This window comes from Mytilus galloprovincialis, chromosome 3 (genome assembly GCF_965363235.1).
Source record: "Mytilus galloprovincialis chromosome 3, xbMytGall1.hap1.1, whole genome shotgun sequence".
Classification (NCBI taxonomy): domain Eukaryota; kingdom Metazoa; phylum Mollusca; class Bivalvia; order Mytilida; family Mytilidae; genus Mytilus; species Mytilus galloprovincialis.
Genome location: NC_134840.1, coordinates 27,931,599 through 28,154,778, shown reverse-complemented (window position 1 = coordinate 28,154,778; position 223,180 = coordinate 27,931,599). Strand labels below are relative to the sequence as shown.

The 223,180-nt window shown below is 32.4% G+C and overlaps 5 protein-coding genes across 5 annotated transcripts; 2 read left to right on the top strand and 3 right to left on the bottom strand.

Moving 5' to 3' along the window:
* Positions 1–4,018: 4,018 nt before the first annotated feature.
* Positions 4,019–13,602, bottom strand: LOC143067612 (uncharacterized). The gene is made up of 5 exons (XM_076240985.1): positions 13,151–13,602; positions 11,769–11,966; positions 5,735–5,805; positions 5,309–5,460; positions 4,019–4,917 (listed from the first exon to the last, which is right to left on the bottom strand). Exons 1-5 carry the CDS (start codon positions 13,384–13,386, stop codon positions 4,075–4,077), a joined length of 1,500 nt encoding a protein of 499 aa, XP_076097100.1. The 5' UTR covers positions 13,387–13,602; the 3' UTR covers positions 4,019–4,074.
* A 22,242-nt stretch (positions 13,603–35,844) lies between these two features.
* LOC143067607 (uncharacterized) lies at positions 35,845–43,652 on the bottom strand. The gene is made up of 4 exons (XM_076240974.1): positions 43,511–43,652; positions 40,505–40,657; positions 39,382–39,954; positions 35,845–36,507 (listed from the first exon to the last, which is right to left on the bottom strand). Exons 1-4 carry the CDS (start codon positions 43,611–43,613, stop codon positions 36,275–36,277), a joined length of 1,062 nt encoding a protein of 353 aa, XP_076097089.1. The 5' UTR covers positions 43,614–43,652; the 3' UTR covers positions 35,845–36,274.
* A 20,959-nt stretch (positions 43,653–64,611) lies between these two features.
* On the top strand, positions 64,612–69,401 carry LOC143067606 (uncharacterized). Its single transcript, XM_076240973.1, has 3 exons — positions 64,612–64,757; positions 66,020–66,070; positions 67,116–69,401. The coding sequence occupies exons 1-3, from the start codon at positions 64,748–64,750 to the stop codon at positions 68,348–68,350; spliced, it is 1,296 nt and encodes a 431-aa protein (XP_076097088.1). The 5' UTR covers positions 64,612–64,747; the 3' UTR covers positions 68,351–69,401.
* A 14,024-nt stretch (positions 69,402–83,425) lies between these two features.
* LOC143067605 (uncharacterized) lies at positions 83,426–91,385 on the top strand. The gene is made up of 3 exons (XM_076240971.1): positions 83,426–83,551; positions 86,213–86,263; positions 88,254–91,385. Exons 1-3 carry the CDS (start codon positions 83,530–83,532, stop codon positions 91,070–91,072), a joined length of 2,892 nt encoding a protein of 963 aa, XP_076097086.1. The 5' UTR covers positions 83,426–83,529; the 3' UTR covers positions 91,073–91,385.
* Positions 91,386–95,296: 3,911 nt separating this feature from the next.
* Positions 95,297–222,108, bottom strand: LOC143067604 (uncharacterized). Its single transcript, XM_076240970.1, has 5 exons — positions 221,921–222,108; positions 219,195–220,995; positions 145,679–145,972; positions 104,460–104,765; positions 95,297–98,600 (listed from the first exon to the last, which is right to left on the bottom strand). Exons 2-5 carry the CDS (start codon positions 220,540–220,542, stop codon positions 97,660–97,662), a joined length of 2,889 nt encoding a protein of 962 aa, XP_076097085.1. The 5' UTR covers positions 220,543–220,995; positions 221,921–222,108; the 3' UTR covers positions 95,297–97,659.
* Positions 222,109–223,180: the final 1,072 nt, after the last annotated feature.

Genomic DNA, 223,180 nt, shown 5'->3' with positions numbered 1-223,180 from the left:
TTTTTTATGAAATTCTGCTAGTTTTAAGTTTCACAAAGTTTCGAAACTAAAATATGCCAATATTATCTATAAATCAGGATCGAACGTAAATGATAACAGTACCATCATAAGTCAGAGCCCGTCTTATAGTCCATTTCCATTACATGTAGTAAGTTTAAATGCACAACGCGTTGAAAGTTTTTTTACTTATGTAAGATAGCATTAAATTAATCTAAGTTATATTATAAGATTATTACATGGCATTTTTCATATCGCATGTATTATCAGCCCTAGGTTCAATATCAGCCCAAGAGCCGCATGGCTCGAGGGCTGATATTGACCGAGGGCTGATAATACATGCGATATGAAAAATGACATGTTATGATCTTTTTATCATATGCTTCAACAGTGGACAAAATAACAGATTCATATATTGATCCTTTTACGTTGTTCCCAAATAGAAGTTCAAAGAGTGAAAAGTTCACGGACGTCGGACCCCAAATTTAGTACATTCGATATGAAATCTTTTTAGCATATGCCTCCATAGAGAAAAAAACAACAACATTTTAATAAGGACGAATCGACAATAAAAAAATAATACAACAATATATAATGAACACAATTTAGAAAAGTCAACTTTTTTTTAAAGTAACTTTCTAAATTATGTTTGAAACTTTTAAAAAAGGCATTTATTTGTTGTGTTTTTATGTTTTTTGTTTTTATTATTTTACACTATATGCTTTCCAGTATCAATGTATCCAAATAATTGGTTTGTATACAATTATAATACTTTGTAATGTTTTTCACTGAAAACGTAGCATTGAAGTATATATTTCGGAATTTACCGAGTATCACCGGAAAGCCATGCGATAACGTTACGGAAAGGCATGTGATAACAATCGAAGCATGTAATAGAATCATATTCAAAACAGTGTGGTCGTGGCCATTGATTGACGACCTTAATTATCCCATTGACTGGGACAGATTAGGTGAACTTTTGTCTGTAACGACCACTGCTCACTACTTACTTATTATAGAATTTAAACTGTGGGGTAACCAAAGGTTCTTAACGCCTTCAACAATAAAATAATTCGAAAAATTAATCAGGAATAACCTTTATGTTTTGATTTATATTATTGATATAAATCATAACATCGTGTTATACCTGATTAATTTTTCGAATAACTTCATTTAGGTGTTGAGAACCTTTGGTGACCCCACAGTTTAAGTGTTTTTAACAAGTACATAGTGAGTAGTGGTCGTTACAGACAAACGTTCACATAATCTGACCCAGTCAATGGGATAATTTAGGTCGTCAATCAATGGCCACAGCCACACTGTTTTGAATATGATTCTAAACATATATCAGCATATCAGCCAGCTAAGCACCAATTCGAAAAATATGAAGTTTACGTAAATTTTTATGCTTTTATCATAGAGTAAAATTTATATGTTATTTAGTCTAAGTATATGATAATAATAGATATTCGTTTAAAGTTATATTTCATAGCAAATGTGTGCAAAGTTTGATAAAGATTTACGGATCCATGTTTATTTTAATGAAAAAGCATGTTACTAGTAAAATAAAGGTTATGTTAAGACAAACAATCTTAAATTTGTTTTAACTTATTGTTTATTTTATTTTGATTATTTGTTTCTATAATTTGATTTTATTGAATGTATAACAATGATTGTCATTTAACAAAGACCGCAAATTCACATAAAAATAAATTTAAATATAAAAAGATGAAAATTTAAGACCGATAGCAATTTTTGAAACTCAAAAACCGAATAGCTTTGAAAAATTGTACATCGAAAGTAGTTAAAAAGTTTAAATCGCTTATTTCTTTCTGTTGCAGAAAAGTTTCCAGGACCTAAGACACAGAAAACTTTTTCGATCGTAAACATATACGAGTAAAGAATAATTAAATACATACGTTAAAATGTTAAAACAATAAACTTATTAGCATTTCCTTTTTATATTTTGCCTTTTGTTATTTTCATTAGAATTGGTGAGTAAAGAGGAGGACTAGTTTAAAGTTTCCTCTACATAATTGTAGAAATACATTTTCTACATGAGCAGTTTTTCCCGTTATATAATGGTAACGAAAATTTCTGAACTTTCTAATATGTCCATCATCTTTTAAGAACCTGCTACATTATTTTTTGTCTTCGTCTTACATCTAGAGAAATGTGAGGTATAAGTGAATGCGACAGCAACCCAAAAACACCAAAAACTAAAACTTCTTTAAGGAATATATATCAGTTTATAAGTGTCTTAAAAGAACCAGCTTTATCTTAGTGTTGTCTTTGTATAAAATCTAAAGAAATATGTGGTAAAATTCAATACGACAGCAATCCAACCACACACAAAAACCAAAATTTACAAAAGACATCTATATTAGTCAATTAGTGCCTTTAAGAACCAGCTACATCTTATTTTTATCTTTGGTTTAAATTTTAAAAAAATGAGTTTTAAGTCAATGCAACCGAACTATATACACAAACACTAACTTCCAAAAGGCATCAGGTTTTGTCAATAAGTGTATATACAACACACCAAACTCAAGTTCGCTCTTAGACTGAAAAGGTCGCGACAAAAACAAATTTCAATTTTTCAAACCATATTCCACAAAAGGCAAGACAAACTATAGTTACAAATGGAGCAAATAGTGTCCTACTGATAATGAAACAAGAAACGGGACATTTAGAACTATACATATATTACAACTCTCTATTGTTGAAGATTGTATGTTTTAGCTTTTTGTAGTTGGATTGCTAAAGATTGTATGAGACCTACGGATGTGTTTAGTGTTTTTGTTGTTAGTTGCCAAATCACTGACGCACACCACATATATTGGTCTATTCATATCTATTTTAATTAACATGCTTTAACGATCGCATTCGTAAAGATTTTGATGTATGCTCCCAGATTTTTCCTGTACTTATGCGTCAAATAGAACTTTATCTAGCAGGATGTTATGCGTTCCTTTCAAGAATTTGCTATTTTCGAACCATCTAAGGTTAAAAATTGACCGACAATATCCATGCATTTTGATGAGAGGTAATTATAGATGCATCTTTGACTCCAATCTAGGATGGCAGGCACGTAGGAACATAATACAGGACTCATGATTAATTCACTTAAAGGTCCCTTCGTTAATATCGTTCACAGCCTAGAATAATGTCCAATACATGAATTTCATTTAAAAATTGATATTTTGATGCCGATCCATACTTTTGCATGGAAACACACTTGAACATTATTTAACAATGGACCATTTCGAAAATATATACATGTATAAGCATCTTATTCTTCAAATGCTAGTAATACTATTAGTTGCAAATAATACCATGCACACAGAACGAAATGATGACATAAGCAATTTTATAATTTCAAGATGGCTGCAACTTCGGAACTGAGTCTGGTTTCTTTTTTAAGGTAAAAAAATGAAAGAAACCAGTAAGAAAATCAAAACAATACGCGCATTCAAGCATAAAATTATTATCTATTTGCAAAAATAGCAAATGGGAAAGGACGCAAGTTAAAAATCATTTTTGCTACTTTTGAAAATTAATAATAGTTTTATGTTTGGATGTTGCTATGATTATACTTTATAAAGTTAGTAAATTCAAGATAGTCGAGTGGAATATGTCACTAGTATATAATGATCAAACATGAACTTTGATTTTAATATTGTTTAGCAAATGACTTTATGATAAATACTTTTCGAAAAAAATATTTGTAAAAACTGGTTTAAAACTCAATTAACAAAGTGGATTTTCAGATGCAAGATACCCTTGGAATTCTGTTTTTTTTTATTCGTTCTTAGAAGTTCCATTTTTTATTTGATTTGATTTAGTTTCAAAAGTCGTTCCATTCCCAAATGAAATTAAACACAAATCGTATCTGGCATTTATATCCTATATGAGATACTCGACTGACGCCATGATAATTTTGATGATGTGTGAACCTTTTTCCAATTGGCTGAGTGTTTAACTTGAGATGACAGATTTGAAATACAAATAATAAATTAACTATCAATAAACATATTTTTACTACACATTATTGCATATTGCTGTGTTTATGTTTCCTTATTTAACTGCAAATACAGAACCAGATTCTTTGTTGTTCCCAAACGCGACTAACATATCATCAGAATTTGTGCCTTCAGATGAGATCCCCGCAATCTGTCCAATAACAGCAACGTTTGATGGCGTAGGAACTTTCCATTGCATTTCACCATTAGAGTCCAATGACATGATATAATTTGCGATAGTAGATGTCTTAACCGTTATTCCAAAAATAACATTGTCATTGCCCTTATCGTCACTTCGAGACACCATCATGTCCGACGTCACTTCCGCTGCGCCTCCTACCATTGATGTTAGATTGACTGTAAGTTCGATTGATCCATCTGTAGGATTCACCTTGTAGATTGAACTTTTGCTTTCTGACAAAAGCCAGATTGGAATTGCCACTTCTTGAACTGATTTGCTTGATATTGCGTCGAACAATTTAGATTTTGTTTTTATATTAGACTTAGATTTATGTTTCAGTGAACCATTTATTTCGTACATTGCCATGCGCGATGCAGATATTGTACGTTTATATAAAAGTGAAACGTCGTCCCCATCGTCTTTTATTGCCCAGAACATTGGCGGCATATCTCCATTAGTTTCTGGTGGCGGTAAAATGACATAGATAACTTCCTCTTGTATGTTAGCCATTATTAGAGGGTTACCTTGAACTGGTTGTCTTGGTTTAAACCTCAGTGTTGTGTCTTTCTCGTTTGCCTTTAATTTTTTCGACAGTCTGCTATTTTTTGTTTTGGTATCTTCCCTTTCAAAATTGAAATACCATGTTGTATGAAGCCGATCAACCATTCGTAGGAAAATATCAACTGCATATAAACGCCGCATACCAAGAATGTTTGGCTAAAAATATATATTTTCAAGTGAATTAAGTTAATCAATCAAAGCAAGCAAAATATATATGCAATTTTTGTAAGATATTTTTTACAAAAAGATGTTTAAATATATATTGGTGTCTATTACAAATAATTACAAGAATCAATTAGCGGCTAAGATCAAGAGTTTTGCAAGTATTGAAATTTAATTCTTTTTATATATCCTTTTCGAATGGATTCTTTTGTATTGTATTGTATTGTGTTTTTATTTTTTTCATGGTTTTGTTTTCTTTATTGCTGTTGGTTTCTTTGTGCGTAAGAGGCATACGAAAAGTAGAACCCTTTCAATTACATTTTTTTCCAATTTACACTTATACTTTATTACTCCATATATTTATAACAATATTAATATACGCAACCATTCTGCTTTCAGGAGTATCTTCGTCTGGTCTGAACTCCGTCAACACATAGACACGTGTCCCAACAATTATAGGGGTGGATACTGGCAGAAATGATCCATTGAATCTCTCAACCGAACCATTAAAAGATATTGAAGCGAGTGGTATACCAGCTATAATGTAAAATGGCATCAAATATTGTAAAATAAGAGTATATTTTATAATGAGTTTATTTACTACAAGAAAGTACTAAGCTGCAAACACATTTTGGAAAAAATGTGCGTGAAATGTTTTTTGTAAATCACAATTTGTGGACGAATATTATAATTCATTAGGATTAGAATAAAAAATACCTGTTTTATTGGGTATAAGACTAAACTACCGGTATCAATAGAAAATAAGACTTAATTATACATTTATGTCTACATGGAGCATCGTATACATTACCTGTATCCATTGCGAACATTACACCATTCATCGAAGCAAATACCAACATTCCATTATCGGAAAGCTGTACACTGTAAGAGAAATTAACTGTTTAGCACTTTGACTTTTTCCCCCTACTTTTTTAAAAGCATTTTAAACAGATTTTGTTTTTCATTTTTTTGCCAATTTCATGCTCTAATGGTATGTCCTTTTTCTTTGTTCACAATAGAACTAGAAAGCTAAATCTATTCATGTTTATCTCACCTGGCCCAAAGAGGCCAAGTGAGCTTTTTTCATTACAATCATCATTGTGGTATCTAGTTAACAAAATGTGTCCGGTGACCCGGCCAACCAACCAAGATGGCCACCATTGTTACAAAAAGAACATAGGGCTAAAATGTAGATTTTGGCTTATATCTCTGAAACCAAAGCGTTTAGAGCAAATGGTATAAAATTGTTTATCAGGTCAAGATCTACCTGCTCTGAAATTTTCAGATGAATCAGAGAACCCGTTGTTTGGTTGCTGCCCCTAAATTGATAATTGTAAGGAAATTTTGCCGTTTTTGGTTATTATCTTGAATATTATTAAAGATAGAGATAAACTGTAAAGAGCAATAATGTTCAGCACAGTAAGTTCTACAAATAGTTCAACATGACCAAAATGCTCAGTTGACCCCTTCAGGAGTAATTGCCCTTTAAAGTCAATTTTTAACGATTTTTTCAAAATTTTTGTAATCTTTTACAAAACTCTTCTCCCCTGAGGCTACTAAGACAAATTTAACCAAACTTGCCCACAATCATCATTAGGGTATCTAGTTTAAAAAATGTGTCCGATGACCTCGTCCATGAACCAAGATGGCTAAAAGTAGTACATGGGGTCAAATGCTGTTTTTGGCTCATATCTCTGAAACCAAAGCATTTAGAGAAAATCTGATGATTATTCATTAGGTCAAGATGTATTTACCTGAAATTTTCAGACCAATCGGGCAACTTGTTGCTGGGCTGCTGCCACTGATTTGGTAATTTTAAGAAAATTATGCAGCTTTTGATTATTATCCTGAATTTTATTATAGAGATAAACTGTAAATAACAATAATGTGCAGCAAAGTAAGAGCTACAAATAAGACGACTCGAGACCAAAGCCTTAGGAGTTATTGTCATTTATAGTAAATTTTAAACAATTTTCATAAATTTTTTCCACTGACATCTCTTGGCCAATTTCATTATAGATAGAAACAAACCTGGTTAGAGATAATTGTAAGCAGCAAGATTGTTCAATAAAGTAAGATCTACAAACTCATCACCAACACCAAAACACAATTTTGTCATGAATCCGTATGTGTCCTTGTTTAATATGCACATATACCAAGGTGAGCGACATAGGCTCTTTAGAGCCTCTAGTTTAATTTATATTCCCCTAATCAAAGCTCTGATTCCCTGTCTGAGTTTGCTTTTCCTTTATGTCAATTTTGGTTTTGCGAGCTCTTCAGCGTTTGATAAAGGTATTGGATTCATAAAAGTTTTTACTTAAAACGTCACCGAGTCAATTGTCGAAAAGCGCAACTTGTGTAGTAAAAGTTTCGAAAAGCGAATCTTTTGCAGTAAATAAAGGCAACAGCAGTATACCGCTGTTCAAATGTCATAAATCGATTGAGAGAAAAGCAAATCCGGGTTTCAAACTAAAACCCCTTAGGTAACACATAATAGTGTCAAAAAGCAAATTTTGTTCAGTAGTAGTGTCGGATAGTTTATCTTGTGCAGTAAAAAAAGAAACGTTAAATGTAAAGTGTCAATTTCAAAATTTAAATTGAAACAAAGATTTACCATTAAGCTTTATCTTTCGATAAAAAAAATATTTCTGAAAAGGAATTATGTACCGTAACGTTATTGTTCTGATAACCACACATTATTGGTTGGTGTTCTAATAGGGACTAACCGTGTCCCTCTTATTGCAGATTGTTTTCTTTGTTGTTTTGAACCACAGTTATGGTTAAATTTCACGAATACCAAACGAGACACCAGTTGATAGATGATTTTTATAATACTTGCAAACATTTAGACGAAACAAAAACAAAATCCATTCCATTCCTTTCTCAATTATATTACTAAAAACAACGTCTATAATGACAATATTGTTACTTATAAATCTCATGTTTTAAGCGTTGTATTCATGTTCTAAGAGAGCAAACATCCATCGCTGGCAAAAATGAAGTATTCAAAACATTAAACTGATGTATTCCAACCATACTTTTGAACGGAACATATTGAAAATTATTTAACAAAGACAAATTGACCATAACTGATAAGTTTTCAGACAACGCTGCAAACCTTGATAACACGAATACCATTTCATCAATCGAAGAGATATTGATAGTACACAGTAGACGAGGTTGACTTTTTTTATCATGTCATAACGGAAAGTAGATCTTTATGAAACAATATAGTTCCTATGCATAGCTGTAACTTTGTAAAGAATTAATATGTTTGGTATTTTTGTTATCAAATCAACGTTCAAGGACTTGTAATCACAGAAGAACATTTGTTAAACAATTTTTATTATAAAAAAAATTATTATGAAATTGAAAGAGGAGCTATGGTATTTTTTTAGTTTTTCACCTTCATCAATGTGAGGAAAACCTGTTTTGGACGATTTCATATACCATTTTAATTCAGTTTTGTTTAAGATTCAGAGTCGAGTTAATGTATATGATTAAGCGTTTTTGCAAGAAATAAATAATTGTCTGATACAATTACTGAGTTCAAAATCCTTATATATGTTGTGTACAAGTTATCATTTTGTACAAATTATAATTTGTATAAAAAAATTGTACAAATTATAAATTGTATTTTGACTTTGTAGAAATTATAATTTGTACAAAAAGTGTTTGTACAAATTACAATTTGTACAAAAAGTGCTTGTACAAATTACAATTTGTACAAAATAAGGCTTAATTCCACTTATAACTTGTACAACAATTTATCATATGGTTATTGTAATAAAAATGTGTTGATACTCACTATAAAAACTTTTCAATGCTGTTTTTATATTTGTCATATTGATTCATTTATATTGCCTTGAGGTTATAAATTGAACTCCTGTTCACTGGTCATTCACATATCAAGATCATCGTACCAAATTTAGCGTGCTTAGAGCTCTGAAATCTAAGAGAGCTGCTGAAGTTGCTTATCAATTACTTGACATTTTCGTCTCTTTGATGCACCCAATATCCTCAAAAGCGATAATTGGAGAGAGTTCATTGCACATATAATCATTGAACTGAGATCGTTATTGTCAGAATTAGTAATAGTTCATGGGCGACCAAGACATCCCCAAAGTCAAGGGTCTGTAGAAAGAGCAAATGCAGACATTAAATAAATGCTCATATCATGGATGAATGACAATGACACAAAACAGTGGTCTGAAGGTTTGCGCTTCGTACAATTTCAGAAAAGTATATCATATCACAGAGTATTGATCAAACGCCTTATCGTACTCTGTTTGGTTCTGACCCAAAGATAGATTTATCTTCATCTTCTTTGCCCAAGGAACTTTTTGTAAAATCTTGAAACTGAGGAAGATTTAGAGAAAGTGTTCAAAGAGGTTTCAGAGGAGAACAGAGAAATTGAGATCGATGGCACGGATGAAAACACAGATGCCGAATCAGTAGAATCAGAAAGGGAACCTTACGATTATGTGACTGATAGTGAAACTGAATCAACTAGAAAACTATTGAAGTTGTATCAGAGGAAGTCGAAACCCCAATCATTCGTGCAAGAAAACGTGCATTCTCTGACCAACAAATCCAAGCAGATGTCCTTACATGAAATACAAAACAGAAACTGAGTGAGTTATCTGTTTGAGACAATGCTATTATCCCAATACCACAGTATGACCGAGCACCGACCGATCCGAGGAATATACAAGGTGTTGTTGTGGAAGTAGGAAATTTAGGCTATCGTGTAGGGACAATAGCTGGTAATTTATCAGGAGTCCTAAGCAGAAACCAACTAGAATCAATTAGTGACTCTTCTTTGTCCGTTACACAAATTCCAGATTTACAACTTTGTCTAGGGAAGCTGTGAAATTGTTTTCAAAAACTGGTGGTTTTCTTTCTTGCAAATGTAAAGGCGGTTGTAACAATTCAAAGTGTAAATGCAAAAAGCAGAGTGTAAGGTGTCATGGTTCGCTCACCTGCTCCAACAAATAAGAGCATTGTATTTAATTGTATAGTACAGTAAATAGAGTTATCAGTGTGTTTCATATTGATTGGTACTTAAAATTAAAATTATGTTTTATAATTTGATTTGAAACTTATTCTATGTAAAATATTGTACAAGTTAAAAGTGAAATTACGCCTCATTTTGTACAAATTATAATGTGTACAGGCATTATTTGTACAAAATGATAACCTGTACACAATATATATATAGCTTATTGATTTTTAGGTTTATTTTATTGTTCAAATTCAGATCAATTTACATAGTAACCTGAATAAGATATATAGCTGACAAGATATTTTATTCAGGTTACTATGTAAATTAATCTGAATTTGAACGAATAAATAAAACTAAAACTCTTTGATTTATCCCGTTTAACAAATGACATTTGCGCGGGAAGTTCCTCCACTGACCTTTGTAATTTTAATAGGAGTTATTTTGTTTGTCGATTATATTAACGATTTATTCTCCTTTTATAGAATCAACAAAACGAAGGCAATATTAGTATATCGCAATTCAATAGTCATAAATCGTTTTAACTGAAACAAATCCGGGTATAACATCCTTAAGATGATACTCGGTGTTGTGTCCTTGACAAAATCCATACCCCTCCAGTATATTTGTTTTATTCTACTTGTAATTATGCTGTCAGGCAACCGGATTGTTAGAATCCTTGGTGGACAACCCACAGTGATTCCAATCCGGCGCAATGTAACCTCATAATCATACAACTTTTAACTGCTTTGTATATATGCCTTTTTGTACTTCTTTGTTGCATATTTGTTTTTATAGTGATTAAGATTATAACAATGTTGACTGCTATACCCCTATTTTTGAAATTTTTACATATTATGTCTGTTTGTTTTGTTCACACAACGTAGTCAATATAATGAAAATTCATGCAACTGTCATACAAGTGAGAGGTTAAGCTAGCTATAAAACCAGGTTTAATCCCATATTTTCTACATAAGAAAATTACCAAGTCATGAATATGACAGTTGTTATCCATTCATTTGATGTGTTTAAGCTTTTGATTTTGCTATTTGAATAGGGACTTTCCGTTTAGAGTTCAGTAATTTCGTGATTTCACTTTTTTCTGCACACTGTGGTCATTTTCACCACCCTTTAGATGTTTTGGACCAATGCAGAAAATTTGCCATAAGGAATACCAGAGCCATATGTGCTAATATAGGGCAAAGTAATCTCAAGATATGCAATTTGTAGTCTTGCTTTAAAAGCATATCTGACGTAATTTACACAGAGTAACCTTTCTTTCTTCAAGCGTATTCACCTGTTTAATCCACAATCTTTTTATTAATCAGTACTGAGACTTTCTGAAGCATTAAAACAACTGACTACAGAACAGAACTATAATTTAACATTAAACAATTCTGTACCAAGAATGTCTGATGATGTAACACATTGTTGGGAGTGGACCATGATGGAAATGAATAGGCTTACCTGGAAAATGACAATCCCTTACAAAATTTATACAAATTCTTCACAAAGCGCGTATTAAAAGTGCAAACATAAAACATCAATAGTAGAAACTTTCGATAAAATCACTGAGTGTGTGTACAGCAGCGACAACCTAAAACAAAATCTGTATAAACAAGTAGGAAAGCAACAAAAAGAAAACAAAAGCCACTAATAGCAAAACAAACACAACAAAAAAAGGAAATTAATAGAGACCTTCAACATCAGGATTTGTTTCAGGCGTTCATCGTCCACTTGTATTTGAGGATAGCTGAGAACTGACTGATTCTGATGAGGACGGGGTAACTGTAATTATGTGTTATAATCAATGGACGTTACATGTTATGTTAGTGTGTGTTACCTGTATAATGGAAACAGACTAGGATCAACTGGTTTAGATGGTTTGATTTGTGTTCCATCCGCTTCATATTTCACCATGTAATGTCCATCAGTTCCAATGATACCGCCTTCTATATCCATCACAGGCAGGGAAGGATCATGGAGAACAGTATCGTACCACATCTGATTACCGTTATCGCTACCAATACCCACATAGCCACTGTAATAAGTAAACTATTTTTAAAAGATTTTTTTTCTTCTAAACTTATGAAATTTTCGATGTTTTAATAAATGAGAAATAACCAAGGTAGTTGTGTAATTGTAGCGTAACTGTAAACGTTTATTGTTTTCTGATCTTTGGTCGGGTTGTTGTCTTTGCGACACATTCCAAGTTTTCCTTCTTACAAAAACAATTGATAGTACAACTTACAATCAAAATCCTGAAAAATACCTCCAAAGGAATTACGATTTACTGATTCTGAATAGATGCATTATATTATGTTATTATTGTATTTAAGTAAGACAAGCAAGCGCCAAAGGTTATCAAGATATATTGACCATAAGTCAGAAATATCAGACCATCTTGTAAGGCTAAAGTTTACATGATACACTGCCATGGAGTGAATTGAAATAAGTTCAAATGGTACGTATTTTAAAATGTGTGTATATATGTGAACTTAGAATTTGCGCGGAGTTGCTGACCTTAGTTATGGCTTGGTCTTCTGCTTTTTTTTTTATTATACTTAAACGGATATTAATTATTCTTAATTCAATTAAGGTAGACAGTAAAAATGTATTGGTGTTGGCACAATATATATGTATTGCTGTATTATGAGGTGGATATCTTAATTGCAAACCGAAGCCAACTTGTGATACTATAGCACAGGTTAAAATGATTTGCTTAAAAAATACTGAATTTAGTACGTATGTCGCAAATACAAAATTTCAATTCTGGTATCTATGATGGGTTTATTTACATTTATGGTGGTAGTTTGTAGTGACGTCAATAATATTAACGTTTCCGACACGTCATTGGTCGTCTGACACTGCAATATATCTTGTACTTTTTATGATGTTAATCTTTGAAGGGACACTCAATGTTATTGTTGGTGTAATTAACTCATCCTTTGATGTCTGGTATTTTGTAGGGACATACAATTTTATTGATGGTACCGAAACATCATAAACAACCTGGTATGAATCTCATTAATGCACTTACTTTGATTTTGGTCCGTTGTAGGGACATACAATATTATTGATGGTACCGAAACATCCTAAAACTACCTGGTATGAATCTCATTGATGCACTTACTTTGATTTTGGTCCTTTGTGAGAACATACAATATTATTGATGGTACCGAAACATCCTAAACTACCTGGTATGAATCTGATTAATGCACTTACTTTGATTTTGGTCCTTTGTAGGGACATACAATATTATTGAGGTTTCCAACACATCCTAAACTGTCTGGTATGGCACCGTATGTTGTGTTCCAGAAAACTGCAGGCTCCTTTGATTGAATGTCGATCAAATAAGAAAATGTTCCTGAAGGTCTGCATCCATACGCAGGACAACTCGATATGACAGCACAATATGTCACTTGGACTAGTATTCCGAAAATTAAAAGACCGTGCAGCATTTTGATTTCAATATAAGCATATGCAATTGTCTACCTAACAGATTATAATAAATTGTTCAATCTGTTTGATACATTATATAAATATATATCTGGAGATTGGTGTACATATATCTATATAAATATGATAACTACAGACAATCTAAAGTTCGATCTTTATCATTACCCAGGCCCTAATTGTCGGACACCCGTTTCAATTAAAAAGTAGTCTATTTTGTTACTTATTGCAGATAAAACGAAACAAACGACAAGTCATCATTTACAATTTGAGAAAAACAATTTTAATCGGAAATAATGTGTAATAATTGAATATACAATTGCCTGTTGTCATTAATAAATTACAATGTAGTAATTTCCGAAACAATGAGAGATCCTTCCTTTTATACAATACGGTAAACAACTGAGTTATACATATTCTATATTTTGTATACTAGTAGGCTATTTGGCAGAGTATATATTGCTAGTATAAGTCTTCCATTCAGCTCAACTGTTATAGATTTGTATTTATAACTTGCAAATTCTTCTTAGGCCATAAAAAAGAACAGGTTTGTTTGCCCTAACCCTACCTACCCCAAAAAATAGCTGCCTACTCAAAATCTTATATTGTCCTGGTGTGGAAATATTTGTTTTTTATTCAGAAAGACACGAAGACTAATAAACATCTGATACTTAAATTCTCTTTGCCAAAAAAAAAAGAAGATGCCTATCTAACTACCGACTGTCTCGATGTTGGATAGGGTTTTGGGCAAACCAAAATATTTTTAAGTGTGGCCTTACTATCTGAACTAGATTTGTGTTCAACTGCATAAATATTTCCGGCAATTTTACCAATCTGCCAATATAGCCGATACAAAAACTATACTGAAATCAACAACTTATATGTTTTATGAGCCCGAAGCGCTTGTCTATGATTAAGGTTAATACAGGGAGATTGTATATCTGTGTGTTGTCTCTTTCATGTGTCTCCGTCTTTCTTTGTCTTTTCTTCAAAGCAAAAACAATATCAGTGTGTGTAAGATGTTACATTTGTACTTGAATTAATGATTAATGAAGATGTCTAGTGAAAATAAAATCAAATTTAAAATTGACAAAAATAACTGTATTGAAGATACGCATGGATTTACCGTAACTATTTAGTGCTTTGTTTCAATAACATGGTTCATCAAATATTTTTTTATGATATTCTGTTGTCCATTTCATTGTCACCATTCCGGGATACCATTATGTCTGGAGTTACTTCACCTTCACCTTCAAGTATAGTGGACAAGTTAAAAGTATTTTTCACAGATCCATTCAATATTGATCAAGGTAGTTAATAAGTATAATAACCAACCAAAGAAGATAAACCAGGCTCCAATCAAAACGATCTCATTTGGTCCTATACTGATATGCATAAAACTACTTAAGTTAAGATTCGGTCCAAAAAGATGGATTGTTCTACATGTACAACGATGAATCAACAACCTGTACCAAGTCAGGACTATGACCACTGTTATCAGTTCGGTTGATCTATTTGGGTTTTTGATTTTGCCATTTTATTTCCGTTTTGAATTTTCCTCGGAGTATTTTGTGATTTTACTTACTAATACTACGATTGGATATCTTAACCATATCAATTATCTAAAGCACACAAAGAAATATTTATACTCCAAAACAACTTCATTTTAGGTTAGCTTATGTAGCCAATGCATCGAAGAGAACATCAATGTTCATATAAATAATATATATTGTTTCAAAACTTTGTCGAATTATTAAGGACTTCTTCCCAATGTAAAATAACGCACGAATTTCTTTTCAAAGTTAACTCCAACTAGAATATACACTTTGCTGTTGTAAATGCCAATGAACCTATTTTATCTGTTAGATTGTATGGATACCTTTTTTGGATGTTGAAAAGAATATCATATGCACGACATTGAGATTGATTGTTCTTCATTAGTCCTGTTTAGTGTACCCTATGTAATGTTGTTATTCACTATGGTGTGTATTTTATTTGACAAAAAATGAATCTTGTTTTGTTAATTGATTCTAATCTCTGTTGCTTTATTGTGTTAAAACTGGTTCCGTTCATCATTTATTAACTTTTTATTGTATTCCAAAAACAACTGACTGTGAAAATGAATTTCCATAACCAAAAGCAACAAGCATATCATCTGAATCGGCTTCTTTATATGATATGCCAGCGATTTGTTCGATTACAGAAACGTTATATGGCGTTTTTGTTTTTGTATACCACCTCTTGCATCTAATGATACGACTAAATTGTGGTTTATTGACCCCATAACTGTGACACCGAATGTTAAACTTTCCATTTCATTGTCCCTTTTCGGGAAACCATAATGTCTGAAGTCACTTTCGCTTTACCTCCAAGTATAGTGGATAAGTTGAAAGTGGTTTCCACAGATCCATTTAGTGGTAAAACTTTGTAAATAAGGTTGTTTCTCTGGGTTAAAAGCTAAACTGGGATTTCGGTAGTCTTACTTAATCTACTTGATCTAGAAGCGATATTTTTTCAGTAAATTCGATGTGTACTTTTCCTCTTTTTGTCTTCTTTCGTTAAGTGATCCATTTGTTTCATACATTGCCATTCGGGATGAAGGTATACATCTTTTATAAGACAGACTTGAACTGTCACCTTTATCCTTGATAGCCCAGAAAGTTCTCCATCGGGCATCGGTTTTACCTAACGGGGCTGGTAAAATAATGTAAACAGAATGTCGTAGAGAATCGGCCATGATTAGTGGATCACCTTGAACGTCACCAATCTTCTGTTTTCTAGATTTGAATCGTAGGACCTTTCCATTGTTTTCGTGTATTTGTTTTCTTTGGTTCAAACCGAAAGTTAAAGTGTCGACACTTTTCTTATGTTTTACTAGAATTTTCGTCTCCAACTCAAAGTCGAAGTACCAAGACATATGAAGTCTATCAGTCATTCTCAGAAATACATCGATTGCGTAAATCCTTTGCCTTCCTTCGACTCCAGACTGTAACACATTAAAGTAATTACTATACTATATATAAAAATATTAATTTTCGCGAACCATTTAGGTCACGGAAATTCCAAAATATGGCATCAGTAAGGAGAGTTGTGCAAATAATGTGAATACACAGAACCCCCATCCAAATTATCTTTAGCTAAAAGTATTCATCATTTTCTATTTTATATGTACCAGCAACATTCCATTTTTCTATAATTTCGATTGAAATATTCCAAAATCTGAGTTAAAATCGATCGAATGCCCCAAATAAACATTGTCTGATTGGTTGAAGTACTGTGGCGTCAATGATTAGCATAATAAGCCTCGATGTAAAGCACACGCTTCACATGAATAAGGAGAGTTTTACAAACAATGTGAATACACAGATCCTCCATCCTATTTATATTTTTCTGGAAATGTTGCAGTGTTCATCATTTCTGTTTTGATTCTGCTCACAACATTCCATTTTTTCTATAATTCCGATTTAAATATGTGGAACCCGCAATAAAAATAGATGGCCTCAATGATCTAATAGCAACGCAAAAAATTCCGTTACCCTGAGTTCTACGATGTTACATTAGACTGGGATCCGGCCCAATCTAGCTGCGCGTCGTAAGGTCAAGATTAGCCAGGATCCCAGTCTAAATTATGTTACATAAACCCAAAACCATATCACACAATTACAGAACTTTGCGCTCAAATGTAATTCTTGGGGAAGTATACGGGTAACTTCGTTTACGAAAATTTATACACACTTTATCATTAACATATTACCTGGCTTTTGCATATTCACTATTTTTTATTCTGAACTGTAGTCGAATTCAATTCTATACATTTTTTTTTTACATGAAGCAATAGGAGTAAGAATATTTATTTAGCGCCAATTTAACCAGCATCACAACAAAATTATTTACCGGTATTTTTGTGAAATTTCAGTTCTATAGGTTATCAATTAGAGAAATGTTGGCAAGTATTACTTATTTATGTTAAGGTTCTACTGATGTGATTCTCTAGACCTTTTTGACGGTCCGTTTTATCCTTTTTATCTCAATACTATCTCCGATGACAGGAATGTCAACTCGACCTATTCGTGTCGAAAGTGAAAATCCACTCTATTTGATGAAATAATTTCTTCTTCAACGGTTCATGCATTATTTTTGTATTATTTGATAACCAATCACATTCACGTTGCATGTTTGCATGAAAATGGTTATGTACATGTATTAGTGAATTGTAAGGGCGATGCAGCATGCGAGGTCAGTGCGCGATCACGTGACATTATTATATGTAAACAAACATGCTCCCCGTGTAACACGTGTCTGAATTATCCTTTTAAAGTGTTATGAATCTTTCAATCACTATTTTATGATATTTTTCTTTTTGTTTTTAGGTTTGCATATCAGTAGTCCAAGTGAATTAGAAATAGTTCCGAGTTGTGTGTGTGTTTTTTTTTTTAATAGTCTATAGAATTAGAAGGTAAGTCTACATAAGTTATATTTACATGTAACTAAAGTCTAAAAAGATGACTCCACTTTCCCTCTATATTTAAAACCCGCTTACCAATTTAAACAGCATTTGCTCCCCTTGAAAGCTAATTTGCCCCTTCCCCGTCATTTCCCTTTAAATTTGCTCAAAAGTCATACTTATAGTCCATTTACATTAACGGCTGATTTGTGATTTTACCAAATTTTCATATTGAACACATTTGACCATTCAGTATAAGTTCCCATGTTTTTTTGTCTTATATGAAGGAGGTTTTAGGTCATCTTTTTCTAAACACCTTATTGCTATTTGTCTGTCTGGATTGTTAAAACCACAAAATCAGATAGTGATGAATATGCAAGTTTTCAACAATCCCGGAAATTACACTTTATTTAATTATCGCTATTTAGTCCAATCTGGGAAAAACAGTAATACACTGTATGTACAACTTTCTGTTTGGGTCATGCGACTGAAAATAAAGGTTTTTTACTAGAGAGCTGAGGGAGGAAAAACTTTAGAAAGCGATCATCAAGAAACTTTAATAGTTAATAATCCACTATTTTTCGAAATTGAAAATTGAAGTAAAAAATTATTTTGTTTTAAGTATTTACAATAAGTTAAAACGGGTCTCATTAAAAAGTATTGTGCATGGTGAATTGTTTCAACGGCCCCCAGATAGCTTCAACTGGATGAAAAAGTTGTGTAATTTTAGAATTCATCCGGTATGGAATAAATAGCGATTAGGTGTATTGACATCCACGAAAAAATATAGGAAGTAAGATACATGTAACTCCCCTTTAGGTTTTGATAAATATTGGATATGACATTAAGAAGTTATAAAACTGTATTCTTTGAATATGTTTCTAGCGTAACATGCACGCTTAGTACTGCTTTTTATACGTCCGTCAAAGACGGGACCTATTATGGTATACAAATGTCAGGTGTCCGTCTGTCTGTCCAGCGTAAACATGTGGCACCGTAACTTGAGAACGACTTATCCAAATTTCATGAAACTTAATATAATTGTTTCTTATGATGGTCACATGATCTGTATACTTTTTGGTGAAAATAAGATTAAAACTTTTTGAGTTACGGCACATTGTAACTTAAACAGGGGGGTGTTTTTTTCACATGTCACACCGTATCTCAAAAACAATTCTTGATTATGGCTTAAAACTTTAAACACTTCTTAGTTACATTAATCTAAATATCTGTATACTTTTTGGTGATGATTCAAAATTTCATATTTGAGTTATTAAGTATTTATCATGTTTTTTCCAAGTCCGGATCCATAATTAGTTTCAAAAACCGGAAGTGTGCCATTTGGCCACAGACCACAATTAATTTCTCTATCATTTCTTTAGAACATTTTGTATCATTAAAAAAATTTCTGGATCCGCCACTGGATATACAGTATCTAACAGAAGATGAAAAAGGGAACAATATGGTGAATTTTAGAGATTTATATTATTTCATGTACATGCATTTGAAATATATCAGATATATTGTTTGATTTTTTTTAGTTCTAAGTTCCAAGGTGACCTAGCTTCCATTTTAGAAATCGGATTTAAATGCTAGTCTATCAGAGGGATTTTTCCTTTTAATTGGTTGTAGATACATGTATGGAATCTTTTTTTACCATGAAGTCAGATTTGAAAATGACTTTGGGAATGAAGATGTTGTAAAGACTGAATGTCAGTTTTAGTCTTATATACAAACATGTATGTACTTTATAATTTTAGTCTTGCATGTATATAATTATGTGTACAATACATATATCACTGATTCAGTGGCAATGGTAAATAGACACTGACAAGTCTTAGATCTATAATATTTTATAGTTTTGAATGTTTTGTCCATTGACTAAAACTAGGTGGAGGTTTGTGTGTTCTTATTTCCAACAGAGGTACACTCAACATATTATATCAATATGTGCATTAAGCAAATTGATAGTTGCTAGATACGGAATGATTATACAACAAGAAAGTTTTAACCTGTGTATATATATACTTAAAATATGTTAAAAAAAATCATGTCTTTTTCAGGACTTCTGAATCCAACCATGTAGTATGGAATGTCGTTGAGATGTGGTTTTGGTCAATGGATGTTAATGAAGGACAAGTAGTACAAAGTATATCACTGGATTTAGCTCTTTGTCCAAGTGTATTATTAAAGTACTTTGCTTTGAGCTCAGTTCATTGTTATGCAATTCATTCTTTGTGAAATAAAGATTTGACAGAAGACTCTCATGTACAAGGATTTGTCAAAGTAGTACCACCTCTATTTACAATGTAAGTATTAGGGAGATAAAAGCATTCTATTTTGATTTGAACCAAACATATTATATAAAAAAAGAACAAATTTACCCAAGAATGCTACTCCCACTACTAGCAATATGATGCTAGGTTGTTTTAATACATCTGTAGACTTTACTGCCTACTTATGACTCAGTCCTGAGTGTAAATGGTCCTTCAACTATGTGGGGAAAAAATTATAAGGCCTATCTAGGCTTATCAATTTTGAAACTATATTTCATTGTACATATTTGAAATTTTTATACAACCACAGAAATTTTTGCAGTTGAAATACATGTAGGTATCCTGTCGTCGTCTTCCCAAGACGGATGGTTTCCAGATAATAACTTCAGTATAAGTAAAAAGGAAGCCATTAAATTATAACATAATATTTATAATCATAAAAGGAAGCTTGGGATTGTTTTGGGGCGGTTATATATATATAGTCCCTAAGGTTTATGAATAAGGGTTCCAAAGGTGACCAAAACAAGCATTAATCTTGTGTCAGTACAAAAAGTTGTGTATAAGTATTTCAATTGTTTTGAAACTGTACCATAATATTTAATACCATAAGTAGAAGTTTGGGGTCTATTTTGTGGGTTATGGGGCAAACAGTCGAGGAATTGAGGGCCAAAAACAAACATTTTTGTAAATTCAAGGCAATAAATTGGAGTTATCTTTCTTTGTCCAGAATGGTTGTTGAATTAATATTACCTAAAACCATTGCTTTATGAAATCTTCTTTGAAAATTGGAGTTATCTGTCTCTGTCCAGAAAAGTAGTTGAATCGACTTAAAATAATGCTATGTATACAATATACAATGCAAAATTCACTTTACTACCAACTGATAAATTTAAGCAGTCTTTAAGGTGGCTCGGGTTTATTCGAAGTTTCTATCAGAAGTGCCGTATTTTTGGTTATTTTATTCTTTAAAGAAAATGAATCAAATTGGTCGAAAAAAAATAGGGGGTCACGGACCATTTAAGCTCAAAATTTTACTTTTAAACAGGTATGTAAAAGGGACCATTTTTCAAAGAAATGATAGGGGAAATAGAGGTGTTGACATATTTTTTTTCGGAATATCAAAAAACGTTCTATGACAATTGTTCCAAATCTGTAATATGAAAAGCTGGAATACAGCTTCAAAGAATGAGCCAATAAAAAACATAGGTCACCGATAAGGAAAAAAAAATATTTTGCCTTACAACCCAAATTTTGGCGGGAAAATGGTAAAAATGGGTGAAATGTCATTTTGACCCTTTAAAAAATACCGATAATAACGAAAATATTCTATAAGTCACATAACTACAATGATTTAATATTTCTAATCAATCAAAAGATTAAAAAAAATTACGACAAATACTTTTGTAATTCATGCGTGAAATTATGCGCAGTCGAATAGTCCCGAGCCACCTTAATAGCCATTCAGTGATTACAAGCACTTTGATTATCATTCTAGGGTTATCCCCTTTCACAAATGGAAAAATTTCTCAAGTTTGTCTCAACTAAATTTAGTGAAATGTGTATACAAATGCTTATTACCGGTACCTCTAAACTTGGTTTAAGTTCAATTTTTAGCAGCTTCACTTTTACAGTTCTTGATTTATGTACCTTTATAACGTTATATGCTAGCGGAGGCATCATACCCATGACTGTATGACATTTACACTTTAATACTTTATGATGTATTAAAATGAGTAGTTGAATAATTACTGTTGCAAACTCCATTAAAAATTTGATTTGACATCATTTTTATACAACCGCAAAAATTGAAAACTTTTTGGTTGTACATTGGTATCACGTTGGCATCATCGTCTTCATCCAAAGACATTCGGTTTTCGCACTCTAACTTCAGTAAAAGTAAAATGGAAATATATGAAATTTAGACACAAGATTTATGACCATGAAAGGAAGGGTGGGATTGATTTGGGGTATTTTGGTCTCAACAGTTTAGGAATAAGGGGCCAAATTAGCATTGTTCTTGGTTTTTGCTCCATAACTTAAGTTGGTTAACAGAAATCTATGATATTTTAACATAAGGTCTATGGCCACATAAGGAGGGTTGGGATAGATTTTGGTAATTTTAGTTCCAACAGTGTAGGATTTAGGGGCCAAAAAACAGGCCCCAAATAAGCATTTTTCTTGGTTTTTGAACAATAACTTTAGTATAAGTTAATTGAAATATATAAAGGTTTATGACCACAAAAGGTAGGTTTGGATTAATTTTGGTCCCAAGGAATAAGGGGCCAAAATTAAACTTTGTTTGATTTCATCAAAAAAATGAAATACGGTATTGTGCTTCTTTAATATGCCAAATCTAACCATGTCCAAATTCTTAATTTTAGGTCCTGTTTTCTAATTGGTCTACATTAAAGTCCAAAGGGTCCAAAATTAAAATAAGCTTGATTTTAATAAAAATTGAATTCTTGTGGTTCTTTGATATGGTGAGTCTTAACATGTACTTAGATTTTTGATTATGGGCCCAGTTTTCATGTTGGTCCAAATCGGGGTCAAAAATTATTATACTAACTGAGTATTGTGCAATAGCAAGAAATTTTCAATTGCGCAGTATTCTGCAATAGCAAGAAATCTTCAATTGCACAGTATTGTTCAATACCAAGAAATTTTCAATTGCACAGTATTGCACAATAGCAAGAAATCTCCAATTGCACAGTATTGTGCAATAGCAAGAAATTTTTAATTGCACAGTATTGCACAATAGCAAGAAATATTCAATTGCACAGGATTGTCCCTTTTTCAAATTGGTTTACATTAAGATCCAAAGGGTCAAAAATTGAACTTTGTTTCATTTCAACAAAAATTGAATTCTTAGGATTCAAACGCATTGATCTCAGGAATTTCTTCACTGTCGTTCCCTCAATAACTGCATTAAACAGTTTCTAATCATTATTCATTCGAAACCATTTTATTATACCAATATCTCACACACAACATAATATAGTATACTGTTGTCTATTAGTCCATCATCCACACTTCAGACAATAACTAGAAAACACTTCCCCCTACTTTCAAGAAAATTTGTTGAAATGTTTATATCTATTGACATAAGCTCCACATCGATTTTATAAATTTTAGAATTTTCATTATCATGTTATGAAGAGAGATTTTATCCTTAAAAAAGAGAGAATTTTCCAATTTTGAACAATAACACAAAAATGCATCCATCACCTTTAATTAAACTTTGGTGAATGGTTTACACCATTGACCTAAGGTCCCTTTTGATTGTAATAAATTTCAGATTATACATTTCTGTGTTATGAATTTTTATATATGCTAAAAAAAAGAAGGGATTTTATAGTTTTTGGACACCTTTAAGTGCAGGAGTTTCTGGCTACATTGAAAACCCATTGGAGGCCTTCAGCTGTTGTCTACTCTATGGTTGGGTTGTTGTCACTTTGACACTTTCCTCATTTCCCATCTCAATTATTCACATAAACACTTCCACATCATTTTATAAAACTTGGGTGAATTGTCTATGTCTGTTGACTTCAGCTACATTCCAAAATTTAAAACAAGATTAACAACTACAGGTCCCCAAATAGCCTTCAACAATGACAAAAGCTCATACAGCACAGTCAGCTATAAAAGACCTTAAAATGACAAATATAAAACAACTGAAATGAGAAAACAAATAGACTAATAATTGTACAAAACAAAATAGTTCAACCTTTAAGCAAGCTTAAAAGGAATCAAGACATATCATGCGCTTACAGTGCAGCTATTTATTAACAAACTCCATATTCAAACACTCAAACAACTAATTCACAGAGAGGGGTGGAAGTTGAAGCCCCCCCCTTTTTTTTATCAGTCAATGCATTTGAATGAAGACATGTACACATCAACTCAATTTGTTAATACACATTTCCAGTCTAGCTTTCAATACATTTGTAACGACCTTTAACCCCACTGACAATTTGCGTCGGTGTCCATACTTGTACATGTATATAAAATATCTGTTTTAGTGTATTTGTTTTGCATGTTTTGTATACAAAATTTGAAAAAAAACAGTCGCTGCTGTTTGTGTCTATGAGATTACAATTGTTAGTGAAGTATATCATTATATACTTAGGGTGCGGACAAGAAATAAGACGTAAAGCTTTATTTAAAGTCGGTATATGCATTTACAATTACAAACATAAGTTCTGAAGAACTTTTAAAACCGGCTTGCTTTTAGAAACTCTAATTTTTTAGATATGTTTTACAAGTACCTATTGCTGTTATCTATTATACCACCATTTTACACGTAAGTGTTGCTAGCTAAATACATCATTTGCGTAGACGGTGTGTGAGAATGCAATCTGAATACATTAACTCTCATGTTCTCTTTATTCTAGGCAGACATGAGACTTTACCCGTTACATTTTTTTGTAAAACAAATAGTTTGTGCCTTTAACTTGTATACCCTTCACATTTTTATTCAAAAGTAGTGCACTTTGTTGCAATAACTAATAATGCTAATACTTACCAAAAATTTGGACATAATCAGTTAGGAGATAAAACATGGAGGTTATGAAGATACTCCCTGTATATCACAAATCCAGAAGACATTACCACTCAAGATTACGATAGGACAATTCCGCCTTTCCTAGAAATCAAACTGGAAAAAGTCGGGTGTATCTCCATCTTAGGGAAAGCAAACCATTAAGGTCTCATATATTTTGAGACAATTATAATATGTATAACAATGGTACCTCATGTTGGTATTGTGGTGAGCGGATTCATACTTCGTCATGTTAGTCGTCTTGGGCGGCTGTTACCCGTCACAAGTGCAACGATAAAGGCCATAAGGCCATATACCTTGAACTAGGTTCTCGACCAAGAAGCGAGCACCGTAAATGGCGAAAAATATAATAAAACAAGTGTCTGTAATGAAGGAACGCGTAAACATAAATATGGAAAAAGGTCAGTCCACGAAAAAATCTATTTTTCAAATTGATTTTTTAAACATCGACTGTGATACCAGCAGAGTACACCAATTAAAGCATGATCTCCCTAATCATAACGTAAGTATATTTGGAATGGTCTCAACCTTAAACAAAAAGATTGACCCGCTAACATTGACCATGCATAGATATGGATCGGTAAATACAGGTTATCATGTAAGGATAATGAGTACAGGCCTTTGTATAAATCAAAACTTCCTGTCCTTGACGATAACCTTCTTGATAGTAAAAACGATAACGTTTTAGTTTAAACAATAACGTTTGTGGGTATATCTAGAATATAGGCAATTCCAAAAACAGCTATTGGAATTGCATATCAACCAAATGATTGAATCGGTCGTCAAATAACCGGTTTGCCCATGTATGAACTACTTGAAAACTGCTCAAACGTTTATCCACTCTGGCTATGAAATTTTACTAATGCAAAATATTGAAAAGTATCACGCTATAAACTTTGATATCATATGTGAATTAGCACCCTATATTTATCATGATGTGCTGATATTTAAAGCAGTTATATATATTTATGCAGACATATGCTGTTAGTACTTACGAGTATCATATGCAAACATAATTCCGGCCATCGATGCAAAAACTAATATACAATTTTCTGTTCGCTGTCCACTGTTACAAAGAAAATTTTCATTACGGATTAATGAAAGTATAATAGATCATAATAGTGCACTGCTATGTTTATAGTGCTTGTTACTTTTACATTCAGTTTTAAATTTCTTCGTAAATATCTAGAAAATGTGCACTTACAGATACATGTAGTTTACATCTTGTAACCACGGGTAAACGGCTAAAGAAGATAGAACTTTTGCGATTTTGATTTCCACCAACCCAATCTTCATTGCGATAAGTGGAACAACAGATACAATGATTGAACAACATCAGAAAACAACTGATAATTCAAAATATTTAAGAAAAAGCAAAAGAAACTATTGAGCAGCAACCGATTTGCCTTTATCATCAACTTTAAGGGTACTTATTTGATACGACAAAGGACGAAATGTCTCTTACACTACTACTGGAGTTCGACATGTGTTTGCTGGTTCTTGTCATTGTTTATAGATATTTAGCGGTCAGCTAAAATTTTATACATTTTCAAAGAGAAGAGAGATAACTCATGTTCTTCACGAAAAATGTAAAGTATGTCCAACTACACCATCAACATGGCACTGAGATGAATTGTAAAGGAAAACTCATTTATACTTAAACAAAACTAAGAATAAATAGGACGGAAATTTATGAATGGGCTATATGCTCCTTGATTCGGGACATGCACATGAATATAATGTTACAGAAATATAAATATTTGCTTAATCGACCTTTAACTTTAATACCTAAACAAGAGAATTATCTAGAAAACCCCAGGATTTGAAAATTACTACTCAAATCCGTAGAAAAACAAACTGGATTCATTGTTCCAGGTTTTAATTTCCAATAGCAAATACTTCATGCATATTAAGGACTGAAAGGAAGTAACTAGGTTGTGCAAGGTTGTTCGAAAAGATTAAAGGACGGACATTTTAGATGGCCAACGGAAAATGAGGGAAGAAAATTGTGACTTTATGCCATACACAAACAACTAGAAAAGGTTACTTTAATCTTAATTCTAAATTCCAGTATATCAGTTTCGTTTGTGTACTTTTAGGTGTACTATCAACAACACGGCCTATTTCTCAATATTTTATATAGATTAGACCGTTGGTTTTCCCGTTTGAATGGTTTTACACCAGTGATTTGTTGGAGCCCTTTATAGCTAACTGTTCGTTGTAAGCTAAGGCTCTGCGTTGAAGACCGTACTTTGATCTATAATGGTTTACTTTTATCAACTGTGACTTGAATGAAGAGTTGTCTCGTTGGCATTCATACCACATCTTCTTATGTCTAAAATAACAAACGCTCTAAGTCTAAACTGGAATGTTGATAGATTTTGATTTTTTTTTAGTATTCATCTACAAAATATATAAGGAGGGCGAATGTTCTTAAGAAAAACCACACACTACAGGAAGTTATGTTGTATGTTTATAACTTTGAAACTGAAAGTGATGTGTTATATCCTCAATGCTCTTTAACTTCGTAAAAACAAGTATTTGGCTTTATATATATTATGTTATAAGCGTCACTGATAAGTCTTATGTAGACGAAACGCGCGTCTGGCGTACTAAATTATAATCCTGGTACCTTTGATAACTAATTATAATGGTGGACAAAAGATATTACTATGAACCGATGAAAGTTCCTCTTTCCGTGCCACTCAAAGTAATGTGCTACTATGGTGGCGACAACATATCACTTATGGACCTCTCAGAAACTCAAAGTAACGCCTCTCAGAAACTCAAATTAACGCCTCTCAGAAAATAAACTCATCATAGCTACCAGGACTAAATTTTTTATAAACGCCAGACGCGCGTTTCGTCTACTAAAGACTCATCAGTGACGCTCGAATCCAAAAAACTTTAAAAGGCCAAATAAAGTACGAAGTTGAAGAGCATTGAGTACCAAAATTCCTAAAAGTTACCCACAGTAACGAGTATGAATAGTGGAGAAAAACTGTCAATTTGGGTCGAGGAAAGACTTCATTTCCGTTAAGACTCAAAGAAACAAGTCGTAACAGTGGAGACAAGATATCATTTAGGCCAAAGAAAGACCCTCTCTCAGTGAGAATTTAAGGAGGCTCGCGGGTACAAAATTTTCAGCGAAAAACTAAACTTTTGTTTTTTTCATTACAAATCTTATTTATTACACTATTAGTTATTATTTTATGGTATGGTACAAAAATCTACCAAAGAAATCGATGTGGTTTGGCCCCAGACACTTTTAAAATGTTTATATCATTGAAAAAACCCCAAATTATCTCCCTTTGGTGCAAAAATGCCATTTTTTGGCCTTAAAACTGAAATATCTTTTTAAAGTCATCGGTGACCTATATTTTTTATTATTGTTTTAAAATAAGCTGTACATAAACTAAATAATTGTAAAATTTAAGCGATTTCTGTAATTTAGTTCTTTTTTTATTTCGATTTTACCTTTTTTTCTCCTTTTAGTTCAACGGAAAAAAAGTACCTTTACCAAAATGTATGCTTCTTTCGAAGGCAGATTGTGAGCGCAAATGAACGGTGACCCCATTTTTTGATTTAATTTTTCTATCAAGTATAAGATAAAGTTCATTTATAGAAAAATGTAGAGAAATCCTATATTAGAAAAAAAGTTGATTTAGACCCATGAGCCCCCTTAAGCAACATATTGCAGTGAAGGATAAAATATTACTTTGTGTTGAGGAAATATCACTTTCAAATGATGGAAACAATGAATCACTATGGACTGAGATAGGAGCCTCACAGAGTGACACCCAGAGCAAAACGTCAATGTATTCGATATCGACACCTAAACTAGAAAGATAAACCACAACATTGTTTCGTGTTTAATTCCAAATTAATGGGAAACTCAGATGACAAGTAAAAAAAATATCTTACTCCAGCAGATTGACCCTCTTTGTATTAGAAGATTTCAAAAAATGTAGCACTTTTAACAACAACAAAGCTATGACCAAAGCAGTTATAAAAAGCTAGCTAAAATCGTATCTCAGAAATGTACTATTTATTTACAAATTGCCAAAGGCAGACTCTCTTATGCGGCTAACTACATTATGAGAAATTCCCGAACGAGTAATCAATAAGGAATGGGAACAAGGCATCAACGAGGATTATAACCGACACTTGTGTGCCGAACCTATGAACATGGCATCAACAAGGAATATAACCAAAAGTTGTGTACCGAACCTATGAACCAGGCGTCAACAAGGATTATAACCAAAAGCTGTGTACCGAACCTATGAACAAGGCATCAACAAGGATCATAACCGACACTTGCGTACCGAACCTATGAACATGGTATCAACAAGGAATATAACCAAAAGCTGTGTACCACACCTATGAACAAGGCATCAACAAGGATAATAACCGAAAGCTGTGTACCAATTTTATGAACATAGTATCATCAAGGAATATAACCAAAAATTGTGTTACGAACCTATGAACCAGGCATCAATAAGGATTATAACCGAAAGCTGTGTACCGAACTTTTGAACCAGGTATCAACAAGGATTATAACCGAAAGCTGTGTACCGAACTTTTGAACCAGGCATCAACGAGGATTATAACCGAAAGCTGTGTACCGGACCTATGAACAAGGCATCAACAAGGAATATAACCAAAAGTTGTGTATCGAACCTATGAACAAGGCATCAACAAGGATTATAACTGAACGCTGTGTACCGAACCTCATATTTGTAAGAGCTCTTTGGAATGAATATTCCAATGTTGTTGGTTTTTTTTTTATCATACTATTGAAGTTAAGAAATAAAACTATACTTCTTGGTTAGAAATAAAACTATACTTTTGGCACTATGTGGATGTAGAATCAATGTGTTTTTTTTTTTATATATTTAGAGTAAATGCCAAAAATCACCAATAGTGGGAGTATTGCAGCCCCTGTTTTACTCCTCGAACGTTTCAAAGAAATTTGAACAAGAGGGACAGTCAAACTTATAGATCGAACATAAACTGACAACGCCATGTAGGTAAAGTTACTATATAAACCTTGCTCGTGATACCGCCACGTCATTGAAGAACAAGGACTTTTCAATTCAGAGTGGTTGTGTATTTCTGCATCCCGAAAAGCCAGTATATTAGTACTCGGGGTTGTAACACATTTACAGGATAATTCTAATGCTGTGTATATTTTATATTTTAGTCAACGGAAACATATAGTCTCGATATCAAAGTAAAATAATATCAGTACAAAATTACAAACGACCATGCTTCGGATTACTTTCACCCATTTGTAGTAGAAATTACGCAATAAATAGCATCTGTTGTTAACTTGCAGTATCATACGATGCGTGTACCGAGTTATCTCCCTTTGATCTCCGCTTCGCAACGAATAAGCTGACACAATTGCGTATCCGGGGTTCTTATGATCTGAAAGATTTTAAGTAGAGCCAAAAAAATGGTTTTACTTCATATTTTATACCCCTCAACACGTTACCAAACCTATTTAAAGAATTATTAGGGAATTTCCGTGGACCTACTCAAATTTTCAGAAAAAATGTTTCACTTCACCAGAGACATATATACACATATATGTGTCTCTGACTTCACTCGTGAGTTTATAACACTTGAACAACACTTTTTTAAAAATAATAATTATATAAAATAAGGAAGCTTATTCAATTTAGAATGGAACACTTTGTTTTTTATAAATGTACGAGTACAAATAAGACAAAACGAGTACTAAAACCATGAAGCATGCACGTTTACCAAAATATCGTAAACTCTGACCTTTTGTCACTTGACCAATGTCTTGACCTTAGAAGCCATTAAATCGTTTGCCGTCCAACTGTAATGAATATGTACAGTGCGACTTTTGCACACATAACTTTAATAGGTGTTTGATTTTAACCTCAAGGTATTTTTTACTCACGTTTTCTTTATAGATTTACTATATGAATGTTTCGCATAACCGTTCATGAGGCTTCATAAGCATCTTTTTAAAAATATTGTTCTGCTATATCAGAGAAATGTTCGCATTTTTCAGCAGTAGACAGTTTGAATCATGGGGTCAAGGGTTTAAACCATGCTGTTTTACGTAACAACTTGATTTAACAATGATCCATAACTTTTATAATTTAACAAAAAAATAGAAGACAGTACCGCCTGTTTTGATTATGACAACAATATTGTTCCATACAAGCATAGCTTCTGGTATGTACCATTTCTAAATCCCATTTTAAAATACCGTTTTAATGTTTTGATTTAGCGTAATAATTAATACATTTAGCCTGAAAATATAACCGTTTCTTGTATATTTGTAGATAATATGATACTAAGCAGATGTGGAAGGACAAATGCATTTGAGTGTCCCTTTGGTACCTTTCACCTCTCTTTTACAGACATAAAGTATTATAAACAAAGCTAAGAAGGAAGAAATTTGGAATTTTTGAAACAGTTTTCCTCTTCTCTATAAGAAAATAAGGAAAGATACCAAAGGGACATTTAAAACTCGTTAGTCAAAGAGAAACCAACAACGCTCAATATCATCAATCACAAGTTGATGGGCCAAACTGGTATCATGTGCTCAACGTTTTCATCTATCACATTAAAAAATGTCTTCTGTTAAATTGAATATGACTAAGTAACAAGCATCTGCTATATTACCTTGAGATACGTTTCTAATTAGATCCTTGTAATTTTCTTCTGGAGCAACTTCTCCTCTTTATCTAAGAAGTCATGTCGATACCTGTAACTTGGCATTGCACAAGGTCATGTTTTTCTCTGGCTGTTTATGACGTCTTTACACTAAATCCATTGGATGTTGGATGTGTACGAATAGGTAGTTTAGTCTTAGTTGCATGATTTTTTTATTAGTTGTAAGTGGCTTTGAACTAGCTGTCAGATAACTGCGAGTACTCTCAGATCTGTTCATTGTGTCTTTTTGAGTCGGAATGTATAAGTATCGGGCCACGTCCACTTGTATTTTTGTCCATCTGATGAGTTAAGCCTTTTTCAACTGATTTTTATAGTTCGTTCTTTTGTTGTTCTGTTATACCACTGTCCCATGTTAGGGGGAGGGTTGGGATCCCGCTAACATGTTTAACCCCGCCACATTATTTAACGAAAAACGAAAACCCAAAACAACATCGAGGTTCAACCAAGAATTTACAAGTAAAAACAATTTGTAATGCTGCTACAAAATTTAAGAATTTTTTTTGAAATATTGCAGTATTTATAGATCTAAACTTGCTCATATTCAGAACTAAGATTATGTAAACTTGTAACTTGTACGTAGTTTCTAGTAAATAATTTAAATCTGATTTTTTTAAGATTTAATTGTTAAATTAATCGGGCTTTTACCTTTCCTCTTTTATTTAGATAATATGTTTGTTCTTTAGGTTAACGCCTTCTCAACGTGGAGATACATTCAAATCAAAAGAAAATTTCAATTATTAGACGTAAAGAAAAGCAAACAATGTCTCTTTGTTTATCCTTAGAACAATGACGATTTCTCATTTTGTAAATACTTCACCAAATAAATAGAATATATTGAAAATTTCTTTACCTGAATTTCACCTGTCAAAATTCCCACCGTCCTATCAATCAGAACGAGTAACCAGAGAAAGTAAACAATACAAGACGTCAATAAATTGTAGAAAACTACCAATTAATAGTTTTTTTTAAATCACGATCAAGAGAAATGTGACGTGAAGTCGGTTGAGGAAAGTTATATTTTCAATATTCATTAAATTCATTTTGCAGAAATGAAAGCGATGTGAGGGAGCATCTTCGCATTTTTAAAAATCTGTCCTTTATGAGTGTTTTTAGCTCACCTTGCCCGAAGGGCCAAGTGAGCTTTTCTCATCACTTGGCGTCCGTCGTCTGTCGTCCGTCGTCTGTCGTCCGTCGTCGTCGTCGTTAACTTTAACATTTTGAACTTCTTCTAGAGAACCACTAAATGGAATGAAACCAAACATGGCATGAATGTTCCTTATAAGGTGCTGACCAAGTGTTGTTACTTTGTAGCCGATCCATCATCCAAGATGGCCGCCAGCAGGGGACTTAGCTTAACATAGGACCCTATGGGAAATGCATACACATGACTTCTTCTAGAGAACCACTGAATGGAATGAAACCAAACATGGCATGAATGTTCCTTATGAGGTGCTGACCAAGTGTTGTTACTTTGTAGCCGATCCATCATCCAAGATGGCCACCAGTGGAGGACTTAGTTTAACATAGGACCCTATGGGAAATTCATGCAAATGACTTCTTTTAGAGAACCACTGAATGGAATGAAACCAAACATGGCATAAATGTTCCTTTCTTAATGAGGTGCTAACCAAGTGTTGTTACTTTGTAGCTGATCCATCATCCAAGATGACTGGCAGCAAGGGGAATTAGTTTAACATAGGACCCTATGGGAAATGCATACAAATGTCTTCTTTTAGAGAACCACTGAATTAAATGAAAGAAAACATAGCATAAATGTTCCTTTCTTAATGAGGTGCTGGTCAAGTGTTGTTACTTTGTAGCCAAATTTTATCTTTTTATATGATTTCAAAAACCCAAGTAGAATCAGGTGAGCGATACAGGCTCTTGAGAGCCTCTAGTTTTATTATCTTTTAATTTCTTCTTATAAGCATTGAAGACCCATTTGTGGCCTTCAAGCGTGTTCTTCCTTTTGGTCTGGTTGTTTTCTCTTTGACACATTCACCATTTCCATTCTAAATTTTATATGGATAGTTAAATTCACATGAAAATAACATTTTGTATATGGAGTAAACCACACACACACACACATATATATAATAAGAGTTATTATCTCTTTGACACATTCACCATTTCCATTCTAAATTTTATATGGATAGTTAAATTCACATGAAAATAACATTTTGTATATGGAGTAAACCACACACACACACATATATATATAATAAGAGTTATTGAAACTCTTCATTTCAAATAACATTTTGTCTATACGATACAATGCACCCCAGTGGCGGATCCAGAAATGTTCATAAGTGAGGGTCCACTGGCTGCCTATATTGGGGCCCGCTCAGGTCATGCTTTAGTGATTCCCTATATAATCAACCAATTTTTTCCAGAAAAGGGGGGACCTTGTCCCCTGGCCCCCTCTAAATCCGCCTGTGCATCCAAATTACATTAGCAGCATATACGGTGCGTACAAGCTAGGAGAGATTATTTGTGTTTTCAGTATTCCTCCTTTTTACCATATTTTGTCAATATTTATTGATGAACATTTTAATTGTATACTAGAAATCGTTATTTTCAATCTTTTTCATCAAACATAAGATTTAAACCTAGCCTCTACAAATAAAGCAATTAAAACAGACGATCCTCTTTTAAAGAATCCGAAGTTTTCAGTGTGCTCCTATAATTAACAGGTTTTCCTTTTAATTGCTTTTGGTCACGTTCAGTGTCTATCGTTTATTTCATTCAATGTACATTAAGTCTTGAGTTTGAAAAATAAAACCATAATTACTAATATGCCATACAGCCGGTTTGGTCTCCTACAACAAAATGCGAAACTTTATTGTTTTTCATGCAAGCATAAAATTGAGAATGGAAATGGGGAATGTGTCAAAGAGACAACAACCCGACCAAAATAAAAAAACACAACAGCAGAAGGTCACCAACAGGTCTTCAATGTAGCGAGAAATTCCCGCACCCGGAGGCGTCTTTCAGCTGGCCCCTAAACAAATATATACTAGTTCAGTGATAATGAACGCCATACTAATTTCCAAATTGTACACAAGAAACTAAAATTTAAATAATACAAGACTAACAAAGGCCAGAGGCTCCTGACTTGGGACAGGCGCAAAAAATGCGGCGGGGTTAAACATGTTTGTGAGATCTCAACCCTCCCCCTATACCTCTAACCAGTGTAGAAAAGTAAAAGCATAACAATACGCACATTAAAATTCAGTTCAAGAGAAGTCCGAGTCTGATGTCAGAAGATGTAACCAAAGAAAATAAACAAAATGACAATAATACATAAATAACAACAGACTACTAGCAGTTAACTGACATGCCAGCTCCAGACTTCAATTAAACTGACTGAAAGATTATGATTTCATCATATGAACATCAGGCACAATCCTTCCCATAAGGGGTTTAGTATCATACCATCATAACATATATGAGAAGAACATAACCCGTGTCATGCATAGATAAGATAATTAGATTGTTTAAATCACAGGGCTCTAAAATTTCGAAATAGCCGCTACTTGACGTCACACAAATAACATTTGAATCTCTTATTACTCTCTCTTGATTCGACCATGATCTTTCAAAAAATATTTCTCAGTGGCGGACCCAATGAATTTTCCTGGGATTGGAACCCCCTTTTTTGTTTGACAACTTATGCTTTTGAATGGGAACATATGGTAGAAAAACGTTTTATATAATTTGCACATGTTGGAAGCCTCTTTTAAAAATGGATGGATCCAAGCCCGATTCTATAAAATCTTTTATGTAAGACTAATCTTAAGGCAACAGCTGTTTCATACAATAAGGTGTGGTATGAGTGCCAATGAGACAACTCTCTATCCAAGTCACAATGTATAAAAAAGCTAACAATTATAATTTCACACGAAGCCTTTGCTCACACCGAACAGCAAGCTAGAAAGAGCCCACAAATGACTAGTGTAAAACAATTTAAACAGGAAAAACAACGGTCTAATCTATATATAAAACAAGAATGTGTCCATAGTATACGGATGCCCCACTCGCACTATCATTTTCTATGTTCAGTGGATCGTGAAATTGGGGTAAAATGTCTAATTTGGCATTAAAATTGAAAGATCATATCATGGGGAACATATAAAAAAGAAGATTTCAAGTTGATTGGACTTCAACTTCATCAAAAACTACCTTGACCAAAAACTTTAACCTGAAGCGGGACAGACGGACGGACGGACGGACGGACGAACGCACGGTACAACGAACAGACGAATGGACGCACACACCAGAAAATACAATGCCCCTCTTCTATCGTAGATGGGGCATGAAAAAAGAGAAACGAGAAACGATAACCACTGAACAACAGGCTCCTGACACAAGACTGGTGCATAACATGAAACGGGTTTAAACGTTTTAACTGGCGCCAATTTTTTTCATTCGTTTGATGTGCGATCTTTTAATAAATAAAATTTCAAAATAATGAATCAAATTTTATTTTGTTTAAAATCAAGATGACATTTATATCACTTAATCAGATACATGTATAGAAAGAACGTATAACATCAACAAATGCATGGTACAAATATTTACAATAACGATTTTTGACTAGAAAAAAACACACGATATATTAATATTCAAAATGCAGTGTTTAGCACTATACAAGTGACAACTCTTGAACACTTACGGAATGCTTGTCCAATAAAAATATCCAGCATAGTGTTTGAAAAAAAAATGCACTATAGTAGTTGTACAATTATGAAATAAGTTTCAATATATTTAGTCTAATTAGATCAAAAAGTTTATTTTCATACTTCGAATTGTCCGTACCACTTTCGATAAATTACAAGAATACATCATCCAACGGTACCAAATACTGAAATAAATCTTCCACAAGAAACGATCCTTTTTTACTTCTTTTCGTACGGGAACGGAACTATCAGTGGTTGTAAAAGACGTCTGTCAAATGAGACTGTGTGTTGGGTTTCAACGTGTCTCCTTAAGTCGACCTTTCTCTGGAATGACCTTCCGCACTTGTCGCAGGAAAAAGGTTTGAAGCCAGTATGTTTTCGGCTATGTGTGATCAAATTTGAAGACTGGCTGAAAGCTTTGCCACACTGTAAACATTTGTGAGGCTTCTCGCCTGTTATAAATTAAAACAAACATGTATTATTACAAGAATACGAATATTTTTATATTGTGTTTTTCAACATAATTTCTAAATTTAAATTCAGAAATGAACAGTGCTTGTAATTTTCAAACAGACGTCTTGTTTTCGATATTTTGAACGCTTTATATGCCTAATATATATATTCTTTTACAGAAAATCATCAAAATACAGATGGTTTATGTTTATTCTGGTGCCAGCATTAAATGATATTACAACTATAAGATGTAATACAATATGATATCATTCCCAAAGCAATAATAATAATATTCAATTTTACAAGTTACAAACAAATTATCGATAAATCATTTCCATTACATCATGGTTGCAAAAGCCTTTAGAAGATGCACGTGTGGACAATGCAGTCCATGTCAGATATAATTAATATAGTAAATTGTATCATATGCTATGACCAGTAAAGATCAAAGAGTTCGTAGTTGACAATAAATCTCACTTATAATCTTTAAACATTAACCCAGTGGTCTTCCAACGTAACCTATTGAGATAACCCGCGAGACTCTAGCTTTTTAACAAGTCACATGTTAACAATAGGATACGATATAGAATGTAACAATATCGGCATTCATGACATTTCGGAAACCAGACTAGAGGGAAATATGGATGTGATTTGAAGATTAGTACTGCAACATATCGAATGACTTTTGGGGACTATCTGACATTTAGAACCTAGTGTTGTTACGGGATACCATTTTCCTCTTTACAATCATAGATAGGAAATTAATCGTGAAAACAATCTGATTCCGTCACGTTCTGGGTTGTGGAAGGTGTGGGTAATGATTTTAACCTTTAATATTAATACATCTAAAGTGAGATTAACTGCCAATAAATTCGTCTGTTAGGGACGCAATAATGTGATATTATGCGGAAGTTGGAAGTGATATTAAAAATCATTCAAAATATATACCACATTGGAATTCCACAAAGGTTTTATTGATGATTTATCAGAACTGTTTTATTTTTGTATAGATGTGTGTATATGAATATTTTATGTACCAATATCATATCCTTTGTTTATATGGGTCTTTTGTGTAGTATTTTTTATTTCTTTTTATTACAAAAACCTGAAGTATCAAAGAACGTGCGGTAGATATAATATCGCGAATAGAATCTGAATGTACATATATTTATGAATTTCATATAATATATATTGAAAACACTGCGTAAAGCCCCAGTCACATTCTCACGTTTTATTCCGTTTTCACGTTTTATTCCGTTTTAAAATGTTACGTTTCAACTGCGTTTTTAATAAAAATGTCCCGTTATTTTGAAAGCTAGGGTTTACTAGGTTTGTGTTACGTTCTTATCACGTTTTGCTACGTACTAGTACGTGTAGACCCACGTTTCCATCACGCATTGATACGTTTCGATACGTAGTAAGCACGTTTTGTTACGTTCCGCTAGTCTTTGATACGTATTTACTAGAGGTTTCTACTTTGTTTCAATTTTCGCTACGTTTGTTGTTGAATTTTCAAAACATACGGGGCAGGTCCCGTTTTGAACAAAGGATCATACGTTTCGATACGCTTCGTTACGTATATTCCCGTTGCTTTCAAAATGTAGTAAAACGTAGCTCTTGAAACGTGACAGTGTGACTGGGGCTTAATGGTCTTAAACAATATAAATGGATTTTTGTTCGTCTCCATGCACCGGCAAAACTCGGTTGCTGCTTACAACGTATATTTCGCTGGACGTATTTTTAAAATACAAATATTGTCTTGTTCACGATAAAACAGTTAATAAATAATAATAGAATGAATCTGTACGTGAAATATATTTGCATAAAATAAGATGTTAGGTGCATACGCTACTTAGAAAGGGACCCAACGACACAAATAACCAAGAGTTCATCGCACATGGTCTTGAACTATAGACACGCGTTAACATACTCGCAAATTATATCATAAACCAACAAGGAATCCTCATTTATACCAAAGTTGCACAATCAAAACTATACCAAATAAAGAATACTTTCGGTAACTAAAAGTAAGCTCAATCATTTAACCGGCCCGCGGTATGAAATTATGCCAACCGGCTTCTCTACAATATTTGTGGTTGTACAACACAGTAGGTTTCTTACAGTAACTTAGGCATAAACGTCACGGGACTACACGAACTCGTGCTATGTTCAAAATAAACTTCAGCATCCCCAAAATATGATGACAATAGTTTAGTTAAGTCTAAACAGCCAAATAGAAAGATTTAATTTGCAATACCTAAATTTGTTAGCTTCAGAAATAACATCACCATTAAAAGTAGGGTTTTGCAGTCACATTTTTCATTTGATTGTATTTGTATTCTCATTTTAAGGTGATTTAAAGTTCCTTCCTTGCAGGCAACTGAGATATTTAATGATCAACCTTTATGTTACATTGATTCTATAAAAGCACAAATATACATGTAGTAATTGTATGTCGGAATGAATGTGCATTTTTAGGGGTAACGCAGGAGTTTTTATATAAATATCATTATATGTTAGTATTTATTCACTTTCTCAATTTTATTTATAAGATGTCATTATTTGAAATTTGTTTAATAAACGGAAAAGCATTTCAGAATAAAATAATAACAATTTCCGACAACAAAATTAATGGAAGAAATTAAATAATTTAAAAAAATCGCCTGTTTATGAAACTATAACAAGATGTGGTATGCTTGTCAATGAGACAACTCTCCATAAGACACCAGAATGACACAGAAATTAACAACTGTAAATAACCATAAGGCTTTCAACAATGAGTAAAACCCATACCGCTTAGTCATCTGTAACAGGCATCGAAAAGACAATAATAAAACAAGCCAAACGAGAAAATAACTATAATGTATTATTACCTGTATGTATATATGTGTGTTTCTTCATGTCTGACTTCTGATGGAACCGTTTTCCACAATAAGGACACGGATAGGGTCTAGTATCACTGTGTATCAGCAGATGGGTCGATAAAGTGGACGATCTTTTAAAGCATTTACCACACTGTCGACATTCAAACACCCTTTCTTGATTATGAACAACTCTATGTTGGTCTAGACTAATTGCATGACCAAATGTTTTGTTGCAAATCTCGCAGACAAATGGTCTTGATCCACTGTGTGCCCGTCGAACATGCACCTCCAGTCCATGTGGCGTACTGAATGGTTTGGTACACTTACTACATTGATAGGTTGTACCATCAACTGTGCTAGCGGTGGTTCGTTCTTCTACTTCTAATACACTTAGTTTGTCACTTTCGGTAGACTTTTTATTTGCTTGGTTGAAACCATATGGTACTCCATATCTGTATGGGAAGGAACCAAAGTAACTGTAGGATAGAAGGAAGTTCTGGAGAATGTATCGATAGTCTACACACATAGGGTTGGTGTTCAGGAAACTTGGATGTATAAAACTGCTCAATTTAGCAGGATCATCTAAATATATATACAAACAGTATAGAATAAGATTTATATGTATTTGTTGGCATAAATTCTTGTTACTCTTTTGGAACTTACATTAAAAACAGCAAGTTAAGTGCAACTGCGTTTTTCAAATCTAGATTTACATGAAAGTGCATCGAACATTTTCTTTTTAAATTTTACGAACAAATTTACAGAAAATCAAATATTATGCATAATAAAGGCCGTTTGGTGAATCAAGTAAAAAGATGGAAATCGTATAATCATATTCAAACTTAATTTGTAAAAACCTGTAATCAAGTAATTATCATTATTTGATCAAGAACTTTGAATTTTAAATTGAAATCATTTTTCATTGATATTTAATATTTAGAATTGAATAATTTCGTTTGGTCACCTGTACAAGACAGATGATCCGACATATTCTATTGTAAAGGATTTATTTACATTATATGCTTTAAAAGAGCAACATACAAAAGACAAGTGATTCTATGCAAACAAGAAGTATTTAATGCAATTAAACAACAACCTATTAGGTGAAGAGTTCTTTAGTGTAGGATTTTACCTGTAAACAGCTGGTTTTTAGGGACCCAAGGTCGAAAGGCTGTGTAGTTTCCGCCCACAGTCGTGATCTTTTCATCAATGGAACTTTGAGAACGTTCTCTAAGTGCCTCAATTGATGCCGAAAGACAGGTGTCTGGACCATCGTCTGTACAACCTATCAAAATAATTGATTATAATTATATGAATGTGCTTTTTTTGGCTAAACGTTGCCTTCATCTACAATGCAAGCGTTAAATATATTCGCTAAATCTGAAAAAAGTAATACTATTTTTTCCAATAATAGCAAAATTATTTTCTCTTTTTTTTAATATTAATTTTTTACATAACTGAAAGAATACTGAAAGCGTTATGATAGGACTGAAATTAAAATAATAGTTAACAATCCAGAAATATCCAGAGATACGATGGAAAGTAGCCAAGACCTAAAACAAGAAGCAGAAATAATGGTTTAAATGATAGAGATATAAAAGCTTAACTGTTTTACATTCGGCATTTCATTTTAAGGAGAAAAATGTTAAAGAAGAAAATGGAAAATAATTCACACTATAAAATAATGAATTTTAAAACGTGAAACTATTTAATTACAACTTTTCATTTACAAAAGAGCATGCGTACATATTTGTGTTGCCCATCCATCGAAAGAAATCTGACCACCAAAATAATGATCATAACGTCATTTATCATGTTCGTAACAAAATAATGATTTATGTTTACCGTTTGAAACTAAATAATAATCATGTTAGCTGTTTGAAACAAAAAAATGATCTATGTTAGCTGTTTGAAACAAAATAAAGATCTTTGTTAGCTGTTTGAAACAAAATAATGATCTATGTTAGCTGTTTGAAACAAAATAATGATATATGTTAGTTGTTTGAAACAAAATAATGATCTATGTTAGCTGTTTCAAACAAAATAATGATCTATGTTAGCTGTTTGAAACAAAATAAAGATCTTTGTTAGCTGTTTGAAACAAAATAATGATCCATTAAAACAAAATCCATATAAATTATTTGAAACAAAATAATGATTCATTATAAAGTTGTTTGAAACAAAATAAAATCTTTTTGTTTGAAACAAAGTAATGATCTTTGATAGCTGTTTGAAACACAATAATGATCCATTAAAACAAAATCCATATAAATTATTTGAAACAAAATAATGATTCATTAAAAAAATCCATATAAATTATTTGAAACAAAATAATGATTCATTAAAAAAATCCATATAAATTATTTGAAACAAAATAATGAACCATTATAAAGTTTTTTGAAACGAAATAATAAACCATTTTAAAGTCGTTTGAACAAAATAAAACCAATACTTATATTCAATGTATACGCATTAACGAAGAATTTAAAAACTGCTCTAAGATAGAGGAAATTTCAATGATACTAATAAATGATAACGAATTTTCTGTATTTGTTAAAAAACAAAACTACCTCCACTGCGTTTGATTAATTTTTAGAAATATCGGTTTAGTCTTCGAAAGGTAAGGAACGCACCTAAATTCTATCGTGAGCTCTTGTTCGGCCTATCCGGACCATTACCAATTTATAGCAAATGGCATAGGACTTCAACAAATAACCTCCATGGAATTCGAGATCAATCATAAAATAAACCATTTGTTTACCATGTTCATATTTTACCTCCAAAAAACAACGAAAGACTTTAGAAATGCATTAAATCAGTTACACCATACGAAAGAAGGTTTTTGTGGACATCAAAGGAATAATGATGGCTTTGAATTTCAGACAAATGAAATTTCAAAACTCAACACTGATAATTAACGGAAGCTTTTTTGAATTTTGGAGATTAATTTACTGCTGCAACGTTGTTTTTTCTTTATACTATTTGCTTATATAATATTAAAGTTGCTGAATTAAATAACTGTTCTGTTTAAAGATTCAAGAAGACAATTATCATACGATTATCAACAACAACAAAAACAAACAAATAAACGAGACATGCTAAGTATCAAAGAAAATAATTTATAAGATATTTAACTCATATTTTTGTTAATATTTTTCTCCAAATAAATATTCCATGTTTATCTATTATATAAAAAGATAAAGGGGAGTTAAAATGCCCACAAGAGCTAAAGATGTCCACTTTGTAAGGGAGGATAAAAACGACATATAATAACATATCAAAATTACCCAAAAAAGTTTTAAAAAATCCAAAAGAATGACGAATTCAGGGGTGGTGTTCTCGAAGCTATCTTAGGATTAGGACGTGTCCTAAGACCATCTTATGACAAGTCTTTATCCTAAGTCGTGTTCTCGAAGCTCTCATAACTTAGGATTTATCACATTTTTCGTCCTAACTTTAGGACACCTAATTAGGTGTCTTAAGATCATCATATCTACATCCTAGCTTTGTGCATGCTTTTTTCTCTTTTTTTCACGTGAAGATGAACATAAAATGAAATGCACCATCGGTTATTAACTCGTATAAAGAAATGGTGCATGATTTTAAACTTTGAACTTCGTGTTTTACGATACGATGACACTTCGAATTCAATATTCTCACTTCAAAACAAATTGTTTTCCACTTTAAATCACAATCCTTTTTGATATATTTTTTTATAATTACATTTGAAATCATGCATTAGATTAAATACATATTATTTCAAAATTTCGTAAACGATTTTATCAAATGGTTTTGTCTTTAATAAAAGTTTTATCAAACAATTACTTCAACTATTTAGAATTTCGCAAATAGGATATGTTTAGGACGTCCTAACATAAGATGTGTCTGAGATAGCTTCGAGACACGACTTAAGAGTGTCCTAAGTCGATCCTAAGTCCATCTTAAAATTGTTCTTATCTATGACTTAGGACGAATCTTACGATACTTTCGAGAACACCACCCCAGGTTTCTTATTTTTTGTTAATAAAAGGTCAATTTATTTACGTATTCCCTATAAATTATTCCCTAAAAATGTACAAAATCATTATCTATTTTTTGTGTAAATCAAATATGGTAATTGGTGAAAATAAATGCTTACCCGGATTTCTCGGCATTACAACATGAAACGCACTGGACGATGCCTGATCCATTTCTTCTGTGTCCAATGTTCTGGTATTTTTTATTAAAAATGATTTGGGCATTCTATTACTCTCTAATCGTCTGATTGGATTACAAATTATTGAATAGTCGCGTGTCTTATAATGTATTAGCTAAACCACATCCCACCCAGTACAATTTGTGTAAATATCACCGACACGTGCCCCATTCATTAACTATCCAATCAAATTGTTTTCTTTGAAATAATTTGTTTTATTGATATGTATTTAATATTTAATCGCGAAAAGATCAGAAAGAAGTAAATATTTGAGTGAAATCAACATCTTCCGAATGAGGTATTGTCAGTTAGTATTTGAACAATCAGACCTTTTACTATTTGTTTGAATTTCAAGTGTGAAAGTTAATTCAGTTAAACCATGTAAGTAAAATCGCGTTCTCTCAGTGAAATCGCATTTGTTAATTCCAGCCGTTTTTCACAATATAATTGTGATTTTCTCACAAAATCAAAATTTCGTAACTCAATTGACTACACATGTGAGTTCCCACAAACTAGAACGGTCGTCGCTTAAAAAGACATGCAGGTCAAATATTTACCACTGACCGGTCTTATTTATTAAATAGATAAAATATCAAATCAACAATCATATCAATATTATAGGGTTATTGCATGAATATTGGGGAATATTGTCCCGAGTAGAATTTTATATTGCACGAGCTTGCGAGTGCAATATATGTTCTACGAGGGACAATATTCCCAAATATTCATGCAATAACCCTTTTATTGTATAGCAATATAATATTTGAGAGTAAAAATTGGTTTAAACTAAGATTTTGTCGTTGATTGCGTCATGAATTTTGAAGATTTATTGCACTAGTGCAATATTAGAATTTATTGTACGCTAACTGTTGGTTACGTTCTGTGGGAAATATTATATTGCTATGCAATAAAGTATAATATCTCTATTTCAACTCATTTGTGTATAGAAATAAAGTTTTACGTAATATATTATTGTTTGCAACCGAAATGCATATTGGTTTCACTTCATTCGTTTTCCACTATTATATTCTTATGCAGACTCATATACGCCTTCCACTATTATATTCTTATGCAGACTCATATATGTCTTCCACTATTGTATTCTTATGCAGACTCATATACGCAGACCAGTCTCATATAACCGTTACTTATTCCTCAAATTTAAAGTGCCACCATTTGGCAAAAACAAAACAAAAAAGAAATATGTAGTACTTACAAATGAAACATTTTAAAACTAACCAAAAAGTACATTTGAAAGATACACGGCAAAAATTTCCATCTTAGTGAAATACAATACAAACATATTGAATCATTGTTGTTCTTAACTGAAATGACGAACTAAAGTCCGGTGGTTATCTTGCGACTCTTTTTTTCTTCGAGTAAATACTAACATCAAACTTATTAATAAGAAAATGTATTTAGATATCACCGCTTTTTGTAGTAACCATTATTGGTCAGTGTGTCTAGCATAAATATTTGGTGCCAGGATAGGGCATTCATTTGGGTTAAACTAAAGTTGAATAATCAAATCAACATATATATTCAAAATAAAAATGAGACACACTTTTAGAGTGATTCTATATGAATATCGAGTCCATGATATAAAGTACAATATAACCAGAGGACAGTTCAACAAATTCTTTAAATATTTTTAATATGTAAAAATTGCAACTGATGTCAAAATAAAGATTGACAACTTCCGTTCAGTAGTGGGGGCCCTTGATTGCCCTTTGAATAAATGTTAGTTATACCTGGTTTGCAGTCATAATGACAGCTTTCTTTCTAGTTTTGTTTTCTATAATGTCAAGGATTTAATATAATTATTATGATCTTAAAGTCACTGTGACTTCATTACCAAATGACTGTTATCACTCAATGTTACTCTTTAAAATAATTCCATGTTTGTCATATATCATGTTAAAAGATAAACTTGGAGTTTAGATGCCCACCAGAGCTGTAGATGTCCACTTTGTGATGAAATCAACATATCATGACATACAAAATTAGCACACACAAAAAATAAATGTCGGTTATACCTGGTTTGTTTTCATTTTGACAGCTTTTCTTTCTATTTTTCTTTTACTTTTATGTCAACGATTTTATACATTATGATCTTATTACCAAATAACCATAATCGCTCAATTTGTCTCTTTAGAATTGTCATTTGGATAGATTAAGTTAATATTAACATCATTCGAGGTTAATATTAACATCATTCGAGGAGTATTATATTTTTTACTTACCAAAGAAAGACCGTTTATAACATTACAGTTACTTATTTTAGCATTTTGGTACTTTATAAAAGCTACTATTTCATATTGCCATTTGCAGATGCAACAACATTTCACTGGGAAAATATGACTATTTTATAAAATAAGGCAAAGTACATGTAATTGGGAGATAGAATGAAATTCATAACAGTGTAGCTACGGCCATTCATTGACTGGGGGAAATTAGGTGAACGTTCGTCTGTAATGCCCACTGCTCACGACGTACTTATAGAAATTTAAACTGTGAGGTCACCAAAGGTTCTAAACGCCTAAATAAAATAATTAAAAATACTTATCAGGAATAACCTTTGTGATTTGAATATAAATAAAAATGGCATTCAACACGGAGCCTTGGCTCACACCGAACAGCTATAAAGGTTGAATACTTAGACTACTTTACTTGATTTTTTGTTATGGTTTGACCATCAATTTTCCTAATATGATCTCGCACGTTCTTTCAGATTATTTTTTTACTTAATTGGCTTTAAAAGTTACAATGCATGTTGTCGTCTGTTTATGTAGTTCATATGTGTTTTTTCGTTTCACGTTGGTTTTCCCGTTTGAATGGTTTTTACACTAGTAGTTTTTGGAGCCCTCTATATCTTTCTGTTCGGTGTGAGCCAAGGCTCCGTGTTGCAGGTCGTACCTTGACCAATAATGGTTTACTTTATGAATTATTACTTGGAAGGAGAGTTGTCTCATTGGCACTCATACCACATCTTCCTTTATCTATGTGTTGATTGATCATCTTTTTGCGGACGTCAAAGCGATTTAACAACTGCGGTTGTCGAATTAAGTCATCTTTAAACTTTTATCTGGTTTTAGTTTTATTTAGAATGAGTGCATAATCCACCTTCAAAAGTTGTGCAAATAAAAAATATAATGAATATACTTCTGTCCTATCTGCGTACCTGCAAGGTATTGGAAAGTCAAAAAGCTATTTGGATTAAACCTTGTGAAATTTGAATTTACGTTAATGTATTGGTAAAATGTAAAACAAATTGTATATAGGAAACTTGAAATTATTTTGTGTTATTTTTGTGTCATGAATTTGTATTGATGCCATCTCGTATGTTTTTAAATATGAATAAAGAGGTAGTTAGTTTGTCTTATACGCAACGAAACACACAAAAAAACACAGAAAAAATAAATAAAAAAAAAGGTGCAACATTCATTCTTCAACAAAAGAATACATCACAAGAATATGAGTTATGTAAGAAACTTGAGAAATTGTGTTGGACTTGAAGATAAGGCAAAGTGATAAATATCTGAATGAATGAATCGTTGTATGGTATTAAACAAAGAAATTAAATATTTTTTTAATTATCCAGAACTCTTCACAAACAAAACTCACATACATATGCATTGAATAAATAGTAGGCCATTCTTAAATGATCACACCGTAGAAGTAGTTGTGCTCTTAATCATTGAGATATTTTGGGAATTAACCCCATCAACTTAATAGTTTTTTTTACAATGGATAAACCTATTTTTTTATTATTATTAAATGATATCATCTCTGAACATTATTATTCTTATAAGTGACACGGTTGTATGTGATGATATAACAAACATTTAAAACAAATTCCTTTAAAGCTTTGTAAAAAGAAAGTTTCATTTTATGTATCGAAATGTGTAACAAGTGAATGTTTCAATCCCCACTGAAAGGCCTCTGACAGACTTAGTGAGCATAAAATCATAGCCGTTGACAAACAAGTTACAACCTACAAACGTTTTACCGTCGACCACACTGTTATGAAATTAATTCTATTTCCGATTTTAAGGAAATTCGTTGAACTACATCTGAATAAAGGAAAAATAAATACGAAACATCGATAACTTCAAAATTAAATTCGATACAAATTCGTGAAAATTGTTTATAAATGAATACATATATGGAATGTATGTAAATAGCGGGAACATATAGTGGTCGGATGCGGCCATTTCGCCTTTTCGCGTTTTCTCCTTTCACTTTCACACGAAATCGAGAAATCGAGAAATCGGGAAATCGGGAAATCGAGAAATCGAAATCGAAAACGCGAAATCGAGAAATCTGTTTCATTTCCAGTTTTCGCTTTCGCGTTTTCGCGTTTTTGCTTTCTTGATTTCTCAATTTCGTGTTTTCGCTTTCTCGCTTTCCCGATTTCCTAATTTCCCGATTTCCTGATTTCTCAATTTCTCGATTTCGCTTTCTCGATTTCTCGATTTCCCGATTTCCCGATTTCGCGATTTCGCGTTTGCAAAGTGAAAGGAGAAAACGCGAAATGACCACATCCGGCCATGCGTTTTTATCACTACGAAAACCTTCTGCAGAATATGTTGGTTAAATCATTTAAATATGAGGGATGTATGAACAAAAGACGAGAACATACAATTTTGCAGCGTGACGCTGTTGAAACGGCGTTACAATTATACCCCTAGGAACACACAAAGCCGAATATAAAAAAAAACCAAAGATGTGTAGAACCGAAACAGAAGCTTTATGACCAAAATGAACATAAAACAATCGCTAAATCCAGTTTCTGTATGATTTAAAAATGTATGGACACTATAAGAAAGGTGTGTCATATATCTTGCCAGTTCCGAAGTACTGACTACTGAGCTGTTAATACCATCAGGAATTGATAGTCCACCAGCAGAGGTACCGACATAGTTCTATGAAAAATGATAACAACACGTTATAACTTTCATGTATCCAAAGCGCTTTTCTGGATATACCTAGCTTCATCAGATACGCCTAAAGCCGGATATTTGAAGGCCAATGATGTACATGTATGAACCGAAAATAGAGGAGCTGTATGACCAAAATGGACATTAAAATGATAGCCAAGTTCATCTATGGTCAATCTTGCCTGAGGGAGTTAAAACCTGCTCAAATTGTGGATTTATTAATACGCAGCCACGTTCGATCGGAATGGGGAAGTTTGAATCCTATCCCTCTTTTCAGTAAAGAGGCATGATATCTGGACGTCAAATAGTCATTGCAAAAAGTAAAGGGAACCAATGCCATCCTTACTTAAACTGAATGATCCTTAGGGTATCTAGAATACAGTCTGTGATTAATTTTCTGTTTCGTCAAACAATGAGGCCGTGATGGCTTAAAACAGAACAAAAGGGTAAAATGCAGTTTTTAGCTTATATCTGAAAAACTATTGTTATAAATGGGTATTGATAATAATCTCAAAGAAACAACACATTTTATATTTCTAAATTTTATTGGGATCAATATCTGAAAACCTGAAAAATAGCTGTCTTAGATGATTTTCATACACTAAGACAACTTTGGCAAACTCAATTTGGGGAGATCAAATTGCATATTTTTATAATTAGTACCAATTTTATCAGATAACATAACATTTAACATAACGTCTATCAACTTATCAAGTTGACATAGCGGTAAAATTCAACTGTCAGTGAACAGGCACTTCGATCACGATTTTCACGGGTCTACCTTTAATTCACACTTTCAGGGGATAATGGGTTTGTAAAACATGTTTGTCATTACCTATTCATTCAGTCTCAGTGTTATTTGACACATCTTATGGATAGTTTTCCCTTAAATTCCATCGTGGCGAGTGCTTGTTTACGTATATTGGAAGTTGCCATTCCAACGAATGGTCACTTCCGGGTAACGGTACTTCTTTATAAAGTTATAATAATACATAAAAGTATTATTAAGATATGATTAAATTACTTGCTGGCCTTCCTTTTAGTGTGTAGGATATTTAATAATAAGATATAATTACGTTAAGTACGTTTTTGTGAAGCGCCGTTAAGGAACTATTTTGTGATTTCAATGACGTCAGATAGAAACATAGGTGACAAGGCTAAGAGTGTGGAATTTTAAGGTTTATATTTATTATGTCACTTATTTATTGGAATTAAAGGCAAACTTTCGCGATTTTATGGATTTATAACGACATTTTGGGACATGAGCCAGAGTTTTCCTTGGTATTTCAAAGTTATAGGAGATTTTCAGTTCTGTGAGTCGCGGATGTATTTCACCGTCAAGTATAAAAACGGCGTCGCACTAGCACTTTGGCATATCGTATCTGGCTATCAAGCAGAGCACGACAATAAACAAAACAACCCTTAAAGTCAACCAAGCTATTTAGGTACAGGATGCATTTCGATATAAAGCTATTTTACCTTGAGCTATGCGATAGCATTTCAAGTCTATATTTATCTTGTTACATCTTTTGGAATATAAAACTAAAAGCTTACATAAGGACGTCTAGGAACCAAATACCGTTTTTATAAATATTTCCGCTTAAGCAGGTCTTCAACAGGAAGTGGCTTCATATTTGAAAAGATGAGGAACCAGTTCAATATTTACAATTTCTAACAGCAGTTTTTGGCAAATTATACAATTATTAAAGATGTAAAGATACGATGTCCCACCACGTTGACAACTTTCTAATATCGTAATTTAATGAAATAAGTATATTTCATTCTCTCATTATTGTATGATTGATAGGATAAAGACTTGTAAATCTGTATATATAAGTTACATCTTGGGTTCGGAAGGCCAGCATCTTACTATTCCAATTTATGATTATACTATGTTATTGCTGATATTTGCATGCGTTATTTATTGATATATATATATATATATATATATATATATATATATGCATACTGGACAAGAATAAAAGTCATTCTTTTACGCTGGATTCATCATTTTATATATGATTATGCTGGAGTCAACAAACTACATTCAAAACAAGACTAAGTGAAAGAACACTATCAATAATCAATCATGCGGAATTAAAAGTACATTCGACCCCTACTCGCCCGCCTGTAACACTATTTTTAGTATTTAGAGCAAGTCTGACATAAAACAAAATTGTTCATTAGGTCCTGAAATTTTCAGATGAATCTAACAACCAAGTGTTGGGTTGTTGTCACTAAATTGGTAATTTTAAGGAAATTTTGAAGTTTTGGGTTATTATCTTTAATATTATTACAGAAACAGTTGAACTGTAAACCTAAAAAATGTTCAGCAAAATGAGATTTACAGATATGTTTATATATGATAAAAAATGTAAATTGACCCCTTATATGACTAATTGTCCTTTAACAGACAATTTTTCACAATTTCTCTATCAAGATTGCCTACTTTATAAAAAAATCTTGGCCTTTGAGACTACTAAATCAATTTCAGCCAAACTTGGGGTGAATGCGTTTCGGAGTAGCTAGTATAACTTTTGTATTTTATTTTCTTTGTACGTCAAGAAATATAGCCACTATGGCTAAAATGGAACATAGGGGTAAATTTGCTTTATTTGCTTTTGACGAAAATACAAGGCAATTTAAATGTCATTTTTAAGCCACAGTGACTCATTAAAATATATTGAAAAGCAAAATTAATCATTGATGAAAGATTTAAGCAAAACATTACAGGTGAGCGACCTAGGCTCTTGAGAACATCTTGTTTATATTCGAGACATGTTTCATTCATGCACTTCATATCAATGGTTCGGTGTCCAATTGCATCTCTTTGGATTGAATTTATATTGATCGTCGATTACATTCTAGTTCATTCAGAAATTAAAGCATTTTGTTCAAACACTAAACAGCTTTACTTCGTATGCTTCGAGAGATTTTCGTCATTATTCCTAAATTGAAAAAAAAAATTATGTTTTGTCTAATTGAATACAATAAATACATTGCGTAATTAGCAACATCTCACCTACCAATACATCTAACGATTATAACGATTGGCGGTTGTTATATTTGATTATCGCTGGCGGTTTCGACAAGAAGTAAAACTAAAATACCGAACTCAAAGATAAACTTAATTCACCGAAGTCCATTAAATTAAACAGTATCAACCAATGGAACGAGAGAAAAACAACTATCATATTCCTGACTTGGTGCATGCATTTACAGAAATTAATAGTGGGTTAAACCAAAAAGTTCTGTTCAAAGATCATCGCAATTGGTCTGATTTAAATAATCATTTATTATGCTTCACTTTACTAATCTGAGAAATCTTAATTTCACCAATTTTAGTTTAATTGATTGAGCTGACATTTGATAACGGTTACTTTCATATTGTGTGTATCATATTAATCTTTGTAACGTTGGTTGGTTAGCCACCTCAACACTGTTCCTTAGAAATTTTAACACATTATCCCACCTCAAATAGTTTTAGTTCTAACATATTTATTTGTAGTAGTTTGATAAACAAGTTATTACAACTTATATTAATACCTTTCCACTTGCGGGTGCCAGTACTGCCTTGTAGCGGAATTAGCCGGCTCTTTTCCGAAATCTACAAGGGTGTATTTTACGTGCAAGAGATATGGCTCTCTCTTAACACCGGTCAGACATTTATCGTTCCCTTCCGACAGACTATCATCGTTTATCAAGACCATACTCGTATCAAGGGAGAGCCGAAAATTCAGTCCCTGAAATTTTCTCCGGGGAACGGGGATCGAACCAAGAACCTTTGTGTAAGAAGTCCGATGCTAACCACTACACCACGGCTCTCAAATAGTTTTCTCTAGTAGTGTCTTCTAAATCGAGTTAGTCTAATTTACAAACAAATATTATGATACACATGTGGTTTACGGTGGGTGTCCTAAAAAAGGTAGTTTTAAAGGTAAAAAATATTTTGCACCTTAAAATTATCACTTTTTCGCTAAAGTCAAACGGCGATATGACTAAAGGTCTAGTGGGTCTTACGTGGAACACTTTATAAATAAAAATGATTGGAGTAACACACACCTTTGACCACATAATATACCTCCCGTGAATTATAACACATTTTAAAAACATTCTAGTTAATTCAAATAAAGTTCAACGGAAGTTTCATCCTAATTAGGAAACTTTTCCGTTCAAGCTTCTTCACCTCAACTTTCAGGATCATGCAGATCATCAAGTATAGATTGATTATTTAAGTCAAATATCAATATTATAATTTCTATTTAACATATTAAAAAATTCAGATTTTTCCGCCAGTCCCCAGTCAGGAGCCTCTGGCCAATCACGGAACCAATAAATTTTAAATAATAATACATTTTTGTTTAGAGGCCAGCTGAAGCACGCATCCGGATGCGGGAGTTTCTCGCTGCATTGAAGACCCATTGTTATTCAGGTAAAACGTTTAAATACGGTGTATATGCATTATATCAACATGATACAACATGAAATCAACATACCCAGACAAAGTTCGCTATCTTTTTGCATATTTTGATTTTTCTTCATGTCGGGTTATATAACTATCGGCTGACTTCAGAGGTAGTCAGTCCGAAAAAGAAAAATCACAAGAAAACTGAACTCCGCAGAAAATTCAAAACAGAAAGTCCCTAATCAAATGGCAAAATCAAAAGCTAAAACACATCAAACGAACAGATAACAACTGTCATATTCATAACTTGGTGCAAGCAATTTCTTATGAAGAAAGGGTTTTCAAAGCCATGGATAATTAGAGGTATCTGGTTAATTATACTCACGAAATGCTGATACATAACAGCGAATCCATGCAGTTTGAATTGTTTTCTTTTTGACTTTTTGTAATTTGGATATTCGTTCAAGTTTGTAAGAGATAAAATAACAGAGGTAGGGTCAAATCGGTAATCATGAGTTTGACAGAAAATGCCCCTTAAATGAATTATCAATCACAGACCAAAAAGTTCAAAATAAGACTTGAATAAAATATTGAAAAAAATATTCTTTTACAAAAGTAGAAAAAAGTTTTAATACCAATATTTTCGCCAATAACTTTTTTTAATGTCGACTCCAAAATACACTTCAGATCTTATTCAGTGCAAACACTTGAAAGTTCCTGTCTGGTTTCCTTGATCAGTTGTTGATTTAAGAATTGTTATATTGTAGTCAAACTTTCGTTTCCAAACTAAATTTCTTTACAATTTTTAAAAAGATTAAGCACAAATCCATAACAAAAGAGCTATGGGACATTGATTTAATCTCTGGTATATTTTTCTTTGATTAACTGTTCACCGTAGATATTGTAAAATTGCACAGAAATAAAAGAGTAAGGGTTTGACAAATTCATATTTAAACCAAACTATACGGTACTTTGTGAATGGTAATTAATTTGTCAATAAAATCAGCTTTTGTGTTTTAAGGATAAAGTTTACATTGATTTAATCGATTTCAACACAAACATTTAACGGTTAAACTATACAATAGGAAACGGAAAGTAAAAAGACTTAAGTTAAGTCTGCTCGCCGCTTCTGTTTACATAAGGGTCCATAACTCTACAGGATATATAGCGGTGTGGCGAGAAGTGTGTCGGAATTGTCATCTGGTAATAGTCAACTTTAAGCTACTATATAATATAAGTATTGTTATATTAAATCAATTTATTTGTCCAAGAGTCTTGAATTATGAAAATCTATGCCAAATAACATTATCATTATTAAAATCGGTCTCTTGCAAAGTCTAAAATCAAATTATTTAGACATAGGACTTAGTTTATCAAACACAAAGATACAAAATTTAATGTATAACACCACAGCTGTCAATCACCATAGCTTGTAAACAATGGACACTATCTATCAATAAATTACTTTTAACTAAACTATATAGAACGCCACTTTCAATCTCTGATATGCTGGATTGTATACATTACACTTTCTATCACTCATTTTTTACACAATATGAAATAAGGAGATGTCTTGATTCTCAATTCCAATTTAAATCATGGCAAGGCAATACACGAAAACAAATACAAGTATGACAAACAGCAACACACACTGTATTACAGTCTCCCTCTTTGGTCAGGTAGGTTTGATTTAACCCCGCCATATTCTATTTGTTTCTGTCCAAAATCAGCCGACTGTGTTATGCTATATCTTTATACAATGTAATTTGGACTACGTTGGATAGATACTAGTTGTCTCATTGGCAATTATACCCTTATAATATTTCCATAAATAATATGGAGGGTTTAACAGGTTAGTGATCGCCACTTTCAATCTTTATATGTATATGTAATATAAAACGCTATTTCATATCTTTTGTTTCGTACAACGGCACCTTTTATGTAGTTTAAATAATAAGATCATTGTACGCAAAACGAAAATAAACACAAACCTGATAAATAATTACCACTCCTCAAGATATGGACTTTAGCAAGAAACAAACTATAAACTATGATTCTCTTTGATAAATTACTGAATAAATCATATCTGTATTGAAGTAGTGGCTACAGGAAAGTAATAGACATAAATTATACAGAATTGCAGCTCAATAGGAAGCTATTCAATTTAGGGATCTAAATGACGGAGTCGAAATAAAGGCAATAGTTGTATACCGCTGTTCAAAGTCATAAATTGATTGAGAGAGAAAAAAATACAAAACAAAACCACAGAAACACTTTAACTACAAGAGGAAAACAACTGAACACTAAAAACACTGAAGTGCAACAAAAACAAACGCTAAAGCAACATTCACAGAAACACTGAAGTGCAACAAAAACAAACGTCAAAGCAACATACACAGGAACGAACCACTTGATAACAACTTCCATATTCCCGATTTGGTAAAGGACAGTTAAGAAAAAAACATTGAGGGCCGAACCTGGTTTCACTGCTAGCCTAACCTTCCGCTCAATGGCAATGTTAAAAATACCTCAAAATTGACAATATTACATAACAGGAATACAGTACAAATAATGCAAGAACACTCAGAACAGAGAAATACATAAATAAATAATGTAAAAGTACATTTCGACATGTTTCTTTAGAATGACAACGAACACCTTAAATTAGAATTAAGTTTGTAATTGTGGTATTTAATGTATTTTACAACATATACACCAAGAATGTGTCCCAAGTACACGGGTGCCCCATCCGCACTATCATTTTCTATGTTCAGTGGACCGTGAAAATGGGATAAAATGTTTAATTTGGCATTAAAAATAGAAAGATCATATCTAAAGGGAAATGTTTACTAAGTTTCAGGTTGATTGGACTTCAACTTCATCAAAAACTACCTCGACCAAAAACTTTAACCTGAACCGGGACGAACAGAATAACGGATGAACGGACGGACAAACAAACAGGCGTACAGATCAGAAAATATAATGCCCATAAATGGGGCATACGCATATTGATATAGAATTGTGTTACTTATGTCCTGTACCAAGTCAGGAAAACGACCATTGTTATATCATAGTTCATTTCTGTGTGTGTAACATTTTTACGTTGTGTTTCCGTTGTGTCGTTTGTTTTCTCCTATATTTGAGTGTGAATTCACATTACTATAAGACGTGTCGCGGTACTTTTCTATCCCAAATTCATGTATTTGGTTTTTATGTTAAATTGGTTATTCTCATCGGATTTTGTCTAATGCTTAGTCCGTTGCTGTGTGTGTTTCATTTTAATGTTGTGTCGTTGTTCTCCTCTTATATTTAATGCGTTTCCCTTAGTTTTAGTTTGTTACCCCGGTTTTGTTTTTTGTCAATAGATTTACGAGTTTTGAACAGCGGTATACTACTGTTGCCTTTATTTATGGTGTAATTAATTGTATTATCTAACTAAATTAAACTGTGTGAAACAACGTAGATGGTAAACTACAATCTAAGAGGTGGTAAAAATGTCGTTAGTTAGTTGAGACACAGACACACCGTATAGATTAACCAATCCTTGATTGTGTCCATTAAATTTTCAGACTGTCATATTTAATCTTTCCTCGTAACTTAGTTTCTGCATAAGGAGCACACTGCTGTATATGAAGTCCGCATACTGGTATAGTGTAAAAATGTACGAGCATAACGTATCAACTGCGATATGTAAAAACCATACGATGGACAGAGGGTATGTTACTGCTGACAAAAGGGAAATTGATAATTGGGAAATTGAAGTCGTTTGACATATATTTTAAGGTGAAGTCGTCCATCTGTGTCAATATTGGGAAGAGATTAAAGTATGAAGCATTCCTTCTAGTATCAGGTGTATCTTCAATTTCAAATTCACTGGAATATATGATATTTAAGTACTGGCTGAAATATGGATTATTCAGTGATAGTACATCATCAATATATTTAAAACTAAAATTTTAGAATTTTGGAAGGTACTTTTTCTTTTTGTCTTTAAAAAGTCATCTCTTTAAAACTCATAAATTGGTCGTATGCCATTGAATACATATGTCACAGATTACAAAAAACACGCACTTGTCATAGCAACGGTCATGCTATCTCTTTCTGCATGTATGTAAACATCAGTTGGTTGACGGCTTTCTAAAACACAAGTAGAAGTCATCAAATGTCCCCTATGTCTAGGACTGGTGTTACTTGTCATGTGCATCACGACTGTTGCCATTGTTGTTTATTTTTTGTGGACTATTTTTTAATTCTTATTTTTCTTTTGACAATGATTTTTCCTTTGATGTCAGGATTTTCAGATCCCTTTAATACAACATTTTATTTGATTGCCATTTAAGAACTTATGTGTAGTATTACTGTTGCAACTTTTCTTATGTAGATAGAAATGAGGTCTTTAATCTAAACTTATTCAAATCTAGGACATTGACACAAATGATCAAAATTTTACGGCACCTTATGCAAATTTTGTCATTCAATGTCTGTTCAGTGATAGATAAGGCCAAAATATTTGAAAATCTGAAACCAAATACACACGTTGAAGAGCTGATCAGACCAAAAAGACCTAAAATAGATACAAATTCTGACAAAATATACCTTTGACTGAGGGAGACATATTCATTGATTTTATATTATTTACAAGTTTAATAATAACAAATTTCAAATAAACATTTACTATATGTTCATGCCAATATCGAAGAACTGGTTATTGGGCTGGTTAAACAAACAGTGTTATTATTTAGAACACCATACGGGTGTTTCGTTAATATAATTCTAGGAAAATGTAAAATTATTAGATGCACTTGAAAAAAAGTCAGACGGCCAAAACAATTAAAAAGCACTGAAAACCAAAAATTCCAAAAGGTTTTGCATAACATAGAAAGTTTATTTATGCCTTGAAGGAAACACATTTGCTTTGAGTTATTCTTAATGTTTGTTTAACCGAAATTGACTGCATAAATATAATTGCATATGCAAGAGTGCAACTACATTACTGTTAATAACCGCTAGGACGAAACGTGATACCAAACGTGTATCAGAAGTATCATTGAACCAAAGCCTGTGAAAATTCAACAAAATATAATTGGTTCTTTAATTTAGCACGTCAGCCACACGTTTTGACAGTGGCGCTCGAATAAAAATATCCCAATGCCTATTACTTATATAAAACTTGTGTAGTACAAATATGTAAAATTAAATTTCTAGTGGTATCTAGGATATCACTGAAAACTTTATATTGTTCGCGTTTTTTTTCAAAAATTGTTTTTTTCTTCAATTTATTTTTATTCCGGTGATAATGGACAAGTTATAAAACAGAATCAATGACAATAGAATACAATTTTGAATCTTTGTTCAGACTGTACGTAAATCAACAAAGCTATTTTCACAATTATGATTTAAAATACGGATAACCATCCTTACAGAAAGTCCTATTTATTGATTTTGAATTTTTAGGGTTAGGGTTAGGATGTGGGCATTGTGTTTTTTAAGTATTGTTTTTTTTTTTTTTTATATTTTTTGTATTGTTTTGGGTTTCATCTGTTTTGATATTATTTTTTTTTTATCTCTGAATGTAAAAAAATCAATGTGGTATTTCTCAAAAGATATTCAGAAGATAATAAAGGAACATTCAAACACAAAACTGTCGAAATTAAGCTGACAACTCCATGGCTAAAGAAAAGGCAAACAGACAAACACAAAACTGTCCAAATTAAGCTGAAAACGCCATGGCTAAAAGAAAGGACAAACAGACAAACACAAAACTGTCAAAATTAAGCTAACAACGCCATGGCTAAAAGAAAAGACAAACAGACTACCTCAAGACTGTCAAAATTAAGCTGACAACGCCATGGCTAAAAGAAAAGACAAACAGACAAACGCAAAACTGTCCAAATTAAGCTAACAACGCCATGGCTAAAAGAAAAGACAAACAGACAAACACAAAACTGTCGAAATTAAGCTGACAACACCATGGCTAAAAGAAAAGACAGACAAACACAAAACTGTCAAAATTAAGCTGACAACGCCATGGCTAAAAGAAAAGACAGACAAACTTAAAACTGTCAAAATTAAGCTGACAACGCCATGGCTAAAAGAAAAGACAGACAAACATAAAACTGTCAAAATTAAGCTGACAACGCCATGGCTAAAAGAAAAGACAGCCAAACACAAAACTGTCAAAATTAAGCTGACAACGCCATGGCTAAAAGAAAAGATAAACAGACAAACTCAAAACTGTCGAAATTAAGCTGACAACGCCATGGCTAAAAGAAAAGACAAACAGACAAACACAAAACTGTCGAAATCAAGCTAAGAACGCCATGGCTAAAAGAAAAGATAAACAAACTAACTCAAGACTGTCAAAATTAAGCTGACAACGCCATGGCTAAAAGAAAAGACAGACAAACACAAAACTGTCGGAATTAAGCTGACAACGCCATGGCTAAAAGAAAAGACAGAAAAACACAAACTGTCGAAATTAAGCTGACAACGCCATGGCTAAAAGAAAAGACAAACACACAAACAGAAAACTGTCAAAATTAAGCTGACAACGCCATGGCTAAAATAAAAGACAAACAGACAAAAACAAAACTGTCGAAATCAAGCTAACAACGCCATGTCTAAAAGAAAAGACAAACAGACAAACACAAAACTGTCGAAATCAAGCTAACAACGCCATGGCTAAAAGAAAAGACAAACAGACTAACTCAAGACTGTCAAAATTAAGCTGACAACGCCATGGCTAAAAGAAAAGACAGACAAACACAAAACTGTCAAAATTAAGCTGACAACGCCATGGCTAAAAGAAAAGACAGACAAACACAAAACTGTCGGAATTAAGCTGACAACGCCATGACTAAAAGAAAAGACAAACAGACAAACACAAACTGTCGAAATTAAGCTGACAACGCCATGGCTAAAAGAAAAGACAAACAGACTAACTCAAGTCTGTCAAAAGTAAGCTGACAACGCCATGGCTAAAAGAAAAGACAAACAGACAAACACAAAACTGTCGAAATTAAGCTGACAACGCCATGGCTAAAAGAAAAGACAAACAGACTAACTCAAGACTGTCAAAAGTAAGCTGACAACGCCATGGCTAGTAGAAAAGACAAACAAACACAAAACTGTTGAAATTCAGCTGACAACGCCATGGCTAAAAGAAAACACAAACAGACAAACACAAAACTGTCGAAATGAAGCTAACAACGCCATGGCTAAAAGAAAAGACAAACAGACAAACTCAAAACTGTCGAAATGAAGCTGGCAACGCCATGGCTACAGGAAGAGATAAAAAGACAAACTCAAAACTGTCGAAATGAAGCTGGCAACGCCATGGCTACAAGAAGAGACAAACAGACAAACACAAAACTGTCAAAATTAAGCTTAAAATGCCATGGCTAAAAGAAAAGACAGACAGACTAACTGAAGACTGTCAAAATTAAGCTGACAACGCCATGGCTAAAAGAAAAGACAAACAGACAAACACAAAACTGTCGAAATTAAGCTGACAACGCCATGGCTAAAAGAAAAGACAAACAGACAAACACAAAACTGTCGAAATTAAGCTGACAACGCCATGGCTAAAAGAAAAGACAAACAGACAAACACAAAACTGTCGAAATTAAGCTGACAACGCCATGGCTAAAAGAAAAGACGAACAGACAAACATAAAACTGTCGAAATTAAGCTAACAACTCCGTGGCTAAAAGAAAAGACAAACAGACAAACAAAAAAACTGTCGAAATTAAGCTAACAACGCCATGGCTAAAAGAAAAGACAAACAGACAAACGCAAAACTGTCGAAATTAAGCTGCCAACGCCATGGGTAAAAGAAAAAACAAACACACAAACACAAAATTGTCAAAATTAAGCTGACAACGCCATGGCTAAAAGAAAAGACAAACCGACAAACAAAAAACTGTCGAAATTAAGCTAACAACACAATGGCTAAAAGAAACGACAGACAAACTCAAAACTGTCGAAATTAGGCTGACAACGCCATGGCTGCAAGAAAAGACAATCAGACAAACCCAAACTGTCGAAATTAAGCTGAAAACGCCATGGCTAAAAGAAAAGACAGACAGACTAACTCAAGACTGACAAAATTAAGCTGACAACGCCATGGCTAAAAGAAAAGACAAACAGACAAACTCAAAACTGTCGAAATTAAGCTGACAACGCCATGACTAAAAGAAAAGACAGACAGACAAACTCAAAATCTGAAAATTAGTCTGACAACGCCATGGCTACAAGAAAAGACAAACAGACAAACACAAAACTGTCAAAATTAAGCTGACAACGCTATGGCTAAAAGAAAAGAAAAACAGACAAACTCAAAACTGCCAAAATTAAGCTGACAACGCCATGGCTAAAAGAAAAGAAAAACAGACAAACACAAAACATAACATAGAAAAGTGAAGACTAAGCATCACGAAGCCAACCAAAAACTGGGGTGATCCCTGGTGCTCCGTAAGTGTAAATGTATCACCCACCAAGTTGGTCATGTAAGTACAACACGGTGATAAGTCTAATTCGGTGTGTCACATTCGGGGAAATTGGGACAGACTTGTAGTTGCGACAATTGGAACATGTTTTTCGTCATCTATGTAACAAATATTTCATAACCTACTCATGATGGCGTTTATAAAAATAAACGTATGGATGATTTCAACTACACCACTTGGAACTCTTGTATTTTCTATCGTCCTTGTGAGCAGCAACGATCTATCAAGGAAATCATAATAGGAAATATCAACTGGGTGATTTATATTCCGTATGCAGGCGCGGATGGATTGTTTCAATATAGAAATGAAAAGTTCAACATTGTGAAGCTGAAATTATCTCAATTGTAGAACAGTTTTGATTCCAACCGACCCTCATTGTCAACTTGTGGATATTATGACGCATATAACGGTATCAGTTTTTTCAAGTTCGATTTGATAGATGCGATCAACAAGGTCACCAAATTATATTTTTAATGTGAAAGAGTCATCTTTTTGACGTCATAAGTGGAAAGTGCAGTTAAAGTTTCAAACTATAAAACAAAGGGTTATGTTGGAGAAGAGTCAATGTTGTAACAAATATCTACGAAATTTAAGCTGAATAAGAACCATAAACCTTTTGGAATATAAATGGTTGGTGGTATTCATCCAATTTCGTATGAAAGATAATGTTTCTTTTCTTCTTCATTTTAATCGAAAATTAATATATATTTATTTTGTTTTTGCATGGAAGCGCTTTTCTTGATTCACCTTAATCAAGAATGCTCAAACATAAACATTTGAAAGTCAGGGCTGTATAAATATGTAGAAACGATTGGACCAAAATGGATGTACAAATAATAGCAAAGGTAATCTATCAAAGTCAACTTTGCCTTAGGGAGTTGCAAATAAACTCATCATAGAAGCCAGGACTAAATTTTGTATATACGCCAGACGCGCGTTTCCTCTACAAAAGACTCATAAGTGACACTCGAATCCAAAAAAGTTAAAAAAAAAAAAAAAAAAAAAGCCAAATAAAGTACAAAGTTGAAGAGTAAAATTCCTAAAAGTGTTGCCAAATACAGCTAAGGTAATCTATGCCTGAGGTAGAAAAGCCTTATTATTTCAAAAAATGCAAAATTTTGTAAACTTTAGTTTCTTAACCATCTATATTATTATATTCTTATAAAGAGGGAATTTTAAAAACAAATAGGTGGGTATTATTAATCATGTCACTAAGGAATTTTAAAAACGAATAGGTGGGTATTATTAATCATGTCACTACTAGCAATGAATACTGAACTAATGATACACTCGGGAATAACACTCTTACTGGGGCTTACAAGAATAACTGTGCATCAACTCGATTTTCCATTCATTTAGAACGCTTAAGCATAAACTATTAAAAAAATAAGGTAATCATTCCTATTTCTAATAAAAATTAAGTCCCATTTTGTACTAGAAAGTGACCTGATCACACTGTATTATTATTTGTACTAAAACATATATACTTTTATTGGTTCTGTTCATTAACCGTTTATATTTCGTTTATTCACAAACAACCAAAACTTAAAACTATTTAAAGCTTTATATTTGAATCGATACCTAACTTTCGTTGCTTTTGTTTTCAGTTTTCAATAAACAGTCGTTACTATATTTTCACCTTAGTATTGACACGTTTGACTCTTATACCCTTTACGAAAGCATTTCTCTATTCTAATTGAAAGAATTGGTTCTGCTTTGTTTTATAAAAATGTAAAGCCAACGTAGCTTTTCTTAAGGAGGGCTAAATCCATCTGATTCAAGCAAAACATTCTCTGAATGTTACATTATCAAATGCTAAAATTTCTTTATCAACATATTAATAACGATTGGAGGACATTTTTCAACAAACAATCGGCTTCCTATGATAATCAATTGTTCTCCTCTTTTTCTGACTTGTTCCTTTATTCATACAAAGATGATTTCAAAAGGTGCTTCTTGCATATTCAGTTTCACAATGTTTTTGTCTAATGATATTATCCTTTTGTCTCTTTTTTTTTAACATCATGAAGTAGCGAGCACATTTTGATCCTCTTTTCCTAATCATATGAAGTGTGTCATTTCCTTGTTTAAGTCAGTGGCCATTCTGTAGTTAGCTGTTACTGTGCACATTTGTCATGTATTGTTACGACTGTATGCTGAACTCTAATTATTGTCTTGTTTTCGGAATATTGTCTCATTTTCGTTTCTTTTTATTTATACTCAATATGTTAATATAGCACAATGCACAGTGCTAGGGAAATATGATTGGTCGACGTTCCATTGACGTGAGAAGACTATGGTTAGAAGTTCCTTCTTGCTTTTTCTTTTTCATTTAAAACCATACCACAAAAACAATGACTTTTCTGATCAATAGGTAAACATGACTTTATATTGATTGGTTTATTATTCCAATCAGTGCATGTTAAACCTACAATTTATGTATGTGAATCAGCAGTAAATAGAAATATATTTCTAAATAATTAATTTTTGGATTTTTTTTAAACTTCAGGAATATATCCCCCATTCAAAACTTTGATTCCTTATCCAGATTTTGTGTATACGTTAGGGCCATTTTGGTTTGATTAGCTCTTGAATGTGTGTAACGTGTGTATTATGTTTGGATTTTCAAATATTTCGGGCTTGTGTAATAAAATTGTACAGTAAAATTTATTAAAAATATTAACAATATAACTGGCATTAATTGTCATGCAAAGTTTAATATTAAGTAATAAATTACAATGGATCAACAACGATACCTTAGATCAATGTTGGTATATGAACACATTTAGAAAGAAGAACATCGCCCTAATTTATTCTTTTGATTGACCAAAACAAATTCATTTGATTGACTGATAAATTTGTATCATTGTTAAACTATGATGTTTATTTTTATACTAACAAAAAAAATGTAAATTTTAAATAAATTTCTTTCTTATTGGTAGATATGATCATTGTAAATGCATAATAAGAATTTAAAACATTTTTGAAACAAATTTTAGAACAGTATTTTATTATGATGTAGCAATTTTACGTGATAATGGACGTGAAATTTAGTGGAAATTCATCTCACGACAATGACTTGTATGAAATCTTCAAATTTCCCTTGTTCCTATCAATCAATGTTATAAACAATTAATGCCTTCGGCACTTTTGTGTTCTCTCAGTTATGACGGTTAAAATGCATGCAAGTACGACACCTTTTTACGTCATAAGTAAACATTCTATTTCCTTATATCCGATTTTGTGTTTTTGATTGTATATAATAAGAGAAAAGGTTATAGAAAATTTAAATTTTCAAAAATATATTTGGAATTTCAAATTCAAAACTATGAAGCGAGGTAAGTAATTAAAATATTAAAAGTCTAATAGAAATAAAAGTATATTTATATACAATAAAGCTAGCATAAATCTGTTGAAAAGATCTTTGACTCTACAAACTTATGATTGATTTACGAAATCCGTCTGTTGATAGACTATAGAACAGAAATCCGTCTGTCGATAGACTATGGAACAGAAATCCGTCTGTCGATAGACTATGGAACAGAAATCCGTCTGTCGATAGACTATGGAACAGAGAAAACAACTATGCAACACTATGGTTATGTGTCTTTATTCTACACCAACATATGTTGAAAGGTCGTTTTTAAGTCGAACTTTAAATCTATATCTTTGCCTTTAAAATTGTTCTTTTCGTTTTTTTATGCTTTATTGTTCGAATTGGTGCAGTAATAATTTCTATGCCCCCCCTTTATTTTTCTTAATAATGTCTCGTTACCGTATAGACAAAAAGAAAGGATGCAAGGCCTATTTACTTGTTATTAATATTAATCCAAGGGTCCAAATCTCAAAATTGTCAAATACTAGTAGAAATTGAATCTTAAAAATCCATAGCATACTCTTAAATTCACATTTCAACTACTCAACATATTTCATGTTATTAAGCGCTACATATTGAAGAAAAAAATTATACATGTTTTTGCATCGAAGGACGACTCTGAAATAGCATGAATGATTTATTATCCGAGGGCCAATATGTAGATTTACTTCCAACAGAATTTTGGTAAATCAAAGATATCCTTTTTCATTTTGGGAGTGACGACATTTGAATCTTTTTAAATTTCCATTAAAAATATTTCTGCTACATCAGACTACAGGAAATGGAATCATAACTACATTTTTGTACTGTAACAAAATATTAACACTCACAGTCATTGAAATGACACATATTAAATTTGAAGAATTATGCTATGTTTACTTTTATAATATTTTGATTAATCATGCTATGTATAGAAGAGATGGGCCATTCTCAAAGGAATACGGCTTTATGTAGAATTTCAGGCACTTAAAAGCAAGCAATTGCTCAATTGAGATAATCTTAGATTGTCAATTACCTTCAGAAATAGAATGATACCGATTCATTTTAAAGTTTCCGGAATGATTAAGGTAAATTTAACTACAATTTTACAGACTCGGTGAGAATCAAACGCACACAGAACTACGATTACAACTGCCTTAATAAAAGACTTCTTTTCTTTCTTCTTATTTATAACATCCAATTTTATTTCAAATATTCTGATATAAATGTTTTTTATCATTTCAGAAATAATGATTGTTCCGTTTGTGTATATAATCACCTTCCTTCCAACATTAGGTAAGTCATTTACAATTGAATCAGTAAGTATTCATATTGAAATGTCAGTCATTTCAACTAAAACGGTTTGAGCTTAAAATAATTAAAAACTATTAGGAGATTTGTATATGTAGATCAAATTCATAAAGGGTTCTGCGGGATCATCTGTCTCGCCTGCGATCGCTGTTGTTAAGAGTAAAATAGTAATGTTCATCGACAAAATTGATACCATATAAAGGTGTGTGGCATAAAAACCAATCAGACAATTATCTACAAAAGACCAACTGACTTAGATGTTTGCATAAACTTATAGTCGGCGAGGTTTATTTTCGAAGGAACTTATTTCCAAGTTTTAAAACTTTCATTGAAAGTAACGTAATTGATGACTAAGTCATGTAATCCCGGACTGTAGGTATAAAGCATCAAAAAAGATGTGTTCAAAGTCGGGTATGCACATAAAAATACAACCAAATCTTTGAAGAGCTTTTAAACGATAAACATACACATGATCAACACAAGACATAAAACAGAAAAAAAGCATGTATGTACGTTTGTTCCCTGCAAAATAAACTAAGTCAGTTTATCATGAAAATACCGAAGCATGATACAAATTCATTTTCTCAAAAATTTACTCTAGATACTGTCTTCTGATCACAAATGTCCTCGTAGGGTTGACAAGGTAAGTGATCACTTAAAAACATGAACAATAAAGTGAACTTAAATTTTGATGCCGCCGAAGACAAAATGAAGGATCGCTATGTCTCGCTTATGCGACAAAATTTTCCAGGCAGAAAAAAACAAAAACAGTATTGATTTTCTTGTTAGCGCAATACAACAATGATATATTGAAAATATCAAAACTGAAAATAAGTGTTCAAGACCTGGTCCGGCGTTAGAAAAGAGTTGAATGTACTTTAGTTTCTAATAGTTTTACTATATCTCGCGTCTTTAGAAATGAAAAAATGAAAAAGTTTTAACATACAGGAATGCAACATCTGTAATTATGTTTTCGCCGAAAACTTACAAATATAACGATGAAGCATCTAAATTGAACTTTTACTTTCAGCTGCAAACATTCAACCCCTCGATGCTCCTATACCATCCCCTCCAAACAGCGACAGTACAAGAATAGAAGCTACGTCTTTGGATCACCCGCCTCTTTGGATTGACCCATTAGCTTCTGGTACATTTTCTCAGTCAGAGACTCCATTTTTCAACTGGGAATCTCTCATGTCGTCAAGTAATATGAACAATTTTCCTCAGACTGGGGGAGATATTCCCACCTTTCAGCTCGGCGAAGGTATACCGATGGACAGTGTTCAGGTTGTAGAAAATGTTGGACAGATCACACAGGAGATAAGTGCAGCTGTTCAAACGGATACTAAAATCGCTCAACAAAAAGACCCAAAAGCTTCCTTTAATAATTTGTCTAATATGAATAATGTAAATAAACCTTTACATGAAATCTTGGATCTATCAAACCCCACAAGTTCTGTTGGAATGTTCGATCAGGATGCAACAAGGTTAAGGAATGATATTGGTGTGAACCCTAGATTAATGTCTCCGGATAATCCAGCAGCAGTAAATCCTAATTTACTTTCACCAAACAATCCTACTCATGCTGATCTGATCGACTTTATGATTGCAAAAGATATGGCACAGGGAACAAATAATGTTATACATCAAAAACCAACCGACAAAGATCCATTCGCTGTAAATCCAGAACATGAAAATATTTTCGAAAAAGTTCCTTCACATGATGTTTTACCTCGCATCGAAACAAGCTCCAGTCGTTCGTCGCCTCCTGATATATCTACTTCAATAGGACAGGAAAATAAAAACACAAAAAAACAACAGAGACAACTGAAACAACAGCAACGCAAAGCACAGAACAAGGAAAGGAGAAAAATGCAACAGCAGCAACGAAAATCTAAACAATTAGAACGTCAACAACTGCGACAGATACAACAACAAGAAAGAAAACAACTTCGCAAACAACAAAGACAAGAAAGAAATAAAAAAACAATTGCTGAAAAATTAGCATTACGGCAACAAAAACAAAAAGCGAGAATACAACAGAAAATAGAAAATCAATTAAGGAAACTGGAAAATTTAGAAAAGGTTGGCCTTAATCAACAGACAGCTGGTGTTGATAATCAAGCTTTTCGTGTAAACAATAAAATCAAAAGACTTAAGTCACGTCGAGCCCCGAAAGGTTCAAAAGGTAAATTCAGAAAAGGAAAAAGGGCAAAAGGTGCCTTTAAAAGGAAATCAAAGGGAAAGGGAAAGCCAAAAAATTAAACAAGTGTATGAAATAGACGTTTTATCATAACATTAAATGCTATTGTATAATATATGTTCTTGTCTTGAAATCCAAAATGAAACATATTCGTTTGATCAGGTGATAAAAATGAATTGTATATAAACTTATAACAAATTGTTTACACACAATTTGCAGTTATTGCGTGTTTGTTTAATTCTTTCTTAAATCATTAAATTATTATGAGATTTCCATATATGTTTATTGTTGTTATTGCCCATTACAGTGCAGAACTGAATAAATTATTTGAATATCCCGGTTTATATGTATAATTGTCTTTTTTTTTATTTTATCAATCAATCTATTCTGGAATATCGTTTATGTATTTAGTATTGTTATTTTCTATAAATTGTTATTTCTATATATTTTTTAGACTAATGTTTTATCTTTTTGTACCGTGTTGTAACAATTGGCACGTGCAAAAAATTCTGTACATGATAATTGTTAATCACAGGTGTACCATAACATTAGACTGTTTTATGTCTGGTAAACCTGATTATATTTTTTTGTGAGAAAATGATATATTCACTGTATAATCCAAATGTTTACCAATATTAAACACTCACAATATGCTCCTGTTTTCAAAACCAGTGTATCTATATATTTTTTTCTAAAAATAAGTACGAAAATATTTGAAGTATATTTCATTACTTAAGTACTTATAATGTAAAAATAAAAATGTTTTAGATTGAAAATAAATAACACACATTGTGAAATCACATAACTGAAACACCCATCTACGATTGATATTATTTTTACGTTGCAACCATTTTACTTTAAAATTTGACTTGCAGGGAAAATCTGGGTCTCTGTCCTAAATCACGTACAGACAGCTCTTATTGCTTCATTTTGAACGGTTATTAAGAATAGTCTTTGGACAGATATATCATAATATGCTAACGGTTCTATTGTAGAACGGTTTAGAACTTGTCTATGATAGAATATCCCTGACAATTGCTGTTATAACTGATTCTAATTGTACAAACTGTTTTAGTCCATGCGCAAAAATTAAATATTTAGAAATTATATAAATGTTGTTTGCATTAATTTGTACAGCCCTTGATAGATACCGCTGCTGGTGGACTACCAGTTGCCGAGGGTATCATCACATCAGTAGTCCGTAATTTGTTTTTTCAAGACCAAGACTTGTTCTAATATACTGTATCATTTCATCGCATCAAACGCATTATCTAAATAAAATGAATAGGTAGAACTTAAAACAAAAACAAAACAAAAAAAAAACTTGAAGAACTTTTTAATTTACAGTTGGCATTTAAAGTACATTTAAATTGGAACCAGGCCAATAACAACTAACGATAGTAATTTGAAAGCAACCGAGACCCATTTTGACAATTAATATCATTCAGTACTCCAGGCCAAAATATCTTTATTTCCGGGGTCCAGAGTTATTAGAAAATCCGTACTGAAGTCTTTTGGTATTTTATTTTAAGCACTAATGTAAAATAGTGGAAATAGTCAAATCAACAATTATCAGATTGAAGATCGACTTACAAAAAACATTTTGACAAGGTTTCGTAAGTTCAAGTCCACATTCTGCATCAGTAACAACAAAAATCATAAAGCTGTTGCCTTTGAAATCGGGATTCACTAGCCAAAAGAAAAGCACCGATTTCATAGATTTAATTCGGAAAAACAAATTATTTTAAAGACACCACATTTCCTGCTATGGGCACTGCAGATGAAATAATTAACACAGTTGAAATCTGCTGGACACGATTGCTAAATTCATTGTCTTGTGATCGCATTAGGAAACGTTGACAATAATCTGCAGTAAACGATAGCTAAATCAATTGTGTTAATGGCAGTCGGCAACACAGATGTTATTGTATCCAAAGGCGGATTTAGGGGGGGGTCAGGGAGGCCGGCCCCCCTTTTATGGAAAACATTTGGTTGCTTATATAGGGAATCACTGAAGCGTGACTGGAGCGGGCCCCCTCTTAGGTCAGTCAGTGGGCCCCCACTTATGAAAATTTCTGGATCCGCCACTGGTATCGATATAGGTAACTGCATGTGTAAGAAAACGATGACAGATTGATTATGAATAAAATCAGTAGATGCAGTGTATTTGCAAAACGAGACAACTATCCACCAAAGTAGAAAAGAAGTAGATTTAAGCAATCATAGGAAACCGTATATGGCCTTCCACAGGGAGAAAATCCATACTATATGGGCGACAATAAAAGGCCCCGACATTAAAATATGAATCATTTCAATTGAGAAAGCAAACAGCCTAATTTACAACAAAACAGTTTACGAAAACAAAAATGTAGCTCAGCAACACGCTACAACGACTGAACTCCAGGCTCCTCACTTGGGAAAGACACATACACATCAAATGGATACAAATAGAAATACATCCAACAAAACCATAAAGTACAGATCTGAGAGTACTTTCAGTTGCTGACATCTAGTTCAAAGCCTATAAAAACTAATGAAAAAAAGCTTCTATCTAAGACTAAATATTAATGAATACTCTTTAGGATGACAACTTGAAGGAACGTCGTTCCAGAAAATGACATGTTCGTGTTTATTGGAAGAAAAAATCTGGTTAGTTATGTTTGGCCATTTAGGTAAATTTGCTATGTGGTACATTCGGTATAATAAATTGAAATATTATGAATATGCAACACAACTCTTGACTACGGTGATGCGTAATATCTATGTGAGAACGAGACATATTAGAAACAAAACAATACATCATCAAAATATTTTTTAGCTAAAAAACAAACATGTATGATTAAGCATGACATGTATGATTAAGCATGAATTTTTTAAAAATCTTGTACTTAAACTTTAAGTTTACATGTTATGACGCTTATCAAAAATAGCAGGATAATTATTAAAGTTTTTGGAATGACTGGTCTTATTACGTAGTAGATTTAAACATGTTCTTGTAGAATAAATCATTTGAATATTAAGTAAGTTATTGTTTACATGTAGTTACGTCACCAACATTCACTAATATGTAATGTGGATGTTGCATAATTTCACAAATTTAGAAATACAAAAGCAATAACTGAATTATAGCATGAACCAAATATATGAATTTTCGGAAAAGTTATTATGACTTCATAATTGTATGTAGTACGGCTGAAAAATTAAGCCTCAGCTTCCCCGGTCCTAATTTAGCATTTGTATAGAATGGTGATGTTTTTGAGTCCTTGTCGTGCTGGAGGCGATAGTTGAACGGTAGCACATGCATATTTTCGTATAAAAGTTAGACGATCTGGTATGATTGCCACCTAGACAATCCTCCATCGTAGTTGTTTAATTAATAAGATTTCTAACAATCTTCTCAGTATTTAGTGTTGATCAATCTTTAGTTTGTCTTTCTCCCTTTATTTGTCATGGCTTTGTCTGTTTTTTTTACAATTTGTGATTGCCCTTTTAGTATCTTCTCTCACTTCTTTCTGGTATCTACTCATATTTCAGTATTTGTATTTCTAGAAAGAACCGGAAGAGTCTTTTCATACAAAGATATAGTTATAAAAACCTTATTATATCTAACACAACATGAAAAAATCAAAATCATCATTGCAAGATCCCTTATAACATGTATAACAAGTATAAATCCGTAGAATCTTCTAGCATGTCACAAAGTTCAATTAAAGTTCAAGGAGAAAATCGGATCTTTATATTCTGTCTTTTTAGAAGCTTAAAGAATCGATTTAACGAAAGTGTTATTTGTGGAGTCTTTAAGTCCATTAATTGCATGAATTAGGGGCGAAAGATACCAAAGGGACAGTCAAACTTATAAATCGGAAATAAACTGACAACGCCATTGCATGCATTGCCATTTTAATATCGTATATTGTATTATGCATTCATCTATTCTTACTATCTGCGTATCTGAAAGCAGTTTTTGGTTTTCTTGAATTACTTTTCTGTTCCTTTGTAGATTGTGCAGCCTTCTGTTCTTCTGTTTGAATTGCTTGCTGAAAAATGGAGTCCGTTAATTTAGTTCACTCGGTAAAACGACGGCTAGAAAGTGAAACTCCACACAAACCCACCTTAAAGATGACATAAAATCAGCCTCCTGATTGGACAGTTCAGCATTGGCCTACCGACAATTAATGATTCAAACCGAGAATACAAAATTTTCCCGGTATACTAAGCGAAACCCATGAAAATATAATTATCTTCACTAATTCCTAAAAGTGAAACATAACACTTGTTAAAGGAAGACCACTCGAGTTTGTTAATTTACAATGTACCGTAAGTTTGTGAACGTTTAACATATAGATAGATATACAAGATAAAGTGTTGCTACTTTCCTTTTTAGCAATTCCTTAATAGAATATCAAATTTTCAACCCAATTGGAAATTAATTAAGCACTACGAGACAAATTAATGTATAAACTACAAATTTTACCATGCTTAATAATCAGTGCTTTCAGATGAAGTCAAAGCAAACAAAACTTATTTCCGGAAATATTTTGATGTCATGTAAAAGTGAAGACGTGAGAAACCTATAAATTTTCAAACAGTAGTTTTATACAATAGTGATAAAACAAAATATAATTTCGGGTATTTTGAAATCTTTTTAATCTTTTTAAATACCTTGGAAAATAGGTAAACGTGTTTTTTTTTGTTGTTTTTTTTTATCAAAACACATCATTCACAAAACATTATCAATAAGGTTAAAATGAATGCAAAATCGTATTAAGGAGAAGGGTTTATTTTTTTTATTTCAATTTGAGATGGAACACAACGTTTAAATCACCACGAAATAGAAGGATATTTATTTGCCATGAATAATTATGCAAACAATATTTGTAATGCAGTCGTCTTTTTTTATTTAAATAACGTTATTGCTGATATCATGTTTTATTTTTTTTAAAAACAAAAAATATTATTACCCTGGTAACATCTTGTCATCTACAATGTTTTAAAGCCATACTTGCCACACAAAGCGAACATTTTAAAATAAAATAAGATTATATCTAAATGAAGTAAAACCTATCAATATTAAACATATGCAATGTATTGAAGTATAATGGAATAGCAAGACTGACAAAGTCCCAAAGATATATTACTTCGAATTGATATACTTAAAGAATGTTTGGTAGGTATCACAGAAAATTAAACTTGCAGTTATATTCTTGTTTATTGTATTAACCATGTGTTATTCTAACTAAACTATATGCGTGCACGGAAACTTATTCTAAAAATGATACCATAAAGGGGAGGGCCATACATACGTAGATCATTTTAAGAAAGGACCACTCATGTCGATAAGATAACATGTTAACCGAAAATATATAAGAACCGAATTAGTTGAAGTTTTATATGACAAAATATGACCTTAAAATAGCCAATATAAAAAAGATAGTCAACAAGCATAAATATAAAGGAAAATGTATTAATTAAAAATGTGTTCGAATCAATTAACTGCCGTCTCAATGTTGGAAGATGGAAATATTTTCTCTTTGGCTTCTCGGTTCCATCTTCTATCGAAATAAACGATCATTCACTGGCAATATCTCTTGTTCTTGTCATTCTGTAATGTTAGATCCATTGACAGTACGTCTATATCACAAATATATTACATCTCTGTAAGATTACTGCATCCGTTTACTTCAAAACCTGAAAAATTTGAACAACACAACAACAGAATTATATCTTTATTTTTTTTTTGGGGGGGGGGGGGTGAATGGGGAGGTGGGTGGGATTTAAGCTAACTATGCTGGCAGCCTTTGCACTTGGTTGACAACGCATGAATAACGTCACGAAATGACGTATTATGAAAAGTGACTAAATTCGGAATCAATTAGGATGATTCCGGGAAAAACGGAATTCTACTTTTATAAAACCGGTTTATCCTACATGTAATATGATAAACTTAATTAGTTGAAGCGCTTTATGACAAAATATGACCTTAAAATAGCCAACATAAAAAGATAGTCAACAAGCATAGATATCGGCCCTAGGGCTGTAAAATAATGAAAACAACAAGTTAGATCATTTCATACGTCCGATGCGCTTTTCTTCAATAAACTGTTTGATTTTGTCACATGAGCTACTTATACAAAAGGGACGAGAGTGATGTAACATATTAATAAAATTAAATGGAGACCTTACGAAAAGAACTTGCTCTCTTATAGTTGAAAATTAAAGTATGTTTTGATTGAAATCAGACAAATAACAACTAACGGTACCAATTTGAAATCACACGAGACAATTATAATTGTCCTTTCAGCCCTTAAGGCCAGAATATTATAAATTATCCCCGGGCTTAGAGTTATCAGTAAATTCTCTATAAAAGTATTTTGGTATTTAGTTAAAAGCAAAACATAATGTTAAATGGTGGACAAAGACAAATTCACAATTTGCATTTTGAAAATCGACTAACTAAAAACATTTTGCAAAGCTTACGTAATCACAAGTCCTAATTCTGCAGCAGTAACAAAAGCATATGTCTGTAGCCTTTGAATTCGGGGTTCCCTAACTAGAAGAAAAGCAACAATTTCATAGTTTAAGAAGAAGAAATCATTTAAAAGGCACACCATTTTACCGGCTATGAGTACAGCAGATGAATTTAGTACCACAGTAAGCATCTGCTGCACACGATTAAAAAATCCATCGCATTGTAATTGCAATCGGCAAATGTTGACAATAATCTGCAGTTCAAGATTGTTAAAACAATTATTTTAATGGTCATCAGGAACACATATTCTAATATAATGTATCACCCGTACCGATAGATGATATGGATGGTTAAAGGATTTGAAAACTATGACAGATTCAAAAATAATTTGTTTTCTTAAGGATCACAACTTGAAGGTAAGACATAATAGAAAATCACATTTTCATGGTAATTGGAAGATAAACAATCTGGTTGAATATGGTATGGTATATTTTGGAAAATTTGCAATGCGGTACAATAAACTGAAATGAAATAGTTTGAATATTCTACTACGCGATGCTTACATTTTTTATTCCTTATATCTAGGTGATAACGCAACATATTAGACATAAATCAACATTAAAAAATCTTGAGATGAAAATAACCTGCATGACTAACCATGACATTCAGCACTTAAATTTATTTAAAGACGACCATCAAAAATAGTAGGGTAATTATAAAAATGTGTCGGCAATGATTTTGACTGTGAAAATGACTTACTAGTATTACGTAGTAGATTTAAACACGTTATTGTCACATACATCATTTGTTTTAAATATTGCTTAAGTCAAGGTCTATATGACAGTAATATGTAGTTACGTCACCAGTATCCACTGATATGAAATGTGTATTTATAGTTTATACTGCAATAAAAACAAGGGGATAAGCTGAATCATGTGTGACTGTCATTCATTGATTCGTCCATTCTTGCCATCTGCTTATCTAACAGCACTTTTTGGTTGTTTTCAGCGGTATTCCTTTCTGGAATTCCTCAAGATGTGTATTACATAACTTATTCATGTTTTCAACAAATGATCCTTTGCAGACTTTAAGTTGCATTCTGTACTTCAGTCAGAATTACTTGCTGCAAATGGACGTCCATTAGCTTACTCCAACAAACGACGGCTAGGGAAAGTGAAACTTCCACACAAAACCATCCCAAAGATGTCATCCAATCAGTCCCCTGATGGTACAGTTCAACATCAAACTACTGCAAATTAACGATTGCATACCGAGAAAACATTTATACTGATCGCAACGCTGGAAAGTATTATTTTCTTTTCTAATACAGAGCACTTTTGATTATATTTCTTGTTAAAGGAAGACCACTCGATTTTGTATTAAATTTGATAACAAATGCATAGTACGTTTGTTTTCGTGTTCACATATCGATAGATAAAAAGTGTTGCTTCTTCCTTTTTTGCAATTCTATAATATAATATCCAAATTTTTAACCCATAAGATTAATCTATCAATACGAGACAATTAAATGTAACTTCAAATTTTCACATGGTTAAGTGTCAGTGCTTTCAGATGAAGAAATAGAAAATACAACTTATTTCGGTGTCGTGTAAAATTTCAAGATTTTAGAAACCTATAAATTTTCAATTAGTTATTTTTATCTTGAAATTATTTTAAGTACCTTGGAAAATGAGTTACCATTGTTTTTTATGTTTTTTTTTCAAAACACATTACTTTTCAAAGCAGTGTATCAATTAAGCTTAAAATAAATGCAAACTCATATGAATGAAAAGGGTTTATTTTTGTCTACCAATTTCGAGATCGAACACAATGTTGCAAGTGCACGAAACATTGAAATCATCACGAAGCGGACTAATATTTATTTGCCATGGATATGTAAATAATAATTGTAATCAAGTTGTATTTTCTGATTTCAAATGACTTTAGTGCTACTATCATATGTCATTTTTGATATCTTGAATACAACAAAAACAAAATATTATTACCATGGTAACAGATTGTGAACTACAATGTTTGAACGCCAAACTTGCCGAACAAAACGAATAAAGTAACATAAACTTTACTAGATTATATTTCAAATAAAGTATCAAATCTCAAACATGTATGTAATGTATTGAAACAATGTATTAACGATGTTATACCAAGTATTATCTGATAGAAAAACTGACAAACTCCCAAAAATATATTTCACTGCTAATTTACACACTTAAAGGATGTTTGGCGGTGTCACAGATAGTTCAACTTGCAATGATATTTTCAATTTATTGTATTCACCATGAGTAAACTAAATTTGTGTACAAGAAACTTATCTTAAATATGATACCATGTTAGTGGAACATACGTATATCATTTTAAGCAAGAATCACTCACGTCGATAAGAATCTAAAAGATAAAAAATGAAAACAAGCAATTGAATAATTAAATGCGTACGACGAGCTTTTCTGGATTTACCTTCATCAGGAAAGCTCAAAGCCGAATATTTGAAAGCCGAGGGTGTATAGGGAACGAAACAGTTGAAGAGTTGTATGAGAAAAAAATGCCTATAAAGTAACCTAATCCATCTAAAGTCAACCTTGCCTGTGGGAGTTGAAAACTTAGATTCTTAAAATAAGTTCAATAATATGAACGGATAATTTTAGAATACTGTCATAAACCCATATATATATATACTGAGCTGATTGTTCCCTCGGAAACTGATAGTCCATCAGCAGAGATATCGACCCAGTGCTATAAAAAATGAAACAACACGTCAAAAAACTTCATGCGTTTTTCTGTCTTTTATTTTGTAACATGAACTATTGAATAGTGGCAAGAGCGATGTAACATTTAATATTTTAACTGTAAACAGCATAATATTCTTCATTTTTACAAGAACAGTCTGCCTAAGTTGTTTTTCTGTTCTTACTTTTTTTACATTAAAGTACGAGGAGACAATCTTTGACTTTTTGAAATCGTTGCTTGAACGTGTTGTGTCCAGTTATATCCCCTACTTGTTTTAAATGATTTGCATTGATTTACTTGTTGGCCTAAGTCAGTATGAGGGGATTAACCACGGTTGTATAAATCGCAAAGAAGCAACTGCTTCGTGTTGAAAACATCAAAACGTTTGAAAGATCTATTGGCTTAATACTTCTACTGAGTATTTGGTTCAATAAGAGGTTTCATCTTTTAATTAATCTCATCATGTTTACTTTAATTGAACATATTTATAGATTTCAATCTCGGTTATGACAGTTTTAATGTAAAGTTCAAGCTTGTCGATAAAATAAAGAAAAAACACTAGAAATTTGATATGAAAATTTTAGAGAGTGAAGAATATTTATAGTCGAGGTTAATTTGAATTGTTATTTTTTTTGTGATGATCACGATGGTGCATTGTTTTGATCATTCAGACGCTTTGTATAAATGAAACATGCTCAGCAATATTATCTCTGCATCATTGGTCTGTAAAAGAATGTATTTCACCAATAATTAACATACATGTATGTTGATAGGTGATATCCACTGGGAAAAGTGACGAAATTCACCTTAGATTTAATCTGTCATTTCTCTATTTTTAATTTCACTTTTGCGCTATGTAGCAATAAATGCAGCACACCAGAAACTACTAATAGTGCTAGTGTAAGACCTTTTACCAAATCAAGACCAAAACAAGACCAAGTACTGTACTAAAGAAGACCATAGTACTAGTAATAGTTGTAACAAGCGTTCAACTTTAGTAACTCCGAATACTCATAGAGCGGAACTTTCTGTCTTGATTCCTTATGCTAGTTATATATTGTTCCGTGGAGATCTATTACGTCAATCTATTTTAATTGAATTTCAAATATGTAAAAAGAGATATGTGGTATGCTTGCTAATGAGACAACTCCCAACCGAAGTTCAAATAAGGTGAATGTATACAATTATAGGCAAATATACGGCCTTCGACAATTAGAAATACCAAAACCGTATTAAGTCGTCTAAAGAAAAATAAAACAATTCAATTGAGACAAATAGCGACCTAATTTAAATTTTTTTACGAAAAACAAATATAACAGACATGACATGCCCTTATGTTGTGCTGTTACAACACTGTTCCATGTTTGGAAAGGGTTAAGCGTTCACAAACTGTTTTACCCCGACTCAGTCTGTATGTGCCTGACTGAAGTCAGGAACCTGTATGTTATGTTGTGTGTGCCTGGCTGAAGTCAGGAACCTGTATGTTATGTTGTCGTTGGTTCTGTATGTGCCTTGCTGAAGCCAGGAACCTTTATGTTTTGTTGTCGTTGGTTCTGTATGTGCCCGGCTGAAGTCAGGAACCTGTATGTTATGTTGTCGTTGGTTCTGTATCTGCCTGGCTGAAGTCAGGAACCTGTATGTAATGTTGTTGTTGGGTCTGTATGTGCCTTGCTGAAGTCAGGAACCTGTATGTTATGTTGTCGTTGGTTCTGTATGTGCCTTGCTGAAGTCAGGAGCCTGTATGTTATGTTGTCGTTGGTTCTGTATGTGCCCGGCTGAAGTCAGGAACCTGTATGTTATGTTGTCGTTGGTTCTGTATCTGCCTGGCTGAAGTCAGGAACCTGTATGTAATGTTGGTGTTGGGTCTGTATGTGCCTTGCTGAAGTCAGGAACCTGTATGTTATGTTGTCGTTGGTTCTGTATGTGCCTGGCTGAAGTCAGGAGCCTGTATGTTATGTTGTCGTTGGTTCTGTATGTGCCCGGCTGAAGTCAGGAACCTGTATGTTATGTTGTCGTTGGTTCTGTATGTGCCCGGCTGAAGTCAGGAACCTGTATGTAATGTTGGTGTTGGGTCTGTATGTGCCTTGCTGAAGTCAGGAACCTGTATGTTATGTTGTCGTTGGTTCTGTATGTACCTGGCTGAAGTCAGGAACCTGTATGTTATGTTGTCGTTGGTTCTGTATGTGCCCGGCTGAAGTTAGGAACCTGTATGTTATGTTGTCGTTGGTTCTGTATGTGCCCGGCTGAAGTCAGGAACCTGTATGTTATGTTGTCGTTGGTTCTGTATGTGCCCGGCTGAAGTCAGGAACCTGTATGTTATGTTGTCGTTGGTTCTGTATGTGCCTGGCTGAAGTCAGGAACCTGTATGTTATGTTGTCGTTGGTTCTGTATGTACCTGGCTGAAGTCAGGAACCTGTATGTTATGTTGTCGTTGGTTCTGTATGTGCCTGGCTGAAGTCAGGAACCTGTATGTTATGTTGTCGTTGGTTCTGTATGTGCCCGGCTGAAGTCAGGAACCTATATGTTATGTTGTCGTTGGTTCTGTATGTGCCTGGCTGAAGTCAGGAACCTATATGTTATGTTGTCGTTGGTTCTGTATGTGCCTGGCTGAATTCAGGAACCTGTATGTTATGTTGTCGTTGGTTACTTTATTTTATATTAGTTATTAGTTTATTGTTTTTTGTTTAAATGAGGCCGGTGTTTTTTTTCGAATGATTTTTTTTCTTCACATTTTGCAGTATAATTGACTTTTATAGCTGACTATTCGCTTTGCTCATAGTTATAAGCTATAATGAGACCGATAGACGCTGTATTTGGACAGTATTCTGTGTACTTTAAAAGTGGGGATTTAATGCTTACAAAATACAAAAACAACTTTTTTGTTATCCATAATCTTATAATGACTGTGGTTTAAACGTGTTGTTCACTATTTTTTTGATTTTCCGAAAGACAAACAGTATGAAAATACTGTACACGTGTCCAGCAACTGCTCGTCTCCGGTACAACTTACTTTTTCATATTTCAAATATCTTAACGTTTTTATATTTAAAATCCAGATTTATGCAAATCTAAGTATTTACATTAAGTCATTGGTCCCAGATGACTAATATTTAGCATGAAATGTGTCAACGATACAACAACCCGACTAAGAGCAGAAAATACCCAAGACCACCGATTGAAAGTGTCCTAACTGTCAATCATACAACATATTCTTATAAGTATTTCAACAATTTGACACAGATCAATCAGTAGATATATATAGGAAGATGTGGCATGAGTGCGAATGAGACAACTCTCCATCCAAGTTACAATTTATGAAAGTAAACCATTATAATATCAGGATCATTTAGCGTATTTGTATTACAGCAGAATGGAGGTTGGACGATCAGACTTTGTATTACAGCAGAATGGAGGTTGGACGATCAGACTTTGTATTACAGCAGAATGGAGGTTGGACGATCAGACTTTGTATTACAGCAAAATGGAGGTTGGACGATCAGACTTTGTATTACAGCAGAATGGAGGTTGGACGATCAGACTTTGTATTACAGCAGAATGGAGGTTGGACGATCAGACTTTGTATTACAGCAGAATGGAGGGTGGACGATCAGACTTTGTATTTCAGCAAAATGGAGGGTGAACGATCAGACTTTGTATTACAGCAGAATGAAGGTTGGACGATCAGACTTTGTATTACAGCAGAATGGAGGGTGGACGATCAGACTTTGTATTACAGCAGAATGGAGGGTGGACGATCAGACTTTGTATTACAGCAGAATGGAGGGTGGACGATCAGACTTTGTATTACAGCAGAATGGAGGTTGGACGATCAGACTTTGTTTTACAGCAGAATGGAGGTTGGACGATCAGACTTTGTATTACAGCAGAATGGAGGTTGGACGATCAGACTTTATATTACAGCAGAATGGAGGTTGGACGATCAGACTTTGTATTACAATAGAATGGAGGTTGGACGATCAGACTTTCTATTACAGCAGAATGGAGGGTGGACGATCAGACTTTGTATTACAGCAGAATGGAGGGTGGACGATCAGACTTTGTATTACAGCAGAATGGAGGGTGGACGATCAGACTTTGTATTACAGCAGAATGGAGGTTGGACGATCAGACTTTGTATTACAGCAGAATGGAGGTTGGACGATCAGACTTTGTATTACAGCAGAATGGAGGGTGGACGATCAGACTTTGTATTACAGTAGAATGGAGGTTGGACGATCAGACTTTGTATTACAGCAGAATGGAGGTTGGACGATCAGACTTTGTATTACAGCAGAATGGAGGTTGGACGATCAGACTTTGTATTACAGCAGAATGGAGGGTGGACGATCAGACTTTGTATTACAGCAGAATGGAGGTTGGACGATCAGACTTTGTATTACAGCAGAATGGAGGTTGGACGATCAGACTTTGTATTACAGCAGAATGGAGGTTGGACGATCAGACTTTGTATTACAGCAGAATGGAGGTTGGACGATCAGACTTTGTATTACAGCAGAATGGAGGTTGGACGATCAGACTTTGTATTACAGCAGAATGGAGGTTGGACGATCAAACTTTGTATTACAGCAGAATGGAGGTTGGACGATCAGACTTTGTATTACAGCAGAATGGAGGTTGGACGATCAGACTTTGTATTACAGCAGAATGGAGGTTGGACGATCAGACTTTGTATTACAGCAGAATGGAGGGTGGACGATCAGACTTTGTATTACAGCAGAATGGAGGTTGGACGATCAGACTTTGTATTACAGCAGAATGGAGGTTGGACGATCAGACTTTGTATTTTGCCGGACAGGCATTATCATTCTCAACATACATCGCCTAGTTTTACCACATGAACAAGAACAGAATTTTGATAAAAGGGTATGTTTGGTATGCATATACGAAACAGCAACCAACCAAAACTAAAATTCACAAAACATCTTTGGCTAACTATGATTTTCAACAATAACATTGGTTTGTTATAACTGTCAAGTTCTAAACGCACCGATGCTCAACAAGATATGAATAAGATTTGATAGACATGCAGTGCATGTACCATATATCTGCCGTCAACACTTTACAATTGTTTTTTAATTATATCAATGTTTTTGTATTTTTTTTTTTTAAATTGAATAAGATTCCATGATATTCATTTATGGACACATATTATTTAACCTTTAAAGTTAGTAACACATAATGAAAATATTCCGCTGGAAGATTTCTAAAAGAATAGTTCCAAACTGAACAAAAGGAAAAGAGAATTTACTACCACAGCACTTATAAACGTCTTTTTGCTACATTGCAGTCTAAGCAATTCAATTTCTCAGTAAAGAGCTCACCACAAAGAAGAGTTGCATCGCAATCACTGCATTCTCTTCGAACAAAAATAACAAAATCAGTTATTTACGATCATTAATTGTATCAAAAACCAAGAATCAATACATTCCTGCAAGTGTTCAAATGGTATAGTTTCTAGAAAAAAAAATATCCACTTCTTACATCCTCATAGGATTGAAAAGAAAGGGGAATCCGTGCTTCACTACGTGAAAGATTTGTAAATGTTGTGAAGACGAGGATAATCACAAAGATAGGTTATGAAATGACCAATCAAATGTCTACATAGTATGTTACTTTCAACACATTTTTTGGTATTTTTTTTGTGTTTAATAATAGAGTTACAAGTAATAAATAAAACAATAACTTAAATGTATGTGTCATGTTCTACATTTTCCATGAAGAAAACCCACCGTCACGACAATGTGTACAAGTCTAAGTAGGCCTGTCAATTTGTAACTGTATGTCAATTCATTCCGCCATAATAAATTAGCATTAAATCAATTAGTATATTATGTTAGTGATTGAATTGTATAATTCGTACTTCCTTGATTTATCTTTATATATTAATTACGAATAATTTAAACAACAGTAGAAGAAATAAGCAGAACTTTTTATATCACTAGTGATTAAATATAGACTGGATTTAATTTACATGTTGTTAACATTTTAATCTAAAAGGATCTGGAGAAAATGAAAATTACCAAATTAAACGGTGAGTCTTTTTTGTTTCTTAACATAAGTATTTTTTTTCACATTTTTGTTTGGTGGAGTTGTTTTTATTGTGATTTTTTTGTTGTTGGTTGAAATGTCAGATATAAGTTATTTCAGTTTATTTCAAAGTTCTCAAATTTCTAACTATCTTATAATAATTTTTATACTGTATTCCATTTTCTATTTATCTGCAACAAAAAGAACCGATAAAAACACAAACACAATTGTATTTTGATACAGTAAAGATGTCTAGAGCGTAAAATAGAAATTGAATACGAACACAGTTTTATTAAGACATCATTGACAAATGAAAAAAGTAACTCTTAAGATATAACTTTGATCAAAACAGAATGCAACAACACAAACATTTGTCCACATACATAAAAATGTATAGTATTCAGAAAGCTAACCTACAGATTGAGCAAAATCTGCACTGAAAATAAACACCGATTTGACCTCTTGTCAAATAGTAAGCGAAAGGTATAACAAATAATAACGAGAGGTCAGTAAAATGAGCATTAACAATTACCAGACAACAGAGACGACCAAATATAATATATGAATAAGATATACGAGCAGCAGATAATTAATCACCGATAGATTCATAGTAATTCAAAACCTCTAACTTACACAGTTCAAGATTTGAAACAAATAAACAACTATAAAATATGTTTTGTACCTACTCAATTCCATCTCAATCTTACTGGTTATTATCTGAAACATTTTTCGAGGATTGGAGTAAATTCTGATCACATGAAATTTCGTTTTTTTTGTTTGTTTTATAAGCAACAAATTTTATATGCCCGTTTTATAAAGATACATGTCACTGATAATTTAAAGTAGGTTTTCTTGTTTTACTAAAGATTGCTGAATAGACTTATCAAATTACCGACTTTGATTTGATTTGTAAATGGCCAAAATTTATGATCCCTACACATTAAAAGGATTTTGCAGTAGTATAGTGTAGTATCTAAGATATGACCCCCTCCCCCCCCCCCAAAAAAAAAAAAATTAAACTGACACTGATAGTGCGTATTTTTTTTTATTGTAAATAGGATATTTCGAATTGTTGATATTGAATTGAATTGAAAATTTATAGCTTAGCTTTTCACACATCAAAACATGCTTCTTCGTTCGTAATGGTTGCTTTGACGAACCGTAACTTTGTCAAATATTCTTAAATTTGCGAGTCGGTAACAATGAAATAATTTTTTTCGCATTAGTAATACAAATTAAAATAAAACGAATATATTTGATTGATTTGTTTACCATATTGACATTTATGTAAATTAAGGTGTATGCAAATTAGATTTTGTGACACGAAATATGTCATCATAATACAATATGCATTCTGTTAAGATTTATCAAAATCAAACTTCTATTTATTCAGAAAAATCTTTACCGACAGTTATTAATATTTTTATGACGAAAGTATGTCAAAAAATAAACAGGGAATTTAGCTCTATTTCGTCTTTACGTGTCTAACCGAGAAAGTAAAAAATCAGAGGGCAAAGGACTAAAAACACATACTATAGCATTTGGGACAATGGTACAGACACATTCTTAATGTTATTGATGCTTTTGCAAATGAGACAATGAGACAACTCTTCATCCAAGTCACAATTTGTAAAAGAAAAATCTTCGAATGTCAAAGTACAGTCTTCAACATGGATCCTTGGCTCACCCCGAACTGCAAGCTATAAAGGGCCTCAATAATAACTAGTATAACATCATTCCAACGGGAAAACCAACGGTCTTGTCTATATAAAAAACGAGAAACGAGAAACATTTATGAACCACATCAACAAACGACCAATACTGTACATCAGGTTCCTGCCTTATGACAGGTGCAAACAAATGCAGTTTAAATAGGTACCAACCTTTACCCTTTCCTGAAACACAGTGGCGGATCCAGCCATTTTAAAAAAGGGGGGTCCCAACCCAGAGTAAAGGGGGAGGGGGTTCCAACTATATGCTCCCATTCAAATGCATTGATCGGCCAAAAAAGGGGCGGTTCCAACCCCCGGAACCCCCCCCCCCCCCCTGGATCCGTCACTGAAACATGTCATCTTTGCTAGCCAAGGGTTACGATTCAGTCCCCATCTGCTGAAGAACATGGTCACCGCCATTACTTAATAATAATTAGTAAGTAAGTAAATTTTATTTAGAGTCGGGCATGCTATGTACAATTCAACAAGGTAAACATGAGCTCCGTAGAGCTCTTATCCGACTTGATATCTAAAACAAATAACAAATTATAAGCACATTTGACAAACTACACATACAAATAAAACACATGCATAATATAATAGCTAAGCAAACGTGCATAAATCAAAGCATGCAAGCTAAACAGAAAGGAAAAGCAAATTTTGCTTTAACTGGCACACAGACAAAAGCTTAGCAAATAAATAAAATAAAAGCAAACAATAAACAGAACACGGGGCCAGAAGATTCCAGCTCTGAAACAGCAAAGTTATTGTCTACATGAGCTACAGAAGCAGTTTTCTGAAGAACACCATGTAGAAATAGTGTTTGAACTATTCCAAAGTTGAGATGCTACGTGCATAAAATGTGTTTTAAATATGTGTTATAGTCCCTATGTTGGTTTGTATGTTTCTATCTGATTTTCTAAATCAATTTTCACATTTCTTTTTTATTTCAGATATTCTAATACAAAGGGCGATTCTTGTCATAATATTGACATTCTTAAAAGGTAAGAAATATTTGTGTATATCTATGCTGAGATAGTTGTATTAAAGGCAGTTCCGTAACAGTGTGGACATCCGCAATACCTATGTTGGTAATCATACTGAATTATTTACCTTTAACTTGTCTTTTTTTTTTGTGATGTTACACTTACTCAGTCTGTCAGAGGCCTTCCAGTTGAAATTTAAATAGAATTAAAGAGTAAAGGACATGCATGTGCACGAGAAGAAAAAAATGTTTAAGGATTCAACATTAAAATCAACACATAAGGTTAAGTCCTCTGCTAGGTATTCGTTTTATTTGATTTAGGCATTTAGGACCTTTGGCGACACCAAAGTTTAAATGTCAATTACAAGTACGATGTGATAAGTGGGCGTTACAGACGAACGTTCACCTAACCTGACCCAGTCAATTGACAACATGAGCACGCAAAGAATTCCAATTTATTTATTTTTTATTTTTTTTTTTTTTTTTTTTTTGGTTTCACATTCTGGTTAAAGTTAGTGGTTATTCTACTGGTACATGAGCTGTACAGGTTTTTAAATATATGTTTAAGGAACCATGGATATAGGAACCTTCTTGCTATAAAGGGATCCACTGTAATATGGAATATTCTTAAATATATGACCTTCTTTCTTTAAAGTAATTCATTGCAATAACGAACATACTAAAAGATACGGTCTTCGTACCGTTAAGGAATCCATTGATACATGAGATAAAACGCACAATTTGACCTTACCATAAAGGAATCAGTTGCAAAATGAAATATACAGAAAGTAATGACTTACTTATTCATTGTGAAAATCCTTCTGCTTTTTGGAAAATATAAACAAAATGTATCCACCAAAGACCTAATGACGTAGATATAAGATACTTCAATAACATGTACGCACTTCCACAATGAACAAAAACCTATACCCCATAGCAAGCTGTACAATTCAAAAGGAGAAAATATAGTTTCTCATTTCTGTAAAACAACAACAAAAACAAATATGATATAAACAGTAACAAACGACAACCCCTAAATACAGGTTTCTGACTTAGGACTGAAAAATACAGCGGGTGAAGGGGTTACACAACGTTACGATTCGACATTTATCCCAGTTACAGAAGTTCATTCAATTAGCAACTTTTTATTCCTTTTGGCATTCAGTTGTATCGAACTTAAAGGTCATTAAGATTTAATCGGAGAGAAACGCCGATATTAGTGCAATCAATAAGACCAGGTCTGAGGTCTTTTTCAAACCACTGACATTATAATTGAATTGTCTATATAGGGAGATTTTAAAAATGTGCACTATAAAGCGTTAGTGTGTCAACGATTAACACAATCTTCACATGATTGGGCATACAGTGATGTCGACTAGGTACGTTTTCTGTGATTGGGCACATTAGCGGAGAATGATATATTCATGAAAGTTACATAGATATAAGAAGGTGTGGTATGAGTGCCAATGAGACAACTCTCCATTCAAGTCACAATTTGTAATAGTAAATCATTATAGGTCAAAGTACAGTGTTCAACAATATATACGTAATCCTGTTTCATCAGAAGGTGGACTTAACATTTACTTAATTATATGTATTCTGATCTAATTCACTACATTCTGGAGTAAGTTCTTTCTTAGGGATAAAATAGTATTAACAATAAGAATGTCATAGTTATTGATTTCACTGGTTATAATAGTTGTTTAATGGTATATTTACTCGACTTTTTCCTTTCTTATATTACAATGCAAATTATTCAGCACAGTTGAACTTTATAGTATGTTCTGCATACACTTGACTTAAGTACAAAAAAAACATGCTAAATAACAAAAATATCGAACGCCTATAAAAATCAAAAACAGAAAGTCCGTAATCAAACGGCAAAATAAAAAGCTCAAACTATTCAATGGAACTCTTCCAGTTCGATTTTTTTATACAATACTTGTGCTTAAATTTGAATTATTGTGTTTTGAATCCATAATTCAGTGGATGTTTGCTTTCTATTTCAGTTGAAATAATTTCAGCACAAAGAGAACAATTTAGAGTGTTTAGAATAGAATCGAATCCACAACTACAAAGGCCTGAGCCGTTTTACTTTAGGCCTTCAGGTCAAGAAAATACACTTCATTTTAATGGTGGTTCCTTCAGAGTTGAAGGTGCTGTACCTCGTGAAATAAACCAAGGACAGACAGACCCAGGTCGATCATTTCAATCAAATCGTGCTCATGAATTCCAAGGATTTGATAGACAAGTATCAATACCTATAGATCCATGGGGACAGATTGTGGCAGATGTTCTCCCTGATCATATGCGCCAAAATGTGAGGTTGGAAAAAATAGCTCAACCAGATAATAGTCCGTCTGCAGTCTTACCTGATCATTTACGATCTACATCTAACAAGGAAAATAAACAAAGTTCGCACATAAAAGAAAATCATAGACAATCTAAAGCCATTTCAGGCCAACACAATGTTGATAATAAAAATATGCCTAGTAAGAACGCACATAACCCTAAGGAGCCAATGAATGAAAATATTGGGATTTTTGATGTGTTGATTGATCCCCAACAATCAAGACTGAATGGTGGTACACAGTCACCTTATGACACTTTCCAACCAACACCGACTCCTGGTGCATTTAATCCTGAAGGATATGTTCCCGTTTTATTTCCATTTTCTGGGGATAGGGAATTCGATCCAAGAGATTTCCTTATGCAGTCGGACCCACTGTTTATAGATGTAGGAATGGGCAATCCACAGCAAAACAACCAACAAAGTCAAACACAGTCCGGGAATAAACAGGGAATTGTGGCAAATAAAAATCAAAAGACACAATCTATCGATTCTCAACTGAACAATCAACAAGATCAATCTAAAAGTACTGCTTTATTAGTGAATGCCATGCTTCAAAATACTAGATTTATGGATGCGATGGAAGAAATACAACATATTTCAAGGTTGTCTAAACCAATTTTGAGACAATCAAATCAAAATCAATTCGCGACAGAAACACCCTCATATAATAATGCAAGACTTCAGGAATCACAGGTAAAAGATTCAAAGTCTCTTTTCCCACAAACACAAACTGAGAAACAGCCAAAAGAAATCAGAAATAAAAAATTGAACAACGCAAAACCAGAGAAGAAAGTTATTCATCTTAATAAAAGTCCAAAACATGTTGCTGAAAGTATAAGGAATCAAGTTATGAATTTCGGAGATCCAAGAGCACAAAAAGTTGTAGAAATACAAATCGAGTCAGAAAGGCCCGAGTTAACAAAAAGTCTTTTGATGAATCTGCTTTCAGACCCTAATGTTCAGTTTTCGAATGGTCAATCTCAGAACAATATTGAGAGCAATGGAAACAAAAATTCAGCTACAACCTCCCTTTTATCTTTACTCTCTGGCCAGCAACAACCTCATCTACAATTTTCAGCAGGAATACCAAGCTCTTATTATACTCAGGAAATAATAACCCCAAAGGTAACTAAACCCATATTTAAACCGCGGTTTAGAGCAGGAGTTCCAATTTCTCATTTTCCGGATAAACAATTTATAAAATCAGTTAAGCAAAATTCACAATTATTTGAAAAAAATGTAAAAGCATTGATTCCTAATTCGCTAAAACCGAAATTCCAATATTCACCAAAGCAGAGTGAACCAACACAGAAAATAGATAAAACGAAAGCAACACGATCAGATATGCGTATAATACCAACAAAGCAGATAGTTAATCAGATCGAAAATCATAAACAAAGAAAACATAAGGATCAAATCGAATTGCCTAATATATTTGTACCAACTATGAATGGCAATAATCAAGAGGTGTATGTCTCTGCTATACCATCATTTTCGATCTATCAAGGAAAACGAAAATTACCTGTACGCAAAATGCAAAATGTTCCACTAAATCATAACTTTGTTGTTAAAGGTAATGAGAGAAAAAATGCATATGTACAGCCTTCTGGTTTAAAGACAATAAGTCCTGTTAAAACTGTAAAAGAACAATTTGATTCTGGTGTACCAAAACGTGTACCTGTACGCAAAATACAAAATGATCCAGTTAATCATCAGTTTATTGTAAAAGGTAATGAGAGACAAAATGCATATGTACAGCCTTCTGGTTTAAAGACAATAAGTCCAGTTAAAACTGTTAAAGAACCATTTGATACTGATGTACCAAACATTTTACCTGTACGCAAAATACAAAATGATCAAATAAATCATAAGTTTGATGTCAAAGGAAATAAGAGAGAAAATGCATATCTACAGCCTTCTGGTTTAAAGACAATTAGTCCAGTTACAACTGTAAAAGAACCATTTGATACTGGTGTATCTAAAATTAACCAAAGAGCTGAATCCGAAGCCTCAGTAAATATGCCACTAAATAAAGCACAACCAGGAGTTCATGTACCTTTATTTAATGAAAATATTGGACAAAACATTAAATCTAAAGTCGAAAAAACAAAAAAGAACAAAATAAGCCAGGAAGCTAGTCCTAAACCGATAACACCAGCTTCTGAAGTTGTTTCCGCCATTCGAAAGGATAAAAGTAGCAACGCTGAAATTTCCAATAAAGAGTTAGTATCCTCAAGCATTATAAGGACGGATGCAAAAAATGACATAAAGTTAAGAGAAAATGTGAAAAATGAAAAGAAGGAGAAAACGAAAGAATTGTCAAACAAAAAGGAGGATTCAAAGAGTAAAAAGAAGTCAAAAAGCAGAAAATCAAAAAAATCTAAAAAAAGTAAAAGTAAAAAGAAGTCAAGGAAAAGTAAGAAGAAATCGAAGAAGAGCAGTGACAAATCAAAACGAAGAACCAATAAAGTGTAAAAAAACACAACAACACAAACAATCCAGAGAAAATACAAAAACCTACAAAGATGTATTTAACATTCACGATCCGGTTCCAGTTATTGCCCTTATGCCATACGAAGTGAATTTACAATAGAACAAGAATATAACATGGCAAGTAACAAGTATCTACGTTTAAAGTCTGCTGTAACATTGCTCAAAGATTAGCGCATCACAATATTTACATAAAGGCAGCCTATGACATTTTGAACAGCGGTATACTACTGTTGCCTTTATTTGTACATGAAGGTATCTTCATCCTCTGATTCTATAAAATGGCTCAGCATCGACAGTCTTTTGTCTTTATATTAACAATAGCCTTTTGAATCTTGGTCAAAAGATTTTATATCGCTAATCTTTTATTTGATATGAATGTAGAAAGATATACAATGCATTTATATGAAAAGGATAGGAATATCAGCAATTATACTGAATTAAACAAACAATTAGTAATGATTAAATAGCTTTTTATTCAAGCTTATTTTTGTGGTACGTTTTTGTCAGGTTTAAATTTCTGAATAAATAATAAGTTCCTTTTGATGAAGGGTATAATATGTTTATGGATCATTCGACCTTGAAATGGTTTTTTGAATGTATTACGGTTTATTTTGTTTCTGGTTTGTTTTTTTTTTCACGAATACCTCAAAACTTTATTTATTCACTCGAGAATGAATGCAACCTATATAATCTTAAACGCTTTTTGGGTTTTTGTATTTTTTCTCACAAATACCTCAAAATCTTATATGAGCTATATCAAGTAGCAAATGCCTCGTTTGTGTATATTTATGTTCATCACCATCCACATTTGAATTATTTTGTATTCTAATAAAAGGAAGGGCAATGTGATTTATGAAAAACCTCTGAAATTTTGTCAGAAAAGCAATTTCTGTTAATATCGTCAAGATGATCCTTTTTCGTTCGTCAATTTTAAAACTTGATGAAACGTAACAAAGGATGTTTGTCGCCATTACGTCTGCTAAGTATATATGTTTATATTTTTTTACTAGAATTTTATTGTTTATATACTTGTAATTTTACTGTACATATACATAGCATGTAAATAAAGTATTCCTTTTATACATACTGTTGTTTCTTATTTTTATTACTATCTTACACAAGTAAACAGATGAGATTCTATGATGGAATGATAATCAATTTTGAATTATCTCTATTCGACAATATGCAGAGTGTTCTCCAATGTTGCTCCGAATGAATAGATTATCTTGCCCAGAATTCCGTTCAACGATCAAATTAATCCTTGAAACCATTCGAACGCATGAAATTCATTACGTATTGTTCTAAAAAAAAAATTTCGAAAATAGAAACGGTATTGAAAACATATTATTTAACTAAGCGCCTATGAAATTTGGTATCAACTAAGAGTATCATTTTGCATGTGCATTAGACGTTATTTTTCTTCTCATAACACTTACTGTCAGCTACATGAGTATAAAAATAATATAAAAAAAAAAAAATGTTTTGTTGCACTTAAGTGTTTCTGTTGTTTCGTTGTTTTCCTCTTATAGTTGATGTGTTTACCTCAGTTTTAGTTTGTAACTCGGATTTGTTTTCTCTCAATCGATTTATGACTTTCGAACAGCGGTATACTACTGTTGCCTTGTTGCCTTTATTTAACTATAAAATCGAAGATGCATTCTTCAATTCTTTTACATTCTAAACTTAAAGACAAGTTGGAAGAGTTGGTCCTATTCAGTTTCATAAAAAAGAAAGGCCAACGTAGATACAAGTATCTTCTCTTTCGGAAGAGATAAATGGTACTTTGTAAAAAAGGGAATAACCTAGATTCAAACAACAATTCTCTGAAACTGACATAAACAAGATGCTTGATTTCTCGATTGATATCATACCGGTATTTGTTACGTTTAAAGAACGTGTTTATCAACAAACAATCGGCATTTCCATGAGAAACAACTATGCTCCTTTTCTAGTCAACATTATTCATTTTTTCATATGGACTGATGTTATACGGGAGATTCTTCGGAAAAATGAAATGAAACATACATTATCCTTTAATTTCACTTTCCGCTGTATAGATGATGTCACCTCGCTAAATAATTCGAAATTTTAGTGACTCTGTTGAACGCATCTATCCAAACAAACATAAAATAAAGAATACAAAAGATACAGTTAAGTCATATCTTGACTTACATCTACACATTGACACTAAGGGTAGGTTGAGAACAAAACTTTACGACAAAAGAGATGAATCACAATTGTAAACTTTCCATTTCTATGTAGCAAATTTCCAACGGCGCCAAGACATACGATATATATTTCCCAGGGTTTGCGTTTCCTATCACATGGAAGCTTTTAAACCAAGAGTTCCAAGTGGTGAAGTTGAATCATCAATAAAAATTAGCCGGACGCCATCACGTTTTGTTTGCAAACTTATGATAGATTAGTATTTGTAGTAGATGTTTTGGAATGTGTGTTGGTTTTTATTTCAGAATAAAGAGAAGGAAAAGCAAGACTAAGAGGAATAACACAAGTTTTTCGAATATCTGTGTCACAGCTGACCACGACTTTGTTCCATTGGTCGTACCAACAAATCCGTTCTATTTAATCATTCACGTCAATGATGAGTTATATGTAGACGAAACGCGCGTATGGCGTATCAAATAATAAGCCTGATACCTTTGATAACTATTTACAATACTCAGTCGATGTGACTGCTGGTGGACGTTTCGTCTACGAGGGTATCACCATCCCAGTTGTCAGCACTTCGGTGTTGACGTAGACATCCATTATATAGTCAATTTTATAAATAACTGTTTTCAAAAGAATGGATTACTGGAAATACTTAGGATTTTCTTAGCCTAGACATATATTACCTTAGCCGCATTTGACACAACTTTTTGGGATTTTTTTTTTATCTTCAATGCTCTTCAATTTTATACTTGTTAGGCTTTCTAACTATTTGAGCGTCACTGATGAGTCTTATGTAGACGAAACGCGCGTCTGGCGTATCAAATTATAATCCTGGTACCTTTGATAACTAATTATGGAAAATAAAATGCAACGTATTGCTGGTTTTTATTTGCAATGAGCAGAAATATGATGCCACTAGAGGAGCAGAAACTATAACCTTTTCAAAGCTCTTGTGCTACTGCTTTTCTTTTTAAAATGGTTTATTATGCGTTTGTTTTTGTTTTCTGTATTGGGTGCTAAATAATGTTGAAATATCTGTTTGTACAAATTACGGTACTAGTATTAACAAAAAGTATATCAAACTTCAAATTTGGACATGTTTTAGAGTTGCATGAAGTAAATAGACTTATAGTTTATTTATGTTGTGTTGTAAAAGACACTGGAGAGTGTTAGATACTAGACATTTACCAAGTTTTTCTATTGTTTTGTGATGTAAAAGACACTGGAGAGTGTAAGATACCAGACATTTACCAAGTTTCTATTGTTTTGTGATGTAAAAGACACTGTAGAGTGTAAGATTCCATACATTTACCAAGTTTCTAGTTAAGAACCTGGAGAGTGTTAGATCCCAGACATTTACCAAGTTTCTAGTTAAGACACTGGAGAGTGTAAGATACCAGACATTTACCAAGTTTCTAGTTCATGGCATGTTATGAATTGAAAAGATTCATCAACAGAGAAACTAATATTGTCCTGAGATTTTGTAGGTGTTTGTGTTTTTTAAATCTTTTTTTTTTTCTAATTTTTGTTTGTTTGTCGTCCAGGCCTCCTTTTTGGTCATGTTGATACATCTTCTATCATCTTTAAACATTTTACGCATATGAAAGTCCGTCGCGTCTGTCTGGAATAAAAATTAGACCTTTGCCTATTACATAGACACCTGTTTATGTTGCGATCGGAATGCCGTATGTTTGTCTCGTTTTGGAAGTTGTACTACTAATGTGAAACTCTGCTTTTATCCACATTATACACAAAGACACTTTTTTCCCTTGTTATAACATATTGTCATCAGATAAAGGAGAAATTTGGACTTAAGAATTTTGCTATGCTCATCATGAGATATTTGTACAGGAGTAAATTCATTGCAGTAATTTACGAATTTACAGTTATTGTATTTAGGAGAAAATCGTAAAACTGCATTAAAAGAATTTTGATAATCTGAAAACAGAATTGTAAATTGACAGTTCACGAAATGGAGTTTAGATAACGACAATACAATTTACATTTAAATGGGGGTACAAAAGAAAACAAATATAATGTTCAACTTTTTAATGTCATATCTCCATAACAAATAAAGTATAAACCTGTAATTATTCCTATAGTAATCTTTATATTCTGACATGATAATATCATAAACCAGACATAGCTTTTTTAACAACTGTAAATACTATACTATAACATATTGTACTACATGATTGTGTTAATTTAAACACTAATTTCTATAAAGATTGAAAATCATATTATTTTCCTACTTTCTAAACAATTTATTTGCACATGTGTACATTTCTTGTATCGAGATGGATTTTTGCCGGCATGAAAAGACTAAAATAACAATCGCCATTATTATAGACCATTTAAAGTAGTATGAGATTTAAAATAATCGAGTGTTGTCCGTCCTCGGCTAATTTGTATTTGACAGATTGTGAAACAGGCACACATTGCAAGGGTTAACAAGGGAAAAGCCATGTAAAACACTAGAAAGAAAACTAAATAATATTTTTTTTTATATCTGCTTTTTGGTCGGAATGGTGTCTCTTTGACACATTCCTTATTGAGAAAAAATGTTAGCATACTCGCTTTATTATTATATCTTAAAACAGATAAATGTATATTAGAATCATTCATAAAAAACGTTACCTCCCTTAAAAAGCTAACAATCAAAAGGTTTCTGTGTATGTATTTGTACACAAATTTTTTTTTAATTCTAAAATCTAGCAAGTAAAGTAATTACTCAAATATCTGGATCAATCTTATGCGGTGGTGTGCGATCCAGGATCGCGGAAAACTCCCATACTACTTTAAACAAGTACATGTTTCCTCTCTTGTTTTGTAGACATTTTTACCCCAAAAGAGGATTTTTTTTTTGTTTGCTGGGAAAATGTCATTTAGACGAGATTAGTTTTAAAAACTTTAAAGTCAGGAAAATTTATTTCTTTCATCTTTCAATGATTTTTTCAACATATTTCTCCTACAAAATAATAGCACCTCTTTACAGTTACATGCGTTTTGTAATGAAATGCGACAGTTCCCCTACTTTAATGAAACCTCCACTGTTTTAACCTTAACAAACTTGAATTACCGTTTGTAAGATGTTGAAAATAAAGAAATGAATGGTTTACATGGGAAAAAAGTATCCAGGAAAATAATCACGAAGTGACATTTGGAACGGCTTTTTCAAACTCTTTGACTTAAATATCAAGAAATGCTTGTTTCACCTAATTAAGGTATTTCTGTTCTTCAAACACTTTAAAAGTAGGCGTTCAGCAGCAAAAAATACTGAGTCCTCTAAAAATGTCTAAGTGTTTGACGAATCAGAGTACAGTAATTCAAGGCTACATCTAGAACAACATATCATTTATCTATCTTATAGAAAATAGAAAAGTATTGATAAAATATGGTGAAGCAAGCAAATCAGCCTTTGAAGAAATTTAACCACCGCTTACCGTCCAAATTTTCAGTGTGATTACTTCCCTTGAATATAAATTACGGATCTTCAGAATGATAACAAAATAAAGACACTACGCACGATGCTTACAATACATTACCATTGCTAGCCAGACCTTGAAATGATTGAATCAGTAAAGTATTTCAAATCTAAATCGAACATTTATTTGTTCTATATATTTAATGGAATTTGATCATAGTTAAAATAATTCAAAATAGTTTCCTGAATCCCCCGTTTAAATAACATATTGATGATTGATTTCCAGGGAAAGGTGATTTATTCTGAAAATTTACGTTTGCTTGGTAGACTAAGTAAGGTTTTGCCTCGCTTTCGATTGTTGCGAGTTGCATAACAAATCTTCATATCTAACGTCTAAAACTAAAATATCGGAAACCCAAAGGTATACAAATATATGAGGAACTGAATTATCAGATTGGGCTTAAAATTATGTAAATTATATTTTATAAGTATCTGGTGTTATGTAGATTAACTTTGTTTTGAGAAAATCGTTTAAAGTACGCACATTCTACAAATGTATGTCTTCTCTCCCCCTCCCTTATGCGTTCTTTCTCATATTTTTCATAGAGCTGCAATAAATCTAAATATGTCTTTATTTTACCGTCAATCTGGTGAATAATAAAATTGAGTTGAATGCGACGTTTTACAGGATTAAACTACTGGAAAATGACATATAAAAATATTTAAATTTGTAAACTTAAAACATCTAAATAACCTAACATATTCAACATATAACTTCTCGTTTAATATATGTACATTCTGTAAAACACAAATCCAGCAGAATCGTCAAAAACTTAAAACATCACAGTCATTATCACTTGACTGATATAAAATGATATTTTATTGAGTTATAAATATAAATCAGATCAAGTTTGTTCATGGAAGTTTTACAAAGATTGTATTTACACAACGTACATTGCGCGTTTGTGTAAACCTAAATGATAGATTCTCTATTGACAGGTTCTAACCTTTCTGGTCGATCATCCTGGCTGGCCGTACTGGCCATGCTTGAGCTAGGACACATGTGCATTTCTAGTTCAGATAACCTATTCTCAACGTCCCATTGCTGTTGATTAAGTTTTGATGTCATCGTTGCGTTTTCTGCTTCAAGTATAGCCAGTCTTTCTCTTAATGTTGTAATTTCTTGTAATAATACATCCTGCGATGTCTCGTATGAGAACGAGGCCGGACTCCCCGATGGAACATTTGAAGGAATACCCGGTGATATCGAAACAACGGAATGCTGTGTTTGATAAAATGGACTCTGATACGTTTGGTTTTGAGGTGATGCTAAATTATTTTGCGATGATGCAAGATTGTCAGATCTTGTCAGTGCAAGACTTTGTGATGACGGCATGTGTAAGGTATTTGAGGCACAATATGGGGACAGAAGATTCATTGGAGACTGTTGAGTTGATTGATATGAATACATTTGAGGAAACGGAAAATGAACTGGTGATACAGGTAATTGAGCGGATATTGTAGACGGAATGTCTGCTGGTTGAACGTCACGAGGTGACATCGGCGGACTTATCGTAAATTTTGCATCTGAAAATGAAGTAGATTTATGTGACGGTGATGGAACGGTAAATGATTTCATACTACACACAGTTTGTGATTTTGAAAGAATTCCTGTGTTTTGTTCTTGAACTGGTGTATTGGGAGGTAACATTTCAGCAGGTTGACACTCGGTTAATTCCAAATTATTGCCATCGAATTCTCCTTCGTGATTTAGAGTTTGTGCTTCTGGAGCCACCTTTTGTATTGGAAGACCAACCGGAAGAGTATGATGCCGCGTCATAAACATAGCTTCCAGAGGCACTTTTCCTTGAGACTCGACCAGTCCTGGTGTACTCTTACTGCGGGACATAGCAGCTGAAATAGAGATACTGATAATAATTAAATAAATAAATAAAAAAATAAATAAGTAGCTTCGTTTCATTTATGAAAGTATATATTTCCCTATATATGTGTCTATACCATTCAATCAGTAATGATTCAATATTTTATTTACGTTACGTCATTGTCATGAAAACTACAATGACAAAAACCTAAGTCTACTTGTCAACAACTGTCAAGGAAACTAAATTTTACAAATAGCTTGTTCTCTATTGTTCTTGTAGTTTTTGTCTCGAAGTGCAAATATCTGATCTAAAAAAACATGTCAGTACATGTTGAAACATTCTACAAAGATTCAAGTGGTTGCAAAATGTAGGAGAAATTTATTACACACCAATTAATATCACATTTTATAAATTTTGTTGAAAAATATTTACGTTCAAAATAAAGGTTCTGTCTTTTGTTAATATTGCTTAAAATGACTTAGTTTTTGGAGTGTTTTTTTTTTATGATAAAAAATAAAGAGCAGGCACATTTATAAAGGGTGCTAGCAATTATTCTTGTGTGATAGCAATGTTATATGTTACGTCATTTTTACAAATGTTGTTCATAGATATTAAATTTGTGTCATCGCGTCCCGACTATGAATTCTTATAACAACGAAATAGCTCTGTAAGAGTTAATGATTTTTAATCTTTTTTTTGGCATAATATTTATTGCATTTTGACATTTGGTCTTGAGCTTTCGTTGCTTTCCAAACATTTGACATTGAGCTTTCTGTGCTTCCCAGACATTTTTTCTCGAGTTTTGTTTGCGTCGTAGACACTAGTCTTAAGCTGTCTTTGCATCCGAAACAGTTGTTCTCTAGCATGGTTTGCTTCCAAGACATTTTGTCTTGAGCTTTGTTTGCGTCGTAGACACGGGTCTTGAGCTGTCTTTGCATCCGAAACAGTTGTTCTCTAGCATAATTTGCTTCCAAGACATTTTTTCTCGAGCTTTGTTTGCTTCAAAAATATTTGGGGTTTTTTATCTTTCTTTGCTTCCCAGATATAAGGTCTCGAGCTTTGCTTACTTCCATAAAAATTAAGTCTCTTTTTTTGTTTGCCTCCAAGACATTTGGTCTCAGCTTTCTCTGCTTTACAGACATTTAGTCTTGAGCTTCGTTTTTTTTTTTCGTAGACATTTTGACACAAACAAAACATATGATAGCTGTTAAGTCAATAACCCAAATAAGAAGTTGATTCGTAATTCTTTTTTAACACAAAGTTGATGAGTTTTTTTTTTTAATGAAAATTCCTTTCTACCTGGCTTTAAGAAAGAAACTTTCGAAGCTTTACAAAGATTAAAGCATACCGCAATAACTGCATCCCGAATATCAACGACCAGTAAATTCCGTTTAAAACATATAAAGTTAATTTTGGCTACCGAACATGGTTCATCTTGTAAAGATGATCTATAACCAGGATTATTCGTTTTCCCTATAGTAGGTTGTAGTGACGATGTTCATATTTTTTTTCATTTGGAAAACGTGTAAAATTATATGAAAAAAGGTAATATGTGGTATATGTCAGAGAGACAATTATTGAGAAATTTTTCTTGGTTGTTCACTCAAAATACTCCAGAAATTTATAACATTTCCTTAGATCTACAAGATATTATTAGTGTGAAGATAATATCGATTGAACCTGATTTTTTTTTCGCCCAGTTGAACGAAGTACAAAACCTGCTATTATGAAATAGTTTCATGATTAGTTTTCTGACTTTGAAATTAATTATTTTGCATAAACAATTTATAATAGACAGTAACTATTTTTTAATTCCTCCTACTCATGCTTCAGATCTACCTGTACCAATAAGTTCCTTGCATTTTTTAATCATAATTTGCATGTTTTTTTCATTAAATTCAGTATAATAAATCACAACGTCTACTTTTGATTTTAATTTGGTATGATACATTACAACATTAATTTTCATTCATTTTTTATGATGTGGTATGAATTATGTTATGATTTTTGTATATGGATTTACTTGTTAAGACTTTGTAATTTATTTTAAAAAAATCGTTTTCGGTAATGCTATCTGGAATATTTCCGAACTTGATATTTACAAATAATTATCTGTCTTTTTATTGCAGAATAGAAAACATGTATATAATATAAGTTGTGCAGAGAGATTGAAAAGTGACAGTAAGTGCTAACTGATCCTCGTAACCATAAAACATTACATCAATGTCCTATCACTAGTGCTTTGTTTCCGTAAATATAAAACATATTGGACTATAGAGGTTCAAAAGATACAGTCACTGGTCATCCTAACCATTAAACAGTGATTTGTTCCCGTAAATATAAAACACATAAGCCTATAGAGGTTCAAGAGTGACAGTGACTGGTCCTCTTAACCCTTGAACAGTTCACCAATGTCCCATCACTAGTGATTTGTTTCCGTAACACATATGGGCCTATAGAGGTACAAAAATGACAGAAACTGTTCCTCGTAACTATCAAACAGAGCACTTATGCCCCATCACTAGTGATTTGTTTCCATAAATATGTAGGCCTATAGAAGTTCAAAAGTGACAGTGACTGGTCCTCTTAACCCTTTAACAGTGCATCAAGCCCCATCACTAGTGATTTAATTCCGTCAACATGTGGCCCTATAAAGGTTCAATAGTGATAGTGACTGGTCCTCTTAACCATTTAACAGTGCACCAATGCCCGTCACTAGTGATTTGTTTCCGTAAACATGTAGGCCTATAGAGGTTCAATGGCGACAGTGATTAGTCCCCTTAACCCTTTAACAGTGCACCAATGCTCCATCACTAGTGATTTGTCTTCGTAAACATGTCGGCCTATAGAGGTTCAATAGTGACAGTAACTGGTCCTCTTAACCATAAAACTTTAGACCGATGCCCCATCACTAGTGATTTGCTTCCGTGATACTTATAATAAAACATGTGGGCTTATAGAGGTACAAAAGTGACAGTGACTTGTCCTCGTAACAATGAACTATCACATTATGCAATACCACCACACACTATATATAGGGAAAATATGTTGATAAATTATATTTAATGGTAACAATCTATCAAAATTTATCTAACAAGAGTACTAGTATCCCATTTCTGTTCAATAGTTATACATGTGGACATATAGACGTTCAAATTAGACAGTGACTAGTCCTTGTAGTTATTACATATTACACCAATGTTCCAATACTAGTGATTTGCTTCCGTATAAAACATGTGGACCTTAAGACGTTCAAACGTAACAGTGATTAGTCCTCATAACTATTGAATATTACACCAATGGCCCATTACTAGTGATTTGTTTCCATAGATATGCAACATGTAGACATTTAGACGTTCAAAAGAGTCAGTTATTGGTACTCTTAACCATTAAACAGTACACCAATGCCCCATCACTAGTGAATTCCTTCCTTATTTATAAAACATGTAGACCAATAGAGGTTTAAAAGTGACAGTTACTGGTCTTCGTAAACATAAAATATTACACCAATGACTCATCAGCAGTGATTTGTTTCCGTAATAATAAAACATGTAGACAAACAAAGGTACAAAATTGACAGCAACTGGTCCTCGTAACCATTAAACATAACACCATTGTCCCATCACCAGTGATTTTCTTCCGTAATAATAAAACATTGTGAGCCTATCGAGGTTAAATAGTGACAGTTACAGGTCCTCGTAACCATTAAACATTAGATCAATGCCCCATCACTGGTGATTTGCATCCGTAAATATAAAACATGTGGGTCTATAGAGGTTCAAAAGTCACAGTAAGTGGTCCTCGTTTCCAAAAAAACCAATGCCATATCACTAGGGATTTGTTTCCGTAGATATAAATAAACTCATCATAGATACCAGGATAAAATTTTGTATTTACGCCATACGCGCGTTTCGTCTACAAAAGACTCATCAGTGACGCTCGAATCCAAAATAGTTAAAAAGGCCAAATAAAGCACGGAGGACCAAAATTCCTAAAAGTTGGCAAAATACAGCTAAGGTAATTTATTCCTGAGGTAGAAACCCTTAGTATTTCAAAAATTCAAAAGTTTTGTAAACAGATGGTTTATAAATATGACCATATCAATGATAATTCATGTCATAGATATAGGAAGATGCGGTGTGAGTGCCAATGAGACAACTCTCGATCTAAATAACAATTTATAAAAGTAAACCATTATAGGTCATGTACGGCCTTCAACACGGAAGTGCTGATTACCAGGATGGTAATATCCTCGGGGAATTAAAAGTCAACAAGCAGTGGCATCGACCCAGTGGTTGTAAATAAATTCATCATAGATACCAGGACTAAATTTTGTTTTTACGCCATACACGAGTTCCTTCTTCAAAAGAATCATCAGTGACGCTCGAATCCAAAAAAGTTAAAAAGGCCAAATAAAGCACACAATTGAAGAGCATTGAGGACCAAAATTCCTAAACGTTTTGCCAAATGCAGCTCAGGTAATCAATTCCTGAGGTAATAACACGCGTGGACCTACAGAGGTTCAAAAGTGACATTAACTGATCTTTGTAACCATAAAACATTAGACCAATGCCCAATCACTAGTGATTTGCTTCCGTAAATATAAAACATGGGGCCTAAAGAGGTTCAAAAGTGATAGTCACTGGCCTTTCTTACCAATAAAAACATTCCGCCAATCCAAATCACAAGTGATTTGCTTCCGTAAATAGACATATAGAGGTACGAAAAGTACAGTAAGCGGTCCTCGTAACAATGATCTATCACATTATGCAGTATCACAGATTTTAATTATGTTTAAGATTCTTTGCTCCCATATACTGTGGCGTTATCATGTTTTAACTTGCTAGTATTTGACCCTAGATATTGCGGTGTTTAAATCAAGTTTTAGATTTTTTGCTCCCATATACTGTGGAGTTTTATCGTGTTTTAGATTCTTTGCACCCAGATACTGTGTAGTTTAATCGTGTTTAGTACCTATAAATATATATTATGTAGATTGTTTACTTCATTCAAGTGTGAAATGTTTAAAATGTTGATTTATATAGATTTCCTTTTATTAGGTACCTCTCAGGGTCACTTCACTATTGACATCAAATCGAGACCACATAGGACTTATTTGCCTTAACAAGAGGAATTGGATAGCTCTTAACCTTAGCAGAGAAGTATGCATCATTCCCATAATGACAGACGATATACTGTCATTCAAAGGCCTAAATGACAAATCCAAACTCATGAGACCAATTACAAATCGTACTCAATTAATTAATTTTACAAAGTCATGGCAGAGGTTTCAATAAATAAATGAAATGTACACTTTATGTTTAAAATGAAGGTCAGAATCATTCATCTTGTTTGATACTTAATTATTTGTACAAAAATAAAACCCAACAAAATATAGAAGTGTGTAGCGTAAAATTATGAAAGTGAAAACGCAAAACGAGTTATGTAAGAATTATTGTAACTAGACTCCAGACTACTGTCTGGAATGAACAATAATACCTAAATCTAAATGTAAGAAAAGTGTAGACTATATGGATTGAACAATAGAAAACATTCTAGTTTTCTTAAACGTTTATAACTCTTGTTATTTCAAGTTGAACCCATCGCTTCAATAAAACTAACCTTATATACTAATAACAGTAATCCTATAATATAAAACTTCGAAGGTTCATATCATTTACATTCAACGTTTTATATCGGATATATTTTTTTTGCTATCAATGTTGAACTTCGAACCTCGCTAAAACTTGTATTTTAGTAAATTAAATAAACCTAAAAATAGCCAATCATTTGCAGGGAATAATTTGCATATAGACAAAAACACTTTTAGAATCCCTTATCTTTTAAACTCACAAATACACTTATTGAATGCTTGGCTGTCAATACGTACCTTTCTCAAGTGGCATTTTTGCCGTCTTTTCCAATCTTTTAACAGCAATCGCTTCCAATTTGACTCTTGCAGTAGGATATTCTTTGAGTACATCCCATAAGTCTTGCTTTGATAAACGGAATAAATCAGAATAGCCAACAGACCTAACGGAAGCAGTCCTTCTGTTACCAGAAGTGCCCATATTTAAAATACTAATTTCACCAAAATAACTTCCTGGTTTTAATGTTGCCAGAACTGTTTTGCCATTATCTGCTACCACATGCAACCTTCCTCTGTTAACTATATACATTTCTTTTCCTACTTCACCTATAATGGAAAAAAACCTACATTGAAATTTTGACATTAGATAACTCCAGTTCAATGTTCTTAAAAAAAACATGATAGTATGTATATACAACTAAGGGTACTTTAGTAGAACAATATTTTGTCAAAATAGGTATTCATTTGTCGAGTGTGAGCAAGGGCTTTTTATTTTAGAAAGCAACATTCCGGGCACATCCAAAAAGGTTTGCGTAAACATAATTTAACAACGGAATCGTCCTTTTATAAATTGGTCAAGGGTCCCCTGATCCAGGATAACCGACCGGATAAGTCAAATGCCAGACGCGCGTTTCGGAATTAAAACTCATCAGCAGTGGCACAGACCCAGTGGTTGTAAATCAACTCATCATAGATACCAGGATTATTTTTTTTAATTTACGCCAGACGCACGTTTTATCTACAAAGGACACATCAGTGACGCTCGAATCCAAAAAGGTTTAAAGGGCCAAAAAATAAAGTACGAAGTTAAAGAGCATTGAGGTCCAAAATTCCTAAAAGTTTTGCCAAATACAGCTAAGGTTATCTATTCCTTAAGTAGAAAAGCTTTAGTAATTCAAAAATTCAAAAGTTTTGTAAACAGTTAATTTATAAATGGCCATATCAACTCATGTCATGTAAAAACAAATAGTTTACACAAATATCAAGCTATTTTGTAGTTGACGTGTTATTTTTCATCTTTTTTTTAGCAAAAAAAAAGTGTCAATGTTAATTGTTTGAAAAATCTAGAGAAAATTATTTGTCGACAAATTTTCAATGGCTTAATTATGACGGACGGATGAACGGATAGACAAAGATACAAAAAAATGCTGCAGAAATTTGTTTGGGGAAGCATAAGTTGCTTGAATTTAAGGAACAGCGGGTTTTAGGAGGTAGGAAATAATGTGTATGCTATCATTTTTTCAAATCCTTGTCAAATAAAGGCAAAACTAGTTTACCGCTGTTCAAAAGTCATTAATCGATTGAGGGAAAACAAGTTCGGGTTACAAACTAAAACCGAAATCACATCAACTACGAAACAACTGAAACACTGAAGTGCAACAAATACAAACGACAATGCAGTATACATAGAACCGACAGTCGTATCGGTTTCTGCTTTATTTTCATGAAGCTATATTTTTAGATTTTTCGACAAGAATCTATAAAATTAATTGAGAAATTCTGGTTAAAGCACTGAGTTCATGGACACATTTTGTTATCTAGAAAATCGCCATAATTCAAGGACGACTTCGAATATAACAGTTACAATTAAATCTTTCAAGGATAGAAAAAAAGAAGATTTTTAAAAGAATTTAGTTGAAAATGTGAAATATTAATTCAGAACTATGGTAAAAACAAACTCGGGAGATTTCCCTTTCTTGCCAAGCAATTTATTGATTTAATGTCTAGCAACCAATCAGATTGTACATAACAATTAATCCCGGTGGTTTATCCCATATACAGAATTTCTTTCCTGATGTCAAGTCAAATATTTTTTTTGCTTTAATCAATTTCTTTGTTGCATAATTTTACAAGCAAAGCTATATTGAGTTCAACATTATTGGAAAAATGGGACGATATCATAGTAATGATTATGTGGTAATGACCTTGACAGAAAAAACATGATTTCTGAGAATATGGACTTTAAATCTTGATTAGAACATATTATAATTTTCTATAAACATATTGAACTGCTTACACATTGACAAAACCCCATCTGTGAATTACGGTTTCATTAGTTTCAACTTTACAGATGAAAAATCAAACACAACACTATTTTGTCCTAGTTCTTTTGTGAGATATTTTACGTGACAGATGAACTCTAATTCAGTACCAGGTTTGAAGAACTGCCAGCCTGTCATATCAAACTTATTTGCTTTTGTTTAATTTGTTTTTGGTGTGCTTTTTATATCATAGATAATTCATTGAAATTATATGAAATAATGAACCTTGTTTTATACATGTAACTTAATGAAATTCCTTCATTTTAGGCTTCTAAGCTTTAGGCAACAACACATTCGTTTAAGTGGAAAGGGATTGATATAAGTTGCAAAACGTGTTTCCCTATCCACTATAAATAAATATGTTTGAACTAAACTAAGAGCTTTATAAGTAAAGTCGACTCGTATATTTACATATGTGTCGCAAAAACGTATACTATATCTAACCTATGTGACTTAACTATAAGGACTGCTTCAGGACTGTTATACAAGTGAGAGGTTTAACTAGCTATAAAACCAGGTTCAATACACCATTTTCTACATAAAAAAATACCTGTACCAAGGCAGGAATATGACATTTGTTATCCATTCGATGTTCGTTTGGTGTGTTTGAGCTTTTGATTTTGCCATTTGATTAGGGACTTACCGTTTTGAATTTTCCTTGGAGTTCAGTATTTTTGTGATTTTACGTTTTATTATTAGAACTTTCAAGATTTTGCCAAAAAGTTGGAAAGTGCTATGACAAAAGTAAGATACGACTCTTCTTTATTGCTTCTCTGTCAATTTTAAAAAGAAATTAGTGAGAACAGATTAAAATTTTGTTAAAAGAAAATAATTATACGTGCTATTGACGGAATGATATTAGAAGCAAATATGTCTATACATTTACTGAACCCTAAATGAGAATAAAAAATGGGTTTCCACCCACCAGTTCTTGTCTGAAAAAAAGTAAGTTAAAATTATTACTTGTCCTAGTAGACACTATGTCAGATTTAAAAGTGCAACACTAAAGTACAAAGAAAATGATCAATTTGGGTGGCCATTAAGATGAAACAGGAATAAATTACATAGACGTTTCATAAGGATTCTTTCATTTTGATTGGAAAAAACTTGGTTTAATTTTGAATGATATTCTATTTCCAAAAAATGCTACAAAAGGAACTTCCTTTGGTTTATTTAATTTACAAGCATTTTTGAAATTAAGAATGTCTTTTGCTTGTCTTTTGTTGTTGTGTTGCTGTCAAATTGACGTATACCACACCTATTGGTATTCTCTTTCTTATGCAAAAATCATATTCATATATAACAGTCGATTTTTTTTAACGGTACAACAGAATTTAAGTAAAGTAAACCTCTTGACCTGGTTCGAACCCTCATTAAAATTGGTTGTTTCTATGGTGACACATGATGTTTGCTTGCGTCATTGGAAAATTACAAATTTCAGAAAAAGAGCGAAACACCAGAATCAGTTATAAGCCAAACAAGTCTATTTTACTAGAATTGATAGAAAATCAGAAAGAATGTTATTTTATCGATGTTAACCGCATTCATTTTTTTTTAGTTAACAATTCCGGATTTAGCCAGGATCATAGTATATACTTATGGACTTATATATGGACTTATAAAAACAACCTGTTTCAACACACAGTTTTCATTCGAAAAAGTTTACTTAGTTAGGACTGACTTTCAGGACTAGCCAGTCGCAAACTGTTTAAATACCGATCATTTGAAGAGATTCCCAAAACAGTAGCTAGTTCATACATTTGTATGTGATAATACATTGATAGTTAAAATACATTTCCTTTTTCATTCTCTATTCAACATAGAAAAATACGAATCTCTCATAAACATTAAGTTCTCAATAGACACAAAAAAGGTCAAAGAAAGACATAAAGAAGGCACTGACAAGCTTCTTTACTTAGGGAGAGAGACAGACTTACATTCTCGATTTAATAAGCTAACGTTTCTGGACAAATGGCTTCATTCGATTAATGATATAATAGTCTTCATCAAGTTTTACTTGAAACACACATTAAGGAAATATTGAGATATTAAGTAACTACACAGTACATACCGTCGTGGCTGTTTTAGGACTCAATGACGGGGGATATTCCAAATAAGAATAACATGTTGTATGTCAAATATTATATAATACATGTATATTCTCCTGAAATCAGCATTGCATATTCATATCATTGTTTCAAATTCATATTTCAAAACAGTTGAACGTAAGGTATACAGCTTTTATAAAACGGCTGCAGTCATGTTTACAAACTATATTTTTCAAGAATCTGTACATGTCTGATAATTTAACAAAACTGGCTCGTTTGGGATGACTTTAAGCTTGTTTTAAAATGATTAACGAAAAGTTTTGTGCTGTTTAAGTTCAGAAATAAAAGTGAGGACAATAATATTAGTAAAGCATGTGCGGATATAGTGACTTTGGACGGGAGAAAGAAGGTGTCACCGACACGACAACGTTACGTCGTTTAGGAGTTGACTTTGTAAAACGTATACTCAGTAACCATAATAAAAGGTTTCACGAGAACCATGACCCTTTAATCCGCCTCTGTATAGTGCATTTTAACTTTATTTTGATTCAGATGCACGATTTTCAAGCGAGAGAAAATGGCTGATTACTATCTAAACTCACTCTCTTAACAGCAAACGTCCATGTATACGGTGAATTTTAAGATTAATTAGATTAACGGTTGTTAAATAACATTTCAAGCCATTAAATCGAAAAATCGGGATACAATGCATGTCAGCCGAGTAAAATTACATTCATAACCGGTATTATCTTTAAATTATCTAATCCTATGAGTATTGGGCACCATTAGCTTGTGAAATGTTTCCTAGTTTAGTTTATTTCTTCTTAAAAGCAATTCTGACATAAATCTAACAATCGTGTACTGATATTACTTGTACTACATGATATATTGTATTATCCAATGGCATTGCAATAAAGGTTAACTCTGATTAGCTGATCAGCAGACATTTTAACATGTTCACATTTTACTCTTTCGACGCACCTTTCAATCAAGAGAGGGTTTATACGAAAAACATTTTAACATGTTCACATTTTAACTCTTTCGACGCACCTTTCAATCAAGAGAGGGTTTATACGAAAAACATTTTAACATGTTCACATTTTAACTCTTTCGACGCACCTTTCAATCAAGAGAGGGTTTATACGAAAAACATTTTAACATGTTCACATTTTAACTCTATCGACGCACCTTTCAATCAAGAGAGGGTTTATACGAAAAACATTTTAACGTGTTCACATTTTAACTCTTTCGACGCACCTTTCAATCAAGAGAGGGTTTATACGAAAAACATTTTAACATGTTCACATTTTAACTCTATCGACGCACCTTTCAATCAAGAGAGGGTTTATACGAAAAACATTTTAACATGTTCACATTTTAACTCTATCGACGCACCTTTCAATCAAGAGAGGTTTTATACGAAAAACATTTTAACATGTTCACATTTTAACTCTATCGACGCACCTTTCAATCAAGAGAGGGTTTATACGAAAAACATTTTAACATGTTCACATTTTAACTCTATCGACGCACCTTTCAATCAAGAGAGGGTTTATACGAAAAACATTTTAACATGTTCACATTTTAACTCTTTCGACGCACCTTTCAATCAAGAGAGGGTTTATACGAAAAACATTTTAACATGTTCACATTTTAACTCTATCGACGCACCTTTCAATCAAGAGAGGGTTTATACGAAAAACATTTTAACATGTTCACATTTTAACTCTATCGACGCACCTTTCAATCAAGAGAGGTTTTATACGAAAAACATTTTAACATGTTCACATTTTAACTCTATCGACGCACCTTTCAATCAAGAGAGGGTTTATACGAAAAACATTTTAACATGTTCACATTTTAACTCTATCGACGCACCTTTCAATCAAGAGAGGGTTTATACGAAAAACATTTTAACATGTTCACATTTTAACTCTATCGACGCACCTTTCAATCAAGAGAGGGTTTATACGAAAAACATTTTAACTCTATCGACGCACCTTTCAATCAAGAGAGGGTTTATACGAAAAACATTTTAACATGTTCACATTTTAACTCTTTCGACGCACCTTTCAATCAAGAGAGGGTTTATACGAAAAACATTTTAACATGTTCACATTTTAACTCTATCGACGCACCTTTCAATCAAGAGAGGGTTTATACGAAAAACATTTTAACATGTTCACATTTTAACTCTATCGACGCACCTTTCAATCAAGAGAGGGTTTATACGAAAAACATTTTAACATGTTCACATTTTAACTCTATCGACGCACCTTTCAATCAAGAGAGGGTTTATACGAAAAACATTTTAACATGTTCACATTTTAACTCTATCAACGCACCTTTCAATCAAGAGAGGTTTTATACGAAAAACATTTTAACATGTTCACATTTTAACTCTATCGACGCACCTTTCAATCAAGAGAGGTTTTATACGAAAAACATTTTAACATGTTCACATTTTAACTCTATCGACGCACCTTTCAATCAAGAGAGGGTTTATACGAAAAACATTTTAACATGTTCACTGATTAACTGTATCGACGAACGAGTTTTTGTCGTCATTTTAATCTGGGAGAGGGTTTCTTATATGTGTTATTTAAAACTTGACACAACTATTTCGAGCAAGACCCGACAGAAATGGCACTTACAAATATTGGAAACTTCTTAATTTGCACATTGATCGCTCACATCATTATATTGAAATGAGTATCAATTAAGAATGAAACGTCAAGATAACTTGCAAGATTGAAAAACTTGTGGTATCCCAACTATTATTGAGTTTGCATTATGTTACAAAATTAGAAAAATCGTAACTGTATCGTTGGTACTTTATGTTAAATTTTCTTGTCCCACAACAGATAAAGGTTCGACAAACTTTATTGGTCTCTTTTCCCATAGATTTTTTTGTCTTGTTTCCAATGAAAAAAGCTGGTTTCGTTCGGTATATCATAGTTCTAGCGGTGTATATTTTCTATCAAGACTGTTATTTTTTCTTTCGCAAGCTGGTTCGGCACATATTACTACTACCGGTCACATTCTTTCTTTCGAATTACTTTCTTTCCACATTATATTAGTCATAACTAGTTTCTATACTATTAAACGAGAAGACCTCATTTTGTGTGTCGCTTCTCTTTCTCCCACAATAAATTAATCATCATGCCTCTGTGTCCTATAGGTACCATGCATAGTCGCATTTGTCATCTATTCTTATGACTATTCAGTTTGGGTTATTTTGGGAGAAAAACGAAAATTAAGGCGTCCGAATATTGCTTCCGTCATCAACCCGACTTTCATGTCACACATGACTTCCGGTTTTAACATTGAGAACCAATCGTATGATAGATAACAAAACTGAAAATAACCAAGCCAATCAGATCGTTGTCCATATCGTGGTTTTTATATCGTATGAACCACTACTATTAAACTTCGGTTTAAACTTACACATAATTTTCATAAGTACTCGGACGGGGACAAGACAATTATTTTCACGTTTATCTGCATCATCATCATGTATACTATGATTAATATACTTCTATTATATATAGAATCTCTCTTTAAAATATAGCAGTGATCGCCAGGGAGAAGAAACTTTAATAGTTAATAGAAAATTAAATTCACTTTAATATTTATAATAAAGATACGTAAAACTATGTTCAAATTATACAGAAACGCGAAAATAATGGAATTTAACAGAAAAAAATAATGGACATTGGAAACAAGGAAGAGGACTTAAACTGTTTCCAAGTACCTATGAATTTTGATACTTTTTCTGAAATTCTCCAGATATGAAATTTTTTACTGAAATTCTCCAGCCACAAAATCTCACAAGCTGTAATGGCCGCGATTTCGCGGGTCTGTTCTAGTGGCTAATAATACTTCCAACTGTCTCTTCTATTCTATCAACTGTGTTCTCTTGGGCCCATTGGAAATGCTGGTTCCATACATCTTTCTCCAAACTGTCTCAATTTTTTAATTTTTTTTTTCTTGTCATGTTTTTAAGCTTGATGATAGAGCTTGTTCTGGCTGTCTTCTCTTAATTTTGTTTTCTTGTTTACCGTTGACATATATAGCTGGAACGATACACCTGACTTGAATTACATAGGCAAACATCTAGTATAAATGTTTGTTTAGGGGTCAGCTGAAGTCTGCTTCCGGTCCGGGTGAGGGATTTTCGCGATGTTTTGAAGACCCATTGGTGACCTTGAGCTGTATAATGCACTTTTGTCGATTTGTTGCACCTTTGCCATTTTCGCCGTTTCAATGTTATCAATGTCATTTTAAATGTCTCTGTTTGTGCATATATGTCCAATCATTGGAATGCTATCAATTTGCGCAAAAAAGTCGTCTAAATAATGTTCTACTTCAATATTGGAAACACTGTCTGAAGATAAAGTATTGTTTTCGGACATTGGTTTTAACGTCCGTTATTCTAATAACTTTATTTACATATTTTTGTCATAAAAACGACCTGTGATTAACGAATGTCGGTATTCATGACAGCTCAAAGGAGAATATAATTGATAAAAACATTTAAAAAGTTGTAAAGCAAGTCATTAGCTGAAAATATTCCGACCCAGTTTTAGCGGACATTATTTTGATGAGTGAACCTTTTGTTCAATACATTAATTTCAAACCTAAAAGTATCATCTTTTGATGTAAATTTTATTTGCTATGACATAAATATCGACATGTACGCAAAAAAAAAAAAGAATGTTTTTATCGATTTATCTTTATTTTAAGCATTGAATTATTCAACACATTGATGCCATTGTAGTGAAATTCAGTAATTTGTGAAAAATATGCACCAAATATGCTAAGTTATTTAAAAGTAAGCTTCATGATTTGTTTGTTTGTTTTGCCTAGCTACTATTTAAAACAAAAATCAAAAGGAAGGTAAGATCGGCCATACGTTCAACTTGTCACTTTTCGTACCATATTAACCTTATTTTGCAGTGATGTGAAACTAGGAATTACGAAATGGAAGCATTGAAGGCATACATATTTGGAAGACTTGGATGGAGAGTTGTCTCATTTGCACTGGTACCACATCTTTTTATATCTATATATTCCGACAACGCTAAAAACAATACCTACGAAACATAAGAATGCACTCCGTTTAAGTAAGCCTGATTACTCTGTTATATACTGATTTTTATAGATATAGTTAAAAACAATCGCGACATATCAGAAAACGGGAGCGATGAGAGACCGTTTTTTTTAATGAGATAGAGTTAAAAAAAAAAAACTGAAAAACTTTCCTTTTGGTTAATTAACCTTGTCTATAGTTTCTTACTATCAATTGCTCACTATTACTACATTAAGACTGTTGCGTTCATTGTTTTAGGATTCCACTGTAACTATGTGTCGATTTGTTAAACCTTCCCTTCTATATTAGAAATGGAGATAATTGAAATAGTTCAACATGGAGACTTTCGAGCACAATAAATTAACCATCTGTAGGACTGTGAGTACCTCTCGACTACAAAAAGGGGCGAAGATACCAGAGGGACTTCAACTCATAGATCGAAATGAACCGACTATGCCATGGCACTTTATAGCTTGCTTTTCGTTGTGAACAAGGCTCCGTGTTGAAGTCCGTACTTTGACCTATAATGGTTTTTCTTTTACATAGCAATATATTGTGACTTGGATGGAGAGTTGTCTTATTGGCACTCATCACGTGGCACTCATACCACATCTTCTTATATCTAGATAATAGTACACAAGCCTGACACAACGATGAATGACCCCTCAGAAGCACTGTCAAGACCTGTCGAGTACAATCAATGACGTCTCACCAGCCCTGTTATGACCTCTCGAGTACAATGAATGACCACTCAGTAGCACTGACAAGACCTCTTGAGTACAATGAATAACCCCTTAATAGCACTGATAGTGACTCTCGAGTACAACAAATGACCCATCAGAATCAAGTTTCAATGACCCATCAGTACATGTAGTATGTTAATTTACATGATTTCTGATTACTGTTTTTCATAATAAAAAAACTTTGACATTGTCTCGATATCTTAATAATATTTGTTACATAAAACCTATTGCCATTGTCATAAAACAAAACAAACAGAGTTTGTCTGACACGTCATAAAGACACAACATAAAGTATATATTTAGAATGGAGTTAATGTGAAGATACTTTCGATATTTAAGGATACTATTGAACGTGAGATTGAAGGTATTTTTAATCAATGTTACACAGTTAAAACAAATACTGGTTACGAGATAAAAAAAACCAAGTACATTCGTACATTCAGAAAGTGTATGTAGTGAAAAGACTGAACACGTAATGAAATAATATCGTATACTAATCGTTATTGGAACAATTTGTGATTGACAGACGGAATTAATTCAATTCATATCTAGTGATTGTTAACACTTTCTAAAAATGTTTACTGCCAAAGATAACATGGGTAACCGGTTACCCTAGTGTGAAAAAGAAAATATTTTTCCTGTGGCTATCAAAATGCCTTGAGGAATTGGATTTAACGTGAATAAAAGAAAATGATCGTGAGCCAAATAAATTATTTGTTATGCACCCTCCTTGTACCATTATAGGTCTAGGTACGGTCTTCAACATGGAGTCTAGGCTCACACCGAACAGTAAGCTATAAAGGGCCCCAAAAATTACCAGTGTTAAATCATTCAAACGGGAAAACCAACGGTCTAATCCTTATACAAAAACGAGAAACGAGAATCACTTATGAACCACATAAACAGACGACAACCATTGAACATATAATTGCGGTCTATTCAGATTCCTGACTTAGGTCAGGTGCAAACAATTGCAGCGGGATTAAACGTTTTAGTGGTACCAAACCGTCTCCCTTTTCTGAAACAGTAGTATAACGTCACAATCTAGAAAGACACACTATAAAATGTCAATTGGAATGACTTAACTCAATTAAAAAATGAAGTGACACAAATAAACACACAATAAACGAATAAATTTGATCTGTAATACAATGTAAGTACAGAGTAAATGCATATTTACATTTATTTCAATCTTTGGTCAAAAACGATATCATTTTAGACATAAACAAAATGTTATTAATATTGTTCATAATCAGTCAAATCATTTCACTGTTTCTGACAGCAAAAATAATATAAAGTTGTAGCAGAACACAATTTTCCTTCGAAATTGACATAGTGAAAATGCACCCAAAAATGTAATCGTCAGGTAAGATGTTCTAAATTAGCCCAAACATAATGGAATATATCACTAGATTATAAAAGTTCATGGTACTTAAATTATCCAAAAATAACTATTGAACTGAAGGGTAACGGAAATTAAAATCGCAATGTGTTGTCTTGTATACGTTAAAATAGCAAAAATACCGAACGAGGAATATTCACAACGGAAAGCGTACCTAATCAAACGGCAAATCAAAAGCTCAAACACATCAAACGAATGGATAACAACTGTCATATTCCTTACTAAGCACAGCATTTTTCTTGTTTAAAAAAGGGTGGATTGAACCTAGTATTTTTCAACAAATATTATTTATTTCCTAGAAGTAACAGGCTAATGCAAAGATATCATCTTTCAAGTGAATAATAATAATTATTCATTAGCGATGTTCAGCCTATATTACAAATAATTCATTAGCGATGTTCAGCCTATATTAAACTAAACTGGCTGCTACATACCAATTATTATTTCACTCTTTCACTTTGATAATTGATTGAACAAAAAATATCATATTTATTTTTTTATATATCTCCTTTAAGGCGTTATTCTGACAATTTCTTGCAACAATCGTTGATCATTTAAAAACCTTAATATTTCAATTTCTCGCGATTATTGTCGACCATTTTAAGGCCTCGACATTACAATTTCTCACGATAATCGTTGTCAATTGCAATGCCAAGTTCAAATTTTTGAAAGTAAAACATGTATAAAAAAGAAAGACTTTCCACTGATGGAACTAAAAAGGGAAGGGATGCGTACAAAATGAAACTAGTTCATAATATAACCCGTCTCAAACATCTAAAACGTGTCTGTCGGGTGTCGAAAGAACTTACTGAAGATCATATATTAAGTTTCAGCACACTTTCGACATCTGTTATACACAGATCGTCCCTTATGTTCTTTATTTAAGAAATAATTGATGCAAGCTATACTTTATTGTAGTTTTAACATGGATAGGCATTATATTCGTGATTATTTTTGCCCGAGCGATAGTGAGGGCTTAAATAACGCTCGGATAAAAATAATAACGAATATAATGCCTACCCATGTTAAAACTACAATAAAGTATAGCTTGCATCAATTATTTCGATTCTGAATAGAACAATTAAGGTAATTTTCATGTCCGATAAGTATAAGTGTAAAAGCGTTCGTGTAGGCTCTTCCATGAACCTTCCTGTTTTGTTTGTAAAGAAGCAAACGGCTGGCACTGTAATTTTTCAGAGGGAGGAGTTTGAACAGCCACCTTGAACGGTTGTCGTATCTAGGTCAAATATGCAAGTTTCGAAATGCAACATATTACAGTCGTAATAAATGAATAAGTAACATCATGTGCACCATTTAAGAGTTTGACAGTGTTTTAAAGTTAAGGAAATATATTAAGTGCATGATAATTTGATAAAATTCATTATTCTGAAGAAGTCAATATACGCATGTGCAAACAAATTTTATTCGATTTAGAGCATGGGTTTGTTCACAAAGCGAAAGAAGCACGTCATATTAGAATTAGCACCATTCTTTCTAATTCTCAGATCGCTTCATAATTTATCTAAATTCTATTTATTTATTTTTTTCACTTGAATAAATATGTGCGTATCATTTACTGGTATTATCAATGTATACTTATCGTTCTCTGAAATAAAAAGTAAGTAATTTTCAGCATAATCCTAATGCATTGGACGGACATTCAGTCATCTACAAAAGATTATATGTTGTTCGTTTTATCATCCGGCATCTGTCATAGGCTAAACAAAACGGCTTTATAAATTAGCTGCTTCGTCAAAGACGCACGTTCCTTGCCATCAAATGTGACAGTACGGGGAATAGGGCATAGATAAATTTTCAGTTGTTATGGCAACAAGGATATTGTTTCCATAAATATTGAACATTTTAAGCAAAGTGAAGAGGTATGAATTTTATGGAAGGATTTACATGATAACGTTAATACATTCAATATAGTTTATTTGCTTTCCTTATTTAATAGATATATTTTGACAGAAAAGTCCATATTTGAGTATCAAAGCGAACTGCAGTCGATATATTTGATTGTCTTCAATTAGTTTTGTTTATGCATTATATTTTAAAATGTGGATGTTTATCGAAGATAAGATTAGGGATTTAAAAGTCGATAATGAACAGGTTTGAATGATTTGACAATAGTTTTTGGCCCTTTATAACATGCTATTCGGTGTAATCAAGAGTTCCATGTTGGAGGCCGTACTATGACCTATAATGGTTTACTTCAAGTTACAAATTATTACATGGATAGATAGTTGTCTTATTGGCACTCATACCACATCTTCTTATATCTAGGTAGTGTAAAACTAGTTAAGTCAAAGAGTACTGTTACATATTGCTCCTAGCCTCTCGAAGTCGACACTATTTTCTATATTTCAATAAACTTAAATGATGTTCAGCGCTTTTTATTGCTTTTGAAAACATAGATGATAAAATAATGGAAATTCTACTTATTTTGTAAAATTAAGCACGAAAGAACAAATTATACTAAACTAAAGGAGTCTGAATTAGAGTACATATAACCTTATTTCTGGTATTTTTTTAAAGAACGCCCTTCTCCAACAATTATTCAATAAATCGTTGTAATATGCTCTGCCTGAACCGACCGAAATTTCTTGTTTGCAACATTTTTAGGTATTTATGGTAATGCTTCATGACATAGAAGATGCTTTCTTAAAAAAAATATGCACTATGTGAACCTGATTGACTGTTTAAAGACTGTACAATAAGATAATTATATGTAACATATAATCATGTTTTAATCTTAAAATTGGCCTGGATTTTTGATTAAACTGTTCAAAACTAAATAAATTAAAGTTTATTCGAAGAAAAGAAGTGGATTTATAATACAGAGGTTATCTTTCTGATTAATGAGGACGAATTTGTGTGAAACTAGTTTGAGTTTTGAAGTGGTTTATTACAGAATTTGTTTGTTTTTTGTAAACTAGTTTGAATTAAATACAACAATTCTATTCTTATTTGGTGATCCCTTTGAAAATCAACAAATCATACTGAACGGTTTGATCATTGACTTTCCATATAAGATATGTTCGGTAAAAAGTAAATTAGCACGGGCCTAAAAGGCTTACATAGAAAAAAGTAAAATCACAAAAATACTGAACTCAGAGGAAAATCAATTCGGAAAGTCCATAATCACATGGCAAAATCAAATAACAAAACGCATCAAAAACGAATGAACAAGAACTGTCATATTCCTGACTTGGTACAGGCATTTTCAAATGTAGAAAATGGTGGATTGAACCTGGTTTTATAGCTAGCTAAACCTCTCACTTGTATGACAGTCCCATCAAATTCCGTTATATTGTCACCGATGCGTGTACAAAACAAACAGACACAATAATTAAAAATGTCAAAAATAGGGGTACATCAGTCAACATTGTGTTATCATCTTAATAACTATAAAAACAACAAATGTAACGAAGAAGCACAAAAAGGCATACATCAAATTAACATTCTCATTTTGATTATATTATACGATTGTATTTGTCTATGTAAAACGCACTCATCAAGGAAGGAGGGTTCCTATTTTTGAATCTTATCTTTTTATTTTCACCCGTGTTTTTTTTTTTTTTTTTCAGAGAAAATAATGTACGGATGTTTCGTCCATGTTTTACAATCACGTGTGAACAATATAAATTGTCAAGCACTCAGTATAAATGACAGTTACTTTTTTTTTCGGACAGATTGTCGAAATGTAAAATACAGATAAAAAATTCAGTAAAATTATCTTGCCGCTAAATCGTTGATCTAAAGTAACATATAAAAAAAAAAACGATCTCCAAGGAAAATATTCAAAGACGGAAAGCCCCTTATTAAATGGAAATATCAAACGCTAAAACACATCAAATGAATTGAATACAACTATCTTTAAAAAAATATACGAGATCTCACAAACATGTTTAACCCCGCCGCATTGTTGCACCTGTCCCAAGTCAGGAGCCTCTGGCCTTTGTTAGTCTTGTATTATGTTAACGGTTAGTTTCTTGTGTACAATTTGGAGTTTAGTATGGTGTTCATTATCACTGAACCAGTATATATTTGTTTAGGGGCCAGCCTCCGGGTGCGAGAATTTCGCGTTGCATTGAATACCTGTTGGTGACCTTCTGCTGTTGTCTGCTCTATGGTCGGGTTGTTGTCTCTTTGGCACATTCCCCATTTCCATTCTCAATTTTACATTTAAATGCATTTCAACAGCAATGTTTTTCCATTACTTTACTTCTTTTAGCAATGTCTTGGTGAATATTATTCGTAGTTGCAATTATGTTAAACTTGGCATAATGGGAAATTATATCAATCACACAAGCATATTCAACATAACCAAATTCTTTATCTGTCTGTCCCAAGTCAGAGTCCTGTAATTCAGTGGTAATTGTTGGTTGTTGTCTACCATGTTGTAGGTCAACTCTTGAAATTTGATTGATACTTTTCTGATTGACAATCATAACACGTCTCCTCATTTTATACTGTTTTCCGTCTTCTGGTTTATGCGTAAATCAAGCCTTTTGTTTTCTCTTTTAAACAGGTTTTGAATATTTCCATATCAGGTACAATCAACAACGGAAGTGCAATGAATAATTTTGCATTTAGAAACATATGTAGCTATTCTGCATGAGGAAATATCGAGGCCAATCTACCACATCATATACCTGTTAGTCAAATGCGTTTTGTTTAAATATACTTTTTCACATTTTTGGTCTTTTGGAAAATGTTGTTTGTGCTGTTTTTAGACCCTTCTACAACGAAATTTGTTTGACATGCACACGTATAAAAATTGCGGTTTTTATCCAACGCAATCATAGGTTTGAACGTAGTTTTCAATTTAGACTCGTTTATATTATTTGTTTGGGCATGTATCATATTTTCCCTCCGGTTTGTATGATCCGTTCATCCTATATTGTCTCTTAAAATTCAAGAGTCAATCTTAAATTGAGAGTAAATTATATGGCCTTCCAAATACCGTTTCGATCCCTAACATCACTGAAGAGACATATATTGTCGAAATCTAGATCTGGTGTACTAAAGAAATATTGACACCGAATGGTTGTGGCAAAACATCGTAGCCACAAGTTAACAATTTTTTTTCTGTGACGTATTAAATTTATATTCAGATCCATTTTGTTACATCTTGTGATCAATTTTATTTGGCAATCGTCAATGGCAGTCAGCAGGGTTTAAGAACATCAGTTGTTCGACCTGTTAGTCAAATGCGTTTTGTTTAAATATACTTTTTCACATTTTTGGTCTTTTGGAAAATGTTGTTTGTGCTGTTTTTAGACCCTTCTACAACGAAATTTGTTTGACATGCACACGTATAAAAATTGCGGTTTTTATCCAACGCAATCATAGGTTTGAACGTAGTTTTCAATTTAGACTCGTTTATATTATTTGTTTGGGCATGTATCATATTTTCCCTCCGGTTTGTATGATCCGTTCATCCTATATTGTCTCTTAAAATTCAAGAGTCAATCTTAAATTGAGAGTAAATTATATGGCCTTCCAAATACCGTTTCGATCCCTAACATCACTGAAGAGACATATATTGTCGAAATCTAGATCTGGTGTACTAAAGAAATATTGACACCGAATGGTTGTGGCAAAACATCGTAGCCACAAGTTAACAATTTTTTTTCTGTGACGTATTAAATTTATATTCAGATCCATTTTGTTACATCTTGTGATCAATTTTATTTGGCAATCGTCAATGGCAGTCAGCAGGGTTTAAGAACATCAGTTGTTCGACCTGTTAGTCAAATGCGTTTTGTTTAAATATACTTTTTCACATTTTTGGTCTTTTGGAAAATGTTGTTTGTGCTGTTTTTAGACCCTTCTACAACGAAATTTGTTTGACATGCACACGTATAAAAATTGCGGTTTTTATCCAACGCAATCATAGGTTTGAACGTAGTTTTCAATTTAGACTCGTTTATATTATTTGTTTGGGCATGTATCATATTTTCCCTCCGGTTTGTATGATCCGTTCATCCTATATTGTCTCTTAAAATTCAAGAGTCAATCTTAAATTGAGAGTAAATTATATGGCCTTCCAAATACCGTTTCGATCCCTAACATCACTGAAGAGACATATATTGTCGAAATCTAGATCTGGTGTACTAAAGAAATATTGACACCGAATGGTTGTGGCAAAACATCGTAGCCACAAGTTAACAATTTTTTTTCTGTGACGTATTAAATTTATATTCAGATCCATTTTGTTACATCTTGTGATCAATTTTATTTGGCAATCGTCAATGGCAGTCAGCAGGGTTTAAGAACATCAGTTGTTCGACCTGTTAGTCAAATGCGTTTTGTTTAAATATACTTTTTCACATTTTTGGTCTTTTGGAAAATGTTGTTTGTGCTGTTTTTAGACCCTTCTACAACGAAATTTGTTTGACATGCACACGTATAAAAATTGCGGTTTTTATCCAACGCAATCATAGGTTTGAACGTAGTTTTCAATTTAGACTCGTTTATATTATTTGTTTGGGCATGTATCATATTTTCCCTCCGGTTTGTATGATCCGTTCATCCTATATTGTCTCTTAAAATTCAAGAGTCAATCTTAAATTGAGAGTAAATTATATGGCCTTCCAAATACCGTTTCGATCCCTAACATCACTGAAGAGACATATATTGTCGAAATCTAGATCTGGTGTACTAAAGAAATATTGACACCGAATGGTTGTGGCAAAACATCGTAGCCACAAGTTAACAATTTTTTTTCTGTGACGTATTAAATTTATATTCAGATCCATTTTGTTACATCTTGTGATCAATTTTATTTGGCAATCGTCAATGGCAGTCAGCAGGGTTTAAGAACATCAGTTGTTCGACCTGTTAGTCAAATGCGTTTTGTTTAAATATACTTTTTCACATTTTTGGTCTTTTGGAAAATGTTGTTTGTGCTGTTTTTAGACCCTTCTACAACGAAATTTGTTTGACATGCACACGTATAAAAATTGCGGTTTTTATCCAACGCAATCATAGGTTTGAACGTAGTTTTCAATTTAGACTCGTTTATATTATTTGTTTGGGCATGTATCATATTTTCCCTCCGGTTTGTATGATCCGTTCATCCTATATTGTCTCTTAAAATTCAAGAGTCAATCTTAAATTGAGAGTAAATTATATGGCCTTCCAAATACCGTTTCGATCCCTAACATCACTGAAGAGACATATATTGTCGAAATCTAGATCTGGTGTACTAAAGAAATATTGACACCGAATGGTTGTGGCAAAACATCGTAGCCACAAGTTAACAATTTTTTTTCTGTGACGTATTAAATTTATATTCAGATCCATTTTGTTACATCTTGTGATCAATTTTATTTGGCAATCGTCAATGGCAGTCAGCAGGGTTTAAGAACATCAGTTGTTCGACCTGTTAGTCAAATGCGTTTTGTTTAAATATACTTTTTCACATTTTTGGTCTTTTGGAAAATGTTGTTTGTGCTGTTTTTAGACCCTTCTACAACGAAATTTGTTTGACATGCACACGTATAAAAATTGCGGTTTTTATCCAACGCAATCATAGGTTTGAACGTAGTTTTCAATTTAGACTCGTTTATATTATTTGTTTGGGCATGTATCATATTTTCCCTCCGGTTTGTATGATCCGTTCATCCTATATTGTCTCTTAAAATTCAAGAGTCAATCTTAAATTGAGAGTAAATTATATGGCCTTCCAAATACCGTTTCGATCCCTAACATCACTGAAGAGACATATATTGTCGAAATCTAGATCTGGTGTACTAAAGAAATATTGACACCGAATGGTTGTGGCAAAACATCGTAGCCACAAGTTAACAATTTTTTTTCTGTGACGTATTAAATTTATATTCAGATCCATTTTGTTACATCTTGTGATCAATTTTATTTGGCAATCGTCAATGGCAGTCAGCAGGGTTTAAGAACATCAGTTGTTCGACCTGTTAGTCAAATGCGTTTTGTTTAAATATACTTTTTCACATTTTTGGTCTTTTGGAAAATGTTGTTTGTGCTGTTTTTAGACCCTTCTACAACGAAATTTGTTTGACATGCACACGTATAAAAATTGCGGTTTTTATCCAACGCAATCATAGGTTTGAACGTAGTTTTCAATTTAGACTCGTTTATATTATTTGTTTGGGCATGTATCATATTTTCCCTCCGGTTTGTATGATCCGTTCATCCTATATTGTCTCTTAAAATTCAAGAGTCAATCTTAAATTGAGAGTAAATTATATGGCCTTCCAAATACCGTTTCGATCCCTAACATCACTGAAGAGACATATATTGTCGAAATCTAGATCTGGTGTACTAAAGAAATATTGACACCGAATGGTTGTGGCAAAACATCGTAGCCACAAGTTAACAATTTTTTTTCTGTGACGTATTAAATTTATATTCAGATCCATTTTGTTACATCTTGTGATCAATTTTATTTGGCAATCGTCAATGGCAGTCAGCAGGGTTTAAGAACATCAGTTGTTCGACCTGTTAGTCAAATGCGTTTTGTTTAAATATACTTTTTCACATTTTTGGTCTTTTGGAAAATGTTGTTTGTGCTGTTTTTAGACCCTTCTACAACGAAATTTGTTTGACATGCACACGTATAAAAATTGCGGTTTTTATCCAACGCAATCATAGGTTTGAACGTAGTTTTCAATTTAGACTCGTTTATATTATTTGTTTGGGCATGTATCATATTTTCCCTCCGGTTTGTATGATCCGTTCATCCTATATTGTCTCTTAAAATTCAAGAGTCAATCTTAAATTGAGAGTAAATTATATGGCCTTCCAAATACCGTTTCGATCCCTAACATCACTGAAGAGACATATATTGTCGAAATCTAGATCTGGTGTACTAAAGAAATATTGACACCGAATGGTTGTGGCAAAACATCGTAGCCACAAGTTAACAATTTTTTTTCTGTGACGTATTAAATTTATATTCAGATCCATTTTGTTACATCTTGTGATCAATTTTATTTGGCAATCGTCAATGGCAGTCAGCAGGGTTTAAGAACATCAGTTGTTCGACCTGTTAGTCAAATGCGTTTTGTTTAAATATACTTTTTCACATTTTTGGTCTTTTGGAAAATGTTGTTTGTGCTGTTTTTAGACCCTTCTACAACGAAATTTGTTTGACATGCACACGTATAAAAATTGCGGTTTTTATCCAACGCAATCATAGGTTTGAACGTAGTTTTCAATTTAGACTCGTTTATATTATTTGTTTGGGCATGTATCATATTTTCCCTCCGGTTTGTATGATCCGTTCATCCTATATTGTCTCTTAAAATTCAAGAGTCAATCTTAAATTGAGAGTAAATTATATGGCCTTCCAAATACCGTTTCGATCCCTAACATCACTGAAGAGACATATATTGTCGAAATCTAGATCTGGTGTACTAAAGAAATATTGACACCGAATGGTTGTGGCAAAACATCGTAGCCACAAGTTAACAATTTTTTTTCTGTGACGTATTAAATTTATATTCAGATCCATTTTGTTACATCTTGTGATCAATTTTATTTGGCAATCGTCAATGGCAGTCAGCAGGGTTTAAGAACATCAGTTGTTCGACCTGTTAGTCAAATGCGTTTTGTTTAAATATACTTTTTCACATTTTTGGTCTTTTGGAAAATGTTGTTTGTGCTGTTTTTAGACCCTTCTACAACGAAATTTGTTTGACATGCACACGTATAAAAATTGCGGTTTTTATCCAACGCAATCATAGGTTTGAACGTAGTTTTCAATTTAGACTCGTTTATATTATTTGTTTGGGCATGTATCATATTTTCCCTCCGGTTTGTATGATCCGTTCATCCTATATTGTCTCTTAAAATTCAAGAGTCAATCTTAAATTGAGAGTAAATTATATGGCCTTCCAAATACCGTTTCGATCCCTAACATCACTGAAGAGACATATATTGTCGAAATCTAGATCTGGTGTACTAAAGAAATATTGACACCGAATGGTTGTGGCAAAACATCGTAGCCACAAGTTAACAATTTTTTTTCTGTGACGTATTAAATTTATATTCAGATCCATTTTGTTACATCTTGTGATCAATTTTATTTGGCAATCGTCAATGGCAGTCAGCAGGGTTTAAGAACATCAGTTGTTCGACCTGTTAGTCAAATGCGTTTTGTTTAAATATACTTTTTCACATTTTTGGTCTTTTGGAAAATGTTGTTTGTGCTGTTTTTAGACCCTTCTACAACGAAATTTGTTTGACATGCACACGTATAAAAATTGCGGTTTTTATCCAACGCAATCATAGGTTTGAACGTAGTTTTCAATTTAGACTCGTTTATATTATTTGTTTGGGCATGTATCATATTTTCCCTCCGGTTTGTATGATCCGTTCATCCTATATTGTCTCTTAAAATTCAAGAGTCAATCTTAAATTGAGAGTAAATTATATGGCCTTCCAAATACCGTTTCGATCCCTAACATCACTGAAGAGACATATATTGTCGAAATCTAGATCTGGTGTACTAAAGAAATATTGACACCGAATGGTTGTGGCAAAACATCGTAGCCACAAGTTAACAATTTTTTTTCTGTGACGTATTAAATTTATATTCAGATCCATTTTGTTACATCTTGTGATCAATTTTATTTGGCAATCGTCAATGGCAGTCAGCAGGGTTTAAGAACATCAGTTGTTCGACCTGTTAGTCAAATGCGTTTTGTTTAAATATACTTTTTCACATTTTTGGTCTTTTGGAAAATGTTGTTTGTGCTGTTTTTAGACCCTTCTACAACGAAATTTGTTTGACATGCACACGTATAAAAATTGCGGTTTTTATCCAACGCAATCATAGGTTTGAACGTAGTTTTCAATTTAGACTCGTTTATATTATTTGTTTGGGCATGTATCATATTTTCCCTCCGGTTTGTATGATCCGTTCATCCTATATTGTCTCTTAAAATTCAAGAGTCAATCTTAAATTGAGAGTAAATTATATGGCCTTCCAAATACCGTTTCGATCCCTAACATCACTGAAGAGACATATATTGTCGAAATCTAGATCTGGTGTACTAAAGAAATATTGACACCGAATGGTTGTGGCAAAACATCGTAGCCACAAGTTAACAATTTTTTTTCTGTGACGTATTAAATTTATATTCAGATCCATTTTGTTACATCTTGTGATCAATTTTATTTGGCAATCGTCAATGGCAGTCAGCAGGGTTTAAGAACATCAGTTGTTCGACCTGTTAGTCAAATGCGTTTTGTTTAAATATACTTTTTCACATTTTTGGTCTTTTGGAAAATGTTGTTTGTGCTGTTTTTAGACCCTTCTACAACGAAATTTGTTTGACATGCACACGTATAAAAATTGCGGTTTTTATCCAACGCAATCATAGGTTTGAACGTAGTTTTCAATTTAGACTCGTTTATATTATTTGTTTGGGCATGTATCATATTTTCCCTCCGGTTTGTATGATCCGTTCATCCTATATTGTCTCTTAAAATTCAAGAGTCAATCTTAAATTGAGAGTAAATTATATGGCCTTCCAAATACCGTTTCGATCCCTAACATCACTGAAGAGACATATATTGTCGAAATCTAGATCTGGTGTACTAAAGAAATATTGACACCGAATGGTTGTGGCAAAACATCGTAGCCACAAGTTAACAATTTTTTTTCTGTGACGTATTAAATTTATATTCAGATCCATTTTGTTACATCTTGTGATCAATTTTATTTGGCAATCGTCAATGGCAGTCAGCAGGGTTTAAGAACATCAGTTGTTCGACCTGTTAGTCAAATGCGTTTTGTTTAAATATACTTTTTCACATTTTTGGTCTTTTGGAAAATGTTGTTTGTGCTGTTTTTAGACCCTTCTACAACGAAATTTGTTTGACATGCACACGTATAAAAATTGCGGTTTTTATCCAACGCAATCATAGGTTTGAACGTAGTTTTCAATTTAGACTCGTTTATATTATTTGTTTGGGCATGTATCATATTTTCCCTCCGGTTTGTATGATCCGTTCATCCTATATTGTCTCTTAAAATTCAAGAGTCAATCTTAAATTGAGAGTAAATTATATGGCCTTCCAAATACCGTTTCGATCCCTAACATCACTGAAGAGACATATATTGTCGAAATCTAGATCTGGTGTACTAAAGAAATATTGACACCGAATGGTTGTGGCAAAACATCGTAGCCACAAGTTAACAATTTTTTTTCTGTGACGTATTAAATTTATATTCAGATCCATTTTGTTACATCTTGTGATCAATTTTATTTGGCAATCGTCAATGGCAGTCAGCAGGGTTTAAGAACATCAGTTGTTCGACCTGTTAGTCAAATGCGTTTTGTTTAAATATACTTTTTCACATTTTTGGTCTTTTGGAAAATGTTGTTTGTGCTGTTTTTAGACCCTTCTACAACGAAATTTGTTTGACATGCACACGTATAAAAATTGCGGTTTTTATCCAACGCAATCATAGGTTTGAACGTAGTTTTCAATTTAGACTCGTTTATATTATTTGTTTGGGCATGTATCATATTTTCCCTCCGGTTTGTATGATCCGTTCATCCTATATTGTCTCTTAAAATTCAAGAGTCAATCTTAAATTGAGAGTAAATTATATGGCCTTCCAAATACCGTTTCGATCCCTAACATCACTGAAGAGACATATATTGTCGAAATCTAGATCTGGTGTACTAAAGAAATATTGACACCGAATGGTTGTGGCAAAACATCGTAGCCACAAGTTAACAATTTTTTTTCTGTGACGTATTAAATTTATATTCAGATCCATTTTGTTACATCTTGTGATCAATTTTATTTGGCAATCGTCAATGGCAGTCAGCAGGGTTTAAGAACATCAGTTGTTCGACCTGTTAGTCAAATGCGTTTTGTTTAAATATACTTTTTCACATTTTTGGTCTTTTGGAAAATGTTGTTTGTGCTGTTTTTAGACCCTTCTACAACGAAATTTGTTTGACATGCACACGTATAAAAATTGCGATTTTTATCCAACGCAATCATAGGTTTGAACGTAGTTTTCAATTTAGACTCGTTTATATTATTTGTTTGGGCATGTATCATATTTTCCCTCCGGTTTGTATGATCCGTTCATCCTATATTGTCTCTTAAAATTCAAGAGTCAATCTTAAATTGAGAGTAAATTATATGGCCTTCCAAATACCGTTTCGATCCCTAACATCACTGAAGAGACATGTATTGTCGAAATCTAGATCTGGTGTACTAAAGAAATATTGACACCGAATGGTTGTGGCAAAACATCGTAGCCACAAGTTAACAATTTTTTTTCTGTGACGTATTAAATTTATATTCAGATCCATTTTGTTACATCTTGTGATCAATTTTATTTGGCAATCGTCAATGGCAGTCAGCAGGGTTTAAGAACATCAGTTGTTCGACCTGTTAGTCAAATGCGTTTTGTTTAAATATACTTTTTCACATTTTTGGTCTTTTGGAAAATGTTGTTTGTGCTGTTTTTAGACCCTTCTACAACGAAATTTGTTTGACATGCACACGTATAAAAATTGCGGTTTTTATCCAACGCAATCATAGGTTTGAACGTAGTTTTCAATTTAGACTCGTTTATATTATTTGTTTGGGCATGTATCATATTTTCCCTCCGGTTTGTATGATCCGTTCATCCTATATTGTCTCTTAAAATTCAAGAGTCAATCTTAAATTGAGAGTAAATTATATGGCCTTCCAAATACCGTTTCGATCCCTAACATCACTTAAGAGACATATATTGTCGAAATCTAGATCTGGTGTACTAAAGAAATATTGACACCGAATGGTTGTGGCAAAACATCGTAGCCACAAGTTAACAATTTTTTTTCTGTGACGTATTAAATTTATATTCAGATCCATTTTGTTACATCTTGTGATCAATTTTATTTGGCAATCGTCAATGGCAGTCAGCAGGGTTTAAGAACATCAGTTGTTCGACCTGTTAGTCAAATGCGTTTTGTTTAAATATACTTTTTCACATTTTTGGTCTTTTGGAAAATGTTGTTTGTGCTGTTTTTAGACCCTTCTACAACGAAATTTGTTTGACATGCACACGTATAAAAATTGCGGTTTTTATCCAACGCAATCATAGGTTTGAACGTAGTTTTCAATTTAGACTCGTTTATATTATTTGTTTGGACATGTATCATATTTTCCCTCCGGTTTGTATGATCCGTTCATCCTATATTGTCTCTTAAAATTCAAGAGTCAATCTTAAATTGAGAGTAAATTATATGGCCTTCCAAATACCGTTTCGATCCCTAACATCACTGAAGAGACATATATTGTCGAAATCTAGATCTGGTGTACTAAAGAAATATTGACACCGAATGGTTGTGGCAAAACATCGTAGCCACAAGTTAACAATTTTTTTTCTGTGACGTATTAAATTTATATTCAGATCCATTTTGTTACATCTTGTGATCAATTTTATTTGGCAATCGTCAATGGCAGTCAGCAGGGTTTAAGAACATCAGTTGTTCGACCTGTTAGTCAAATGCGTTTTGTTTAAATATACTTTTTCACATTTTTGGTCTTTTGGAAAATGTTGTTTGTGCTGTTTTTAGACCCTTCTACAACGAAATTTGTTTGACATGCACACGTATAAAAATTGCGGTTTTTATCCAACGCAATCATAGGTTTGAACGTAGTTTTCAATTTAGACTCGTTTATATTATTTGTTTGGGCATGTATCATATTTTCCCTCCGGTTTGTATGATCCGTTCATCCTATATTGTCTCTTAAAATTCAAGAGTCAATCTTAAATTGAGAGTAAATTATATGGCCTTCCAAATACCGTTTCGATCCCTAACATCACTGAAGAGACATATATTGTCGAAATCTAGATCTGGTGTACTAAAGAAATATTGACACCGAATGGTTGTGGCAAAACATCGTAGCCACAAGTTAACAATTTTTTTTCTGTGACGTATTAAATTTATATTCAGATCCATTTTGTTACATCTTGTGATCAATTTTATTTGGCAATCGTCAATGGCAGTCAGCAGGGTTTAAGAACATCAGTTGTTCGACCTGTTAGTCAAATGCGTTTTGTTTAAATATACTTTTTCACATTTTTGGTCTTTTGGAAAATGTTGTTTGTGCTGTTTTTAGACCCTTCTACAACGAAATTTGTTTGACATGCACACGTATAAAAATTGCGGTTTTTATCCAACGCAATCATAGGTTTGAACGTAGTTTTCAATTTAGACTCGTTTATATTATTTGTTTGGGCATGTATCATATTTTCCCTCCGGTTTGTATGATCCGTTCATCCTATATTGTCTCTTAAAATTCAAGAGTCAATCTTAAATTGAGAGTAAATTATATGGCCTTCCAAATACCGTTTCGATCCCTAACATCACTGAAGAGACATATATTGTCGAAATCTAGATCTGGTGTACTAAAGAAATATTGACACCGAATGGTTGTGGCAAAACATCGTAGCCACAAGTTAACAATTTTTTTTCTGTGACGTATTAAATTTATATTCAGATCCATTTTGTTACATCTTGTGATCAATTTTATTTGGCAATCGTCAATGGCAGTCAGCAGGGTTTAAGAACATCAGTTGTTCGACCTGTTAGTCAAATGCGTTTTGTTTAAATATACTTTTTCACATTTTTGGTCTTTTGGAAAATGTTGTTTGTGCTGTTTTTAGACCCTTCTACAACGAAATTTGTTTGACATGCACACGTATAAAAATTGCGGTTTTTATCCAACGCAATCATAGGTTTGAACGTAGTTTTCAATTTAGACTCGTTTATATTATTTGTTTGGGCATGTATCATATTTTCCCTCCGGTTTGTATGATCCGTTCATCCTATATTGTCTCTTAAAATTCAAGAGTCAATCTTAAATTGAGAGTAAATTATATGGCCTTCCAAATACCGTTTCGATCCCTAACATCACTGAAGAGACATATATTGTCGAAATCTAGATCTGGTGTACTAAAGAAATATTGACACCGAATGGTTGTGGCAAAACATCGTAGCCACAAGTTAACAATTTTTTTTCTGTGACGTATTAAATTTATATTCAGATCCATTTTGTTACATCTTGTGATCAATTTTATTTGGCAATCGTCAATGGCAGTCAGCAGGGTTTAAGAACATCAGTTGTTCGACCTGTTAGTCAAATGCGTTTTGTTTAAATATACTTTTTCACATTTTTGGTCTTTTGGAAAATGTTGTTTGTGCTGTTTTTAGACCCTTCTACAACGAAATTTGTTTGACATGCACACGTATAAAAATTGCGGTTTTTATCCAACGCAATCATAGGTTTGAACGTAGTTTTCAATTTAGACTCGTTTATATTATTTGTTTGGGCATGTATCATATTTTCCCTCCGGTTTGTATGATCCGTTCATCCTATATTGTCTCTTAAAATTCAAGAGTCAATCTTAAATTGAGAGTAAATTATATGGCCTTCCAAATACCGTTTCGATCCCTAACATCACTGAAGAGACATATATTGTCGAAATCTAGATCTGGTGTACTAAAGAAATATTGACACCGAATGGTTGTGGCAAAACATCGTAGCCACAAGTTAACAATTTTTTTTCTGTGACGTATTAAATTTATATTCAGATCCATTTTGTTACATCTTGTGATCAATTTTATTTGGCAATCGTCAATGGCAGTCAGCAGGGTTTAAGAACATCAGTTGTTCGACCTGTTAGTCAAATGCGTTTTGTTTAAATATACTTTTTCACATTTTTGGTCTTTTGGAAAATGTTGTTTGTGCTGTTTTTAGACCCTTCTACAACGAAATTTGTTTGACATGCACACGTATAAAAATTGCGGTTTTTATCCAACGCAATCATAGGTTTGAACGTAGTTTTCAATTTAGACTCGTTTATATATATATATATATATATACGTCTGTTACTCTTTGAATACGCATTTCTTGACGTGTTATTTTTTTTACATTTTCTTACTCTTTGCATATTCCTGTTTCTGTTTGTATACATCTGCATGTTTTCTTTGAATACGCTTGTTTCTGTTAACGTATGTGTTTTACTTTGTTTACTTCTGCTTGTATATGTTTATTCCTGATTTTTATATATCGATTTCTATTTGTATAGGTACTTCGAATTCACTTATTAATGTGACAAAATCGATATCTTCTCCCTGCTATTCTGACAACTTTCAACTATAAACTGTTATACATATTGTATCTGCAAGGAAGGAATGAAGACATTTCTCGCAGTGCCTTTACAGATTTTAGTTTTGTACTTTTTTTCACTTATTATATAATGTTTACATTTATCACATATGTATGACACACGCAGAAAGTATTGCATGTCTTTTAACAGCCATGTTGTCTGTCGTCAACAGAACTCAAAGTCGATTTGAATAAGTTGATTCTATGTTGATAATCCTCTGGTATAAACCAATGCTTTATAGGAAAAATCTTTGAACTTATATGTGCGATTGCTCTCACAAAATAACTCATTAAAATTCTTATCTTGTTTTCAGTTTATCATGAATTGTTTCCACAATGTGAGTTTCTATTGAAGTAAAATAAAAAACGACATTTACAGAAAAATTCATGACTCTTCTGACATGTTGTAATAGAATTTTACAGCTTCGCTGCACATCTCAAATATTTGATGTGAGCTGAATTTTAAAACTTTGAAGATAAGTGGTTCTCGAAAACTCATTAATATAGTAGTTTTCAATTATGATACGGATATGGGTACAATTATATAAACGAATATGTGTGGCAGCGAATATGGTAGAGAGTTCATTTGAGTAACCGACCAATATTAATTACCTCTTTCTACACGATATCGCAAAAACGTATAAGTGTATGAAGGTAATGCTTAAAATAGTAAACACGATGAAATATAATCCCTATATTTAGAGATAAAGCTCGAAAGGAATACTCGGAAGTAGTAAATATTACCAAATGTTTATACGAAGTGTTTCCATTTTCGAAAGATTCCTATAAACGTAATTTTAATCCGACCTACCTATATATTTCCTTGATTTATTACAGGATCAAAATAATAGAAACCAATTCCAGAATAAAATATAATTCAATAGCAGCTTGGGGAAAAGTTCAACAGCACAGTGTTAATCATTCTCTGAGAAATGTTTTAATTACGAAAATAGAACATCTGTCAACTTGCATCAAATCAAAAGCAACACATTATTCGTTATGAGGTCCTATAGTAATATAATATTTGTGGATTTAATCCTTTAATTTCTTGATTGATGGATTATGCTTAAACTCATGTTGTCTTTCTTTGTTTGTTCTTTGTTACTTTTTCAAATACAACGAAAACCAAAATGTTAAACACAAACCGCTAATACCTATCACTGAAGAACAGTGAAATGAACAACCGAAGAAAGGTACAATATGTCACTAAAGGTAGGCAAAAAAGGTTACCGAAAAAAGATAAATCATACCACTAAAAAGGTAAGAATATAATTATCACCGAGGAAAGGTAAAATATTCCACTAAAGAAAAGTAAAATATAGCTTTTTTTTTTTACCGCAAATGAAAAGTAAAATATACCACAAATGAAAGGTAGAATATACCACTTATGAAAAGTAAAATATACAACTGAAGAAAGGTAAACTATGCCGCTGATGATTGGTCAAATATATCAGCGAATACAGGTCAAATATGCGAAAGAAAATATGTCATTGAAGAAAGGTAAAATATGTCATCGAAGACAGATCAAATATGCCACTAGAAAAAAAATATGCCATTAAAAAATAATTTAATATACCACTGAAGAAAGCGCAAATATGCCACTGAAAAAAGGTTAAACATGCCACCTAAGAAAGTAGATAAAATATATCATTAAAGGAATGTAAAATAGAATGAAATTCATAACAGTGTAGCTATGGTCATTCATTGACTGGGGAAAATTAGGTGAACGTACGTATGCCCACTGCTCACGACGTACTTAGTATATTTAAACTGTAAGGTCACCAAAGGTTCTAAACGCCTAAATAAAATAATTAAAAATACTAATCAGGAATAACCTTTGCGATTTGAATATAAATAAAAATGGCCTTCAACACGGAGTCTTGGCTCACACCGAACAGCAAGCTATAAAGGTTGAATACTTTAAATTCTTTACTTGATTTTTTGTTATGGTTTGACCATCAATTTTCCTAATATGATATCCCACGTTCTTTCAGATTATTGTTTTTACTCAATTGGCTTTAAAAGTTACAATGCAAGTTGTCGTCTGTTTATGTAGTTCATATGCGTTTTTTCGTTTCCCGTTGGTTTTCCCGTTTGAATGGTTTTACACTAGTAGTTTTGGTGCCCTCTATAGCTTGCTGTTCGGTGTGAGTCAAGGCTCCGTGTTGCAGGTCGTACCTTGACCTATAATGGTCTACTTTTATGAATTATTACTTGGAAGAAGAGTTGTCTCATTGGCACTCATACCACATCTTCCTATATCTATGTGTGGATTGATCATCTTTTTGCGGACGTCAAAGCGATTTAACAACTGCGGTTGTCGAATTGAATCATCTTTAAACTTTCATCTGGTCTTAGTTTTATTTAAAACCGAGTGCATAATCCACCTTCAAAAGTTGTGCAAATAAAAAATATAGACAGAATATACTTCTGCCCTATCTGCGTACTTGCAAGTTATTGGAAAGTCAAAAAGCTATTTGGATTAAATCTTGTGAAATTTTAATTTACGTTAATGTATTGGTAAAATGTAAAACAAATTGATTTAATATAGAAAACTTGAAATTATTTTGTTATTTTTGTGTCATGACTTTGTATTGATGCCATCTCGTATGTTTTTTTAATATGAATAAAGAGATAGTCAGTTTGTCTTATACGCAACGAGACACACACAAAAAACTAAATTAAAAAAAGGTGCAACATTCATTCTTCAACAAAAGAATACATCACAAGAATATAAGATTTATAAGAAGCGTGAGAAATTGTGTTGGACTTGTGAATTAACCCCATCAACTTAATATTTTGTTTTTTACAATGGATAAACCTATTTTTTTTATCATTATATATTAAATGATATCATCTCTGAACATTATTATTCTTATAAATGACACGGTTGTATGTGATGATATAACAAATATTAAAAACAAATTCCTTTAAAGCCTTGTAAAAAGAAAGTTTCATTTTATGTATCGAAATGTGTAACAAGTGAATATTTCAATCCCTACTGGAAGGCCTCTGACAGACTGGGTGAACATAAAATCATACCCTTTGACAAACAAGTTACAACCTACAAACGTTTTACCGTCAACCACACTGTTATGAAATTAATTCTATGTCAACTAAAACAGCTAAAATATACCACTGACAGTCTGACGGTAAAATATGTCTTTGAAGAAATGTGAAATATATCACTGAAGAAAAGAAAATATTTCACAAAGGAAAGGTGAAATATGTTACTGAAAAAAAATAAAATTATGCCACTGAAGACAGGTAAAATACGCCACTGAAAAAGAGAAAAAAATATGCCACTGAAGAAAGGTAAAATACGCCACTGACGAAAGGTAAAATATTTCACCAAAGAAAGGTAAAATATGTCACTGAATATGCCACTGATGACAGGTAAAATATCATTCGCATTCATTGGTAGGTACACACTTAAAACATCACATTGATGGTATTACAAATAAATGAGTGGACATAAATTGTGCATCAGATGTATATTTATATTGCATTAAAACAAGAAAGCTTTAGAAAGGTCACCTTCTTTTTGCATTTGGCTTCATATGAATAGCAATTTACAAGTGTCTTCTGTCTGGCGACTAATTTTCAATTCTTGGCGATATATTTACTAGAAGTTGAAAAAATATAAATGATTTGGCATATAATATCTGTTAGAAATTCCAGTTGCCAAAGTTGGATCCGCTACCGGACGCCCCTGTGGTGTAAATTTTACCGTTTGTTTGTGTACTAAAACAAAGTTTTGTTTAACACTGAAAAATATCAAAGAAAATCAATGAAATTAAATATCATGATCAGAAAGAAGCAAATATACTACCGGTATTTATTATAGATTGTTACAGTGTCAAAGGATGGGAAAAGAGCCAAGAACTTCAGCAAAATCAGACTACAAGAATTATGAAATACACGAGCGTTGATACTTAATGAAAATAAGTCGCCATCGCTACAGAGTCTGAATATAAAAAAATTATGATTCTTCATCAATAAGTCCAATTCATCCAAAAAGACAAGTATATTTGTACTAATATTCGAAATGTTTTGCTTAATCACAATCATATGTTCAATACAGTATAACGACAGTCTGTGTTAAGAACCAAAAATGTTTCAAGCAATGGCATACAAGTGTCATTTAACAAGGAAGGAGCTATTAAATTGTCTTCTAACTGGGCTTTCTTCTTTTTTTTAAAGGCGCTTACAGGCTATTTTTAACCTGCTATATGATATGCCAACTTTCTAATCTATTAGTATCAGGAAACATTACTCATGAACAGCAATTATTATACACAAAATCGACGATTTTAAACTTGAACTCTGTTTCTTTATCAGTTACAACAAGGATTTATATATATAGTAAGTATATCAATCTTTGGCAACATCTTATATATAAATCTAAGAGCATTGGTTAATTGCACTGAAACGACATACAATGCCGTTTTCAGTCTATCGAGAACCATATCTCATTGACAGCAAAGGTAAAAAACATCAATATCTAATTTGTCAATGAGTTTCTTTTTTTTCGTAAGTAACAACACATCAAAATTTTAAAAGCACTGGTCAAGTGTTTCATAATAAATTGCACGGAAACGATAAAAAGTGCCATTTTCCAAAGACGAAAGACCTTTACTCCTGAACGGTTAGAGTGAATATCGTCTATTTTATATAACTTGACCTCAATTTTGTTCTCAATAACAGCATACTTATAATCATTTTCCAATATATCATAAACCACAACATATATAAACGTTAAGGTAAACATCGTCAATATCGAACTTGAACTCCATTTTATCATTAGTAACAATATTTTAAGATTTGGAAGTAATTGGTTGAATAGTTCATAAGTTATTGCACAGAAACTGTTGGCAACCGCCCGCCGCCCACCGTACTTCATCAAATTAATATTTTGTTCTCTCTCGGAAAAATTAAAATGTGGTCCAAACAAGAAAAAAGGAACCCTAGATCCCTTATAATCTATTTAAAAAAAATAATGCTACACATTTGGCTTTGAGTGTAAATTAAGAACATCTATAAAGTTTTCATTTATTGATACGTCTAGCGATTCAGTAGACGTAAGCATTGATTTAGAAATAGAAAGTTCAAATGGCGATGTGTTTATTACCATCAAATGAGTGAATTAAATGAGTGAAAAAGAAGAAAGAAATGAAAGCAAAGCAACCAAGTTTTTAAACATTTTATACAATTTGAAAATTCTATGTCTATCAAAAAACGTTTGATTTGTATATTGCATAACATTTGCACTTTATTTACCGTTTCTATGTTGTTATGTTTGGCATTGGTCATTACTTAGTACGCAGTATTGTATTAAATCATACATTTAACGAGATTGCAGTTCCAATAAACTCTTTATACATTAGACGAATTTAGCTGTCTTTAAAGGCCCTTTATAGATATATTCTTTAATATTTGTTCCAACCATTGTCAGTGAGAACATCATTATCAAATAATTTAAATGCGCATCGTACGAAGCAAAAACATTATATTATTATATATATATATATTGGATACTATAATTGTCTTTTAGTGCACGCAAGGATTTATGAGGATTTCATAAATAAAAAGCAAGACAGATATTTTTTCTTTGATTACGTGTTATCCATTGATTTGTCGTCAAAAATTCCACAACCATATTTTTTTGGTAGAAAAAAAAGTTTAATTTTGTTGTTTAACGTGGAAGGATATGCTAGGGATTGATGTACCAACATTTTATAAGGAATTTCTACCTATCTCGGGGCAAATAGAAATAACAAATAATCTTGAAAGTTCATTTGAACTCTTTTGGATGGTTGTCTCAACTGAGAATCTCCTTATTTTATATAGAATGCTTTGCAATTTCCATTCATTGAATTTGATTTTAGATTATTGATACAGTGTAAACATCTTTAATTATTTCAATATAAATTAAATGACCTTTTTACATTATTTGTTGCTTTTTGTCCTTTTGTTTTAATGAATAGTCTTAATGGCAATCATATCACATCTCCTTATCTGTATATTGAAAGTGGGTGTTGTTGTTAGCGGTGGATGGCTCTGTACCATTATTTTTCATACAGATAAAAGATTAAATTATTTTTAGAAACAATTCTTATTTCAACCGCAATGGTTTACAATAAAGGTCACTTGACCTTTTCCACTGAGTGGTGCTGTTTTACTGCGTGGATGTGTATAAATATACGTCCGGTCGGTATGGTGATCTAAATTCTGGGGATCTGCTTAGATGTGTAAATATAGGTCTTGTCGGTATTGGGTCGGATTTCTGGTATTTGGAGAGTGTCGTATTCTCTGCAAATACAAGATTTTTAAGCTTGTAAAAACTTGGATGGTCGGTCGGTAACAATAGTGATGGGATGTAGCTGCCCATACCAAACATTATAAATAATTGTTGCTCAGTCTTTAGGTTTTTGTTTTGTGCACTTTTGTTTGCCTGTGACTTTTTCTTCTTTTTACCCATAACCTTTCAGTTTATTTTCGACTTATGACTTTGAATACACTTTGGTGTGCTTTGCCTCTCTTTTATTGCCATCTTCACCTCACACATTCGAAATCCACCTAGCTTTCAAGTAAAGTGAAAAGAAACTAGACTGACAACTTCTACTAAATTGAAGATTTCCATAATAAATCTTTTTGAAGGATATAATCAAAATCCATATCGATCGCAAAAAGGGTATTTTCTAAGTAATCAACTGGGTGCTTTATTAAAATTTAGTCTTAAATTGACAAATTAGTATAACATTAGTATAAATTGTCAGAACGTTACAGAAGGAAGGTTGGTACTGCTTTCACTTTTTTGCACTTTAGTTCAATTATATGCCATTATATGTCTATGTTATTCTTGAAACGTAAATTGTTGTATAAAAATAACTATTGAAAACTGACAATTCAACTTGAAACCGGAATGCACACACAGATATTATATTACGCACGCCTCTACGACACCTAATAATACTATTGTTAAAACATTGAAAACAGAAATACGAATTACATTATCTGAATTTGTGTTTACTATTTTCTTCATGTCAAACATTCTGCGACTCCCTATAGTATAATCAGAAAGGTTGTTCAAACTGAAATCAAAAATAGCTGCACGATTTCTAAAAAATAGTTTATGACATTCATTGATTCTTCAAATAAATACAATCATTTATATCAACAATTAACAAATTAAACTTTCCTATTAATTGTAATATAACTTAATGTGTATTTAGAAATGAATATTATTGTAATGATTTCCCTTCATACCATCAACCCATTAATCGTACTACGCCAAAAATAATTTTAGTTTAATATCTTTTTTTTTCAAAGATTTTTGTTATTATTGTCTTACTGTGAATATTCATCTCTCCCTTTACCACCATTACAATCGATGAAAGAGCAATGTGTAAAAAGAGCACTACAAAAATTAATCAGGAAATTTCGTTTAATTTGTTTAAATGGTGTATTTACAGACGCACATAATAATGGGGATTTACGACGTGGGCAGCAATCAAAAACCATCAGTTGGATAAAAACAGTCTACATTATAACCAAAACAAAAACAACGAAACGACAAATAAACAGTCTTCAGAACACGTTATAACCCACATATCAAGCATCACACACCTAAGTGTACAAATGTATTCCGATTTGCTCAGAAAAGGTCAACATTGCATACTGTATACTGTGTCGATGTGTTACATCGTGTGATAAAGCATCATTCTTAAGCGAATTGGTTAAATAACTTGCGTCGAACCATCAAATTCATAAACCATCAGTATATGTATCTAACCTTAAACTTGACCAATGGTGGAAAGGATTTTAAACGAAAACAAGGGTATTTACACAAGGAATATACAAAACTGTTACGGTTGAAGAAAGCACAAAGACGTATAAAACAAAAGTAAAAACAAAAACAGTGAAATATTAAAATAATGACATCTATGATAATTTTGGTAATGTCACAATCGTGTAAAAGAACGTGGGAATGTGACTACAGCAACTAGTCTAAGAACATATCATCCTCCTACCTCTTGATTATTTTGAAAGAATATTACAACTTAATATTTACAAAGGTATCAAAACAATATCTATCAATTGGTGTTTTGTTGGGCCCATATATCAATATGAATTAAAGAAAAGCCTGGCAAAGACTTGTGATTCATGCCGTTGTATATAAATAAATATGATATTTGAACGGGGTTACCCACTTATACGGTCTTGTGGTAATGCGTTCTAAGAACATGGGTTCGATACCCGTCAATTCAAAAGAAAACCTTTGTATTTTTCTAAATTTACAATTAAAATTTGCCGCTGGACTTATCATATCATATCATATCATAGGGGTTCTATAATTGATATCATTTCCCCATTACCTTGTGATATGGTTGAAAATATATATGCTACACAAGGTTAGGTTAAAAAATTGGTTGAATCAAGTTTAGTTTTAAATGATTAAGATATCAGCTTTACCCACCGTAGCAGATATTTCATGAATATGGAAGACGACACTTAGATGGACAAATATGAATATCAAGTTTGCAAAAAAAAAAAAAACAATAGAGAACGGAATACATTACTTATCAACCAACAAAAGTCTGGATCCTTATATAAAATGTATTCGTTTAATAGATTAATAACCTATATACAAAACAATGTTTACGCCATATCAAACAAACAATACAAATATATTTTACAAGGAAAAAAACGATAAAGCTGCTTGAAAAGAAAACCTACAAGCCAAGACTAGCGATGAAAAAATAACCAAAATTAAACAAACAACCTTACCAAGAGAAAACAACGTATTGCTGTTATGTTTAGCCTTTATAAGAATGTAAAATTTTTCATTCCCTTTTTTCTCCGAGACAGAAATTTCTACTGGATTCACAGCCAATGAGTTAATTTTAAGGTCTGTCGTAACAAATTATAAGCTTGGTATCTTTGATCTCAATAAAAAAAAATATTCAAATGAACGACCAAACATAGAATAATGATTTCCATATATTTCAAATTTGTTTGGTTTGCAGTTTTTCAGTGAACTACAAGGAGACGAAATCAATTATCAAGGATTGTAGACAGAAAGCATGTCGTGACAGTCTAAGTAAATAAAAACCTTTTGTTCAATATATGATCGTCATTTTTTAAATTATATACGTCTCTTGACTTCATGCTTAGCTAAAAATTGCAACATTCTATAGAAATGTTACCCACATTTGTACACATTGTCCTTTTAGGAATTACGACCTCACAATCTACTTTGATATACTATTCATTTACCTTCGATCTTTCTCACGGACAACTTGTGTTATATTGTCTGTAATTACTTAAACACAAGCTGAATTACATAATTTTTATGAGTTTCTGGGTTTTTATTGTAAACAGTGCACAACAAATTCATTACAAATTGAGAGCAAAAGGTTTTGTTACCTATAAGAATATCCCATTTCAACACAACTTACATAAAAAATGTTCAGCTGCAGAGAAAAGGAGTTGAGCGGAAGTACCGTCGAAGTGATAAAGAGAAACCTATTTCAAAAGATGCTCAGTCTGTTAACTTGATATGTAGAATTACAGTATGTTTAATGTATCAAAACAGATACTTCAATAACCATCAATACGTCTGCTGTATTCTTTAAACCAAATAACATAGTCATCGTGTGAAATAGCTGCAATTCTGTTTTCATTCATATCACATATACATTTATTAAGTTTGATCAGCTGTCGCCCAATTCACCGATCAGTTGATACTGTTATTAAGTCACAAGATGAATGATTTCATTGAATAATCATATTTCATAATCAAAGTATATCGATAATAAACCAGACATCTGATTATAAGATCACAATTTAGCATCGAATACATTTAAGAACCTCTGTTTGAATCAGTACAGTTTGGGTTGATATTGTATCAATATAATTAATGTGTATAACCTGTTGCAGCACAGTGCATAGATGCGTCGACCGATTATCATGCAACTTCTGTGTATCAAAAAGCATTAAGAATCACGAACAAGAGACAATGTCCCGTTCGCCCTACTTGATTTATAGGTTAAGTGAACAGCGAAATCTGGATTAAACCTTTTGACTTGAAACTTAGTAAATAGGTTTAATATGATGTAAACCCTTGAAGATATATACTAAAGATGACGTGAGCCACACACTCAATGTAAACTACCTTAACCCTTAACTTTAACACGCAACATTGCAAAAACAAGGATGACATTTACACTGAGGTCAAATACTGACCAATCTTTAAAAAACTGTTTAACACATGATTGATATGTTGTTAAAACTGTCTATTAATATCATGTAATAGAGTTATAACTTTGCTGATATAAAAAAAAAATAAGAAAAAAAAATCCTAGTTGTAGAACACCAAAAGTGTTATGTTTAGACATTATCCACGTTACAGAAAACATAACCATTGTAAAAAGGCTTTGAATTTCTTGAGAGGGTCCGAAAAATTGTCCACACTAAAAAAATTAAGCAGTAAGAATATCTTAAAGTCGTCAGCGACTTATTTTTTTTCTTATCCTGGTTCATCTGTGAGTATGAAATATTGTCTGGAATAACTTCCATCAGGTATTGACCTAAAGTTTTGATAGACAAACATATAACGCTCCATTAGAGGGAGTTGCAACTTTCGTTTTATGTATACATTGAGAAATTCATTAAAAAAAACTAAAAATCTATTCAAATAAAGTACATTGTATGTCATTTTAATCATGAAGGTACCAATGGAAACCAGACGAATGTACCGACTTCATTGTGCACGACACGCGTCTGTACTCAATTTTTATCTGGTGATTTCAAGTCAAAAGGTTTTGAAAGTTATATACATAAAATGTTTAAAATTATCAAAACCTATAGAAAGGGATAACAGCCGAACCCGTTTAAGGTCAACTTCTCTTGATGGACTGAGATTACAAATCCTTATTACATACTCCCTCTACCCAAAATATTATAGATAACAGCAAATGAATTGAATCGAAGCCACAGCTAATGAATTGAATCCGTCGAACAGTCGAACCCGTGTAAGGTTACCTTCACTTGATGGAACTGCGATTACAAATCCTTCGTACATACTTCATCCATCTACCCAAAACATCATAGATAACAGCAAATGAATTGAATCGAAGACACAGAAAAAAAATGTCCCCGCTGTCTATTGGTTAACCAGATTACACAAGAAACTGTAGACATTCCTGCATCCAGTAAATGTTCAATTACAAATATTTATGCTTTGACGAATGCTCCATAGACAGTTGAGGAACTCAAATTGAAACAAAGCTTATGTTAATAGCTGTATACATTGTTTCTGGATTTTGAGTTAGCTTCAATCGTTTATCCTTTGTTCATTGACTGCCAGTTGCCTCGGTTGACATTTATAATGTCAATTCTCTGTACGTATTGCCGAATATTTTGTATCAAATTGAATATTTCTTATGTAATGAATAAGTCTTTCGATAGATTTGTGTATATATTTGTTGTGAAAAAAATATTTTTTCTGGTATTATTCGGAACAAGTAAATAGTTCTTTTGTTGTTCTGCAATTTACACACTATCGTGTCTTCATGTTATATTTTTGACATTGTTTTTTTTAAATCTCTAGATCACTGTCTCATTTACGTAGGTCAGAATCTCCTTTTATTCATAGGAATATGTTTCTGTTTGACTTTAGAATGCACTATAAATAATTGTAAATACTTTGATGTATTTTCATCTGAATAAGTAAATCAATGTTATTTAACCCAATGATTCATTAATAAATCAATGTATATTTTAAATTTGCAATGCCATTAAATCAAAAAGGTTGTAAATAACTTGACATTTCGGTTTCAATTCCTTGTAGAAGCAATGAAACTATCAACCTAAACACGCTAGTGAAAAAATTTCAGAAACATGGTAATGAAGAGAACATTACTAGTGTATTTTGTTTTGGTAAATATACAATTGATCTACGTGAAATTCATAATACATTGAACATTTGATGGCATTTTAATCCTTTTGAGTCTTGATATTTAAAAAATTGAAAAGATTGTCTACCAAAAATGACGACAATGGAACGATATCTCCTTTCCTATCGTTTATTTTCCTTTCCTGTATGATGATATCCCATGGTCACTTTCCATGGTGTTCACATTTTTCAATAGATGTTAGATGTCTACAATATAATGCATTTGTAAATTTGAAGCTATTTAAGGATCATTTATCTTCTTTTGTGTTGGACAGGTTATTCTGTGCAAACTTAATTCAAAAAAGGAATATACTATCGGACATGATAGGTTGTTCAATTCAAAAGAAAGAAGTTGAAACATATGAAAGTTTCCTCTTACTTTCAGTACACACCACTCCTTCGTTATGAAATTCCATGGCAAATTGTTGTCTGAGAGTCATTTGATACCATGTTACATTTTCTTTTCTGTTAATACTAGTCTGGTTCTTTTTAAACTTCCTCAATATTTACATATATTCAAACATGGATCGGCAAACCAGCTAAATGATTTGCAGTTTTGATTTTCCACCGATGTTCAATCAGAGATAACCACAATTTGAATTTTACGTGCGTGTTTCTGGTAAATAAGTTATTTCCCCTCCCTTTTTAAAAGCTTATTTTTTTTTCTACAAAATGCTCTTAATTAATGAATTGCAGATGTTAGTAGAGATCTACAACTGCTTGATTTTTGGTAAATACTTTGAATATATAAATTTTATTAAAAAACTTACCTTTCCTGCATATATAATCCCCGGGAGAAAATAATACTGGTTTAAGACGCAACACTAATTCACATAAAAATCCTGATTCAGTATTTTGGAAGATCTCTACTCTTTTTAATGTATCCAAATGAACATGAATTGCTATTTCCGCTTTGAGCTTATCCGGAAGTAAACTGAGCGTTTTTTCTTCGTCAGTCGATTTATTACAATACCACAAATAATCGAACCATTTGATGACTCGATCCTGTAGTCTCATTGGTACCCGTCTTAGTGACATGTAAGTTTTTACTCCGTCGAGTTTAGCTGAAAGACAAAAAGAAAGTTTAAATAGAAACTATATAATTGGCATCTGGCTTTATTATTTTATCCTAGATAGTGAATCATGCACCAAAGAAATCTACCTTTGGCACATTCGCCTATCAAGTAAAATGTACACAGGTGTTTTAACCAGAACAAATCATAGCATTGTAAACTTTGATGTCTATTGGTCGTTTACTCCTTTCTCCCGTTTTGTATTTATTATGTCTGTTTAGTTCACGAAGCATTGTAAATATAACGGAAGTTGAAGAGACTGTCAACACAGTGAGAGGTTTAGCGCTATAAAACCAGGTTTTATCCACCATTTTGTACATTTGAAAATGCCTGTACCAAGTCAGAAATATGACAGTTCTTGTCCATTCGTTTTTTATGTGTTTTTTTCATTTGATTTTCTATGTGATTAGGGACTTTCCTATTTGATTTCCCCCTAAGTTCAGTATTTTTGTGATTTTACTTTTTATACATATCAATAAGATGAAACAAAAAGAAAACAAAGATAACAAAAAGTATACTCACAAAAATACTGAACTCCTAGGAAAATTCAAAAAGTCCCTAACCAAATGGCAAAATCAAAAGCCCAAACACATCAAACGAATGGATAACAACTGCATTATTCCTGACTTGGTACAGGCATTTACTTATGTAGAAAAAGAGGGACTCAAGAACTACAACTTAAAACAATCTTACAACATCATGCATACGACAAAAAAAAAAGGATTCACAAATAGCTATAATAGACAAACAAGCTTACAAAACACTCAAATTAAAAGCTCGATAAATATAAACCTAAACAAATATTGGGGTGAACTTAGGTGATTGTTGTAAGTAGTTCCTTCCTTTAATGACATCCGTTGTTTTGTTCAATGCAGGTGGAAAACGGGGGAACAACTTGTTCGGTGATGTCATATTCAAGGAAAAGAGGTTGGGATTGTTACAATGACAAATCTTGTAATCTTTCATACAGTGGCACGTGTCTGTAAAATTTTTATCATTTGGAACCCTTGGTTTAAACGCATCCTTGTTAGCTAATGATTTTTATGGAAATGTTTCAAAGTGTTTATGAAATTTAAAAAAAAAGATTTGCCGAATGTCATAAAAATGTTTTCAAATCTGCATGCAGTTTCCACTTAAATAATCGCAGTTCTCAATGAATAAATAGTACTTGTAGCATTTAAATTCTGAATTATTCAAATATAATTTACAACCGGAATTATGTTCCCTGATTCGCCAACCCTCAGTTTTGCAATACTTTGTCGTTAATATATATAGAGAGAGTTAACGTTCTTACATCGAAGAATAAGTTTTAAAATTAAACTTTAAGATCAAGGGTGACTTGTCGTCGTGTTTTGAATATAATTAGTAATATGACTGTCAATCAAATATTTCATGGTCAGAGCTTGTCAAATCAATTTGCTTATCAATTCAAAGACTTTTCATATCTATTATTAATAACTATCCCTGTCAAATATGAAGTCTTCAAATCAATATTTTGATAGTTTTCCAATACTTATTTTAAAGGGCTAGACTATCGACACGCCATGGACGACGTCCTAATTACATTTGACTTCATGAATAACTCTTATTTATAATAGTTCATTAAAATTTAAAAAATGACTTTACAGATGATATAGACAACATCAGTTGTATAGTTTCTTCTAAAAAAAACTCATCGATGTCCGCTTGATTTCAATTATAAGCAGAAGCTCCTTCAAAATATGATTTATTGGCATGCTTGAGATTTTCCGAAATCATTTTGCATGCAATACAAATAAAAGCTGCATTTGTTTCCCTAGACAATGTATGTTCCAGTAAAAGGCAACAGTATAGTAATGTGCGTTTACCATATGATGTTTGTCATTTTTGTATAAATTTCTTACTCTGATCAAGATAACTAGTTCAGTAAATTGTATTGTAATATCCCATAATATACAGGGTCAAAACGTTCAATTATATATTTTTTTTTTTCGTTCCGAATTATAACATATTCTAAAGACAAAATAACCGCATGTAATATCATTTCATTTTTAAACGAAGTAATGCGGAAACTGTCAATGGGAAAACTAATTGTCCACGGTGATATTAACAATAATAGTACTAAAGTACTGAACATCGGATGATCACAAGTTCTTGGGGATGGTCACAAGCACTTGTCTTAAAAAAATCTTATCTCTATACCTAAAAACTGACAACGCCATAGCTAAAAATGAAAAAAAAGACAAACAGACAAATAAAAGTACACAAGAAACAACATAGAAAGTGAGGTTAATGTACAGAGATATGTTGGGCTTTTTTCGTGCGTGAATGATGAATAAATGACAGGGAATTCAACCTCACCGTAATAACTATTATATTGTAGTGATACAAATCAGTCTACTCTGTTTTGTTTGTATATATTATATTAATAATTGTATATAACAGTTACATGTATATATAATTTTCATCCATTTGTATATCATTATAGTCTTCTATTCTTATGCTAGTGTAGTGCAAGTGCATGGTTGATGGTGGACACTCTTCTGTAATAATTCGATTTATCTAATATATTGGATTTGAGAAGGCATTCATATTTTCCTACAAAACGTTTTTGAGATATTCTTCCACATACGTAAACACATTTTTTTTGTATGTGTGCATTGGTATTTTAAAATGATTATTTACTGATATATATTTCAAACGTTCATGTGATTAAATTATATTCTAAAAACATATTTTATGAATATTCATTGAAGAAATGAATTTATAGCAAGCAATCATGAATTTTAATTGCATTCGATAATGTCCGCGTATTTATAGATCGGTTACCAGTCAAAAACGAAAGTAACGTAAGTAGAAATCTCTGTGGCAACCATGCATCGGAATGCCCTCACGGTCATTGCGATGTAAAAATGGTATGTGAAAGGATTGGAATAACTATGTTTGTTGTCTTTCTTTCTCACGATTTTATTTGCTTACTTTCTTTTCAATAAATTTGATAAGATTTCCAAAAATTCTCAAACAACAATAGTTTCGTATAAAATTACATACTCATCCAACATATAACTGTGAAAGGGCCTAGCTCGTGTCACAAATCCTTTGCTTGTGCACATCATGTAGCGTTTTTCGAATGAAATCATTTCAATTTTAATAGATGGTATTTCAAGTTATTATGTTTCCATGCTCATAGGTAAATTGTCCTAATAAAAGGATTTTTTTTTTATATTTTTTGTCACAATTTGAACTGAAGGAATTTATCTATGTTTTTAGTAAAACAACATTTATGGTCACACATTGAGCATATGTTTTACATAAATGTCTTGATGTTCCATTCTAAATAAATAAAGTACGACTTTTTATTAGACTTGAACAAATACCATCACACTAATAACCTATTTTTATTGTTCATTACTTCTCATTGAAGGACGCAATGTCCATAACTAATTAAATCAACCAGAAATAGGTAATAGTTCTCTTCATTATACTTTGTTCATTACATTAGAACAAAGGCGCCTTTAGACCATGCTTGATTTCAACCATACTACGTTTTCTTTTCTTTTTTTCTAAAATAGTAATAACAACAGTTTTGAAAGAAGAAAAGAAACCATATAGGAACAGGCAAACCAAAAAATTACGATAAATCAATTCAAGCATATGTGTTTGTTAATTATGTGTTTGACTTTTATACTCAGCTGGTTTTATAAGTTCATCAAACTTATTGGGTAGGATTATTGGAACTATTGGAATGCTTTGTTTTGCTTTCGTTCAACTTTTCATAAATTTCTTCACCTTTTTATCCAGCCTTGCCTTGGCGAGTTTCATTGTTTATCATTTGCTTCCGACAATTTTTAAGTGTCAAAACAATGGCATTGTCATTTAAAGAAGACATTCGTTATTCAGGATCTCCCTGTGTTTACTATAATTTTATTCGTTTTTTGCATCAAATGAAACAAATAAATGCTTAGATTTGTAAAGGCGAATCGAATTCTTTATTTAAATTCAATAAAACTGTAAAGCCTTTATGTTTCCCGATAAAATATGATGTTTTCAAGGCACATGTTCAATGTTTAAAAAATATATACTTTATTCTATATCCTGACTATTGCTTCTATAATAGCTGGCGACAATTTGACACTGATAGTAAATATATGCATACATGTATACATAGAAGATCTATTCAAAAGTTGGTACATATGATAAAAACATTTAACATAGACTGTTAACCTATCACCTTCGTTATTGCATATTGTTTAACTTTTAAGTTGGTACGGTAAGCGAAATGAAAACTTATCATCTTATCATCTAAAATCAAGGACGTACATTGTATTCATAAAAGTAAAATAAATTCTTCTATAAAAATAAAATTTTCGAAAAAATCCAAATCAAACAATCTTAAAAATAATGCCATAAAATAGATAAATGGGTTTTTCCTAAAGGACACAAGGAGGTCACCTACAAAAATTCGTAGAAAGTAACCTTAAATGTAAAAAAAAAAACACTTTAACTTCGCCTTGCATGAAAGTGTATTAATAATTTCTACGAGAATTGATTATAAGATTGATTTTAATTTCTTAAAGTACAATGCAACAAAAGATTTCATATGAAAACATGTAAGTTATATTATTTCTGACAAGTATTGACTTTGTGTTTTATCATACTGAAGATGGCTTCCACTTTATGGCAGAAGACATGCTAATCATACATAAATCTTAATAGTATCCATGTACATTTCACATCCCTAATGTAGACACTCACACAGGCAATTGGATGGATGTCATTTTCGAAGTAATTCTTGGCGCCAAATGTCCCTATATTTTATTAATTACTAATAAATCTACACTTTTTCTAGAAATTAAAATAGATAAGGTCATTTTATTGATTTTGTACGTGTATTTAATTTCATAACGTCAGCATTATTTTCCATTAATTTATCTATAAATGTAACCTTATATTTCATATTTTTTTTCAAACATCAATTTTGCATGTTAAAGGTACAATTTATATGTATTTTAGACATAGATTTAAAGCAATTAGATGTTTTGGAATTACCAAGAGTCTTTTAAGACATTAAACAGAAGAGAAAATATTGAAAAGAAGAATAGGTTATACCATCGAAAACTCTTGGAAGGTCAGCAGTTTATTATCCGCATATTGCCCCCGCCTAGTTTTTTATTTTTATAGTGAATATTTTCCATTTTCAATACTTTAGAGATTGCATCAAACAATTTCCAAACATTGATGCCTACATTCTACTTTGATATTTTGCAATATCAGTCAAAAGTTAAATCAAATTTATTCAAATATCACAGAAAAATTTACATGTTATCACTTTGTGTTTTGAAACGTAAAATTTACTAATTGTATTTCAGTGTTCCCAATTCTTTTGTGCATAATTATTCAAAACCATCAAAAAATTCAATTATGTCCTGTTCAAATGACAAAAATGTTGATGTTCATCAAGAGAATGTTTATAATTAATGCTTTATCTACATAATCATGCAGTTGAGGTAAAACTGATGCACTTTTATAGCAGTGGTAAATTTTCCACATGGTAAACCAACTGCTTGAATTTTGAATGCCATGTATAATTTACATTAACATATATTTGTTTATAAGTACAAGTATACACTTAGCTTAAGTCTGGTCGATCCGTACTAAGGCAAAAATAATTAATGGGGGAAATCTAACTTATACCTGGCTGGACCCTTTTTTTAAAGCCGAACATAAATAAATGAATTTGGACGATGTGTCAATTGGTTAGCAACACAGTTAATAATAAAAATATCAATGCCGCTGATTTATCAATATAAGGTCACCAACAGCAGACTTTTAAAAATAGAACAATTATTTGAAACCGTATAGCAAGTTCTAAATAATAGCTAGTAGCTCCAAGTCTCAAAACTCTCTGAAGGAATACTGCCAATATCTACATCAACTTCAAAGAATAATCATTTCCAAAAAATAAAAATGAAAAAAGCAAGATGATATGGTGAAAAGTTATCAAAGGTACCAGGATTAGGATTATAATTTAATACGCCAGATACGCGTTTCCTCTTCATCAGTGGCGCTTATGCCGGCGTCACACATTGGTGTATAGACCGGCGTGCACCAAACGTACAGAGAAAATTGACAAAGTCGGTATACGTTAGTGCACGCCAGAGGAACGTTAAGCAATCGTTAAACGCGCGCTGCATCAGTTTGAAGTACGTCGAAATATAAAGGTATACGCTTGGTGAACGCTACAACTCGTGAAAATTTTTATGCAGCATAAAAAATTTCATCCAGCTCAAGCGTGTGTCTAGCGTATACCTGTACGCTACACTCATGTTATACATACGCTTCAAGCGCGTTTAACGCGCTACAGATAAGTTTGAGACACGTTTTAGGCACGTTGTGTACGCTTCAAGATCGTTCGACTTTAAATAAAACGTATGCGGGTGTGTTTGTAACAAACACCCATACAAACACCCAATAATAGAACGTCAAAGACACGATCGGGACACGTCTCAAATACGTTCAAGAAACTTTTTTCCTTCGTAGCGTTCCTCCATCTACGTTAGACAAACGCCAGGCATACGTCAACATACGTTTCTTGAACGCCCGATAAACGCTTAGGTATGCTTCTCGTACGCCAAATACACGCTTAAAGCTCGTTGTGCACAAGTTACAATTATGATTGACAGGTTGAATGCATCCAAAATTAATAGCGTATTGGCAGCGTACATGTTTTTTTAACACGCCCGGCGTACGTCGGAGCTATATATATATATATACCGTTTACCATTATACCGTTTCGATCCCTAACATCACTGAAGAGACATTTATTGTCGAAATCCGGATCTGATGTACTAAAAAAATATTGACACCGTATGTTTGTGGCATAACATCGTGGCAACAAGTTAAAAATTTTTTTTCTGTTTAGTATTAAATTTATATTAAGATCCATTTTGTTACATCTTGTGATCAATTTTATTTGGCAATCGCCAATGGCAGTCAGCAGGTTTAAAGAACATAAGTTGTTCGACCTGTTAGTCAAATGCGTTTTGTTTAATTATACTTTTTTCACTTTTTTGGTCTTTTGGAAAATGTTGTTTGTGCTGTTTTTAGACCCTTCTACAACAAAATTTGTTTTAAATGCACACGTATAAAAATTGCGGTTTTTATCCAACGCAATCATAGGTTTGAACGTAGTTTTCAATTTAGACTCGTTTCTATTTTTCCGTTGGGGCTTGTATCATATTTTCCCTCCGTTTGTGGTATAACATCGTGGCCACAAGTTAATTTTTTTTTCTGTTAAGTATAAAATTTATATTAAGGTCCAATTTGTTACATCTTGTGATCAATTTTATTTGATATTTATTAATCATAGGTTTGCACGTAGTTTTCAATTTAGACTCGTATATATACACGCTGATGTGTAACGCCGGTATTAGATTTAAATAAATATTACGCCAAGCAAGTACAAAGTTGAAGAGCATTGAGGACCCAAAATTCCAAAAATGTTGTGCCAAATAAAACAGAGCTTAGAGTAAAAATATTTTTTTAAAACTCGACAAAGAATGGTATAACATTTTTCTAATTTTACAGCCAGTTTAAAGTACTAAAGTTGGTCTGCTGGTAAAAAAATCGCAAAGATTTCGTTGGTTTACCTGAAGAACAACAAAGGAGATTTGTGCAGATTAACAACTCTTTTTAAATCGCAACAAAGTGAAACTGCACGCATTCAAACTATCTAGGCCATGCGTTTTCGATCTTTTTTTCTTTTTTATACTGATAATTATATAACAGGAATTATCAAAATATCACACAGTTCAAAGTGAGGTGATTGTCTTATCTCATAGAGTTCCCACCCAAAACTGTTCGTAAATAATAAGTCTATTTGGTCCCGTTACTGTGACTACAGTTTCCTATCCTGCCCAACTCTTTCTGTCTCGACACATTTTTTCCAATCATCCTATATTCTAATTTTTTTCCATGATCATTTTATATCATCTTTTACTTGTTTATTGGCTCGAAATCCGTTCTTGTGCTGTGTTGAGATAATCAATCAATTAATCAATCATATACAAAGATTAAAAAAATAATGAAATATTCGATTTCATTTTAAACTCTCCCCATGCCTACATGGCAGATGTAATTTGTTTTTGATCGCAAAATGTACACAGCTGTCCATGAAGTGGTTATACATTGTATTTTTTTTTTTTGGATGACCCACATAAACTGAGTACTTATGGCAATAAAACTTAGATCATGAACTTGTCATGACAGTTTCTGACTAGTATTTACAAAATGAAATAATGAAAGCATTGTCTGCAAAGATCATGTCTAACATGTTAAATTAACGAAAGTGTCAATATTAATTTCAATTGATGTGAAACAGACAACTTTATATAACTGCATATCAGTCAAAGCAATCGTCCTTCTCACGTCTGTAATAATGTATTAACACCAGAGCTCCCAAGAGGTGGGGGAATAATTTGGCCAGTACCTTTGATAATTTGACCAGTAGACGTTGAGAGTATTTTGTTTCGAATTATTTCATGAACTATTATGACAAATTGCTTGTTCATTCTAAGCACCTCGACATTACCAAATGTATCATAAACCGTACACTTTTTCCTACAAAGTTGCAACAATAATAAAGATCATTTTTTGGCTTCAAATTATTCCATGACCTATTAAGACAAATTGCTTATTCATTCAAAGCACCTCGACAGTACCGAATGCCGTACAATTTTGTTCTCTCACAAAGTTGAAGCAAACATCAAGATCATTTTTAGGCTTTGGCCACTGACAGACCAACAAAAACAAAACAACCGATTGAAAACCAATAGAATTACCGCTGATTGACAAACCCTGTATATGAATTAATTTGCCACCCTCTATCCATCATCCTTGTACAAAAACTCAGAGCCAAAACAAAAAAATATGGTACTAATCGATCTTGATCTTCGTATCACTTTCTCCACCATGTAAACTAGCAAGCAAGCTATTGTGATTCTTGTTTGTTAACTGCTATAAAAACTAATATAACATTATATTAAAATAAGTTCTCTAAACCAATAGATCCCTCATGTTATAATGTGTCCTTGGTTTGTATATATTATCCTTAGCTGTGTTTGGACACTTTTAGAATTCTGCAGTAAATGTTGAGTTCTGAGTTATATTACTTCCTTCTGAGATTTTTCCACTACAATCACAAAATTAGACTACAAACCAAATACTGAGTCAATCAAATAAATAAAAAAAAACATGTTCGTTACTTTTCCTTTTAATATCTTCAAGCACAACATAACGAAAGGCTCGTTTCTCCCTATTTCTGATATGTGAAATCGTCTTCTTGTTTAGCCAGTTCTAATTAGTGACATTTTCGAAAAACAACTATTGTTAAGAGACGTTAAGCATTACTGAATGTATTTGAAACTATGCCAATGTGAATAAGACATTGACAAAAATCTTTGCTTATTTCAATTTAGTCTTTCGAATATGGTAATGTGGCTGTAACAATCACAAAATAAGTGTTTAAATCATACATGCTTTACACTAACAATATGTTCTTAGGATTGTCGACAGTCGTTGTAACGTTTGATTTTTAGGTGCCATTACTGGTATAAGCTATTATACGGTAGTGAATAACTTCTACAATACTCTAGTTTACTACCACTTAGACCATCTAACATTCATAAAATATGCAAGTCATTTAATAATTTACTGCTTAAATGTAGTTAAACAATTTTTAACATTAAATATATACACAAGGTATACGACAAAGATAAATGTACCAAAAATTAATTGAGAAAGAGATATTGTAAGCTGTAAGTTACTGTAGTCTGTCGACGTTTTTGTGCATTTCTTAGGACGTACAAAACTAAAATGAAAACCAATATTTTTCCAGACAAGTCAAAACAGTGTAAATTATCCGATTCTATATTTTTTTTGCGTTTCCTTTGCATATTATCATTATATTTTTTGATACAGGAAAATAAGGTAATAAACAACAAAGATACACTGCACACGATACCTGTCTGAAAAAAATGATACAATTGGTTTGACGTAGGACGAGCAGTCGGTGGACCGTTTTGTAAACCGAAGAAACTGATGTTGTTATTGACTAGTATAATGCACAATCTTTATTGTTTCAAAATTTATATAGATATTACTAGTATATAAAGAGAAAAGTATATTTTTGTATGTTAATTTATTTGAAACTATTTTCATTTTATTTCGATTATTCCTTTTCCTGTATGATATTTAATCAATTTAGAGGAAATATAGACATGAATGAATGATACTTATGCCGTTAGACAGAAAAAGAGAGTTCACAATTGGACAATAGAAATCAACCATTCCCTCGTTTAGTTATATCGTTTGCTCTCATTTGCCAATAAATGAATCCATGTTTAAGTAGAAGTATGAATTATTAATAACTTTATCACTGAATAAGAAGTGTGTAAGCAAACAAGATTTGTCCAGACAGCGCAACAATGTTTAAGTTTCGATGGACAATATTACAGTTAGTAACTACTTCCGTCTGGATGAGACACATCTTTAAGCACAGTAATTGCATGTATTGTACCAAATTCACCATGATCCCTAACCATCTTTCCGAAACGATAAGAAATATGACAAGATATGCACTATGATTTCTATGCCACAGAAAGTGTTTCTGTACTTTGCATTTAACGTTCTTTTGGTAGTGTTCACTTTTCTTGAACTTTATGTCATTTTAAATCAATTATTTGGTAGTTAACATTGAGATATCTACTATTGTTAAGATCAATTATTGTTGGAATTTCAAGCTCGTTTTATATAAAGTACATCTTTATTAAATACGAGACATATTGTTCTTTATATTTGCCTAGAAATGATTTAAAAATAAAAAAAAAGAAAATTTATAGAGCAGAAATTTTGGTTATAATAAATGTCCTTGTAAATGAATATAAGTCTTATAACTAGAAATATTGATTTTCTTCGTACTTTATTAAACGGCTTATATTAATTACCCCTTCAGGTGCAAATGCGTACACTTAATCCGTGTTAAAAAGATGTTTCAGTAATACACACAATTTGTGGAACTTAACTTAGACTTCCTTATAACTAATTTTTATGTGAAAATTACAAGTTACCAGTACATAAAACGCATATAAAGTCTCAGTAATATGAATATTTACTGCAAGCATTCCTATAGATGACCAGTGTAAGATTACCATTCATATAACCCATCCAGGATAATCAGTGTAAGATTACCATTCATATAACCTATCCAGGATGACCAGTGTAAGATTACCATTCATATAACCCATCCAGGATGATCAGTGTAAGGTTACCATTTATAGACTTACCGTAGACTATCGTATTTTATTACAATCTACTGCGAAGCTTTTGAATTTTGTCTATGATTTTTTATTTGAATTATTTTGAAGCAAACACTAATTTATACATAGATATATGCAGATGTGGTATGAGTGCCAATGAGACAACTCTCCATCCATGTAACAATTTATAAAAAGTAAACCATTGTAGGTCAAGGTACGACCTTCAACATGGAGCCTTGGCTCACACTGAACAGTAAGCTATAAAGGGCCCCAAAAGAAAACCAGTGTAAAACCATTCAAATGGGGGAATCAACGGTCTAATCTATATAAAAAAAAGAGAAACGAGAAACACGTATGAACTTTATATATATAGTTATCAAAGGTACCAGGATTATAATTTACTACGACAGACGCGCGTTTCGTCTACATAAGACTCATCAGTAATGCTCATATCAAAATATTTATAAAGCCAAACAAGTACAAAATTGAAGAGTATTGAGCAGAGGACAACCACTGTACATCCGATTCCTGGCTTTTGGACAGGTGCAACATTGCAGAGGGATGTATATTATCTATATTAACATTTAAAGTGTAATTTTAAATAAAAATGAAATGGTTTACCAAAATAATTTTGAATTGTTGTTCTCGTTTTTTTTCGCCTTCCTTTGCATTTGGTTCATTTTTGCCAAGGCCATATTTCATGGGATGTAACATATTTTTTTTTTTATATTTACTCCTATAAAAGATGTGCAATCTCAAAGAAAACTATAAAACAAAAGAAATCTGGAAGTAACTGAAAGCAAGTATAGAATACTTAATATTTTGATATGAAAATCTTAACGTTTGACACTCTAAAATGATGAAGGACTCCTCACGGCAGCGACGATAATAGCACATATACATATATATATAGCTACAACTTTCTAAAATGTATTGGGTCGTGTTTGCCAAACGAATACATAAAGTACCAAATTTTGAAAATATTTATCAATATCGATAGCATAAATAAATCATCAACAATGTTGCTTTCCATGTATTGCCATTTCTTTAAGCATGAAAATTCTACGAATCTTTTTACATATATGGTAATGTTAAATGATTTTTTTCTCATTGTTTAATCCTTTCAAACATTGCTCTACATTATCATTCTTCGATATAAGATATTTATGTATCTATGCAACACCTGTTTGACCAATTAAACTTGTCAATATGATCAGTTCAAACATTACTATACATTAATTATGTAGATATGCAGCAAATGGTGTTCAAATGATGAAAACTTGTGTCATGAAAAATATTCCTTTTTCTATCTTTAAAAAAAAATCCAGAGCGTTATGTTTTATCCTCGTGTACTTCATTTTAAATCTCATTTGGTACACATCTTCTCTTCAGAATAATGTGAAAGACATTTCCCATAACCACTTAATTGATATATATACAGAAATTTGGTGTTGAAGGTAGATTTTGTAGTCTCTATTTATAAGTGGGGGATTAGCCAGCTATAAAACCAGGTTTAACCCACAAGCTTCTATAGACAATGAATGTACCAAGTCAGGGAAATGACAGTTGTTTTTCATTCGGAACATTTTTTTTGTAAGTTTTTATGAACTGCCACATTTTTTAATTTACCCTGGAGTTGGGTATTTTTATTATGTATTTAATATTATTAAAAATTCAGAAGATTTTTTGTTACGGTTATCAGGTCACAAAGGCTAAGACAGTCAGACAAACCAGAACGCTTAGGAATATTTAAAGTACTCAACCCAGCATACGTACAGATCTTTACAACAAAAGTAAGAAATACTAAATTAGTAATGCAAAACGATTGTAAAGTAAGTTTCTCCAACCTTTGTAACTGATATGAACAAACATGAATTGTTATGACCTTGATATAAAATATGGTACAGGAAAAATATTATGTTGTAGTTACTACGAATAAAGTTTGCAATAACAGCATTAGCGGTACCAATTTGTATTCAACAGAAACGCATTTCGACAATCAATGTCTCTTCGTGTTGATGTCATGCTCGAGGCCAAAATATTTAAAATTCCAAAAATGATACACACAATGAAGAGCTAATCAAACAAAAAAGGACCTCAAATATAGTAAAATCAGGACAAATGAATGTTTGATATATTGGTGCATTAATAAATGCTGAGCGTGTTTGGTGGCAAAAATTTCATTCACATTCAGATCGAGGAAATGTAGGGCAACTGTATGTTTCGCTATCGGTTTTAGTCAATACTGGTTACACGTACTGGGAAAGACCGATGAAATGTTCGCTATCGGTTTTAGTCAATACTGGTTACACGTACTGGGAAAGACCGATGAAATGTTTGCTATCGGTTTTAGTCAATACTGGTTACACGTACTGGGAAAGACCGATAAAATGTTTGCTATCGGTTTTAGTCAACACTGGTTACACGTACTGGGAAAGACCGATGAAATGTTCGCTATCGGTTTTAGTCAATACTGGTTACACGTACTGAGAAAGACCGATGAAATGTTCGCTATCGGTTTTAGTCAATACTGGTTACACGTACTGAGAAATACCGATGAAATGTTCGCTATCGGTTTTAGTCAATACTGGTTACACGTACTGGGAAAGACCGATGAAATGTTCGCTATCGGTTTTAGTCAATACTGGTTACACGTACTGAGAAAGACCGATGAAATGTTCGCTATCGGTTTTAGTCAATACTGGTTACACGTACTGAGAAATACCGATGAAATGTTCGCTATCGGTTTTAGTCAATACTGGTTACACGTACTGGGAAAGACCGATAAAATGTTCGCTATCGGTTTTAGTCAATACTGGTTACACGTACTGAGAAAGACCAATGAAATGTTTGCTCTCGGTTTTAGTCAATACTGGTTACACGTACTGAGAAAGACCGATGAAATGTACGCTATTGGTTTTAGTCAATACTGGTTACACGTACTGGGAAAGACCGATGAAATGTTCGCTATCGGTTTTAGTCAATACTGGTTACACGTACTGAGAAATACCGATGAAATGTTTGCTATCGGTTTTAGTCAATACTGGTTACACTTACTGGGAAAGACCGATGAAATTTTCGCTATCGGTTTTAGTCAATACTGGTTACACGTACAGAGAAATACCGATGAAATGTTTGCTATCGGTTTTAGTCAATATTGGTTACACGTACTGAGAAAGTCCGATGACATGTTGCTATCGGTTTTAGTCAATACTGGTTACACGTACTGAGAAATACCGATGAAATGTTCGCTATCGGTTTTAAGGACGACATCAAAGATCGATGTAGGATAAAAAAAAAAAAAAACTTAAATCAAATAGTTTGGGCGTGGGGGGTTGAAATTCTGCAAGTTTTGTATATCTAAAATCGATTTTTACATATATCCCTATTGGTAAATCAATTTTTCCCAAATTAAGTTAAGAGGGGGGGGGGGCAGTGAAAAAACTATGTAAATTAAGTTTTTTATCCTACATTGGACTTTTGATGTCGTCCCTTAGTCAATACTGGTTACAGGTACTGAGAAAGTCCGATGAAATGTTCGCTATCGGTTTTAGTCAATACTGGTTACACGTACTGAGAAAGTCCGATGACACGTTCGCTATCGGTTTTAGTCAATACTGGTTACACGTACTGGGAAAGACCGATGAAATGTTCGCTATCGGTTTTAGTCAATACTGGTTACGCGTACTGGGAAAAACCGATGAAATGTTTGCTATCGGTTTTAGTCAATACTGGTTACACGTACTGAGAGTGTCCGATGACATGTTCGCTATCGGTTTTAGTCAATACTGGTTAAACGTACTGAGAAAGTCCGATGACACAACCAGTGTGTAAAGGGAGATAAGTGAATTAATAGAACAATATTTAAAAAGAAATAAACATTATATTAGCAATGCAATAAATCATTACATTAGAGCCAATTACGATTGACCCACTATTCCCAAGGAAATAGATTAAGGGAAACAAATATATAGGATTGCAATAAATAAAAGATTTGCCGTACGTATTCATTTATCAATGACTAATCCATAAGCTTTTTTTTCAGTCTTACTTAAAGCAAAAGTACATCATCGCAATACATGGTAAATCACGGTAGAATCTTTTTAAGACTGGTTCCATATGTTTGTGTAAAGTGAATTTACAGACACAGTTTTGGATTTAAAAAAACATTAACTTTATTCGCCAATAATTCAAAATAATTGTTAATGATTTTTTTTTTTTTTTTAAATAACGAAAACCCCTAAAAATGTTCACTATACTTATAACTGATGCCGGGGCCGTGGATATTTTTTATTGCAAATTAGGACAATAGATATTTTCAATAATAGAAACAGCTGTTGGACGAACGAATACTGCTGCCCTTCAACAACAAAAATCCGAAACAACACACCAACGTATCTAATAGCATTGTTAATATGACAGTATTTTTGAGAAAACAGTAAATATTTAAAATGTCAGATGACCATTAGAAGAAAGAACAATTTCAATCAAATTAGTTAATATAATGTATATTGTCCTGGTTTGTTAAAGAATGTACAAACTATCCTATATAAAACTAAGCAGATCACGTATGAATTGACCACGGACTAAATAACTTAAAGCAAACACACAAGAAACAATTCAAAAATATAAATATCATACTGCTAGTTTACTTGAATGACAAAAAAAACCCTGAGATAATTTGGAACTGTACCATTATTTTCGGATATTGAACCAGGTTGAGATGCAGTTATGTTGAAAGAATGCTGACATGTACATTTCTTATTTTTGTTTTCAATTGTCTTAATTCGCTTTAATAACTGTTTCTGTTGGTTTTATTTACATATTTTTCACCTTTGATTTGCTTTTGTTTTGATATGTGTATTTTCAAATTCAATATTATAATGCAATATGATGTTCTCGACTTAGCATTCATCATCGGACCAAAATTCCCTAAAATCATGTGACCACCAGTATTGGAATGGGTGGTATTTATATCCTATAATTAACGCTTGTCCTATTTTCTGTCTATTTCTAATTTATCTAACGATTTTTAAAATAGTTATATATTAAACCTGTAAGCTGTATTGCTTTTGGAATAAGAATATAAAGTATCATAGTATAAGTGACCTTGTACAACAATCCGTGGTACCTAATGATCAGATTTTTATTTCTTATTTTTAAGTACTAACTATTACTTTTGATTGCCTATTATGAATATTGATTTTTCTATCTATAAAAATATTATTTAGATTAACAACTTCCAATCACGAATTGCAAAATGAAAATTTGAAATTGAAGACAATAAATTTTAAGTCCTCACGAATTCGGATATCAAAACTGTCGTCAAAAGCAAATCAATCATCTTTTTCAGTACAATATAAAGATTTGAAACAAAATTCTAAAATATTGTTTAAAATTTAATTACAGAAAGATGATATTTTTATAAAAGTAAGTACTTTTTTGTTGTAAATAAGCCAGCTGTCGACTAGGTAATCATTTGTAATGCTAACTAATGACGAGAACATGTGGTACTGAGATGTTTTACAGATTCTATTTCGTTACTTAATTTCTGCATTGATTCTTTAATCATTTAACAATCTATAATAGTGACAGAAAAACAAAAGTTTGTCGTCGCTTCAGGAAAATCGTCCAAAAGAAAATAAAGATTTCTCCCTACGGGATACTACAGTTGTTTCTGTGAAATTATATCATTCGTTACCCAAAGGCATTCGGAATTTTTCGATAATTGTCCTGTCAAAAACAGGCGTGAGATATGGCGGCAGCTTTGGCACTTAAGGCGCTAGCATTAATGATCATATTTATTCAAATTTATTTTCGTAAAAAGAAGAATTGGTATTTGTCGAAGACAAAATTGGAAGAAATCGTTTTCTGTTTATTGCCGTTCTGGAACGTAAAAACGACAGACGATGATAAACAAAAGATATATATTCCAATTAATGCAGATTACATTAGATTTTGCAAACATCTTGAGATGCAAAAAGAAGTTTTGTTTTGAAGTCTTAATGAAGACTGATTTAAATGTTTGATATTGATTCTCCAAGTTTGTTTTTTTTTTTGTAAATTAAGGTTGAAATGACAATAGGGGAAGATGCGTCGCATCTAAATTGTTAAACCTATGGTTAAGCATAATGAAATTAAAACAATCTCCACTGATATAAAGTGTAATCAAACAGATATACCATATATCCAGGAGGAATATAGGATAAAAAAATAGCAGTCTTAGTATTTAATATATATATTTATGTCTAACGTGACCAGTGTTATAAATGTATATCAAATCTGAGAATACCAAATACAGAAAACAAAAAATCAATATTTCCTTATATTAAAAATTATTTCGGATGATAAATATCGTGCATCAGTACACTTTATAACACTCTCTTCTTCCGCGGGCTTTTGTAAGTGTTGTGTCTCTGACATACAAGCAAATATGTCATAACCCGACTTTACCCCCTCCCCCATTCCATTTTCACTACTAAACCATATTTGTAATGTTTCTTGCAAGACTACAAATACGCAGCATTTTCAACAGTGTGTTGGTGAATTTGATCACCGTTGAAAAAAAACTTATGAACGGCATCGCAGTGCCATACCTTCTTCTCAGTCGACATTCGATATTCCCTTTGCCACATTATGGCAGATCTCAATCAACCTAGTATTACCATCATTGACCATAATACTGCTTGGTCTAGGTGAGAATCAGTAGGCAAAGATTCTGGCAAACGTTGGCACCATATAAGATCAATAAAAATGAGTTGTTTAAATTTCACAGTGCTTACAACAGCAGTCGGATGTGCTCTATATTAAGAACACAACTTTACGTGTGAACTTCTGAGATTTTAGAATTTTACAAACGTGGTTCGGTTTTTAATGTATTATTTTCAAGATTGTTTTTGTAAAATCAGCATAGATATTGACAATATTCAGTTTACTTCATACTGATGAAGGATAACTATTATCTAAAATATAAAGTTTAGCTTCATTCGTGACATGCTTTATAAGATTTGGTGTTTTGGGTATGTTGCTGTGATTAATAATTGTCTTTCACTTATGTCTGACCCATCAAAGCACCGTTATAGAAGTAATAAAATTGTATTAAACAAGTTGACAAAATGTCGATATCTGAAACAATATAAAAATCAGTAAGTCTAAAAGTTCATTTCTGTGTTTCTGTCATTCAAACATAAGAGCTTATAGTGTCTGATAGACAGATTGTTTAATGATATCTAAGTTATCAGATAAAATAAGTACTTTATAAATTCAAAATGACATTGAAAAATTATAAATAATTTTATTTCATTAAAAAAAACTGATTCTTAGATCTAGGGATATAATGTCAAGTATAAAATACGACTAATCTAATTTGTTAAACAATGCATGCATTTAATTTAATATGATCCTTTATTTAGATGGACAATGTTAACAGTTTGAACATGTCAAATCAAACTAGTAAACTCAATAAATATTTACTGTCAAATACATGAAATATATAAAAACACTCTGTTATTATATATGCGTTGTCTGGGTTTTTCAGATATTTTCTACTGCAAATTTATTTCAAGTAATCTAGAAAGGTCGCTTATTTAATCGATTATTAAACAGTTGGTGTTATTATGAAAACAAAGATAAACATACAAATTTCACCGTGTTTGTATGCTTTATCTGTATTTATCTATCTATATAAATCTCCAGCAGGAACACGGTCAATGGTTTGGAAAGCATCTATATGTATACAAATAAAAAAAGCAATAAATGTATTTTAACATAATCATAAAAATCGTATAAAGTTTTTTTTTTTTTTTTTTTTGTTGCTTTGTAACAATTGAACAAAATTTATCTTTCGCCAATAGATGATAGCCAGCATTGACGACTGGCTGGATAAAACACATGTGATATTGACCACGTGTTCGTTCACTCAGGTTGAACAACAGTGGCATCAACCACGTGGGTTTACCCGGTTTCAACATTAGTGACGATGTGATAGTACCAATGATATTGACAATGTGATACCCAAAGTATCCTCGGATACAAACACACAAAGTCCACTTTCTGACATGTTGAACTTGAAGGTTAATTTAATAACACTTTAACTTATTTTTCAACTGAGAAGCACTTATACTCATTTGCAAAGTTTATTTTAAATCACAGTAATGCAAAGCTCTACAATAAACTCATCATAGATACCAGGACTAAAGTTGGTTTCTTCGTTTTATAGTACTGCTTAGCACTGCTGCAAAAGTTGGTCTATTACTTTGATATAAATTATCTAAATCCTATATTCCTGTAAGTTCAAATCATGTGCAAAATGATTGCTTATAAATAAATGTATGAATTTTACAGATCGGTGCTAGTCATAGCTAAAAAATTTAAAAAAAAACCAGTACTTTTTCAATACACGAATTTAGAATTTCGTGCCTTTGCAATTGAAGGAGTAACAAAATATATAGCTGTAGATGCTATTTTAACTGATATTTCACCAAAAATAGTGACCAGTGTAATGACCTGTAAAAAATCGAATCTTCATTAGAATTTAAGAATATAAATATCTTCTCAGCAACTCTCAAATGCAATTAACGTAAATCGTTTCCTGTATATTGTCTCCTGCAGTTTTCAATTGTGTTCTCCATAATTTCAACTTGCTGGTAATCGATGAATTCGCAATCCGGTCCGTATCGAATTAAAGGTGTACTTGAATAATAAAGGTGATATAGATTTTTTTCACTGATGTTATTAAGCTTTTTTAAATATCCGACCTAATTGTAAGAAAAATCTCACGGATTTTTTTTGGGGTAAAGCAGCTAATTCCGAAACCATTGTATGAATGATTCTTGTTGATAAATTATTCAACAGTTATTTGTATGTGTAATTTACGCTAAAGTGGCATAAAGATTTTTTTATCACTTAGTATTAAGAACAAATTATAAAATGATATGAACATGATTTTGTTTACCTCTAGTAAAATTATGAATTGGTGCCCCTACAGAGAGCTTGTCCTATTTGATTATTGATATATTTGATGAATTATGTTTTAATGGTGCTGATCTTATGTCAATTTCCTATATATTTTGGCCCCTGATGGATAGTTTTCCAATTGGCAATCATAACGCTTCTCCTTATTGTTATATTTGAATTTGGGAATACCATAGACATTTAATAATCTTTTTAAAATCTATATTTTTTACTTACAAACCAACCTTGATGGACTATTAGAGTGATGATTTATGAAAAATGAAATTATTCGTGTTTTCCATTACAGTTTTTACTTCGAATATCTGCATAGTAACTAACCAGCTGCACAGCCTATGTTGTTTATTTATCATTTGATACAATATGCCACATCATCTTTTTTATCATTGTGGCGAGTCATTTTAAGGAGGTAAATGACCAAACATTCTTCAATAAATTTATAAGAGCCATTAAAATTTCGTTGATTGGTTCAGCTCATCAGTTGATAATATAACCTCTAAATACATCAACTAAAATCTTGCAGAGAATTAAAACCCGTCGAGACTTAAAATTTAAGCATGAGTTTCAAATTTTGAACTTTCGCTTTGAAAAAGCAACGTTCAAGTAAAATTTATAAATCCTGGTTGATTAGTCATTCCAGGGCTTGATATCACGATAAACTTGATCATGAATTTTGAAAAAAAGGTCAACATTACACCATTATTCTTCAAGTCAAGTTAAAGTTGCTTATTTTGTTTCTTCCCTTAATATCTTATTCTTTTATCATATGGTAGCCTTTTGCCTGGATTTGAAATGTGCTCCAACATATGACTTTGTTTATACAGGCGTAGAAAGCCTGTGATGTTTTAGCACATGACATCACTCCATTCAGAGCTAATACCAAAACGGAATATGTCCATTCCCTTGCTTGTCTGTATTATACTGGGGCAAACGACATTTTGGTCTTACTTATTTTAGCTTGACGAAATATCTGTGAGTGTGTGTTTAATAATTACGTTAGTATGGCTTTATACAGTAAATATTACGGCAATATTCAGCCGGAGAATATAGTTTAGAAAGTAAGAAGTTCTTATTTCTCAAAGGTAGACGTTCTAAATGAATGTACATAAATCAATTGACTTGTTAATCCTCATAAAAACATGTTATGTAAAAAGAAAATAACTTTCTTTAATTTTCTCCATGCTCATCTATAATCAAGTGAATTATTTTGTTTCAAAATAGCACTTATTAAACAATCAACAATCAGTCCTTAAGATTTTAACACAATGTTGACTGCTATATTGTTGACATTTTTACCTATTATGTCTGTTTGGTTTGTTAACGCATCGCTGTCAATATAATGGAAGTTGATGCGACTGTCATACAAGTGAGAGGTTTACCTAGCTATAAAACCAGGTTCAATCTACCATTTTTTACATAAGAAAATGAACGTATACCAAGTCAGGAATTTGGCAGTTGTTATCCGTTCGTTTGATATGTTTGAGCTTTTGATTTTGCCATTTGATAAGGGACTTTCTGTTTTGAATTTCCTCGGAGTTCAGTATTTTTGTGATTTAACTCTTTATGAAAATAAAGAGGTTTGCCGTATTTTCCTTTTTTTCGCCAACCAAAGAACGTCTACAGGTTAAAAGAGATAATAAAAGAAAGAAAATCAACTTATGAATACTTCATTCAAATATCTTCTTTAGATTAAATTGTGTGAATCTCTAATAAACACATGTTTTCTTCTCTCTTGGTACATAACATAAATACCCTTTGGCTGTCGGTCTGATTATCAAATTGTTTTCCCAGATTAAAGCTTCAGTTTGGTCGTTATATTTTAAGTGCTAAGAGATTCGTAACTTGTCTTTATAATGAGATATGGCCGCAAACTATAAAGACAGTAAATCGATTGTATTGATCGAATGACCATCATATCCAATCATCCAATAGCCATCGTACGGTTGCTTTGATAACTGGCTTTGACGCATATTTCAAGCTCCATATGTGTCCTCTAATTGACAGCAATAATTGTCTTGTTACTTTAATTACAATTAATGGTCAATTTATGTCGATACATTATTATGTTCTTCGATAAGAAAATATACTGGAAACATTAGAATATTGGCGTTAAACTATGATTTCATATTTAATGGCGGAGAATAAATGTTGCAATTTGATATTCCATCTCAATTACAATATTGCCGGATATGGAAGTTAACGTATTCTTTTATCCCTAAAATCCTCAAAAATAATTATTTAAATATGCAAGGTATGAAAGGTATTCCAAATCCATATTCTAGAAAAAATTATGTTGGACCAACAACCAAAGTTTGAAAGCGTGTTGGAACTGTATCTTCAAAAAAGTTCTTTTTGTTATTTTACTTTATCCTGGTATTCTATTTTAAGTTACTATGTGATAACGGTTGATTCGGCAATTATAGTTTGTAATAATGTGTTTTATCCAGCTTTATAAATCAATTATTCACACTTTAGGCTTTACAACATTTTCATGCTTTATTTATTATCAGTTTATTGTAAAACGTGGCCAAACGACTCAATCATCACACTGAATTTAAAATGTTTTATAGTTTGAATTTTTCGAAAAACTAAGGATTTTCTTATCCCAGGCATAGATTACCTTAGGCGTATTTGGCACAACTTTTTGGAATTTTGGATCCTCAATGCTTTTCAACTTTGTACTTGTTTGGCTCTATAAATATTTTGATATGAGCGTCACTGATGAGTCTTATGTGGACGAAACGCACGTCTGGCGTACTAAATTATAATCCTGGTACCTTTGATAACTATTTACACCACTGGGTCGATGCCTATGCTGGTGGACGTTTCGTCCCCGAGGGTATCACCAGTCCAGTAGTCAACACTTCGGTGTTGACATGAATATCAATAATGTGGTCATTTTTATAAATTTCTCTTTTACAAAAGTTTGAATTTTTCGAAAAACTAAGGATTTTCTTATCCCAGGCATAGATTACCTTAGCCGTATTTGGCACAACTTTTTGGAATTTTGGATCCTCAATGCTCTTCAACTTTTTACTTGTTTGGCTTTATAAATATTTTGATTTGAGCGTCACTGATGAGTCTCATGTAGACGAAACGCGCGTGTGGTGTACTAAATTATAATCCTGGTACCTTTGATAACTATTTACACCACTGGGTCGATGCCACTGCTGGTGGACGTTTCGTCCCCGAGGGTATCACCAGCCCAGTAGTCAACACTTCGGTGCTGACATGAATATCAATAATGTGGTCATTTTTATGAATTTCTCGTTTACAAAAGTTTGAATTTTTCGAAAAACTAAGGATTTTCTATCCCAGGCAAAGATTACCTTAGCCGTATTTGGCACAACTTTTTGGAATTTTGGATCCTCAATGCACTTCAACTTTGTACTTGTTTGGCTTTATAAATATTTTGATATGAGCGTCACTGATGAGTCTTATGTAGACGAAACGAGCGTCTGGCGTACTAAATTATAATCCTGGTACCTTTGATAACTATTATTACTTGAGGCATGGTAGATGTATTGCTCCAACGTAGAACGACGAAAGCACATAGTATGCTATTTTTTCTATAAAAAAACGCGGGGAAAATATCAAGGGGACATTCAAAACTCATAATTTGACATAAACTGGCATCTCTATTTGAAAATAATGAAAGAACTCCAAAGAAGACATAAAGATAAGTAAGTACACAAAACACTATACATAGAAAACTAAAGAGTGAGCAACACGAACCTAACCATACACTGGGGGTGATTTCAGGTACTCTGGAAGAGTAATCAGATCCTGATACACCAGTCGGCGATGAGTCTCAATTTAGAGGTGTCATAATCAAGAAAAAGAAGACGGGATTGTGGTTACGACATGAGCTTATTTGAGGATTTGGTTTCGTGGTCCCATTGTCGCCCAGAAAGTCTCCAAAAAAGGTCGTTAAACGTCTGAACAATCTCCTTCTATATTATCTTGACTGCATATACAATTACTAGTTCCAAACTTATATACATACTCATATCGGGTTTGTCATAAGACTTACTTTTAATAATGTGTATCAATGAACTTTTCTATGACGTATTATTCAGTGGAGTAGACAGGAGATTTCATTTTACCTACTTTTAAATAAATTTGGTGTATTTACTGTCTTCTGATTGGTTAAAATTATTAGTTTTATTTTCAATGTTGTCAATTTTTATGGCGACACGCCCACTACGCTGACGTTGTGTATTCATACGCCAACATGTGTGTGCGTTGTTATTGTTAATATACACAATATAAAAAGTTCTTTGAGCTTTATTTTTGATAGAAATTTATTTATAATGAATGGCAATAATTTATTTTGAATTTATTGAACCATAAAATTAATTTTTGACTCTTCACATTTTACATAATCCGCTTCGCGAATTATTCTATGTGAAGAGTCAAAAATTAATTTTATGGTTCAATAAATTAAAAATAAATAATAGCCATTCATTAAGTATATTTAATAATATCATCTAAGATTGACAGTATCGGGCATTTGTAGTAAATAAAATATGTGTTACATGCAGAATTCCTGCAATCCACGAATTGGTCAAGACCAACATATCTAAAGCATTACAAAGACAGTCACGAGCACAATTTGTACCTAAATGATATACTACAAATAAAAATGAAAAATGGAGGGAATGCTCTTAATTTGGAAAAATACAAACGGTCACCCGACATAACTACTGTTTAATTGTCTTCAATGTTTACATGTCTAAAATTCCGGTACGACTATATTCTTTTGTTATTTTTCATTGTTTAATAGCAATTGAATCTAAATGCAGCCTAAAAAAAGTCTATTAATGATAAATTGTATATCTGCATAAAAACTAGCCACGTGGAAGTAAGAAAATTCTACAGTCTAGTGATTACGGATGTTTATAGAAGAAACTTTTAGAAAATCAAAAGTATCAGAACGACCTTCCAAGGTCTTTTCTAACCTAATAACAATTTATTACTTAGTAAAAAATACCGCCAAATCAATTTCATCAACAAGATCCAAATTTGATTTGTAACTTTGATATGTTGATCAATAGTAATGGTTCTTGTGTTCATGGAACTAAGATGGCCTTATTCCATTACCATTTCTCTCCTGCTATTCATAAAAATTGAGACATGAATTAATGAAACGAATTATCGTATCTGTTCAAGTTGTGAGATGACGGACAGTGATTGCGGATTCAAAATGTCAAAAGTTACACATTGTCTGCACTGTTAGGTTGATAGCTTCATACTTTGCTTTATTATCTGTACGTAAGTACGTGCGTCATATAGGGAAAACGGTACTATTTATTCTGCCATAGGCGACAATACTAACATTTTCTAAATTTACCAGTTTTTATAATTAAAACCTGGATAAGACAGTTATGTGTGGTGTTAGTACTTTATTACTGTATTCTAAAAATTGAAGCCAAATAGTATCATGACCAATTTCCAACGGAGCTTGTTTATGTTATCCATGCCCACCGTCATTTTGCACCAAATTTATGAAATTTTGGAAGCCTTTTCGAATAATTATCTAGAAAATATTTCAATAGGTTTTAAAATGTATATTGTAAATTTACACACTGCAGTTATTCATAGATAAATAAATAAATATATTGTACCCTTACATCCAATCAAAGCGCTCCTAAGTTGACTTCCTTCACCTGTCTTGGGTACACAAAAGGCCAACCTAATGCTGGGAAAATGTAATACTACCGTTTTCCCTATAAAGCTATATATATTTTTTTTTTACTTTTGGTATCAACGGAATGCAAAATTCAAGAAGTGAATATTATGTGAAGTTAATGTTAAGTGCATACGCTACAGTTTTGATCCCGTATTTACATTTTGATAAAAATTTCAATAAAGACTTTTTTTATTACCTGATTAAATCAAATATGTGATAAAAAATTTTTGCGTAAAATGAGGTCGAAATATTGTATATTTGCTCAAAATTCGGATTTGTGGCCGTATTTTCCCTTTCCAACGAAAGCCATAACTTTTTTGTATTAAAAGATAAACACAAATTGTTTTTTGTTAAATAATTTGCAATTTCTGTATTCTATAAGTATCCTAAAAATTTATACATTGTTTCTTCAGAAATAACTCATATTTATCAAATGTTCATGAATGTAGAAAAAAACATCATTTTTGCTGTATATTTATCAAATTTAAAAAAATTGCACTATTTACGTTTTCATGAAAATTGGCACAAATAATCTTCTCGCGCAGTCAATTCAAATGGCATTTTAAAAAAGAGGGGTTCATGCACTTGTTTTCAAGTTAAATAAGTTTGAATGGTAAAAATCAGTCGAAAACTGAATCTTTTCCCGATAAGTCATAGTTTGACGTCGCAAAATAACAATTTACATTAACAGCGTCATTACCTCCCCAGTAACTGTATCGTATCCCCCTAATTTCCCTTTTCACTAAACACATGTTATGCCGTTAATAAAGTAACTCGTTTTAAGGTGAGGTACGACAAAAGACTTTCAACATATAACCTAAGCTTAATACGTAAATAGGAAATTATTAAAACGTAAAATCACAAATTACTGAACGCCGAGGATAATTCAAGTCGGAAAGTTCCCAATCAAATGGCAAAATCAAAAGTTCAAACACATCAAACGAATGGATAACAAAAGCCATATTTCTGACTTGGTACAGGCATTTTCATTTGTAGAAAACGATGGATTAAACCTGGTTTTATAGCCAGCTAATCCTCTCACTTGTATAACAGTCGCATCAAATTCCATTATATTAACAATGTTGTGTGAACAAAACAAATAGACATAATAGGTAAAAATGTCAAAAATTAAGCAGTAAACACAAACTTATTTCTGAAGATGTATTATTTAAAAATGTATACTGTTTGTATTATGAACTATGTTGTAATTAATAATGTGTATAATATGCTCCTGTTATGCAGTCTTCTGCGACTGAGTTTTCTTTAATAAACTATGAAACTATGAAACATTGTGTTATAATCTTAATAACTAAAAAACAAAACAAATATATAACAAAGAAGCACAAAATGGCGTATAGCCAAGTATATTAGCAAAAATTAAAGACAAGAATACACAACGTTTTACAAAAACACACTAACGGGATGTATAAGTACAGTATGTATCGAAGTAACACCAAAAGGCATGTAGACAAAGCACATTAGCTAAAATGAAAGACAAGAATACAAGAATATCATAAACAATAATGACGGGTTGTACAAGTACCATGAGTCTCTTAATCAAAATAAAAATAAACAAATATTTAACAAAGAAGCATATATCAAAATAAACAACCTCATTCATTGCTTTCTTATTTTTTAATTTTATTTATGTATGTTAAATCCACCCATAACGATTGAAGGATTTTAAGTACTGGGACATAGTGGTTAGATTAACATTGACTTTAACGTAGAATCGAGTATCTATGTAAACAAGTCAAATTGTCACCTGTCTTGCTCACGGTATAGAATTTTCTCAAAGTACATCCTCCAATATTAGAATGCAAGCTAGCATGATTATAATAAAACGGATTAGTAAGTTACTAGCTTGCCTTATTGTTTATCATTATATTGATTGTACTTTTTCTCTACTGTTTGTTTTTCATTGGTCGACATTAAAACAAAGCAAGAGAAAAGAGATTTAAGAACACAACACATTGTTTATTGTTTAGCCAACCTGCATGTACATGTTCTAGACACCTCATCCAATGCGGCTCTTTCGTTGCTGTCTTTTGTTATAGATTAATATGTTTGGTCATTTTGAGATTTAAGGTGTTAGGTTTGATTGCAAAAATTTGATAGATCCCCTAATAAACTATAGTAGTATTCTTCACAAAAGATGACTTAAGTCATGCAGAAAACAAAGTTATTACCTGTGACTCATACTACATCAAGAAGAATATGTATCAGTTATGTGTGATTTTTGTAGAAACAAGAAGGGCTACAATCCACTCAATCACTATAATGCACACTGCACCATAACTCAGGTCTTGTTTTAAATAATGGAGATATATTTGAATGCAAGGTATATTTTTTAACGAGGACAATAACAAGACGCAGTTAAAACAAAAAAAAAACAAGCATCATCATATGACATACAGAAAAACATAACAAAAAGACCAAAACCTGTCAACAAACCATTGCACAGTTTAATAACCATTGCATAACATGAACCCTCCAAAACAGAGTATGGACTCATACGTGAGAAGCACTAGAAGGTCAGTATAGTTCTGGCTCAATTTTTTTTAGTAAAAATAAACATTGCTATTGCGTTAAAAGTGAATCGAATTTCCTTTAAACTTGTGAATGTCATTTAGATTATTTACTTTGGATATTGGGCAATATATTTTCTTAAATTTGATTTAATCACGCCTACGCTTTATATCAAATGCTCGTTCACTTGTCACTTTCCATATTAATCGGTCCAATAGAAACAAATAGAATAGATTCTGTTCCATTCCATCGTCTTTGTTTTTATGAGTCATAGCTTCATTGGTTAGTCGTGCTTAAATCTATTTTTATTATGAAACCCATAATGTTTGCTTAAAACAATAAAGAAGACAACAGCAAATAGACTAAAGGCGTCAAAAATATTCCAACCAATTTAAACGTATAAGAAAGGTTTAAACAAAGGCTATAAGTCTGTATTAACCCTATAATTAATTTTAGTTTCATGTGTCCTTTTTTTTGTAACAAATTGGTTTTCCATGTCACCATTATATATATTATCTGCTCGCTAAATCAATAGGGTAGCAATCCCGGGAGAGACTAGATTAAACCCCTGGCTATGTTCAAATTCAACACGATGTGCTACACGATTAAACGATTACAATGCTAATAGAGGTCATATCTGATTTAGTGTCCTGTAAGTCTTAGTGATATTACATCGTGATGGCTTAGGCTGCAAACAATATTTCTACGTAAATGAAAATATCTACTTGATTACGTTTGCAATATTACAGTAGGTTCACTTTAGATAGCCTTTCTAGTACAACAAAAATGTTTCGCATCAATGAGTAGATATCACATTTGTATAATTGCTTATGTCCTGATGATGATAAGTGTCATTTAGGAATATAAAAGTCTTAATTCCATAGCTTAAGAGTTTCCAACAAGAATGTAGAAAAAGCTTTCATGAAGGGGTTGAGTATTGAATAGATTTTTACTTCAACCAGCTTTTCTGGATTATGATTGCTATGCCGATGTTCTCGAGCAATCGATACTGGTAACTAGATAGAAAATCAACGAGAATCATAGTGGATTTGTTGTATTTTGATTACTTTTCTGGACTAGGCTTCATTACGAGCACTCAGAAATAAAAGTTAAGAAAACACTAAATATACAAAAAGTGGAACCTGTTAACTCAAACTGGACTAAAATGGTCTCTGGTGGAGAGTTGTCCCATAGACAATCATCCCACATCTTATTTTCATATTTATATAAAAAAAAAAACACTAGTTAGCTTTGCCTTATGGAGTGTAAGTGTTAATAATGGAGAAAGAAGGATAGAAAATAAAATAACACATGACTAGAGCTGACCATTTGACGGATGTCAGTTGCTCGTTAGAAGTATTGACCCAGTAACATCAAAGCAGATTATGCAACTTGTTGCAAATGTAGATTTAACCTATAAGTACCATTTCTAATTGAAAATTACATGCAATAAATAAAAAAATATATGACACATGTGTGTCAAGTTGGTTCAGGCTACAAAACACACAATACATAAAACCATAATTATGTTTACTAGTAGTCTTAAATAAGATATACTGCGATTGGTTTGATATAAAGGTAGTGTTATGATGATACCTATATGTCACCGAATGTATGCGTAAACCCATACCGCATTGTCTTGTCGTCTTTCATTGTGTTTCTTTCTCGGTCTTTTGAGCAGTCTTCTAGTTTATTTGAATACACCACTATGCGTCTGTAACATATGCGAGGAAGAGAGATTATAGTTTTCGCTTATAGTTTCACTTTATCGAAAACCTTTAACCTTTCAAGTAAACTAATTTTAGAATTACAAAATTTCATTTCATTGAGTTCGTCATGCAGTCGTATATAACCAGAATAAATTCAATTCAATTTAAATAAACTGGTTAACCACGTTCTCTTGCGAAGCTGTTTTATATCATAACACTCCAAACTACATTAACTACTCAAATGAATATCAGGTTCCTACTGAGGGTCTAGATGTTCCAATATTTGGTCTTCGTGTGATCCAATTTCATGCAATAAGGATGTGACAATAATGAATGGTGATGAAGTTTAAATTTAGAGTTTAAATAGTATTTTGTGCATAAAAAAATAAATAATTTAAACTGGTACGATGGCGCAAGAAAAGTAATCTGTATATAAATTCAAACTGAATGAAACAGCATTCACGAATTGATTTTTATCATAGACATTTAATTCGATATTATTCGAAAGCAAATAATAAGTAAATATGATAGGAGCTTTGTAACCGAAAAGGGCAAAAATATCACACCGTCCAAGTTGTAATATGCATATGGGAGTTGCAAGAAATAGTAAATCTTATATTCCAGCATGGCTTTTGTTAAGAAGTTGTGATGATATGAATACAGAGAATGTGGAAATAAGAAGGAAGATATCAAGAGACAATCAAAAATCAAATCAAATAAAACAGAAAACACTATTGCAAAACAGAAAAACAACAATGGAAGCTAGGCAAGCTGATAGTCTAAGTGTGACTTATTAGTTTTGTAGAATACTATAAGATAGAAATATCAACTGCTGTAAAGTCATTAAATTTCCTTGATTGGAGTAATTATAAGATTTTAAAAGCAGCTCTTGCAAACAGTCGAATTGCCATAGAAATTTGTATGACATGACAAGATGAGAACGTCTCCTGCTCGTTCTGATTAAAACATACAAGGTCAAAGTTCATGCACAATAACCGATGAGATATGCAAGAGAAAAGTTCAAGAGGTAACGGGCGAAAATTGCAAACTATTGGATAACGGTTGTACTATAGGTCTTTCCTCTCTAAGAGTGACTGGAGAATAAAAGTTTGTCATTTTGTCTTCTTTCCGACCACATTAAAAGCCTTGCCAAAGTGGGGCTTCCGTTTGGCTGTGCGGGATGTACAAGTACGCAGCCATGTTCGGTCCTGATGGGGACGCCAGATCCAATGTGTCGTGCAGATTTGGCGCAATGTTTTCTGCACGTTCAGAACCCTTGCAACAATCCTTAGCGTGGTCAGAAGGCGGCTTGTTGCAAGGCACTATTTCTATCCCTATCCAATATACCGTCAATTTACATTGGCACTTCAAATTTACCCGACGTCTATTTCAAAAACTACCAATTGTATTTATTGTTAATTTGTTCTCGTCCTGAACATACATGAAATACTTGCCACTTGATGTGAAGCAACCAATCATTACTCATAATTGGTCGTAGGCGAAGTTTATAGAAAAAGTAACTTTGTCAGGTAAGAAACTTAATACAAACACGGTGCATACAAATTGAAAATAAATGATATCAAAATAAAACATTTTTATTATTATTCAAGAAGTAAATGGATTTAAATTTTAATCAGTAGTTCATTTACATTTTAACACGTTACCTTGTCAGTGACCACGAAGACGTATACAAAAGTGAACTAGCGATACACTGTGATATACTTGGTTTCTGTAGTTATCGATTTTATGTCAAGTGTCAGCATAATGCAGCACACGTAGTCTCCCGCGTTATATTTTGCGAATCGTATGTCACGGTCGTCGTGATAAATGCACTTAAGAAACTCAGTGTTAATTGTTTATTAACTGCTTTGGTAGTTAGTCTTATATTGTCTTTTTCGTAGCAAGTACTTGGTTGTTTTCTTTGTCGCGTGTCATGTTTTAGAAATAAGAATAGTCCAAAGACCGATGACATTTAACACAAAGTACGCACAGCTGTATACTCAATTGAGGACTTATTTTATATCCTGAGTTTAATTTAAAAATAACAAAGCTTTATTTATCCTTGAATGAGTTTGAAATAAAATATAAACACTAGTACTGTTTTCAAATCGTTTAACAGATATTTCAGTAATTCACTATACTGTTGGTTATTTGAGGGAAATAAAGAAAGACGGAAAATTGTATAGCCATATCATGTTTACAAGGGTTTTATTTATGAAAAAAATATGCACCAAAATACAATATATAAATCTTCAAAAAATCTACTTAATATATTCCAATGAAATTGATTTCAGAACTTTTTTGAACTTATCTGATATCGTTTTTATACTTTATCATTTAGTATTTTTCGAAACATAATTTATTCAAATGAAATATAGATATGATCGTCATTAATAACGTTTCAACATATTATTTTGTTCGTTTGATATGTATTTTCCTTAAAAATAGAGTTTATATCATTCCCTCTCTATATCAGATAATATCATTAAAAGATTAATTCATTTCCATCAACATGCGTTATCATGTATTATTAACCAACTAAGTACATTATTGCCAAAAATGACTGGTTATTAAAAATAACATATTTTCTGTAATGGCCCTGTTTTTTTCTGTAATGGCCCTGTTTTTCTGTAATGGCCCTGTTATTTCTGTAATGGCCCTGTTTTTCTGTAATGGCCCTGTATTAATGCCCAACTTGTCTGTATTTAGCTCAGTTAGGGTTTTTAATAAAGTTAATAAAATTAAGCTGTAAAGAGTATAATACCTTTTTGTATTTTATTTAATTTAGTAACCAGCAACAAACATTAAAGAACCATATAAAGGGATCACTGTTCATCCTGTCTTTCAACTTAATATCGTGGATATTTGGTAAATGTATATTTAGATCTTGATCATGGTGAAGTACAAATATTTTTTTTTCAAACTAAACTGTCATTAAAAGAGTAAGAAAGTACATCAAGTTGGCAGTAACACATACACTTTTTTCAGTTGGTTAATAAATGTATTAAGAAATGGGTGTTTTTATAATGGCCCTGTTATATGTCCTTGGTCAGTAATAATGGCCTCGGATGTCTGTAATGGCCCTCGGCGTTGCCTCGGGCCATTACAGACCCTTGACCATTATTACAGACCTTGGACATATAACAGGGCCATTATAAAAATACCCATTCATTAATACTATAGTATTTGTTTTTGTTATAACATTTTTTTAAATGTTTTGAATTCTATTCCCCTTGCTGAAGAGTATCTGTCATTGCAAATATATTACGGAAAATCTTCACAGTCGCCAGGAGGTGATTTCCAACATATGAACTCGGCTATCGTCGAGCAACAATAATACGTGCAATATATCACGAGAAAAACAAATATTTCGAAATATTATTTCTAGAAGGCGAAATCCACATTGAAGACGCGAAATGTGTTTCAAGGGAATGATAAAATGTTGTTTTCTATATTATACATTTTTCTAAATTGTCAGTTTAAGCAAAGCAGTATTAATTCATTGATTAAGCGAAGGAACTCGTGCAAATCATTTATTGAAAAATAAAAGACAATATATAAGTTTCAAAGCACCTTTCCCAATTTCATTTAACAGTATTGTTATCATCTTTTATAGGCCGTTGTAAGTTTGTCAGAAAATTATGTATGTCGCACAAATATTATACTGACAGTTAAATTACATCGTATCTTAGTGACAACTGAAAATGTACACAAACATAATCTATTTTCGATTTGCATATTTATTCAACATTACTATATTTCAGCTAAAAATATGGTCCTAATAGCTGTGTATTGATTATGATGCCTAGGAGAGTTGATTGATCCTGTGAATGAAAGTTGATTGATCTTATCACCTGTATGTACAAATATCAGTAATGTTTGGTAACGAAAAACGAAAATTTTGGTTCTAAAAGACCCTGCTTTTTTCTTTGCATCCAAACCGAGTGACTTTTGAATAAACACAAATAACTAAAAAGACCATGAGAATATTTTTAAAATATTGTTAAGACGTTTATTATACCTCCGGTAGTTTATGTACCAGTCCCTCACCAGGTTAAAGTTCATTTTTCTTGTTGAGACTGTCCTTAACGTCTGTTCTATAGATATAAAATGTTGTTTCGCTTCTTTGTGCCTTGGAATTCGTTCTTTCGAGAGAAAAAAATCTTTCTGTTATGGATGTCTATAAATTTGTAAGTTTGGGTTTTTGGTGGTTCTTTCATCTGAGAATTTTTATTTTTTGGGGGATTTTTTGAATGTCTAGAGGGTTTTTTTATGGAAATTTGTGTGTCTAGAATGTTTTGCTTTGTTTTGTTTGGTATTTTTGGTCAGAAGTTTGGGTTTTTAGTTGTTCTTGGTATTCTTAAAGCCCTCTTTCTGATATTTAAAACAACTGCAAAAACTATCAAGAATACCATGTTTACACATCGCAAATTATTTACAATTTGGTTACAGTCATGCTTAAAAAATAATATGTGAACTTCAAAAAGCACACAAGAAGCTGTGAGACTTTTCTAAAATTGACCTGGTGTGATAGAAATAATGTTATGTTAGCCCATTTTCTTTTTTGAGTGCAGTTCTCTAAATAATTTTCAGATATTATCAGATATCACACTACGATAGCCTTCATATGAAGAGAACATCATATATATATAAGATAATATATGTGCCAACTATAAATGACCATTAATGCATATTCATTATCTTTATACTGTCATGCTATTATTTATAGCATTTATTTAAGCTAATTAACACTCCGAATACAAAATAATTAACCTAATTAATTCCCAATAAAACGTCACTTTGTTGACGTCACTGTGGTCACGTTGAGGTTGACAAAGATCCCTTGTCAGTTTAGTACAATCATAACCAAATTAACTTTGCTATAAGTAACCACCAAATTAACCCCTAGGGTAATCAAAGAAGTCTTAGAATATCTTCTGTCTAACAAAGAGAAATGGACTTATATATCATCTGCCAATTTCTGTCATTATGAAAGTGGACAATCATATCATTCTTGCATATAACTGTCACTGTAATACATTGTTTGTATCTAGACTTCAGCATATGGAGTAATCGAATAATTTTCTGGCCTTTCTCCTCCATACATTCTACACTTGTGAAATGAATGGGTTATTTAGACCAAGTTGACAATGACTTCGTCAACATACATAATACACTATATAACATATCCAACCCGTAGAAAATAATGAGTTACAATTTCATAATGTATGATATGTTAATTTACTAAATATAGACCCACTTCTTTAAATTTAATATGGAATATACAAGGGAACAAATTAGGTATCTGTATCGAACAATGTACAACTGCCCATAAAAGAGAGGCAACTACCAAAGGGACATTCAAAGCAAACTTTGAAGTCGAAATTATAATAACGTTAAACAATGGCAAAACAAGAAAAAGACAAACAGTATGCAAAACACAACATAGAAAACTAAAGACTGTGCAACACGAACCCAATTAGCTAGTTGATCTCAGGTGCTCCGGAAGGACACGCAGATACTTTTCGATGTAGCTCTTGACGTGTGACCTATGTTAGTACAATCCCGGTATTGTTATTATTTGGTTGGTCACATTTGGGGAAAAGGAGGACTAGTTTGTGGATAGAAGGATTGGAAAATATCCGGCGTCATCTGTGAAATAGATATTCCTAAACGGTCTACCCAATTGTGATGGCGTCCGTAAAATTTTCGAAGGAATAATTTCAACTTCACAACTTGGAACTGTTGGTTTAATAGCTTCCTTGTGATCAGATAGATCTTTCAAGGAAATCATGAAAGAAAAAGAAAGTTCAGAAATCGTAATAACTGGGAGATATATTCTTCATAAGCAGATGCTGCTTGGATGTTGCTACATAGAAAAGTTAAGAATTATGAAGCTGAAATCACCTCTTTTGTAGAAAAAAATCTCAACCCATCTTCATTAATGTAAGTCAAGTTATGAGGCAGATTTATCTGTATCCTTTATTTCATTTTCGATAAGATAGATGAGTTCAACATAGTCACCTAATTTTGAATTATTCAGTGATAGGGCATCATCTTTATAGCGGAAAGTGAAGTTAAATGATGATGCCAGCTTTTTTCATTTATCATATGAAGCTCCTTTATGAATTTTGCCTCAAACGGATAAAGGAGCAAATCGACAAAAATAGAAGCACAGTTAGTTCCAATGGGAATGCTGATGGCATGTTGATAAAAACTCCTCCAAATGATCAAATATGTTATCAAAATCAAGAAATCTAGCATCTAATGTCAATTGGAGGCTGTATTTTTTTATCAGAGTAATTTTTTACAAAATATATTTATATACTTGACTGATCATTTTAGGAACAAAACAGTACCAACGCGTTCAATTTGTCTTTTAGTTTGGAACGTCACATACTTGTGTAAAGTGTAGAATAGTCAAACGTGTTATTATTATAGCATGATGAAAGATTTGTGTATGAACTTAACAGATCTTTGGATTTGTCCACAACTGAATCACACACCCTCTAGAACACGTAAGTTTAAAAAAAACTTAAATTCCTGTTTATTTTGCTGAAACAATAGATGTTAATAATTTAGAAAGAGATTTCGTGGAGAACATGAAAGACCTAGCTATATAACGAGGTTTAGAAGGACGCTTATATAATTTATGTATCCTAGTATACAGCGATAAACTAATCATATATACCCGGATTGAAATTTAGTATTTGCGCCTGACCGTGTCTACAAAAGTCTCATCAGTGACGCTTGTTTCAAAAAAAAGTTTAAAAGGTCAAATAAACTTGTCGAATTTGAAGATCATTGAGGATCAAAAATTCCTAAAATGCCAAATACAGCTAATGTAATCTATTCCTGAGGTACTACCTAATTCATTCATCAAACAGGTTATGGAATGGGGTTTATGATATCAAATTAATATTTGACGATATTGCCTTTCTTTGATTAAGCACCACAATGATATCTTCGATAAAGCACTAAAATGATGTCCTCGATATATCTTTTCCATTACATTATTTCTATTATCTCTTCTAATTTGTAAGAATTGCGATGCCATACTCTGTATCGTATAACTGATATACAACTAGAACGATGTCATCTTTATCATATACTGTTTCATGGATATAGCACTACAAAAATGTTATCAATATAGCACTGCAATGATATCATCGATATAGCACTAAATAATATTATTTGTACCATGTACTGATCTAGCTTGGCAATGGTATCATCTTTATCATATATATTGTTCGAGCACTGTAATGGTATCCACCCTATATCGCACTGCAATGTTAACATCATTATCATAAAATTGAGAATGGAAATGGGGAATGTGCCAAAGAGACAACACGACCATAGAAAAAAACAACAGCAGAAGGTCACCAACAGATCTTCAATGTAGCGAGAAATTCCCGCACCCGGGGGCGTCCTTCAGCTGGCCCCTCAACAAATATATACTAGTTCAGTGATAATGAACGCCATACTAATTTCCAAATGTAAACAAGAAACTAAAATTAAAATAATACAAGACTAACAAAGGCCAGGTGCTCCTGACTTGGGACAGGCGCAAAACTGCGGCGGGGTTAAACATGTTTGTGAGATCTCAACCCTCCCCCTATACCTCTAGCCAATGTAGAAAAGTAAACGCATAACAATACGCACATTAAAATTCAGTCCAAGAGATGTCCGAGTCATTGATTTAGTATTACAATGGTATCATCTTTATCATATATTGATTCATCACTGTAATGATATCAACTTTATTATATATTGTTCTAGAGCTTCAATATTGTGATCTCTATAATATACTGATCAAGGGCTGTAACTGTATCATATTATCATATTCTCATAAAGCACAGAAAGGATATCATCGTTTTCATACATTGATAAAACACTGGGAAGACTAACACTTCAATTATATTATTTTTATTATATACTGATATATCAATGAAAGGATATCATCTTAACCTTATTCTGATCGATGGAGCACTGCAATGATATCATCTTTAACATATACTGACAAAGCCCTGGGTAGATATCAAATTTTTTTCATATACTGGTCGATAGAACTATGCAATGATATCATCTTTGACATATACTGGTATAGCACTGCACTAATATCATCGTTACCATAAACTGAAATAGCGCCGTAATGATATCGTATTTACCACATCCTAATAAACCCATAGGAGGATATCATCTTTAGCATAAACGGATAAACACGACAATGGTATCATCTTTACCATAAAAATTATTCTGAAATAGCACTGCAATGATATCATCTTTACCATTTACTGATATATTTGAACACTGGTATACTATCGTCGCCTTTATATAGCACACACATGATATCCCCTTTACCATATACTATTACAGCCATAAGGGTTACACCTTTAACATATACCGATATATCACGACAATAATATCATCTACCCTGTACTCTTATAGCTTGTGAATGATTTAATGATTTCCATATACTGATATATTAGTCTGAGAATATCATATGATGATACAGCCCTGGAAAGGTATAATCTTTATCATATACTGATATAGCACTACAATGATATCATGTTTATCATGAAGCGATCACGCACTGCAAGTTTATCATCTTTATCATATACAGATATAGCCCTGCAAAGATATCATATTTATCATATACTGATATAGCCTCGCAATTATTTCATCCTTATCATATACTGATTTAGCCCTGACAGATATCATCTTTATCATATACTGATATACGATTCTGTTGTTTCGTTGTTTTCTTTTATAGTTGATGTGTTTACCTCAGTTTAAGTTTGTAACCCAGATTTGTTGTTTCTCAAGCGGTATACTACTGTTGCCTTTATATAGCATTGTAATGATATCTTTATCATAATATACTGAAAAAGCATTGCGATGCTATCTTTATCATATACTAATATTTTACTGCAAAGATATCATCTATATCATATACTGATAAAGCTCTAATAAAATAGCATGTATATACTGATAAAGAACTGAAAAAAATATATACTATATTTATACTGATAAAGCATCATAAGAATATCCTTATCATAAAATTTCGGATATCATTAACAAACATTGATATTTTGCTGCAAAGATATCTTCTATATCCTTTAATATTTACAAGAAGCATGATATTGGTGCACTGCGGATATCATTGATATTTTGCTGCAAAGATGTCTTCTTTATCCTGTATTATTTATTAGAAATATGATATTGATTTACTTTAATAGTTTCCGATTCATTTTGATTTTATGTTTGCCAACTACTTAAAACCCACAAGAGATCTAGAGAGAAAGTTTAAGCTGATATGTAGTGTGTATTATCTGCATACTTTCACAATAATATATCAGACACAACTTTCAAGTTATGCCCAAAACATAGGATTGAAAGAGATTGTTGATTGTTTTGGGAAAGCGCATATTATACATTTTATTCAAGTTATATTTATCATCTGCATAGGAATGCGTTTTATTTGTACTAACTTGTAAACCCCTCAAACATGGTTACTATCATTTACATCAATTATTACTTTCATTGTTAAAGATCATTACAAAATATTCAAGTTTCATGATGTATACGAAACACTGGAACAATTGGTCACTGTGTTGAAAATTGGTAAGCAATTAATATGTGCAGTATATCTAATACCTGACGTTGTGTATATCTTCTAACCATATGCATTCATCATAGGTGATGAGGAAAATTCAAGTAATGAAATTCAATACAACATATGAAGCCATTGCAGTAAATGTTTATGAATATAAATGAGATGTGGCACAAGTCGCAATGTATGAAAAGAATAATGATTGTCGGTCAAAGTATGACCACCAACCCCGAACTTCGACTCATATCGAACAGCAAGCTATAAAGGGTCACAAAATGACTTCAAACAGGAAAACGAGCGTTTCGCATTTATACAAAAATAATTAAAAACGAGTAACGAGAAACACAAATGAACCAAATCCCCCTGAACAACAGGCCTCAGACTAACGATCAGTACATACAAGTGTGCGTCATGAAGTAGAATATTTATACACTGACAATTAAACTGTAAAATCCAACATAGTATATTAAAAACTTAGATGTTGTTTGTAAGAAGTAAATTGGAGTAACTGACTATATGTAACACACGAACACAAATGTAAAGTATCCCCTCATCTGTGACTATGCGAGGGTTGTATAACCAGTCAATGTCGTGAAAAACTTCCATCATCTTCATCTGTGTAGTGAGAACACAGAACAATATCAAACATAGAATCTCAACACTCATTCTGATATGATTGATGCTCTAAATTTTCACTTTGAGCGTTAGCTTGACAGGCGGAATTTATTTGGTAGTAGTTTACAGATTCAGTGGGGAGGGTAAGGGATTCAAGTAGTCCTTAATTAAGTCGACAATGGTTTATTGATGTTCAAATCTCGTTAGTCGGTTAAAAAGGGACACAATCGAGGTTACAAACAAAAGCCATCTTACAGACATAACATGTTCTACAATGGTAAGTACACCATTATGAATATAACGTTTACAGAATATATCTGACCGCCTAAAGGACATACCATGAAGTACAATGGTTAGCACAGCTTTATGAACATAACATATACCATGCACGTCTAACCGTCTTACGGACATTAAATGTAAGCACAGCTTTATGAACATAACGTATACGAAATACGTCTGATCGCCTAATGGACAAAACATGTTATTCAATGGTAAGCACAGCTTTCTGATATATATCACGTATACAAAATACATCTGACCGTCTTACGGACATAACATGTTCTACAATGGTCAGCACGGCTTTATGAACATAGCGTATACCGAATACATCTAACCGTCTTATGGACATAACATGCTCTACAAAGGTCAGCACAGCTTTATAAACATAACGTATACGAAATGCGTCTGACCGTCTTATGGACATACCATTTAGTACAATAAGCAGCACTGAGTATAGCAAATGAATCTGTCCCTCTTACGGACAAACCATGTAGTAGCATGGGAAGCACTGAGCATAGAACTTAGTGTATCACAAATGAATCTGACCGTGCTATGGAAATTACATGTAGTACAATGTGTACCACCGCTTAACGAACATAAGGTTTTACAAATTAATCTGACCGTGTTATGGATTTATACAAGTAGTACAATGTGTACCATCGCTTAACCAACATCGCTTTTTAGATATAAGATAATACAAATGAGTATAAGAAAGTTTGTTCACAACGGCCTGTATAGGGTTGCCCAAATTGACAATAAAAAAATGTGTTTGCTGTTGTTTATACTACAGTGAAAATGTTCAGAGAAACAACACCATAATCACACCATCATTATTTGTTTTATACTTTCCTCTATTTGTTTCTTACTAGTGAATGGTTGGCTATTCGCTATAACTACTTGTACGTAAATCGGTTTTTTATAATTTTATTCGGAATCAGTATAGGCATCCATACAACGTCACATAATGTGTTAAAGTTTGAATAATTCAAAAATAATACACAAGTACTTCATCAAAAGAAACGCCAAGAAGTGACAAATGGCATTAAACAACAATCAACAACTGTGTAAAATTTTAATTCAATATACGATTTTTTTTATAAATTTTCCTACACAATCCCATTTTTGCGCTTTGTGTTTTTATCATTCTGTCTCATTTTTACAAATCTATGAGCAAAAATTGTAATGATTATTCTACAGAAGAATACGGTGAATTGGAGTGGAATGATATATACAGTTGTATCTATATATATATATATATATATATATATATATATATATATATATATATATATATATATATATATATATATATATATATATATATATGTAATGATATATAAATACCTCAGCCGCCAAAATATAAGAATTATATCACATCTGATAATGTTTTTATAGACTAGTATTGTTTATGTCAAGTTTCATTTTAGCGACGTTTATATACAAATCTAAATGTCAACTTAAATAAACGTCGGATTTGCATCATTTTCTGATTTATTTGATCACATTGCAACCAAATAATAATATCTTGCACAACAGTGCCAAATATATTTCTAGATTAATGTATTGCAAAGTATAGGGAACACAAAGTAAGTGGTACCCTTTTTTCGTCATGAATATTTCTGATCATAATATACAACTTTTAAGTAAACATTATTATGGCAAGTTTCGTTTCTTGTATTGTATATTTTTTTATAATTCCAAAACGAACTTCTGAATTTCATAAAAAAAAAATCAAAAACACTTCTTCCTAAATATCAATCAGTTATAAAAAAAAACGGTAAACAACAACGGGAAAAAATTACGAGTTACAAAAAACAAAAATACATATGCTATTAGCTCCCATTATCTAAATTGAATATTTGCACGCTTTACAGAACAAGACCAGTGTTGAAATATATATTTTTTGCAAAATGGATCCTTTTCATGATTTTTACTTGAAGGATTTGAGAACACCAATTGAAAGTGGCAGATTGTGAACCTGTATGCAATCAAGCAAGTAACGTTTTCAGGATAACTTCGTAATTTGCTTCTGACTTGGAAATAAACCGAATTGACAACATGCTCGTATTAAGACCTCTTGACATTCCGTTAAATGTTTATCAAATAAGCATAAATAGTGTTCAAATAAGAAAATCGAAAATTTCGACATCTAAATTTAGTGGTATTCAAGGTATTTTTACCAGAATAAACACTTCTGTTGACATATTGTCTGAACTTTATGACTCAGATTGATATAAACCGATATGAAATGAAATAAAGAAGGACAAAACACAATATAATTAGAATCCCTTTTTTTTAATTTATTTAAAGAAAAATCATAGACAAAAAAGAACATGTATTCGGAATCCAAAATAGGTATTCCTTTACCAATTTCTTCTCATGAAAAGGAAGCATACCGCGGATAGTTGTGTCGAAGTGTTTCTTTTACGATTCATTACTAAAAAAGGTATTCTAGAAGTATCAATAACACTTGTAAAAAGGAACAGTTTGTGTGTTTCTTGAAATCACAGTTACTCCAAATGTGATTGTCTTCATGGTTCAAACATTTGCACAAAACACCTAGTAGTTCATCTAATAAAATTGAGAATGGACATGCTGAATGTTTCAAAGAGAAGACAACCCGACAAAGAGTAGAAACAGCCTACGGCTACCAATAGGATTTTTTCTAGAATAGCATTATGTAAGCAGTTATCTAGAGCGAAACCCCATCATCGTAATTCAAGCAGTTGTAAATTTGGTCTTGACCTTTAGTTGTATGGGTTTTTCTTTCCATTTAGATTTATGAAATATATCACGGGTGACACTATTGAAGCTCAAGCTATTTACCCTTTCGTAGCACCCAAGTTGTCTTTTGAGTTACACACGTTTTAGTCGACTGTGGAGTATTTTGTGAATAATTGTTGACAATTATTGGGAACCGTCTTTTCGTTTGCTTTTTGTCTACGACGTTTGTTTTTTTTTTTATTTCCATCGTTTATATGTGAGTTTAATGTATTATATCATTGATAAAAGCAGAGCGAAAACTGAAATAAATAGCACAAAATCACACACGTGCAGAAAATGCAACATGAAGCCATTGACAGTGAAGCAAGTTATAAAACATGGCTGCTTATTCCTGGAATAAGTGCAGATATATGTCATGTCAATAATAGTGTGCTTATCATGTCGTATATTTCTGATATTAAAATACATAGCAGTGCATGTCGACTGTAAAAAATCAGTCAATCGATTGTTATATCTTCAACCAGTAGTAATACTTTATCCCGGAACTATGCTAGATATTGTCAATAAATGATGGTGACAAGACGGAGATAAATCTTAACAACAAAAACATTCTCTGTACAAGAAAAATATTTATAGAAAATGTAATTTCAAAAATAATTTCTATAACGTGAAAATATGAAAATGTCATTATCTCTTGTCATCTATCAAAATAAATGAGTGCATATGTTCTTGTTGATCATTTAATAGAAGCGTGATTATTTAATTCATTCCTCTCTGTAGTTTTCTTACAGTTTAGTGACACTTATTTTTGGCTCGTCAAGCAATAAATGTTATAGAACTCTATGCATTTAAAGATTTTTACCTTACCAATTCAGTCTGAACGGGTTAAATATTCTACAACCATTAGTTCATACAAGTGCAGGGAAAAGACATATATATAATTGCATTAGCCGACGTATGAAATATGGTTTCCCATTTACCACTGTAGAACATAAAACCGAAATACAGATTTCTTCAAATATAAATACATTCAAGTGAAAGATGAAAACTAACTGAATAATAACGACCCTTCTACTTCAGTTGTGGTGATACAAAATTAAGTATCATTTATACCACGGTATATGGTTCCATTCTTTTAATCTAATCTGCACTGGTCTATTATCGAACAGAATCCCTCGCAAGGTTAAAAAATGAAGGCAACATTAGTATACCGCTGTTCTAAACTCACAAATAGATTGAGAGAAAACAAAGCTGGGTTACAAACTAAAACCGAGAGAAACACATCACCTATAAGAGAAAAACAACGAAACAACAGAAACACAAGAGTGCAACAAAAAACCAAACGACAATGTAACACACACAGAAACGAACTATAAGATAACAACTGCCATTTTCCTGATTTGGTACAGGACATTTCAAGTAAACAAATGGTGATGTTAGATATAACACTAAAATGACAACATTACATGACAGGACTACAGTACAAATAAATGCAAGAACATTCAGGACAGAGAAATACACAAATAAACAATACAATGATACATTTCGACATGCTAATAGTTATCAGCCGCATGTACAACCCAACTGAGGACAATCAAGATATTTAAACAGAATGCCTTTCTGAAATTAAACTGCCACATAAAATTCGTTTTCAGAAATTGTGGGTGACCGACTTTGCCAAAATCTTTGCGTTTTATTCCTATATATTTTCCGTTTCTTTTCTTAATTAAGTGAAAAAAATTATCATATCTACGTTAGACAACAGAAAGGTTTACTACTTTTGAAATGATTGTAAATAAGAAATGTAAACGGATGCTCTTGAACATGAATCGATCTAATTAAAATCTTATCTTCAAATTACAAGGTTCACATTTGACAAAATATAGTCTGGAATTTCAACATTATCCTCAATTATTTTAAAAAAATGCCAATTTGGTTCTAAAATGAAGCATTAATGTCAAGTAAACAACTTTCTTCATAAAAATACATAAATCAGCTAAAAGTTAGTTCACATTGTGACAATCATCTTATAATATCTTCATTTTTACAAAAGTTTAGCTTATCGTATTGATAAGGGGATAGTTCCCTTTTATGTTTTGAAAGTTTACCATCATGATACTGCTGTTCTTCAACTTTGTGTTTGACCTTTCCATCGTTGTATTTGAACGCCACTTGCGAGGTCTTTTTATACGAAATGCACATGTGGCGTACCAATTTATAAGCCTCTAAGTATCTTTGATGAGTTCTTATAGTTCTTTCTATGATTGTTTTGTATATTCCTTGACATTGCGATTGTATGTTGTTTGCACATCAATTACTATCTGGACACTGATGCCATGGTTTTGTTAATATTTGATTAATTAATACATTCTGAGCTGTATTCGGTGTCGATTTTTTTTAATCATTAATGTTAGCGGTTTAAGGGTTTGTCTTTTGGTCTTTATGTTTTGCTTCTTTGATTGTTTTGACGAGACCATTCCATGCCTTTCAGATGTTTCCATTTTTTTTTTCAGATTTAAACAGAAATGTGACTTTATGTTAGTTTGTAACTCATGACCTTAATTCTTAACTGCCTTTAATCACCAATAACTGTTCAATTTGTATTCTAAGCTATTTTTTAATCATGTTAAATTTACCTTTCAGATTGATTTTTTTATGAAATATTTATTTCATGTTGATATTATTAACAAATGAAATAAATTTGTTATTCAAAAAATAAAACTGGGTGAATTAGTTAATTATAGTTCGTGGAAAAACGATATATATTTCTACATGCTTTATATGTGATGTCACCAAGAGAAACAACATTTAATTAAGTTAATTCATCCAAAAAATAAATACCCACTAGTCTTGTGAGTATAAAAAACCGAAGTTCTCATGACTAATGAATGTTAAAGGTAATAAGAAACATGTAATGTACGGAAACGTAAATAACAAAAAACATGTACCCATATTGAACCTCATTTATGATGGATGTTGTTTATATTTATAGAAACAGTTATAACTCACGGGCTAAGGAATATGGACAAAGTAATTCCAGTGTGGATCTCAACAAGAAAGAGATTCCATGAAAGGCGTTCGTATAGAGAAGCCATAATTAATTACTTGTTGTCAGGCAATAGAAGACGAGGGAAATTCGGAGTCGGAAAATAAAAGGATTTATGACATATATAGACTAATATGGGTTCAAATATGGAATATGACAGTTAAATACTCATTCTGTTTTTATTTTATTGTATTTTGATTTACCATGACAGATAATTGTCCCCTACACTTTACGCAGAGACAGTCATGTGTTTCTGACCTGGCGTTATTATGCATTAATAATACAGTCAAACTGAGCCCCGGAGCATTTTTTTTTAACGAAACTGGAAACAACACAGACAACTCTTAAAGCCTCAATTACAAGAATAGAACACTGGGATTGAAATGAGATCATGTCCTTATCACGTAAATTTTGAAACATTTGTGAAAGGGAGTCAGATTTACTAATGAAGAATATAAAAAATCCTAATGTCACTACATCAGCTTTTGCATAAATATTTAAGACATTGTTAAACGTTAAGTTTAATTAAACTCAATATAACATGACTATAAAATATTAATATATTTATGTGTATATTGTTGCATGTTTCAGTCTGGTTATTTGTGTCAGTGAATGAAATTAACTGGATATTGTATGCTATAAAATGTGAATATTATTCTTTAAGTGGGTCGAATATGATCCTATCATGTCACAGTTTTAGCATTAAAAGCTCTCTAGAGGTAAAAATATATTTTTATACATGCAACATTATATGGCATATTACAATTGTTGCCTATAACCGATCATAACCAAATCATATTGTATTACTGTAAATTTCAATCCCAACAGAAATTCATTTTAAGAACAGTACAGCTTGACAGTAAGTATCAAATGGACTCATAAATTAAAGAATTCATATTGATTCTCGTCTTATGGGTTCTTTAAGACGTTGATTGAAAACAAAGACAGTATATCATTCAAATATAGTGCTCAATATGGCAAACACATTCAACTTTAAAAGATATATAATATAATCTGGGAATTATTTAATTTCGACATTCGTATGTATATGCTTATATGCATCAAATATAAAGACAGTTCAGAAGTAGTTGAAATGAAATATTTTTTGTTTCGCAGCGTTTCTATAGCCATGTTTGAATTCTCACTCAGAACACAGAAATTTGTTGAAGTAACCAAAACTTATATAAATCAATGGTTGGAAACAGATCTTTTCCAATATGATTTTATTTAGTTTGAAACAAAAACTTCATATACCTCCGCCGTACATAGGCACTTGCCTCAGAAAAAAATTTCCTATATACCTTATTATAACACAAGGTACTCAACTTGCATTTTAGAAAAATGTCAGGTGGTGACGAAGTTCCGTTATATGCCGCTTTATAGGCTGTCAACCCCGCTAAAACTTGTTATATCGTAAATCTAAATTGATTTATCTTTACAATGGTGTATAACATGCCTACATTTGTTGTCGGAATCATCCGTAGCAATCCTACCAAAGTATGTCAATCGTAATAATTTTGCAAACCGCTGAAGAATTGGCAATAAACGCGTCACATCTCTTTGTATATCTCGGTTTCCGATTGGTCAATTCTATGGGAAAGTCTAAATGATTCTCGGAGTTATCTGATCTTGTTTCATTTCATACGTAAAGTCAAGAGAGAGTCTGCAAGACATTGACGTCATGGGAAAATTTGTAACTTATTAGACATACCACAAACAACACTTGTTAGATTTTTTTCACGGTATATTATACAATTTTACTAACTGTATGATAAGTTCTATTCATACGAAAACTAAATGTTATATCCGTCATTGACTTCTTTATTAGTTACGCCACGCGTATGAATATGTTATTGTTAATTACACACATGCTTGATTAAAGTAGTTCCTAAAATGTAAACAATGGTTGCTTGATGCTTACATCTCCCCCTCTGACAATACGTAACAACTGGCGACGAGGACGAACCACAGCAACAAAGAACATTACACAATATGAAACAAACGTATAGACATTGGTAAAATCGAAGCAAACACTGAACATTTGCATGATAATAGCTAAAAACCGAATTGATTGGCCCGATTCTTTGTTCGACTCCACGTGTGTTCCAAACAAAGGAATCTGCGGTACATCACATAAATCATGGCAGCATTTGGTTTGATAGGGAAAATTGACCCATTTGATGAAACAATTGAACCCTGGGACTCGTATGTTGAACGATTAGACCAATATTTTGTCGCAAATGAAATCGACGGAAACAAAAAGGTTCCTGCCCTACTTTGCCTGATAGGGGGGAAACTATACTCGTTGTTGAGGGACCTGACATTTCCCGACAAACCATCCGAGAAAACATTCAACGTATTAGTCAAGCTATTAAAGGATCATTTAGCTCCCAAACCGCTACAAGCATCAGAACGATTCAGATTTGATAAAAGGGACCAAAAAGAGTGGGAATCAATACAAAATTATGTTGCACAATTACGAAAGCTCTCACTGCATTGTGGTTTTAATGCAGACCTCAAAGAAAAGTTAAGAGACAGGATAGTTTGTGGCCTTAAAAACCCGAACATTCAGAAAAGGTTATTGTCAGAAAAAGACTTGACATATGATAAAGCAGTAGATATTGGTGTGGCTATGGAGACCGCATCGAAAGATGCAACTGAATTGCAAGCAAAACATAGAGTTGAGGGGGTAAACAAAATGAGTGCAAGAAAATCTAAATTTCAATCACAGCATAACAAAGGGAACTCTCGCTGTTACAGGTGTGACAACACGGGACACTCACCATTCGATTGTAAATTTAAGAACGCAATTTGTCACAACTGTAATAAAACAGGGCATATAAAGAAAGCCTGTATGTCCAAATCTAAGAAACAACAACCAAGAAAATTTGAAAATAAGAAAGCAGTACATGCTATAGAGGAAGACTCTGATAGTGGTGATAATTGTATCGCCAGTCTAGAAACATATGAAATGAATAACATTAAATCATCAAAAGATGTCATGTGGGTAACACCTACTGTTGAAGGAGTAACGCTTAAAATGGAGCTCGACACTGGATCAGCAGTTTCGGTCATATCACAGACAGATTTTTCAAAGAGGCTAGGTCATGTAAAGCTAATCGAAGCTACAATTACTTTACAAACTTACTCAGGAGAAAGTATAAAACCTTTAGGGTGTGCAAATGTTAAAGTCCATTATAAAGGAGAAACACATGTATTGCCACTATATGTAGTACCTAAAGGAGGACCGCCTTTGTTTGGAAGGGAATGGCTAAAGCATATTAAACTTGACTGCAATGAAATTAGGGAGGTTCATGGTATAAATCAAAAGAAAACAGGGGAAGTAATCAAAGATTTACAAAACAAATACAAAGATGTATTTAAAGATGAACCAGGAACAATAAAGGGAATGAAAGCCAAATTGTCTCTTAAAGACAACAGCAGTCCAAAGTATATTAAAGCTAGAACTGTGCCGTTTTCTTTGCGTGCCAAAGTAGAAGCTGAACTGGACAGATTAGAAAAAGAAGGAACATTGAATAAAGTTCAACACAGTGAATGGGCTACACCTATAGTTCCACTATTAAAGAAGAATGGAAATGTAAGAATATGTGGAGATTTCAAGCTTACATTAAATCCCATGTTAAATGTTGATCAATACCCGCTTCCAAAAATTGATGACATTTTTGCAAATTTGAATGGTGGAATACAATATACAAAGATGGACTTAAAGCAAGCCTATTTACAACTTGAAGTAGATGAAGACTGTAAAGACTTGCTAACCATAAACACTCACCGTGGACTATACCGCTATAACCGTATGGCATTTGGAATTGCATCTGCTCCTGCAATATGGCAGAGAACTATTGAACAAATATTAAGTGGAATTCCTGGAACTCAATGTTTATTAGACGACATGATAATTACAGGATCAACAGACGAAGAACATTTGAACAATTTAGAATCTGTACTGAAAAGACTTAGTCAGTATGGACTAAAGGCTAATATAGATAAATGTGATTTTTTTAAGGACAGTGTAACATTTTGTGGACATGTAATTGACAAACATGGACTCCACAAAACACCAGATAAAATTGAAGCAATTAGGAACGCTCCAGCACCAGAAAATGTGTCTAAGCTTAAGTCTATTTTAGGATTGATAAATTACTATGCCAAGTTTTTACCAGACCTATCAGCAACGTTAAGTCCTCTACATAATCTTCTACGTAAAGATATAACATGGAGGTGGACAAAGGAATGCCAAGAGGCATTCGACGACAAGGTGAAAGACTTAGTCACCTCAGATATGATCTTGACACATTTCAATCCGGAGTTACCTGTCACTCTAGCATGTGACGCATCACCCTATGGTTTAGGTGCCGTCATATCTCATCGATATCCAAATGGATCAGACAGACCGATAGCTTTCGCCTCTAGATCGCTAGCACCAGCAGAGAAAAAATTATTCGCAAATAGACAAGGAAGCGTTAGGAATAATTTGGGGAATTAAGAAATTCCATTCCTACCTGTACGGGCGAAAATTCAAATTGATCACAGACCATCAGCCATTAATATATATATTCCACCCTCAAAAAGGAGTATCAGTGACATCGTCAGCTCGTTTGCAAAGATATTCACTTTTCCTGTCAGGATATGAATATGAGATTGAATTCCGAGGAACTGCTAAACATGCAAACGCAGACTCGTTATCTAGACTTCCACTAAAAAGTACTGAAGTAGACACTTCGTTGAAAATGGTGGAATCTTTCCATTTTGCTCAAATGGAAGCAATTCCCGTTTCGAACAAACAAGTTCAACAGGAAACAAGAAATGACCGTGTTTTAGGACTTATTACTACCTTCACACAGAATGGCTGGAACACTATTCACAAAGATTGTGAATATGCGCCATATTATTCTAGACGAAATGAACTGACTGTACATCGAGGATGCCTTATGTGGGGCGTAAGAGTGATAATTCCTAGTAAGCTTCGCGATCAGGTATTAAGACAGATCCATGAAGGACATCTTGGTATTGTTAAAATGAAAACATTAGCCCGAAGTTTTGTTTGGTGGCCAGAAATCGACCAGGATATTGAAAAGTTGGCAAAAGCCTGTACGGGATGTCAACTAAACCAAAACTCCCCGAAAGGGGCACCGCTTAATGCGTGGGAATGGCCAAGCAAGCCATGGGACAGAGTTCATATTGATTTTGAAGGACCATTTTTAGGGTCTATGTTTCTTATCATGGTTGACGCACATTCAAAGTGGCCAGAAGTAATAAAGATGAAAAACATTACATCAGAAAGCACAATCAATGTTTTGCGAACAATCTTCTCAAGGAACGGAATACCAACACGTATTGTGAGTGACAATGGACCACAATTTACATCACAAGAATTTGAAAATTTCATGCAATTAAATGGTATTAAAAACATCAGAAGTGCGCCATATCATCCATCGACTAATGGTTTAGCTGAACGTTTTGTTCAAACTTTTAAGCAAGCTATGAAATCTAGTTCAAATGATTCAGGAACCGTTTCGAAAAAAACTAGCACAGTTTTTGTTGGCATACCGCAACACTAAACACAGTACAACTAATGAAACTCCAGCAAAACTTATGATTGGAAGAGATTTGAAAACTAGGATGAATCTTTTAAGACCGAACATTGAAAACAAAGTACAAACTAAACAGGAGGAAATGTGTGACCGAAGAAAAACTTACCAACGTGAATTCAAGGATGGACAATCAGTTGTAGTCCGTGATTACCGGAACAAAAATAAATGGACACCAGGGACGATATCAACAAAAACTGGACCTGTGTCGTATCAAGTACAAATCGATTCTACAACAATATGGAGGAGACATGCCGATCAAATTGTCGATTCAAACATTTCTAGCACTGAACAATCAATTTCAGAACAAACTACATTGGACAATCATATAAGTAGTGAACATGTCAACCCAACGGAGAATGAACACCGTCCACAAAAACCTGAAGAACACAAATCAAATCAACCAACAACACCAGTAAAGCGTTATCCAACAAGAGAAAGGAAATCCAACAAGTTGAAAGATTTTATATATAATTGACGCACAGTGTTGTGGGCATAATAATCCCACATGCATCAATTGAAACCTTTAGGGTTTCCGTATTTTTAGTGTAGTGTTAATTATATCTCGTAGTAAACGTAGTTAGTGAATTAGTGACTTAGAATAAACAAAACCGAACAGTATTTGCATAAGACAGTATTCATTTTATTTTGCATAAGGTGCTATATGAACATTAATTAATACTCAGGACTATTAAAGTTATAATCATAATATCAGACTTTTAAAGATAAAGAAGAACTGTTTTAATTTCTATTTCATTTATATATCTAGTCAATTTTAAAGTATTCATTTTAAAAAATCTAGGGAAGAGAAATGTTATATCCGTCATTGACTTCTTTATTAGTTACGCCACGCGTATGAATATGTTATTGTTAATTACACACATGCTTGATTAAAGTAGTTCCTAAAATGTAAACAATGGTTGCTTGATGCTTACATCTCCCCCTCTGCCAATACGTAACACTAACAGGTTATTTTTAAAACAATTTTTATAATAAATCATTTTCTGCGGACGTGTATTGCCAATTCTTCAGCGGTTTGCAAAATTATTACGATTGACATATTTTGGTAGGATTGCTACGGATGATTCCGACAACAAATGTAGGCCTGTTATACACCAGTGTAAAGATAAATCAATTTAGATTTACGATATAACAAGTTTTAGCGGGGTTGACAGCCTATAAAGCGGCATATAACGGAACTTCGTCACCACCTGACATTTTTCTAAAATGCAAGTTAAGTACCTTGTGTTATAATAAGGTATATAGGAATTTTTTTTCTGAGACAAGTGCCTGTGACGCCGTAACCACTACTGAATAATCGGTATAATTCAGTTTGTATAATACTTGTAGGGAATTTTGAAGACATTTTTGAAAATACGTCATATAAATTTTGACGTCAATATAACCACTCCTTTTTTACTTTGCATCATTTACAAAAATGAAAAGTCACTGGAATGATTTTTTATCGTTGTTAAGAAGCATTTAAATGACTATTTGTTATCTACCTATCTCCTCATTATAGTCAGCTAATATGTATTCAAATGGAAAGGAGAGTTGATGTGCTTTCAGTTCGTATGCAGATTACCAGATGCTTCTACTCCCTATAGGCTTACAACTTTTTAACGTCTTTGTTTGACAAATGCCATGATTCCATTCCTCAATTCTATATAGAAATCGTTATAAATAGCATCGTTTTTCAACTTCTGCCTTTTCATGTGCTTTCGGAATTCATCTGGGATTACATTACTAATAATGCTTGACTGCTTGACTACACGAATGAACTCTTTGAGAATTATAACAAAATAAAAATTATTGGAATTCTATTTTCTCGGATTTACAAAAGTCATGAATAGTGAAGACAACAAATAGCCCTTCTACAGGATTGATTATTAATATTTTCATTTTGACTTCCTATTGATTATACCGTGGCTGTCTGTGTCTATGTTATTAATACAGCACTTGTCTTAGACGTTAACGTGTTCATCTTATTAATTTATTTAATGCTACAAATATATAGAATGTCTTGATATGTACTTCTAAATTGAACAAAGGAAATTGACAATTATTTGAAGAAAAAAAAATATGAACTTTCAAAAGATATATCAAAAAGGATATTGTGATTTTTTTAATTATTTTGTATGTTCATCTTCTCTTTTCTTGTATTCTGTTTTCAGAGATTAACTGATTTATAATTTTGTTCTTTTCAATAGAAGTCATTTATGATTTTGCATGTAAAAATAAGAAGTATTGTATGGTTGCCCGTAGACAACTATCCACATTTCCCTTTTCAGATTGGCGATATCTTTTTTTTTTAATTATTATCGATACTTAAATGCTAGCATATCTATTTTATTAATTGATTATGAAGCCTGAATTTCTTTTGATTAATTGATTGGTTGGTGCTTGCTTAACATCCAGTGGCAAATTTTTATTGTATATTCAGGACAACAGCACATTACACTGTATGATATTGGAGACCAGAATGACAGGATGGCAACTGGAAAATGGGGGTATATTTGGATAAAGGCAGACATAATGCCTTTCAACCGGAAACTTACGGTCCCATCAAAGAGTTAAACCCGCGTTCTTTTACGTGCAAACCATGCACCCATCCTACGCGAAGGACATGGTTTTCCTCAATGCTCTTCAACTTCGTACTTGTTTGGCTTGACAAATATTTTGATATGAGCGTCACTGATGAGTCTGATGTAGACGAAACGCGCTTCTGGTGTACTAAATTATAATCCTGGTACCATTGATAACTATTATTACGTCTTGAGAAACATATATTTCTATAAATTTTGCGCTATTGCAAATAAGGACACATGTTAACTAAAAGTTAAGAGTTATTATCGACTGGAAAACCACTATGCATTCAAACACTATAGTATCAAATTTCTAGAGAAATACAGAGATTTAGTATGTAACAGAAGAATGCTATTATAAAAATATGTCCACTCAAAAATACTTATTTCTATAGATTTTAGGAAAAAACAACGACAACAAAGTGCAAACATTTACTTGTCATTGTATTGCTTCGCTTAGACAAACCGTGCCAAGTCATGGATGCAGGAAAAAAATACTTCAATGAGTTTATAGAATCTCTCAGACAAAATTGGTATACGACGTTTTTTTTGGCAATTCTGTTCAGTCTATATTTCGTGTTGATGCTCTTAATTGATTATATTTTTAGCTTTCTGAACTTTTGGTTGAGAATGAAATGGATGGTATTTACTCTACAAACACGTATTTTATTTGAAACAACTAATAACGGACAGTTGAATTAAATATTGGTATTGATTGATTGATTGATTGATTGATTGATTGATTGATTGATTGATTGATTGATTGATTAATTGATTGATTGATTGATTGATTGATTAATTGATTGATTGGTTGATTGATTGATTGCACGGAGTGTTTGGCATATCAATAATGATAAAGTAATTAGAATGTAAGCCTTTTCTGTACCACTAAAAATGATAAATATATGGAAAATATCACACATGATATATTTAACACAGACGACCAGTATAATATTATCAGTTATGAAACTAATAGCATTGTCCCTCTCATGGGTTAACATTAACGAGTCTGTCTTGTGCATCAAGTAAACCTGACTGAGATTTTTATGAATGTTTAAGACATAGACAAATATTTCCTCTACATCTTATATAATCGTGCAGTCAAAATGTCTAGTAACATGACGGGAAAACATACTCTAAGGAGATGCTAAGTTGCTACTAGAATGTCTTATTTTATCCTAGTGAAACAAAACTTGTTTTCTGTCTTGCAGAATTATGTTTCATAAATATTTCCTAACAAGATGTTGTACTGATTCGCGTAGACTATACGGTAGATTCCTTAGTCAACTATGAAATATAAATCAACAAAAAATAGACAAGTTCTGTCAATTACATTTGTGAGCAGTATTTCTATATTTATGCGTAGGTAGGCAGTACACAAAAGGATCAATTCAAACAAGAAATTCGATATCAAAAGTGGCAATTTAGACGTTTTTAGGTTGAGAAACTGTCAAGAAAATTCGGTTATTTCCCAATCCAGGAAAAGGGGAAGATTTGTGGCTACTACAATTGAAAGATATCTATCTATATGCGACACAGGTAAATTTAAAATGTGAATAAAATCTATTACAAATGCATAATTTGGGGGATTTGCAATTCTGAAATATTTATTTTAAAATAGAGGGATGGCTTCAATATATATTTATACAATTATATATATTTACAAATGTAAAGTTAAAAGAAATATGTTGTATGCTCTGCAAGGGTATAATTGACTCGTTTACCTTAAATGCATTGCGGTTTTGTTTTTGTTTTTTTTTTTGCAATTGAAAACATAAGATGGACATTGAGCAAAACAAATATAAACAATATCCATGTATTAATTGTTTTTTTTTCTTTTTCATCAAAATATAAACATGAAACCTTTTATATAAATAGCTTGGTGGAAATCTTATAGAAGACAAGATAATTGAAAATACACAATGATGTTTAACAGACATACTTAATAATTATGTTATATATCAAGTGAAATATAACATCTTGTAAGATGTCTCTTGTTGAAATTACCAAATTCTTGGACAACGACTAAAAATTTCATAAAACGATACATGTTCCTTTTTACATGTAATGTGCTTGTTTTTAAAACATTCAGATATTAATGAGTACTTTGGCCTACATCACCTTAGCAAAGCGACATGAATCAATGGTGGACAGACTCAAAGCTGTGTATATGTTAAAATGTACCTGGTGAAATATACTAATCACCCAAAGTTTATTCTTTACTGTTTCTTCAACATATTGTGAAGTAACTATTCTTTCTCATATGAAACTATATATAAGCATCGTTATGTTCGAGACTAGACCTATTAGTTACTCAAGATGACCTTTCAATACATAAAAATAACTTCATTTAACTGGAGACCTTTCATTAAGATTTTGCCGATTAAATGATAATGGCTAAATCAGCCATACGGAATCCGGGAACTGGGATGTGTGTTCAGTTAATTACAGCCTCATTACGGGGAATATTAAACGTCTAAAGAGATATCGTAACGATCATTCGAAGATTGATTAAACGCTCAACCCTTCCCAAACCTCGGACAGTGGTGTAACAGCACAAAATACGAAAAGCAGTGACAACGCTCTCAAACGATATATATGTATGAATATAAGTGTTTAGTGCATCAGTTTTAATTATAGTAATGCTATAATACAATTTGTTTTATTCCTAGGCATGAAGCATGTAATCTGAATTTGGTATTAAAATAGTATTAAAATTGTGTACATGCACAGCTCTAGAAATCGGTCGACTCCATCTGTCCTTCCGAAAGACTTTGGCTGAAGAAAGTTATATCGGATTCTATAAAATGGAATGATGAAATATATTTGGTCTACAGCTTCATAATGTTGAGTTGTAGTATGTAAGCAATTTGTTGAGCAACCACTTTCTATTTCTCAATAGTTTAAAACTTTACAGCACTCATTGTACAAGGACAATTTTCATGAAAGTTTTCTTATCTTCGTGATTATTTTAGGGAATGGTCAGATGTGCTTCAGTAACTTGTTTTTCTATCAATTCTATGCATCGAAACGGTATTAGTATTGTTAAAGATTGAAGCAAATCTCAATCATAAAATACAGAAAGATAAATTTAAAGATTTGCTTTTTCAACATACATTTCCCTATCTAATCCTGGTATCTATGACCAGTTTATTTGTGGTTCTTGTTATGGATCTCTTTTCGTTTTTTATCAGTTTCAGCTTGTTTGTATTAAGTATTACGTTTTGTTTGTTACTGAGATAACATTAAAATTTAAGCAGGGAACTGATTTTCACATGGGTTTTTAATATTTTGTAAGGAACCGTTATCGTTGACAAAGACTTTTAAGGAATAACAATGAATCACAGTTTGTATGTTGCTCCGTTGTTTTTTCTCTTATGTGCAGTGTTTCCCTCGGTTTTGGTTTTTCGAAACCTGGATTTGTTTTCACTTTATCGATGTATGACTATTGAACAGTGATATACTACTGTTGCCTTTATTTTGGCAGGTTATGATGATGTGTTTTTGCATAATGAGATGTGATATACTGAATACGAATTTCTCTATACATTTAATACATTGAAAATATGATAATAAGCATATTGTACTGAATCACAGTCACACATAAATAAATATTATAACAACGGGTGTAATCTTTCTAGTTTCAATGTAAGAACTATGTGCAGTTAAACAAAACTTGATACCCAATGCTCAATGCAAGTATCTTTATGAAAAAAACGAATCAAGTTAAATATTTAGTGATGTGCAACACATTTAGTCTTGTTTTTTTGTTTCGAGATATACGTATTGCAACACTTGGACAGGGATGTAGTGATCGACTAAAACATGTGTCAGTCGTTGATGTTTGTCAAGGCTATCATCATTAGCAGCCACGAGAAGCGGATCAAAGTCCGACTGATTCCTGTTGCTGTATTTAATTATCTTTTCAATATCAACCCAAGAACGTGCTGTCAATAGTAGGTTTGTACGAAAAAAAACTGTCTGTATGTAAAATCAGACGATACAACAACATTTGTATAATAGTTCACGTATAAAGTGAGTCACTATATTTGTATAGATAAGTAAGATGTTTTTTACATAGTGGTAAAAGCAACTTACCTTACCAGTAGTCAACACGTCTGTGCTGACATGAATTGTCATTGATATGTCAAATTTATAAATTAACTGTTTACATCACTTTTTACTTTTTGAAAATTAAAGCTTTTGACTCCTAAGGAATAAATTACCTTAGCTATATTTGGCAAAACTTTGATAAATTTTGGTCCTCAATGCTTTTCAACGTTGTACTTTATTTCCTTTTTAGCTTTGTTTTGTTTGGAGTGTCACTGATGAGTCTTTTGTGCATCTGGCGTAAATACAAAATTTAATCCTAGTATCTATGATGATGATGAGTGTATGTACAAGTAAAGCCGTAGTACGTGGCATCACAGTATTGTGGCTACGACAAATAAAACATATATGTATATAGTAATCTCCATTAATATTTCATAAAAGTCTACTAAATAACCTGGTCGTGTATTTGTTTGCTGCATGGTTAGACGATTTATTGTGCTTTGTATGACACATCGTGTATGGCACATGTGTACGGATTTATATTCTACAACAGAACGTGACACTATTTCCAATGATTAATTTGTATTTTTTTTCCAATTTCAAGTAACTTCAACTTGATGTTCTTTTATTGTAAAAATATAATCAAAATAATGCAATAAAACAAATACTTGTATATTTTCTTTATACATATTTCTATATATTACAATGTTCTGGTTAAATAAGGGCGTACTAATAAAATTCTCCTCTTTTTTTTTGCAGGGAGATGTTTCGTAGAAGACGATGAAATAATAATGATATAAACTCGTGCTGCTGGCTATTTAGAGCAAATATTTATTACGTTTTAGAAATGTAGAAACTAATTAAAACAAAAGAATCGATTAAGCATTACGTCAGTGTTAAGAAACATCACAATTATTGAATAAACTTTGTAATAAAAAGCAACACGTAATGTACAGTTCTGAACATGCTTTAAATATTTGCCACAGAACTTAAAAAGCAAAAAACAATCAATCATAATCATTATGTTTCGTAAATAAAAAAAAAAAACCAATATATGCTAGTTTTCTTTTTTCATGTTTCGAAATTTTGCACTGCTTTGAGAATATTAACAGAAATATAAATTTCTTTATTTAGCCTTATATCTGATATTTCTTTTGTAGACGACACGCGCGTCTGGTGTACAACATCACAAGTCTTTATCTTTGGCGAGCTTTTTTTAAACTCATGTTAAGTATTTTCATGCTACCTTATGTATGGAATCGAACTGAATGACAAGTATATAGTCGGAGGAGAATCCTGTTCATTTGGTAATCTGAATCGTTCACCAGTTACCTTAACCTTACGAAAAAAAAAAATTGCCATCGAAAAGTTATAAAAAACAAAGGTAAGGGTAGTGAAAGAACTGTGTGGCCATTCTATAAGACGTTAGTAGGAAGCAAATTGCTCTTTGTGCATTCACTATATTCAATACTACCCATGCAACTCGTACCGACTGTGCAAGAAATGCAATCGATGTCTACTAACATAACTACACTACTAAAAAATAGCGACACAAATAATTCTTTCAGTGTTTTGTATATGTTTATTTTTTGTGGATGCGTTTGTGTAAGCACAATTTATCCGTAAAATAAGATTCTAAACTATGTTTTTTATTGGTTCCATTTTAAAATTTATTACTTTCAAGACAATTCTAATCTTTCTTAAACGACTCAAAATGAATGCTTAATTTGTTGCCTTGTTCTTTAAATTGATTGTCTGATAGACGTTAAAATCATTTAAGCGCCTTTAAATGGTACACATTTCTTGAATTTTGTTTCGAAGTTCAATAGTCCTAGGATCATTTAGAAACTAAAGGTTTTGACACGCGAGTGTTCGAGATTTTGTAGAACATCTTACAGCATCTACATACAAGTGAGGTTCCACTGTAATATTTTTCTTGGGTAAAATGAATAGTTATATCAATCTTTTGTGGTCTGTATTTGTCTGTAAGAGTAATTGCGTGAATGGTTTCGTGTTATCGTGTCCGATTAGGTAAGCAAATCGTATGATGCAAGACATTGTAGCATATATGTGTGTTATTATGCGCTTTTTCTCTAGAGTTGACCAGTTGATTGTATGTAGCATTTCAGTGATTGGGCTGGTGTTATGTTACCTAATGCAGGTGAACCTAGCAGATCTACGTTGGACCGTCTTAAGTTTTTGTGTTTGTGATTTGCTTTGCCGGTCCCAGTCGCAGCTTCTATATTTTTCTAATTGTTTTGTATTTAATGCTGTCATCTTTTAATAATCTAAGTGCGCTGTGTCATGTGCATTCACTGAAGTCATTCCTTTACATATAAGGAACAAGATAAAACTGAAACCGTCGGGTTTTTTTTAATATATTATCAACCCAGGACCTTTTCTTGTTCGTGATTGTCTTCTGATTGATTTTTCTGTTGATTGATTTGTGTATTATGTACCCTTCTTTTGTTTCAATGCTAAACACATGGATATTTTGAAGAAAACCCACGATCTTTCCCCATTATGCTCTTATGTTTAACAATTATGTATATAATATACAGAGGATGCCCATATGCAGTGGTACTAATTTTCCCTACATAAAGGCAACAGTGGTATACCACTGTTCAAAAGTCATAAATCGATCGAGAGAAAACAAATTCGGGTTACAAACTAAAGGAAACACAAAGTGTAACAAAGAGAAAAAACGTTTGCAAAGAGGTGGTGCTTGTCTTATGTTATTAATATGAGTTTATGAAATATGGGTATATTTCTTTTTTATGAAAATGCACCTGTCCGTGTTTGAAATGGTGTATATTTGTGAAATATAAAGACATATGAGGTACCAAAGGAACCAATCAGCTACTGCCTAGACACATTGTTACATATATACAGAAATATCAATCAGGTGTCATATTTAGGGAAAATTTTGATAAAATATTACGTTTTGTAATTTATTTTTGGCGAAAATAACACTTTTCAAACAATCTTATTTTGTATGAATTAGCACGTAATACAAACTCCTGAACAGTCACTCAGACTTCGAACATTTAAAAAAAAAATTCTTATGTCCTATAATAGAATAATAACTTGGTCTTTTTTAGTTACAATGAGTTAATAAATTGCAAATATTTAAAAATAAATATGATTTGTAACTGGACTTTGTTTGCAAAATAATTTAAGAAGAGGTTTTATATTGAAATATAATTACTCTTACTACATTTGTCTCTCAATATGTCAACGGTACTTTTTTTAACAATAATTGTAGGTTTTTTTTTTAATTTAGTTCAATATGAGCATTCATAGATATTCAGGTAAATGAGGATTTATCAACTCTGAGGGAAATCGCTTCTGTATTTACTCATCATAGATACCAGGATTGAAATGTTGTATTTGCTCCAGACGCATGTTTCGTCTGAAAAGACTCATCACTGACGCTGGAATAAAAAAAAGTTAAAAAGGCCAAATTAAGTACGAAGTTGAAGAGCATTGAGGACCAAATAAAAAATCAAAAAAGTTTTGCCAATTACAGCTAAGATAATCTATTCCTGAGGTAGAAAATCCTTAGTATTTCAAAAATTCGAAGTTTTGTAAACAGTTTATTTATCATTATAACCATAGCAATGATAATTCATGTCGACACAAAAGTGCTGACTACTGGGTTGTTGATACCCACGGAGGGGTGACCCTTCACCAGCAGTGGCATCGACAAAGTGTATCTGTCCATTAATATAGTATTTCATTTATTTTGATATCTTATAAAATGACCGAGTAATAGCTATTGAAATTACACAATCTAAAATGTCCATTCTAATGCAACAAATTCGTAACGTTGATTTTGATTGGATAACGTCACTTATTTACATGGCATCAAATGACAATTGATGCTATGGGACGTAGGCGCAAGCGCAGATGGCATATGACAAATTTTAAGTACATGTTTTAACGTTGTTTTCAGTCAGTTTCACTAGAATGGAGATAACCATATTGAATTTTAAGCTCCGACGGCATCAATTGGGGATTTGATGGTCGCAAATACCCGTTTACTGTCTCCGCTAACGCATCGCCAGTAAACCTAATTTGCAACCATCAAATACCGATGCCGTCAGAACTTAAAATACAATACAGTTATCTCCTAAGTGTTAAACTGTTGTGCTACCTAAATAACTACTGGTAAAAAAATTGTTGAAAAGGATAAAAATGATAGTTATACAGTAGAGAGACAACTTTTGCACAAACGAGTCCTGTGTTCTACTCAATAATTATATAATAAATAACGTTTGCGTGTCAGGAATAGAAATGTTCAATTCAAATAATTATTGAAGACAATGATTCTTTGACATTTAAAATGCTTAAATGTTATATGTAAACACTCTTATGTAAACAATAGATCGCTTTCAAGCCGACTTAGTGACGGAAATATATGCGTTCATTCACAATAGTTTGAAGTGCACATTTATTCTGTGTCTAGCTCTTTAAACTGGAAATTATCGTTTCACTGTCTTATATTTATAAACTGGATAGTATGGACCCGCTGTCTTAGATTTATAAACTGGGTATTAGCGTTCTATCACTTTTTTGGATGGCCTACGTGCATTGTGATATATCTCAACCCACACGAAAGGAAAAAAGAATCTTTATTCTATATCTAGTTTCAAGAATAAATATCACAGTGCGCAAGGAAGGCAGACAAAGTGACTATTTTGTTCAATATGCAAGCAAAGGTTTATGATTTATGAATGACAAATATAACTAAAATAAAAATCTATAAACTAAGCTGGTTTTTAAATCTTTAAGTTATGATCGCAAAAAGACGATGTTCATTTAATTACTTTTCTGGTGAATTTTCTAGCATCTTATTAATAAAACGTTACCTGTCAACCTGCTTATATTACCTCAGAAAGGTGGATTTTAAAGGGAACGTCTAGAATAAGGTCAACTTTGAACGGAAATTTACTAGTTAAGTTGAGTATATGTTTGAAAAATTGAAGATGACTTTACCCTTTGAACTATATACATATAACTAATAAACCCTAGATTTCTGTATCATTGATATATAAACTATGCAATTGAAAAGGGTGTTTATCTCTGTTGACTGTCAACATCTGTCACCAAACCATTTCAAGTTTTGTAATACTATTGCATTTTACTGTTAAAATCAATATTGTGTTATTAATACCGTCATGCTGACTTGGTAATTGTTTACTTTTGGTTCAGTGAAAATCCATTTCTTCATGCCACTACTTGAATAACAAGTTTTAAAAAATCAGATTTAACAATAACATCATTTCTCATACACAAGACAAGCGATATTTGGCTCACATCAAGCGACATAAATACCAGAGAAGAATCATAATTCTGAGAGAGATCGAAATAATGAAATTGAGAATGGAAACAGGATATATGTCAAAGTGAAAATAACCCGACAAAAGAGCAAAAATGCATGCACATGCTTTCAGTTTCTTTGGCACTTGTCTAATGTTAAACATCTTCTTGTATTTTTTGTTAATGTTTTGGTTAGCCGTCTTATTGGGGATGTTCATCACATCTCCTTTTTGTATTCATCTTGGCAAAAACAAAACGATAACACATACCTCGGACTGTATGAAATATATCAGACTAAGATAGAAAACTTATTTCAACCTATATCAAAAGAAAAACAACGTCCAAATGTTGTGACTACAAACGTTTTGATATGATAATTATTCTACAAGTTTCTCTCTAAATCTAAAGACTTACAGCATCGGACAATACTTATTATTCATATGTCGACTTTTCTAACATTATCAGCTTTTCTCCCTTACCATGGTAATTTTCTAATTATTTTCTGTTGAATAATTATGCAAAAGATTTAAGCGATGACGAAGAACAATTTATCGTTAAAATGTCTTCAACTGAAGTGTGGCTAAATATTTGAAATACATAGGGAAACTTATTTTGAATGCAATAGCTTTAATATGGCTGTTTTGCATTTCGATATTGTTTGGGTTTTTTTTTTTTTGCAATTTATGTGCCTGCTCTTACCAATTAAATTCCTGTTTCAACCTTGGCTTTCAAAGTTTTAGTTTGAGCGATCTGGGTAAAGTTAAATCCCGGAAATCGCTTTAGACAAATACATTTGATTTTCATTTTTTCAAAAAGCTGTCTAAATTTTTGTCTTAGGTCTACATATTATTTTACCATCTTAAAGCGTAAAAATAGCTTTAAAATCTGCTAAGTATAAGATAAATAGGAAGAGAAAGGATATGTTATTGGTTCCCAAAGCTATTTTTATAGGATATGGGTTGGATGTTCCTAGTTTTGTGGTAAACGAACATAGGATTACGAAAACACATAGCTGTAGAGTTATTGGACATATATATTACATGGAGCTTGCGTACAAAGGATATAAGTTGGATAAACATAGGTTATGTGGTGAATTCACATAGCATACAGTATGTATTTTGGTGTAGGATATGAAGTTAATCATAAAATTTTGGGAGAGAGGATATCAAATTGTTTACATAGTCTCTTGGGTTTATGTAAGAATCATATCGGGTTGGTGGGAATACGATGTTGCTTGAATTACATGGAATATGGGTTGGGTGTGCACAAGATATTGTGCCATATACATATGTAAAAATTGTTGTTAAAACAACACGCAAATCGTTAACGGAGATGCACATACATACAATATCATAACTATTAGCAACAGGCGAAAGAATGCTACTCGGCAATCTTAAGATATAGTTACTCAGGGTTTTTTTTCCATTTTTAAATGCGTAAAGTAGGGCTTCTTGATTTGATGTTCATTGAAATATTTCTGTGTTGATGACAGATCGACAAACGTCTCTGTTAAATCGTTCACTTTCCCTGTGCGTATAGACAAAGATTTAGATCCTATCACATGACATAAAATGTCGTTTTGTTATTTGAATCGTTGGGCTGCTGTGTTATTTACATTTGCCAACATCTCGTTTTACTATTTCTGAACTTATCAATAGCAAGTTAAACCGTATGAAGGCCTCTTGATTGTTTCTTTGGTTTGTTGGTTTGACGTTTGTTATTTCCTTTTTTCATTCCATAAGGCGTGTTAGAATACTGTCAATATGTTTTGTAATTCTATAATCAGCTATCATTTCAATGCCCCAAAGAGAGGCTTTTATGAACAATTTTATTTCTTTTCATTTTATTTTTGTGCGCAGGTTTAATGTTTTGCTTGGTACTAACAGCGGAAGGAGAAAACTATTCAATTTGGACCAATTGATTATACCGAATGTTTCGTTTGAAAGATTTGTTTATTCAGATTTAATTAGCAGTGAACAAATTAAAGACGGATGCTGAACTATGTATCTCTATATGTAGCCATCAGTGTTTTATATCTGATTGAATACGGAAAAATCTGCCTTCGTTAATAAAGAATTTATTTTGTATGCAATTTCTATTTTCTGACAAAGACATCTCATATGGTTCCCTGTTCAGTTTACAGACACGTATGTCGTATAAATGGCAATATCGATTCATGGGCTATATCAGACAGAATACCACTGCTGTAAAGATTTTATCCTTAAGGAAGGAAGGAAATTCGTTCTTCATTTTTACACAATAACTTATTGGTTTATTTCCAATAATTGTTTTTATCCAATAAAAAGGATTTATTTAAGTGTCTGCAACAAATGTTCATGCATTGTGTCCGTTCGACCTACAACCTTTAAGACGGGAAAGTGCGGAAATATTAGCAGAAATATGTATGATCAAGTTTAATGAGAATATGGCGTCGTTACTTGTATTACTCTGGAAGAGGTTAGATTATAAAGGGTCATTACCTTTTTTAAAACGTCATATTGTTGATTGTGCTGACCTATTCCTTTTTATTGAATAAAATTCAAACTTCTGTTTCACGTACTTTGGCCTTTTGAAGACGTAATTTCTATATATTTAATAGTTGATTAAGTTAAGATGTATTATAGCTACAAACGACTCTAAGTCACGCATTGTTGCATGATTTACATTGTTTCTTTTATAGCCTTAATTGTTCTTTTTATGTACAAACTTCCTCACAATTTATCAAAATAACAACAAATATCCCAAAAATAAAGTTTAAATAAATTATCATAAAGATTTCAACAAAGCTAATGATTAAAATTGTATAAGGTTACCGTTTAATTCAAGGGGTACATACATAATATAGTACCTTATTCATTTGCGGTCAACCTTTCCTTACGATCATTTTACGAGTTTTGGGGAATAACTGACCTCTCACACTCACAATAAAGTTCTTAACTCTCTTTTGGCGGAACTATTCATCCAACAGTTGAGCTCAAGCTTAAACTATCTTCATATAGAAGGTAGCACATTTTAACCCACTTTCAATTGAATTGCCTTTGAATTCCAAGTATTCAGTAGTAAATTTCTATATTGCGTGTTTTACTTTAAGACCTGTAAACTATTTTTGTGTAATTGAGAGGGGGGATTCTGTCGTTAAACATAAGTTACATGTTTGTAGCCTGGCTTTTCTAATGGGGTGGTACTTGCTACTTACGACAGGGGCTTTTTGATGACCGAATCTATGTGTTAATCTTGAATAATTCCTGCTTTCTGGCAATTTATAATACATAAGATGCAGCTAAAAAAAATAATCGACAATAATCTTGTCTAATGGTTTTAACGGGATCAATGTTTCGTAAAAAAACAACCCCTGGATTGGTTTAGAGGAGTTGGTTGTTGGTCTGCGATGAACACCGGTATACTACTGTTGACTTTATTATTCTCATGTTATTATGTTTCTAAACTACATGATATTACATCGATTTGTTCACTTGCAGCAAGTGACGTCACTTAATACGAGTTTGGTGACGTTGAATCAGACGACTTACCGACTGTCACCTGCAATTTATATTTACCTGCAGTTGATATGAAGGTAATCGATGAGCTTTACAACACCGTTAATGTGATGAACGACACTGTAATAGTTATTAATTGAAAAACAATTTAGCTATCCTACAACATTTAACGAGATTTTTTTTTAGAAAAAAATAATTTCGTAATGTTCTCATAGGTGTTGTTGCTGTTGATATCATTAGCGGTAACATATTGATTTTATTATTGCTTTGAATTTACATTGTTGAATGGCTTAATGTATTGAATATCGAATTAAAACATACTGATCAGTCAACGAGTGTAGCGTATCGAATTGGAAAATTGAATTGTGTCAAACAACTGAACCGATATGCTTCACTTAATATTGGTAAACATCATAAGGAAAATAGAAGTGAATTTTGAAAAACGTGAATACTGAGGTTTTAGATTTTATAGTTATATTTTTGTTAAAAATTCAGACAAGAAAGTTTAAAATTTCTTAAAAGACATTTGCGTTGATCATTGCTGTCTCGTTTATGTTGATCTTACTTAAAAGACCCTATACGTTGTAGAACACACACCAAAAATCCTTAAAAACGATAACAAGTAAAAATTCCTGTAGTTCCCACCAATAGTCGATCCTTTTTCTTATGTAACGTATTTATCAAATCAATTTAAGCTGTATTTGTTAGCACTTTCCTTTTATAGTCGAGTGACATACACTATTCTTTTTAAAATATTTTTTTAAAAAGTCACTCTCAGCAATGACATCTATCATAGTCATGACTAATACATTTAATTTACAGTGAGTATATAGGGTAGATTTTTTAAATTGTTTTATCAACTTACTCATTCTAGAAACGAGCAAAATATGTGTGCATTTACTTTAAGAATTGTGCCAAAAATGGCATGCATGAATTGTTTCTTAAATCTTACAAATTTAATGTTGATGTAATAAAACTTGTAGTATCTGATGCATTTTTCCTGTTCTGGTGCAAATTATCAAATGTTGTAATACATGATTACACCAATTGAAAAATTAAAAAAGGTAAAAATCGTTAATGCGCATGTATTGTTCTGTTATTAATTCAAACAAAGTAATGTATTTGAAACATTACATAAAAGCCCACAGTTGTATAAGAGAAGGTCACATTAATTCTTCTAGTTATGTAACTTGAATTAAGTCAGTAAAAACGCTCTATGATTAAGGAAACACATCATTATTTTGTTCTCATACGCAAACACTTTGCACGAATAACTGCTAAAGTTTAATACTAAAGGTTCTCCATATAAGAATGTGCATCCTTGGCGTTATTCTTGATTCAAAGATTTTATTTGTATTTCGTTTCTTAACCTTTCCCACTAAACAAATATTCCCACGCACATCTTATTGACATATTTTCGAGCTTAATTAAATACACCATATGCACTTTTCGAAAGTTAAGTGTCCATCAGTATTCCTCGACGTCAATTATTGGAAATTTGACAATATCAAAAGTTTAAAAGAAATTACCCAAATGTTCGAAGATAACGTCGAAAAGGTCAATAAAAATTAATTAATTAAAAACTTAACGTATAGTATACGTATTATAGAGTACTCAAATTCCCTTTGTTCATCTCGATCAAGTACTTTAACAGTTCAACTATAAATTAACTAAAACAGAGTTCAGTATGTATTTTAGTTTCGCCATGTTAGACGTTGGAGAGCTATTGATTTACTATCAACCCGACTGGTACCTAAATACACATTGTAAAATATAGGTACTGGTCATTAGATAATAGATCCTATTGCTTAGAGTGTCTTCATTAGAATGTATGGCAATAAGGATAGCGTCTGTCATCAAACTAAAAAAGGAAATAAGTACAGCTTAATTGGATTTGGTATTTTCGTTTCAGAAGATTGAATTTGTATCTATTGTTGAAGGACACCCCCCCCTCTTTTCCCTTTTTGGAGCTACTGGTGTTGGTTTTATTTATAATGAAACCCAGGTGTTCTAGTACCAGTTTAGAAAATAATTGTACAATATTTTATGATTACTCTGAATACATTACGGAAAAGAAAAAGTAAAAAGTCAAGTTATCCAAACAACTGATTTCAACTAGTTAAACAAGTGTTTCACTACAAATTCCCAGATACAAACAGACCTCTCAATTCCCTCAAATGTGTAAAAGGTGTGAAACAGTTATCCTGGTACCTTTGATAACTATTCACACATATGGTACTTTATTCAAACCAAACTGTTGAGCACTGTGATACCTTAAAGTTCAAAACTTTGTATATTGTACTGGTCACAAAAAGTGTGACGCTAGTATCATTTCATTCATGTATAGTGTATGCCTCAAATCATTTGTCACTTTCAGCTTATGTTCTATTTGTTTTGGGTGGCCAAATTTAAAATATATCCACAAAATACAGATAAGGTGAGAGACTTCAGCATATAATAAATTCGATAGTATTTGACCTTAAACTTTTTTTCTCTAGAGCGTAAATATCCTATATAATTTACTACTGCATTATACTATACGTTTGTATTCTGGTTCAGTTTTAAAATTCTTGTATCAGGGGTTATATGTATCTTGTTTTGTATGTCAGGTCATCTATTGATTTAGTACCCACATGCCCGATACCCACATATTCGAGACAGATCAAATATACAGGTTTGGTTATAAACAATGTCGAGTAAAATCTTTTAACTAGAATAATATCAGATAAATATTATAAAACGAAGTACCTTCATGGTGTGTTTTTTAACTGACAGTTTATCAGTATTTTGGTATTGATCTTTATACAAAAGTGCATACATAGCTTCCCAACACTTTTTCTTCATATAACCTGCCTGATTTTTTGAAATAATACTCCTAAATTACGTGTTCTTACGTGTAGTTTAAGAGACAATTTGTTTTACAAAAGACTGTAGTAATTATATGGAGATCGATGAACCGAAAAAAGATGTCCTCATTAATTAATCATTTCGAAAACTTATCAGTTGATTTATTTCTGAAAATGTATACTCTCTTATTCATAAGGCTTATTCACTGTCGCCGATGTTTTAGAAACCAATTAATATTTTCTTTGTGTCAATTTTCAAGTATATCAATTAATATTGATGTCAGTTAATGTTAAAAATTTCATTAAGTATTGTTTAATATTCATGGGACGGCATGCTATCCATGTCTTTATAAAGGATGTTTCTAATAAAGGAATTAAAAAAAAATGAATCTACAAATTTAACGCTGCGCTCCATATATCATTAGAAAGAATGTTCATAGCAAGCAAATAAATTTTTGATAAAATCGATTTTCATCCTGAAATAATAATTTTATATTCTCAAAGCAATTATATACCATGAAAATTGCACTTATCGTCAGTAATTAAAACAAAGTTGACTATTTTACAGTTATTTATACAAAATCAAGTTATTACTCGTTTGGGATTACTTTCTCTAATTGTATTGGTTAGTATAGTATTTACGCCTAACCCTATAATGAGGCTTTCTAAAACATACAGAAAGGTTTTATTATCATGACTTTGGTAAAGGTTAAACATTAGAAAATATATAAACTGAAAATTGCATTGATAAATATGTCGTGTATTTGAGGGGGGTGTCCCCAGAAATGATAATATGTTTGAATTCCATGTTTTGGTTGCTGAATGGGACATTTGGTGTTGATAACATACATGAGTATGACATCGAAATATTTCATTATATTAGCTATTACAATTAAAAAAAAAGCATGTCTTATATATTATCTTGAATTTCTACTCGCGGAAGCGAGTCAACTAATGACCATCAAACAAAAAAGGAATAGACCTAACACTATGAAGTTTCATGATTTACTGAATTCCAAAACATGCTCAGAACTAGGTGAGTTGTGTTAACTTATTCAAATTTAGATCAACAAAAAAATGAACTCTTCTTAGTAAAATGTTTCTATCTACTTTCGTACGTTATTAATGTAAATGTGTTGAAATCTCTGTGATTTGGTTCAAGAAAATTTAGATGTATATCCAGAGAATATATCGTTTTAGAATATCTACATTTTTGGACTCAAGATTCTTAATAGAGTAAGTGTTATACATTTCAGAGGTTTAGCTATCTATAAAACCAGATTTAATCCAACCTTTTCTACATATGAAAATGCCTGTACCAAGTCATGAATATGACATTTGTTATCCATTCGTTTGAAATGTATGAGCTTTTGATTTTGCCCTTTGATTACGGACTTACCGTTTTAAATTTTCCTTTGAGTTCGATAGTTTTGTTATTTAACTTTTTATTGCTGGGTCCTCTAAGTATAAGAAAAAAACATCCTTACTTATCTTACTGTCTATATATATATATATATATATATATATATATATGTCCCTTTTTCGTTCACCAGTTATTGTACTTCACTTCCTTTTCAGATGATTCAAGATATTGCGTCAACATGTGTTTGTTCTGCCTAACAGAATGAAATTCCCCTTGAAACTTCGTTATGAACAATGTCATAATATCTGTTCCTATTGGAACAAATAATCTATATCCTTTATTCTGTTAGAAATGTATACTGTAATATTTGTTCCAGTAAAATTAACATTACAGAACATTTCTTCCACTTGGAACTTATATTACGACGGAAATTCTATTTCATGATAACTGTACACTTCAATATAATACGTGAGCATGCTTAAAGTGTGTTGTCATTTTCATTGTACTGAGAAAAAGCTTCCATAAGTATGTCTGTTACGTATTCATTTTACCTTTAACGAAATATTATTAGTATTAAACTCTTACAGACACACTTAGGTGTAAATAACCACTAGCAGAAACTAAAACAAGTGTTTGTACATATTTTTGAGACATAAATCAGTTTCCATTGATAAGTTAACGAGTGACCAATATATCTAGGTTGATATGTTACAATATACATTTTAAGAAAAATAAAGTCAAACGCTAAATTCCTCTGAATATTGAGACACTTGCAATTAATGTAGTCTATGAACTTAGTATTTTTCGAATCTGAATATTGACAAGCGAATAGTCGCTGAATGTATGGCGAAAGGGTTACATTATATCTGGTCTAATGAGAACTACCTGTACTTAGATGAACTGCGAGACTTACTGAGTAGTAAATAAAACGTTGCACCCTTTGCGTATGATAAACCTGTTCACTATGATTTTCAAACATAAACAGAAACTTTATTTTTTCGCCAAATCTTTATATAATCATGCAAATGTGTCACATGAATGAGAGAAATCAAACCTGAATATGCAAGTGAACAAAGTCCCATAACTCTGTAAATGATAAAAGTTATACATATTGAAATATAATGAGAGCGTCAATAATTGGAATTATTAACTATATAACAAAAACTAAAGATAAAGATGTTGTCAGACGGACGTACAATGTCGATTCTACTATTGACAATGTTCTGTAAATCTACTAATGTCAAAATCGTACAAAGCACTCCGGGGTTGTCTTTTTGAAACCGACGAAATCTTAAGATTTTGTCCAACTTTTACAATGTTTAACATGATAATACAATCAGAGAGTTGCGATATGTGACCTGTCGAACAAACGAACAGACATACAAATGGGAACTCGGACAACGATTTACCGTATTACGTCTTACATTTTAAAGATATATATATACTAGTAATGAACATGCTTACCTTGGAAGTCTTTTCTAGCAGCACTTATGTTGGCCACAATATTTGAAATGTGTCCTAAAACAGTCGCAAACAGTAGAAGTCCAAAAATCATCTCAAAAATTATGAATGAATAATCCGATACGGTTAATGGTGTTGGTAAGTTACCAAATGTAGTAAGTGTAAGTGTACTCCAGTATAGTGCATGTAAGTATTTCTTAACAGTTGATCCATCGTCTTTTGGCATTGTCCATGTACTAGATGCGTTTTCATGTGTTGCAACAATATTGTACAGACAAGCATTCCAGTGGAACAGGGCAAGCAGATAATGCATTAGAGTGACTGTTCTCATAGCGTTTGGGTAATTAGTATGCCTTTCCGTTCTGTCTAAAAATGCCCAATATCTATATACTTTCACTAATCTAAAACAACGCAAAATTGAGCAGAATCCAATTGAAAGATAAAGAAAATCTAACGGTAACAAACATAAACAATCTATATAAAACATAGTTGTATTCATATAATGTATTCTTAACTTAATAGCATCTGTCTGTAGAACTCCGTCGTCTAAATATCCTGTCCGGAAGTGAAATACTATGTCCAAAATATAAAGAAGATCTGCCGTGTAATCTAAAGCGAACCAAACACCGTAATTTTCTGTATCAATCTCATGAAATGCATATCTATATATAATAACCCAAAAATTATAGAGAAATGCTAAACTGACCACTGATGACCACCAATAGGCTAGCCGCCCTGATGGGTCAAAAACAAAGGTCCAGTTACACCCTTCGTGATCAGAAAGGGTTGTGGTAGTTTCCAACCTCTCTGTTTTCACTATTTTGCTTTTCTTTCCAAATTTACTTTCTATATCTTTCTTGCGCAGTTTTCGTATTTCTCTTGGTGTCATGACCTCAGAAGATCTTACCTTTTTCATCAAAGACAGATCTCCTCGAGCAGAAAAACTTTTTGCTCTTGACTTACTTCTGTCAATTCTACTGCCAAATAAATCCATTAAACTTTGCTTTGAAGTTGATCTTGATTTTTGCTCGACAACTTTATTCGAGTAAACAGGAGACGATAGACTGATTCGTCCTCCTTTACTGAGGCGTTCTCCTATTGACATTGTTCTGTCGCGTGTATTTATCACCTGAAATAATCCTATTCCACCCGAAAGTATATGAGGTCCATTTGCTGTGGGCTTTCCGTATTCTTTTGATTCTGACCTCTTGTTATCGTGTTTATCGTTCCCCATTATTGCAATTTCTTCCAGTTCATCGTCAGTGTGTTCTGTGTCACCTTTTGAGCAAGGTATATATTTCACTGCTACATTTGGTTCGTTGCCTTTTCCTTTGGCCGCAGAACTGGACATATTTCCTTTAATTGCCTCCAATCAGTTAAAGCTTTTAATTATTATTATTAACTAACTTTCACAAATATCAACTTCCATCAAAATTGTGTTATAGTATTTCACATCATATTACGCATTGGTTTATTTCTCTCATCCTCATGTATTTTGTAGAAAAAAATATCCTGCTTTAAATTAAGTAAGTCTGCCATTTCGCACCAAAGAGTCAGTCTAAAGAAGGGTATATAGCTTTTGTATCTAATAGCATTTTAATAAACTTTCATTTATTCCTTCAAAGTAAATCCATGCCACGAGAAAAAGGAGAGAATAATTTGAATATTTCTTTTTGTTTTCCATTCCACTACATAATTCCGCATCATTCGTCAATGGTCTTATACACTTCTCAATCTGTACATTGACGTTAATCCGATGCTAGGAAATTGTTATTTGTTGTCTGTGATTCCTATTATCTTCTTTCTGTAACATATGGACATGTAAAGAGGTTCATTTCCATATATAGAAGTTATATGAAGATGAAGGCATGTCTCTCTTGTATATGTACATATCATAAAAATAACTTCAATCATTCAATAAATTCAACAGCTGTGAATAATGATTTTGTGGGAACATAGGAAATCGACAGTATTCATTATGGTAATGTTACACTGTGTTTAGTCGGAATTATCTTATTTATAAGCTAATCAAATAGCTTGGTCATTTAAGTTCACATTAAGAGACCAGATACTTGAATATGTTTATTGTATTGTATATTATTCTATATAGTATTCTAATTCTTTGTCATCAGTTATTGAAAATTGCTTAATGTATGTATGTACTTAATTTATTATAAATATGAATTCGACATAACGTTTTGTGTTTTATTGTTTCTTTTAATAACTTAGTATACTAATGCGAAAAGAAAATCCTCCCCTTCGACTTAAACGTGTAATTTCTTCTAGGTCCATGCTCTTCTGTAGAAGATGCTTCAACAGCTGTCGTGAAAGCAATTAACGTTTTAATGTGCAACATTGCACCATATCATGAATTAATAAAACAAATCTCTAGCAAAATTATTCACGTTTCTACAATTTGATGTCTTTCGGAATGACACTTACCTTATTAAATATTTAAAAACAACAAGAGCAATTAACACAATAGTCGGCATATCAAACACATTTGTTGATAAATCGGTCGCCTTCATCTTTTACGGAATGTCAATTACCATGATCATGAAGAAAAAACACATAAAACTGTTCCGTTACAAATACTATGAAATTAACAGTCGTAGGTTTTATTTTGTCCCTAATCAATTTCACACATGAAGCTGAGATAATTAAATTCATACTTGCTTGAAAATAGATAAATTAATAGTATTGGAATAATTTTTAAAAGACATACTCACATATAAGGATAAAGTTTTCCGTGTCGGATCCAATACGAAGGAAATAGTAATGAGCCATGCGCTCAGTCAAAATCGCCTTCATCTTCACATATTGATTTTCGGAGAATGTGTCTCGGATCAGCATAGAATTCAGTTCCTTTCCTCTCGAAGATCAGCAAATACAAACAGTTGGAAAATGCTACGGAAATAACGGTGATTTTTGTAACCCAATCTTCTATCGATTTAATACAACTATTATTGAGTAAAATTGTCATTGTTTAACATAAATCTGTGTATATTTTGATTAGCATGAATGTATTCATTATTGACAATTTTTCTAAAAGAATCTTCTCAATTTGAGAGTCAATAAACTAATCCAGAGGGTAATTATCCCGTAAAAGACTACATACTTATTAGTATAACTAAATGATTTGACGATATAATTGTGTAAAGAAACATTTTTACCATATGTGTTTTTCTTAAACCTTACACTTTTGCAAGTAAAGGACATCTGACATATTTACTACACGGAAGTTGTAAAGAATTATTTTTAAATTCTTTTACATGCAAGGCCGTGCGCTCGACAGATGATAAAATATAGACAATCTTAGCATTACCACATCTCAGCATAGGTCTCTTCTGCATATGTGAACACCTCTGCAACCTAACCAAATATCTTCATATCTTGGCTTCTAGCATGTGTTGCAATATTTCTGTACTTTTAACTAGTTCGCTGGCTTCAATTAAAGAACCTGATTATCAAATTATGTAATAAAACAACGGAAAATAATGAAATGAATTATTTGTGGAGTTTTAAATACTCTTTTGGATGATAAATTACTCTCTTTTCATTTGTTCATTTAAGTTGGTTGACAGCATCACCCCATAAATTAAATACGACCATGCAAACATATTGAAATTTGAATAAATTTGTTCTAAAGGGTTACCTACACAAGACTGAATATTCTTTGAATATTATTTTCGTATGATCTACACCAATAAATTAAAACACAACTAAATATAAAAAGTTTCTCTACAGTAATATGCACAAAGTCTTTTTCATCTTGTTGATATTTTGGCATTACACAATGGCGTTGGTTTTTCCCCTCAGACTGTGTATCATGGCTGTACACTAAATCCATTAGATGTGATCTGATTGCTATTTTATTCTTGGAAAACATGGTTTATTTATAAGTTGAAATTGGCTTTGAACCAGCATTCAAAAATTGCGGGTACTGTAAGATCGGTACCTTGTCTTTTGTCTTTTTGTTTGATTTTATG

What these genes read in the sequence shown, in the direction of transcription:
- LOC143067612 (XM_076240985.1), bottom strand. Translation starts at nt 13,386, where the DNA reads ATGCTGCACGGTCTTTTAATTTTCGGAATACTAGTCCAAGTGACATAT. An exon ending in AATGTTCGCAATGGATACAG is followed by an intron (nt 5,461 to 5,734) that starts GTAATGTATACG and finishes TTTACATTATAG; the next exon opens with CTGGTATACCACTCGCTTCA. An exon ending in ATACTCCTGAAAGCAGAATG is followed by an intron (nt 4,918 to 5,308) that starts GTTGCGTATATT and finishes ATATATTTTTAG; the next exon opens with CCAAACATTCTTGGTATGCG.
- LOC143067607 (XM_076240974.1), bottom strand. Translation starts at nt 43,613, where the DNA reads ATGCCCAAATCATTTTTAATAAAAAATACCAGAACATTGGACACAGAA. An exon ending in TGTAATGCCGAGAAATCCGG is followed by an intron (nt 40,658 to 43,510) that starts GTAAGCATTTAT and finishes TTATTTTGATAG; the next exon opens with GTTGTACAGACGATGGTCCA. An exon ending in TAAAAACCAGCTGTTTACAG is followed by an intron (nt 39,955 to 40,504) that starts GTAAAATCCTAC and finishes ATATATATTTAG; the next exon opens with ATGATCCTGCTAAATTGAGC.
- LOC143067606 (XM_076240973.1), top strand. An exon ending in CACCTTCCTTCCAACATTAG is followed by an intron (nt 66,071 to 67,115) that starts GTAAGTCATTTA and finishes TTTTACTTTCAG; the next exon opens with CTGCAAACATTCAACCCCTC.
- LOC143067605 (XM_076240971.1), top strand. Translation starts at nt 83,530, where the DNA reads ATGAAAATTACCAAATTAAACG. An exon ending in GAAAATTACCAAATTAAACG is followed by an intron (nt 83,552 to 86,212) that starts GTGAGTCTTTTT and finishes TTTTTATTTCAG; the next exon opens with ATATTCTAATACAAAGGGCG. An exon ending in AATATTGACATTCTTAAAAG is followed by an intron (nt 86,264 to 88,253) that starts GTAAGAAATATT and finishes TTTCTATTTCAG; the next exon opens with TTGAAATAATTTCAGCACAA.
- LOC143067604 (XM_076240970.1), bottom strand. Translation starts at nt 220,542, where the DNA reads ATGTCCAGTTCTGCGGCCAAAGGAAAAGGCAACGAACCAAATGTAGCA. An exon ending in TGCTAGAAAAGACTTCCAAG is followed by an intron (nt 145,973 to 219,194) that starts GTAAGCATGTTC and finishes TTTGTCTTTCAG; the next exon opens with CTAAACTCGACGGAGTAAAA. An exon ending in AAAAATGCCACTTGAGAAAG is followed by an intron (nt 98,601 to 104,459) that starts GTACGTATTGAC and finishes TCTCTATTTCAG; the next exon opens with CTGCTATGTCCCGCAGTAAG.